General features: G+C 39.1%; 27 protein-coding genes and 3 non-coding genes across 46 annotated transcripts in view; 12 read left to right on the forward strand and 18 right to left on the reverse strand.

The window, feature by feature from the left end:
- Positions 1-483: 483 nt before the first annotated feature.
- Positions 484-10,123, reverse strand: ccdc15 (coiled-coil domain containing 15). The gene is made up of 10 exons (XM_089017499.1): positions 9,735-10,123; positions 9,480-9,617; positions 9,316-9,378; positions 4,532-4,648; positions 4,288-4,425; positions 2,791-2,877; positions 2,615-2,718; positions 1,588-1,782; positions 787-935; positions 484-697 (listed from the first exon to the last, which is right to left on the reverse strand). Exons 1-10 carry the CDS (start codon positions 9,900-9,902, stop codon positions 648-650), a joined length of 1,209 nt encoding a protein of 402 aa, XP_088873625.1. The 5' UTR covers positions 9,903-10,123; the 3' UTR covers positions 484-647.
- A 203-nt stretch (positions 10,124-10,326) lies between these two features.
- Positions 10,327-13,437, reverse strand: psmg1 (proteasome (prosome, macropain) assembly chaperone 1). Its single transcript, XM_089017600.1, has 7 exons — positions 13,236-13,437; positions 12,595-12,698; positions 12,396-12,526; positions 12,062-12,124; positions 11,418-11,616; positions 11,192-11,322; positions 10,327-10,462 (listed from the first exon to the last, which is right to left on the reverse strand). Exons 1-7 carry the CDS (start codon positions 13,361-13,363, stop codon positions 10,385-10,387), a joined length of 834 nt encoding a protein of 277 aa, XP_088873726.1. The 5' UTR covers positions 13,364-13,437; the 3' UTR covers positions 10,327-10,384.
- A 614-nt stretch (positions 13,438-14,051) lies between these two features.
- Positions 14,052-15,468, reverse strand: LOC148886781 (H/ACA ribonucleoprotein complex subunit 2-like protein). Its single transcript, XM_089017602.1, has 4 exons — positions 15,169-15,468; positions 14,928-14,997; positions 14,441-14,546; positions 14,052-14,367 (listed from the first exon to the last, which is right to left on the reverse strand). The coding sequence occupies exons 1-4, from the start codon at positions 15,341-15,343 to the stop codon at positions 14,242-14,244; spliced, it is 477 nt and encodes a 158-aa protein (XP_088873728.1). The 5' UTR covers positions 15,344-15,468; the 3' UTR covers positions 14,052-14,241.
- Positions 15,469-16,663: 1,195 nt separating this feature from the next.
- LOC148886782 (H/ACA ribonucleoprotein complex subunit 2-like protein) lies at positions 16,664-18,059 on the reverse strand. The gene is made up of 4 exons (XM_089017033.1): positions 17,774-18,059; positions 17,533-17,602; positions 17,044-17,149; positions 16,664-16,970 (listed from the first exon to the last, which is right to left on the reverse strand). Exons 1-4 carry the CDS (start codon positions 17,946-17,948, stop codon positions 16,845-16,847), a joined length of 477 nt encoding a protein of 158 aa, XP_088873159.1. The 5' UTR covers positions 17,949-18,059; the 3' UTR covers positions 16,664-16,844.
- A 338-nt stretch (positions 18,060-18,397) lies between these two features.
- Positions 18,398-24,369, reverse strand: LOC148886783 (hepatitis A virus cellular receptor 2-like). 4 transcript variants are annotated; one of them, XM_089017073.1, is made up of 8 exons: positions 24,104-24,369; positions 23,000-23,186; positions 22,839-22,939; positions 22,014-22,079; positions 21,360-21,427; positions 20,977-21,067; positions 20,497-20,524; positions 18,398-19,131 (listed from the first exon to the last, which is right to left on the reverse strand). In XM_089017073.1, the coding sequence occupies exons 1-8, from the start codon at positions 24,147-24,149 to the stop codon at positions 18,999-19,001; spliced, it is 720 nt and encodes a 239-aa protein (XP_088873199.1). In that variant the 5' UTR covers positions 24,150-24,369; the 3' UTR covers positions 18,398-18,998. The 4 variants fall into 4 exon arrangements, with proteins under 4 accessions (XP_088873199.1, XP_088873200.1, XP_088873197.1 ...); XM_089017074.1 differs by having other exon boundaries at positions 22,848-22,939; positions 24,104-24,367; XM_089017071.1 differs by having other exon boundaries at positions 22,839-23,186; positions 24,104-24,368.
- Positions 24,370-25,096: 727 nt separating this feature from the next.
- On the reverse strand, positions 25,097-49,730 carry LOC148886784 (hepatitis A virus cellular receptor 2 homolog). Its single transcript, XM_089016550.1, has 8 exons — positions 49,591-49,730; positions 33,963-34,213; positions 28,739-28,914; positions 27,584-27,773; positions 26,469-26,617; positions 26,245-26,384; positions 26,070-26,178; positions 25,097-25,285 (listed from the first exon to the last, which is right to left on the reverse strand). Exons 3-8 carry the CDS (start codon positions 28,794-28,796, stop codon positions 25,203-25,205), a joined length of 729 nt encoding a protein of 242 aa, XP_088872676.1. The 5' UTR covers positions 28,797-28,914; positions 33,963-34,213; positions 49,591-49,730; the 3' UTR covers positions 25,097-25,202.
- LOC148886785 (alpha-1A adrenergic receptor-like) lies at positions 42,505-49,782 on the forward strand. Its single transcript, XM_089016549.1, has 5 exons — positions 42,505-43,376; positions 45,268-45,519; positions 45,584-45,974; positions 48,155-48,276; positions 49,489-49,782. Exons 1-5 carry the CDS (start codon positions 43,074-43,076, stop codon positions 49,780-49,782), a joined length of 1,362 nt encoding a protein of 453 aa, XP_088872675.1. The 5' UTR covers positions 42,505-43,073.
- Positions 49,783-51,211: 1,429 nt separating this feature from the next.
- LOC148886786 (histone H2B 1/2-like) lies at positions 51,212-52,464 on the forward strand. Its single transcript, XM_089016552.1, has one exon. The coding sequence runs from the start codon at positions 51,214-51,216 to the stop codon at positions 51,583-51,585; it is 372 nt and encodes a 123-aa protein (XP_088872678.1). The 5' UTR covers positions 51,212-51,213; the 3' UTR covers positions 51,586-52,464.
- On the forward strand, positions 51,966-52,038 carry trnav-aac (transfer RNA valine (anticodon AAC)). The gene has a single exon. It is a non-coding gene; the product is annotated as a tRNA-Val (tRNA).
- A 158-nt stretch (positions 52,465-52,622) lies between the features above and the next one.
- Positions 52,623-57,007, reverse strand: LOC148886788 (uncharacterized). 3 transcript variants are annotated; one of them, XM_089016547.1, is made up of 2 exons: positions 56,867-57,007; positions 52,623-55,201 (listed from the first exon to the last, which is right to left on the reverse strand). In XM_089016547.1, the coding sequence occupies exon 2, from the start codon at positions 55,146-55,148 to the stop codon at positions 52,953-52,955; it is 2,196 nt and encodes a 731-aa protein (XP_088872673.1). In that variant the 5' UTR covers positions 55,149-55,201; positions 56,867-57,007; the 3' UTR covers positions 52,623-52,952. The 3 variants fall into 3 exon arrangements, with proteins under 3 accessions (XP_088872673.1, XP_088872674.1, XP_088872672.1); XM_089016548.1 differs by having other exon boundaries at positions 56,803-56,921; XM_089016546.1 differs by lacking the exon at positions 56,867-57,007 and adding an exon at positions 56,054-56,217 and having other exon boundaries at positions 52,624-55,201.
- On the reverse strand, positions 56,369-56,441 carry trnav-aac (transfer RNA valine (anticodon AAC)). Its single transcript has one exon. It is a non-coding gene; the product is annotated as a tRNA-Val (tRNA).
- Positions 56,799-57,388, reverse strand: LOC148886790 (histone H2B 1/2-like). The gene has a single exon (XM_089016551.1). The coding sequence runs from the start codon at positions 57,231-57,233 to the stop codon at positions 56,799-56,801; it is 435 nt and encodes a 144-aa protein (XP_088872677.1). The 5' UTR covers positions 57,234-57,388.
- Positions 57,389-57,991: 603 nt separating this feature from the next.
- LOC148886791 (histone H3-like) lies at positions 57,992-58,737 on the reverse strand. The gene has a single exon (XM_089016923.1). It carries the CDS (start codon positions 58,723-58,725, stop codon positions 58,315-58,317), a length of 411 nt encoding a protein of 136 aa, XP_088873049.1. The 5' UTR covers positions 58,726-58,737; the 3' UTR covers positions 57,992-58,314.
- Positions 58,738-59,310: 573 nt separating this feature from the next.
- Positions 59,311-60,959, reverse strand: LOC148886792 (histone H1.01-like). Its single transcript, XM_089016996.1, has one exon. The coding sequence runs from the start codon at positions 60,914-60,916 to the stop codon at positions 60,248-60,250; it is 669 nt and encodes a 222-aa protein (XP_088873122.1). The 5' UTR covers positions 60,917-60,959; the 3' UTR covers positions 59,311-60,247.
- Positions 60,960-62,631: 1,672 nt separating this feature from the next.
- LOC148886793 (histone H4) lies at positions 62,632-63,195 on the reverse strand. Its single transcript, XM_089016591.1, has one exon. It carries the CDS (start codon positions 63,177-63,179, stop codon positions 62,868-62,870), a length of 312 nt encoding a protein of 103 aa, XP_088872717.1. The 5' UTR covers positions 63,180-63,195; the 3' UTR covers positions 62,632-62,867.
- Positions 63,196-64,052: 857 nt separating this feature from the next.
- ncf1 (neutrophil cytosolic factor 1) lies at positions 64,053-73,080 on the forward strand. The gene is made up of 11 exons (XM_089016590.1): positions 64,053-64,199; positions 64,297-64,377; positions 64,991-65,066; positions 66,946-67,111; positions 68,648-68,700; positions 68,889-69,011; positions 69,649-69,756; positions 69,830-69,947; positions 70,807-70,920; positions 71,001-71,176; positions 72,154-73,080. Exons 1-11 carry the CDS (start codon positions 64,128-64,130, stop codon positions 72,315-72,317), a joined length of 1,251 nt encoding a protein of 416 aa, XP_088872716.1. The 5' UTR covers positions 64,053-64,127; the 3' UTR covers positions 72,318-73,080.
- A 459-nt stretch (positions 73,081-73,539) lies between these two features.
- On the reverse strand, positions 73,540-73,611 carry trnaw-cca (transfer RNA tryptophan (anticodon CCA)). The gene has a single exon. It is a non-coding gene; the product is annotated as a tRNA-Trp (tRNA).
- A 615-nt stretch (positions 73,612-74,226) lies between these two features.
- st6gal1 (ST6 beta-galactosamide alpha-2,6-sialyltranferase 1) lies at positions 74,227-85,705 on the forward strand. Its single transcript, XM_089016589.1, has 9 exons — positions 74,227-74,420; positions 75,636-75,719; positions 79,192-79,398; positions 79,761-80,108; positions 81,070-81,334; positions 82,416-82,513; positions 82,686-82,787; positions 82,867-83,041; positions 83,529-85,705. Exons 2-9 carry the CDS (start codon positions 75,708-75,710, stop codon positions 83,786-83,788), a joined length of 1,467 nt encoding a protein of 488 aa, XP_088872715.1. The 5' UTR covers positions 74,227-74,420; positions 75,636-75,707; the 3' UTR covers positions 83,789-85,705.
- A 790-nt stretch (positions 85,706-86,495) lies between these two features.
- uimc1 (ubiquitin interaction motif containing 1) lies at positions 86,496-99,754 on the forward strand. Of its 4 annotated transcripts, none has more exons than XM_089016587.1 (20): positions 86,496-86,535; positions 87,092-87,194; positions 87,267-87,354; positions 87,443-87,564; positions 87,967-88,123; positions 88,933-89,078; positions 89,743-90,285; positions 91,256-91,377; positions 92,438-92,537; positions 92,609-92,713; positions 93,715-93,758; positions 93,863-94,053; positions 94,146-94,186; positions 94,273-94,348; positions 95,725-95,994; positions 96,084-96,156; positions 97,103-97,205; positions 97,356-97,407; positions 97,895-97,928; positions 99,212-99,754. In XM_089016587.1, the coding sequence occupies exons 2-20, from the start codon at positions 87,093-87,095 to the stop codon at positions 99,384-99,386; spliced, it is 2,544 nt and encodes an 847-aa protein (XP_088872713.1). In that variant the 5' UTR covers positions 86,496-86,535; position 87,092; the 3' UTR covers positions 99,387-99,754. The 4 variants fall into 4 exon arrangements, 3 of the variants coding, with proteins under 3 accessions (XP_088872713.1, XP_088872714.1, XP_088872712.1); XM_089016588.1 differs by having other exon boundaries at positions 86,497-86,525; XM_089016586.1 differs by lacking the exon at positions 86,496-86,535 and having other exon boundaries at positions 87,075-87,194.
- Positions 99,755-100,878: 1,124 nt separating this feature from the next.
- LOC148886798 (hexokinase-2-like) lies at positions 100,879-109,204 on the forward strand. 2 transcript variants are annotated; one of them, XM_089017209.1, is made up of 12 exons: positions 100,879-101,048; positions 101,381-101,457; positions 102,647-102,737; positions 104,763-104,925; positions 105,019-105,167; positions 105,708-105,827; positions 106,875-106,970; positions 107,043-107,142; positions 107,218-107,401; positions 107,472-107,627; positions 108,577-108,810; positions 108,890-109,204. In XM_089017209.1, the coding sequence occupies exons 3-12, from the start codon at positions 102,678-102,680 to the stop codon at positions 109,080-109,082; spliced, it is 1,455 nt and encodes a 484-aa protein (XP_088873335.1). In that variant the 5' UTR covers positions 100,879-101,048; positions 101,381-101,457; positions 102,647-102,677; the 3' UTR covers positions 109,083-109,204. The 2 variants fall into 2 exon arrangements, with proteins under 2 accessions (XP_088873335.1, XP_088873334.1); XM_089017208.1 differs by lacking the exon at positions 100,879-101,048 and having other exon boundaries at positions 101,107-101,457.
- A 3,003-nt stretch (positions 109,205-112,207) lies between these two features.
- Positions 112,208-131,271, forward strand: LOC148886799 (uncharacterized). The gene is made up of 12 exons (XM_089017657.1): positions 112,208-112,340; positions 120,551-120,703; positions 120,781-120,888; positions 123,622-123,817; positions 123,885-124,115; positions 124,197-124,303; positions 125,667-125,814; positions 125,929-125,981; positions 127,027-127,124; positions 127,220-127,391; positions 128,195-128,380; positions 128,456-131,271. Exons 1-12 carry the CDS (start codon positions 112,320-112,322, stop codon positions 129,713-129,715), a joined length of 2,733 nt encoding a protein of 910 aa, XP_088873783.1. The 5' UTR covers positions 112,208-112,319; the 3' UTR covers positions 129,716-131,271.
- Positions 131,272-138,787: 7,516 nt separating this feature from the next.
- Positions 138,788-173,161, forward strand: dbn1 (drebrin 1). 4 transcript variants are annotated; one of them, XR_016117883.1, is made up of 16 exons: positions 138,788-139,047; positions 161,727-161,782; positions 161,866-161,978; positions 162,584-162,658; positions 163,365-163,508; positions 164,120-164,200; positions 164,289-164,440; positions 164,541-164,598; positions 165,722-165,778; positions 165,889-166,003; positions 167,120-167,245; positions 168,478-168,603; positions 168,688-169,085; positions 170,480-170,579; positions 170,690-170,802; positions 171,866-173,161. XR_016117883.1 is itself a non-coding variant. In XM_089017258.1 (15 exons), the coding sequence occupies exons 1-15, from the start codon at positions 138,821-138,823 to the stop codon at positions 170,749-170,751; spliced, it is 1,890 nt and encodes a 629-aa protein (XP_088873384.1). In that variant the 5' UTR covers positions 138,788-138,820; the 3' UTR covers positions 170,752-173,161. The 4 variants fall into 4 exon arrangements, 3 of the variants coding, with proteins under 3 accessions (XP_088873384.1, XP_088873385.1, XP_088873386.1); XM_089017258.1 differs by having other exon boundaries at positions 170,690-173,161; XM_089017259.1 differs by having other exon boundaries at positions 138,791-139,047; positions 164,123-164,200; positions 170,690-173,161.
- A 482-nt stretch (positions 173,162-173,643) lies between these two features.
- prr7 (proline rich 7 (synaptic)) lies at positions 173,644-178,739 on the reverse strand. The gene is made up of 2 exons (XM_089017261.1): positions 178,165-178,739; positions 173,644-175,787 (listed from the first exon to the last, which is right to left on the reverse strand). Exons 1-2 carry the CDS (start codon positions 178,475-178,477, stop codon positions 175,291-175,293), a joined length of 810 nt encoding a protein of 269 aa, XP_088873387.1. The 5' UTR covers positions 178,478-178,739; the 3' UTR covers positions 173,644-175,290.
- Positions 178,740-182,834: 4,095 nt separating this feature from the next.
- On the reverse strand, positions 182,835-194,667 carry grk6 (G protein-coupled receptor kinase 6). The gene is made up of 16 exons (XM_089016608.1): positions 194,398-194,667; positions 192,972-193,067; positions 191,664-191,776; positions 191,510-191,587; positions 191,206-191,306; positions 190,967-191,059; positions 190,797-190,860; positions 189,053-189,193; positions 186,951-187,141; positions 186,001-186,038; positions 185,820-185,909; positions 185,543-185,751; positions 185,321-185,461; positions 185,016-185,153; positions 184,351-184,485; positions 182,835-183,384 (listed from the first exon to the last, which is right to left on the reverse strand). Exons 1-16 carry the CDS (start codon positions 194,447-194,449, stop codon positions 183,334-183,336), a joined length of 1,731 nt encoding a protein of 576 aa, XP_088872734.1. The 5' UTR covers positions 194,450-194,667; the 3' UTR covers positions 182,835-183,333.
- A 1,466-nt stretch (positions 194,668-196,133) lies between these two features.
- nop16 (NOP16 nucleolar protein homolog (yeast)) lies at positions 196,134-198,182 on the forward strand. The gene is made up of 5 exons (XM_089016610.1): positions 196,134-196,330; positions 196,599-196,707; positions 197,010-197,076; positions 197,635-197,741; positions 197,855-198,182. The coding sequence occupies exons 1-5, from the start codon at positions 196,227-196,229 to the stop codon at positions 197,990-197,992; spliced, it is 525 nt and encodes a 174-aa protein (XP_088872736.1). The 5' UTR covers positions 196,134-196,226; the 3' UTR covers positions 197,993-198,182.
- Positions 198,179-204,872, reverse strand: arl10 (ARF like GTPase 10). The gene is made up of 4 exons (XM_089016609.1): positions 204,591-204,872; positions 201,665-201,842; positions 200,605-200,780; positions 198,179-199,713 (listed from the first exon to the last, which is right to left on the reverse strand). Exons 1-4 carry the CDS (start codon positions 204,726-204,728, stop codon positions 199,537-199,539), a joined length of 669 nt encoding a protein of 222 aa, XP_088872735.1. The 5' UTR covers positions 204,729-204,872; the 3' UTR covers positions 198,179-199,536.
- A 1,008-nt stretch (positions 204,873-205,880) lies between these two features.
- wwc1 (WW and C2 domain containing 1) lies at positions 205,881-232,551 on the forward strand. 2 transcript variants are annotated; one of them, XM_089017237.1, is made up of 22 exons: positions 205,881-206,755; positions 212,231-212,340; positions 213,353-213,556; positions 213,670-213,746; positions 215,144-215,223; positions 217,217-217,346; positions 218,404-218,550; positions 218,640-218,710; positions 218,781-219,026; positions 220,999-221,088; positions 222,264-222,889; positions 223,450-223,567; positions 223,652-223,828; positions 224,803-224,995; positions 225,094-225,228; positions 225,856-225,902; positions 226,322-226,514; positions 226,693-226,863; positions 226,956-227,048; positions 228,462-228,692; positions 228,774-228,892; positions 230,042-232,551. In XM_089017237.1, exons 1-22 carry the CDS (start codon positions 206,637-206,639, stop codon positions 230,106-230,108), a joined length of 3,444 nt encoding a protein of 1,147 aa, XP_088873363.1. In that variant the 5' UTR covers positions 205,881-206,636; the 3' UTR covers positions 230,109-232,551. The 2 variants fall into 2 exon arrangements, with proteins under 2 accessions (XP_088873363.1, XP_088873362.1); XM_089017236.1 differs by having other exon boundaries at positions 205,882-206,755; positions 228,414-228,692.
- Positions 232,552-233,629: 1,078 nt separating this feature from the next.
- On the forward strand, positions 233,630-241,522 carry rars1 (arginyl-tRNA synthetase 1). Its single transcript, XM_089017605.1, has 15 exons — positions 233,630-233,788; positions 235,127-235,261; positions 235,343-235,531; positions 236,366-236,474; positions 236,571-236,671; positions 236,749-236,870; positions 237,635-237,755; positions 237,834-237,963; positions 238,061-238,165; positions 238,734-238,912; positions 238,987-239,096; positions 239,658-239,763; positions 240,333-240,505; positions 240,575-240,822; positions 241,299-241,522. The coding sequence occupies exons 1-15, from the start codon at positions 233,741-233,743 to the stop codon at positions 241,406-241,408; spliced, it is 1,986 nt and encodes a 661-aa protein (XP_088873731.1). The 5' UTR covers positions 233,630-233,740; the 3' UTR covers positions 241,409-241,522.
- A 6,847-nt stretch (positions 241,523-248,369) lies between these two features.
- On the reverse strand, positions 248,370-274,070 carry LOC148886807 (rho GTPase-activating protein 7). Of its 2 annotated transcripts, XM_089017592.1 has the most exons (19): positions 274,034-274,070; positions 272,463-272,591; positions 272,249-272,387; positions 257,433-257,504; positions 256,812-256,893; positions 255,969-256,032; positions 255,319-255,851; positions 254,302-254,473; positions 253,875-254,219; positions 252,658-252,980; positions 252,393-252,569; positions 251,883-252,045; positions 251,604-251,802; positions 250,600-250,813; positions 250,407-250,521; positions 250,148-250,339; positions 249,819-250,036; positions 249,008-249,184; positions 248,370-248,809 (listed from the first exon to the last, which is right to left on the reverse strand). In XM_089017592.1, exons 3-19 carry the CDS (start codon positions 272,355-272,357, stop codon positions 248,701-248,703), a joined length of 3,264 nt encoding a protein of 1,087 aa, XP_088873718.1. In that variant the 5' UTR covers positions 272,358-272,387; positions 272,463-272,591; positions 274,034-274,070; the 3' UTR covers positions 248,370-248,700. The 2 variants fall into 2 exon arrangements, with proteins under 2 accessions (XP_088873718.1, XP_088873720.1); XM_089017594.1 differs by lacking the exons at positions 272,249-272,387; positions 272,463-272,591; positions 274,034-274,070 and adding an exon at positions 259,354-259,558.
- Positions 274,071-278,431: 4,361 nt separating this feature from the next.
- The window catches only part of sgcd (sarcoglycan, delta (dystrophin-associated glycoprotein)), a 132,790-nt gene continuing 129,052 nt past the window's right edge, over positions 278,432-282,169 (reverse strand). For all 3 annotated transcript variants that reach the window (XM_089017485.1, XM_089017484.1, XM_089017486.1), the window contains one exon: positions 278,432-280,655. In XM_089017485.1, the coding sequence (XP_088873611.1) occupies positions 280,470-280,655 (186 nt within the window). In that variant the 3' untranslated portion in view covers positions 278,432-280,469. The remainder of the gene's footprint in view (positions 280,656-282,169) is intronic.

Consider the following 282,169-nt stretch of genomic DNA (forward strand, 5'->3'; position numbering starts at 1 on the left):
TTATAAATGAAATGCATTACAGGTAATAGCCGACTTACGACCAAGTTCAATTCCGACCAAACAGTCGTAAGTCGAAATGGTTGTAAATCGAAATCCATTCAAAATTTTGAATAGAGACTCGTAAACTGCCCCCCCCCTCTGGTGCCATCACATGGTCGATTGCTGTGCGAGAGTGAGATGCTGGCTGGCCAAAATTGTCATATGCGTTGCCGGCCTGCTAGCATGTTACGGTGCCAGGTGTAGAATAAAAAAAATAAAAATAAGGGCTATAGGTCATGGTCGTAAGTATGGGTGGTCGCCAGTACGGGTGGTCGTAAGTATGAGTGGTCGTAAGTATGGGTGGTCGTAAGTATGGGTGGTCGCAAGTACGGGTGGTCGCAAGTACGGGTGGTCGTAAATACGGGTGGTCGTAAGTCGAGCCGGTCGTAAGTAGGATGTTACCTGTATTATTATTATAAACAAATGTAACTTCTATTCGATCAAGAAGAGAAATAATCTGACATTTTAATTAGCATTTAAATACATTGTCTTCACACTAAGGTTGTATTTACATCTAAAACCATAAAATCCATCATTTAAACCTTAAAAAGAAAGTTTTCCCATCCTTGGTGTCAAAGTATTTGCAATTGATTCTCGGTCAGCAGCTCTCACATTAAATCCAGACTGGAAACGGCAGCATGGAGCGCCTGCGCATATTCTGCCGAGAGAGCGACAGAGAAGCGTCGCCGTTAGCCGTGTTTACCCACAGAACTCGCCCGGCGATGGCCGTCGGCATCCAAACGTTACCTTTAGGATTGTTGTGGAAGATGCAATTGTTGGCGCAGGTGCTAGGATGCGAATCCCAGAAAGACGACGCGCAGCAGCACAGCGGCGGCAGATCCAACTTTTTGTTAGCCATTCGCTCCCTCACTTGGGATCTTAGAGCGTCGACGTATCTGTTGATAAATCGATAGCGATTGATTATACGTCGAATATAGTTCAGTTTTGCATGCATGACCAGTAAACAATCTGCATTGATGTTGACATCTTGTAGCTTATTATTTGTTATTCGTGTCCTTAGATATCACCCAATTGATGCTATATTGCTTATTCACGGAGCTTCATATACGCTTCATATGCCGTGTCCTTCACCAGTTTCATCGCTTACGGCTCGAATTGATACGGAAGGATTTCTTTAATCGATGGCAAACATTTATGCTTTCCTCTTCAGAACTATTTGAATCATATTCATAACTGGATGAGTAACAAGAAAGCATCTTCTCCCAATCTGAACTCTCTGAAGCCATTGTTTTGATTCTGGAGCAAGGCAGTTTGTGAAGAAGTTTCCTGACGTGATGTCACAAACTGGGGGCGGGACTTTCTGAAACTCTCCAGTTTTGAGCTCATTAGTGGCAGTTTTGGGCAACTTTAAGTCATTTTTATTGGTGGTTGACTAAAAATATCAGCCTGCATGTTTTGGGTATTGTAGATGCTAGAAAACGTTTCTCTCATGTCAGTTAGGAAACGAAAAAAAAAAAATGGTGTCGGTTGTCCTTTAAATTCTCGACTAGAAAACACAAAATGTATCTTAGCGTGAGGCCATCTAACCTGCTGGCCGCCGTGCCTTTCTGCGTCTCTCGTCTTCGATTCTTCAGGTCGGCCGCTCTTTCCTCCTCCAGCTTGAGGCGCTCCAGGATGAGCATCTCGCGTTCTTCCAGTCGCTGGCGGACGTGCGAGAGTTCCCGCATGCGCTCCAGTTGCCGTTCTTCCTCCAGGCGGGCTTTTTCTTTGGTAGCTTTGATCCTTCGGGGTGAGAGAGAGAGGAGAAAAAGAGGTTAAGGGATTTGTTTTTGGGGAGTCGCCTTAATGAACCAACAGCAACACTCATTTGAAATTTTCTGTCGGTTGGCTATCAAACTGACTAGCTGTCTATTAGCTATCCAACTAACTAGCTGGTTATCTAGTTGGCTATCTATCTATTGACTAGCTATTAGCTAGCTAGCTTTCTATCTATTTGAGTTACTTCCGGGTTGACTGAACGCTGGCGCTGACTCTCAAGGTCACTTTACAGTCACAGGATTAGTTTTTCTGTGGGTGAGCAGCGGAAGCCACACTCGCCAGCGTTCATTCAACCCGGACGTAACTCGGATAGAAAGCAGGCTAGCTAATAGAAAGCTAACAGATAGCTAGCTAGGCCTTTACTCAACCTGGAAGTAACTGAGATAGAAAGCTAGCCAGCTAATAGATAGCTAAGTGGCTCAGATAGAAAGATAGCTAGCTAATACATAGCTAGCTAGGCCTTCACTCAAACCGGAAGTAACTCGGATAGAAAGATAGCTAGCTAATAGATAGCTAGCTAGGCCTTCACTCAAACCGGAAATAACTGGGATAGAAAGCTAGCTAGTTAATGGGTAGCTAGCTAGGCTTTCACTCAACATTATTTTTTTATTTAGATTTTTTTGTTGTTGTTTTTACCGCAAAATGGCGCCGCAACAGCGGCGAAAGCCGCTCCTGTATTTCATTTTTCTACTTCTTCCTTTCCTTTTATCACTTTGCTGCTGTGTAATGTAAATTTTGTCCACTGCAAAACTAATCAAGGCTAATCTAATCCAATCCCGACGTGATTTGTCGTCACCTGGCCGTCTTCTTCATGTGTTTCCTGTGCTGGTTGTTTTCTTTCACGCGCTGCCGCTCGACATTCATGAAATGGCGGCGATGCATCAGGAACTGCGATAGGTGCTGTTAAAAAAAGTAAATATAAAAAATGTATTTATTTATTTGTTGATTTATATTTTGATGATGGAATGCTACCTGTCTTCTCAGCTCCTCCTGGTTTCGCAAAGGCCACAAAACTGCGTCGGCCCGCGGATCAGATGCGTCCCACCCGTGTGCGGTTGTCTGAAACACATCAAAATCATATTACAATCTGAGGATGTGATTTTATAATAATAATAATAATTTTAATCGATTGTCACATTTATGTTCCCATTCTTGATGTTTATATCCTCATGCTATCCAGCTAGCTTTTGAGCTATCTCTATTAGCTAACTGGATAGCTTTCTAGCTATTTGAGTTATTCTAGCTAACTTTCTAGCTATTCGAGTTATTTCGGGTTGAGTGAACGGTAGTGCGTGTGGCTGCCGCTGCTCACCCATAGAAAAAACAGATCCCGTGACTGTAAAGGAACCTTGAGAGTTTTGAAAGGCGCTCGGAAATTAAATGTATTATGATTATTTCTTTGCCGTTGAATAGCTGGATTCTTCTTTCTCCAAAATGGCAGATTTGATGGGAAAAAAAAGTACCTTTAAAAACTTCCTTAAATAGCAAAGGGAAGAACGAAAAGGGGATAAACATCACATGCAGTCTCTTTGGCTGACGTGATACGAATTATTTAAAGAAAAGTGAAGTTCACGGGGACAACAAGGGATCCCAGACGTCCGCTATTTAACAGAATTCCGCTCAAGGTCACTTTACGGTCACAGGATCATTTTTTTTCTGCAGGTGAGCAGCGGCAGCCACATGCGCCAGCGTTCACTCAAGCCGGAAGTAACTAAAATAGATAGAAAGCTAGCTAATTAGCTCACAGGTAGCTAATAGATAGCCAGCTATACAGCGAGCTAACTAGGTAGACAGCCATATAGCTAATAAATAGCCAGCTACATAGCTAGCTAGCCAGACAGCTAATATATAGCGAATGGATAGCAAATAGATAGGCAGCTAGGTAGCTAGCTCGATAGCAAATAGACAGCCAGCTATGCACCTGGCTAATAGATAGCAAATTGATAGCAAATAGATAGCCAGCTAGGTAGCTAGCTAGATAGGAAATGGATAGCGAATAGATAGCCAGCCAGGTAGCTAGCTAATAGAGAGAAAATGCATAGCCAGTTAGGTAGCTAGCTAGATAGGAAATAGTAAAGCAGATGGATAGTAAATAGATAGTAAAGCAAATGGATAGCAAATAGATAGCCATCTATTAGCTATCTAGCTAGCTTTCTATCTACTTGAGTAACTTCCGGGTTGAGTGAACGCTGGCGCATGTGGCTCCCGCTGCTCACCCACAGAAAAACTGATCCTGTGACTGTAAAGTGACCTTGAGAGTTTTGAAAGGCACTTAGAAATGAAATGGATTATTATTATTATTACTACTATTACTATTATTACTACTACTGTTATTATTATTATTATTATTATTATTATTATATTTCATACCGGCCGGTGATCTTGAGATAAAGAGGAACTAAATGAGTCAGAAATTCATCCATCCGGCGAACATGTGAAAAGGTGACGATTGAGTGCGACTGCACACACCATAACAGATTTGGCAGCGTTTGCCGGGTATCGAAATTGGTCGCTTGTGTATTCATCTTCCTCTTCATCATCATCTTCATCATCATCATCATCGTCGTCTTCCTCCTCTTCCTCCCTCAGGACGTCACATTCAGTCATCTGTTGAATACAATGAGCATTTCATACATCACATGATGTTTAGCATTTAAAAAAATAAGGAACAATTGGAAGCTTGGTTGTGGTTGAGGGGACACGTCATACTCACATGTCTGGTGAGGGAGATCTTCCAGTTGTCGGCGGAAAGTTCCGGCGTCTCATTGGTGGACTGACTGGTCTGGCAAGCTGCTAATTTGAGTCGGACTTGACGGGTATAGTCGCGGGACTGGAAATGTTTTGAGAAATATACGCTGGGTGTTGGTAAAGCTTGAGTGGGCTATCTATTAGCTGGCTATCTTTTATTTATCTATTGGCTACCTAGCTAACCAGTCAGGCCGGGCTGGCACTATTTGGCTTCATCTCAATTATGCGTTAAACTAGGTGGCTAGCTATCTAGCTAGCTATCTATTGGCTATCTACAAGCTGACTGGCTAGCTTTCTATCTGTATTTAATAGTGGCATTCAGTGTATTAGCTAACTAACTATCTTGCAAGCTAGCTATTAGCTATAGAGCTATTTAGGTGGCTAGCTATCTAGCTAACTATCTGTTGGCTATCTATTAGCGATCTACTAGCTGGCTGGCTAGCTAGCTTACTATCTGTATTTAATAGTGACATTCAGTGTATTAGCTAACTAACTATCCGGCTATCTAACTAGCTAGATATTAGCTAATGAGCTATCTAGGTGGCTAACTATCTAGCTAGCTATCTACTAGCTGGCTGGTTAGCTTTCTATCTGTATTTAATAGTGACATTGAGTGTATTAGCTAACTAACTATCTAGCTATCTATCTAGCGATTATCTATAGAGCGATCTAGGTGGCTAGCTATCGAGCTAGCTGGCTGGCTTTTATCTGTATTTAATAGTGACATTCAGTGTACGTATTAGATAACTAACTATCTCGCGATATAGATAGCTATTAGCTATTGAGCTATCTAGGTGGCTAGCTATCTAGCTAGTTATCGGTTGGCTATCTACTAGCTGGCTAGCTTTCTATCTATTAACTTCTGGTTTGAGTGAACACTGGCGTGTGTGGCCGCCGCTGCTCACCCACAGAAAAAAAGTATCCTTTGACTGTAAATAATAATAATAATAATACATTTTATTTCAAGCGCCTTTCAAAACACCCAAGGACACTTCACAATAAAAACAATAGAACACAGCACATAACAATAAAACCATAAGTAAAATGATAAATAATAAAATAGAGAGAATTAGACATTGAAAGCAATTTTAAACAAATGGGTTTTGAGATGAGCCTTGAAAATAGGGAGGGAGTCAATATTACGGATGTTGGGTGGGAGTGAATTCCAGAGTTTGGGAGCAGAGCGGCTGAAAGCTCTGCATCCCATCGTGGTGAGACGGGCAGAGGGCACATAGAGGTGAAGGGAGGATGAGGATCTGAGGGACCGAGAGGGAACAGAGATTTGAAGCAGGTCAGAAAGATAGGGAGGAGCAAGGTTATGGATGGCTTTGAAAGTAAACAGAAGTATTTTGAATTCGATACGATGTTTAACCGGTAGCCAGTGGAGTTGCTGGAGTACAGGGGTGATGTGGTGAAAGGAGGGTGTTTTGGTGATGATCCGGGCTGAAGAATTTTGGACGAGTTGGAGTTTATGGATAAATTTCTGATTGACACCGAAGAGGAGTGCGTTGCAATAATCGATGCGGGAGGTGACAAGACTGTGGATAAGGATAGCAGCGGAGTGAGGGGTGAGCGAGGGACGGAGACGGTTAATATTACGGAGGTGGAAATAAGCAGACCGAGTAATGTTATTAATATGGGAGTGAAAGGAAAGTGAGCTATCGAGGATGACACCCAGACTCTTGACCTGAGGGGAGGGGGACACGGTAGAACTGTCAATGGTGAGGGAGAAACTGTTAGTTTTGTGGAGGGTGGATTTGGTACCGACAAGAAGAAGTTCAGTTTTTTCACTGTTGAGCTTGAGAAAGTTATGGGAAAGCCAGGATTTAATTTCTGAGAGGCAACATGAGAGGGATGAAGGTGGAAGAGAAGCGTCGGGTTTGCTGGAGAGGTAGAGTTGGGTGTCATCCGCGAAGCAGTGAAAATGAATGCCAAACTTACGGAAAATATTGCCAAGAGGAAGTAGGTAGATAATAAAGAGAAGTGGCCCCAGGACAGACCCTTGAGGCACACCAGAGGACACCGGAGAGGACCGTGAGGTGAACGAGTTGATTTGGATGAATTGTGCGCGATCAGAGAGATAGGAGTGAAACCAGCGGAGTGGGGTGTGGCTGATGCCTAGGGTGGAAAGTCTGTCGAGAAGGATAGGGTGGGAAATGGTGTCAAAAGCTGAGGTCAGGTCGAGAAGAATGAGGATGGAGAGTGAACCGGCATCGGCTGCCATAAAAAGATCATTCGTGATTTTTATGAGAGCCGATTCAGTACTGTGGCGGGGGCGGAAACCAGACTGGAATTGTTCGTAGAGGTTATTGTGAGTGAGGTGTGAGTGAAGCTGGGAAACAACTGTCTTTTCAAGAATTTTGGCGATGAATGGAAGGTGGGAAATTGGACGTAGGTTATTGAAATCGTTTGGGTCTGAGCCAGGTTTTTTCAAGATTGGAGTGACAGCTGCGGTTTTGAGTGGGATAGGAACAATTCCAGTTGATAATGAGGAGTGAATAATAGTAGAAATAAATGGGAGAAGAGAGGGTAGGCAGGACTTGATAAGGATAGTGGGGAGGGGATCGAGTTGACAGGAGGAGTTCTTGGATTTAGTGATAATGTCTGAGATTATAGAGGGATGTGGGAGTGCAAAAGCGGAAAAAAGTTTGGAAGGAGTAGAAAGGCTGGGAGAAGGGGGACGGACAGAGGACCCGAGGTGCTGATGGATTTTGTTGATCTTTTCGCTAAAAAACATCAGCAGAGTGTTGCATGTCTCAGAGGAATAAAAGTGTGAGGGGAGAGAGATAGGAGATTGTGTGATTTTGTGATAGAGGGAAAAGAGGGCCCGAGAGTTACCAGAATTTGAATCAATGAGTCCAGAGTAATAAAGCGATTTTGCGCGTGAGATAGAGTCCTTATAAAGGGTAAGGTGAGTTGCATACATGTCCTTGTGGATAGTGAGCCCGGACTTTCTGTAAAGTCTTTCAAGTTGGCGAGTCTTTGTCTTGATGGAGCGGAGATGGGGGGTGAACCAGGGTGCAGGTCGGGTAAATTGAACAGACCGGGACTTTAGAGGAGCAAGGGCGTTGAGGGTGTTCGTGAGGTCCGCGTTGTACCGGGAGACAAGTTCATCAGGAGAAGAGTTGTGGTCCAGAGTCAGGGTGGCAATCATCTCAGCAAGGGTGGCAACGTTGATGTCCTTGATGTTGCGATATGTGATGACACGGGGTGGTTTGGGGAGAGAGAGAGTGATGGAAACATTGAATGAAACCAGGAAATGGTCTGTTATAGGGATTTCATCAGCTGTGCAATTCTTAGGGGTAAGGCCAGACATGCAGATGAGGTCCAGGGTGTGGCCTTTTATGTGGGTGGGAAAATCCGAGAATTGGTGCAGACCAAGGCTGTCGAGTGAGGAGGTGAAGTCTTTAGTGAGGGGAAGAGTGGAATTGTCCATGTGGATGTTGAAGTCTCCGAGAATAATTATATTCGGTGACAGGGTGGAGAGGTGTGTGAGGACCTCAGAGAATTCTTTTAGAAAGTCACAATGTGGTTTTGGTGCACGGTATACAGTGGCTATGATGGTGGGTGAGGGTCCAGAAATTTTACACGCAAGACATTCAAAGGATTGGGTTTCCTGGATAGAAACTTGAAGGATTCTCCAGTTCTTGCGGTAAAGTATCGCAAGTCCACCTCCGCGGCCTGAGAGGCGGGGCTTAGCAATGTAAACAAAGCCTGGTGGAGTTGCGCCATTGAGCTCGGAGAAGTCTCCCGCCGTTTGCCAAGTCTCAGTTATACAAAAAAAGTCAAGCTTACGGTCAATTAGGATGTCTTGGATAAGACACCCCTTTCCCGTAAGCGAGCGGACGTTGAGGAGGCCGAAGTTGACGCTGGTGGCGTCCCCACGACGAGGCGCATTAGCCGACCTAGCCAGGCCGGCTAACATACGGTGGTCGATCTTGCGGCTACTCCCTCTGCGCGGCTGGCGGACGGATGACCACAGGGAGGTGATATCCTTGGAGCCATCGAGGTGAAAGCCTCGACGTGATCCGCGGTGGATATACCTCCGTGAAGGGCGACGAGCGATTTCCGGAAACCGGAGAATCGCCGGTGGCACGCTCGTCCATCGGGAGCGGAACTTCAGCAGCTCCGCCGCCGAGTACTGTAGCCGCCCAACAGGTCGATGGAGAAGCGCCATGATATTCACCAGCAACACACAGAGGGAGGCAGCGGCCAGGTAGCCCTCGACAGCGGGAACAGGTGGGTGGAGATGATAACGCGGCTTCGTCAGTGATCCGGATAAGCGACCGGAATCATGCGATGGATCGATAGCCAACGTTCGTTTGGTGACTGTCTGGTAATTCCAGAGGTTCGTGAACCATAAAAAAGCTAAAAAGAGGTTTAAAAGGCTAAAAGAAGGTAAAAAACAGGTAAAAAACATTACGCGGGAAAGCAGCGGCAGCCAAAGCGCGCCAGCGTCCGCTCGTCCCGGAAGTGGACGACAGTGTGTAAAGTGACCTTGAGAGTTTTTAAAGGCGCTTGAGAGTTTTTAAAGGCGCTTAGAAATGAAATGGATTCTGATTTTTCTTCCGGCTTTTTTTTTTCTCCATTCATTCATCTCTATAGCTTTACTCGTGACGTCGGGTGTGCCCCAGAGCTCTGTCCTGGGGCCTCTCTCACCTCTTCCATCGCAACTGGTCATTCATCTTCAAGAATTTCGACTTTGAACTGTCTCAATTTAATGAAATCTCAGATCAGCGTCTACTGTACCTCATTTATGTTTGTCTTCCCTGGCACGCGATGTTGTATCGGGATTCCTCTGTTACCAGGACCCTGCGCAACAGTTTAGAAGATGCCGTTAGTACTGAAGAAGTACAGATACCTCATTTCCTTACAGTCCAAAAACTAATGTCAAAGACCGCGCAGTATGTTACCGTGGAATGTGCATCCTGAAACCCCCTCTTGCTCATTGCAGCCACACGACGACGCACTTCCGCTTGAAATCTTCGCAGGCTCTGTTCATTCTCCCTTTGCTTCTCCGCCTGAAGCTCGTCAGTGTAAGAAGCTAAGTCCTAATGTGAAATTAGAACAAAAGTTAGTGGGATGCATCTGCGATTTTTTTAAACTCGTAACTGCGTAAAAATTCGGTGCGATTTGTTGCAAACAGTTGCATTCAACAAGGCACTCACACAAGGATGCTCCTCGAATTCCTGACCGTCTTCTACCCAGGCTCCCACGGCCACAACCGCCTGGTTCCTCTCGGCTAACACTTTGTTAGCCCGTTGCGCTTTCCTCTGCTTGTTGTTAACAACTTTCTCTCGAGTCTTTTTCGCCGTCGTCGTCCGGGTGGCTAACATTGTTGCTAAGAGGCTCGCCCGTGGTGGAAACGTACGAGTTCTAAATCGAACGAGGTCCGGTGGGGTTGATTAAATGTCGCGTTTGCTCTGTTTTGTTGGTTAAAGAGAAATATGAAACGGTAAAATGACATTTCATTGTGTCAAAACGACATTAAAGAGATTCGAGTTTCGCTCGCTGGGGATTTCTTTTCTTGGTTAAGCATCACCACGGCTCACTGCTGCCCCTTAGCGGACCGGAGTTGCAATTCAACATTTCTACCTCGTGGAGAAAAAAAAAACAAGTTCCAGGTCACGTGTCCCATGACTGCTTACTGCTGCCCCCTAAGGGACCGGAGTTGCAATTCACCACTACTAACTCGAAGGAAAAAAAAAATCACAGTTCCGGGTTACATGTTGCTTTCTGACGACAATGACGTCACATAAACACGTTTGGTTCACGTTTTTTTATTATTAAAAATAGGGCAATATTTCATCACAAAGTTTCATATGTAAAGATTACTCTGAGGGTCTCTGGTTCGGATAATCTTGCGCAGGGTGTCAGAGGTTGGACATGCATCCAACTAAAGGGGAGGAAAAAAATAAATAATAGAAATCACCTTGCTGCTGTGAAATGTACATTTATCCACTGTGAGAATAATAAAGGCAAATCCAATCCAATAATAAATATAATAAATAATAATAATACATTTCATTTATAATCACCATTTAAAATTCTCAAAGTCACTTGACAGTCACAGGATCAGTTTTTCTGTGGGTGAGCAGCGGCAGTTCACTCAACCCAGAAGTAACTCAAACAGATAGAAAGCTAGCTAGCTAGCTAATAGATAGCTAATAGGCAGCCAGATAGATTTCTAGCTAGCCAATAGATAGCTAATAGCCAGCCAGCTACATTGCAAGCTAGCTAATAGATAGCGAATAGCCAGCTAGCTATTCGCTATCTAGCTAGCCGTCCGCTATCCAGCCAGCTAGATAGCCTTTTCTTTTCCTTAAATATACATTTGGGAGTCTAACTAACTAACTAACTAACTAACTACTAACTAACTAACTTAAAATAACGAATTTCGTTTCTAAGCGCCTTTCAAAACTCACAACTCAAATAGAAAAAAAGCTAGCTATCTAGCTAATAGCTACCTCGATAGCTACATATCTAATAAATAGCTAGCTCGATAGCTAGCTAGATTTTAGCTATTTTTCTGTGAAGACATTTGCAATTCCGACTGACGTTACAGATCTCTGTCAAATTAGGCTCCGATCAACTCAAGCGTGAAGATATAGGAAGTGCAAATCACCTTTATGGACTGACAAAGCTTGCCGAGGACCGGCTTGTACGTCTCCATGGTAACCGAATCTGTGCCGATGACATCACTGAAGCACTGGTAGACAACGGCAGAGATGCGGTGAACTTGGCAATGGTTCAATACTTTAAAAAAAAAACAGCCAGTAGGAAATTCCATTAAATAAATTCCAACTATTGAACTTTGATGATTATTTTTGAGATCATGACATGTGAAAAACCTGCAGCGGGAACTCCGTTGAGTATGTTTGGTTGCTCCAGCAACGGGCACACAGTTGGTCCATTAAAGATGGCGGTATGGAGGGAGCGCAGGAACGGCGCCGAGCTGCCGCAGAGGTAATCGGCGCTCTTGTAGTCGGCCATGGGGCTATCCGACAGGATGGTCACGTGCAGGTTTCGGTGCTGCAGGCAGTCCAACACCTATTAAAAAACAGTAATAATAATAATAATACATTTCATTTATAACTCAAATAGAAAGAAAGCTAGCTAGCTAGCTAGCTAATAGAAAGCTAGCTAGCTAGCTAATAGATAGCTATCGAGATAGCTAGCTAGGTATATACTGTATGTAATAGATCTTTAATAGATAGCTAATAAATAGCTAATAGATAGCTAGCAAGCCAGCTATATAGCTAGCTAGCCAGCTAATAAATAGCAACTAGACAGCAAATAGCTAGCTCGCTTGAAATAAGGGACAGGCAAGACCCGATACCGGCTGACAATATCAAATAATAATAATAACAATTTGTCTTTTCCACTCTGTGACAATAAGGCGCTCTAAAGTAGCCACGGCACATTAAAATGGCTGTCTGATCAAATATTTTAGTTCCCATTTGCTTTTATGCTTTGGCGATGTGCGCACATTTACCTTTTCTGCCCATTGAAACTGCTGATCTTCCGCAACGTAGCATGTCAACTGGCAGACAAGAACCTATAAAAAAACCGCAGAATACATTATTATTATTATTATTATTGTTGTTACAATTGTCCTTGAGAGTTTTGAAAGACGCTTATAAATGAAATGTATATTATTAATTATTATTATTATTATTATTATTATTATTATTATATAGCTCGCTAGATAGCTAGCGAGCCAGCTACATAGCAAATAGATAGGCACTTATAATGACTTTGATAAACATAATAAACACGAAAACGCCAAGCTGAGACGTTCCATGAGTATTATTATTTTTTTAACTCACAGACGGCTCATCACTGTGTCGGAAGAAGATGCACTCAGACTGCTCGCCGCTTCTTGTCCTCTCATTCCATATGGAAGCATGTCCCACCGTGTCCCACTTTTCCGAGGTAAGGACGTATGCTGATAGAAACCCTAGTAGAGACCAGATGTCAGTTTGGAAGAGGAGTTGTGGTGGTCTTGTTCGTGTTATTTATGCTCACTGGAAGCATTGTGTCCCACAGCGAGGATGAAGTGAGAACATGTCAGCTTGTCCCCGGATTTCAGGACATCACATATCTCGGGATTCCAATGGAGACAAACTTCCCTGATTAAAAAAAATACATGTAAGAGTCAGGGGAATCTGAAAAATCAAGAAAAAGTACAACTAAACAACATTAAAAGAGACTTAATCAACTTGAAATTGACATTGTAATTTCTTACAAATAGTTGTAACTTTGGACGGGTTCACAGAGAAGAGAGCTATCAAATATCTGGTGAGTGATGTGGGTGTCATGGAAATCACGTTAGCGGCTAGCTTTTAACTGGTGAATGTCATAATTCGGCGTCTTGATGATGAAACGGGCGAGTTGGAAATTTCGTAAAGTGAACGGATTGATATTTGCGTCTCGTGATGGGATTATCGACTTCATAACTGGGTAAATTGTCAAATAATTGTTTATCCTACGAGTATTTGACAAAACTACGTTACAGTTATGCTACGGAAACCCCTGGTAATTAGTTCCAATTGTAGGGGAGTTGCACGATAAATCTCCTTGTCTGTATTAATCGGGAGTATTGATTTTTGCTTAATCATAGCATCACCCCTCCCATCGCCGATAGGGTTAGCTAGCGCTATGTTTACCTCTTTTCCTCAAGTTCTTTACGAATTTGAGCGTCTTCTTCGTTCTCATCGAGCGTCTCTTCGTCGTCATCGTCTTCCTCCACAGCACGATAGTAAACGGTGACAACCTCGCCGAAAAACGTGGCCATTGCCCAGCCAAAATTCGAGTTATGGGAGTTGTTAGCGGCAGAGTACCGGACCGGAAGTACTTCCGGGTGTTTTCCGCAAGTGTGAATCTTTTCAAAGTAAGACGTTTTAAGTCCCAGACTAGAAGTACTACGCGTGTCTCCCGTAAGTACCAATCTTTGCCCGAGAGTAAACGGTCACAACCTCGCCCAAAAACGTGGCCATTGGCCAGCCAAAATTCGGGTTAAGGCAGATGTTAGCAGCAGAGAACCCGACCGTAAGTTCTTCCGTGTGTCTTCCGCAAGTACTCATTTTTTAAAAGCAACAGTTTAAGTCCCAGACCGGAAGTACGTTCGCGTGTTTTCCGTAAAAACCATTATTTTCCAGCCTAAGTAATTGTTCGACGATTCTAAATGTTATTTTAATAACAAGTCGTGTAGCCTTTTGCTGTATTTGAGGTACGGTTTCTTTTTTTAACAGCCAAAATATCATCTTATGTGTGTGACGGTGAGCATTACATCCACATGCATCATATGACAAGCAATGTAAACAAAATGAAGCATGAGCATTTAAGATGGACAGATACGTTGTTTTAACTTCTTGTACAAATATTTTTTGCATTACATTTACATTAGTACATTACGGTAGTTTGCCTTAAAAGTCTAATCAATTCTTATCTTCAAGTCAAAAACATGCATTTCTATTCAAAAATAAAACTCATTTGGCAAGCCTGAATTTATTTTTTGTTTTTTGAAAAACAAAAATACAGTGACACACACATTTTTATATGTTACACATGGGCATCATTAGAAAAAAAAAAAACACCTCTAAAACTGTGAAATTAGAAGTCCCGACACATTCCAAGTGTCATTGTCTTGCTGAATAAATTGCGCCTAAGCCCTCAAAGGGGTTTGGGCATGTTGGTCACTTCCTCCAGACACTCGTTATACGCCTCCAGATAATCTGCATGAGGTTTAATCAAGATCACGCAGGTGGGTTTTTTTGATCTTGCAGATGCGCCCAAGTCCTGTAGAAAAGGATTCGCCACAAAACCTCTTGATGTGATAGATTCCACAACAGAATTGTGAAGAGCAACTCACCACTTTGGAAGGGACATAGGCATACGGCAGGTTTTTGTCCTCGCACATGATGGGAAGGTGGCAGTAGACTTCGATGGGGAGAGTGTCGCCGGCTAACAGCACGATGCTACATGCGAGACAAAACACCAGAAAAATTGAGCTAAAAAAAAAACTAGCATCAATGTTGTTGAATAGAGTAGATTAAATAGTTGCATATACATGCGTTGTATACTGTATTTTTATGGTTTGCACTATGTACAGTTCTTTTTATTGAACATTTTTTGTGTGCAGTTGTACAATTCAGTCTTCTTTGTACATGCAATACGTACTTTGTTATTTTCTTTTCAACCCCGACCCCACAGCCCTTTCAATTTTGTTGCTGTAGATTGCAAATGTCCCCACTGTGGGACTATTACATGGGCCATGTCCCAATACAGTGCCATTTTATTTCATGATGAAAATATGGAAGTACCACTGCAAAGTTTGGGCAACAACAATAACGACTCACCCTTTCTCCCCTTTTGTAATGAACTTCTGAACTTTTTTCACTCCTCTGTGGATGTTTTTCAATTTGGACGCTGAAAAGACAGGCGACATTTTAAAACACATAAATACAAACCTAAACGAATCAAAATAAACATCTTGCCATTCAAAGTCGTGCTAAAAAGCGCCGCGAATTTAAAGCTCTAGAAAGAGAATTAAACTAGGCATAAAATAAACAATTTGCCCGGTTAAAGAGTAAACGTTACCCTTTTTGACGCATTTGTAGAGTTTCTTGCTGAGTTTCCTGGTGGCCATAGGCTGGGCGATAGCGTTCACGTTAGCGACCAACTCCTGGTAAGTCTTCTCGGATGTCTCGTGACCGCTGGCCGCCGGAACGTCTTCGGCGTCGGCCGCCGCTTTCTCATTTTTCACCTTCGTCATACCCGATATTCCAAAATCCAAAACCGATCGTGATTATTTAATTTAGTTGGCAGGTTAGCATCTTGCTAACTGTGTGAGGCTGACGGTAAAAACACACGTGCTTGGGCTTCTACTTTTTCTTTGTAAACGAGGCTGAACGCACCACAGCGCCCTCACCGGATCGGAGGCGCAACAACAACAACAAGATACAGTACGAAACCCCAAATAAAAACAAATGGGATTCCTAAAAATATAATAATAATAAAATAATGAAATAACATAATAATAATAATGTACTGTGTAGATTAGTTTCAGATTTGTTTGCATTGCAGGTGCAGCAACTCAAATTTAATTGGATAAATAAAATTTCATACAATTTCATAAAAAAAAACAATTTATGTCTTATACTACTACTACTAGTACTACTACTACTACTAATAATAATCATCATCATAATCATAATAATAATAATCCATTTTATTTCTAAGCGCCTTTCAAAAGGCTCAAGGTTACTTTACAGTCACAGGATAAGTTTTTCCGTGGGTGAGCAGCGGCAGCCACCCGTGCCAGCTTCTCTAAAACCCGGAAGTAACTCAAATAGAATAGTAAGACAAATAGATAGAAAGCTAGCTAGCTAGCAAGTCAATAGATAGCTAATAGCCAGCAAGCTAGATAGCTAGCCAGCCAGATAGCTATTGTACGGTATTACAGAAAAGACAGAGAATAGACTTAGAAAGCATCTTCTCAGAATCTGAACTCTCTGAAGCCATTGTTTTGATTCTGATTTTTTTTTAACTCATTCCACTGCGTAAAAATTCGGTGCGATTTGTTGCAAACAGTTGCATTCAACGACAAGGCACTCACACAAGGATGCTCCTCGAATTCCTGACCGTCTTCTACCCAGGCTCCCACGGCCACAACCGCCTGGTTCCTCTCGGCTAACACTTTGTTAGCCCGTTGCGCTTTCCTCTGCTTGGTGTTAACAACTTTCTCTCGAGTCTTTTTCGCCGTCGTCGTCCGGGTGGCTAACATTATTTTAATAACAAGTCGTGTAGCCTTTTGCTGTATTTGAGGTATGGTTTCTTTTTTTAACAGCCAAAATATCATCTTATGTGTGTGACGGTGAGCATTACATCCACATGCATCATATGACAAGCAATGTAAACAAAATGAAGCATGAGCATTGAGCATTTAAGATGGACAGATACGTCGTTTTAACTTCTTGTACAAATATTTTTGCATTACATTTACATTAGTACATTACGGTAGTTTGCCTTAAAAGTCTAACCAATTCTTATCTTCAAGTCAAAAACATGCATTTCTATTCAAAAATAAAACTCATTTGGCAAGCCTGAATTTATTTTTTGTTTTTTGAAAAAGAAAAATACAGTGACACACACATTTTTATATGTTACACATGGGCATCATTAGAAAAAAAAAAAACACCTCTAAAACTGTGAAATTAGAAGTCCCGACACATTCCAAGTGTCATTGTCTTGCTGAATAAGTTGCGCCTAAGCGCTCAAAGGGGTTTGGGCATGTTGGTCACTTCCTCCAGACACTCGTTATACGCCTCCAGATAATCTGCATGAGGTTTAATCAAGATCACGCAGGTGGGCCTTTTTGATCTTGCAGATGCGCCCAAGTCCTGTAGAAAATGATTAGCCACAAAACCTCTTGATGTGATAGATTCCACAACAGAATTGTGAAGAGCAACTCACCACTTTGGAAGGGACATAGGCATACGGCAGGTTTTTGTCCTCGCACATGATGGGAAGGTGGCAGTAGACTTCGATGGGGAGAGTGTCGCCGGCTAACAGCACGATGCTACATGCGAGACAAAACACCAGAAAAATTGAGCTAAAAAAAAAAACTAGCATCAATGTTGTTGAATAGAGTAGATTAAATAGTTGCATATACATGCGTTGTATACTGTATTTTTATGGTTTGCACTATGTACAGTTCTTTTTATTGAACATTTTTTGTGTGCAGTTGTACAATTCAGTCTTCTTTGTACATGCAATACGTACTTTGTTTTTTTTCTTTTCAACCCCGACCCCACAGCCCTTTCAATTTTGTTGCTGTAGATTGCAAATGTCCCCACTGTGGGACTATTACATGGGCCATGTCCCAATACAGTGCCATTTTATTTCATGATGAAAATATGGAAGTACCACTGCAAAGTTTGGGCAACAACAATAACGACTCACCCTGTCTCCCCTTTTCTAATGAACTTCTGAACTTCTTTCACTCCTCTGCGGATGTTTTTCAATTTGGTCGCTGAAAAGACAGGCGACATTTTAAAACACATAAATACAAACCTAAACGAATCAAAATAAACATCTTGCCATTCAAAGTCGTGCTAAAAAGCGCCGCGAATTTAAAGCTCTAGAAAGAGAATTAAACTAGGCATAAAATAAACAATATGCCCGGTTAAAGAGTAAACGTTACCCTTTTTGACGCATTTGTAGAGTTTCTTGCTGAGTTTCCTGGTGGCCATAGGCTGGGCGATAGCGTTCACGTTAGCGACCAACTCCTGGTAAGTCTTCTCGGATGTCTCGTGACCGCTGGCCGCCGGAACGTCTTCGGCGTCGGCCGCCGCTTTCTCATTTTTCACCTTCGTCATACCCGATATTCCAAAATCCAAAACCGATCGTGATTATTTAATTTAGTTGGCAGGTTAGCTTCTTGCTAACTGTGTGAGGCTGACGGTAAAAACACACGTGCTTGGGCTTCTACTTTTTCTTTGTAAACGAGGCTGGACGCACCACAGCGCCCTCACCGGATCGGAGGCGCAACAACAACAACAACAAGATACAGTACGAAACCCCAAATAAAAACAAATGGGATTCCTAAAAATATAATAATAATAAAATAATGAAATAACATAATAATAATAATAATAATAATGTACTGTGTAGATTAGTTTCAGATTTGTTTGCATTGCAGGTGCAGCAACTCAAATTTAATTGGATAAATAAAATTTCATACAATTTCATAAAAAAAACAATTTATGTCTTATACTACTACTACTACTAGTACTACTACTACTAATAATAATAATCATCATCATAATCATAATAATAATAATCCATTTTATTTCTAAGCGCCTTTACAGTCACAGGATACGTTTTTCCGTGGGTGAGCAGCGGCAGCCACCCGTGCCAGCTTCTCTAAAACCCGGAAGTAACTCAAATAGAATAGTAAGACAAATAGATAGAAAGCTAGCTAGCTAGCAAGTCAATAGATAGCTAATAGCCAGCAAGCTAGCCAGCCAGATAGCTATTGTACGGTATTACAGAAAAGACAAAGAGAATCGACTTAGAAAGCATCTTCTCAGAATCTGAACTCTCTGAAGCCATTGTTTTGATTCTGGAGCAGGGCAGTTTGTGAAGGAGTATGCTGGCGTGACGTCACGAACAAGGGGGCGGGACTTTCTGAATCTGTCCGGTTCCGAGCTCATTTTGTGGGACACTTTAAGTCATTTTTTATTGGTGTTTTGCATTTGACTAAAAATATCAAACTGCGTGTTTTGAGTATTTTAGATGCTATAAAACGTTTTTCTGATGTCAGTTAGGAAACAAAAAAAAAAATGGTGTCGGTTGTCCTTTAAACAACAAAATGGAATATTTGAATGCAGTTTGTCAGTCGAGCGAAGGCGTAGGCCATGGGAGCTTCAGGGCAAATAGTCATATTCATCCGTGTCCATCTGGTAGATGTTGTCCACGGCCGCAGTTTGGTGGTGCAGGTGCAGAGACGACGACGTGGAGCTGAAGTGCACGAAAGGGACGCTCGGAAGCCGCTGATGACTGCAACACACGTTCGGCGAGGGCCAAATGAGTTGATTTGATGAGCAAGTTGGAGTCGGGAAAACCTCAAATGCAATCAATTGTGTTCATGGAACGCAAGTTGAAATTTGATTATTTTTATTTTTTTGCAGTACAAATACTGCACTGTACATGACGAGGTATTCCTTTTTTTTGGTTGCATTTCAGTGATACTGCTTGAAAACATACATTGCAACGGAGTCATTTCGCACTAGCTTTCTATCTATTTGAGTTACTTTCAGGTTGAGTGAAGGCTGGCGCGTGTGGCTGCCGCTGCTCACCCACAAAAAAAAATGTATCGTTTGACTGTAAAGTGTCCTTGAGAGCTTTTAAAGGCGCTTAAAATGTAATGTATTATTATTAGCTAAAATAGAATAAGAATAAGAATAATGTTATGTACTGTGTGTGTAGATTAGTTTTGTGTGATTTGTTTGCATTTAAGATGCAGAAACTCAAATTTAAATGGATAAATAAAATGTCATAAAAAACAATTTATGTCTTATAATGATAATAATAATAATAATAATAATAATAATAATAATAATAATAATAATAATAATAATAACCACAATAATAATAATAGTATTATTAATATTATTAATATTAATAATCAAAAACCTGTATTCGTCCAACAATGGGGAAATTTGCTACTACTACTACTACTGCTGCTACTACTACTACTACTAGTAATAATAATAATAATAATAATAATAATAATAATAATAATAATAATAATAATAATAATAATAATAATCAGAAAACCTTTATTCGTCCAACAATGGGGAAATTTGCTACTACTACTACTACTACTACTACTACTACTACTACTACTACTAATAATAATAATAATAATAATAATAATAATAATGATAATAATAATAATAATCCATTTCATTTCTAAGCGCCTTTCAAAAGTCTCAATGTCTTTTTACAGTCACATGATACATTTTTTAGTGGGTGAGCAGCGGCAGCCACACGCGCCAGCCTTCACTCAACCCAAAAGTAACTCAAATAGATAGAAAGCTCTCTAGCTAGCCAACAGACAACAAATAGATAGCCAGCTAGCTACTTAGATAGCAAATAAATAGCTATCCAGGTCTCCAGCTAGCTAGTTAGATAGCAAATAGATGCTAGGAAGATAAGGTATGGCAGACTTTTGTTTGTTGTGGTTTGCATTTTTTTTTTCTCTCTCCTGGTTTCCTCGAATTGTTCGACACGACGTGACTCATCTGCGGCGGTCTGAGCCGCGGTTGTCGACGCATACTGGAGAGATGTCACTTAAGACACGTTAAGACATTGCAAACACGTCAAAAGCATCAATGTGTGGAGTCACAACATCAAACTCACATTTTGCTGAGACGCCGCCGTCTTCTACCTGCAGACAAAGACAAAAAAAAAAAACCAACTAGTAGGTTGCAATTTACATTTCATATCGTCTATGTAAGCTCTCTGTCCTACAAGAGTGATCCATCGATGAAAAGGTTTCTTCAGCAGTCATCTGTACTTCTTTGAAGGTGTCGGACGTTTCGCTTCTTATCCAACAGGCTTCGTCAGCGAACTAAAATCTTTTGCTGGTAGTTTCGGCACGATATATATAGCACTACTCGGTTGTAAGTCGGATGTTACATGTATTCTGAGGGTCCTGCAATTTGATTGAAAATGACTAAAACCCTGGCACTGGAGTGGACACATTTTTTGCACATTGTCTGGCAGTTAATTTTGATGCTGGAAAAAAAAGTTGAATCTGCATATTTTCAAAATAAAATAAAGTTTCTCAAATATGGAAGTCACAAGGAAGCTGCTGAGACAAAACAAACGAAAACTTACCAACGATGACGATGATGACGATGACTACGGCAAAAAAGATGAGCCCAAATAGGACGCCGATCGCAACCATTGACCTTGGGATGTCACGATTCTGATTGTAAAGACAAAAAAAATGTCACATTTCTTCATAAAAAGCCCCGATTTGACATCACATGGTAAGCAGAGCTGCAATGAGTTTTGTCAAACACACCGATGAAGGAAAACACTGTGCAAACAAGTTGCGAGAAAAAAAAATGTCAAATTGTGAAAATATTTTGAATTGTGACAAAATAAAACAGGCATCCCCTTGAAATAACTTGCGGTGTTCCTCAAGGCTCTGCTGTTAGCCCCCTTTGAGTTATACATATTGGGTGTCCAGTCTTTTGTATACATGAACAACTGACCTCGGATTTGGTTTTGATGTCGATGGAGGAGGAGGAAGTTGGGAAGTTTTCCAATGAGGTCATCTGAGCTGAAAAAAACACACAAAAAAACAAGGAAGAGAAAGTCGACCGATTTAGCGCAGCTGCGTCAGCTTTATATACTGATATTCGCAGACGAATATATCGCAGCGATCACAAGTATCAAAAAGATAATCCGGAGAAGATTTAAACCCAAATAAAAAACGTTTTTTTCCAACGTCTTTAAAAGGATTCCGCCATTTTGTGTGTTTAAAAGGATTCCGCCATTTTGTGTGTTTGAAAGGATTCCGCCATTTTGTGTGTTTGAAAGGATTCCGCCATTGTATGTGTTTGAAAGGATTCCGCCATTTTGTGCGTTTGAAAGGATTCCGCCATTTTGTGTGTATGAAAGGATTCCGCCATTGTATGTGTTTGAAAGGATTCCGCCATTTTGTGCGTTTGAAAGGATTCCGCCATTTTGTGTGTTTGAAAGGATTTCGCCATTTTGTGCGTTTGAAAGGATTCCGCCATTGTATGTGTTTGAAAGGATTCCGCCATTTTGTGCGTTTGAAAGGATTCCGCCATTTTGTGTGTTTGAAAGGATTTCGCTATTTTGTGTGTTTGAAAGGATTCCGCCATTTTGTGTGTTTGCCATACCTCCTGTACTGACAGCAGAAACTCTCTCCGCAGACATGTCCATCATTAAAGTTGTGCTTTCAGCGGCTGAAACACACAAAAAAATATTTCAATAGAGTCTAAAAAAATTTTTTGGAGCATAAACTAGCGTCAGGTTAACGCCTCACTTGCTCTAAATGAAGAAAACGGAACATTTTGAATTTTTTTTAAGGTTCAACGCCACCAGTATGTAACCTGAAGTAAAAAAAATAACATTTTCTTCCAAGATAAAATCATATTTTTTATAATATTGAAGTCTAAATTTAACCATGGACGGTCCTATTTTATCATGGGACTTTTTTTTCTGAATTCTCCCAAAACTCATTTTAGCTTAATGCTAACACACAATGTAAAACAACATCGACGGGCTAACAAAATTAGCATCGATGTGACAGTGATTATAAGTTTTTACATTAAAAAACACTACACATACATCTGAAATAACGTTATATTTAAAGGACAACCGACGCCTCCGGACAAGTTGTGTCCATAATTTGTAAAACAGATTCAAATGACTTCTACTGAGTGCATTTGATAAAGATTCCACCGCATATAGCTATATTTTACGTTTTAAGACTCGCACTGAATATTCAGGAAGTCTTGTTTTTGAGTTGGTGATGAGTCCGTATGTGACGTCACTAAAGGAACGCTCCTGACCGAGAAAGCGACACACAATGCATTTTGGGTACTTTGTTTGGTCTGAAAACAAAATCATGTTGATCCGTGTTGATGGCGAAATTAGAAGGAAAACACATAAATAACGCGATGGTGAATCGTTGTGTCCTTTAATATTACTCATGATATGACCTTTCTCACCATCCACCACGATCAGCTCGATGGACTGTTTCTCATCATTGAACAACCCAGGCACCTGCACCCGGCAACCGTACACACCGGCGTCCTCCTTCCTGGCGTCCAAGATGGTCAACGAAACATTGCCGTCCTCCAACCGGCCCAGCAGCTCGTACCTGTCGCCTATTTCCGTCACGCTCAAACCGTCCGTTTGAGCGATCCGCTCACCGCAGCCATTTATCGGCAATGCACCACGGCTCCAGCAGACCCATAAAGATCCGTGTTGGGTGATGTCATACGTGCATGATAACGTGACATTATGACCTGTGATGCCCTTCACGGATGAGGAGTTGGACTTGCAGACTGTGAAACAGAAGGAGAAATAGTGAGTAACCTAGTTGCTGTTTGCATAGTAAAAAAAAAATCACGTTGCTTTGATGCTATCTGATGGGATATTGATGCTAAAGCTATATCGACAAAAGTAGTCATTTAATAATAATAATACATTTCATTTATAAACGCCTTTCAAAACTCTCAAGGACACTTTACAGTCACAGGATATATTTTTTTCTGCGGGTGAGCAGCGGCAGCCATACGCGACAGGGTTCACTCAACCCGGAAGTAACTCAAATAGAGAGCTAGCTAGCTAGCTAGGTACAGTAATAATAATAATAATAATAATAATAATAATAATAATAATAATAATAATAATACATTTCATTTATAAGCACCTTTCAAAACTCTCAAGTACACTTTCCAGTCACAGGATATTTTTTTTCTACAGGTTAGCAGCGGCAGCCACACGCGGCAACGTTCAAGTCACATCTCTTCCCGGGAAAAAAAAAAACCTGAATCTGGTCATGCTAAAATTAAATCTAATATCCACATTTCTGTACTGGAAATCGCGCAGCTAAGAGAATCAGGATTGAATGAATAAAACAAAACACTTTCAATAAACAGGATTACATTTCTTTTCCTTTTTTTTCTTTGTCATTTTCATAAAAAAAATGAAACATTTTCTTCCAAGATAAAATTATATTTTTTATCCTATTGAAGTCTAAATTTAAACAAAAAAGGTCATAATTTATCTTTTATACTGACTGGATTCTGCCAAAACTCATTTTAGCTTAATGCTAACACGCAATATAAAACTCCATAGACGGGCTAACAAAATTAGCATCGATGTGACCGGGATTATAATAAAATAAAACACCTTCAATAAACCGAATTACATTTCTTGTTATTTTTTTTTCTTTGTCATTTAAAAAAAAGCAGATTACCTGAAAGGAGGCAATAAAGTAGCACCGCGCTGAAGCGTGTCCTCATTTTCACGTGTTAGGGGCCACAATCATCATCATCATCGTCGTCGGACACTTCCAGTCCGAGATTGTGTTGAGCGTGCAGATGACGAGTCTTGTTTTTTTTTTTTTTTTTAAATTGCGAACTTTAGTTGAGAAGCAACGTGAGCACACATGACTCAATCGGCTTCCTGTGGAGCAAAAAGCCTTTTGGTTTCACTTCTTGATAGTCTGCTGCGCCACACACACACACAAAAATAATAAAAAATAAACTAAATAAATAAAAACATAAAAACATAAAAAAACAAAAACTAAAAAATAAAAAATAATAATAAAAAAAATAAAAAATAAAAATAAAAAATAGAAAATAAAAAAAATAAAATAAAAACAAATTTAAAAAAATAAAATAAAAAGTAATTTAAAAAATAAAAAATACAAGATAAAAAAATAAATAAATAAAAAATAAAAAATAATAAAATAAAATAAATAAATAAATAAACAAATTAAAAATAAAAAACTAAGAATCAAAAATTAAAAAAAATAAAAAATAAAAAAGTAAAAAATAAAGTAAAATAATATGAATAAATTAATAAATAAATAGATAAATAAATACATATATAAATAAATAAATAAATAAAACAAAACAACTTTCCTTATCTACTAGTAGACATTAGAAAAAAAGAAATACATTGAGTTGAAAATCAATGTTGTATTGATTGAGGGATGTATAGAGTTCACTCATTCATATTTTTCTCATCAACTGGCCCAAAATAGAAAAAAGGGAAATTGAACAAAAAAAAGATTTGTCCACAAAAGATAAGAAAAAAAGAAAAGGTGTTCCAAAAAAGAGAGTTAAAAAACTTTCAAAAAAAAAAATAAAAAGACTTGTTCTCATTATGAACGATAATAAAAAATAAACTCAACGAGAAAAATACAGTTCGACCAACTGTAAAAACAAAACAACACAAAAATAAGTGAATATGAACACACATTTTTATTTGATTTATCCGACTGATTCTTATTTCGACATTTCCATTTTGGAAAGCACCAAAAATCAGCAAATTATTATTATGATACTATTCTACAGGTAGGCGTCCTCCTCTGCCTCTTCTGATTGGCTTGCGCTGCTGCCAGTCAATGCTCTCCGATTGCACTTCCAGATTCCTGCAGCCATCAATCAACGCAAACGCCAAAAGTAAGATGAGGTGATGCAATTTTAACTGCCCCAGAATAAATAAATACATAAATAAATAAACAAAAACCGATCCAGAGGATCTGAAAGTTATTTTTCAATGATTTGAACCAGTTTAAAAATTCAGGCTTCACATCATTTTTTCAACTGATTCAAATCATTTAAAAACAAATAAATAAATAAATAAATAAATAAATAAATAAATAAATAAATAAAAACGACCGGCTAAACTTTAGCTAAACAATAAATAAATAAGTAAATAAATAAATAAATAAATAAAAAAACGCCCGGCTAAACTTTAGCTAAACAATAAATGAATGAATGAATAAATAAATGAATGAATGAATAAATAAATGGATAAATAAATAAATAAATAAATAAATAAATACATAAATAATGTTTTAAATGCTCTGCAAGTTATTTTTAAATGATTTCAATCAGTTCAAAAATGACGTGAAAACTAAATGAACACATAAATAAAAAAATAAAAAAACAAATAAATAAGTAAATACATAAAGAGAGAAATAAATATGTAGATAAAAACACAAATACATTAATTAATTCATGAATAATATAATAATAATAATAATAATAATAATAATAATAATAATAATAATAATAATAATAATAATCCATTTAATTTACAAGCACCTTTCTGGACACTCAAGGACACTTTACAATTAAAAGAACAATACACAATAAATACATATCTTTGGGTTAAAATGTGCCGAAACGCCAAAGTGTGCGCTCACTTACTGTAAGCGGCTGTCAGGATCACTGCAGGAATGAAGACGATGAAGGCCATCCTGATGGTGTTTCCGAGGAACACCCGCAGATGGTTGCCATCTTGCCGCCGAACGGGCTTCTGTTACCAAGACGACAGAAAAAACGTCAAATGGTGCCACCCGCCTCGAAACCGCGTCGCCCATACCTGCACCCGCGACACCACCGGTCCGGTGGTATCGTGGTCCGAGCCCTCCCACAAATCGATGCTGTGCGTGACATCACTTCCTGTTCCCGCGTCCGTACTTGTAGTCTTTATCGTCGGCGATGTGTTCAGGTTCCCGGCACCTGTTGGAATGATTTCGTTAACCATTTGAGTACTTTTTTTAGCCATTTTGTTATCAATCGTAAGCGTCATTTTGGGATACCGACGTGTTATGACGATGAGGAGGACGGAGAAGGTTTTATCGTTGAAAGGTCCCGGAAGCTGAACCCGGCAGTGGTAGAGGCCCGAGTCCGAGGGGCGTACGTTAAAGATGGAAAGATGAGGAACCTTGCTTGGGCCGGAAGACACCGAGTACCTGCAAATAAAAGGAAAAAGGAGGCGGAGTCACCTTCTAGCAAAGCATTCTGGGAAATGTAGTCCCCAAATTACATATGTTCTATCTTTTTCTATATTTAGTTATTCAATTATGTTAGATTTTATTATATTTACTATTTTTTTTTACTATATATTTTATATAGATATTTTTTTATTGTTATTTTATATTTTTTTATATTTTCTATATTTTGTCTATAGTTATGTATTATTATCTATTATGTTACTTCCTTTCTTGGGTCGGAAGACACAGAGTACCTGCAAATAAGACGAAAAAGGAGGCAGTCACCTTCAAGCAAAGCATTCTGGGAAAAGTAGTCCCAAAATTACATATTTTCTATATTTTTACGATATTTATTTATTATTATTTATTCAATTATGTTAGATTGTTATATTTACTATTTTTTTACTCTTTATATATATTTATTATTATCATTATTATGTTATTTGATATTATTTTTAGATGTTGTATATTTTGTCTATATTTATGGATTATTATCTATTATGTTACTTCCTTGCTTGGGCCGGAAGACACCGAGTATCTGCAAATAAAAGGAAAAAGGAGGCGGAGTCACATTCAAGCAAAGCATTCTGGGAAATGTAGTCTCAAAATTATATATTTTTACTACATTTATTTATTATTATTTATTCAATTATGTTAGATTTTGTTATATTTACTATTTTTCACTATATATTTTATATATATTTATTATATATATAATATTTTTTAATTATCTATATTTTGTCTATATTTATGTAGTGTTATCTATTATGTTACTTCCGGGTTGAGTGAACGCTGGCGTGTGTGTGGCTGCCACTGTTCACCCGCAGAAAAAATATCCTGTGACTGTAAAGTGACCTTGAGAGTTTTGAAAGGCGCTTAGAAATGAAATGTATTATTATTATTATTATTATTATTATTATTATTATTAAAAGCAAAGTGGCGTACCTGTACGAGGTCTTGTACGTGACGCGCTCGCCCACGGCGTTTACCAGCACGTCATGGCAGGAGAAAAAGGGCGGCTCGCCTCGCCCCCAGCAAACGTGCACGCCTTTGCGTTTGGCCGCCGCCACCCGGCACGGCAGGGACGCTTTCCGCCCGGCCACGCCCACCACCGTCTCGGCAGGACCTGCCCACACTGAGGCGGCAAAACAAAATGGCGGCAGTGTCACTCGATCATGAAAATACGCATTTTAGTGTCGATACAAACATCTGCATATTTGATTGGCAATAAATAAATACTTAAATTAAATTTTAAATATAAAATACAATACAAAATAAAATAAAACAGACAAATACATAAATATGTATATTAATAACTAAACTAATAAGAACATATAAAAAACAAATACATAAACAAATGCAAAATACACAAATAAATAAATAAGTACATAAATAAATCAAAAATTGCAAATTGAAAATCTTAATTTTAAAACTAAAAATTAAATATAAAATACAATACAAAAAAAAATAAAATACACAAGTACACAAATACTTACATGAATAAATAAACTAATAATCACATAAATAAACAAATACATGCATGAATGCATAATAAATAAAAAAATACTAATAAATAAATACATTGAAAATTAAAAATTACATGTAAAAATACAATTCAAAATAAAATAAAATAAACAAATACACAAATACTGTATATAATTAAATAAATGAAGAATACAATATAAACAAACAAATACAAATACATATATGAATGCATAATAAATGAACAAATAAATAAATACATAAATTGAAAATTAAAACCAAAAATTCAATATAAAATACAAAACAAAATAAAAAAAAATACATAAATATAAATATTAATATAAATATAAATATAAATATTGTATATAAATAAACTAATAATAACATACAAACAAACAAATACATGAATGAGCGCGTTATAAAAAAATAAAAAACAGTAAATAAATAAATTGAAGATTAAAAATAAATATAAAATACAATACAAATTAAAATAAACAAATACATAAAAACTGTACATAAATAGAAAAATAAATACATAAATAAATGCATAATAAATAAAACACGAAAACACGAAAATAATAAAATAATAAAATAATAAAATAAATAAATTGGACTCACCCACGACGGCGGCGACGCAGGCGACGACGTAGAGCTGGAGCGGCAACGTCGTCGGCATGTTCGGCGTTGCTCTCCCACGAGATCGACGGACGGGGGCCCAGCAGACGACACATTTTTGTCGCTTCCCTTTTCCATTGCGTCCTATTTTTAGAAACGGGTTTCTGCTGCCCAAACGACTGGAAAAAGAAAGAAAAAAAAATCTTTTGCTTTTATTTTCGGGGATATCTTCTCTGTCTAATGATTATCCGCAGCTGCAATCCAAACAATCCGAAGTGACCCGTCAGCCATTTTGATGTTTGGCTTTTCATTCCTGTCTAATTAGATTCCTTAAATTAGAAAAACAAACACCGTTTTTACGGAGCCAATGGCCTTATACATGATATACACTTTGGCATCCGACCAAAAGGACTGTAAGTTCAAACCCCTCGGCCTCAAAATATCAGAAAAAGAGATCAACCCAAAACATTGGGTGGTTCTGTCAGAAAAAAAATGCTCACATGCAATATTCCCTCTAATTTTTCATGTGTCTGAGCAGACAAAAGCATCAGGTGTGTACTAGTGATGTGTCATTTGCGAACGAGCAGGTTCTTAGAGACGGATCTCTGAAGTGAACGAAGAGCCGGAAATGGGAGCCAACTTTTTTTTTGTCCTCTATTCCTCGCCCCAGGTCTTCGGTTAAAGCCGCACGTGATTGGTCGATATCCGTGGTAGAGGAGGGAGGGGAAAATTACAAACACACGCAGCAGTGAGGAGAAGGAGGAGAGGAGGGGGAGGGGGTTAGGGTAGACAGGTGGACAAATGTTATCACATGATGTTGTTATTATTATTCAAATATGATATTTTTTACTAGTTGGTATGATAGGATTATTAATATGAAAAGCAAATTAGTGACAGCTGATCATCCGACCAGAGTAACCACGAGGAAAGTGAAAGTGTGGATTCTCACTGTGCACATATAAATCAAGCCATATAAATAATTTTTTTTGATATAGTGTATTTTTCCATGAGTAATTCATTTTTCACATAATTTCACATGATTTTTGGTAGTTAATTAATTTAAGCAACAAAAAAAAAAAAAAAAACTGAGGAGCCAATTGGGAGCCAAAAGAGCCAGATCTTTATAGTGAGCCGAGCCTAAATATCCGGCTCTCTGAAAAGAGCTGGAATTCCCATTACTAATGTGTACGCTGTGGCCATCTTAGAGGGAACATTGGTCACATCCATGAAGGAAATGTAACAAAAAAAACAATTATGGGATGACGCAAGTGACCCAAATACTCCCAATTTAGGATAAAAGCTCGAATGAGGGTGTAAAGCCTGCGGGGAAAGGAGTGAACGTCAAGAGGTGTGCGTTTGTGTGCCCGTGAATACAAAACAACGCTCAGGCTAATTTGCGTCACGGAACACCATGTCGCCCGCCTTCACCTTTGCTTAAAAAAAAAAAAAAAAAAATCACAGAGTCGGGAACAAAGAGGCCGCTGAGGAAGATGCGACGGATTGTAAAGCCACATCGTTATATCATCATCATTATCTCGATTATTATCCAGGTGAGAGCGTGACCTCTTGACCTTTACCCACTTGAGAGTTTTGAAAGGCTGGCAACTAGCTAGCTATCTAGCTAGCTATTTATTTGGTATCTATTTGCTACCTAACTTGGTTACCTAGCTATCTATCTATTTGCTATCTATTCGCTATCTAACTAGCTAGCTATTTGGTATTTATTCGCTATCTAACTAGCTAGCTAGCTACCTAGCTAGCTATCTATTCGCTTATTTGCTATCTATTTGCAATCTATTCGCTATCTAACTAGCTAGTTGGCTACCTAGATAGATATCTATTTGCTATTTATTAGCTGTCTTGCTGGCTATCGAGCTGGCTATATATGAGCTTTCTAGCTGGCTATTAACTATCAGCTATCTGGCTGGCCGGCTGGCTATCCGGCTACCTAGCTAGCTATTTAATTTCTATCTGTTTGCTATCTAACTAGCTAGCTGGCTACCTAGCTTGCTATCTATTTGCTATCTATTCGCTTATTTTCTATCAATTTTCTATCTATTCACTAACTAGCTAGCTGGCTACCTAGCTAGCTATCAATTTGCTATCTATTCGTTATTTAACTAGCTAGCTGGGTACCCAGCTAGCTATCCATTTGCTATCTATTTGCTATTTTACAAACAAGCTAGCTATCTATTAGTTATCTATTAGCTAGTTAGCTAGCTAACTTTCTATCTATTTGATTTATTCCAGGTTGAGTGAACGCTAGCGCATGTGGCAACTGCTGCTCACCCGCAGAAAAACTGATCCTGTGACTGTAAAGTGACCTTGAGAGTTTTGAAAGGCGCTTAGAAATGAAATGATTATTATCGTCAAAAGGCCCGATGAGCAAATGACTCAATTCCTAACAAATGGAGATATGGAAGAAAAAAAAAAACACTGAATGGATACGGTAGGGTGAAGCGCGGCTTTGACCGAAGAGCCTCATCCTTTACTTGCGCTCGTAACCGTTTTTACGGCGGGATTATCAAGCACTTTACATCAAAGTTGAGATTTGAGCTGTAGTCCAAACATCTGAAAATATTTGTCAGGATACGATAAGAGAAAATGAACGTCGGGGGTCTTCGGAGCAACACAATTAATTTGATCCACATGTCTGATTTTTTTTTTTTGTCTTTCCCGTGGCAACATTACTTGTTTTGGGAAGCTAGCATATAACAAAAATCATCTCGTTTGGACGGCTCTCCAAAGCTAAGGGCGAGCGTGCTAGCTTCTATGTCGCGACGCGTTTGTGTAAAACGAGAAAAGCAAATGCGACATCGTATAAGTGCAAACATTCCATAGTCTCACCAAATCACATGGCTGAAAATCACAAACAAATATATATATATACAGTAAAGTCTCGTTATATCGATATTCAAGGGAGTCCGAAAAAATATCGATATAACCGGGACTATCGATATATCCGACCCTGTTTGCATGTAATTTTCTCCGTGCGTGCATATAAATAGTATCGATATAACCGGGACTATTGATATATCCGATATCGATATAACGAGACTTTACTGTATATATATATAATAATGTATTTTATTATATATCATATTTATTTTATGTAATTAGTTGTTATTTTTTACATTTTATACATATTTAGATTGTATTATTTTGTATTATTTATTTTACATATATTTCTATATATTTTTATATCTATCTATATTATATATATTTTTCGATTTTATATATATATCTATATAATTTTTTATTTTATATATACTGTACACACACATTTATATATATATATATATATATATATATATGAGAGAGAGAGAGAGAGAAAGATATAATAAAAATAATGTATATAATAGATATATTTAATATAAAAATATGCATAAAAATATATGGATATATATAAAATATAAATTAATATGTCTAATATATAATATACATTTAAAATATATTTTATATACACAGTATATATTTAGAATTCAAAAAAATATATAAATATAAAGATACATATAAAATCTAAAATAATATATATAATGTATATATTTGTAATATATTTTATATACACAGTATATAATATATATATATTTGTAATATATTTTAAATACAATGAATGTGGCTGAAAGGTTCTCAGTGGGGATTAAAAATAGTTAAGGCCGAGTGTGCGTGTGAGCGTTTGCGTGCGCCAGAATACCATCTTTTTAAGGCAAAAAAACAAGAGCACGGCTTCAGGCTGTTATTCTTCTCTTCATCATCTCCACACTGACTGTTGAGATGGACGTGAAGCACAGAAACAGAGACATTTTTTTTGTCCATTTGAGAAAAATCACATTGTTGTTGTTTTTTGTTCAAAGTGACTTGAGCTGTGTTAAAGGCAAAGCCGATCAATGTTTAGCCCCTGGAGGACGAAAAAAGTAAAAGTCTATAAAATGGGCAGGGGAGAATCCGTTTGAGCTGATGTGCTGTTACAAAGCGAAGACGCGACTGCTTGAGGAAAATCACGCGCAAACTATGCTATGTTAACACACTTAAGCTAACTTCACCTCAGTGGATTCATTTTTACCCCTCTAAGGACAACCGATTTTAAAAAATGGAGTCAAAACCCAGAACGTGTAAAATAGACTGGGATTTATCGATCTATCTGTCTTTATATCGAGCTATCTATTTAGCTAGCTTTTGAGCTAGTGCTCTAGTGAGTTTATGAGCTAGTGATCGAGCTGTCTGTCTATCTATCTATCACGCTAGATAGATAGATCTATCTAGCTATATCTATCTATTTGCTCTCTATTAGTTGTCTTGCTGGCTATCGAGCTGGCTACATATTAGCTTTCTAGCTGGCTATTAACTATCTGGATAGCTATATGACTGGCTGGCTATCTGACTATCTAGCTAGCTAGCTAGCTGGCTATCTAATTGCTATCCAGCAAGCTAGCTAGCTAGTTATTTGCGATCTATTAGCTGTCTATCTATATGTCATTTATAAGCTCGCTTATAAAATGAAAGTATTATTATTATTAGCTAGTTAGCTAGCCTGCATTCAATTATTTCTAAAATTATTTATGTATTTATTTATTGAATTATGTATTTATCTATGTAGTATTTTTAATATATGTCGATCTATCTAACTCGCTATTTAGCTAGATAGCTAACTCGCTATCTCGCTAGATAGCTATATAGCTAGATCTATCTATCTACTTGAGAGTTTTGAAAGGCGCTTAGAAATTGAATATATTATTATCTATCTATCTATCTATCTATCTATCTATCTATCTATCTATCTATCTATCTATCTATCTATCTATCTATCTATCTATCTATCTATCTATCTATCTATCTATTCTATATCTATTTAGCTATCTATTCATCTAAATATCGAGCTAGTTTATGGGCTTAATAGCCAGCTTGTGAGCTAGCGAGCTTATTTCTATCTATTTGAGTTACTTCCGGGTTGAGTGAACGCAGACGCGTGTGGCTGCCACTTCTCACCTACAGAAAAACGTCTTCCGTGACTGTAAAGTGACCTTGAGTTTTCAAAGGCGCCCGGAAATCGAATGTATTATTATTATTATGTAATTATACAAAAAATAATGCAATAAAAGTTACGCCAGGTAATGTATCCGAGTCGTTGCATCCCCAGCATGCTGTCCCCAATAAACATCTCAAGCTTAAAAAAAAGAAGAAAAAATAGCAAAAAAAAGCAACAAGATCCCACCAAATTTGGAGATACCTGCGAGACGAAGCTCCAAATTTAGCCTCTCCCAATCGTCGCCGACGGAGACGTTGAGCCTCCGTTCTTGGATCAAGTCTCAGCCGTGAAAGTTATTTGTTGTGTTTCCCCTCTTGGGCGCCGTTTGTCTTGCGCTGTCCCGGCTGGGCCGCTGAGTTATGGCGGCGAGGAAGCGCTCGCTCGGGCAGATGCCGGGAGTTTGACCGTTGATGGATGGACGAGGCCTCGTGACGGCCCAGAAAGACGTCATCCTGCAAAAAAAAAAAAAAAAAAAAAAGGGGAAGCGGGCGCTAACGTTCATTCATTCATTCATTGAAGCCTTGCTAAAGGGCACTTGGGTCTTGCTTTATTCACGCCAAGGGACACTTTCAGGTGCCATTAAGACCAAAGAAAATTTACCTCTCACACATCAAATAACACTCACACACAAAAAAATACATAAAAACACATACATATTAAAAGAAATACTACATAGATGAATAAAAAAAAATCAATAAATAAATAATCAAACAAATTAATACATCATTTTGTAAATAAGAGAAAGCAGGCTAGCTAACTAGCTCATAAGATCGCTAGATCACAAGCTAGCTAATAAGCCCGTACGCTAGCTAGCTCGATAGATAGATTAATAGATAGCTAGATAGATAGATATAGCTAGCTAGATAGATAGATATAGCTAGCTAGCTAGATAGATAGATATAGCTAGCTAGATAGATAGATATAGCTAGATAGATAGATAGCTAGATAGCTATCTAGCTAGCTAGATAGCGAGTTAGCTAGACATATTAAAAATACTACATAGATCAATAAATAATTCAATAAATAAACACATAAATAATTTTATAAATAATTGAAAGCAGGCTAGCTAACTCGCTAACAATAATAATAATAATAATAATAATACATTTCATTTATAAGTGAGCTTATAAATGACATATAGATAGACACTTATTAAATTGCAAATAGATAGCTAGCTAGGTACCTAGCTAGATAGCAAATAGATAGCCAGCTAGATAGCTAGCTAGATAGCCAGCTAGATAGCCAGACAGCCAGATAGGTAGCCAGATAGTTAATAGCCAGCGGAAAGCTAATATATAGCCAGCTCGATAGCCAACAAGACAGCTAATAGACAGAAAATAGCTAGCTAGCTTGGTAGATAGCTAGATAGCAAATAGATAGCCAGCTAGGTAGCTAGCCTGATCATTAGAAGTGATATTTATGGAAAGTAGCTGATGCTACACGATAAAAAAATTCTAATAATAGTAGTATAGTAATAATAATAATAATAATAAAGTAATAGTAATAATACTATTACTTGAGTACAAATATCGCTTCCTCGCTCACCCGGTGGTAACTGTAGAAAAAAGAGAAACAAATGTTCTCTCGCAAGCTAATAAAAGAGGAATTTCCTGATGAAGACAAATGTTTCGTCGGCTTTCCAAGACGATTCCGGCATTTTTATTTTCGGGGTGGGGGTCGATGGGGAGGGGGGTCAAAGGGTGCAAAGTTATCGGAGTGCACCGTTAAAATGCAAGCAACATCGTGCCATGTTTACCCTGGCGCTCAATGTCACAGCCCCAATGGCAAAGTTGTAATTAGCATTCTAACGCTACGATGTAAAACTACGGCAAAAAAAAACACGTAAAGGATTAGCGTTATTTTTTTTAGTATTATTATTATTATTAACTCATTCACTGCCATTCCCGAATTTGTTCAGGTTTTGTTGTTGTTTTTTTTTTTCATGCTTGGGTGTCGATGAAGCGCTGGTCAGACCTCCGGTGATGTTTTTTCACTCTCACTAGGGGGCAGCATTTGCCTTTTGTCCATGTTAGCGCTTTGTTACAGCTTGAGCTATATATAAATCCACATGTATTGTATTTTGTACATCTGCCCCCATTTCAAGCTCAGATGACTCCAGAACCATATAATTGAGTAATTAACTCTTTTTTCTAATGTAAGGGGTGTGGCTTATTTTGTATTTTTTTTTTTTAAGTGCCTATTTTCGGCATAAATCCAGCGCTGTATAAATCCACACGCATTGTATTTTGTACATCTCCCCCCATTTCCAGCTCAGATAACTCAAGACCCATAAAATTTAGGAACTAACTTTTTTTTTTCCTGGTGAAAGAAGAGTGTCTCAGGTTTCTTACGGTGCATTGAATATTTATGTAGCCCTAAAACTCAATATTCTGTGGGTCATGAAATTTAAGTGAAAATGACACAAACCCTGGCAACTGGAGTGGACACTTTTTTGCACATTGTCTGGCACTGAATGAGTGAAAATAATAATAATAATAATAATAATAATAATAATAATAATAATAATACATTTCATTTATAAGTGCCTTTCAAAACTCTCAAGGTCACTTTACAGTCACAGGATAAGTTTTTTCTGTGGGTGAGCAGCGGCAGCCACACGGACCAGCGTTCACTCAAACCCGGAAGTCACTCAAATAGATAGACAGTTAGCTAGCCAACAGATAGCTAATAACTAGCCAGCTAGATAGCTAGCCAGCCAGTTATTTTGCTAATAGCTAGCTAGCTAGATGGTTCCCCAACCAATATTTGAGCGAAAGATGACAAAAATTGCGAGTAGAAACTATTAAAAACTTGTTAAACGCAAATTGTACCACTTCGCATCGCAGATGGAATATTAGCGGGATCAAAAACAGTTCTTAGATAATTACTGACATGTTTAAAAAAAGCTACAATAAATAATTTTTTTTTTTCATTTTGCATCAATGCAATGGACATTGTGCTGCTCACCTGTAATATATTCTAAACATCGACACACCTCAACTCCTCTAAGCTCATCGGTGCAGCACTGCTATTAGTCATTCTTTGCAGAGGATAAAGAATAGGTGACAATTGACTCCCAATGTGTGAACTGTTTTGTATTTTCCAGAGTTCGTATCAGGATTGAGTTTACGCTTATTTGTCTCCATAGCGGGACAAACGAAAAGATATTCGTTCTCGTGTGAGCGCCAGGGCTAGCATTCCCCAAAACCAAAAATGATTTAATCTCAGTCAAAATCCGCAGCTGAGGGTGGCGCCGGAATGCGCCGCTACTCCTTCTATGGAGGTGAGTTTGCGCTAGGGGGGGGTGGGGGGGTCAAAGGTCTCGCCAGCGACGCGCACATCCGCCACGTCACCTTTGATGGACTTCGCCTGACGTTCCGACTCGGTTTTGCTACAATCGCCGTAGCAACAAACGTCCGTTAATGGTTTCAGACGTAAACACAGTCAAGCAGTAAAAGCTCCATTTTGAAAGTCCCCTGCGAGTGTTTCAGATTGTCTGCCAGACAGACGGAGGAGCTCTCCGCTTGCTCTGCTTTCACCTCGGGGGGATAAATCACCAAAAAATGACTTTAAATGTCCAAAAAATGAAAATTACATTGGTTTGTCCTCACAAAGGTGCCGATAAAGCGTTGGCCAGACCTCTGGCAATGTTTTTTCCCCTTCCACGAGGGGGCGACATTTGCCTTTTGTCTGTGTTAGCGTTTTGTTACAGCTTCTTCAACTGTTGTTAAAGCGCTATAGAAATCAATATGTATGTAATGTATTGGATTTTGGAGATCCGCCCCCATTTCAAGCTCAGATAACTGCAGACTCATATAACTTAGGAATTAACTCTTTTTTAAATGATGAAAGAAGAGAGTCTAAGGTTTCTAACGCTCTTTTGAATGTTTATGTAGTACTAAATCAATATGTATGTATTATATTGGATTTTGGACATCCGCCCCCATTTCAAGCTCAGATAACTCCAGACTCATATAACTTAGGAATTCACTCTTTTTTAAATGATTAAAGAAGAGAGTCTAAGGGTTGTAACACTGAATTGAATGTTTATGTAGTCCTAAATAAATATGTCTGTATTGTATGGTATTTTGTACATTCACCCCCATTTCAATCTCAGATAACTCCACAGTAATAGAATTTAGGAATTAACTATTTTTCTAATGAAAGAAGAGTGTGTAAGGTTTCTAACATTGAATCAAATGTTGATGTAGTCCTAAATCAATATGTATGTAAAGTAGTGGATTTTGGACATCTGCCTCCATTTCAAGCTCAGATAACTCCAGACTCATATAACTTAGGAATTAACTTTTTTTTAAATGATGAAAGAAGAGAGTCTAAGGTTTCTAACGCTCTAATGAATGTTTATGTAGTGCTAAATCAATATGTATGTATTGTATGTTGGACAGCCGCCCCCATTTCAAGCTCAGATAACTCCAGACCCATAGAACTTAAGAATGAACTATTTTTCCAATGAAAGAAGAGTCTGTAAGATTTCTAACACTGCATTGAATGCCAAAACGGCGTCGTTAATTCCTCTGCGTTTGAAACATTTGGACCGAGGACAGACACTTTGGTATCCTGGCAACGTAACGGGTCATGGGAACACGACGCTTGCAAGACGAGCCAAAAAAAAAAAATGCATATCATCTCAAGTATTCATATTTTGGAGGAACGAGGTGATTCACATGCTCGTTTGGGTTGCGAGCTGGACAAAACTTTAGGGACACCAGGAGCTGAATTTAATCCACAAACTGTGTCCAACCAAAATGTTTGCTCAGAATCAGAGGTGACGAAAAATAATAATTAAATAAATAGACAAATACATAAATAGCAAATAAATAAATACATACATAAACAAACAAATACACCGATAAATAAAAATAAATAAATAGATAAATAAATAAACATTAGTAGCTTGATAAATAAATAAATAAATAAATAGCAAACAAATAAAGATATAAATAAATAAACAAATACACAAATAAACACATAAAAAACAAATACATAAATAGATAAATAGCAAACAAATAAATCTATAATTAATTAAACTAATAGACAAATAAATGAATAGCAAATAAATAAAGATATAAATGAACAAACAAATACACAAATAAAATCATTAAAAATAATAAATAAATAAAGACATAACTTGATAGATAAAGAAACAAACAAATAAATCAATAATTAATAACATCAAGACAAATAAATAAATAAACTAAATAAATAAATAAATACATATCTAAATAAAAATACATATATAAATAACTTGATAAATAAATAGACAAATAAATATATAAATGAATGAATGAACGAACAAGCGAATAAATAAATAAATAAACAAACAAATAAAAATAAATAAATAAATAAATAAATAAATAAATAAATAAATAAATAAATGCAAATATTGTTTATATCCCCATTCTGACTAACTTGCCCTAAAACAATAAAATAAAATTAAAAAAAAGCACACACAACTTTGTCAAACAAACTCGGCTAGCTTAATGTTAACACGCAATGCGAAATGCAATAGACAAGCTAATGGAATCGTTATGGCAATGACAAAATGGCCCAAAAACTGCTACTTCAACCCACGAGCAGTGATAGCGCAAGAAAAACACTTGACGCCGCCTATCAAATCAGATGGCTAGCATCTTTCGTTCCGGCGCGGTTCTCATTGAAGCATTTGAGAAGCGCGTATGACGCGGAGGCAGATGGCTGCGGGGGCATATCGAGCTTTCAAGATCGTTCAAGTGTTTTGGTGTTTTATCAAAAAAGCGCCTCAAGCTTGTTCACTTGACACTTTTGAGAAATGAGCTATCAGTCGAGGCCGCTATCAGCGGAAGACATTCGACGAGCGCTGAAGTAACGGTAAACACCACCGCAGGGTGACAATTAGCTCACTTGCCGCAAAGTCACAGCGGACGAAGCTTCGTCTCAAGCGACTGTGGCTTCACTCCTAGATAATATGTCTGTGAGCATTAGCCATCTTGTTTTGTGGCGCATGCTAATGTCGCACCCGTTTCAAGGTTTGATCATGACCATGGCGCAGATGCTAGTTTGTGCTAGCTTAACGTTAGCATGATTGGATTTGCGCATGAGAAAATGGTGTCGTTCGGTAGAATGGTATTCATTTATTCATTTAGTCATTCATCCATCCACCCATTTAGTTATGTATTTATTTATGTATGTATCTATTTGTGTATTTATTTATTTATTTATTCATTTATCTATGTATGCAGTTATTTATGTAACTATTCATGTATTTACATATTTATATATTTAGCTATTTATTAATGTATTTTTATTGGTTTATATTTATTTATGTATTTATACTGTATATGTATGTATTTAATTAACTGTTTACGTATTTGGGCATGTATGTATTTATTTACGTATTTATATATTTTTTATTTAACTATTTATCTGTGTTTATATTGATTTATTTATGCATATATTTATTTATTTAACTGTGTATTTATTTATGTATGTATTTATTTATTTCCTATATTTATTTATTCATCAATTTATTTACATAGTTATTTATTTACACGTGTATTCATTTACATATGTATTTATTATTTTTATTTATTTATCGGTGTATTTGTTTGTTTATTTATGTATTTATTTATTTGCTATTTATGTATTTGTCTATTTATTTAATTATTATGTTGATGCACATGTGATATATACATATATATTTATTTATATCTTGGGAAAAAAAATCATCCGGCCAAGTGTTGCACTGACGAGTCAAAGGAGGAGCTGAGCACGATATAAAAACAACACCCTTCCATTCAAAATGTGCACGTCGCCCTCAATTTTGACCCACAATTCTTCTGCGAGACATCCCCACTCATTTCCAGACTAAACTTGAAAGTTAGCCCCGCCCGCTAGCGCACAACTTCCCAGGTTTCTCCGCTGCAATGTTCCGATAACGAGATGAAGTCGAGTCATTTTAAACGTCGCGGAATACAAAAGGGGCTGGAGCGCGGCCGCCCGATGAGTAAGCCACTTTACGGTGGCTGTGTTATCTGACAAATGATGACAGCGGCCTTGTTGTTAAGCTGCCTTCGCGGATGGATGGCTGCCGCAGCCGCAGCCGCTAAATCAGCAGCCGCCTCCGAGATACCCCTCCACCTCCTACGCCTTCGCCCCCCCCCCCCTATTATAATTTAACAGCGTTTGAATGCGGCTGCATTCTTCGGGGAAAAACACAAGCCTTGGGAATGTCACCATGGTGAAGGAATGCGGCGTTTGAAAATCGGACCAACGGTTCGGATTGTTCTTATGTTTCATATGTAGCTAACTAGTTATATATCTTTGTAGTTCGCTGACTAGCTCTCTAGCTAGCTATCCATTGGCTATCTATTAGCTAGCTAGTTTTCTATCTATTTGAGTTACTTTAGGGTTGAGTGAGGGTTGTGGCTGCCACTGCTCACACAGAGAAAAACTTATCCTGTGACTGTAAAGTGACCTTGAGAGTTTTGAAAGGCGCTTAAAAATGAAATTTATTATTATTATTATTATTATTTGAGCAGAAATGAACCTTTTTATTGGTAAAATGAGGCAAAAATGGATTTAAATATAATATAAACAAAAAAAAAGCCAGGTTTTTGTTTTTCGTGTGAAGGCTGCCGATAAAGCGCTGGTCAGACCTCTGGCAATGTATTTTTCCCTTCCACTAGGGGGCAGTAGTTGCTTTTTTCCATGTTAGCGCTTTGTTGCAGCTTCAGCTGTTGTTAAAGCGCTATAGAAACCAATATGTCTTTTTATGTAAATAAATAATAATAATAATAATAATAATAATAATAATAATAATAATAATATTTTTTTATTAAAACATATTAAATGTAAAAAATAAAGTCTTTAAAAAATATTAAACATTAAAATAAGATTAAAATAGTTAAAAAATATTATAATAATATATAATACAAATATTATATAATATAGTAATTCAATTTGACAAATGAATAAAAAAAAACCCATGTTATATATTTAGTAATATCATTTTTTTTTTACAATTAACCATTTATTGAATGAACTCAAACATTTTTTGACTGCCCATAAATGTTTTTTTACAAAAAAATTAATAATAATAATAATCATCATCATCATCATCATCATCATAATACATTTCATTTATAAGCGCCTTTCAAAACTCTCATGGTCACTTTACAGTCAAAGGGTATTCTTCATAAAGGTTATTCTGTGGGTGAGCAGCGGCAGCCACACGCGGCAGCCACACGCGCCAGCGTTCACTCAACCCGGAATAACTTAAACAGATAGAAAGCTAGCTAGATAGCTAATAGCTAGTTAATAATTAGCCAGCTAGATAGATAGATAGCTAATAGCTAGCTAGCCACCCCGCATCAAAACCATATTGTAAAATCCAGTTTTTACACAACGCCATTAACCGTTTTATGCATCACAAATATTGTCCATGTCACTTCGATTAATTCACTTTGGCTTTTTAATTCCTGCTAAGATAAAATAGCTGTAAACACATGTTCATGTTGCATGTTTTTCTAACATTTATACAATACAATACAATACAATACAATACAATACAATACAATACATATTGATTTATATCGCTTTAACTACAGACACACATCAATTAACCTATTGTGTTTTTTAATGACTAAAATACAACTCGTGTCAGTTTAAAAGACTAATTTAACCTTTCCATTTAATTAGCTTCTGTTTTTAATGTCCTTTCAATCTCACCCTCGTGACGTCACCCCCCTGGTGAAAATCGAAATATAATGCCCACGTGACCAATCAAACGACCAAATGTAATTTTGCAGTGGCCAACACTTTTTTTTACACTCCTTCGTGACGTGTTGCACTCTGGAGCCAAAAGGCTTCGTGATGCAACCCCCCCCCCCCCCCCCAACACGCCACGCACAGTGCGGCTCGAGTGGCGAGTGAGGAAGGAAGCAAAAGGATGCTGCAGGTTGCCCGTGGGTGTGTTTACGTGCGTGTTATTTCTCTCTCTCTCTCTCTCTCCCTCTCTTCTTTTCTATCTCCTCCTCTCGTCCGAACTTTCCCACATTAAAACATTTGGACCATAAAAGGACACAAGGCTCCGTGACCCACCACTGAATCAGCACTTTTGTGGCCGACCAGGAGACCTCCCGTCCGGGAGAGTGACGTCCAACCAGCGGGGGTCTCACTTTTCGTGGATATTCCACCCAAAAACAAACGGATTCCTGAACACTTACGGACCTCGGACCACCACAAGATTCCGTATTTGATTTGACGTCCCCCGACCCCCTACCCAGACTCTGTACCCCCACTTTTCCGGGCACCATGAGCCTATGGACGAACGGCTCGTTCCTCGAGCCCCTAACCGGCTCTCAGGCGCCTCCGGCGGATTCGAACGGCACGGGCAACCGTAGCAAGCACGCCCCGCCGGAGCTGAGCCGGGCGGTGCCGGTGGGCATGTTGCTGTCGTCCTTTATCGCTTTCGCCATCGTGGGGAATTTACTGGTCATCTTGTCGGTGGTGTGTAACCGCCACCTGAGGACCCCCACCAACTATTTTATCATTAATCTGGCCATCGCCGACCTGCTGCTCAGCACCACAGTGTTACCCGTGTCCGCCACGCTTGAGGTGAGAAGTCGCACGGTTGACTCGACATACGACGATGGAGCTTGATTACTGTCGCATATTTGTTTGTTTGTTTGTTTGTTTTGGGGAAGTTACTTCCGTCGAATTGTTACTTTATAATAGTGCTCCTCAAATTTTTGACGCCATTTAAGGGGTTTACTCGAAGTAACATCGCAATGAACGACGACGAGAAACTACAGTCGTGTTATTCGATTTTTAATCTGATTATTTTAAACTTGATTTGTTTTTCAGTTTGTTTTAGAAGTCATTAAGTAACCCCATTAAAAAAAAATAAACGACTTAATTTTGAATTAATTATTAAGCAAAAAGTATACCATATATACTGCATAGTTTTTGGCGCCATCTGGTGGCCGCTTAGAAGCACTGATGAGTCAAATGCAAGTTGTTTACTATGACATTAAAAATGAAAAAACTGATTTTTTAAAATGGGGGAAAACATGGGAAGAAATTATTTGACCACGTTTCCCGTCAACATAAAAAAAAATATAGAATAAAATACAATAAAAAATAAAATAAATAAAATTGAATGTCCAGAAACAGTACGGAGGAGACTCAAAGTGACTGCTATCCATATACATAAAGTTGAGGTTGCTATAGCTAGCTAAGAAGAAGTTGCTATAGCTAGCTATACTTCTGTATGGCTATACTTCCACAATTGAATGCTAAAAAATAACGACATTTTCAGCAAAATAAACACGGTGTTCTATTTTTACATCTATGGTCAAAATCTGCTCATTTGGGACACTTCCGCCCTAAGAATTCAGTTCATCGAACTTTGAACCCCCCCTGACCCCTACTTGCCTCTATATCGAATGCTTCAAACCAAAACAGCAGACTTCCTGTTCGGTTTTAAAACAGGTTCCTTGAGACTACTTTACGCATCTCGTTATAATAATAATAATAATAATAATAATAATAATAATAATAATAATAATAATAATAATAATAATAATACAGTAATAATAACACATTGAATTTTCAAGCACCTTTCAAAACTCTCAAGGTCACTTTACAGTTAGTTTTTCTGTGGGTGAGCAGCGGCAGCCACACGCGCCAGCGTTCACTCAACCCAAAAGTCACTCAAATCGATAGAAAACTAGCTAGATAGGTAATAGCTAGTTAATAGATAGCCAAATAGATAGCTAGCTAGCTAGCTAGCTAGCTAGCTAGCTAGCTAGCTAGATAGATAGATAGATAGATAGATAGATAGATAGATAGATAGATAGATTGCTAAGAGCTAGCTATCTCGATAACAAGCCAGTTATTTAGTAAGTAACTCAAATAGATAGGAAGCTAGCTAGCTAATAGATAGCTAATAGATAGTTAATAGATACTTAGCTAGATAGATAGCCAGGCAGCTTGAGCACTAATTGATAGCTAATAGAAAATTAGCAGATAGCAAAGGGATAGCTAGGTAGGTAGCTACTAGATAGCTAATAGATAGTTATCTAGATAGCTAGCCAGGCAGGTAGACCGCTAATAGATAGATAGTAAATAGATAATAGGTAGGATATCAAATAGATAGCTAGGTAGGTAGCTTGATAACTAGCTCGACTGTCATAATTTACGAATTGTTTTCTAAGTTTACTCACAGGTACAGCGTGCTAGCTCTGGCCAGTATGCTCTTATGACTAGCGGCTAGTGATACTATGATTGGCTAGTAACACACATCCACCTGATTTCGTGTCCATTGCTGAAACTACCGTCGGGTAGTTTCAATAATACACACATGCATATATTCTTTATCCTCTGCCTAAAAAAAATATGCTTGCTGCTGATTTGGGACAGTCTTCTTCTGTGGTATTTCATCCTCTGATCAACACGTACTGTATGAACGCACGCAAAGCATTTTTATGTCCAAATCTCAATTCAGATTTTGGACTATTGGGTGTTCGGACGCATCTTCTGCGACATTTGGGCGGCGGTGGACGTGCTGTGCTGCACGGCGTCCATCATGTCGCTGTGCGTCATCTCCATCGACCGCTACATCGGCGTACGCTACCCGCTACAGTATCCGGTCATCGTGACGGAACGGCGGGCGCTGCTCGCCATGTTGGCCGTGTGGATCCTGGCCATCGTCATCTCCATCGGGCCGCTCCTCGGATGGAAGCAGCCGCCGTCGCAGGTGGGCGTCACCGTCGCCGTGGTTGACTTGAGCGAGAGCGTGACCCCGTTTGCCCTCCCCGTAGGACGACACAGAGTGCGTGATCACCGAGGAGCCGTTTTACGCCCTGTTCTCTTCGCTGGGTTCCTTCTACATCCCGCTAGCCGTCATCCTGGCCATGTACTGTCGCGTCTACGTGGTCGCAAAGCGCACCACCAAGAACCTGGAGGCCGGCGTGATGAAGGAACGCCAGCAGGATTCCAACGAGCTCACGCTGAGGATCCATTGCCGCAATCAGCAGATCCAGGATCTGTGCGCCACCTCCAAAGGGGGCGGGGCCGCTTCGGCCGGGCGTTCGACGCTGACCGTCAAGCTGCTTAAGTTCTCCAGGGAGAAGAAAGCTGCCAAGACGCTTGGCGTGGTGGTGGGCATGTTTATCCTGTGCTGGCTGCCCTTCTTCCTGGCGCTTCCTATCAGTACGTAACCGTCGTTGGCGGAATTAGCCGTCACGCGAGATGGGCGCTAATAGTGGGAATAAAGGAATAGCGGGAAAAAAAACTGCGACAATAATTAAAAACCCACCAATATTTTACATTGACGATGTAATATTATTATTATTATCATCATCATTATTATCTTTATTATCATCCTTATCAACATTATCGTCATCATTATTAACATCATTACTATCATCATCATTATCATCATCGTTATTATTATCATTATTATAATTATTATTATAATCATTATTATCATCATTACTATTACGATCATTATTATGATCATCATTATTATTATCATCATTATCATCAGCGTCATTATTATTATCATTATTATAAGGATTATTATAATCATTATTATCATCATTATTATTGTCATCATTATTATCATTATTATTATCATTATCATCAGCGTCATTATTATCATCATTATTATTATCATTATTATAAGGATTATTATAATCATTATTATCATCATTACTATTGCGATCATTATTATGATCATCATTATTATTATCATCATTATCATCAGCGTCATTATTATTATCATTATTATAAGGATTATTATAATCATTATTATCATCATTATTATTGTCATCATTATTATCATTATTATTATCATCATTATCATCAGCGTCATTATTATCATCATTATTATAAGGATTATTATAATCATTATTATCATCATTACTATTACGATCATTATTATGATCATCATTATTATTATCATCATTATCATCAGCGTCATTATTATTATCATTATTATAAGGATTATTATAATCATTATTATCATCATTATTATTGTCATCATTATTATCATTATTATTATCATCATTATCATCAGCGTCATTATTATCATCATTATTATAAGGATTATTATAATCATTATTATCATCATTACTATTACGATCATTATTATGATCATCATTATTATTATCATCACTATTATCATTATTATTATTATTAATTAACAATGACAACGACCAAGGATATCAACTTAAATTATTGACATATCGATCCATTCAATTGATGATCAACATTTGCATCACTGAAAATTAGCATTGCATGCTAATCGTAGTAAAATTCCATGGTATGTTGTGGGTTTCGGCTTGCGTAAATTAAAATAAAAGCTTTTTCGTCTTAATAGAAGAAACGTTATTTTTTTTTGGTCTTTTTTTTTATCCAGGGTGCCGTTTTATTGAGTGCCAATGCATATATTTACTCCGATTAAAAAAAATGTCATCGATTAATCGGTCGATTAATCAATCGATTAATCGAAGCAATCGGATCGTGAATAAAATGGCCGCTTACATCATTCAGCCAACCGGGATCGGCTGAAGATCGATCACTGACGATATGTGGCGTTGAAAACAGCTGGAAGGATTGATTGATAGTACTGTTAGCATGCTACGTTGCAGTTCCAAAATTAGCGCGGTCGTCCACAGTGTTTACACGGAAGCTCCAAACTGGAGCTAAAATAAAACCTTCCTGTGTGAGAGGAAAGCAAGAGCCAAACTTGGGTTAGGATGACAGTGATGCATGATGGGAAGATGATGCCACACGCTAGTTATGGTGACGGACGGATGCTTTTTTTTCGCGGCGGATTATTGTCATATATAGTCAGAGATAGCGGGCGGCTATCCGGGATGGCCTTACAAGTCCATGTCGGGTCGGAGTCGAACAAATTCATCTGGCAAGAGATCTGTTATCTAGGAAAAATAACCCGGTCCATCTCGAAACAAATCCTGGAAATCCCACCAGAGCCTCGGACGGGAGGAGCACCTGCCTCACCTGCGGAGGGTCGGGGGTCACCGAGGGGCTATAGACTAAAATGATGATGAAAGCAAACGCTGCCCCTTAGTGGCAAGAATTCCTCCCTGCATCTCCTTTTCCAGTTTTCCCAAACTACACTGCTACTGGAGCGCGCGCGCGACGTAGCATAACTAGCGTGAGACGCTATTAAAAAAAAGCTATTAAAAACACAATAGAACCAGCGGTTGAATATCAAAATGTGAAATTGGCCATGGCGGGACAAAAATAAAAAGTAGAATATCCGTTTACAACACCACAAAAAAAAGACACAACACTAAAATTAAACTACTGCTTATGTCTAAACTTCTCATATTCCATATTATTTTTTTGTGTGTGTGTTTTAGGTTCTTTTAACCCGAATTTGCGGCTGCCTGTAACTTTCTTCAAGGTGATTTTCTGGCTAGGCTACTTCAACAGTTGCCTGAACCCCATCATTTACCCCTGCTACAGTCGTGAGTTTAAGCAGGTATGAAACCGCTTGAAAGACTACAATCTAAATTCTTTATTTTTTTTATTTATATTGCTATGTATTGTTGTATGTTACTTTTTTTATTATGTCTTTATCATTTTATTTACGTATTTATAGTCTTCATTATTATTTTTATTTATTTATTTTTAATTATTTATTTATTTATTTATTATTATTGTTTATTATTATTATTTATTATTGTTATTGTTTTTATAGTTATTTATTTATTCATTTTATTATTCTTTTATTTATTTATTTTTATTGTTATGCATAACTGTTATTGTAAATGTATTTTTTTATTTGTGTTGCTATTTATGGTTGTTATTATACATGTATTAATTTATTTTTTGATTGATTGATTGATTGATTTATTCTTTGATTTATGTATTCATTCTTTGATTTATTTATTGCCGATTTATTTATTTATTTTTATTGTTATTTATTATTGTTATTGCCATTATTTATTAATTATTTTTTTATTTTCTTTAATTTATGTATTCATTCTTTGATTTATTTATTCCAGATTAATTTATTTATTTGCTTATATTGTTATTCATTATTGTTATTGCTATTATTTATTATTATTATTTTTTAATTCTTTGATTTATGCATTCATTCTTTGATTTATTCATTGATTTATTTATTACCAATTTATTCATTTATTTTGTTATTATTGTCATTGCTATTATTTATTTATGGTTGTATTTATTATTTAATGTATCCTTGTATGTATTCTCTACTCTATTATTTATATATGCATTTATTTATTCATTAAGATATGTATCATTGTTATTATATATTTTATTTACATCACTGTTTATTGTTGTTATTTATGTATGTATGTATGTATGTATGTATTCACTTTATTTATTTATTTATTTATTTATTTATATTGTTAATTCTATTATAAATGTATTTTTTCATCCATCCATCCATTTTTTATTTATGTATTCTTCATTTATTTATTTATTCTTGGATTTATTTATTTATAGTGTTACTTCTATTATAAATTGGATTGGATATGCCTTTATTAGTCTCACAGTGGAGAAATTTACATTTCACAATTAAATTAAATTAAATTAAATGTATGTATTTTTTCATCCATCCACGCATTTATTTATTTATTTATTTATTTATTTATATGACCTACAATTTGAGTGCCGTAACTCAAAGAGGTTCCCCCCTCCCCCCCTCTTCCCTGCCTTCCAGGCCTTCATCCGTATCCTCCGTTGCCGTTGGAAACGAAAGCGGCAAGGCTGGCAGGCGTACTACAACTACCGCTCGCAGCAAGGATCCAACAATTCGTCTTACCTGAACGGCAGCCAGCAGACGCTGTCGTCCATCAGCCACAGCCCGCGATGCGTCGCCCCCAAGTTGCAGCCGCCATCTTGGTCGTCGTCCAACAAGGCCGGACGGAACCTGCTACCGGGAACCCGTCCGGATCCGGCGTCGCCGCTCGCCAAGGCGGCTAGCGGGCAAGATGGCGGTACGAAAAGGCGTTAAGAGACACAAATTGGACAGGACGCTACTCCAAGGATTCAGACTCATACGGAGGAACCAAAACTCCAGGTTCGAGTGACCTTCCGTGACACACGCGTGTTGGTTGTGTTTTCTGATCATATTTATGAGCGTGGCCGCCAGTTGAGCCGGAAAGGCCGCCATTTTGATGTCCAGCGGACATTTTCGACATTAGCGCGGTATGTTAGTGGTCATCATGTCTGCCTCACATTGCCGAGGTTCCGGGTTTGATACTCCACTTTAGCCTTCCCGTGTTGAGGTTGCGTGTTTTTCCCACCCCCATGCTCGAGTGTTTTTATTTTTGGGGTTTTTAACTCATTCACTGCCATTCATGATTTTTTTTCAGGAATTTAAGATTCCCTGAATAAAATTGCTAACATGTCGCTTTATGATAGCAGGTTAGCTTGAAAGCTAGCATGCGGGCAAATTGCAAAACACATCGCTTTATGCTAAGGAGTTAGCGTGAAAGCTAGCATGGGGCAAAATTTCAAACACGCCGCTTTATGCTAGAAGGTTAGCGTGAAAGCTAGCATGGCGGAAAATTGCAAACACACCGCTTTATGCTAGCAAGGTAGTATGAAAGCTAGCATGGGGGAAAATTGCAAACACACCGCTTTATGCTAGCGAGTTAGCTTGAAAGCTAGCATGCGGGCAAATTGCAAACATCGCTTGATGCTAGCGAGTTAGCTTGAAAGCTAGCACGGGAGCAAATTGCAAACCACCGCTTTATGCTGCCGATGATAATAATAATAATCATCATCATCAGCACACCGTCTAGTTCGGGTTCCCTTGAAACTGTGAAACGCACTTATTTTATCTATTTTACTTTTTTTGGGCATGATTAAAGTGAATTTGAGTGTTGATTTATTTTGTTTCTTGCACACTAACAATTTAGCTCCTTCCCAACTTGCGTGGCTCCAATGAAGCAAAACCAATTTTCCCATGTCGCAGTGTCATTACCTTGCATTGTGCTCCTGACAGAACGCCATTTTGGAGGGAAAAAATGACATGATGTAATCGGATAACAAGATCGAACACGTATTTTCGTTAAGTAACCGCCCAATCAGTCGCAGTCCCACTGGCGCTATTCGAGATATGATATCTACATTTAAATAACAATAAATGTCATTTATAAGCGCCTTTCAAAACTTTCAAGGACACTTTGCAGTCAGACGCGCCATCGTTCGCTCAACCCGGAAATAATATGAATTTCAAATCAAAAAAAGAGCGCGAAAAGTACCTGTGCCAAATAGGCGTGTAAGTCCCGCCCGTGATTTCAAAACAGGACGAATACGTAATCCTAACCTAACCAATCACGTTCGAGCAACTGCGCACAGATATTTACATAGCCCGAGTATTAAAAAGAAAACTCGGTCACTTCCCAGTTAGAAAACACTCACCTCAGAAATCGACACAATGCCTGAGCCAGCAGTCAAAGCCGCCAAAAAGGGCTCCAAGAAAGCCGTCGCCAAGTCCACCAAACCCGGCAAGAAGAGGGTGAAACGCAGGAAGGAGAGCTACTCCATCTACGTGTACAAGGTGTTGAAGCAGGTCCACCCCGACACCGGCATTTCTTCCAAGGCCATGAGCATCATGAACTCGTTCGTCACCGACATCTTTGAACGCATCGCCAACGAGGCTTCCCGCCTGGCTCTTTACAACAAGCGCTCCACCATCACCTCCAGGGAGGTCCAGACCGCCGTCCGCCTGCTTCTTCCGGGTGAGCTGGCCAAGCACGCCGTGTCCGAGGGGACCAAGGCTGTCACCAAATATACCAGCTCCAAGTGAAGTGCTACACTTCAGTCTCTACAAAAAGGTCCTTTTCAGGGCCATCACAAACTTCTAAGTGTTTCTTTTCCATCAATGTCATAGTTGCTACTCGACTCGCTGCGTCCTTTTTACTATTATAAACGCTATAGAAGCGGGAGAATGAGTTAGACTTCCTGTGCACGTCATTCGGGAGCCATCACGTGACGTCCGTCATGCATTTCGCGACGTACATTAAAATAAATCACACAAGTACAAAAGTTGCCTTTCAGTAGAATGATACATTTGTATTTTATTATTTTAACTTAAAAATGTTTTTACAATATAAGAAAACACTTTGAACGTCTTATAACTTCGAATATCTTGTAACTTAAAGCAGCAGGTCGCAAAGGTTGCTATCGGTTTCCGTAGTGTAGTGGTTATCACGTTCGCCTAACACGCGAAAGGTCCCCGGTTCGAGACCGGGCGGAAACAGGCTGTTTTGTTACGTCTATTTTTCCCCTATCCTAATATTTCGTAGATATCGACTTACAATCTTTTCATAGTTTTATTAGTACATAGTTTTATAGTATTAAAAAATATGTGCAAAGATGGCCAATTGCTTTCACGGGTAGCTACTTTGTGGAAAGTGCTTCTCACCGCTGTAGAATTTGCTACATTATTTTATTTTTTAGTTAGTTTAGTTTCTTAATCATTATACAGTAGTTTATTTTTTAAATACAATACAATAGCACATTTATTATACATAAAATAAGGTATATTTTGTGTAGTTTTAAGGCTTATTTAGGAGAAAATGGTTATGGGGACCTGGGAACAGATCATTCTCATTTTTAATGGTTTCCTATGGGAAATTAATGTTTGGAAGACACACTTTGAGTTACACACACTTTCCAAACAGATAGCTATCTAGATAGCATATAGCTATCTGTTAGCTAGCTTTCTATCTATTTGAATAGATAAAAAGCTAGCTAACAGATAGCTATCTAGATTTCTATATCTGAATAGATAGAAAGCAAGCTGACAGATATCTAGATAGCCATATAGCTATCTGTTAGCTAGCTTTCTATCTTAGTTACGTCCGGGTTGAGTGAACGCTGGCGCGTGTGGCAGCCGCTGCTCACCCACAGAAAAACCTATTCTGTGATAGCTAGCTAGTCAGCAAGATAGCTAATAGATAGAAAATATATAGCTAGCCAGGTAGCTAGCTAGATAGCTAACTAGATCAACCAAAAAGTGATAAATCGTCGCATTTTAATCAGCCAACTCGATCGTTTACGTTGTTTTACAAAATGGAGGATGGAACACAATCAAATGGGGACATGTTTTCTTGTATTGACGTTAATGCTGATTTTATTTGCGTGGCATTGCTAAAAGATAGCGACAGACCACTACTCGATTTCCACTTCGATATCAACGGGTTGCAATTTTTGGACAAACACAACGTCATGGTCGCCGCCGGGTTCCTGTTCCTGGAAAAGTTCCTCCTCCGGTTCGTCTTTACACGACGACAACGACGGCGGGAGCTGAAAAGGAAGCTCAAAGACCTTGTTCAGGTAATTCTCGTTCCTGTTCCTGTTTCTTTTTCTGGCCATGGCGAGTACCTGCGACGCGACGGACCAAGCGAACTCCACCTTGTGCGGGTTTTGGTAGTCCAGTTTAAAATTGTAATCCAGGATCTGGAAAAGCGAAGGTACGTAGCAGAGATGGTTCTTCCGAACGTAGCGGTGAACCTCCAGTAGGACGCCTCTGGTCAACCGTCGCAGGCTCAACTTCCTCTTGGTTCTCCATTTGGAACTCACGTCCAGATCCAGTCCGATTTTTTGGCAGGCGTGGAAGTCATTGAATGCGTTCGAGACTGTTCCCGAACCTGTTCCTGAACCGCCGTCGTCGTCTTCTGGATGGATCTCCGTGAAGACAGGCGTCCTCAGCCAAATGTCCCGAGGGAGCGTGTTGGGTCTACTCATGAACCGCTCCCCCACCGACGGCCATTTTTGGACCACCCCGGCGCACCATTTTCGCAACACGGCAGCGGATTCGCCGTCGTTACTCCGCAAATCCAGATTGAAATTGCGTTCCAGGATGTCCTTCACCAACTCGGGCGTTTTCCCGCACAGACTCTCCACGAACTGGAACAGTTCCAATACCGCGCCGACGGTTAGCGACGACAACGGTAGCTTGACGCCGTCCGTTGACCAGAAATCTAATCCGATCTTTTTACAGAAAGGATACGGGTCCATTTCCGGGGACGCTGACCCCCATTTTCGTGACTCAACTTCCTGTTCGCCGTCATAAACGTACGTCAGGTTTAATCCACCGTCAAGCGCTTTGTCCTGACGTCCGCGGAGGACCTTCCACTCTCCGATTAAATCCGCGACCAGACTCTGCGTATTTTGCACCGTATGAAAATTCCGCTCCAGGATTTCCCGCAAGAAGTTGTTAGCGCTTTTATTTAGCGCCGCGGCGAACCGATGAACCTCCACCAGGACGCCGTTGGTGAGCAGGCGCAGGCGCAAGGCTGGAGAGGCGCCTGAGCCCACGTCAAAGTCCAAACCGATTTCGCGGCAGTTGTCGAAGTGGCTCGGGGTCGTCGTCAGGATCCGTTTGGAGGAAACGCAGCGGAGCAACCATAGCTTCCGTCTCGTTTCGTCATCGATGATGTCCGTGTCTGTTCCTGTTTCCGGAAGATCTTGGTGGTTGGCGTCGGACTGCGGTTCAGCGTCAAAATCGATTGGGCACATGTAGGAATCGGTTAGCAAATCTTCCTGGGCGTTAACGTTCACGCATTGCAGCGCTTGCTGGATCTTAGCTTTGGATCTCATGTCGGTGAAAGTTTTCTGGTTCTGGAACTGAAACCCCGGGATCCGATTAGCCTGGATTCCGAAGTTGAGCTCCAGCAAGGTGTTGCCGATGTGAGAACAGTTACTAGAAAGAACGCGAGCAAAGTCTAGAAATTCTAGCATTAAGCCATTGGTGAGCCGACCCGGATGGATCTTTGGATGATCCGATTTGGACGTGTCAACGGCTAAGGACACGCCCATTTTTGTGCAGAAAGGATACGTTTTGCACCAGGTACTTTTTCGGGGTAGGACTACGGCTTCCCCGAGCTGCTCTTCCGACACGTTTTGAGGACTGAGGGTGGAACGGCTGGAAAAAAAATTGTTGCGAGGAACCTGCCACGGCATCTTGTCCGTATACGTCTTTAAAAGGGGGACATTAGGCAAGGTGAAGACATTCTGGAGCTGTTCAGGTTTAATCCTTTTATTCTTGATTTTGCTTTGAAGGCGGACCGCGTACTGGTAACACAAATTGTGGTCGCTGGTGTCCAAGTCGAGGTCAAAGTTGAACGTCAACAACTCGAACAGGAAATATTTCTCCGCCGTGGCCACCATACGGGCAAAATCGCTAATCTCCATTAGCACGTCGTGGCTTAAAAGGCTAAAATCCAACTTTGTGCGTCTTTCCACGGCGCCGTTGAACTCCACGCCGATTTTGGATGATTCCGGAAAGGGGATTTCGCCCCTTTGATTGCGCATACCGTGGAAGACACGCCGATGCCAGATGTAGTTGTTGTCCACGCCGTCCATGTTTTTACATCCCCGTGTGGAAAAGAAAACCAATCCGGTCGCCCGTCAGTGATCTGCGAAAAAAAATGAGTTATATGAAAAAAGTGACATCATGATTCCGATACATCTATTTTATAATTATAATAATTACAAAAACATTTGTAAGCACCATTTAAAACTCTCAAAGTCACTTTACAGTCACGGGATAAGCACGCGCCAGCGTTCACTCAACCCAGAAGTAACTCAAATAGATAGAAAGCTATCTAACTGGCTAATAGATAGCGAACTAGATAGCCAGATAGCCATATAGCTAAGAAATAGCTACCTAGATAGCTAAATAAGAGCCACCTATATAGGTAATAGATAGCCATATAGCCAATAGATAGGTAGCCAGCCAGCAAGATAGCGCAATAGATAGCAAACAGATAGCTAGCTAAGTAGCTAATAGATAGCCAGCCAGATAGCCACATAGCTAATAGATGTCTACCTAGATAGCTAATAGCTAGCCATATAGCTAATAGATAATCATAATAATATAATATTAATATATTTCATTTATAAGCGCCTTTCAAAACTCTCAAGGTCACTTTACAGTCATAGGATAAGTTTTTTTTGTGTGGGTGAGCAGCGGCAGCCACCAAGCGTTCACTCAACCCCGCAATAACTCAAATAGGTAACTCACCCAGTTGGTTAAAAACCAAACCACACCGCTTGAAATAAAAACTCAAATAGATAACTCACCTAATTGGTCAAAAACCAAACCACTTGGAAATAAATAATAAACGCGTCCCAAAACCAAACAAAAGAGCAGGCAGTTCGGGTGAGCTGGCGTTAGCTTAAATCAATAGCCGAAGCTAACTACATGTTGTGTCGTAGGTGCAAGTAGTCTGAAGCACAAAATACGAAAACCGCTAAAGCAAACTCACCCTAGAAATGTATTTCTTTACTTCCCACTCGCTGGATGAATCGCCGGAGTCATTTAAATGACGCAAACGGATAAACAGTTTGGGTCACAACCGCAGCGTCCGCCGGCTGACTGGGGGCGGAACTTCCGGTATTACACACCAAGATACGCCATTGGTTGCAGGAGCCTTTTTAACGTTTTTTTTTTTGTAAAAAAAAAAAAAGTTGAGTTTGGTTTGGCGGGAACGGGGGGCAAAATAATCTTTGAAATCGTTGATATTTACTTAGCTGGTAATAAATTGTGGGGAGGAATAAACAATTGGATTTATGGGAAAATATGTTTCCGCCCGGTCTCGAACCGGGGACCTTTCGCGTGTTAGGCGAACGTGATAACCACTACACTACGGAAACCGATAGCTAGTTTTGCGAGCAGTAGCATTAAGTTCTAAAGACATGTGCCGGTAAAAGTATTTTTTGACAACACAAAGACAATATTCTTTAATCCAATGATTACAATTAAGATGTATCTTTCTACTGTAGGGCAACTGTTGTACTTGTGATTTTATATCGTAATGTAGGCGCAAAATACATGACGAAGGTCACGTGATGGCGCTCAAACCCGAACCCTAACCAATTATTCCGCTTCTATAGCGTTTATAACAGTAAAAAAAAGGCGAGTAGCAATGCTGATATTGATGGAAAAGAAACACTTAGAAGTTTGTGGTGGCCCTGAAAAGGACCTTTTTGTTGAGATTGAAGTGTAGCACTTCACTTGGAACTGGTGTACTTGGTGACAGCCTTGGTCCCCTCGGAAACGGCGTGCTTGGCCAGCTCACCCGGAAGAAGCAAGCGGACGGCGGTCTGGATCTCCCTGGAGGTGATGGTGGAGCGCTTGTTGTAAAGAGCCAGGCGGGAAGCCTCGTTGGCGATGCGTTCAAAGATGTCGGTGACGAACGAGTTCATGATGCTCATGGCCTTGGAAGAAATGCCGGTGTCGGGGTGGACCTGCTTCAACACCTTGTACACGTAGATGGAGTAGCTCTCCTTCCTGCGCTTCACCCTCTTCTTGCCGGGTTTGGTGGACTTGGCGACGGCTTTCTTGGAGCCCTTCTTGGAGGCTTTGACTGCTGGCTCAGGCATATTGCTAATTTTGCTGAAAGGCGTTGTGTGAACTTGAACTTGGCTGAGTTGAGTTTTTAACATTCGTTTTATGCAAATTTTCGTGCGCTGTTGCTCGCCACTGATTGGTGCGTGTCAAAAGACGTTCCCTGGAATTTTGAAATACTGGGCGGAGCTTTTTTTAGCCAATAGAATAAGGCAGCTGTCGCGCTTCTTTTTGAAATGTCGATCGTATCGACGGGGAAACGTGGGTGGGGCAACATGATTTTTCGATAATCGATAGAAAATAGGTAATAAACTAAAAGTTCACAAATGAGACAAAGGGTGAATAGAAAAATATTCATACCATATTTCGGTCGTACATGGCAGCATTTTGGAACGCTTACATGTACTGTATTTCTACACAGAATACAATTTATGAAATATTTATTCTGACGTCTCATTTATTATGAAACATATATTCTTATATTTAACAATATATATTCTTAGTGATTTGCCGTTTGCGAACGAGCCGGTTCTTAGGGGCGAATCTTATCAGAATCAGAATCATCAGAATCAGAATCATCTTTATTGCCAAGTATGTAGGACACACAAGGAATTTGTTTCCGGTAGAACACGCTGCACTAGTATCGTTGTCAAAAAAAACTGCTAAGTGGCACTATACAGTTCCATTTTGGCTACTGTTGAAAAATTATGTATTTTTTTTACATAATTTGTTTTTCCACATAATTTTACATGATTTTTGGGAGTTAAATTGGGATCAACAAGAGCCTCATCTTTTAAGTGAGTCGAGCCAAAAGAATCACCTCTTAGAAAAAAGCCGGAATCCCCATCATGTATGAATCAAAAGCATGTTTATTGCCAAGTACTGCAATAATCCACTCGGGTAGGAGACCCTTCACTAGTACAAATCCTATGTTTTTTATTATAATGATGCACTCTTTTATAATATACGTACTAGATTCGATTCTCTTTATGTAATCTCCACATACGTCAAAGTTGCAGTAATTCTGTACAAACATTGAAATACAATAAAAATATTTGATTACTTCTTAACATTTCTTCACAATTTAAACTGACTGTAAAATATAGGAAATGACATTCTTTCAGTGAGATGTGGGTGGCTCTTAAAAGAGCCGTTGTTTTGCTAAGGTGACTGGAAGACTTAAGCCCTTTCGCCGCGAATTCTGCGAGCCAGCTGGATGTCCTTAGGCATGATTGTGACGCGCTTGGCATGGATGGCGCACAAGTTGGTGTCTTCAAACAGACCAACAAGGTAAGCCTCGCTAGACTCTTGCAGAGCCATGACGGCGGAGCTCTGGAAGCGGAGGTCAGTCTTGAAGTCTTGGGCGATCTCCCTTACAAGACGCTGGAAAGGCAACTTGCGGATGAGCAGCTCGGTGGACTTCTGGTAACGGCGAATTTCTCGGAGCGCTACTGTTCCGGGCCTGTAACGGTGAGGCTTCTTCACACCGCCGGTGGCTGGGGCGCTTTTGCGGGCAGCCTTGGTGGCCAGCTGCTTCCTGGGAGCTTTTCCTCCGGTGGACTTGCGAGCAGTTTGCTTCGTTCTTGCCATCTCGACGAGAGTGAAGAATTTTTCAGATCTGTCTTTCGCAAGCGCTACGGAGGCTTTTATAGTCGAGCGTCGGAACTCCACGGACGCTGATTGGTCGAATTTGGAGATGGCGTGGGCGTATGAGATGAACAATTGGATGACAAGTATTTGAAATGAACCAATGACAGCGTTGGCGGGAAAACTTAGAAAGGCGCCGATGAAAAAAGAGAACTCTCAAACGGCTTTGTTATTGTTATTGATTTTGAGTTTTATTAATGTATTTTATATTTGTTACTTGGGTGTTTCAAAAGCAAATAATGTGGGCAAACTAATACAGGAGGGGCCTTTTTTGTTGAGTGCCTACACCGATTCAAACACATCCTAACCAGACTTATAACAATCTTTGTGTCTTTGTGTTGTCATATTACTGTATTTGTTAGTTTTGTTTTTCAAGATGGCGGCACGTTAACATGCAACGGCTCCTCTCTCTACCGGCAAAATGACGTTTTCGTGTTTATTATGTTTGTTAAGTCATTATAAATGCCTTGCACGATGGGATAGTAATTTCATCTGTGCTGTATGTCATGCATATTAGTATATTTGACAATAAAGCTGACTTTGACAATAACAATAAATACAATACACGTTGATTTATAAGGCACTTTAAGCACAGCGTTAAAAACACAACTCTTAATCCAGTTGGTGTTTTATTCCACGTACAAATACGCAACTATCTTAATTCCACAATAAAAATGCCTGGCGACAAAGAATACAAGACAACCACATACAAATGCTTAAAAAAACACAATGACAGCACAAGTGTCATAACTCAGTGTGTGCATTTTTTTCGACAAAAAAAATCAATAAACTCAAAATATTATTATGGGATGTTCAGTTTGTAGGCTGGGTGACAACTTTGAAAATGTTTCCTTTCTGAACCACAAGTGGACATCCAGCCGGTTAATCGGCAATATGGTTGACACTGTTCTCCCACCCGTTATAATTTTCAAAACTGTTAACATTATGGGATGTCATGACAACATATTTTTAATGTGGGTATTCTTAATGGTGATGTGTCGTTTGTGAACGAACAGGCTCTTAGAATCGACTGTTTAAGGTGAATGAGTAGAGCAGGATCTTAATAGGAAGCAACTTATTATAAGTTGCACCCTATAAGGGTAATAATAATAATAATAATAACAATTCCACCCCTTTTGGTTAAAGATGCACGTGATTGGTCAAAGGACACACGCACTGAAATATAAATGAAGCAGATTCTTAAAAAAAAAAAAAAAATTCACATTTTTCGCATGTTATTTGTTTTACATAATTTTACATTATTTTTGATAGCATTTAACACAGCTTGCCATCTATTACATATTTACATTAGTAATTATTAGGAATAGTACTACTAAAAAATAAATGTTCACGAATCATTATATTATTATAATAAATAATATATAAATATTATATTTAAAGAATGACTCTTTAGTTGATGTGGTGGCTCTTAAAAGAGCCTTTGGTTGTTTGAAGATGTGAAGTTTCACTTCTTGGTCCTTTTCCCTGCTGGCTTCTTAGCTGCTGCCTTTTTGGCTGCAGGTTTTCTAGCGGCAGGTTTCTTTCCCTTCTTCGGGGTATCCCTCTTCGATTTCGGGGTGGACTTCGCTTTGGACGGGGTGGTCTTCCTGGGGCTGCTCGCCGCCTTGGTAGGCTTCTTCGCAGCGGGCTTCTTAGCGGACTTCTTCGCTTTCGTTTCAGACTTGGCGGGAGTACGCTTCTTTTTGGCGACCGCTGCCGCTTTCCTGCCCGATGCGGAAGCGGTGGTGGACTTCTTAGCGGCGGGTTTTTTCTTCGCGTCTGTGGTTTTCTTGGGCTTCTTTGCGGCTGGTTCCTTTTTGGCTAGTTTGAAGGAACCAGAAGCGCCGATTCCGGTGGTTTGGGTCAGGATCTCCTTAGACACAAGAGAGACCAAAGCGATGTTTATCCGCCTGTTAAGTTTGTCCACGTCCACGCCTCTGGAGGCCAACGTCTTCTTGATGGCGGCAACCGACATCCCCTTACGCTCCTTGGACTCGGAGATAACGGCGATGATCTGCTTGGGCAGGCTGAGGCCATCACGGTTCGCCCGCTTGGCTGGAGTCTTCTTCTTTTTGGACTTGGCCGCCGCCTTGGATGGCGTGGTGGCGGGTGCTGCCGGTGCTTCCTCTGCCATGGCTCTTCTCCGGTGAGTGTTGCTGCAAACAAGTTGTCCGCCTGCGAGCAGGAGGCGGGACTTATACGACACATGAGAACCGGGGAGACTCAACCAAGCCGCAGCGTTGCACTCGAGCGAAATGTCGACGTGCTTTTTGTGTTTTCTCTTTCACCTTCAAGTGTTAAACTACGCTATAAATTCAAATCGAGATGTAAATCTCTTACGCCATGATATAGTTAAACCCCTCTTCTTGAACACAGGTATGTTTTTGTGGCTGAAAACGAGCTGGTTTACTTACTAGAGCTTTCAAACCTCACCGGTTCGCTGTCATTCGGAGACGAACGCGGTCACTTTTGGTGACATTTTGTCTTCAAAATGGGTGAAAACGTGTCGTGGGGGCCACGACGCAGCTTCGGACATCAGCAGAGACGTCCGAGAGTGGATTCGAATCAACTTGGCTCGACAAGCGGTTTTATTTTTGCTTTTTGCAACGAAAATGGAGACGATGGTAAACACACGAGTTTCTCGCGGTGACCCCGGGGCGGTTACCAGTCGGCAACACACGCCGGCATCTTACGCGTTCATCGATCAATTTGGATGAATTAAAAATTAATCGATGACAGTCTATTGATAACTGAACGGCTTTAATTTAGTTTAGCACTTTTGTGACGGGATTTGTGTGTGTTCCTGGTGTGAAATGTGTGCTTATGAGAAGATAGCGATAGGATCAGCTTGTTGTCATCCATAGGCTGGCAATGTTTTTTTTTTTTTTGTTATGGGTCATTTATTTCATATTTTCCCCCTTAATTTCACATATGGATTTAGATGTTTGTTTATAACGTGTATGTTTCAGTTGACGCTATGGTGTCGTGGTTGTGCGTTTGAAGTATTTGGTTTCCATTTGGCTGGGAGGCAATTTAGCAAATGTTGTATATTGCATACCGTTTATGTAATAATTTTGAATGGACATTAAAAGTTTTCCAACGTTTTGTATGTGGTTGTATATGTCCAATCAAGTACATAGTGAACATGTTGACTGAAATATTTGACCCACACATGAAAACAGACAGAGTAAAAAAATGCTATTACTATTATTGAACCACGACTCATTTTGTGTACAAGTGGGCAATTACAAGAAGCAGTGAATGTTTTCATCATTTTATTTCGTTACTTGTATGTAAAATATGCTTATGTATTTTACAGGTTAATGTAAGTGGGTTCTTGATCATCTTCTTCATTCCACCCATGGACATTTTGCATTAAGTGTAACCAAATATTGTCAGTCATATAGAACTTACTTATTGGGCGATTGTTGATGGTACTTTGCATGTTTATGACGATTGTGAAGCACAATTTTATTGTATTGAAAAGGTTGATAAATGTAAAAAAAATTCATGCCCGGAAACCATCCCTCTAATCTATTTGGAGATTTCTACTTCAGTCCACTTAAAATCGATCACAACATTCATCTTGGATTTTAACAAGACTAACTTTATTAGCTTAAAACGGAGCAGCATTAGCAAGTATGCAGATCTTTATAGTTTCGCTCAATTGGGCCACTGAAAATACAGCGACTAGCCAAATATTAGGATTTTACAGAGAAAGTATTATATATTTTGTTCGGATTTGGTTGATGTCCACATAAAACGATTGCAGCAGTTCACCATCACTTTAAAACGATTTGGTCAAAGTGTCAATTGTAATACAGCATATGCATTGTGCATTGTGCATTTTAGTTCGCGAATTAGTGAGCGAATTGCTGTTTGGACTTCCCTCAATTGAAAAACCAGCGCGGGTCATCTTTTCTTTAAAGCACTTCATGATGCACCAACGCAAACAACAAAAAGTACCATTGGTTAAAGTAGAACGTCCCCGGAGGTACTTCTAAAATAATTGAGGTAATGTGCCCTTTAAGTTTAGTGGTGTGGCTCTTAAAAGAGCCGTTGGTTTAACGGGAGAACCGTTGAGTTTAACCGCCGAAGCCGTAGAGGGTACGGCCTTGTCTCTTGAGAGCATAGACGACATCCATGGCAGTGACGGTTTTACGCTTGGCGTGCTCGGTGTAAGTAACAGCGTCGCGAATCACGTTCTCCAGGAAAACTTTAAGAACCCCGCGGGTCTCCTCGTAGATCAGGCCGGAGATACGCTTGACTCCGCCGCGACGAGCGAGCCGTCTAATAGCGGGCTTGGTGATACCCTGGATGTTGTCGCGAAGAACCTTGCGGTGACGCTTGGCGCCTCCTTTTCCGAGTCCTTTGCCGCCTTTACCTCTGCCGCTCATTTTGATAGTGGGTCAAAATTCTTCAGTAGAAAACGAGAATGAACTGTGGTTGTAACTGACTTCACTTTATTCTCCAAAGGCGGACGTGTTAGAAACACCCTCTAGTCACCCCGCCCGCGCCAACTTTGGAGCGCTGTACGGAAGAGCAATTGGGACAAACTAAACACACCATACAAAAATGTTACAACAAAATACGGTACTTATATATGTGCGTAACGAATACACAAGCAAAAAAGAATGACTTACTTTCAACTTTAGATTATTATTAATAATAATAATAATAATAATAATAATACCGTTCGTTTATAAACGCCTTTCAAAACTCTCAAGGTCACTTTACAGTCAAATGATATTTTTTTCTGGCTGGGTCAAATTCCATTTCCAACGGAGCTCGGGCGCCATCTTGTGCATTTTCCGGGACGCTACATTGGAGTCCTGTCGGCTCGAATTGATACGGAAGGACTTCTTTAATTGATTCCAAACATTTATGCTTTCCTCTTCAGACCTATTTGAATCATATTCATAACTGGATGAGTAACAAGAAAGCCTCTTCTCTGAATCTGAAGCCATTGTTTTGATTCTAGAGCAAGGCGAAGACGTCCTGGCGTGACGTCACGAACCAGGGGACGGGACCTTGTGAAACTCGCCAACTCTACACTTTAACTCATTTTTATTGGTGTTTTGCATTTGACTAAAATATCAGCCTGTGTGTTTTGGGTATTTTAGATGCTATAAAACGTTTTTCTGATGTCAGTTAGGAAACAAAAAAATGTGTCTGTTGTCCTTTAACCCTCATGAGGATACATGCGTTTCAATTGCCTCATTGACCAACTCAAGAGGAAGTGACATTTGCGGTATGTTGATAAATGACACAATAGAGGCACCCACACACACTTTTTAAAAGCCTCGGGCGGCGTCTCACATCAGTCGATCACATTCTATCCCAAGATGGACGAAGTCTACATCCGACATGTAAAGCTGCTCGGCTTTGAGAAACGCTTTTACCCCAGTGCGCACTATGTGAGGCTCTTAAAATGGATAAACATGCTTTTTTTCATCATCACAGGCATCTTTACTTTGCTTTAATGTTCTTTGTTTTCTCTTTATCTTGTTTTAGGTGTATATGCTGATGGTAAAATGGAGCGACCTGGAAGAGAAATTGATTTTCAGGACATATCCTGAAATCTACACTTTCCATGTGAGTGTTATGTTTTGTTTGTCAAATAAGACTAGACAAAATGCTTTTGCAATCCGAATGATATCATATTACTTCGGGGTTGAGTGAATGCTGGCGCGTCTGGCTGCCGCTGCTCACCCGCAGAAAAACATTTTTGTTCTTATACTGTGACTGTAAAGTATCCTTGAGAGTTTTGAAAGGCACCTATATATTGAATGTATTATTATTATTATTATTATTATTATTATTATTATTATTATTATTATTATAACTGGATGAGTGACAAGAAAGGATCTTTTTTTTCCGAATCTGAACTCTCTGAAGCCATTGTTTTGATTCTGGAGCAAGGCAGTTTGTGAAGGAGTTTCCTGATGTGATGTCACGAACTGGAGGCGGGACTTACTGAATCTTGCCAATTCCGAGCTCATTTTGTGGCAGTTTTGGGACAGTTTGAGTCATTTTTATTGGTGTTTTGAATTTGACTAAAAATATCAGCCTGTGTGTTTTGGGTATTTTAGATGCTATAAAACGTTTTTCTGATGTCAGTTAGGAAACAAAAAAAATTGTCTCGGTTGTCCTTTAAATGAGCATAACAAGTGGGTTGCTGTTAAATGAAGCAGATTCTCCTTTGCAGAAATCCCTGAAAGAGATGTTTCCCATTGAAGCCGGACAAATCGAAACAAAGGATCGAATCATTCCATCGTTGCCAGGTACGATTTTGAGATAAAAAACAAAAATCCAGGTGCAATTTTGTAATCCATCAATAATCCCATTGCAATTTAATGCACTTTTTTCCCAATCCATACATTAATCTCTTACAAAACAAACAAGGTCACATTTATCACGTTTTGGTTATGAACTCACACTTAAAGTTATCTAGCTAGCTACCAAGCTATCTATTTGCTATCGATTAGCTGTCTTGCTTGGCAGGCTGGCTATTTGGCTAGCGATCTAATGGCTATCTAATAGTTATCTATTCGCTGTCTGACTGGCTGGCTGGCTATCTATGAGCTATATAGCTATCTATCTAATAGCTATCAGTAGCTATCTATTAGCTAGCTAGCTAGCTTTCTATCTTTTTGAGTTACTTCTGGGTTGAGCGAACGCTGGCGTGTGTGGCTGCCGCTGCTCACCGCAGGAAAACTTATGCTGTGACTGTGAGATTCAATTTATTATTATTATTATTATCAGGCATAAATTTTGTTTTTTAATGAAATTTTATGAAATTTTATTTATACAATTAAATTTGAGTTCCTGCATCTTTAATGCAAACAAATCTGAAACTAATCTACACAGTATATCACAATACGAATAAATACATGTATAATAATAATAATAATAATAATAATAATAATAATAATAATAATAATAATAATAATAATAATAATACATTTAATACATAAAAATGCATAAATATAATATAAATAGACGGCCTAGCAACCAAAATGAAGCTTTTTTTTAACCTAGCCATTGCTATTTAAAATTGCAATTTGAATTTGATGAATTATTTCTTTTTGACATTTTTTTCGGCATATACCCAGTCTGTGTTTCCTGGTGACTTTGTTTCAAATTACAATCACTTGCACACTTTTGGGCATTTCATTTCAGGAAGCACGCGTGTGTCAAAATTTTTACTTCCCTTTTCCCATCCCCATCTTGATTGGTTTATTCAGACAAGCCAGCAGAAGAGGGGAAATGCAACCAAAAATCACACAAAAAAACCCTAATTTTCATCACTTTGTACACAATCGGATTGCATTACTTCCTTTCACCAAGGTCACACAAGAAACAAATCTTACAGCTGAAATCGGTGATATTCGGGTCAAAATGATAGTATTCGGGTGTAAGAAATATATACAAGTTAACATCCAACTTACAACCGAGTTCCATTCCGGTCAAACGGTCGTAAGTCAAAATGGTCGTAAGTCGAAATCCATTCAAAATGTTGAATAGAGACTCAGAGACTAAATGACTCACAAACTTTCTAGCTAGCTATCTATCCCCCTCTGGTGCAACCACATGGTCGATTGCTGTGCGAGTGTGAGATGCTGGCTGGCTGACCAAAATTTTCATCATAAATAATATATCAAAAAATATTACTTATCTTCCGAAAGTTCAATGTTTTTTGTTTTATTTGAATACTTTCTATATTGATCCGAGATGTGTATGAACACGTGTGATAGATATTAGCTATATGGCTAGCTAGCTAGCTATTTGAGTCAGAAAACATATTAGCTATCTAACTAGCTGGCTATCTATTAGCTATCTAGCTATCTATTGGCTATCTGGCTATCTATTAGCTGGCTAGCTGGCTTTTTTAGCTGCCTGGCTATCTATTAACTAGCTAGCTAGCTGTCTATTTTTATTGTGTTATTCTGGGTTGATTGAACGCTGGCGCGTGTGGCTGCCGCTGCTCACCCATAGAAAAACATATCATGTGACTGTAAAGTGACCTTGAAAGTTTTCAATGGCGCTTATAAATAAAATGGGTTATTATTATTGTTATTATTAACACTAAAATAAAGTAAAGCCACTCACCCTTCGCCCCGCCGAAGATTCAAACTAACATTCATCCGTTATCTTCCCCAGCGCCGCGTTGGGTGGAGAGTCAAAGGTCACGGGAAAGCAAGCAGAGCACGCTGACGGAATATTGCCTGTCGCTCATCGCGCTACCGCCGCACATCTCACGCTGCTCGCATCTCAACGCCTTCTTCAAAGTGCGACCGGAGGATGAAAACCCGCCGGCTCCAAACACGTCAGTGGGCTGCGTTCGACACAACCACAAATCAATAACTTCAATCAAGACAAACAAACAAATGGGTTAACTAACTAAAAAAACCTTAACAAGAGAAGGGGAGGGAATGGATGAGCTAACAAAACGCTTTTAAGCTAGCTAGGAAACAATAACAATAATAATAAATGTGTCATTCTTATGTGTAAAGATGGAAATATGCTACTCAATTTTGTATATTTGTTTAATTACTGCAGTGACATTCAGTGTATTTGCTAACTAGATAGCTAGCTGTATAGCTGTCTAGGGGGAGAGCTATCTAGCTAGCTATCTGTTGGCTATCTATTAGCTATCTATGAGCTGGCTGGCTGGCTAGCTTTCTATCTATTTAGCTATCTATTAGCTATCTGTTGGCTATCTATGAGCTATCTACTAGCTGCCTAGCTAGCTTTCTATTTATACTTCCGGGTTGAGTGAATGCTGGCACGTTTGGCTGCCGCTGCTCACCCGCAGAAAGAAATATCCTGTGACTGTAAAGTGTCCTTGAGAGTTTTGAAAGGTGCTTATAAATGAAATTTATTATTATTACTTAGGTTTCTATTATCTATATAGCTGTCTAGATGACTAGCTATCTAGCTCGCTATCTGTTGGCTATCTATTAGCTATCTACTAGCTGGCTAGCTAGCTTTTTGTCTATTTAGATATATATTAGCTATCTAGATAGCTATCTGTTGGCTATATATTAGCTATCTACTAGTTGGCTAGCTAACTTTCTATTTATTTAGCTTTCTATTATCTATATAGCTATCTAGGTGGCTAGCTATCTAGCTACCTATCTGTTGGCTATCTATAAGCTATCCACGAGCTGGCTCGCTAGCTTTCTCTCTAATTAACTTTCTATTAGCTATATAGCTATCTAGATGGGTAGCGATCTAGCTAGCTATCTTTTGGCTATCTATTGCCTATCTACTAGCTGGCTAGCTTTCTATCTATTTACTTCCGGGTTGAGTGAAAGCTGGCGCGTGTGACAGCCGCTGCTCACCCACAGAAAAACTTATCCTGTGACTGTAAAGTGACCTGGGGATTTTTAAAAGGGGATTATAAATTAAATGTATTATTATTATTATTATTATTATTATTATTATTATTATTATTATTATTATTATTACCAAACAATTGTTCCACGGGGTTGTGCAAAATTGCAAAGAGGCAATATCCAGTTATATTTGGCTTAGTATTTTGAGAGTTAAGAAGCTTTTTAAAGGGTTGCTGGATCTAGTGCGCATGGAAAATGTGGTGGCCAGGGTGCGGAGCGTCCAGTAAGTAAGTAACTAACTAAAAGCATAGCACTTTTTTTGTATTTCAATAAAATAGCCAGGTCAAGATAACTTAATGGAGTCCTATTTACCCAAACAATCGAATTAATCTCCATGTTATCCAAATCAAATGCCACATTGTGGGTTTTAGATGGCGTCACTTGACCGGTGACAGATGACTAACACACACAGTGCGTCAACCAAAACAAAACAAAAATAGTTTGGTATTTCCTTTTCTGTCCAGAGGGAAAAAAAGTGAAATCTTCTTGGAGACCAAAGTCAACAACAACATATCAGGTAAAGACTTAACATATTGAGCAAACTTATTGTTCAGTTGCCTTTTCGTTTGTGTGGTGAAACATGCAAAATAGGATGCAAAGTGAAAGTTAAACGTTTTGTGTAACTGTATTTTTACATCGAGTTTAACATAATTTTAACATAATTTCGTAGCATAATTAAACATTGTTCTGTACTCCCCTGTATAGAAATTTCCGGGCCCATCTTACTGGACACATACAGAGTGATCGCGGACTTCACCAAAACGTCCAAACACGAGCTCAACCTGCGTACTGGGGACCTGGTGGAAATCGTCGAAAAGAACCAGAATGGTGACAAATTCCATAAATCAACAAAAAATCTGATCCTTCACAACATTCGTACCCGAAAGAACATGGATTTGATGACGCCCGGTGGCTATTGTGAACATTGCATCCAGTGTTTTTTTAAGCCAAAACATCCGTATGAGAATGGCCTCAATTTGCCGGCATGCTAGCTTTCAAGGTAACTCGCTAGCATAAAGCGGTTTGTTTACAATTCGTCCGCTAGCTTTCAAGATAACTCGCTATCATAAAGTGGCCTGTTAGATATTTGCTCGCATCCCAGAATTCCAGGTAACTTACTAGCATAAAGCGGTGTGTTTAGAATTTGTCCTCTAGCTTTCAAGCTAACCCGCTATCATAAAGTGGTGTGTTTAGAATTAGCCTGCATGCTAGCTTTCAAGCTAACTCGCTAGCATAAAGCGGTATGTTTACAATTTGCCCGCATGCTACCTTTCAAGCTAACTCAGTAGCATAAAGCGGTGTGTTTGTTTCTTAGCGCTCAAAAAGTAGTTTGTTAGCTAGCTAGCTAACTAACTAACCTAAAGTGAGCAAACCATACATTTAACCAGTGGATGTGGTAGATTAAATTCAACTTCCCCAAAAAGTTACATTTGGTGAACTTTATACATTACCGTTTGGCATTCAGGCTGGTGGTTCTGCCAATGTGAGACGAAGCGAGGATGGGTTCCTGCCACCTATCTGGAACCCCTGGACGGACCGGAGGAGACAGAGGACATAGAACCAAATTATGAAGGTAATCTCGATTTATTTTTAATTGTTATGATTATAACCGCTTGGCTTTGTTTAAAACACATTGTCCATTGAAGGTGAATTGCACGTAACAATCCAAGCCTACAAAGCAGAGACCGACGACGAGATCTCCCTGGAGATGGGTGAAACCATCGAGGTCATTCACAAGCTTCTGGACGGCTGGTGGGTTGTCAGGTAAAGAATTCGCTGCTTCAATTAATCCTTAAAGGACAACCGACACCTCCGGACAAGTTGTGTCCATAATTTGTAAAATCACTTGAAATGACTTCTACTGAGCGCACAATGCATTTTGGGTACTTTGTTTGATCTAAAAACTTTGTGTTGATCAGTGTTGATGGCGAAATTAGAAGGAAAACACAAAAATAACGCAATGATGAATCATTTTGTGTTGCAACAAGACTACTATTTGATACTAGTTGACATAAATTCCCAGCAGACAAATCAGCCCATTTCCATCGGAGCTTTGGCGCCATCTTGTACATTTCCTGGGACGCTACGTTGGAGTCCTGACGGCTCGAATTGATACGGAAGGACTTCTTTTATCGATTGCAAACATTTATGCTTTCCTCTTCAGAACTATTTGAATCATATTCATAAGTGGATGAGTAACAAGAAAGCATCTTCTCCGAATCTGAACTCTCTGAAGCCATTGTTTTGATTCTGGAGCAAGGCAGTTTGTGAAGGAGTATCCTGGCGTGACATCACAAACAAGGGGGCGGGACTTTCTGGATCTATCCAGTTCCCAGCTCATTTTGTGGCAGTTTTGGGACACTTTTAAGTCATTTTTTTATTGGTGTTTTTTACATTTGACTAAAAATATCAGCCTGCGTGTTTTGGGGTATTTTAATAATAATAATACATTTCATTTATAAGCGCCTTTCAAAACTCTCAAGGACACTTTACATTTTAGATGCTATAAAACGTTTTTCTGATGTCAGTTCGGAAACAAAAAATGGTGTCTGTTCTCCTTTAAATCAAATGATACACTTTTGTTGTTTGACTTGACTTTAAACCTTTTTTCTTATTTCCTCAGGAAAGGCGAACAGACAGGTCACTTCCCCTCCATGTTCCTGCAGAAAGCAGGAAAAGAGGCTAAATATGAATATAAAATCAAGCAACCAGAGGGACAGAAACCTCCTCCTCGCAGGTCTATTATTATCGAGATGATTCGTCTCATCCTGCGAACTTGTTTATGGTTGCTAAAATTCAGCCGTATCTTCTCACCAGGTCCACCATTAAGAACATCAAGAGCATCCACGAACATGGCCGCCAGCGCCTAAGCCAGGAGGCCTACCGGAGGAACAGTCGGCGATACCTGCAGCAAAAAGGTGGCCTGCCCACCGCCTTGCCAAGGAAATACAAAATGCCGGAAAAGTCGCCTCTGAGGGAGAGGAAGAACCAAGGTAGGGGACTACCTTGGATTTTTGTTCTGTCACTACAGATTGTTTGTTTCCATTACTTATTTAATTAATGAAATAATGGCGATCTTAACTCATTCACTGCCAGACGATGTGCAAAAATGTGTCCACTCCAGTGCCAGGGTTTTTGTCATTTTCACTTGAATTACAGGACCCACAGAATATTGAGTTTAAGGACTACATAAACATTCAATTCAGCTTAATAAACCTTAGACAGTCTACTTTCATCCGAAGAAAAGAGTTAATTCCTAAATTAGATGGGTCTAGAGTTATGTGAGCTTGAAATGGGGGCAGGTGTACAAAATAAAATACAATAGATACATTACAGTCACAGGATACGTTTTGCAGTGGGTGAGCAGCAGTCACACGCGCCAGCGTTCACTCAACCCGGAAGTAACTCAAATAGATAGAAAGCTATCTAGATAGCTGATAGATAGCTAATAATAATAATAATAATATAATAATAATACATTGTATTTATAAGCACATTTCAAAACTCTCAAGGACATAGCTAACAGATAGCTATATAGCTAGCTAGCAAATAGATAGCTACGTAGGTAGCTGGCTAGATAGCTAGCGAGAAAGATAGATAGCTGCATTGCTAGATAAAAGAAGTGAAGAGAGGAATCATTTTATATAGCGCTTTAAGAACAGCTGAAGCTGGAAAAAAACGCTAACATGGACAAAAGGCCAATGCTGCCCCCTTGTGAAAGTGGAAAAACATTGCCAAAGGTCTGACCAGCGCTTTATCGGCATCCCCTGCAAGAAAAAATAAATACATCCTGAACAAATTCAGAAATGGCGCTTCACGTCATATTTTTCAAATCCTGAATAAATTCTAGCATGAAGCAGTGTGTTTGTAATTTGCCCGCATGCTAGCTTTCAAGCTAACTTGCTAGCATAAAGCAATGTGTTCGGTAATGGCAGCAAATGAATGAAGTATCCGTACGTGTGACCCGCAGGGAACATTCCCGAGCAGCGCCTCGTTTCGGTTAATGAGCTGAAACCGGAGGCCCCGGTGATCCCTCCCAGACCGAGTCCCGAACTCATCTTGGAACGCTGCACCGACAAGACCTGTAAGAAAGTCAGCATCCGCAATACCGGAAGCAGAAGCAACAGCGCCTAATACCAAATCTCAGATGGTGTCCCGCAAGGTTCCCCCTTGCTTCCCTTCACGTTCTTGAGTTGTCATGCTCTCACTGTGTTGTGAAGTCCCTGATTGTTAAGTTATTGCTCAATCTTCCCATTTTTATTGTATTTTTTTCATGTGTAAAACATATATACAGTGATACCTCAGCTTACGAACACTTTAGCTAACGAACTATCCCATCAATCAGGCTCCACACAAGCCATCTGTACAATTTGAAAAGAAAGGACAAGCAAGGGAACCAGCTATTAATGACGTTTCTAGTGTGTCTGCCTGCATCTGTTGCTGTTCCAATATCACAACTTCTAAGATGTACAACTCGGAGCTCCTTGAGACACTTTATGTAAAAATCTATCCATTCCAGAAAGCCATCAAAGACCATCACAAAGGTAAATAAAACGACTTTATTAGACAGTACAGTTTATTTATTTAATTACAATACAATAGCACATATATTACACAAAAAATGTATATTTTGTAAAGTGTTAAGACTTATTTAGCAGAAGACTATATTTCATGGGGACCGGGGAACGGATTATTCTCATTTTAATGGTTTCCTATGGGAAATTAATGTTTGGAATACACACTTTTCGCCTTACACACACTTTCTGGGAACCAATTAAGTTCGTAAACCAAGTTGTCACTGTATCCATGCGTGAACAACGAAATGCTCTTTCACTAGCAGGTGGAATTTTTCCTCATATAAATACGTGCCTTAGCTCAATAAAAATTGAGAAACGCTGTTCTGGATGACCTTGTGACTGTATTGTGAAAATCTTTGTGTGATTTCGTCTCAACTCCACCTTCCTCACAGTTGCAAAATAAAATAAATAATGTTGTGCATATACAGTAAAGTCTCGTTATATCGATATTTTTTCGGACTCCCTTGAATATCGATATAACGAGACTTTACTGTATAAAATGTATTTGTTATTTAGTTGTTTTTTTTACTTTGTTACTTCCGGGTTGAGTAAAGCTGGCGCGTGTGGATGGGGGGCATTAATGTTACAGCAGAGAGTCACAGAGTCACAGAAAGGCTAAGAAACATCCACCCGTGGACTTTTTTCATGGATGTAACAGTTGTTGATTCAACAACAACGAAAAGGTATGCGTACCCCTGAGTCAAATCGTGAAAATTCACCAGAAAGCCCACGGGCATGTTCTGAAAATGGAACGTCAGAAAACGTAACTCAAAACTGAATGACCCCGACGTGATTTGAACACGCAACCTTCTGATCTGGAGTCAGACGCGCTACCGTTGCGCCACGAGGTCAACACAATAGTCGTGTACAATATTATTTACCTCCAAAAACAAAACATGTAGGAATTAAGGCAGCATTTGATGTCGCACCATTCAAAAAGGAGCAGGCACAAGCCATCCCACATCACAACGCAAACAAATGTGCATTTTCTTAGCCGTCTCAGGTGTTCTAATTCATCGTCACCGATTCATTCCGGATTGCTAAACGTTGCCATTCGGTGTGTTTTTTAACTGGTAAATGTTGTCATCCAAATAGTCATATTTAAAGATGGTCTCCGCTGACAATGGCGAAGGACGCGTTCGTCTTTTCCCTCCTTTTCCTCCCACTGCAGTATTATTGCGTGTCTTGGCTTGACCGGAGAATGGTCAAGACGCCATTGCTACAGGCTAGAAATACCGGATTAGGATAACATGATATTCAAAATAAAATTGTTGACTAGACGATTAACACCCTGATGATTCGATGACACGATCAACAAATTGTCTTTTAATATAGAGATTAATACAATAACATTTATGTTCATTTTGTCCACTGAAAATTGTTTAAATTGCAAAACAAAAACGGGTCCCTACCTCTTATTGTGAAAACAGACGGAATAGTACGTGCAATCTATATTAGAGACTTTGTGCTCCCTTTCCAGCGGGCCGATGAGGACCTGTACTTTCTCCCAACACGACTTGGTCCTCAGTACCTCCTTCGACGATACCATGGCGATTAGTATCTTGTGCATAAGGGATCCGCGTATTTGGAGAGGAAACTCGGCAGGTGCTGGCCGATGCTGAAGGACCGAGGCGCCGAGGAGCAGCACTACCTCAAACAGGTCAGCCTTCCTATCTATCTATCTATCTATCTATCTATCTATCTATCTATCTATCTATCTATCTATCTATCTATCTATCTATCTATCTATCTATCTATCTATCTATCTATCTGTCTGTCTGTCTGTCTGTCTGTCTGTCTGTCTGTCTGTCTGTCTGTCTGTCTGTCTGTCTGTCTGTCTGTCTGTCTGTCTGCCTATCTATCTATCATTGCATATTTTATGTTGATCAAAATGTATAATTATGGGTCTCTGTTGAATTGTCTTCGTACATACTTCGTTTTTTTAAGTCTTCAAATGCAAACGAGCGGAATAAGTTGTAATCATATGTGTCAATATCTTGTGATCAAATCGTCCACATACGTGAAGCTGTAAATTCAATCGGTTATTTGGAATCAATATATGGGTGTTTTTAATTCATGCCTAACCAGAGTTTTATTTGACTTAAAGGACAACCGACGCCTCCGGACAAGTTGTGTCCATAATTTGTAAAATCACTTCAAATTACTTCTACTAAGCTTATTTTACAAATATTCCATGGCGTATAGCTATATTTTACGTTTTAAGACTCGCGCTGAATATTCAGGAAGTCTTGTTTTTGAGTTGGTGACGAGTCCGTACGTGACGTCACGTCAGGAACGCCCCTGACCGAGAAAGCGACACACAGTGCATTTTGGGTACTACGTTTGGTCTGAAAACTTCGTGTTGATCCATGTTAATGGCGAAATTAGAAGGAAAACTTAAAGTGGTATGTTTCATTTCGTGACGTCCTGGCGTGACGTCACGAACAAGGGGGCGGGACCTTGTGAAACTCGCCATTTCCGGGGTCATTTTGAATTAGTTTTGGGACTCTAACTCATTTTTATTGGTGTTTTTCATTTAGCTAAAAATATTAGCTTGCGTGCTTTGGGTATTTTAGATGCTATAAAACAAAAAAATGGTTTCGGTTGTCCTATAAAAGTTTCAGAAAAATTCCTGAAACTTGTAATTCAGGCATGCTGAGCTCATTCACTGCCAAATATGCCAAATATTCATTGTAAGTCCTGCCTGCGGTCCCTTTTTGGAAATATTTCGCTAACATGGGCGCAAGATAGAGCATGTACGACCAACATGTCTACTCGGAGGACTTGTTTCGAGATCAACCGTGGGGCAGAATTCACATGTGTGGTGTTGCGTTAACCAAGGATAGGCGGTGTGAAGACATCTTTCTTTTGGCAGGAGGGATGAGAGGAAATCGAAGGAGAACAAAGTGTTTCTAAGCAACAACAGCAGAAGCAGCAGCAGCCTACGATGGGCTACAAGGTACAAGTCATACAATGTGTGTTTATTTTATGCGAACAGATGTAAGAGTTTTCACGGCTATTTACAAGCATATATACTGTATATATTATTATTATTATATATATATTTTTTTTTTATGAAGCGATCGGTAAACTCCCATTTTGGAATATTGATATGTTGCCTATTTCCTGAATTCCGTCTGCCATTTATTTCGAGTGTAACTGTCAATTCCGCCAATGGATGGTGACTTACCATTGAGGTTTGATTAAAAAAAAAGAAGTAAAAAAAAAAAGGGGGGGGGGTATTTCAAAATCAGTTTTGCAAAAGAAAAAAAAGATTTGCAAAATTCACTGTAGTCCTGCTTTTTCCACCGATGGTTAGCGATTATTGTGAACCTAAAATTTCATGAGTCATTTTTTTGTGGTGGCTCTTAAAAAAATGAAATGTTTTTACATTTTATTTACATTATTCATGTTAAACATTTTATTTCACATTCCAACCAAAAAAAAATCAGACGTAGATGATTTTTTTCACAGATATTTATTTATTGTTATTGTTCATTATAACTAACCAAATTTTGTAATTTATTTTAAATTTATTTTTTTATTTTTTATTTTAATCTTTATTTGAATTTTAATTTTTTGTTTAAATTATTATTATTGTTATTTTTCATTTTTCTTTTTCAGTTTTCATTTTTCTTTTTCCTTTTCTTTTTATTATTATGTTATTTGTTATTTGATATTTGTCATTTTTATTTTTTTTATTTTTTTTATTTTTTTAATTTTTCTTTTTCATTTTTCATATTTCTTTTTTCTGTTTTCTTTTTTATTCATGTATTTATTTATTTTGTTGTTTTGTTATGTTTGATTTTTGTGATTTTTTTGGTAAATTTTTATTTGTAATTGTATATATATTTTTTATTTTTAGTGGGGAGGTAATCAATGACAGTCTACCTCAATCGTCACGGGAATTTCTTTTCGCAGCTTCCCGCAGTGCTCCTCTTAGTTAAAGTACAACCTCCTAAAAAACAATTGCCCATTGTTCCACCATGAATCTCTCCACTCCTTCTGAATGGCATTTATCGCTCTCTCTTTACGATATTTATTTTGTGGCCACTCTGAGATAAGCGTTCACCAGATTTGCCGCTTTTATTACAATTAGGTCATACGAGCTCCAGAAAGAGAACGCAGGGATTCAGGATGATATCTTTATACGCAGATACTGAGTGACACCGCCATCTGTCACTACATCCTCGGGCGATTTCCCAACCGTTAGAAGTAGATGATCATGTGGATTACGCAACCACATAGACAGACATGTTTTTGTTTTATTCGGAAACCGGGTAGGGAAGTAGGAAGGGGATATAGGGGGGGGGGGGGGGAATTTCCCAGCGAATGAGCTTCAGGCAAAATGTGTGATAAACACGGGGGGGAAAACACATTTGGGTCATGTTCTGGAAGGAAAATCGAAAAGTTGTAAGTCAAGACGTGTTTTCCATGTAAGTGCCCTAATCCGTTCCAAACCCGACCAAAATGCAGTCCTAAATGCTTTCTAAAGCATAAATACCCATCATCCAAATATGTAACAAACAAATGTTAGAATTACATTAATGCACAATAAATCACAGTTGTGCATAACGTTGAAAAAAATAAGAATAAAAATGATCATTTAATTTTTAATTGCATATTCTCAGAAGTGGTTTTTGCAAGAACTGATCCAAGGACGTTTACTTTTGTTGGCTTTTAACAATCCTTCTTCCCGCTTCGATAATAATAATAATAATAATAATAATAATAATAATAATAATAATAATAATCATCATCATCATCATCATCATCATCATCATCATCATCATCATAATCATGATAATAATCATATTTTTTTTGCAAGAACTGATCCAAGGACGTTTGCTTTTGTTGGCTTTTAAGAATAAGAATAAGAATAAGAATAAGAATAAGAATAAGAATAAGAATAAGAATAAGAATAAGAATAAGAATAATTCATTTAATTTCTAAGTGCCTTTCAAAACTCTCAAGGACACTTTACAGTCACAGGATAACATTTCTGCGGGTGAGCAGCGGCAGCCACAGTCACAGACAAGCATAGCTACTATAATAAATAAAATACTATCATAATATGATAAAAAGCTTCACAGAAAATGCAATTTTAAATAGGTGATGACTGCGGATTAGCGTCTGTGGGGGGACCAGCAGGTACTTCATTAATCCACAGCGTTATAAATGACCTCCACACCGGAAAAGATAAATAGGACACTTCAACTCCAGCGAAATGGAGCTTAAAAGGCTTCTTTGCTTTTTTTCTCTCTCATTAATTCTCCCGAGGTCAGTTGTGAAGTAGGTGAAAATCTCCTCCCTCGGTCGTTAAGTGAAATGATTTTATTTTTTTTTTTTTTTCGGCAAGATCCAAGCTAACCGTCAATCACGATCGCCATTGACAAAGTGCGTCAATGGCAAAGCAGGTCAAGTGATGGAAGGCCATCCTCCATCTCCGATTTCCCTCGTTGCTTTGATTTTCCTGCCAGTTGTATTGAGGGCGTGCACGCCTTGTTTTCTACAGTTGCTCATCTTTTCTCTTTTGCCTTTAACTGACCCCGCCCCCGCCTCGAGGGGAGGGGCCAAACTATTCTCACGGACTCTTTTCTTCTTCGTTCAGTGGTTTCGTAAGACATTTGGAATTTGAGAATGCACGTCTTTGTTGTGAAATATCCTTCCATGTATCCATTAATCCATTCATCCATCCATCATCCATTAATTCATCCAACGCGTCAACCTTGACCGGGGTAGATACACCATTCATCCATCCACCATCCACCCTTTCAACCATGCATCATCCATCGTCCATCCTTTCATCATCCATCCATCCACCAAACCCATCCATCCATTCATCCATCCATCATCATCCATCCATTATCCATCCATCCATATTCCATCCATCATCATCCATCCTTCCATCATCCAACCATCCATCCACCAAATTTATCTATCCATCATCCATTCATCCCTCCATCCATCCAACCCATTCATCCCCCCATCCATCATCCATTCATCCATCCCTCATCCATCCTTCCGTACATCCATCACCCATCATCTATCCATCTATCTATCCATCCATCCATCCACCAAATCCATCCATCCATCCATCATCCATTCATCCATAGCATCCATCCATCCATTCATCCATCCATCATCCACCCATCCACCAAATCCATCCATCCATCTGTCCATTATCCATCCATTCATCCATCCATCCATCCATCATCCATCCATCCATCCATCCATCCATCATCCATCCATCATTCATCCATCCATCATCTATTCATCTACCATCCACCAAATCCATCCATTCACCAAACCCATCCATCCTAATTAAATTCAATACAATCTATATTTTCATTACGTTTATTTTTATCTATATCTATATATCCATCTATATTTTTATGACGTTTATTTACCTTTATTTGTATTTTTTTTAGATACCCGGGGCAGCGATGGACCGCGTGAGCCTGCTGTGGCGCCTGCGTCGGCGCGCCCGCCGCGGCGCCCTGTGCATGGCCTTCTTCGGCATCGCCATGACGCTGCTGTACGCCCTCTGCGCTGAAAACAGCGTCACTGTCACCGACGCCATCTTCGGCGTGCGGGCGCGCACCCGAGCCCAACCTCGCATGCGCACTGTCGTCAAGGTAGGCGTTATCGTTTTAGCCGATTAGCCTCTGGTCTAGCTCGATAGTTAGCAAAAAATATAATAATATAGCTGCTGGTTTGTAATAATAATAATTATAATAATAATACGTCATTTCTAAGCGCCCTTCAAAACTCTCAAGGTCACTTTACAGTCTAGCTAGCTAGCGAATAGATAGCCATTAGCTAGCGAATAGATAGCCACTCACCAGCGAATAGATAGCCATTAGCCAGCCAATAAATAGCCACTCGCCAGCGAACAGACAGCTATTAGCTAGCGAATAGATAGCTATTGACATGAAACAAAATGGCAGACCAAACAATGGTTTGTGAATTTAATAGCGGCATGCGAACTCCTCATCAGGTGCTTCGAGGGGGCTCCAAGCTCGCCTACGTGGACCCCCAGAAGCTGCCCGGCGTCATCCCCGGTGACCCCCGCCTCCCCATCCCCGTGCTGTCCTCGCCCAACCGCACCCGCGATCACCAACCCGCCAAGCCAAAGTCCAAGGAGGGGCGAGGTTTCTTTGCCAGAGTCTTTCCGCGACCTCTGGCCAGGGCGCTGGACACGGTCTTCGGGGGCCGACGCCGGGGTCAAATGAGCGACAAAGAGGAGATCTTAGGACCCAACAGCCTTCTGGGAAAAGTGTGGAATGAGCACATGTCCAGTAGCATGTTGGGGAGGAGACTGAAGAAGGTGTTCAACAACTACCAGGTGAGGACCACGACAAAAACGGGACAATCGGGATGCTAACGATAGATGAATATTTTATTTTATTTTGCAATAGTTGGACTGTTTCAAGTTTTTTTTTAAACTCATTGACTGTCAGACATGTGCAAAAATATGTCCACTCCTGTGCCAGGGTTATTGTCATTGTCACTCGAATTCAAGGACCCATAGAATATTGAGTTTTAGGACAACATAAACATTCAATACAACGTTAGAAACCTTAGACTCTCTTTTTTCATCAGAAAAGAAAGAGTTAATTCCTAAGTTATATGGGTCTGGAGTTATGTGAGCTTGAAATGGGGGCATATGTACAAAATAAAATACATATTGATTTACATAGCGATTTAACAATAGCTGAAGTTGGGAAAAAAAAAGCGCTGACATGGACAAAAGGCAAATGCTGCCCCCTCGCGGAAGGGAAAAACATTGCCAGAGGTCTGGCCAGCGCTTCATCGGCATCCAAGAATGAAAAAAAACAAAACCCGAACAAATTCGGGTATGGCGCTCTGTCATATTTTCAATATGGGAATAAATTAGTGAATGGCAGTGAATGAGTTAAATATATTAGCTAGCTAGCTAGCTTTCTATCTATTAGCCATCTAGCTAGATTTCTATCTATTAGCTATCTAGCTAGCTAGAGAGCGAGCTATTAGCAATATAGCTAGCTAGGTATTTGAATCAGGAAACATATTAGCTATCTAGTTAGCTCGCTACCTATTAGCTAGCTATCTAGAATTCCATTAGGTAGCTAGCTAGCTTTCTATCATTTTGAGTTACAACCCGGCTGAGTGAACGCTGGGGCGTGTGGCTGCCGCTGCTTACCCACAGAAAAACTGATCCTGTGACCTTGAAAGTTTTGAAAGGCGCTTAGAAATGAAATTATTATTATTATTATTATTATTATTATCATATTATAATCGCGTTTGTTTCCTCCCCACCCCCGTAGGCGATGAACAAGTACGAGGTGAAGCTCCCCGATGGTCCGGACTCGCCCCCCAGGAGGAAGCTGAGCGGACCGGATCTTTTGTGTCAGCTGCACCAGAAGGTGGCGCTTTCCACGCTGACGGCCGACCTGCCGCCTTTCTCTTCGTTGCCGTGGGCCTCGCAGCTGCCCCCTAAGCCGCTGGCTTCCCACGTGGGGCCCTTCAAGAGCTGCGCCGTGGTGTCGTCCGCCGGATCGCTCCGGAATTCCGGCCTCGGGAAAGAGATAGGTGGGACTAAGGCGCCATGTTAGCACCTCAAATGTGTCATTTTTATTTGGTATTTGTGGCGGGCGATTCGGGGGGCGGTTTGTTTGTTTGTCTTTTTCCTTCTTTCTTCCTTTTCTCCTTTGTTTCTCTTTTATTTTTAATAGGTTCTTATGCCATGACCTTGAGAGTTTTGAAAGGCGCTTAGAAATCATTTTAAATAAATTATTATTATTATTATTATTATTATTATTATTATTATTATTATTATTATTATTATTATTGCTATTACTGTTTTTTTTTCTTTTTAATACATTATATTTTTAATAAATTATTATAATTATTATATTTTTTATGTTGTCATTATTATAATTAATTTATTTATTTTATTTACTTCACACTTTCACTTTGGCTTTATTTTCCTTTTTTAATTTCCCATATTTTTTTAATATGTATTTTTTTGTACTGCATTTTTTTTCCCTATTATTCCCTTTTAATTTCCATTTTCTCTATTTTAGTTTTATCCTGTTCGATTTTTTTCATCGCGTTTTTGTCCCCCAAAAAATCTGAACATTCTTATTTATTTATTTATTTTTATTTATTTATTTATTTATTCATTTATTTATTTTCATAAGGAGAAAAGATTAAACGCCTTGATTAAAAAATACAATACAATACAATGCTATTTTTTGTTACAAATTTGTCCAGGCTAGCTTTCTAGCTAGCTATCTATTAGCTATATATTAGATATCTGGCTGGCTGGCTGGCTGGCTATCTATCTATCCGTTGGCTAGCTATCTAGGTAGCTATCTATTTGCTATCTCTTAGCTAGCTAGCTTTCTATCCATTTGAGTTACTTCCGGGTTGAGTGAACACTGGCCCGTGTGGCTGCCGCTGCTCACCCACAGAAAAATTTATCCTGTGATTGTAAAGTGACCTTGAGAGTTTTGAAAGATGCTTAGAAATGAAATGTATTATGATGATGATGATGATGATGATGATGATGATGATGATTATTATTATTATTTATTTAGCGCAATTTCCCGTTCATAACATTTTTTTCTCTGTCCCCCCATTCTTGTTCACCTTCACCTTCAACGACAAGACTCCCACGATGCCGTTCTGCGCTTCAACAGCGCCCCCACAGGCGGCTACGAGAAGGACGTCGGTTCCAAAACCACCATCCGCCTCATCAACTCGCAAGTAAGGCCGCAGACTTTGCCCTTTTAATCGATGAAAAGGTTTCAGCCATCATCTGTACTTCTTTGAAGGAGTCGGACGTTCTCATCCAAGAGGCTTCGTCAGCGAACTAAAATTTTGCTGGTAGCGCTTTTAAAAAATGCGCTTTTAACTCATAACCTTGGCGTCTCGACAGGTGATGGCTTCCGACGACCACCATTTTCTATCCAGCTCGCTGTACAGCTCGGGTGTATTGGTAGCCTGGGACCCCGCCCCCTATTCCTCCAACCTCACGCAGGTGTGTAGCGTCCCCCCCCGTACGTGAAATACGAAACATTAAACACGCCGCGCTTTGCTAACAAGGGTCCGTTTTGTAGTGGCTGAACCGCACCGACTACCCCATCTTTAGCCAGTACCAGCGCTACAGGCGGCTGCACCCCCAGCAGCCATTTTTCATCCTTCACCCGCGTTTCTTCTGGCAAGTGTGGCAGCAAATTCAGGACAACATGCCGGAGCCCATCCAGAAGAACCCGCCCTCCTCCGGCATGCTGGGTAATTTGATTTGATTTGATTCGGGGGCACGGGTGATGTGTCCACTCCTGTGCCAGGGTTTTTGTCATCGTCACTTCAATTGCAGGACCCACAGAATATTGATTTTAGTACTACATAAACATTCAAAAGAGCGTTAGAAACTTTAGACTGTCTTCTTTCATCAGAAAAAATGGTTAATTCCTAAGTTATATAGGTCTGGAGTTATCTGAGCTTGAAATGGGGGCGGCAGTACAAATATAATACTGTATTGATTTATGTAGCGCTTTAACAACAGCTGAATCTGGAACAAAGCGCTAACTTTATTATTATTATTATTATTATTATTATTATTATTAGTAGTAGTAGTAGTAGTAGTAGTATTATTACTATTATTCTTATTATTATAGGTGATCTGATTCAGGGTCATGTCAATCCAACCATTCAATGTTAAAGCCAAGCGAATATGACATCATCGCGCCCGTCTTTTCCCAATTTTTTTTCCGTTCAGGTACGGTCCTGATGATGACGCTGTGCGAGGTGGTGCACGTCTACGAGTTCCTGCCATCCCGCCGCAAAACGCCGCTGTGTCACTACTATCAGCAATTCCACGACGACGCCTGCACGCTGGGCGCTTACCACCCGTTGCTCTACGAGAAGAATCTAGTCAAGCGGATGAACCAAGGGTCCGACGACGACATCTTCAACCGCGGGCGCGTCACGCTGCCCGGGTACAGCAACATCAAATGCAACGCCACACGCGCAGGTTAAGTCGCCGTGCAAAGATGGAGTCCAGTCATGTGTAAAAGTGTCCTTGAGAGTTTTGAAAGGCGCTTAAAAATGAAATGTATTATTATTATTTTTTTTATTATTATTATTATTATTATTATTATTATGACAGTGAGACCTCAACTTACGAACTTAATTGGTTCCCAGACAGAGTGTGTAAGGCGAAAAGTGTGTATCTCAAAAAAAGATTTCCCATAGGAAACCATTAAAATGGGAATAATCCGTTCCCGGGTTTCCATAAAATATACTTTTCAACTAAATAAGCCTTAAAACTACACACAACATACCTTATTCTATGTATAATAAATGTGCTATTGTATTGTAATGAAAGAAATACACTGCATTGTACCATAAGGTCACTTTATTGTGATGGTCATTTATGGCTTGATGGAATGGCGTTGGAGGTCGAAGGTCAAAGGGAAATGCTGTTTGGAAAGAGAGGCGCATTACATGAGGACTGTAATTAAAGAAATAAACCGTGCTGTAAAATAAAGTTTTATTTACCTTTTTGATGGTCGTTGATGGCTTATGGAAGGAGAGTCACCTTCCATAAGGATTGTTGGTAACTTCAGGTGCTGTTCGGTCGTGTGCTTCCGCCGAAGATCACTCCGCCAGCCGTGGTGGGTGTGTATTATGAAAATAGTGCTTATTATAAGGTTTAATTTTCATAAATTTGACGTTTGTAAGACAAAAAGTTTGTAAGTTTAGGTGTTTGTAAATTGAGGTCTCACTGTATTTTATTTTATTTTTATTATTATTATATCCACCATGATGTATCCTGAATCACATGGTGGATGGAATGTTTTTTTTGTGAGGGGGTGAATGTATTTAAAAAACATGTTTTATTTTGAAATGGGCATTAATTGCATCTGAAATGGCTTTTTTAAACAATCATGCATAGTTAAATTGGTGGTGGTAGAAGCTCTTGATTATTATTATTTTTTGCATGTGTTTTTTATTGTTTTTAATACTGAGCCCCACGCAAAGCACAGTGGGAGTCAAACCCAGAACTTCTCAAACTGTGAGGCCAGACGTGAAAACCGCCATCGCAACTGAAGGAAATTACCAATCCAAGGTTTTTCAGCGCCATTTTGCTTCAAGGTGATTTTTTTTTATTATTATTATTATTTTTAGGACAATCATGATGAGCTCAGTAAGAACTTTGTTTTTTTTAATGAAATCATGATCACAAGCTGTCGAAAATGTGCAAGAAGTCACTTGCTCGAAGTCTCCTAAAACTGAAGTTAGATGATGTCATTTTTGTTCATGTTAGGTGATTTGTTATCTGCTTTTTTAAAAAAATCACTGCCCCCCCACCCCCACGCACACACATTCGCTTGTCCTGGCCTGTTGTCCCCACGTCTATTTTTATACATCACTGCAGATATCCCCCACAAAAATTATTAAAATTAAAAATGCTGATGTAGATGAAGATTGTGATATTAACCTGCATTTAAAATGACAAAAAGTGACTAATGTTAGAATAATGTAACATTAAATAAAATAATTGTGCAGTTTCATTAAATTCGACGTGATGTCACATTCACGAATCACGAGAATATTTTGTTTTGGTCTGGTTTTTAACATGTCACATATCGAACTGTCGTCCTTTGCCGCCCCCTGTTGGCTTGGAGGGGTTTTGCGTTTCAAGTTAGCTTGGAGCAGGACACTCCCGAGTTGACGATGTTGTTTCTGGACTTAATTGTTGATGTCTGTGCTTTTCTGAGATCACCACTGATCTCTCACACATTGCATGCTTCATTTCTGCTGCCCTGATGTTCGTCTGGGTGTTTTTAAAGATGTTCGAATCCATGCATGTCTTCTGTTCTGTCCTTTACTGTAATAAACATCATGAATTGACGTCACTGCCTGAATAATAAAGTAGACTGTGGTGCCGGACCTTGTTTCACCGTCTGTTATTATTCCACCTTAATTAAAGATTGGAATTAAAATTTGATACTTGTTAATCAAGTCAATATTTGGGCAAAGATTTTTTAAAGAAATAACAAGTGTAAATCAGCCTTTTGGGGACAAAGTTGGAAATAGATGAAAAAACAAAATGGTCGGTTCTTCGTGCCCTTTTTCGTGTAGGACACGGTTTTCAAATACTTTGTTTCTTTTGCCATTATCAAAGCGGTTTGTCTTCGTGTTTGTAAAAATGATGGATATATTTGCCAAGAATTCAAACAAGACACGGTTAAATAATAAAACGTTATTCAAATTTTCCCTCAAGACAATCTTTGGAAAGATCGTCATAGAACAGTCATCAAATCAAAACAAACTAGTCGAGGTATCGATTCTTTTTTTCCCCCTTATTCTAACGAAGACGTCAGCACGTACATTCTGTATGACGTAAACGTCACGTGACCGCCAACGAAAACTCCATCTTTTTGATTGGATTGGATTGGATTAGTCTCGCAGTGGAGAAATTTACATTTCACAGCAGTAAAGTTATGAAAGAAATGAAAGTAGAAAAGCAAAACACAGGAGCTGATAAAGCTCCGAATTTAAACTGATTGACTGACTGTGATTTAACTCACCAGATTGAACACGGAACACGACACAAGGTGACTAATTTATCGTTTGGAGAAAAAAATTACAAACCTTGAATATCAATTCTTTTTTTCTTTACCGTCTTGAATGGGTCCTTGATGACGCGCCTTGCGTAGATACCACGTCACTACGCAGACCGAAACAAACATGGCGCCGCGAAAGTGAGGTGAGACGACGTGAGTTCCTTTAAACTAAAATTTCTCACCTGCTGTGTTTATTCCTTTGTAAAATAAAACGACCCACACTACACATCGTCTCAAATTAATCATTTAAAAGCCTTAAATGTGTCTGGTTTGTCCATTCAAAACGTGTGGTTCGTGTCCCGCGTACTCGCGTCGTTCTGTTTTGTCACGTCAAATTCAGTTGAATGCCTTTTAAGTGATTTTCTGGTTCGAAAAATGTATGTTGCATAACAAGGAAAACATTGACCACGACTGTGATGTGAATGCTGCCGTAATTTTTTAATTAGAAACATCGAGAAGTGAGTACTTTGTCATTTCACGTTCCATTTTCGCACAGAGGACTCATATATTGCTTAGCAACTTGATACATTTGTAGTTGTTTCTTTGATATTTTTTTACAGAGCTGTACATTAACGACAGAAACAACGGTTAAAACAAAAACATAGAAATCCAGTTGAAAAATGGTTTATTAAGACCGTGACCTGGTCAAATATATGACCACCGGAAGTTGTGTTTTGTATGTGTTAAAAATAATGTTACTGCTAACCAGGATGCCGAAGAAGAAGCAAAGCAACAGGGAAGGTCCCCCTCAAAGCCAGTCATTTGACCAAGACTCACAGGAGGATGATGCTGACACAGATGACGAGCAACTGGTAACGAGTTGAAAATAATTCCACATCAGCTGATTAGGACTTTCATCGTCTTGTGTTTATTTGATCTATCAGGATGAGTGCTCCACGTCACTTTTGCTGCCGTCCTTAACGGCGAGAGAAAAGCGGTGGCGAGAGAGGAAATGCAAAGCCAGGTGCAAAGGTAGGGAACGTCGAATCAACTCTACTGCTTTCATTGGTGTGAAATTAAAGGAGCCGTGAAACAAAATCACTCCTCTTTCCGTCTCAAGTTTCTTCCTCAGAGATGATCAATGAGGAGATGATGGCTTTGGCCCTGCGTCTGAGCGCGCAGGAAGCCAACGTCGAGGCGCAGCAGGAGGACGCTGCTCTGATGAAAGCCATTAAAGAGAGTGTGAGTGGAGTAAAAGAAAAGCTACTGGAAGTACTTTGTGCTATAAATAAGCCTTTTTTTTTTGAGACGTAATCAAGAGCGACGAAATTTGCTACGTTGGCAAACATTCGCCACTCAGTGACATACTAATAGATTCGATTATTTTTTAAAGGAGAACCGACAGCATTTTTTTGTTTCCTAACTGACTTCAACTGACTAACTTTGCACATGAGTAAAAATATCAACCTGCGTGTTTTGGGTATTCTAGATGCTATAAAATGTTTTTCCGATGTCAGTTAGGAAACTAACAATGGTGTCGTTTGTCCTTTAATTAATTATTACTTAATGTGATTTATAGAGGATAGATTTCTGAAAAAAAAACGTAATAGTACATCATTTTGTATTTATTTTTTAACCTCCTAGATGTCCACCCACAGACGAGAGCTCTCTCAGAGTCAGAGTCTGCTGAATGAAGCCGACGCTACCTGCTCTCAACGCTGTCTCCCGTACCCGAACGGCTTGGCGGATTTACGCAACAGCCTGACGGCATCGGAGGACTTCTGCGCAACCATGAGCCAAGGTGATTTTGGAAATATGACATAGAGCTCCATTCCCGAATTTGTTCTTTTTTTTTTCCATGCTTGGTTGCCGATAAAGCGCTGGCCATGGCCTCAGGCAATGTTTTTTTCTTTGTCACAAGGAGGTAGCATTTCACTTTTTTCCATGTTAACGCTTTGTTCCAGCTTCAGCTGTTGTTAAAGCGCTGGTATATATAGCATTGTATTTTGGACATCCGCCCTCATTTCAAGCTCATATAACTCCAGACCCATATCATTTAGGAATTAACTATTTTTTCTGATCAAAGAAGAGAATCCAAGGTTTCTTACGCTGCATTGAATGTTTATGTAGTACTAAAAATCAATATTCTGTGGGTCCTGGATTTCAAGTGACAATGACAAAAACCCTGGCACTGGAGTGGACAAATTTTTGCACATTGTCTGGCAGTGAATGAGTTAACACAGCATCTCTGCTTGCATTGTGCTCGAATATAACATGGATGAAGAATATTATAGCTAGATAACCAGCTAAATAGCTAGCTATTAGCTATCTAGCCACCGTAGCTAGCTATTAGCTATCGATTCGCTAGCTAGCTATTAGCTATCTATTCACTAGCTAACTAGCTTTCTATCTATTTCAGTTATTCCGGGTTGAGTGAACGCTAGGCGCGCGTGGCTGCCGCTGCTCGCCCACTGAAAAATTCATCCGGCTACTGTAAAGGGAGTTTGAGAGTTTTGAAAGGCGTTTATAAATTAAATGTATTTTTATTTTTATGTTTTATTATTATAATATTAAGACATGGTTTTTACATGTTTTTTGTTGTAATTGTAGAAGTGGGCGGGTGCGGTGAAGCTCATCCAAACCAAACGTGGAGAAGGAAAGAAAATGATGAGGCGGACTGGTCGCAAAGCCCAAGCGCCACCTGCTCTCAGGCCGGTCGCTCCGAGTCGCCGCTTGATTTTTTGGACTTGCCGCAGGTGACATTGCATTCTATTCCAAAATCTGTTCGCCCAATCGCATCCGGCGTTTTAGCTGCTTTTGTCATCACAACAAAGGAGAAGACGCATGGAATTTGTCATACGGTGATACCTTGGCTTACGAACTTAATTGGTTCCCAGACAGAGTGTGTAAGGCGAAAAGTGTGTATCCCAAAAATTATTTCCCATAGGAAACCATTAAAATGAGAATAATCCGTTCCCAGGTCCCCATAAATCATAATTTTCATATATAAATAAACACATATAAACATAAATTTCTATGTAAAACTACACAAAATATACCTTATTTTATGTATAATAAATGTGCTTTGGTATTATAAATAAAGAAATAAACTACTGTATAATAAAGTCGTTTTATTTACCTTTGCGTTCTTGACTAATCATGTGACTTTAACCAACGACTGGGGGCGGGGAATATAGGGCCAAAACAATCCGGCTGCCATTTTCTTGTTAGGAGAACGGGCTCGTTTGCGAACGACATCACTCATTGTGGCCGCTCCGTGTGTATCCTGAAAAATAGTTTGTATGCCAAGGTAAAATTTACAGAAATTTTACATTCATAAACCAAAAAGTTCATAAGCCAAGGGGTTCGTAAACCGAGGTATCACTGTATGGTACATCACAAATTTTTTTTTCTTACCAGAGCTGCATTTCCACACACAAGGACAACCGGTCGCCCCCTAAATACCTCGACTTCCCCGGGAGCAGTCGCAACACCATGGTGACCTCCCCCCCGTTGAGCCAAGACACGCCAGAGAGCTACAAGACCCCCGGCGACGCGCTTAGCTCGCATCTCGAGTGCGCGCCTTCTTCGCCCGCATGCAGCAAAAGTCCCGTCTTCTCCGAATCGGACACGGGAGACGAATTCGCCAAGTATCTGAAAAGCCCGGCGTTCGGAGATGAATCTCTATGCGACGGCAAAGCAAGCAGCGCAGATGGAGCAAATTCGGACGTCATCTTCTCTTCTCAGGAGAGTTTCACCTTGTCTCCGAGGTCTTCTTCCCGCCCGCCCATGAGCCCGGTTTTCCCAAGGAGCCAGACGCCACCCAAGAAAGTTGCTTCCTCGAAAAACTTAAATCGTCTCGTCTTATCAGGGATGGATGGGAAGCACAACGACGACTCATCTGAAACGGAGCTGACGAGCGACGCGACGCTTCGCTGGTCGGACAACGACGCTGATCACACGGTCTGTTGCGCAACATTACGCACCCATAGTCTTAAAGGACAACCGACACCTCTGGACAAGTTGCGTCCATAATTTGTAAAATCCCTTCAAATGACTTCTACTGAGCGCATTTTACAAAGATTCCCGCCGCATATAGCTATATTTTACGTTTTAAGACTCGTGCTGAATATTCAGGAAGTTTTGTTTTTGAGTTGGTGACGAGTCCGTACGTGACGTCACGTCAGGAACGCCCCTGACCGAGAAAGCGACACACGATGCATTTTGGGTACTTTGTTTGGTCTGAAAACTTAGTATTGATCCGTGTTGATGGCGAAATTAGAAGGAAAACACATGCGATGGTGAATTGTGTGTTGCACCAAGACTACTATTTGATACTAGTTGACACAAATTCCCAGCAGACGAATCAGCCCATTTCCAACGGAGCTTGGACGCCATCTTGTGCATTTTCTGGGACGCTATGTTGGAGTCCTGACGGCTCAAATTGATCCGGAAGGACTTCTTTAATCGATTGCAAACATTTATGCTTTCCTCTTCAGAACTATTTGAATCATACTGGATGAGTAACAAGAAGGCATCTTCTCCAAATCTGAACTCTCTGAAGCCATTGTTTTGATTCTGGAGCAAGGCAGTTTGTGAAGGACTATCCTGGCGTGATGTCACGAACAAGGGGGCGGGACTTTCTGAATCTCCCCAGTTCCGAGCTCATTTTATGGCAGTTTTGGGACACTAAGTCATTTTTATTGGTGTTTTTCATTTGACTAAAAATATCAGTCTGCATGTTTTGGGTATTTTAGATGCTATAAAACGTTTTTCTGATGTCAGTTAGGAAACAAAATAATGGTGTTGGTTGTCCTTTAAATTGAACTTGAAGTCAGCCATTTTGTTTTTGAAACAGCCATTTTAGGTCTCATATTTTGATGACCTTTTGATGATGAGCTGTCACGAATTCTCCCATTCATCGTATTTGCAGCTGGTGAGGTCACCCAGTCCGATTTACCCAGACGAGAAGCACTTTGAACAGGCCCAAGAACACACAGCCAATTTTAAACAGGCGACCGAAGCGGCTATGGAGACCAACAGCTCCAGCTGCAGGTACAAACCACACATATGTTACGCCGAATTCTGGCATCTTCACATGCAAAAAAAAAAAAAAACACGTTTGATTGAATTACCCTTTATTAGTCTCGCAGTGGAGAAATTTCCATTTCACAGCGGAATAAAGGGATTAGAGGAAGAGAAAAGGAAGTAGAAAAACAGTAAAATACAGGAGCTGCTGTAAAGGCAGCCAATCTCGCGCCGCCATCTTGAAGTCAAAACAACAACAAAAAACAATAACAAAATAATATGACAAGACACAGTCATTCAATTTTAAGCACTTTCTCCACCAGTTTTGTTGTATAAAGCAGTTCGAGATGAAAGAGGAAATAATCAGTGTCCTTTTCACCGGTGGATCAGAGAAATCACGGTGGAATGTGCACATCTGCTACAAGCTAAATGTCAAAAGCAAACCTGAAGCTATAACATCCATTAACGAAAAGACTGTCTTACATCACCTATCCCACGTACAGTAAATCCGCTTCAATTCCAAGCCGCAGCAGTTCCATATCTGCATTGACACTCTGCTTTGATGCTTCATTCTTCTTATCGGGGGCAAAAACAACACAAAAATCAAGGCTCGTGAGAGCACTTGCTTACGATGGCCTACTCGAGCACCATCTTGGATTCCTTTGGAACACACACAAATTTCAATGCGGTTTGTGTGTAGCGAGCTTTAAAATTTACACACAAGGAATTTGTTGAATGTTTGTTGATTAAATGTGGTGATTAGATGGCTACCTTGCTAACTAGTTGGTTATCTAAGTAGCTATCTATATGCTATCAGCTATCTAGCTGGTTAGCTATCTATTAGTTATCTATTAGCCAGCTAGCTAACTTTCTATCTATTTGAGTTATTCCAGGTTGAGTGAACGCTAACGCATGTGGCTGCCGCTGCTCCCCCGCAGAAAAACGTGTCTTGTGACTGTAAATTGACCTTGAGAGTTTTGAAAGGCGCTTATAAATGAAATATAAGGAAACAAAGGCGACAAAATGACCATATTTCGAATGTATGTGGCAAAATCTCCCGTTTAAGCAATCATATATGTGTTTCCAGCATCAACAACCAGCACTTTGTCCCCACCCCATCTTCGGTTCACTACTACTGGGGGGTCCCCTTCTGCCCACGCGGTCTGGATGCCGACGCGTACACGCAGGTAGGTCACCCCTGCCGAATCGCGGCGACCGAAGAAGCCCTAACCAACGTTGTCATGTGTATTTTTTTTAGGTGATCGTGGCCCAGATGGAGTTGTACGAGAAGAGTCTGAAGGAGGCTCAGAGGTGCCTGTTGAGGAAAGCCGAGTGGGGGGACGCCATCCTGCCACAGTTGGAGGTGCCCGAAGATTACCCCCCACCCCTCAGCATTGATGATCACAAACAACAGACACATTGAAGTGGAGCCTCCAAAGTCAAACACAAACCCATTTAAAGACACGATGTTCTCATTCCAAAACGGAATTTCCCATAGGAAATAATGGTTGATGTATTAATCCATCCCAAACACAAACAGCCATCATAAAACCTTTAAAAGCTGTTAAAGTGCTATTTATTTACCTATGTCGCTGACTAAAGTTGTAAAGTGATCAAACCTTATTGCAGACTTTTGTAAAGATGCGATGTTCTCATTCCAAAACTAAATTTCCCATAGGAAATAATGGGCAGTTTATTAATCCATCCCATGGACAAATATAATAGCTGTTCATATGCTATTTATTAATCTATGTATCAATTATTCATCAATGTATTAATTAACTATTTAATTTGTTTGTTTATTTGTTTTAAAGCACAATTTTGTAGCATCTTTGAGACAAGGATTTTAAACGTTAATTTTCTCAACCATCATCTCCTAAAACGGTTTCAATTTTGACTGTTTTAGGCACATTTTGCGGCACTTTTTTTATGTCGCTGACTAAAGTTGCATTGTGATCGAAGCTGATGACCATTTTTTGTAAAGAAGCGATGTTCTCATTCCAAAATGAAATTTCCCATAGGAAATAATGGGCAATTTATTAATTCATTCCAAGGTCAAACGACATCCATCATAAAACCTTTAATGGCTGTTCAGGTGCTATTTATTTACTTTTGTATTAATTAATAATTTAATTTGTTTATATGTTTTAAAGGTCAATTTTGTGGCATCTTTGTAACAAGGATTTTAAACATTAATTTCCTCAACCATTATCTCCTAAAACTGTTTGAATTTTGATTTTGTTTCAGACACATTTGGCGGCCCTTTTTAAAATTGTTTTTTTTTATATCGCTTTATATCACTGACAAAAGTTGCAAAGTGATCAAACCTGATTGCCATTTTTTTCTCTTTGCTTTATGTTTCAGAAATCTCCATTATCTGACTCGCCCCACTCAAAATTTCCACACAGGTAAAAAAAAACAAAAAATGGCAGCTTCTTCCAACTTTTAAATCCACAGGAAATCGTCCAACCTTGGCTTCGCGTTTGAGTCATTTCCTATTTCTTTGCTGTAGGCGTTGCCTTAGACGCAAACCCATCAAGCTTCGCAGTCAAGAGTGGGACCACCATCCGTTAGACATGGAGGAGGAGGACGAGGAGGACAAGAAGATAGAGGACGATCAGAAGGGAGAAGATGAGCTAACGGAAGAGACTGCATGTTCAGAGGATTCTCAAGCAGAAATTGACGTCTATGTCATATGTCCCGGTACTCCAAGGACGAATTTACATTCAAGTAAATCCGTCACAAGTATATTTTGCTTCTCTCCGCATTAACTCGTAACTTGTATTCGCCCGCAGAGACCCAAATGAGTGAGGACCATCATGTAGATCGATCCAAGGTGATTGACAGTTTTGGTACTGCGACTTCATTTTCATTTGACCTACGTGACCTCACCATCTTGAATTCGGCGTCCTCCCTCTGTAGCTCAACAGTCCAGAGTTTCCTGAACCTGCGGCGGGAGATGACGATCAAGTGGTGGAAGAGGAGAAGATGATGGAGGGTGAGGCACATTAACTCATTCACTGCCAGACGATGTGCAAAAAAGGTGTACTTCAATGCCAGGGTTTTTGTCATTGTCTCTCCAATTCCTGAACCCACAGAATATTGAGTTTTAAGACTACCGAAACATTCAATGCAGTGTGAGAAACCTTAGACTCTCTTCTTTCATCAGAAAAAGAGTTAATTCCTAAGTTATATGGGTCTGCAGTTATCTGCGCTTGAAATGGGGGCGGCTGTACAAAATACAAAGCAATACATTGATTTATGTAGCGCTTCGATAATAATAATACATTTCATTTATAAGCGCCTTTCAAAACTCCCAAGGACACTTTACAGTCACAGGATATTTTTTTCTGTGGGTTAGCAGCGGCAGCCACATGCGCCAGCGTTCACTCAACCCGGAAGTAACATACATACATATATATATATATATATATATACACATATATACTGTATATAATCCAGTAAATTGTATTTAACTTTTAAGAACAGCCTATTTGTTTTCAATTTTTGCAAAGGTTTGTCATCTTACTCACCAGTAAACAGGTTAATTCCTAAATTATATGGGTCTGGAGTTATATGAGCTTGAAATGGGGGTGGCTGGACAAAATACAATAGAAAACATGTTGATTTATATAGTGCTTTAACAACAGCTGAAGCCTTAGACGCTCGTCTTTCATCAGAAAAAAATAGTTAATTCCTAAATTATATGGGTCTGGAGTTATATAAGCTTGAAATGAGGGTGGCTGCACAAAATACAATACAAAACATTGATTTATATAGTGCTTTAACAACAGCTGAAGCCTTACTCTTCTTTCATGAGAAAAAAATAGTTAATTCCTAAGTTATATGGTTCTGGAGTTATCTGAGCTAAAAATGGGGGCGGCTGTACAAGCTTATTGATTGATATAGCGCTTTAACAACCGCTGAAGCTGCAACAACGCTCTCACATGGACAAAAGGCAAATGCTGCCCCCTCGTGAAAGGGAAAAAAAAACATCACCAGAGGTCTGACCAGCACTTTATCGGCACACGACGATGCACATGGGAAAATTTTCCGGACATGTTTTTTTCTTGCAAGTAAACAAAGGGTATTTCTTTTTAAAAAATTGCGGTTTGCATGAGTTGCTACACTGTTTTTGTTCCTGTGCCATTTGCTTTAATGATTACAAAACCGCAGTGCTCAATGCTAATTTCTTTAGCCTTCCCAACCCATGGCGGATTGTTTGTGAGCATTAAGCTAACAGACTTTGTTTCGTTTGGTACTCAACCCGATTTACAAGCGACAATAAACCATTTCAAGGCAAGCATGCAGAATTCGAACTCCCAATTTTTCTATCCATACACGCTGAAAATGTTGTCTTTCACTCAATTGCAGTTTTGGCTAACGGCGACGCTCAAATAAATCACCTCGCCATCACCGATGTGGGGAGAAATCTCTCCCCGACGAACCAGGAAGAAGAGAGCGAACTGGAAACGCCGTGTTTTCCCGAACCGGACCACGTCATCTTCGAAGCTGCCGTGGAGTGTCCCATCTGCCAGGGAACTTTCCCCGCCGGCAAAATCGAGATTCACGCCGCCTACTGCAACGGAGAAGTGGAGACCTCGACCTTGGACGACCTCAGGCTCGCTGATGAACATTCGCAAGGTTGGAGGAAAAATACCCCCGTTTGTCCTCTTTGACCACTTGATGTCAGTGTTTCTACTTCTTCCCCGCTCTGAATTGAAACGCTTTAGCATCCTTGAAGCTAAAAAGGAAGAGAAAACGAGGCGCGGCGGAGGAAGAGGGCGACGCCGCCTCCTCTGACAAGTATGTTAGCCGACTGTTCCCGTTTCGGTGGGCTAACATCACATTTCTTTTTAAACGACTATTTTATCTATATCTAGCTAACTAGCTATGTATTTAGCTGGCTATCTATCTAGCTAGCATTCTCGCACATTTTTCATAGCATTAGCTACATAGCTAGACAGCTAGATATACATAGCTAAATAGATCGCGAGGTAGTTAGCTAGATATTTTATCTATATCTAGCTATCTAGCGATCTATCTAGCTAGATAGCTCGATATAGCGCTTTAACAACAGCTAAAACTAACAAAACGCTAAAATGGACAAAAAGCAAATGCTGCCCCATTCTATCTAGCGATCTATTTAGCTATCTGTCTAGCTAGATAGCTAGGTATGGATAGCTAAATAGATCGCTAGATGTTTTATCTATATCTAGCTATCTTATCTAGCGATCTACTTAGCTATCTAGCTAGCAAGCAATCTAGCTAGCAGTATCTAGCTAGTAAGCTAGCTAGCTAGCAATCTAGCTATCTAGTAATCTAGCTATCAAGCTATGTAGCTATCAATCTAGCTATCTATTAAGCTATGTAGCTATCAATCTAGCTATCTATTAAGCTATCTAGTTAGATAGCTAGACTGCTAGCTAGATTGCAGATAGCTTAATAGATAGCTAGATAGCTTAATAGAAAGCTAGATTGATAGCTAGATTGCTAGGTAGCTAGTTAGATTGCTTGCTAGATTGCTCGCTATCCATTTATTTCTTTGCGTTTGTTTTATTGATGTATTGGTTTTTGTTTTTAATTATTTATTGTTTTGTTTATTAATGTTTTCATTTTTAATTCACATTCTTATTTATTTTTAGACAAAATAGACATTGGGGATTCATTTTGGGTGTCGTTTAGACATCAATTCAAACAGACAACTTAATGGATTTATTTCCCGTCCTCCAAAAAAAACAACAAAATTTAGAATCCATGAGAAATGTCACATCTGCCAAAAAGCCGTGGCCCGGTGCGACTACAGCGAGCACACCGATCGCTGCATCCAACGGCAGGAGGCCAAAACAACCGGGGTAGGTCTCACCGACATGCCTGAATATCCCTCCCCCCCCCAAAAAAAAAAAAGTGTTTTAATTAATATTTAATGAGCATAGCCAAATACTGACATTTTTTTATGATTTGTTGTTTTTTGTTTGTTTTTTTTGTTTGTTTTTAACATCCAGAAGCGAAATCTCTTGGAGGCTCTGGAGCATGTAGAAAGCAGGCATCATGCAGGTTAGCGTCACCTCGTGTAAAAGCTACAAAATTCGAAAAAGAACAACTAAAGATACAAAAGTACACTCACATTTTGGTCATGAACTCACCCTTAAAGTTATCTAGCTAGTAGCTATCTATTAGCTGGCTGGCTATTTGGCTAGCTATCCAATGGCTATCTGATAGCTATCTATTAGCTGTCTAGCTGCCTGGCTAGCTATCTATTAGCTATCTAGCTGGCTGTCTAATAGCTATCTAATAGCTATCAGTAGCTATCTATTAGCTAGCTATCTATCTAACTTTCTATCTATTTGAGTTACTTCCGGGTTGAGTGAACGCTGGTGCGTGTGGCTGCCGCTGCTCACCAACAGAAAAACTCATCCTTTGACTGTAAAGTGACATTGAGAGGTTTGAAAAGCGCTTATAAATGAAATGTATTATTATTATTATTGTTATTATTATTATTATTATGACGAACCGGTCAACTTATACATGTCCTCGTGCGCAGGAGCCGGTCCGTCCAGGTGCAGACTTCAACAAGGGTAAGTTGTCAATCACTTGTCAATTCTGAGTGACCTTGTGCTCGTTCTCGCGACCCTGACTGGTCGCCGGTTAGCAAATGATGGTCGGAATGGCCTTTGAAGGCTTAAATGGGCTTTTGTAGTTTCAGACGCATTTTTTTTTAGTGGCGCCTGCTGCTACATCAGTTTTGGTATTACAATTGATGGATGTGTTCAAGTTGGAATCTTTATTTATTTATTTGTTTATTTGTTTTTAAGGCTTCATTTAATATAAAATTGCTTTTTCGTGACACTTTTTCATCATAATACTTGATTTTTATTTTTATTTGATTGAATAATTTTAATAAGTCTACTTTTTTCAGTAATCAATTTACACTTTTTATTTATTTATTATTTTTGGGGTTTAATGTAATATAAAATGCCTTTTTTAGTGCGTATGTAGAGGATGTAAAAATATTTTTTTTATTCAAATAATTGGTTGCATGATTTATTACTGACATTTTTTATCCATTTTTTATTTTCATTGGAATAAGTTTAATCAGCCCACTTTTATTCAATAGCCAATTTTACATGTATTTATTCATGTATTTATTTATTTATTTTAGGACTTAATGCAATATAAAATGCCTTTTTAGTGTGTATGTAGAGGATGTAAATATACATATATATATTTATTAAAATAGTTGGTTAAATCATTGATTAAAACTGATTAAATCGAGAAATATTGAAGTATAGTAAAATTAGCTTTACACGCATTTTTTCATTGATTTTTATTTTGATTTGATTGAATAATTTTAATAAGTTTTATTCAATAACCAATTTTACAATCTTTATTTCTTTATATTTAGGGCTTAATGTAATATAACATGCATTTTTTAGTGTGTATCTCGAGGATGTAAAAAATATATTTTTATTAAAATAATTGGTGAAATAATGCATTGAAAGTGATTACATTAAGAGAAGTATATTTTGGAAAAAATAGAATTACACACATTTTTTTTATTTATTTTTATTTTTAGTTGATTGAATAATTTTAATAAGTCCACTTTTATTCAATAACCAATTTTACAATCTTTATTTATTTGTTTATATTTACGGCTTAATGTAATATAAAATGGCTTTTTGTCGTGCTGATTTGATTTATCTTAGATAATTAAATACTGAAATAATAATTGATAAATGTATATTTTTTAAATACATTTTGACACATTTTAAATATTAATATACGAGTATATATTTATTTTTTTTATACCGTCCTCCCCCCCAAAAAAAAATGGGTTAAATGTTGACTTATCCACATCCAGCGACATCATTGATCTGAGGGACGACAACGAAGACGACGAGCAAGCGGGCGTTTCCGTGCCGCCCGTTAGCGACTCGCCCATTAAGTCCTTCACGCCCATTTCGGAGGCCACCGACTGTCTCGTCGACTTCCGGCGTCAGCAGCGACTGAAGAAACCAAGCCACAAACGAAGGTGAAGAAGAAAGGATATTGGAGGGGGGGGCAATAAGCCTTGACGAAGTCCAAACGGACCAATTTCAACCCGGCGGCCTTGAGACTCCAAGTCTCCGACCAAGAATTGATGCGACACGCTTGAATGTAGAAGGAAGGCCTCATTGTGGTATTCAAATTCCCCCCTCAGATTTCCTGCACTGAATCAACCCCCCCGCACCCTTTTTTTTTTTTCTTTTGGCTGCTTTGGAATTGACTTAAGTGCACATTTGAATTGGCATTTTAATTCTAATGCAATAATGAATAATGGTCAATGTATTACATGTGAGCCTTTTTCTTTTTTACTTTGAAAAAAAATGTTTCTTCTATTTTAAATAAAAGATTGTCAAACACATTCAATATATGTGATTTTTATTTCAACAGATGGGTTTATGATAAAGGAGAATGACAATGGAAGTTTTTTTTGTCCTTTTGCTGGATGGATTTAAACGTTTTATGGTTTGATCAATTCAAATTCATTGTTAGTTTTTCAGAGCGACACAATTCTGTTTATATATACAGTAAAGTCTCGTTATATCGATATCGGATATATCGATAGTCCCGGTTATATCGATATTTTTTCGGACTCCCTTGAATATCGATATAACGAGACTTTACTGTATATAAAAAACAGTTTGACAGTGTTGGCGTCAGGGTTTTTTTTTTTTGGTTGTTTTTTTTTTTACCGGAAACCCCATTCCAACAAATAACCTCAACTATATATATATATATATATATATATATATATATGTGTGTGTGTGTGTGTGTGTGTGTGTGTGTGTGTGTGTGTGTGTGTGTGTGTGTGTGTGTGTGTGTGTGTGTGTGTGTGTGTGTGTGTGTATATTATATATGTTTGAGTATATGATATTTATATATAAATATATATCTATACGGTATATATATATATATATACATATATATATATATATATATGTGTGTGTGTGTGTGTGTGTGTGTGTGTGTACACATATACAGTAAAGGCTCGCTATATCGATATTCTCGGGATGAAAAAATATCGATATAACCGGACTATCGAGATACATATATACATATATATATATATATATATATATATATATATATATATCGATATTCTGTATAGACGTACATTTTATATACGGAATACATATACTCAAACATATATATACACACACACGGTTATATCGATATATATATATATATATATATATATAACGATATATACTATATATATATATATATATATATATATATATATATATATATATATATATATATATATATATATATATGTGTGTGTGTATGTGTGTGTGTGTGTGAACAGACAGACCATGGGCATGTCAAATATGCAAAGTAAAGTACCAAGTATTTGAATTTTGCGTACTTCCTGTTAAATTAATTTTGCTTATTTCATCAGGTTGGACCTTTTGCATTTCCTCACCAAAGTGTGTGACGCATTGAGACACACACACACACACACACACACACGCATGTGTGTGTGTATGTTTTTTTTTTTTCCCAACAATGTCACAAGGCTCACTTCCACCCTGTCAATGCTGCCTGCTTCATGCCCCCGGCTATCGTTTCGAGTTATCTTTTTCATTGAACGTGCGCGCGTCGCCGTCTTTCCTGTGCGTGCAAGTGGATGACTGACTGCCAAGACACGATAGGTGAGTGATGCCGTCTCGCGCTTTACACTTGATTGAGATCTTTACAGACGATGCTTTAGGCTCAAAATGGAATGACACTGGTTGTACAACACGTATGCCAACGCCACCGTGTTGCGTACGGGGAGGGGGCTCCTTCATTGTTACTTGTACTATCCGCCCTTTTGCGTGTGGTAACATTTCAAACTCGTTTGACCTGATTGGCCGATCCTGTTGCTTGTTTCAATTCTGCCTCTAGCTTTAGTCACCAGCATACTTTGTCTTTTTTAGCCCTTAGAATATACACCAACACTGCTTAGGAATCACTCATTTATAGTTTTGTGTTTTTTTGTCAGATTTTCTGGGAGAGAAAAAAAAAACATCTTGGGGGGATTCCAGTGCGCTTGAAGAGTGGGCGTGCGTTTTAAGCCAGGTAAGGAAACGTACTCGTCACATTTGTTTCTTTTTTAATTTAAATTACACCGCTGCTTGAAAATTACATCTACCGACTCAATCTGACCCCACTTCCACGTTGTTGTTTGTTGCTTTTAATCATAACAATACATTTCATTCATTCATATTTAGTTTGATCATCGTCGAGAATGCCATCCGCACCCACTGACTATAACGGATCGGATGAAATATTTGTTTTACGCCTCCCATCTGCCGTACTGCATATAAACACAGAGAAGGACATTAGAGATAAGCGTATACAGTGATACCTCATCTTACGAACTTAATTAGTTCCCAGAAAGTGTGTGTGGTGAAAAGTTTGTCTTCCAAACATTTATTTCCTATAAGAAACCATTAAAATGAGAATAATCCGTTCCCAGGTCCCCATAAAACATATTTTTTTTTTTTTACTAAATAAGCCTTAAAACTACACAAAATATACCTTATTTTATGTATAATCGTGCTATTGGATTGTAATTAAAGTAATAAACTGTACTGTATAATAAATCATTATTTTCTACTAAATAAGCCTTATAACTACACAAAATATACCTTATTTTATGTATAATCATGCTATTGGATTGTAATTAAAGTAATAAACTGTACTGTATAATAAATCATAATTTTCTACTAAATAAGCCTTATAACTGCACAAATATACCTTATTTTACGTATAATAAATGATTTATAGGATTGTAATTAAAGAAATAAACTACTGTATAATAAAGTTGTTTTATTGACTTGTTGTTATTGATTTGTGATGGTCGTTGATGTAGTTGCCTCTTGATGATATCCGAGTGAAGTTGCCGTGCTTTCTCGCCGATAACACCCTCACTCACACTGTCCCCTGCTAGCTGCTTTTCATGAATCCAAATCAGCAGAAAATGTTCAACCTCTTCTATTGCCCGAGACCGTTGCTTAGACAACAAAGAAACACCCTTAGCCACACGTAGCAATGGTCGACTTAGCATACTGGTAATGGGAAGTCACACAAACGTTTGTGTGGCGAAAAGTTCGTGAGCTAAAGCGGTCGTAAGTTGAGGTATCACTGTGTATTTCATAAGCATGCATCTCATGACATCTAAATTGTGTGTACCGTATTTTTTGGTGTATAAGGATTATAAGGCACTCCATCATTGAAATGATCCTTTTTAATGTTGTCTGCGCAGTGGTATAACAGAATCGTAAAGACGAGCCAAAATGAGCGACGACATCTCCACCATCCATGTTGACGGTATCCCGCTGGACACTCTCAATAAGGTGCGTCTATTTCTCTATACGGGTCAAATTATGTCATTAACTCATTCACTGCCAGACGATGTGTAAAAATGTGTCCACTCCAGTGCCAGGGTTTTTGTCATTGTCACTCAAATTCCAGGAGTTTTAGGACTACATAAACATTCAATGCAGTGTATGAAACCTTAGACTCTCTACTTCATCAGAAAAAAAAGTTAATTCCTAAATTATATGGATCTGGAGTTATATGAGCTTGAAATGGGGGCGGATGTACAAAATACAATGCAATACATATATTGATATATCGCTATATATCGATGGCTATTTAGCTGGGTGGTTGGATAGATATCTGGCTATCTATTAGCTAGTTAACTAGCTTTCCATCTATTTGAGTTACTTTAGTGGCTGCCGCTACTCACCCACAAGAAAAAACTGTAAAGTGACCTTGAGAGTTTTGAAAGGCGCTTAGAAATGAAATGGATTACTATTAATAATAATCCGTTTCATTTCTAAGCGCCTTTCAAAAATCTCAAAGTCACTTTACAGTCACAGGAGACTTTTTTTTGTTGGTGAGCAGCGGCAGCCACATGCGCCAGCAGCGTTCACTCAACCCGGATGCAACTCAAATAGATAGAAAGCTAGCTAGATAGCTAGATAGTGAATAGATTGCCAGCTAGATAGCTATATAGTTCATCGATAGCTAGCTAGATAGCCTGCTAGGTAGCAAATAGCTAGCTAGCTAAATAAATCAAGAAATATTCAGACTAAATGCAGATTTTTTTTTCCTTTACAAGCAAAAATATATATTTTAGATGACATCATTTGTTAGCCTGAGGATCGATAATCCGAACCTCTTAGTAACCGGTTTGCGTACAAAAAAAGTACAATATTGACTTTTTTAAGCCTTCAATATCTTTATTTAAGGTGTGCTTTCACCAATCGTAACCTTTCCCCGGCAGCACTCGTCTGCATTTTGAGTCACGATGGAGGAATGAAGGCGTGTTGTCGCAAGTCCCGTCGAAAAACAGGGCGGATTACGACCCAAATAGCCAACGAGAACCTGAGCCGACACGCTCGTCGGAAAGTTACTGGAAAAGCACCACAAACGGGCACCATTTTATTTTATTTATTTATTTATTCTTTAACAAAGGAAATTCACCAACGGTGACAGGATGTGATGAAAAAGAGTTCCGTGTCGCAATGTACACACGTTCTCCTTTCGTAGCTTTTTACAAGCCCGTGGGCCTTTTTTTTTTTTAAATTGCAAATGATGTCACTTGTATTGGCCAAAACCGGGGACGTGTTTGACGGTGGGTGTTTTTAGCGCTTTGAAGGCAGACAGGAAAAGCAGAAATTGTTTCTGTGGTCTCGAGGTGCTTGTGTGTTTTCCTGTCTATATGATGGCCCTCGTCTCCGTGGCAACCTTTTATTCATTTATATTTTTTTTTAAACAGTCTGTCACTAACTGTTGCGCAACAATTCCAGGATGATGAAAATGGATGAAAATTTTGGTTTAGGAATTGACAGATAAATGTTAACTTTTTATTTATTTTAATGAAATGAACATAAGGTAGCCCCAATATAGTCATGTAGCAATACTGATCCACCATTAACTCATTCGCTGCCAGACCATGTGCAGAAAAAAATGTGTCCACTCCAGTGCCAGGGTTTTTGTCATTTTCACTCAAATTGCAGGACCCACAAAATATTGAGTTTTCGGACTACATAATATTAAGTACAGCATGAGAAACCTTAAATGCTCTTCTTTCATCAGAAAAAAAGAGTTATTTCCTAAGTTGTATGGGTCTGGAGTTATGTGAGCTTGAAATGGGGGCATATGTACAAAATGCAAGACGATACATAGCTGAAGCCATAATAAAGCGCTAACATGGAATAAAGGTAAATGCTGCCCCCTCGTGGAAGTGAAAAAACATTGCCAGAGGTCTGTCCAGCGCTGTATCGACACCCCCCACAAGAAAAAAAACAACCCAAACACGTCAAAATTTTCAATTCCTGAATACGTTCGTTCACCTTTCCTTTCGTGCGCAGGTTCAGACTTACCTGAAGCCCTTCACGCTGTCCCTGGAGGTCCTGCGGCAGGTTTCCGCTCGACTGGAGCGCGATCTGAGGCGAGGCCTGGGGAAGCACTCGCACCACAAGGCCGCCGTCCAGATGCTACCCACTTTTGTCACCGCCACGCCAGACGGGACGGGTAACGCAAATCCAGAGAGAGTTGATTAAAAAAAAAAAAAAAAAAAAACAGTGGGTAATGCTAATAGTTCACGATATGCTTTTATTTTGACAGAAAAAGGGGACTTCCTGGCTTTGGATCTGGGTGGGACTAATTTTCGGGTGCTTCACGTGCGAGTGCTGGAGGAGGAGCAGAGAATGGTGAAGATGGACAGCCAGATTTGCGCCATCCCGAAAGAGATGATGCGGGGACCTGGAGAAAAGGTGCGACCAAAAAAAAAAAAAACTATACAAAAAATACTCCAAAAAACAGGAAGTGAACTTTTATTTTGAAGAGCACACAACTGCACTGCATCTTACATTGAGATAAATGAGTCATGTTACGGCATGAATCATTTCACAATCAATCAATCGATCAATCAGTGAGTGAGTGAGTGAGTGAGTGAGTGAGTGAGTGGGTCAGTGAGTGAGAGTGCGCGATTGAATGAATGAATGAATCAATGCATGAATCCATGCATGCATGAATCAATGACTGCATCAATGAATCAATGAATCCATGAATGAATCAATGAATGCATGAATCCATGCATGCATGAATCAATGCATGCATCGATGAATCAATGACTGCATCAATGAATCCATGAATGAATCAATGAATGCATGAATGAATGAATCAATCAATCAATAAATCAGTAAATGAATCAATGAATCAGTCACTGAATGAATGAATGAATGAGTGAATGAAACCGTCGTCTTCCTCTCTTATTTTTTGAAAATTGACTTTGGCGTGTGATTTTTTTGCAGTTGTTTGACCACATCGCCGCCTGTCTGGGGGAATTTCTCAAGTCGTTGAATCTGCAGGACCAAATTCTCCCTCTGGGCTTCACTTTCTCTTTCCCCTGCCATCAGAAAGAAATTGATAAGGTCTCACAAAACCACACACACACACACTCGTGCACTAAAATGATAGTTTTAATCATTTTTATCAGATTTTTGGCTTGGAGGGTATATGGAGTTTATATATATGGAGTTTATTATGAGGGAAAGGCTAGCAACACTTTAAGCAAAATAGGTTGGGGGTGAAATGTATTTAAAACATTTTGCATTTCAGAAAAATACATTATTTTTTTTCTCCAGATGTGGCTTGCAATTGAAATGTCAAAGTAACACTGAAAATGGTTTTTCATAGTTTCCCCCAAAAAAAATAATCATTGAAAAATTAGTTAGTAGTATGTATTATTCATGCTAATAATAACAATTATTGTTAAAAGAATAAAAATTAATTTAATTTATTAAAGACAATTTTACTTTTAAGGAGCCGTTAAATTGGGGGAAGTAATGACGTTTTGATAGTTTCCAAAAAAAATAATGAAAAATTCATTATTACTATTTATTGTTTATGCTACTAATAACAAGTACTTATAATTAAAAAAAATCATATTTTTCTTAATTCAATTTATTCTGATTTTTTTAAAGACAATTTTACTTTTAATAAAGAAGCCATTAAATTGGGAAAATAATGACGAAAAATAATAATAATCATGAAAAATTAGTTATTACTATTTATCGTTTATGCTACTAATAACAATTAATTATAATTAACAGAATAATGTTTTTTTAATTAAATGTATTCACATATTTTTAAAAAGACAATTTTATTTTTAAGAAAGAAGCCGTTAAATTGGGGAAAATAATATTTTGATATTTTCCCAAAAAGATAATAATCATGAAAACAGTTATTACTATTATTAATTATTATATATTTATTAATTATTCATACAAATATTTTTTTAGAATTAAATGTATTCAGATAAAAAAAAGACATTTACTTTCAGAAAGAAGCTGTTAAATTGGGGAAAATAATGGCGTTAAAAAAATAATTGAAAATATGCTATAAGCATTTTATTTAATAACCATGTAAGCTTATTTAAACAATTTATTAAATTGCTTTTAATTGTTTGTGTGCCGCAGAGCATCCTGATCCGCTGGACGAAAGGCTTCCAGTGCTCGGGAGTAGAAGGCCAGGATGTAGTAAAACTCCTGCGAGAGGCCATTCACCGACAAGGGGTGAGTTGCATCGCTTCATTTGAGGGGGCGGAGCTTGTAAACATCCCAAAAAAATCCGCCGCTGTCATTCAGGATTACGACGTGGGCTCCATCGCCATGGTCAACGACACGGTGGGCACCATGATGAGCTGCGGTTACAAGGATCAAAGCTGCGAAATCGGCATGATCATCGGTAAAAAAAAAAAAAAAAAAAAAAAAAACGCTTACGAGGGCGGCGAAATATTAACCCCGCCCCCTTCGGTTGAAGGCACGGGGACCAACGCCTGCTACATGGAGGAAATGAAGAACGTAAAGCGCGTGGAAAGCGACCACGGCCGCATGTGCATCAACACCGAATGGGGCGGCTTTGGCGACAACGGTTCGCTCCGAGATATTCAGACCGAGTTCGATGTCCAAGTGGACAAGACGTCCATCAACCCCGGCGTCCACACGTACGTCCGTGACATCACCTGACGCGATGTTCCGAACCCACAGCAGAACATTTAATTTTTTGTTCTTCAGCTTTGAGAAGATGATCAGCGGTATGTACCTGGGCGAGATTGTGCGCCTGCTGCTGTTGAGGATGACGAAAGACGGGCTGCTCTTTAAGGGGCGGGCGTCGGCGGCGTTGCTGTCGCCGGGCGGATTTGAAACCAAGTACATCTCCGATATTGAAGAGTGAGTCCTTGCTGTCGTCAATTCTTATCGATCACTTAAGTGTGACTCTAAATAATCGGGATTTAAATATGTATGAGCAACGTTTAAAAACAAGTTGTGCTTGTGTGCATTTGCTGCCACCTTGTGGTCACCTTACAGTACTGTACACAGAGGAAACCACAAAAAAATGAGATAGATAGTTGGTTAGCAAGCGATAGCAAGAGCTAGCTAGCTAGCCAGAGATAGTAAAAGCTAGCTAGCAAGATATTGCAATGGGCTAGCTAGATAGCAAGAGCTAGCTAGCAAGAGATTGCAAGAGTTTGCAAGAGCTAGCTAGCAAGCGATAGCAAGAGCTAGATAGCAATAGATAGCTAGCAAGAGCTAGCTAGCTAGCAAGAGATAGCAATGGGATAGCTAGCAAGAGATAGCAAAAGATAACAAGAGCAGGCTAGCTAGCAAGAGATAGCTAGAAAGAGCTATCTAGCAAGAGAGCTCGCTAGCAAGAAATAGCAAGAGCTAGCTAGCCAGCAAGAGGTAGCTAGCTAGCAAGAGATAGCAAGAGCTAACTAGCTAGGAAGAGATAGAAAGAGCTAGCTCACCAGCAAGAGATTGCAAGAGCTAGCTCACCAGCAAGCGATAGCAAGAGCTAGCTAGCTAGCAAGAGATAGCATGAGCTAGCTAGCTAGCATGAGATAGCAAGAGCTAGCTAGCAAGAGATATCAAGAGCTAGCCAGTTAGCAAGAGCGAGCTCGCAAGAGATAGCAAGCTAGCTAGCGAGCTAGATGGAAAGATTTTAAATGATGCATATATTAAAATCATAACATTTAAATATATAAATATTTGTTTTTGTTCTTTTTTTTCCATCCCCATTTTTTTTTTCATTTTTGTCTATTTTTTTTCTAAATCAAATATATATTATGTGTAATTTGAATATTATTTGAGTCACCTATTATTATTTTCTTTCCTTTAGGGAGCTGGACGGCCTTGAAAACGGCAAGAAAATCTTAAGCGGCTTGGGTCTGGCGTGGGAGCCGATCGACGTGCGTGTTCTGCGTCTGGTTTGCGACACCGTATCGTCACGTTCGGCTCGCCTCTGCGCCGCCGCCCTGGCCACCATCACCACCCGTATCCGGGTCGGCCGCTGCCTGGAGCGCCTGAAAACCACCGTGGGAGTGGACGGCTCGGTTTACCGGAAACACCCCAAGTAAAAATCCCGTTATGTTGCATTCAGGAAAAAAAAGAAAACTCAGCGTCATTGCGCAATATACTCTTTTTACTTCCAGTTTCAGTGCGGAGCTCCAGGCCACGGTACGCCGGCTGGCCCCCGAATGCGACGTCACCTACCTGCTCTCGGAGGATGGTAGCGGTAAAGGTGCCGCCATGGTAACGGCCGTGGCGCAGAGGCTTGCCCGCCAGTCGCGCCTGCTGGAGGACAGCGACGGCGAGGACAGCGACGATGACAATGACGACCAATGAGAAGCCTCCGTTTAGCGACGAACGTGGCGCCGTTTATTTGCCACATTGAGGGAAGTTGCATCCTTGTTGGGAAATGACTTTCATGTTATTTTATTTTATTTTATTAACTTTAAAAATCTTAAACGGTTTGATGTGCAGTTCATCTGGAAAGTATTCATGTCGCTTCAACTTGACCAAATATTCTTTAATAATATTAATAATAATATAATAATAATAATAATAATAATAATAATAATAATAATAATAATAATAAAAATTTCAATTCTAAGTGCCTTTCAATACTCTCAAGGTCACTTTACAGTCACAGGATAAGTTTTCTGTGGGTGAGCAGCGGCGGCCACACGTGCCAGCATTCACTCAACCCGAAAGTAACTGAAATAGATAGAAAGCTAGCTCGCCAGCTAATAAATAGCTAATAGCCAATAGCTAGCTAGATAGCTAATATGTTTCCTGACTCAAATAGCTAGCTAGGTAGATTGATAGATATATACAGGTGACATCCAACTTACGACCAGCTTGACTTACAACCACCCGTACTTACGACCACGACCTCCACACCCTATTTTATTTTATTTTTTAATTCTACGCCTGGCACAGCAACGCGCTAGCAGGCCGGCAACGTGTACGACAATTTTGGCCAGCCAGCCAGCATCTCACGCTCGCACAGCAATCGACCGCGTGATGGTACCAGAGGGGGGAGGAGTTTACCAGTCATTTACCCTCCGAGTCTCTATTCAACATTTTGAATGCATTTCAACTTACGACCATTTTGACTTATGACCGTTTGGTCGGAACGGAGCTTGGTCGTAAGTCGGATGTTATCTGTATTTTTTCCCCCATTTTTTTAATGTTAAAAGCCCTTAGTAATTTGCAACCGTGAACATTTGTTTAACCTCAATATTTTTTTTGTTGTTGTCAAAAAGTACAGTATTCATGACAAGAGTATATGTAAGAGCTTAGTAGCTAATTTGTGACGCTTTCGCCACTACCTCATTGGATAAGTCTCAAAAGCTCAAATTTGGACGGGATGGCAATTTTATGATCTCTCCAAAGAGACGAATGACGTCTGAATTTTATTTAATCCATTTTGGAGTGAAATGTGGAAAAAAGTGAAGCAGTGAGAATACTTTCCGGATACACTTCATACTACTATTGTCCAATTGCTTGGTTTTGAGGCAAAATTATTTGTCCTTATAATTTGGGATTCCCAACATCTGATGACTGACATGAATTTCCAGTCTCTTCATTTGAATGATGAATTTGTATGGATGCAGATTGAATGTTTTTATTGGATGGCAAAAAAAAAAAAAAAAAAACAAGCACCTATATTTGCAATATTCACTGTTGGTTATGTTGGTGCGACTCATTCATTCTGATTTTACTCCCATTGAAAGGCTAAAATTGTCTTTTGCGTTTACAGCAGCTGAAAAAAAGCAGGCACTTTTATAAATCATATTTGATTTAAGACTTTTGCATTAAAGCACCATTGACGTCAATGATGGTGATAGTTCGTCGATGAGATCTCCAAATTGGGATTTATTCTTACTTCCGTTTGAAAACAAAACAATGGTACTCTACCATCCCCTAGTGGCCTGTTTTGATATTTCACCCTATTGGTTCAGTTCAATTTAATAGTTGGGCTTTTTTGTTCCAACAATATTACAGCCAAACTCAGAATATTGTGAATAAATTATTTTTTTTAAAGGGATGTCTAATTGCAAAGTTAGTCATAACGTTGCTTGGATCTTTTTTCTGCAGGTTATAATTATGGAATAAATAGGCTATATATTTTCTAGGGGGAAAAAAATATTTTTTGAAATTGTACTATAACTCGTAAATGTACTGTAACTTCATCTACACTAGAATATATGACCTGTTGTAAAGCTACTTGAATAAAAACCTTTATTTTGAAAATATTTTATGGACACATTTTGATTTCAAATACTGTCTGCGTTTTTATTCTTATGCTATATATAATGTGGAAACTACACGTATTTAATCTCATACATTATAACGTCATACTTGATTTTTTTCCAGCCATAAATACTCGTTTTTTTTTGTTTCAAAAGTATGTATTTCATCCTATATGTGTGATTTAAAATTTTATATTATGTTTTTCGCGTGTGTCAGATGTGTGTTGGGAAGTATCAAATATCGCTCATTAATTTCAGTAACAACCGAGATAGCTTAGCCTTTAAAAAATACATTCGCCTGGTTAAGAAAGAGTTAAATTGTTCTTTTTCTGCACACTGCAGTCTTATAAAAGTCCTGCTCATTAATCCCCCCTGACTTTCGACGTGTCTGTGTGTGTGTTACACTTCATCTTAATTTTCAACTGGACTATCAGAAAATGGCAGGCTGGATATTTCCAGACACGAACAATGGATGCTGTCATTACAGCCTCCATTCAATGCTTCACCCCCACACAAAAAAAACACTAAACGCACGCATTGTGCCTGACACCATCACACACGCTATTAATAATGACAATATTAATTTGAATATTTTTAATGAGACCTATTCAAATTTTCCCTGTTATATATTTAGCTTTTCTTTTTTTCCCTTTCGAGCTTTACGACAAGCGGATATCATCGCCATGCGTGAACTTTGCGCATGCGCAGAAGCCCAATACACAACAGAAACAAAAAGAGAAGAATGGCAGATCTGGAATCAGCCTAACATTTTTTTTCCTCTCCAAAATGTAACGTGACAATATTACCCACTCGCACGCTTTAATGACTTCCTTCCTTGGATACTCGATTTAATTTGGTTCCATTTAAAATAAATAGAAGTCAACATCGAGGCGGATTTATGAAAGTAGATTGTTTATACTTAAAAATAATTTGTTTTTTTTAATTATCATTTAAGTTGGCGAAGTTTTGGCCACACCTCGAGCCAGCGTTATCCCACCCACCCCCCATTTTTAGGGGGTGCTTGTTTTCATTCTCTCTCTCTCTCTCTCTCTCTCTCTCTCTCTCTCTCTCTCTCTCTCTCTCTCTCTCTCTCTCTCTCTCTCTCTCTCTCTCTCTCTCTCTCTCTCTCTCTCTCTCTCTCTCTCTCTCTCTCTCTCTCTCTCTCTCTCTCTCTCTCTCTCTCTCTCTCTCTCTCTCTCTCTCTCTCTCTCTCTCTCTCTTTCAGTCTCTCTCTCTGGTTCAGCGGTGGTGCGTTTGTTTGTGTGTCGGCGAGTCCCGGTGGTGTAACCGGAGAGGGGCCTCGCAGAGGGAATGCAGGACTGCAATGGAGCACAATACAATACAGGTAAAAAAAATATATTTATATTTATATATTTTTTTTAATATGAAATGCCTTAATGTGTTCCAGTTGGCGTTCTCGCCGCTCGCCCACTTGGACGAAATCGTCGACAAATTCGGCCTAGGATTGAGAGTTTTATTTCATTTAGTTTGACCATATCGCATTGATTGCCCCCCCCCTTCGCCCCCACAGACACATAGAGTTGCTGTGACTCACAATTGCAACTTTTATTCTAACTTTCCCCCGCTTCAAACGTGGCGTATATATGAATAATATTGTAATATTACGATTATTTTCCACCGTGGCTCTCAAACGTTTCGACCGTGACACAGAAGCGAGTTGGAGCCTGACTGTCCCCCCCTTTTCCCCAACGGCAGCACGTTCAAAATCCGCGTGTAATAATTTCTTGATATTTCCCCGTTGTGTTTAATGATTAATTTCTTTGTGTCGTGTCGACATTAATCTCCCCTCGTTTTCGCCACTATGCTAACCGACCTCCCTACAGCCATCCACGCAAAGCACATATTACCGGAATAAAATAACATTTATCGCTTAAAATAGACAAAAAAACAGGAAACTTTTAACGCGAACACCCCTCCTCCTCTTTTTAAGGCAGCTAGCTAGTTTAGCCTAGCTGCCAGCTAGCGATCGGTATAATTGGAAAATAAAGTCTGTATTATTTTTATTTTATATTAAAATGTTGGATTCGCTCGACCGGGGCGAGGTTGGACTATTTCGATGGCGTTAAACAAGCAGCGTAATAATATTATCAAGCCCCGACATTTTGTCTCGGCTGTAATTACCACAGTTTAAGGAGGAATGCTAATATTGAAGCAAATATGTGATTTTTTTTTAAACTTCAAATCCACAAAGAGGGAGTCTATAGATTATAAAATCATTGTATTTTAACATGAAAATCACACAAGTCCATTTAATACTATTACCTAATATTCATATTTTAAAATCGAAAACTCACTGCTGTTTTCTTTCCCTGTTGTGTTGAATAACAGGATATAGCCAAGGTCAATACTCGTAGTTAATTTTTTTCAATACTTATCTATATGATAGGACATTCCGTTTATTATTTTTACAGTGAGTTTTCTTAGAAAAAAAAAATATGTGAATTTTATTTCCCAGAAAATTATCACGAGCACTGACGTAAACAGATTAAGGGTTTCCATCTAAAACCGTGTGTGCTTCCTTATGTATGTGTGTGTGTGTGTGTTCACATTTTGAGACTGGCTTCTCAGATTATATTATGTGGTTTTTATTTTCCTGCCTCATTTCTACCGCTAGGCTGAGCCGAGCACTGTTCTCCTTCCTTTGCCACCTCCCCTCAAGCCCTGGAAGAGGGAGGGGAGAAGGGGGTAAAATAAAAATAAAAAATCCAGAAAGATTTGAGACTGCTGCATGAAATCCTTCTAATGAATAAATAGTATGTTGATCATATGCTCATGTTACTATTCATCACGCGGCTTGGCTGTGAGGAAATGAAATCTATGGAGAATGTGAAAGGAGTTGTGTTCTTGTTTGTTTTTCATGCTTTTTTAGACTGAAAAATAATAGTTGAAAAGTGCAAAAGGTTAATATTGTTGATGTTTCAAAATGGCTGGTATGAAAAGGGCATATTTACACCAGAACGTAAGCTATAGTCGCTTCTTTCAACATTAACTCCGGCTGGTAAACAGTTTTTTCAAGAGAACAAAATGGTGGATTGATTTCTCTAGTGCTGTGCTTTACTTCCCCCAACTGTTTACAAGTCGCTCCTCTAAAATTTAATTTGCACCGATAAATCATTGGATTGGATATACCTTTATTCGTCTCGCAGTGGAGACATTTACATTTCACAGCAGCAAAGTGAGGAAAGGAAAGAAAGAAGTAGAAAAAACATAATTCAGGAGCTGCTGGAAAGGCAGCCATTCTCGTGGCGCCATCTTGAAGTCAAAAAAACAACAAAAACATGTCGGCCAAAAATAAGTCTAATTCCTAAAATGTGTATTTAATAGTAACACGAACATTAACGTTTGCGCTTTAATCTAGGAGAATAAATATCGTTCCGTCATTATTTAATTAAAGTATTATTATTATGCTGTTTGTTTTGTTTACACGATCTTTAGGGGTATTCATTGTTTGGTCTGCCATTTTGTTTCACGTCTCATGTACTAATAGTTATCTATTCGCTGGCTAATGGCTATCTATTTGCTAGCTAATAGCTATCTATTTGCTAGCTAATAGCTATCTATTTGCTGGCTAATGGCTATCTATTTGCTAGCCCATTCGCTAGCTAATAGCTGTCTATTCGCTAGCTAATAGCTGTCTATTCGCTAGCTGTTGGCTATCTATTTGCTATCTAATAGCTATCTATTCGCTAGCTATCGGCTCTCTATTCACTAGCTAATAGCTTGCTATTTGCGAATAGATCGCTAATAGAATAGATAGCTAATAGTGAGCAAATAAATCGCTAATAGCGAGTGAATAAATAGCTAATAGCGAGCGAATAAATAGCTAATAGCTTGCTAGCTATTTAGCTAATAGATACAGTAGATAGCTGAATAACTAGATAACAAGATAGCCAGCTAATAGATTTTCAAGACGTCTTGAAAATCTGTCATCATGTCAGTCAACTTGCTGCAACGTCTTTAGAATCCAATTCATCGCTATGTTTTTTTTAATAGCATAACCTGATATGCTCTATTGTGCATTCTGCCCCCCCCCCACTTTCGTTTTAGGGCATCCATCTTGTCAAGAAAATCTATTTAGGAAAATATCTTTCCGCACTTAATTCCTTTAATGTTAAAATATTCCATTCTGAATCTATTTATAGCGCATATTTCACCGTTTTTTGTTGTCCTTGAAGCATTTGCTGTTGTTTCTCAATATAGGTAAAATATGCCTTTTTTTTTTTAAATATGCGCATTTTCTATCTGGGTGTTGTCGCAGCTGGCGGTGGTATTTATTAGTTTCCACCTTAAAATGTCATTTCTATTTTAAAACACGCTCTTCGATTTTCTGTGTATTGTGTACTATTAAGAAATCGTTATTGCTGGCCCATTTTCTCATCATATCTCATATCTCTATATTTTTCCCACACATTAATTTTTATTTTCTTTTTTTTCCTTGCTTCTGTAATTTCAGCTGCATATGTGTTTGCTCTCCACTGTTAGCCTCGCACTTTTTTTTAGGCAAGATTGTTGATAAATGTTGCGTTAAGACTGTAAAAGAACATTTTATTGTATATGTATGTGTGTTTTATTTCTTTTTAATGTATGTGTCGTTTTTTTCTTCTGGGTGTCGGTCATGTGTGGCTTCTCTTTTTCTCCGATGCTAATTGAGGCGCTGCGACTTCACCACGTCACCACTCTGTATGTCTATTTTTTATTTATTTTTTCTTCCTTTCCAATTTTTCATTCGCCGCTCTGCCTTTTTTTTTTGTTTAAATTCATTTATAAATTGATCCTGTGCCTGCTGCAGCTTGTCTGCAGAACTGTGGCGCTTGTGAGGGGGATAGGAAGGGAGGGTAGGGTGGGTATGCGATGGGGGAGGGGTGCGCGGCATGGTGGTTTTTTTTTTTTCTTTTAAAGAGCCTGTGGGTGGGGGGGGTGATTGTGATCTGGTTGATCCACACAAGAGTGTAAAATTTAAGAATATTCTGCTTTTTTTTTTTTTTGGTAAGCGGGGAAGAAGGAAGGCAGGCATAACAATGACGAGCTAAACAGGAACAACTGGTTGTTGTAATATGCGAATAGCACTCGTTGGGTTATACAGGAAATGCAAAATAAGCACTTTTATTCGGGTGAATCTTCAAGTCCCGACCTTTTTAGTAGGAGTAAATGAGGAGCAGCTGCACTGGCGACCCCACCCATACACACACACGCACGCTACATGGATTAGTTCATTTTAAAAAACATGCTTTCCTGCAATATGAAAATCGCATATTTATTCATATCGGGATAAACATTTTTTTAAATGGATAAACATGTTTAAAAAAAAATCTGGAAACTTTATCAGAACACAATATTTTCTATTTTTAAATTAGAATATTTTCAATAATGCTTAATTTTGATATTGTTATCAAATATATTATTAATTTTCATTTTGTCCTATTTAATATTTTTTTTCTTATAGATTTTTTTTAAATTTTAAAAATAGCAACATGATTAGAAACCATGGTGGGGAGAAAATAATTAAAAAATAATAATAATCTGGCATTTTGTTGGGGAAAAAAAATCATTAAACCGTGGCTTCCGCTGCTCACCCAAGGAAAAACGTATCCTGTGACTGTAAAGTGACCTTGAGAGTTTTGAAAAGCACTTAAAAAAGACATTTATTATTATTATTATTATTATTATTATTATTATTATTATTATTATTACTAATATTATTACTATTATTATTATGAATTTCATTATGATGATGATTATTATTATTATTAAATTATTATTGATTTTCATTTAGTCATATATAATATTTTTGGGTGATAGATTTTTTTCAAGATTTTAAAATGTCAAAATAAATTTCAAAATTAAAATTTATTTTTAAATAATTTTGAAAAAAATTATTAGTGGTGGGGAAAAAAAATCATTAAAAACATTATTTGGCAAATAAATCAAAATCGAATGCAATGTGCGGTTCCGCCTGCAGAGGTGCTGTTGAGTCAAATGCACATAAATGGTGACATGTTTTTGTCTTACACATTTGTTTCTACTTAAATGTTAAAACTAGTATCGAGCAGCGTTATTTTGTCACTAAATATCATCCAATACTAAAAAAAAAAATAGCCGTTTGAATTAATTAAAATGAATCGTTTAGCCTGTGATTCAAAAAGCAGCTTACTCAGTGCCTCACGCATCATTCAGTCATTAAAATATCATACGCGGGCAATATTTCTTGATGCAAATGAATCTCGTTTGAATCCAGTTCGACTGTTTGTCACCCAGAAAGGTCGTCTGCGGAATATTTCGTCTTGTTTGCTGCTGGCAGGCGGCAGCTGCGAGTGCGCGTATTGCGTTTCACGTAAAGCTGCTGTAATTCGGCCCTTTTTTTTTTTTTTAATGCCTTCAGCTCCAAACTGGAATCACAGAGACGCCTGACGGATTCAATATCGCCATGGCCGCATTTCCCTGGCGGCCATGTTTAGCATTGGACCGGCCTGTCATTAGAAACAAATCAGCTATTAGCTATCTATTCGCTAGCTATTGACTATCTATTTGCGAGCTATTACCTACCTATTCGCTAACTATTAGCTATCGATTCACTAGCTAGCTTGCTATCTATGTATTTATCTATCTATTTTGCTGTCTATTTGAGTTACTTCCGGGTTAAGTGAACGCTGGCCCGTGTGGCTGCCGCTGCTCACCCACAGAAAAACTGATCCCGTGACTGTAAATTGACGTTGAGAGCTTTTGAAAGGCGCTTAGAAATAAAATTTATTATTATTATTATTAATATTATTGTAAATTTCTCCACTGCGAGACCAATAAAGGCAAATCCAATTCCTATTATTATTATTAGTATTAGTATTATTAGTAAATAGATATAAAGCTAGCTAAATAGCTAATAGCTAGCCAGCTCGCTAATAAATAGCTAAATAGCTAATGGGTTTCCTGACTCAAATAGCTAGACAGCTAATAGCTAGCCAGATAGCTAATATCTAGCCAGATAGCCAGCTAATCCAGCAGACATTTAAACAGCTTCTTCCCCCAAGCCATTAACTCTTTGAACTCTTTCAACAGTAGCCAAAATGGAACTGTATAGTGCCACTTAGCAGTTTTTTTGACAACGATACTAGTGCAGCGTGTTCTACCGGAAACAAATTCCTTGTGTGTCCTACATACTTGGCAATAAAGATGATTCTGATTCTGATTCTGATTCTGATTCTGATTCTGATAATAGCTAGCCAAATACATAGCTAATAGCTAGCCAGCTATAAAGCTGTTGAAGCGCTATATAAACCACGACATATGTATTGCATTGTATTTTGTACAGCTGCCCCCATTTCAAGCTCAGATAACTCCAGACCCATATAACTTAGGAATTAACTGTTTTTTTTATGAAGAAAGAAGAGAATCTAAGGTTTCTTATGCTGAATTGAATGTTTACGTAGTCCTTAAATAGAATATTGTGTGGGTTCTGCAATTGGAGTGAAAATGACAAAAACCCTGGCACTGGAGTGGAAAGCCTACTAGAACAGCTGTCATTTTTTCTTTTTTTTTTTTTTTTTTTAATCCGAGTCTCCACTGTGACATCGATCTGGTTCAAAAAAATGTGACAAATAAATAAATAAGAGATCGCTTCTGTTTAATGAATCGCTTCTTTACAAAGTGCACAGTGGCACTGCCACCGCAGATTGGTCACACTCGTAGTGGGATAACATTGAAATGTTGTGGATTGTCAAATGTGCGCTTGTGATCGGAAAAAAAAAGATATTTTTCACATCAAATTCAATTGTTGAACACCCCCCTCCCCCTCCCCCGTCCCACCCACCATCAACGCTCCTTGGCAACATACTTTATTATTAAAACGTATCCAATTCGGAATATTACACTTCCTCCCAACGATTGACGTCACAGCAGTCTCGTGGGCGACATTGTGAGTCATTTTGAAATGTTATGTGTGTAGAGTTGCCCCTCCCCCCCTCACACACACACACACACACACACACACCGGCGATATTGACCGTCGGTATCAGGAAGCCGCGGGCATATATGCCAATCTCACGTAGGGCTTAATTTTTAACGTTCTTCTTCTGGATACACGTAGCACATTGTTAGCATTGTTACATTGTTAGCATTGATAGCATCAATGCCTGTCTCATGCCGATCGATTTTGTAAAGTTAGAATCAAAGGGAAAAAAAAAAAATGTGTTTTTTTTCTTGTCTTCTGAAAATGTTCAAGAATGTTGCTTTTGGGCAAATGACATCATCAACGCATAATCGGTCTCATTCATCAGTCTTATCGGTGACAACGATTTGACACGGTTGGGGGTGGAAAAAAGGTCATTTGGAAAGGAATGAATCGTTTACAGAATCAATCACTTCTTTTATTTATTTATCATTTTATTTACTTATCTATTTATTTATCCATGTATTTATTTATCCACTTTTTTATTATTTATTTAGTTATGTATTTATTTATCATTTTATTTATGTATGCATTTATCATTTTATTTGCCATTTTATTTACCTGTCTATTTTTTATTTATTTATCCATTTAATTATTTATCCACATATGTATTATCTATTTAGTTACATATTTATTTGTCATTTTATTCACCATTTTATTTATCATTTTATTTATTTATCTATGTATTTATCATGTATTTATTTTACATTTTATTTACTATTTTGTTTATGTATCCTTTTATTTATTTATCTATGTATTTCTCATTTTATTTATGTATTTATTTATTTATCATTTTATTTACCATTTTAATTATTTATCTATTTATGTTTTTATTTTTTATCCATTTATTTATTTATCCAGATATTTAGTTATTTAGTTACTTGGTTATTTATTTAGCATTTTATTTACCATTTTATTTTATTTATTTCATTTTATTTACTTATCTATTTATGTTTTTATTTTTTATTTATTTATTTATCCACATATTTAGTTACTCGGTTATTTATTTACCATTTTATTTATTTACCATTTTATTTATTTATCTATTTATTTATCATTTTATTTATGTATTTATTTATTTATTTATCATTTTATTTACCCTTGTATTTACCTATCTATTATTTATTTTTTATTTATTTATCATTTTTTTATTTATCATGTATTTATTGTTTGTTTATTTATTTATCATTTTATTTATTTATCATTTTATTTATTTATGTAGTTATTTTTTATTTACTTATTTATTCATTTCCAGTATGTATTTCTTTATTTAACATGGCCGTATTGATCATGTGGCAACAGAGATTGATCAGCTTGTTACAGTGGATTCTTTTTTGACGGAAGGATTAAAAAAAAAGGAAGAAAAAAAAGTGTACTAAAATAAATATTTATTTAATTATGTATTTCAAAAAAAAATGAAAGCCACAAAACCATCCCCGCCATTACGTTTTGCGGACAATTACAAATCCCTTGCAATGGATGGAGCAATTAATTACCCGCGATTTACGTATTTTGAGTCCTGAAATTACGCGGCATCATCGTCGCAAATCTCCAGCTGTGTTTCTAACCGTTCTCCTCTTCTTTCACCTCCGCAGTGGTTGGGTGCTCCTTGCTGCCAGAGAGGCACTTACGCCTTCTACAAGTCGGTCGGCAGCAAAACCCGAGCCGACGGCCCCGTGCAGGTGTGGCGCTTGGGCGAATTTTACTTTGTCCGCTGCGGGGCCGAAGATCCCGTGTGCATCGCTGAGGTAAGCCGGATGCGATGTTTATGAAAACTTTTTCGGGAAAAAAAAATCTAATAATTCACGTCTCCTTTTGCGTGCAGGTGACTTTACTATGGGAAGACCAGGCGCAGCGCCACCTGCTGGCGAGCACCAGACTCTACTTCCTGCCAGAAGACACACCGAAGGGTCGAACCGGAGAGCACGGAGAGGTCAGTGAAAGAGGTCCAGGGGGATTGGGATGGAGCCAGTGCGGTGCTCCGCTGGCTCATTTACTTCCAATCTTGCCTTCATCGGCTTTGGTGTTGATTTTATCGCGCAATGTAATATTAATAGGCGCTTAGAAATTCAATGTATTATTATTATTATTATTATTATTATTATTATTATTATTATTATTATTATTATTATTATTACTCAAATAGATAGAAAGCTAGCCATCTAGCTAATAGATACAGTAATAATAATATTATTATTACTCAAATAGATAGAAAGCTAGCCATCTAGCTAATAGATACAGTAATAATAATAATAATAATCCATTTCATTTCTAAGCGCCTTTCAAAACTCTCAAGGTCACTTTACAGTCACAGGATAAGTTTTTTTCTGTGGGTGAGCAGCGGCAGCCACATGCGCCAGCGTTCACTGATACCCACTGATGGTAGAACAGAGCTAATGCTAGCAAATTTGCTAACAGCGTGTTCTTCATTAACTTATTCGCTGCCATTTTGGAATTTATTCGGGAATTTAAAAGCGTGACGTGGAGCGCCATTCCCGAATTTGTCTGGGTTTTGGTTTTTCTTGCAGGGGGTGCTGATAAAGCGCTGGTCAGACCTCTGGTAATGTTTTTCCCCTTCCACAATAGGGCAGCGTTTTCCTTTTGTCCATATTAGCGCTTTGTTACAGCTTCAGCGCTATATAAATCAATATGTATGTATTGTATTGTATTATGTAAATCCGCCCACATTTCAAGCACATATAACTCCCGACCCATATAACTTATGAATTAACCTTTTTTTTCCTGATGAGCGTCTAAAGTTTTCTTCCACAGAATGTTTATGTCGTCCTAAAACTCAGTATTATGTAGTTTGTGCGATTGGAGTGAAAATGACAAAAACCCTGGCACTGGAGCGTTCACATTTTTTGCACATCGTCTGGCAGTGAATGAGGAATGCGCCACAAACGTCTAATAATAACCTTGTCACATGAACGTGGCCTCCAAAGGTGTTGCGGGAGGAATCTCAATAATGTCTTCATCTTTTTTCTTTTCTCACTAATTCCCACTTTCATCTTCAAATTTGCCCAACGCAACTTTTCTGGCTGAGAGACTCCTTCGCTCCATTCCATTTCAGGTCGCTCGCTCGCTGTTGTTTTGGATTCCAAGTGGCGGCTTGCGCCGTCACCTCGTACGGCAGCAGAAACGAGAGTCTTGCTCGATGATGCACTGCGGCGTAGGCTGCGGCGCGGGCCTATAAATCAGCCCCTGCTCGCCAGATAAACTTTGAATGAATCAGTGTTCTAATGTATGAATGAATGAATTTATTTATTTATTTATTTATTTATTTATTTATTTATTTATTTATTTATTGTGTAGTTATTTTCTTTTTCTATATTTATTTGTTATTTTCTCTCATTTTATTTATTTATTATTTTCCATTAATTTATTGCTTTCCTTATTAATTTATTTTCCATATTTGTGTATGTATTTATTTATTTACTCATTTATTTTCTTTTTCTATATTTGTTATTTTCTTTCTTTTTATTCATGTATTTATTTATTTATTGTTTTCTATTTATTTATTTGTTTATTTATTTATTTATTTATTTATTTATTTTTGTCCATATATATATATATATATATATTAATGTATTTATTTATTTTCCATATTTGTGTATGTATTTATTTATTTATTTACTCATTTATTTTCTTTTTCTATATTTGTTATTTTATTTTTTATTCATTTATTTATTTATTTATTGGTTTATTTATTTATTTAATGTTTTCTATTTATTTATTTATTATTGTCCATATTTCTATATTTCAGAATCAGAATAATCTTTATTGCCAAGTATGTAGAACACACAAGGAATTTGTTTCCGGTCGAACACGCTGCACTAGTATCATCATCAAAATACTTATTTATTTTACTTTATATTATTATACTTAATACTATATTCATTAATGTATTTATTTATGTAGTCCTGTATTTATTTATTTATTTATTTTGGTTTGTAAATTGGTTTTGAAATCACAACGAATTGAATAGCAACAAATTGTTAACAAGTAACGTTAACAAACACAAAAAAAAATTTATAAACAAAATAAATGAACAAATAAAAATCATGCGGTGCACCCAAAGTAAAATGCAATCTGTTGTTGTTCTATTTGTTGTGATCTCAAAATAAATTTCCAACCATAAATAAATAAATAAAAATAAAATAGACAAATGAGTAAATATGTAAACAAATGAGTAAATATATAAACGAATGAGTAAATATGTAAACAAAAAAGGAATAAATAAATACATAAATAAATAACATTAACAAATTAAATTAACAAATAAAAACAATTCATGCGGTGCACCCAAAGTGGAATGCGAACTGATGACGTTCAATTTGTTGTGATTTCAAAACACATTTCCCACAGCAAATGCAGTCAAGCTCAACTCAAATCAGTTCTCCTCATTGAAATGAACTGAAATGCCATGTAATTGGTTCCAACCCAAAATAAAGACATAAATAAATGGAAAATTTCTGTTATTTCCAAACAACGGCAACAGGAAAGAATGTAAATATGAAGGCTTTTCAAAATAATAACCGGTCCAGGCCCACCCGGCTCAAATCTCCCAAGATTTACTCCAAATGTAATTTTTTTATGATCTTTTTCCTCTGTACGCTATTGGCCCAGATTGCCCACCGCTAATCCCCTCGCGCCTTCCCCGTAGGACGAGGTGGTGGCCGTTTCCCGCAAGATGGTGATGCGCGTGGAGGATCTGGTGCGTTGGTCGTGCGCCGAACCGCCGGAGTGGCTCAGCAGGCCCAAGGCGGCGCCGTGCGGCGCCGTCAATCGCATCCACGAAGCACAACAGGGCGCCGCCGCCATTACGACGGACCACAAGCCTCTGAAGGACAAGACTGAAAGTAAGACGTCCATTTTTTTGGCCGCGTTTATCGTCCAAAACCACTTTTTTTTTTCTTCCCGGCGTAGACGGCGTGCCCGAATGCAAAAGCGTCAAAGTCCTGAGTTACCCTCAATACTGCCGCTACCGCTCGCTACAGAGGCGCATCCAGGACGACGCCCGTGGCCCGGCGCTACAGGACGCCCACCTGTTAGCACTGGGCGGCATCAGGGTGACGCCCAACACCCGCTTGATGTACTGCAGGGATACTTTTAACCACCCCACACTGGAAAACAACGTCAGCTTCTCTTGGCAATTCCGTAAGCGGCGCACGCAAAAATTAAACGTAAAACTAGTAGTTTTCCTGATTTTTTTTTTTAATGTAATTTTTTTTGCCTTAGGGTGTCCGTCTCTTAGCCTCCGAGGACGACCTCGCAAGAGACGAGGACATGACGGCAGAGACACGCCGACTTCCGGCAACTCGGAATCCTGGATCGAGAAGATGAAGGTTTGATTCTATCTGTCTTTTTTTCACTCACCATCACTTTTTTTTTCTTCTCAGCCCCCCAAAAACTGAACAGATGAAACTATATCACAATTTTAGGCTCTATTTTATTTTTTTATTCATGAAAACACTTTGCTTATGTTTGGCCTAAAATTGAATGCAGCGCGTGTAAACTGAGATTAAAAAAAAATAATAATACTAATTTTTTTCAAATTAATATTTAGTTATTTATTCATGTGTCTATGTATTTATTTGTCTTTTTTTCTATTTATTTATTTATTTATTTGCTCATCTATTTACTTATTTGTGCATTTATTTATACATTGCTAATTTTTTATTTATAATTTACAATTACAATTTATTCTAAAAATATTTATAATTTGCGTTTATAATTTATACATTCTTGCGTGGCTATTTGTGCGTTTATTTATTTATTCATCCATTCCCCTGTTTATTATTTTTTTTTTTTAATGTATTTGCGCATTTGTTTATTTATTTGTCCATTTACCTATTGATTTATTTTGTATTTATTTGCATGTCTATTTATTTATTTGTGCATATCTTTATGTGTGTTTATTCATTTTTATCTTTTTTGAGTGTCTATTTGTATGTTTATTTATTTGCACATTTCGTTATTTATTTTTGTGTTTATTTATTTATTTAATTATTTTTGCCTGGCTATTTCTGTGTTTATTTATTTAATCGGCCATTTATCTATGTATTTATTTGTTATTTATTTGTGCATTTTTAAATTATTTTATGTGTTTATTTATTTATTTGTCCATTTATCTATTTATTTTATATTTATTTGCTCATGTATTTATTTATTTTGCACATGTATTTATTTATGCGTCCATGTATTTATTTGTGCATTTCTTTATTTGTGTCTATTTATTGATTTGCCCATTATTTTGCATGTTTATTTATGTATTTATTTATCCATGTATCTATTTATGCGTCTATGTATTTATTTGTGCATTTACTTATTTGTATATATTTATATATTAATTAATATAAAGTAAAGTCTCGTTATATCGATATTCTCGGGAGTCGGAAAAAATATCGATATAACCGGGACTATCGATATATCCAACCCTGCGCGCATGTAATTTTCTCCTTGCGTTCATAGAAATAGTATCGTAATAAGCGGTACTATCGATATAACCGATATCGATATAACGAGACTTTACTGTATTATATTATATATATATATATATATATATATATATATATATATTAATATATTTTTTGCATGTCTATTTGTGTATTTATTTATTTGCACATTTCTTTATTTATTTTGTGTTTATTTATGTATCTATTATAACCCACCCCACCCACACACACGCCTTTATGGACTTTTGTTTAGGAGAACGTGATGGGCAGCGTGGAGATGGGCAGCGACGGCGGCTGGCTCCCTCACCCCGAAGAGCAGATCTTCCTGGATGAGCTCTTCGCCTTCATGGAGCGCCAAGGCGCGCCCATCCATAAAGTGCCCAACCTCGGCTTCAAGAAGAGTTGAGTTCTTGTTCGAGGCGATGACAAATTTAGAAATAAATAATACATACATTTATTATTATGATGATGATTATTATTATTATTATTTCTGGTTTGTCTCTCGCCCCCTTTAGTCGACCTCTTCCTCATGTACTCGGTGGTCAGGCGTCTCGGAGGCTATGAAAAGGTAATTTTGGTCTCTCGTTCTGTCGCCTTGTGCGTCTATTTATATACAGGTAACATCCGACTTACGACCAGCTCGACTTACGACCACCCATACTTACGACCATGACCTCCAGACCCTTTTTATTTGTTTTTTTAAATTCTACGCCTGGCACCGCAACGCGCTAGCAGGCCGGCAACGTGTATGACAATTTTAATAATAATAATATTTATAATAATATAATAATTGCATTGTAAAAAAAGAAACAAACTACTGTATAATAAAGTCGTTTTATTTAATGATGATATCCGATTGAAGTTGCCGTGCTTTTTCGGTAATAATAATAATAATAAATAATAATAATAAATAATTCATTTCATTTATAAACGCCTTTCAAAACTCTCAAGGACACTTTACAGTCACATGATGTTTCTTCTGCGGGTGAGCAGCGGCAGCCACACGCGCCAGCGTTCACTCAACCCGGAAGTAACAGAAAGTAAAAAAAAAATGAAAACATAAACTAAATAACAAATAATATGACAACACAAAAGACACAGAGAGTCATTCATTCTTCAGCACTTTCCGTACCCTCTTTGTGACATGAAGCAGTTTTAGATGATAATACCCAGACAGCCAGCATCTCACTCTCGCACAGCAATCGACCGTGTGATGACACCAGACGGGGAGGAGCTTGCGTGTCATTTAGCTTTCGAGTCTCTATTCAACATTTTGAATGGATTTCGACTTATGACCATTTCGACTTACGACCGTTTGGTCGGAACGGAGGTCGCTCGTAAGTCGGATGTTACCTGTATTCATCAGTTTTCAAGGAGGATAAAGAATATATGTTTGTGCCGATAAAGCGCTGGTCAGACCTCTGGCAATGTTTTTCCCCCTCACTCTTGCACAGCAATCGACCGTGTGATGGCACCAGAGTTTGCCAGTCATTTAGCCTCCGAGTCTCTATTCAACATTTTGAATGGATTTCGACTTACGACCATTTCGACTTACGACCGTTTGGAACTCGGTCGTAATTCGGATGCTACCTATTCCACATTTGTCGTCGCAGGTCACGTCGGACCGCTTGTGGAAGATCGTTTACAACGAATTGGGCGGTTGTCCCGGCAGCACTAGCGCCGCAACTTGCACCAGAAGACACTACGAAAGGTGACATAGCGCCTTTTTTTACGCAGGAGCGCCATTTTGTTTCACAGCGCATCTCAAGAAGCCCTCGTTGTAATTTTTGTTTTAATATATCTCAGGCTGATGCTCCCCTACGAAGAGCATCTGATCGCCGGCGGCATGGAACCTGAAATCCCACAATGCACCCTGCCCGTGAAACCCCGAAGCGTGCGAGGGAGGAAACCGCTCGCGCGCAACCGAAAACCTGGACCCAAAGTTAAAGCCAAGATGGCCGCCGCCCCATCGACCACCGTAAGAGTTCCATTCAAGTGCTATTTTCTATTTTCATCTAAAAGTTTTTATTTCTGCATAAAAGCGCTAATCACAGTTTAAAACTTCATTCACAAGATATTTTTTCCTTGCGTTGTGAGCTATCTAGCTGGCTATCTAGCTAGTTCTCTAGCTGGCTATTTAGCTATCTAGCTAGCTATCTAGGTGGCTTCCTAGCTAGCTATCTATTTGCTATTTATTAGCTATCGAACTAGCAAGCTAGCTATCTATTAGTTATCTATTAGCTAGCTAGCTTTCTATCTATTTTTGTTACTTCCGGGTTGAATGAACGCTGGCGCATGTGTCTGCCGCCGTTCACCCACAGAAAAACTTATCCTGTGACTGTAAAGTGACCTTGAGAGGCGCTTAGAAATGAAATGGATGATTATTATTATTATTATTAGTATTATTATTATTATTATTATCATCTAGCTAGTTCTCTAATTGGCTACCCAGCTAGCTATCTAGCTGGTTATTTAGCTATCTAGCTAGCTATCTAACTGGCTACATAGCTAGCTATCTAGGTGGCTTCCTAGCCAGCTATCTATTTGCTATCAATCAGCTATCTAACTAGCGAGCTAGCTATCTGTTAGTTATCTATTAGCTAGCTAGCTTTCTATCTATTTGAGTTACTTCCGGGTTGAGTGAACGCTGGCGCGTGTGTCTGCCGCTGCTCCCCCACAGAAAAACTTATCCTGTGACTGTAAAGTGACCTTGAGAGTTTTGAAAGGCGCTTAGAAATGAAATGGATTATTATTATTATGATGATTATGATCATCTGACAGATCACGGCCGACGGCGCGGTGGTGGCGGTGAAGCGAGGACGAGGGCGTCCGCCGGGCAAGCGCAACAAGGCCTCGCTGATGGCCGAAGCCAAACTTTTGGCGCTACAACAAGCCAAAGTCAAAGCCGAGTCGCCGGCGTCTCCGCCCGCCGCCAACGGGCCGACGGCGAACGGCAGCGCCCAGCAGGTAGCAGCCTCAACGGACCGCGGGTTCAATTCCCGCCTTTGGATTTTTCACGTTTGTGATCTATCATCCTTTCAGGTGCCGCAGCCTCTCGCCGCGGCTCCCCAGCCGCCTCCCCAGCCGCCTCTCATCCCCATCAACATGCCCCTGACCCCTGACCTCTCCCCCATGTCCACCCCCTTCCTCCCGTTCCCGCCCAAGCCGACGGAGCGTCCCAAGGATCGATCCGGCGACTCCGCGGCCCCCGGCGCCCTCCTCTCGGCGCTGCCCCGCCATTTTGTGGGCGGATCCTTGGGGGGGTTCAGCCCCGTCAAAGGTCTGTGCCCCCTGGACGTGCTCAGGAACTGCGTTAGCTTCCAGAGGGTCACCGAGACCCCCGGACGGACTCCCCAGGAGCCGAGTCAGCCGCGCGCCGCCATTTTCCCCCAGCGGCCCAAACACGGCGGCCCGGAGGCGCCTCTACCGAGCGCCGACCCGCCGCCGCCGCCTCCGCCCGCCCGCCCGGTTCCGCAGCACCACCACCCGTACCGCGACTTCCACCTGGACGTGGACCCCGAAAGAGGCGGCCTTCGGGATGCCCGCCACCGCCAACCTCTTCCCCCGCTCCGGGTCCTCCCTCTGGACCTGGACTGCAGCGTCCAAGTCCGCCAGCTGATGCGGACGCGTCTGGGTTCGACCCAGTTCCAAACGTTCACCCGCCGACTCTCCGAGGCGCTCTCCCAGGACCTCAGCGTCAAGCCGCCTTGCTCTCCCGTCACGCCACCGCCCGAGCAGGCGCTGCCGCTCAACCTCAGCAAGCGTTTTACCCTCAAGCGACCCGGCGTCGACCCGCCCGAGCTGAGTCGCGCCGGCGCGAACGGCGCCGAGTACCTGCCGGCTCGCAAGAAAACCGATTGCTCGGAGCGCCCGGCGGACTTTAGCCGCGGGCAGGAACCGGGATCCAAAACCCAGGAGGAACCGGCAGACCTGAGCTCCCCCAGCAGAATCAGGGCCTTCCTACTCGGCCTGCCGCCATTCCAGGTCAAACTGGACGAGGATCTGAACGGGACCAAATTCGCCAAAGTCCTCCCGTCGGGCTCCGGGACGCAAAGCCCGAGGACCGGAACCGACGTCGAAGCGGACCGAACGGAGACGACCCACCGCCAGTCGGAATTGATGGCCAAACGGGTCGTCCAGATCCACAACGACACCGACGTGGGCGAGGAAGTCGGCGCCTCGCAGGGCAAAATGGACACATTTAGCGATCAGACGGAAAAGTGCGACGTGGAGGTCTCAAAGGGCCACCCGGGCCCCGTTTTGACGCAGGCTTCTGCTCTGGTTCTGGCTCAGCAAAGCTAAATAGACCCCACCCCTAAAACCATCATCCATATTTACATTTATTATTTTTATTTTTTTTTTACTAGCCTGGTGGGACGCCAAAATCTGCGCTTGGGAATATTCCGATCACATTCTTACAGTCACTCAGACAATCGCAAATCGTTTTTCTTTCTTTAACACGAGCGACGACGAAGACTCTTGAACAAGCACTGCCACATTAGCCACGCCCATCTCATTTATTATTCAAAAAGAAATATCCAATAAAATCCATCAATAAATTCAAACGCGAGACCGTTAAGGGGGGATGCTAATGCATCCAACCGTCGCTATTAGCATCTGTACTGTCATATGCTAGCGTACATTTTTTTTATTCTGCGCTACTTTTGTCAACGCATTTATTTTAAAAACATGTTCATGGGTACACACACACACACGTCACACTCATTAGCTAGCTAGCTTAAAATGTTAGTAAAACTATTAGCTTGCTTTTCCCGACACTAACGTGCCTTATAGGGAGGCCCGCGCTCATCGCCGGCTTCGCTAACGCTAACAAGAGAGATACCTTGACGCCGGGACGAGAAATCGTATAACTTGTTCGCTGGAACACTTAGCGACCGTTTTAGCGCGTGTGTGCGCGTGAATGCTAATTGTTTTATTTGTATCTTCTGGTATTTAGTGAAAAATAACTTTTTCTTTCCGTCATGATATGTCGCAGGAATAGATGAATGGACAACCAAAAACTACTACTTTCTTTTGTCCCTTTTAGCTTTTTTTTTTTTTTCTCTTGACTTTATTTTTTTCTTTTTTCCTCTCCACTTCTTTTTATTTATCTAGCTATCCAGCTATCTTGCTAGCTATCTAGCTATCTATAAACTATCTATTTGCTATCTAGCTGGCTGTCTAGCTATCTATTAGCTATACAGCTATCCAGATGGCTATCTATTGGCTAGCTAGCTAGCTTTGTATCTATTTGAGTTAATTCCCGGTTGAGTGAAAGCTGGCGCGTGTGGCTGCCGCTGTCCACCCGCAAAAAAAATTATCCTGTAACTGTAAAGTGACCATTTGCTAGCTGGCAAGCTAGCCAGCTATCTATTCACTACCTAACTGACTGGCTATCTAGCTGGCTGGCTATCTAGCTAGGTATTTGTTGGCTATCGATTGGCTAGCTAGCTAGCTTTCTATCTATTTGAGTTACTTCCGGTTTGAGTGAACGCTGGCGCATGTGGCTGCCGCTGTTCACCCACAAAATGTTGCTGTTTATCTCTTGTAATGTAGCGGCCGCCATTTTGTTGCTGCGCTAAAGCTAATCTAACCTAACACTCAAACCTTTCTACATACGCACACACACACACACTACAAACTCCAAAAACGGTCAAGTGTTTCACAAGATGGTGGAATACTTCCTATTTGTGTCATAATGACACTTGTTTTATTTTTTTTACTTTTTCCATCTATCACATTGTTTGGTCATTTTACGTTCGCCTCAATCTCGATGATTCTTTCCGTTGTTTCATTTTTCACTTATATTTACAAAAAAATGTATACTCCGTGGGTGAGCTATGGCCTAAAAAATGTGTGCACACATATATATATATATATATATATATATATATATATATATATATATATATATATATATATATATATATATATATATATATATGTATATTTGGGCATATATAGGTGTATATATATGTATATATGTGACAACAATAAGGTAATATGATGAGAAAAAATATATTTTTTTAAATTATCATCATCCAATTATCATCATGGATAATGTGATATTAGTTTAAAAAAGATGAAAATAAAGTCGCAAAGACGAAATAAATCTTAATTTTACAAGGATGAAAAAAATTTAAAGTACAGTTAGGAAGTTGTACATTTATTAGTGTTCATTATGTCAAGAGAAAAAAAATATTACAATAACATTAGCGAGAAAACACATCTTTTGATATTACTTGAAACAAGAAAAAAAAAGATTGTAAATGACCAAATATGGTTATAGTTTCCTGCGATACATTTTATATTTCAAGAATAAAAATGTAAATTTCCAAGCAAAAATGTTGTAGATGCCCCAAGTAAAAGATTAAGTTAGTAGGGAAAAAAGTTGTATATATACTGAAAAAAATGTAGTTTTTTTCAATGGAAAAACAACATTTAGGAGAAAAAATGTCATGCATTTGTTTTTAAATAATAGAATAATGTCGCGATATTTGATTAAAAAACAAATCTACTGGAATAAAAGAGGAATTTTGTGCATCCCTTCACCCAACCAAAAAAAATCACATATATGTGAGTTTATTGACCTTAAAAAATGCGGAACACTACAAGAAAATGGTAATACACTATTATGAGTGGGTAAACATTTATACGAATAAAGCTATCAATTTACAAAAAAACAAACTTCCTACAGAAAAAAAAGTTTAACCAAATTTTCAAAAGCAAAGTAGTTTAGTTTTCTCATTGCTTTCATATATGTGTGGATAATTTAAAAATATGGCATAGGGCAGTGTTTTTTTTTTTACTTTTAAAATATTTTTATGTTGTTTTTTTTCACTCATTTTTTCAACTTCATCCATATGGGACCTAATTGTCTGAAGTGGCTTATTTTAGTGTTTACTTTTTTATTTTGTGCTTTCCAAAAACAGCCACTTTAAATCGCACGTGCCATTTTCATTTTCTATCCGCAACTGCAAATGTGACTCGGAAGCCATTTTGTCAAACCACGTTCATATTTCAAACTGGTTTATAGTGATACCTCGGTTTACGAACCCCTTGGCTTACGAACTTTTCAGTTCACGAACGTTAAATTTATGACAATTTTACCTTGTCATACGAACTATTTTTCGGGATACACACAGAGCTGCCACAATGAGTGATATGTCTTTCGCCAACGAGCCCGTTCTTCTAACAACAAAATGGCAGCCGACTATTTTTGTCCTCTATTCCCCGCAGGCTCCACCAAAACCCGCACAAGCCATGTGTACACTTGATGCAAAAAGCTATCAATCCAGCTAAACAGAACACAATTGATGAGGAACTAGATAAAATTATCGCAGAGAAAGCATCTACAATGGATCATTCCTCAAGATGGTAAAAGAAGGCTACATTCCTCATCAAGTGTTTAATACTGATGAAACCGGCCACTCCATTCCATCAAGCCATCAACGACCATCACAAAGGTAAATAAAATGACTTTATCATACAGTACAGTTTATTTCTTTCATTACAATACCATAGCACATTTATTATACATAAAATAAGGTTTATTTTGTGTGATTTTACGGCTTCGAAAATTAGAAAATTATGTTTTTTGGGGACATGGGAACGGATTGTTCTCATTTTAATGGTTTCCTATGGGAAAATATTTTTTGGTATACACACTTTTCGCCTTACACACTGTCTGGGAAGCAATTAAGTTCGTAAGCCAAGGTATCACTGTACTTTCTTTACCTCTCGCCAAAGTCCTTTCGTGTGCATTTTGAGCTTGTCGCAACAGCTCACCGGGTGCCAGTTCATTTTTTTTTTGTCCTCCTCTCTCTCAATTTTAATTTTTCAACATTATTTCATGTTTTATTTCACGTTTTATATGAATACGCCACTGAGGCCTAACGCCTGCTGGAAAGCAGACACGGGCAGGGGTGGGGGCGGGGGGGGGGGTTGTTGTAGTCTCAAGAATATGTAAAAAAAAATATATATATAATAATAACCATGTTGTTTCCTCTTTGATTATTTAAGCTTAGGTTAGCATCTTTTTTTTGTCTTACAGATTTCAATGTTTACATTTTTATTTTTATGTTGTATGCATGTTTTGAGTTGAGGATGATATATTATACACAGTCCATGTATACCCGGTGTTTTTGCACACGACCACAACAAACATGGATAGGCTCACTCCAACGGCACGTGACTTAATTCAACTTTAAAAAAAGTGCCTGATGACTTTGGAGCCAGCTTGGACGTTAAAAAAAAAGATTGTGATGGTTGACTTGAATAAAAAGCTGTTTAAACGTATTTTATTTTTATTTATTTTTTTGCAACACACGGGTGACAAATTCACAGGACAGCAACAGCATGAACTGGACTTTCAATACTTTTCCACTACAGTAATACCTTGGTTTACAAATCCTTTGGCTTACGAACTTTATTGTACCGTACATTTTATTTCTTTAATTATAATACCACAGCACATTTATTATACATAAAATAAGGTATATTTTGTGTAGTTTTCAAGGCTTGGAAAGTAGAAAATTATTTTTTATGGGAACCTGGGAACGGATTATTCTCATTTTAATGGTTTCCTATGGAAAATTAATTTTTGGGATACATACCTTTCGCCTTACACACTTTGTCTGGGAACCAATTAAGTTCGTAAGCCAAGGTATCACTGTATTTGGGAAAGTTGTTGCGGATTTGAGAGACAAAAGTCATCTGACCTCCTTTTTTTGCTTTTTTTTTTTTAATAACCGCACCAAACACCAAAATACAGTCCATCTTCACCCTCTTTTTTGCCACTACAGCATTTTCAGATTTTCTTTCTCCCCTTGTGAATTTGTGTCATTTAGTCAATTTAATCACAAGCTCACTTACCATTTTGTTTATTATTATTATTATTATTATTATTATTTTCCTAGTAGCGTTTAAAAATGAATGGCAGTGTCAGGTACCATTCCATATTAACACACTGTATATTTATAATAAAAGCATTCTGAAGATAAATATGGGCTTTGGAATTATTTTTGTCTCGCCAACTATGTTGGTGTGAAGATTGATCTCCCTGGCACACACACTGGGTAACCCATTTTCGTGCAGTTTTCACCAGGATTAACGTTATTCATTTAGATAGTTAGCTAGCGAGCTACCTAGCTAGATCATTAGCACGGTAGTAGTTAGTTACCAGTAAACGTAATGTGGACATGTTGGGCTGCAGGTAAGATTCTGAAAATCGTTTCTAAAACGTTAACAACAGCACAGTTTGTGGAATTTGATTTTGTTGGCAATTATTTAATTCGATTGCAGCTAATTTAGATTAGTTAGTACAGCTAGCCTAATGAAGGTGGACAATCCACGACTAGCATTTATGCTAAATCCTGTGTTTATTCTTGTATTATACAATCCAATACATATTGATTTATATAGCGCTTTAACAACATCTGGAGGTGTAACAAAGCGCTTAACACGGACAACTATCACATACAGGATTGTTGATTAATGGTGGACACATTTTTTTTTTGTTATCGCTGATGAGTGGCGGCCATTTTCAGCACTTATTTCCAGGATTTAGACACCGCCGGGCTACAACTAAATTTGTTAAATCCAGTAATACCCCAAACCTCCACTAGATGACAGTCTAACTAAACTCTTGTTCGGAAATGTTTTCAACCTTTATTTAAATACCGGTCTAACATTTAAAATGTTTCTTTCTCAGGTCTAATGTTACTTTTTTTCGAGCGAGTTAACACTAACACATAATCCATCAAACGGGTGAGTTGTTTCGTTTTATTTCACTTTTGTTATCCTGTGGATATTTAATTTATGTTTAACGTATTTTCTTTTGAACATTAACAGTTGAGCAACCGTGACCGAAACGACAAATTTACTCTTAAAAGAAAAGGTGAGTCGATTTCCATTTTAAAATATACATCAGGATGTACATCATTGTGTTGTATTTACAGTATTGTGATATACCGGTTACATTTTCATGACTAGTTACTCCGAAATAAGTAATATTGTAAGTAAATGGACCCATTGTACATATTAAAAACCGAACTATCAAAACAGAAATATTTCTTTCATTTTGAAACAACCACAACATGTAAACGGAAATCGCTGTTATTTTTTCCCCTCTTATTTTAATAATCGAATATTTCGTATTCATACACGAGATGGCGACATTGGACGTTTGAAATCAACATTAGTCTCGGTCACTCCAAATAAACTTCAAAAGTTGAAGTATGCTTATGTATATTTTTTCAACTGAATTATCCAGGCTGTCCGTCTCAATGGTGGGAAAATATTTTGAAATTATTCATTTTAGTCTCATGCATATTTTTATGTCACCTAAACTTGCGGCAGCCACACACGCCAGTGTTCACTCAACCCGGAATAACTCAAATAGATAGAAAGCTAACTAGCTAGCTATAGCTAGCCAGATAGCTATCCAGCTAATCTATAGCCAGCTAAATATCCAGCTGAAATAGCTAGCTAGCTAGCTAGCTAATAGACAGCAAATAGGAACCAAGCGTGTGAAAATCATTTTTGTTGCGGGCCACATATACATACAAATAATTATGACATAACAACAGCATACAAAAAAAATTGATAAAATAAAATTTGATTGTCATAAGTATATTTATGAAATACATTCTCAGTTAAAAAAAGGCTGTTTGGAAATATGTAAATTCAAAGTATTCATCCAAGTAAGAATCACATATTTTCAATAAATCGTCATATTAATCACTTTCTTTTGCGGCTAATCCCACAAGCCGACATCCAAACATGTCTAAAACCCTAGCGTTGCAAAAATAAAACATAAATAATACCCAAGTTTTGGAAAATCCCAAAATGTGTAACTAACCCCCCCACCCACCCCTTCATCTTTAGCAGAAGCTCTGACCTCAATATGAGGATTTACAAGCGCTCTTCGTAGGCATTTGCCGGATTAAACTCGCTCATATTTTCCAAGTGTTATTTCTTTCTTTCGTCAATCAATAGTGTGTACTAATCTGGATCGTTTGCTCATTTGTTCTTGTCTCGCTCGGTGGACGGAAAGGTCGCGGTTGAGCCTTCGCTGACGAGGCAGAGAACGCAATAGGGCCAAATCTAATTCCCCCCCCCCCCGCTCTTTCATAGGATGTTTTTGTATGATTTTTTTTTCAACGTCACTTTACAGTCACAGGATCAGTTTTTCCGCCGGTGAGCAGCGGCAGCCACACACGCCAGCTTCACTCAATCCGGATGTAACTCAAATTGATATAAAGCTAGCTAGCTAGCCAATTGATAGCCAACAGATACCTATCTAGATAGCCTGCCAGCTAGCTAATAGATACAGTAGCTACCTAGATAGCTAGCCAGCCAGATAGCTAATAGATAACAAATAGCTAGCAAATACTACTACTACTACTACTACTAATAATAATAATAATAATAATAATAATAATAATAATAATTAATTATTATTATTATTATCGCACATTGTCTGGCAGTGAATGAGTTAATAAAGATTTTTAATGATAATGTATTTTAATAAACACCCATACATATTTACATAGTAATAATAATAATAATAATAGTAATACATTTCATTTCTAAGCGCCTTTCAAAACTTTCAAGGTCACTTTACAGTCACAGGATCTGTTTTTTTCTGCGGGTGAGCAGCGGCAGCCACACGCCCAGCGTTCACTCAACCCGGAAGTAACTCAAATTGAGAGAAAGCTAGCCAGCTAGCCAATTGATAGCAAAGAGATATCTAGCTAGATAGACAGCCAGATAGCTAATAGATAACTACTTAGATAGCTAGCCAGCCAGCAAGATAGCTAATAGATAGCAAATAATAATAATAATAATAATAATAATAATAATAATAGTAATACATTTCATTGACAAATAACGTGAAATTTCATGTTTCCGGAGTTGTCCGGTTTGTACACATCTTTGCAAGTGTCAATCAGATTGCCCCCTTTCTCACCCCCATCCTTCATTATACCGCGCCTTCAATGACGAAGGTATGCGGGCTTGGTGCCAACCCCCGCCAAGTCTATGAGAGAGGAAAAAAAAAAAAACACCCCCCCCCCCCCACATGCTGGACGCTGTGAGGCAGGCGGGTTACCATGGCAACCGGCCCACCACCAATGAAGGAAGCTTCTTGAAAATTGTTTCCGGGAAATCAGTGTGAAGAAAAAAAAAAGGAAAAGAACCTCGATTTCGAGTTCAGAAGGTCCTCAGACAAAAGAAGTATTTACTCCAAGAACAGCTTTGAATTAATAAATGTTAATGAGTTGTCAATCAACAAAATAATAATAATAATAATAATAATAATAATAATAATAATAATAATAATAATAATAATAATAATAATAATAATAATAATACATTTCATTTCTAAGCGCCTTTCAAAACTCTCAAGGTCACTTTACAGTCACAGGATAAGTCTTTCTGTGGGTGAGCAGCGGCAGCCACACGCGCCAGCCTTCACTCAACCCGGAAGTAACTCAAATAGATAGAAAGCTAGCTATAATAATGCCAGTTCACTTTGGGTAGTGGTACAGTTATAGTAGTTTCCGATTTTGTATTCTTGATTTTACTCCCTGGTGCTTTCTACTATTTTTGTGACTGCTTTATTTCCTGTATATGAAAGTTGTCCATGTGTAGCGCTTTATTACAGTTTCAGCTGTTGTTAAAGTGCTTTATACATCAATATGGATTGTATTGTATTGTATTCCACTCACTTTATATTTACTTGTGACTTTAAAATTCAATTTTTCCTAATTAGTTTCTTTGTTTCCTTTTTATTTTGTTTTTAGTATTAGGTGTTTTTTTAATATATGGAGTGTTTTCTGAATGTAAGAAAAAAGGTACGTATTAAAGTTACACAATAAAGTAAAGAATCTTTACTTTTAAATTGTCCTTGTCTCTAAAAACATTTACTTATTCACACTGTTAAATTCCTTTATTTACACTGAAATTAATCTTACCAGAAAAAGAAAAAGAAAGTCATCCAACCTGAATATTTTTATCCTCTGTGAAAAACGAATTAAATATTATTGCGGTTCAGTAGCGGCCATATTTATTGCTTGTTTCATCATTACATGTACATATAGCTTATCTGCCTGTATCAAAACAATGTATACATAAATTTATTTGTTATTATTATTGATAATACGTGTCAATCATACAATACATATACCTACAATTTAATCACTGGCGTCCAGCGTATTATATATATATATTTTTTTTTCCATGTAAATATATGTTTTGTTTAATTTTCGATAGAATGGCTATTGGGTGGCACTAGGACCCAGAAGCCTGTTATCTCACCACCCTGCTCAACATGGCGCCGCTAGGACCCCAGCGTCCGCCATGACGTTTCCTTAAATTTAGCGGCGCTAGGACCCGGCGACCACCATGACGTTTCCTTTGTCTCCACCACTCATGGCTTCCTCCTCCTCTTCATTCTCCTCCTCCTCGTCCTCGTCGTCTTCTTCCTCGTCACTCATTCGGCGTCTTTCCTCCATCAGCAGCGGCCTGGATGCACCGCTGGGCTCAAACATGGCTGTGAATCTCGCAAAGAACAGATTGACCCTCCTCACCGCTTACCAGGACGTCATCGACGAGAGCACCGATACCGACTGGTAAGTCCGGTACCGGCCCCCCCCCCCCCCCCCCCTCCCCGGCTTCCATCTGTGGAATGGATGCTGGCGTCTGGTAGTAGATAATTACTGTAGCTTTGATTTAAACGCTTTAAACATGCGTTAAAAATGCCCGTTTGTGAGTTTTAGTTGCTTTGCAGACTGAGCGATTAGCTTTTTTTTTGTTTCTAGCTACGTTAGCTCAGCAGTCGGATGAGTGCATTTGGTGACTTTTAAGCACAATGTCAGCGTTTGTGTGTGTTTGTATGAGATACTGATGAGCATCCCCAAAATGAGGCCGAGCAAGAAGAGGGGCGAGGCCAGGGTTGGAGGGTGATATGGGGGGTGGGCTGGGGGGGGGGGGGGGGGGTATCCATCATCACCCTTTGTGGTCTTCTGTACTCTGGCATAATAGCGCCACCAACTTTGCGCACGGTTGGTAACACGAAGAGCAAAAAAAAGGCTTCAAAGTCACATAGGCTGTAAGAGGTCACGTGATTGTTTGATGTGAGGGTGACTGTGATGGTTTACGGTTAACATTTGAGTGGGGGGGGGGGTCGCGATTAATAATAATAATAATAATAATAATAATAATAATACATTTTATTTCAAGCGCCTTTCTAAGCTCTCAAGGACACTTTACAGTCACAGACAAGCATAGATACAATAATAAATAAAATGCAATTATAAATAAAAACTGAGAGATTAACTTTGGGCCAATTTGGAGTTTTCAACCCTTTCATAATAATAATAATGATTTACGACATTTGAATTTGGGGTTGCGATAATAATAATAATACTGTAATAATAATAATAATAATACATTGTATTTGAAGATGTTATAAAAGCGCTATATCAATCAAAATTCATTGTTTTGTATTGTAGTGTCTAGGTGGCTCTCTAGCTGGCTAGCTATCTATTAGCTGGCTATTAGCTATCTAACTGACTAGCTGGCTATCTTGGCTATCTATTTAGCTGGCTATCTATTAGCCAGCTATCTAGCTCGCTATCTTGCTATCTATTAGCTGGCTATTAGCTAGATTTCTATCCATTTGAGTTATTCCGGGTTGTGGCTGCCACTGCTCACCCACAGAAAAAAACATATCCTGTGACTATAAAGTGACCTTGAGAATATTGAAAGGTGCTTATAATGTGTTATTATTATTATTATTATAACTGTCTTCTTCCTACAAATAATCATTTGCGAACATAGCTCATTACCGCTGGAGTGGAACAACACGTCCCCAAACTACCTTTCGGCTTTCATCTCCATATTGACTTTGTTTACCATGAAAAATCCAACACCAATCGTCTTTTTGTTGACCATCAAATATCAAGACACGGCATAAACATTCCGCTTAAGCACGGCAACAAATATATTGTCCCGCGCGGTATTAACTGGTCTTTAGCGCAATCCTGCGAACACTCCCAAGCAAATCAACACACAAGCATTTGGTTCCAGTTTGTTTGGATCGAAGCCGCCGCCATCATGTGTGTGTGTGTGTGTGTGTGTGTGTGTGTGTGTGTGTGTGTGTGTGTGTGTGTGTGTGTGTGTGTGTGTGTGTGTGTGTGTGTGTGTGTGTGTGTGTGTGATGAAATCAACAGTGACAGCGTGATGGGAGGACAAAATCGATAGCGGGGTGACAGTGTGGCGAGATGGCACGAGGACATTTGGACTATTGGGGCTTTATTTACTTCATTTACCACCATTATAATAATAATACATTTCATTTCTAAGCGCCTTTCAAAACTCTCAAGGTCACTTTACAGTCACAGGATAGGTTTTTATCAACCCGGAAGTTACTCAAATAGACAGAAAGCTAGCTATTTAGCTAATAGATAGCTAGTTAGATAGCTAATAGCTATAAGATAGCTAATAGATAGCCAATAGATAGCCAGCTACATAGGTAGACAGCTAATAGACAGCCAGCCAGCCGAATAGCTAGCCAGCCAGCTAGACAGCCAATAGATAGCTAGTAAGGCAACTTGATAGCTAATAGATAGCTATATAGATAGCTAGCCAGCAGCCAGCTAGATAGATAGCTAATAGATAGCCAGCTAGATAGCTAACAGATAGCCAACTTGATAGCTTTACTCAGGCAGAAAGCCAGCTAGATAGCTAACAGCTACAAGATAGCTAGCTAGATAGCTAAGAGATAGCCAATAGATAGATAGCTAATAGACAGCCAGCCAGCTGCATAGCTAGATAGCTAACCAGCCAGCTACACAGCCAATAGATAGCTGATAGATAGCTAGCTTGACAGGTTGATAGCTAATAGATAACTAGCTAGATAGCTTGCCAGCCAGCTAGATAGCTGATAGATTGCTAATAGATAGCCAGACAGATAGCTAGGTAGCTAACAGATAGCAAGCTGGATAGGTTAACTCAAATAGATAGAAAGCCAGCTAGATAGCTAACAGCTACGATGGATAGCCAATAGATAGACAGCTAAATAGCTAATAGACAGCAAGCCCGCTGGATAGCTAGATAGCTAGCCAGCCAGCTACACAGCCAATAGCTGTCTGATAGATAAGCATGCTTCCTTGATCAATCCGTCGTCCTCGCTAATCTGGGATGCGGCGCAGACGGCTAGCTGCGCGGTGCTCTGATTTGTTATTGTTCAAAATCAATACTCATTCGTGTCTGTCCTTCCTTTCCAAATAACCCCCCCATATTGACTCATCATTGGGTCGGATTGTGTGAAGCCTGCTTTCTTTAGCCACCACATATACTGCTTCATGTCACAAAGAGCGTACAGCAAGTGTTGAAGAATGAATGACTGTGTCTTTGTGTTGTCATATTATTTATTATTTTGTTTTTTTTACTTCAAGATGGCGCCGCGAGAGTGGCTGCCTTTCCAGCAGCTCCTGTATTCAGTTTTTCTACTTCTTCCTTTCCTTTCCTCTTCCTTTCATAACTTTGCTGCTGTGCGAGACGGATAAAGCTACATCCAATCCAATCCAATACAGCGTTGACGTTGAATCACGTTACAATCAAAATGGAGATTATCATTCACAACAACAACAAAAATCTATAGAAAACAAAATGGCCTCATTAATATTCAATGTGTGTTTTTAAAAAAAGCCAAAATGTCAGCTTTGACGGAGATGACGTTGATGGGGGGGGGGGGGGGGGGGGGGGGTTGGGCCTGTCCCCGTTTTTCACACTTGATGAGATTTGAACAAAAGCCAGAGACTTCCAAACACGGCTGACCCCAAACAATGCGGAACACCTCCCCAACCACATCCACATCCACATCCACCCCCTTCTGCTCCCCCAATCATGATACACTCATCGATGACCAAACGGAAGGAAGCACGCCATCAATGTGGTTTTTAACAGTCACTGGCTCCTTGCCGAGGTTTTGGTAATTTAAGATGAAGACCCCCCCCCGCCCCCCGCCCCCTTTCCGCCCCCCAAAACTGAGTGCAAGCTCATGTGTCAGCGAATGTTCATCAGGGAGTCAACCACAGCTTTTAAGCATTAGCAATTGTCACATCATCCTTCAAAGCTGGGAGGCTAGATGCCAAAATCTCACGCAATCCAGTTTTTTTTTTGCTGAACTAAAATCCAAAATGGGGGTACGACTATAAAAGTGCATATTTTTGGGGGGGAGTAATGAGCTAACTCTCGGAAAATATTGAGCCGCTTTACTGCATTTTATTTTGAAAAAAAATCAAATCACATTTGAGCTAGCAACCATCTACATATTTACTACTTAATTTCTATTTATTTATTTATTTATTTGTGTGTTTATTCATTTTTGTATTTATTTTTTAGTGTGTTTATTATTTATTTATTTATTTATGTATTTATTTATTTATTTTTAATTTATTTAGCTAACAGTTGGACAATATTGAGCCGGTTTTAAAAAAAATGAAGTCATATTAGAGCTAGCAACCATCTGAATATTGACTACGTGCTTTATATTTTATTTATTTATTTACTTATGTATTTATTTCGTAATTTATTTATTTATTCATTTGTATTTGTTTACTTTTGTATTTTTTTTGCGTGTTTATTTATTATTCAATTATTTGTCAATTTATTGATGTATTTAATTACTATTTGTTTTTTGTTTGTTTATTTGTTTACAAAAAAAATGCTATGACTATAAAGGTGCATATTTTGGGGGAAAATAATGAGTTAACTCTCAGAAAATATGGAGCCGGTTTACTGCACTTTATAAAATAAAATGGAAGTCGAATTAGAGCTAGCAACCTTCTACATATTTACTACTTATTTCATATGTATTTATTTATTTGTTTGTTTAAAAAAATGCAGTTGTTTTAGAGCTTGCAACCATCTATATATTTACTACCTTATTTATGTATTTATTTTTATTTAAATATTATTTGTGTATCAATTTATGTACGTGTTTATGAATGTATTTATTTACTATTTATTTGTATATTTATTTATTTATTTATTTATTTATTGATGTATTATTATTTATTTCCCTATTTATTTACGTATGTATTTATTATATGTACTTATTTGTAATTTTTTTATTTCTTCTTTTATTTTTTACCCTCCCATGGTGGCATGCCCTCATGGTCTGAGGGTGGGGGGGTGGGGGTGGGGTCATGTTTGTACACATAGTAGAACGAGCAGTCATTCACCTTATTTATTATGCAAGAGTAGAAAAAAAAATGTGACTTTGCGGACGGCAAAGTCTGCAAAGTTTTCGATCCCGTTCCTCTTTTTTTTTTTTTTTTTGCCGACAAGTTTGGCGAGCCCAAACGAGACTTAGTCTGCGTTGTGATGACCAATCAGCCGTTGCGTCGCTTTGTCGCATTGTTTCATAGCACGTGGGCCCCTAAACCTTCTCTTCCTGACGGGATTAGATTTAACATTTTATGGTTTTTGTTGAGCAATCTTTTAGATGCCGTTACGTCACGATTAATCGCTCCAAGTGGAAACCAGACTCCCCCCACCAAAAAAAAAAACAACAACAACAACGACGACAAAAAACTAGCCGTCGCACCGTTGTTAGCATTCTTCCACTCCACCTTTTGACTCTTTTCCAGCTGCTACGAGGTGGTCCCTCCTGCCCCCCCCCCCCACTCCCAAAACACTTCTCTCCATCCCCCATTTTCGGAACCCGAAGAATGAAAAAGCAAATGTCAGACATCGGTGAAAGTGACGCGCTTCGAAAAGAGCGCAGAGCGAGCGAGGCTTGTCAAGGTTATCTAATATAAACGATCTGCAGATTGGCCCACGCAGGATGCTAACGCATGACCCCGTCGACCCCTTTTGCGCCCCCCCCCCCCAGCACTTTGGAGAATCTATTACTTGGTGAGTCAAAAGTCGCAGGATCGCTTTTTATGCGGGTGAGCAGCGGCAGCCTCATGCGCCCAGCGCTCATTCAACCCAGAAGTAACTCTGATAGAAAGCTAGCTAGCTAATAGATAGCTAACAGATAGCTAGCCAAGCCTTCACTCAACCCTGAAGTAACTGAGATAGAAAGCTAGCTTGCTAATAGATAGCTAAGTAACTCGGATAGAAAGATAGCCAGCTAATAGATAGCTAACATAGAGCTATCTAGGCCTTCACTCAACTCGGAAGTAACTGATAGAAAGCTAGCTAGCTTATAGATAGCTAACATAGAGCTAGCTACGCCTTCACTCAACCCGGAAGTATCAAAGATAGAAAGCTAGTTTGCTAAGAGACAGCTAATAGATAGCTAAGTAACTCTGATAGATACCTAGCCAGTTAATAGATAGCTAACATATAGCTAGCTAGGCCTTCACTCAACCCGGAAGTAACTCTGATAGAAAGCTACCTAGCTAATAGATAGCTAACAGATAGCTAGCTAGGCCTTCACTCAACCCGGAAGTAGCTCAGATAAAAAGCTAGCTAGCTAACAGATAGCTAGCCAGGCCTTCACTCAACCCGGAAGTAACTCAGATAGAAAGCATTATAATAATACATTTCATTCATAAGCGCCTTTCCATACTCTCAAGGTCACTTTACAGCCGCAGCATCGGTTTTTAATGCGTGTGAGCAGCGGCAGCCACATACGGCAGTGTTCACTCAACCCACTCAAATAGATAGAAGGCTAGCTAGCTAGCTAGCTAACAGATAGCTAATAGCCAGCTAGACAGTTAGTCGACAAAAATGCAAGCTTTCACAGGCCTTCACTGGTGACTTAGCGTACACCCTCATAGCGACGCTAGCTAGTCTCGATGACAAAACTGCACCAATATGGCGTCCAAACGTACGATCCGGAGCCACTTAGCGATGGCCGCCGTTTTGAAAGGCACGGCGCCCCCCCGCGTTGTCGCGGCCTCCATAGCGGCCGCCGAATTGGCTGTCGGACGGCTGTCCGTCATCTCGTCTTTCAACTCCCTGTGGGAAAACGGGTGTTTTCCTTTTCAATCAGGCGAGACATTCTGAAAGTCAGAGTACACCCCCAACCCCACGTCGACACCCCCCGCCCACTGCGCACTCTCAAGGCCACCGTTGAACAAAAGACTGAAAGGAAACTGGAAAGAGGCTCAAGTCTTGTCGAGTGGTGAATGCTCACTTTAATTTTTGCTATTTATGATGATGATTATTTTTAATGATTAAGTTGAGTGATGAATGGGAGATGGACTAGAGGGCTCCAGGCCCCGCCCCTTCCAAGCCCCTCATATAGTAAACGCTTATGAAACCCCCGAAGCCAGTTCTACGTTTGCTACGTTTGCTTCTCCTAAGCAGCTATTTTATTTTATTTATTTTTTAACAGGGCACCTGTCCTCAAAGCTCTTTCAGGAGCCATCACGACAACGCTCGATCTATATTTGGAATGGCTTTTGTAGTCACACAAAATGAAGAAGAAAAAAAAAGATGGTGGATGGCTCTTCTCTTTTGCACGCTTGAAAATAGCTAAACGCGAAAAGAGCGTTTCGAACAAGCGGCTCATCCACCTCGCTTCGATTGGGAAAAAAAAAGAATTTGCCAGATTTTAATGTATTCATTCATTCATTCATTCATTCATTCATCCTTTCATTTCTTCATTGGATTGGATTGGATTTGCCTTTATTAGTCTCACAGTGGAGAAATTTAAAATTCACAGCAGCACATTTATTTATTTATTCATTCATTCATTCATTTATCATTTTATTTATTCATTCATTTATATATTTATTATTTTTACATTTATTAATACCGTCATTCATCCACGTATTTACATATTCAACTATTCATTCATTCATTCATTCATCCTTTCATTTCTTCATTGGATTGGATTGGATTTGCCTTTATTAGTCTCACAGTGGAGAAATTTAAATTTCACAGCAGCACATTTATTTATTTATTCATTCATTCATTTATTTATCATTTTCTTTATTCATTCATATATTTATTATTTTTACATTTATTCATTCCGTCATTCATCCATGTATTTATGTATTCAACTATTTATTTATTCATTCATCCATTTATCATTTTATTTATTCATTCATTCATATATTTATTATTTTTACATTTATTCATTCCGTCATTCATCCATGTATTTATGTATTCAACTATTTATTTTTATTTATTTATTTATTCATTCATTTATCATTTTATTTATTCATTCATTCATATATTTATTATTTTTACATTTATTCATTCCGTCATTCATCCATGTATTTATGTATTCAACTATTTATATATTTATTTGTTTATTTATGTCTGTTTTTATTCATCCGTTTATTTATCTTATGTATTCATTCATTCATTTATTTATCTTTTTATTACTTATTCATTCGTTTGTCTATTCATTTCTTTTTTTATTTGTTCATTCTGTCATTTATTCATTTGTTTATTCATCTATTTATTTATTTATTTATTTGTTTGTTTCTTTATTTATTCATTCATTCATTCATTCATTCATTCATTCATTCATTCATCCATTTATTTATCTTTTATGTATTTATTCATTCATTCATTCATTTATCTTTTTATTACTTATTCATTCATATATTTATCTCTTTATTTTTTATGTATTAATGCTGTCATTCATCCATTTATTTATTTATTCGTCTATTTATGTATTTGTTTCTTTATTTATTCATGCATTCATTCATCCATGTATTTATCTTTTATGTATTTATTCATTCATTCATTTGTTTTTAATTACTTATTCATTCATTTATTTACTTCTTTATTTTTTGATTTATTCACTTTGTCATTCATCCATATATTTATTTATTCATCTATTTCTGTATTTGTTTATTTAATTATTCATGTATTTTTCCATCCATTTATTTATCTTTTTATGTGTTAATTAATTAATGAAATTATTTTTATTCATTCAATCATTTATTTATTTATTTATTTATTATTTATTCATTCATTCGGCCATTCATTTGTTTGTTTATCATTTTATTTATTCATTCATCCATCTATTTATTTGTCAATTTATTTGGCTATTTGGGTATCTTTGTATTATTTACCTAATCATTCATCTATGTATTCATCCATTTATTTAGTCCATTTATTTAGTTATTTACGTATCTTTTCATGATCTATTCATTCATTCATCTATAGTTATGAATATATTCATATATTATTTTGTTATTGTTATTTTTCTAATTTATGTCTCCATGAAGCGGGTGTTGAATTTTGAGTTTTAAATAATCGGAGACTAAATCCATCAGCTATCGAGATCAAGACCATGTTTGTGACTACCACAAACCCCGCCCCCATCTGAACGCTACTTAAGCGAATCTCTTTCTATTCCTAAAAATTGCTGCGGCAAGAGAAAAGCAACCAATATATTACAAACGCATCTTTGTGCTAACAACCCGCCTCCCCCCTTTGCTCCGGGCTACGAAGTCCAGACCGCGATCCATCTTTTTCTTTTTCTTTTTTTTCGCTTTCTGCCTCAAGAGGGTTTTCTTTGGTCTTGGTAGCGTCGAGCGTAACGCGCCGTCCCCCCACCCCAGCCGCCCCTCCTCCATCCTCCACGTGTTCAGTCGCCATCATCATCATTGTCTGAAGCGCTTGCTGTTTTCTGCCTCAACCGATTCGTTGGCACTCGGCGATGAGCCCGAAACGCTGACAGAGACTTCGGAAAGACGTCAAGCGATTGATTTGGTGTGTCATGGCGGAGGGGGCGAGGGGCTTGGCAAGCAACAGAAGGTGGAAAAGCGCCATGAAAATGAGATTTGCAGACATCGATGGCAGTCACATGCGCCAGCGTTCACTCAACCCGGAAGTAACTCAAATGGATAGAAAGCTAGCTAGCTAGCTTACAGGTAGCTATTAGATAGCCTGCTAGACAGTTAGCTAACTAGCTAGATAGCCATATAGCTAATAGATAGCCAGCTACATAGCTAGCTAGCTAGCCAGATAGATAATAGATAACTAATAGATGGCAAATGGATAGCAAATAGATAGCCCGCTAGGTAGATAGCTAGTAGATATCAAATAGATAGCTAGCTAGATAGCAAATGGATAGCAAATAGATAGCCATCTAGCTACATAGCTAATAGATAGCAAATGGATAGCAAATAGATAGCCAGCGAGATAGAAAATTGATAGCAAATAGATAGCCAGCTAGGTAGGTAGCTAGCTAGATAGCAAATAGATAGCAAATGGATAGCAAATAGATAGCAAATGGATAGCAAATAGATAGCTAGCTAGATAGCAAATGGATATCAAATAGATGGCCATCTAGGTAGATAGCTAATAGATAGCAAATAGATAACCGGCTAGGTAGCGGCTTATAGATAGCAAATGGATAGCAAATAGATAGCCAGCTAGATAGCAAATGTATAGCAAATAGATAGCCAGCTAGATAGCAAATGGATAGCAAATAGATAGCCAGCTAGGTAGATAGCTAATAGAAAGCAAATAGATAACTAGGTAGGTAGCTAGTTAAATAGCAAATAGATAGCAAATGGATATCAAATAGATAGCCAGCTAGGTAGCTAGCTAATAGATAGGAAATAGATAGCAAATTGATAGCCAGCTAGGGAACGCTGGCGCATGTGGCTCCTGCAATTTGAGTGAAAATGACAAAAACCCTGGCACTAGAGTGGACACATTTTTGCACGTCTGCCAGTGAATGAGTGAAGAGATATTTGAAAGTGTTGAAAACATGGATAGTGGACGCCCCCCACTCCCCACACACAAAAACTGTCTGAAAAATCGACTAAACGTGGAAAACGGACTGCAAGACGACAAAAAATATCAAATATAATAATAATAATAATTCCCCAAGGAATACGCAGGGGATTTTGCCGTCTGTTCATCACAGTGAATTAACTATGCGGCGGAATTTAATCACTGACAGACATTTTAACAGTATTAGCACACGTGGGGGGGGGGGTCGGAATCGCTCGGAAACAAGAGGTCATAGGTCACTGGGTATCTGTTGTCACGCTAGGGGAAAACTGCCCGCCTGCCTATCAACCCGCTGCTAACAGAGAAAACATTTTAAACGACACCATAAAATAAAAATAAAATAACATTAAAAAAAAATCGGCCCCTCCCACATAATAATTATAATAATAATAATAATAATAATAATCCATTTCATTTCTAAGCGCCTTTTAAACTCTCAAGGTCACTTTTACAGTCACAGGATACGTTGTTTTCTGTGGGTGAGCAGTGGCAGCCACACACGCCCACTGTTTATTCAACCTGAAAGTAACTGAAATAGATAGAAAGCTAGCTAGCTAGCCAATTGATAATAATACTACTACTACTAATAATAATAATACATTTGATTTCTAAGCGCCTTTCAAAACTCTCAAGGTCACTTTAGTCACAGGAAACGTTTTTTTCTGTGGGTGAGCAGCGGCAGCCACACACGCCCTCTGTTCATTCAACCCGAAAGTAACTGAAATAGATAGAAAGCTAGCTAGCTAGCCAATGAATAATAATAATATAAGCGCCTTTCAAATTTCTCAAGGTCACTTTACAGTCACAGTATACATTTTTTTCTGTGGCTGAGCAGTGGCAGCCACACCCCATTGTAGCATCTTAAGGCGATTCCCGAAAAACGTCAACAAACGCAAATGTGAAATTTTGACCTGTGAACAATTTGTGCAGGCTTGTGGGATTTTTCCAGGTCACCCCGCCCCCGTCAGCGCACGCGGGGGAGTCTGTATGTTCACCATGTAAAGGGGGGAGGGGCCACATTTGCGTCGATTCTCCCTTCACTGCTGAATCCGCACCATTTAGCCTCTCGGGCGATTGGAAACGCGCCTCTGATTTGTTTACGCTTTGGTCCAGCTGATCCCACCCCCCCCCTCCCCGTCGCCCCTCCCCCAGCCGCCTCTCATGGCGCTTTTTGGTCCTAATCGAGATGAAACAGGCGCTATTTCCGTGCCTGTACATTCATGCAAATTAGCGTCATTAAAAGAAAAAAAAATGCTAAGCAACAGTAGTCGCTAATCGTGTTTGCGCCGTTGTTATTTCAAGCCTGCAGGATACATACAAACTCTCATGGTGGGTGTAAATGATGTTGGACACGTATTAAAAATAGAAACATAAATAACATAAAAGTAAGAAGGGCTCAAATAGATTTGTGGCCGCCTGTTTGGTTGATGCGCGACCTGGAATTGTTGAGGGCCTTTGAAGGCCTTCAACGTCCCTCTGGGATTTCAGCTGCAGGCGGCTGAACCTGAAGACATTTTGTTTTTGTTTTTTTTTCTGCTATGCTAGCTATCTCCCCTCTAGCTAGCGTGTCCGCAAACGTCAAGGTCAACCGTAGCCTTTGCGTTAGGTGTGAAGACAATCGCTCGGGAAGCCAATGATCGATCGACCCAAATAAAAACGTAAAATGATTCTCCCATTAAAGGACTTCTACTAAACGTATTTGACAAAGATTCCATCACATAGCTCTATTTTACGTTTTAAGACTTGCATTTGTTTTCGCGTTGATGACGATGCCCGAAGTGACGTCACGGAGGGAACGCCCCTGACCGAGAAAGCGACACACAATGCATTTTGGGTACTTTTTTTTTTTTGCGGTAACACGCATAAAGAAGGTGTAAGTTGACACATCTGAGTCCAGATGGCTCAAATTGATACGGAATGACTTCTTTAATGGATTGCAAACATGTATGCTTTCCTCTTCGGAACTATTTGAATCATATTCATAACTAGATGAGTAACAAGAAATCATCTTTTTTCCAAATCTGAACTCTCTGTAGCCATTGTTTTGATTCTGGAGCAAGGCAGTTTGTGAAGGAGTATGCTGGCGTGATGTCACATCCAAGGGGGCGGGACTTTCTGAATCAGAATCAGAAAACCTTTATTCGTCCCACAATGGGGAAATTTGCATCTGCCCAGTTCCGAGGTCATTTTGTGGCAGTCATTTTTATTGGTGTTTTGCATTTGACTAAAAAAAATCAGCCTGTGTGATTTGGGTATTTTCGATGCTATAAAACGTTTTTCTGATGTCAGTAGGGAAACAAAAAAATGGTGCCGGTTGTCCTTTAAGCAACCGCACCTAACCCAATGATCCCGATCGTAACCCCGTAGCAGAACACGTCGACGGCCGTGAAGACGGATGCTCAAGTAGCTTCGTTCCGGTTACCGACATGTTTTATGATCATTTGTGCAACTTGAGACCACCGACCGGAAAGAACCGACGGTCCTGTACGCTTGGAAATTTGCTATTTCGGGTAATATTAAAAAGCGAAAGCTCAGCAGTCGTGCTGCGCAACCTCCCCGCCGTCCTTGGATTGTCTTTGGCTAACTCTGAACGCGTCGTCATCCTCGTCGCAATCCAAAAAAAAATGTCTATGAATATCAGAATGCACCAAGTGAGACCCTGACATTAAATTAGCCGTTTAAGCTAAACTGGATCTCCGTTTTAAAGTCCACTTGCTAGTAGGCACGTCATGTATTAGCTAGCTAGATAGGTACAAACCAAATTGACATCGTTGTTGTCAACCGTAATCGAGTTGGTGTCTGTGGAATGAGCGCCAAATGCTACCCGCCTCGAGTCGCCGTAGACGTACGAGCATCATGCTGAGTTGGACAAACGGCAGAAAGCCGGCGGATGAAATCAATGTCAGATCTGCTTGCTTGTCAAAAAGACGTCCATTCGATTGTCTCTGGAAATAGAAAACCATTCGCTGCTGCTTCTCTGAGTGGTGTTAAGTGCACTGATCGCGCTTTGTTAGCCTACAAGCTAACCGAAAAAGATTACTTTTGACCTTTGCAAACAGTAGTAATACGTTTCATTTCTAAACGCCTTTCAAAACTCTCAAGGTCACTTTACAGTCACAGCGTAAGTTTTTTTTTCCTGTGGGTGAGCAGTGGCAGCCACACGCGCCAGCGTTCACTCAACCCCGAAGTAACTTAAATAGATAGCAAGCTAGCTAGCTAGCGAATAGATAGCTAATAGCTAGCGAATGGATAGCCTTTAGCTAGTGAATAGAAAGCTAATAGCCAGTGAATAGATAGCTAAGAGATAGCAAATAGATAGCTATTAGCTAGTGAATAGATAGCTAATAGCCAGCCAGCAAATAGATAGCCAATAGCTAGAGAATCGATAGCTAATAGCTAGCGAATAGATAGCTAATAGCTAGCGAATAGATAGCTGATAGCTAGCGAATAGATAGCTAATAGCCAGCCAGCAAATAGCTAGCCATTAGCCAGCAAATAGATAGCTATTAGCTAGCAAATAGATAGCCATTAGCTAGCGAATAGATAGATATTAGCCAGCGAATAGATAGCCATTAGCCAGCGAATAGATAGCCATTTGCTAGCGAATAGATAGCCATTAGTACTTGAGACATGAAACAAAATGGCAGACCAAACAATGAACAGTTTACGTTTTTGTCACTATTTGAAATGATAGTCGTAAACGTTCTTTTTTTTCTTTTTTTCAATTGATAACACGTCCATGATTGCGAGCGTCAGTCGTCCATCTGTCGCTAGTTGACTTTAAGCTGAGCGCACGCCAACGGTCATTTGGGTCGGATTTTGCAAAACGCGCAATTATCGGATGACGCTGAAAGATTATCCTTTGGGCGATTATCCTGTGGTGTGCGACATGTCAGGGTGATTTCTTTTCCTTCCCCGATCTGATGAAGAAAACCGTTTGTGTGGACAAACGGAAGAGCAATCCCAGTTAGCGGATAAGCTAATCATTAGCTTAGCCTATTCTATATCTTCTCCTACTATCTATCACCAAGCTATCAACTAGCTAGCTTTCTATATCAGTTTGCTAGCTTTCTGTCTGTCAGCTAGTTAGCTTTCTATCTATCAACTAGCTAGCTGGCTTTCTATCTATTAGCTAGCTAGCTAGTTTTCTATCTATCAACTAGCTAGATGGCTTTCTATCTATTAGCTAGCTAGCTCTGCTTATCTGCTTTTACTGCTGCCTCATCACTGCTCGTACTTTTATATATTTATTATTTATTTTTCCAGTCAGACTAAAGTCAACATCATGTTTTATTCATGGCGCTCGAGGCTCTTTATTTGATACGTCGCTCGATCCGCCATCTTGATGCTATTCTGGATCCCGTTTTTTTTTTTTTTTTTTTTTTGCCATGGTGATTTGTTGCGATAACTGGAACAGAAATGCAAAAACAGGGGAAAAAAATATAAAGTTTGCCATCCAATGCCTCTCAGAAGTATTTTTCGTTGATTTGTACGATATGTACCGTGATATCGCAGTTTATGAACTTAATTGGTTCCCAGAAAGTGTGTATCCGGCGAAAAGTTAGTCTGGCAAACATTTATTTCTCATAAGAAACCATTAAAATTCAAATAATCCGTTCCCAGGTCCTCATAAAACATAATTTTCTACTAAATAAGCCTTAAAACTACACAAAATATACCTTATTTTATGTATAATAAATGAGCTATTGTATTATAATTAAAGAAATCAAATGTACTGTATGTTAAAGTCATTTTTATTGGTGTTTTGCGTTAGACTAAAAATATCAGCCTGTCTGTTTTGAGCATTTTTAGATGCTATAAAACGTTTTTCTGATGTCAGTTAGGAAACAAAAAAAATTGTTTCGGGATTTTAAATGTCTTTTAAATGTCCATATCTCCTCTTTGACAAAAATTTGTACGAGCTAAATGATACGTCTCTGCGAAACAGGGGGCGGGGGGCTGTTTTGTGATAGCGTCAATGGCTGCCAGCAGTCGTCCTGGCTGTCAACAATCGCGACAGAAAAACAAACAGCATCTGAACCTTCAGTTCTCCCTGCAGGGAAAAACACCATGTTAGAAGCTCATGTGGCGTCATAGCATGGAGCTGTGCCAACCTCCTTTGCGGAGAATATGCAAATGAGTCTTACGTGATTATTTTGCTATCAGCCTGCAATTTATCGGACGTGGTGGTTGGAGGTCATTTCACGATGATGTTTGGCGCCAGTCCAGTTGGCAAAAAGCCAAATTATTCCATCAGGTTGTCAATAAACTGGTCGCAGTTCCACATTAGCTAGCTAACCTTATCTACATTAGCTACCTAATGTCAGTTATGTTAGCTATGTTTTCTAGTTAACGTTAGCTAATGTTATTTACGTTAGCTACCTAACCTTAGCTACATTAGCTACCTAACATCAGCTACGTTAACTACCTAACGTCAGCTACGTTAGCTACTCAATGTCAGCCACGTTAACTACCCAACGTCAGGCACATTAGCTACCCACCGTCAACTACGTTAGGTACCCAACGTCAGCTACATTAGCAACGTTAGCTACCCAACATCAGCTACGTTAGCTACCCAAATGTCAGCCACGTTAGATACCCAACGTTCGCTACGTTAGCTACTCAACACTAACTGTTAACTACCCAATGTCAGCTCTGTTAACTACCCAACGTCAGCTACGTTAGGTACCCACGTCAGCTACATTAGATACCCAATGTTAGCTACGTTACATACCCTATGTTAGCTACCCAACATTCGCTACATTAGCTACCCAACGTTAGCTCCGTGAACTACCCAATGACAGCCACGTTAGCTGCCCAAAGTCAGCCAGGTTAGGTACCCAACGTCAGCTACATTAGGTACCCAACGTTAGCTATGTTAAATACCCCATGTTAGCTACGTTACCTATCCAACATTAGCTCCGTTTACTACCCAACGTTACCTGCGTTAACTACCTAATGTTAGATTCGTTAGCTACCTAACATTAGCTACTTTAGCTAGCTAATCGATAAATGTTTATCGCCAAGTGCATGGGGCTCACCTGAAATCCAAACCGAGATTTCCACATTTGTTTACTAACGCGGAAAAAACCCGCTTGGATTTTCTTGTAAGAATGATCCGACGGGAGCCTGGAAAAGCAGCTGTCGCTCAGTCTGCTCGTTTTGGCGTGTTGCGTCTTCGTCTGGCAGCTCCGAGCTGTCAATGGACAAAGACTGTTAATTCGGAACTGCGTGAAAGTGAACATGACGGATCGCGATGATGATTATGAACAAAATTTTGGCTACGTCGGACGAAAATTTGGAACGTGATCCACGTTTTGCTACCAAACCCGCATTATTTTTCATGATTTTATTTTTACTCTTACGTAAGATTCCGGTTTAGGAAAAACCCTCTCACGGTACCAAAGCGTATCTCAATTCGAAGCTATCAAACCCGCTTCTCGGGTCAGCAGCCATTGAAGTGTTGATACGGGGCCCGCCATTTAACGGTCCGGCGCCCAGCCCAGCTGGATACACTGGAAATAGACGCCGCTAATGACAAATCGATGCGACGGGGGACGTGAGGCTTGCAAAGGGCACGACAAAGTGCGACCCGAGTCGCACCGTAAACTTGATATCGGCAATCATAAATAAATAAATAAATAAATACAGTGATACCTCGGTTTACGAACCCCTTAGCAGACGAACTTTTCGGTTTACGAACGTTAAATTTCAGAAAAATTTACCTCGGTTTACAAACTATTTTTCGGGATACACACGGAGCTGCCACAATGAGTGATGTGTCATTCGTGAACAATCCCATTCTGCTGACGAGAAAATGGCAGCCGGCTTGTTTTGGTCCTCTATTCCCCGCCCCCAGTCGTCCGTTAAAGCCACGTGATTGGTCAAAAACGCAGCAGTGCGGGGAGGTGCTTTAAACATTAAAGAGACCGGCAGACGACAGTGAGAGAGTTTCAACTTTGATAGGTCAAAGGCAGAGTGTAGACTGCAAGGTTAAAATATCCCATCAATCAGCTTCCACAAACAACCCGCCCATGCCTTCTGTCCACTTGATGCAAAAAGCTAGCAACCCAGCTAAACAGTCCATAATTGATGAGGAACTAGATAAAATTATCACAGAGAAAGCACCTACAAGGGATCATTCCTTAAGATGGTGAAAGAATAAGGCTACGTTCCTCATCAAGTGATTAATACTGATGAAACAGACCACTCCATTCCATCAAGCCATCAACAACCATCAAAAACGTAAATAAAACGACTTTATTATATAGTACTGTTTATTTCTTTAATTATAATACCATAGCACATTTATTATACATTAAAACAGTATATTTTGTCTAGTTTTAAGGCTTAGAAAGTAGAAAATTATGTTTTATGGGGACCTGGGAACGGATTATTCTCATTTTAATGGTTTCCTATGGAAAATAAATTTTTGGGATACACACTTTTTACCTTACACACTGTCTAAAATAACTCTGCTTCCTTCAAAATCAAACATGGAATTTGAATTGATGATCTTAAATGGCATATTTGACCAACGTGAGAAATAAGAAGTGATTCCCCCAAAAATAGAACCCGTCTGAATGCTTTTGTTATCGTGGCAGCAAAAGCGAATGCTCAAATGGAACCATAAACGGAGATCTTAGCAGCGTGAAAAGGTTGCCACATATTGACTGAACGGATCAATAACCCTAAAAGGAGGAAAGGGAAGCAGGCCGTGAAGGCTCAGACCAAAAAAAAAAAGAATGACTTTGCTAGATCGGATAACGACGTTGTCCAAAAAAAAAAAAAAATCTTAGAGATTCCGCCATTTTTATTTTTAGGTTTTTTTTTAGTTGGCTTGGTAACAAGCTGCCGCCATTTTTTTTTTTTTTTTTTATTTTAAAAAAATAAGTTTGCTATGAAGACGACCAAAAAAAAATTACAAAAAAATCAAAAATGGCGGCAGTTTGTTACCAAGCCATAAATATGCTATGCTCAATGTGCTATAGTATTGTAATTAAAGAAATACACTGCCAAACATTAATTTCCCATAGGAAACCATTCAAATGAGAATAATCCATTCCCAGGTGCCAATAAAACATCATTTTCAACTAAATAAGCCTTAAAACTAAACACAACATACCTTATTTTATGTATAATAAATGTGCTATTGTATTGTAATTAAAGAAATAAACTGTACTGTATAATAAAGTGGTTTTATTTACCTTTGTGATGGTCGTTGATGAAGTTGCCTCTTGATGATATCCGAGTGAAGTTGCCGTGCTTTCTCGGCGATAATACCCTCACTCACACTGTCCCCTGCTAGTGATGGTCATTGATGGCTTGATGGAATGGATAGCTTTTTGCACAAAGTGTCTCAAGGAGCTCTGCGTTGTACGTCTTAGAAGTTGTGATATTGCAACAGTTGCAGGCAGACACACTAGAAACTTCATTAATAGCTGGTTCCCTTACTTGTATGTTCTCTTTAAATTGGAGCCTGATTGATGGGATATTTTAACCTTGCAGTCTACACTCTGCCTTTGAACTATCAATAAAGTTGAAACGACAAGTCCAAATTTCACAGTTTTTTCATCACTGTGTTTTGTTCCCATTAGCAATGCTATTGTGCTTATGTATCATTCAAAAATCTCTTTGTTTACACTTTCAAAAACTGATTTGTGAAACGCTTAAAAAAAAAACAATGATTTGGGCTATCGGCACCAAACACGGGGTCCCAGTCAAACACCCCCATCACCCCCCCCCAGTCCGGTCCAGTCCAAACATTCTCGGCTCCCTCGCTCTTGTTTACACTCGCTCGCATGGCAACGGCCCAACAATTGTGCCGGATGCCGAACCCGTTGGTCAGCGCTCGGACGCCATTGACGCAGCGAGGACTGAAAAGAAGTCTATTATGAGCCCGGCGTGATACAAAAGGGAGGCTGTGAACGCTCATCAGGCCTCCGTCATGCTAGCGACGGCCTAGCGGCGTTGCGCGAAAACTGGATTTTAAAATATTGTTTTGATGCGGGGTGGCGTCATCACACCGCGCTATCTATGTGCTGTCTACTAGCTATCTAACTAACTGGCTGGTTATCTAGCTAGCTAGCTATTAGCTATTTATCTAGCTAGCTAGCTATTAGATATTTATCTACCTAGCTATATAGCTGGCTGAGAGCTTACACAGACGTATATAGCTGGCTATCTATTAAATAGCTATTAGCTAGCTAGCTAGTTTTATATTATACATTCCGGGTTGATTGAACGCTGGCCCGTGTGGCTGCCGCTGCTCACCCAGAGAAAAACTGACCCTAGCTAGCTAAGAGTTAGCTAATAATCACTCAACCTGGAAGTAACTCAAATAGAAAATACATTATTTAAATATTTATTAAAATATGTTTTTATACTTAATAATCAAATTAAATAATTATATTTATATATGTCTTTTTATTAAAATAAATATTTTAGCACTGGAGCGGATGCATTTTTTTGCGCATCGTCTGGCAGTGAATGAGTTAAAAAAAGGCCCCTAAAAGTCTTCCATTTTGCTTTTTTGATGTCAAAGCTTTCCTCCTGAAAAGAGAATCGAAAGCTTTATTTTTTTTCAATGTCTTTTTGATGAAACAACTTCTACTTTGACGCTAGCAGATTTCATTTCCCTTTTTCATAACGCGTCCATTGCGCCAGTGCTCGCTCACTTTCAACTTCCATTCGCTTTGCTTACAATCTGGAAGTCAGAATTTGGTTTCCCCCCGCCCTCCCCCACTTTTTTTTTGTGTGTGTGCAACACTCAACAATAATAAAACCACAAGACATGGATGGAAAAAAAATCCCCTTCAATTTGCTGCCTCAGCTGCTGGCGGTTTTGGCGCTGGATCCGCGCAACAGATTTCCATCTGCTCGTTGCATTTGTAGCCCAGCGACGCTAACATCTGCAAAGAGAAGCGACGTCGTCACGGGGACAAGCCGAGGCAACGTCAGCGGGGTGCCGAAAAGCATCCCGCTGCTGTTTTATGGCCGTTACTTATACGTACGTACGTACGCTCGGGCTAGGAAACAACCAAAAGATATTGTGGAGGTGTGATTTGGTTTTTTTTTTTTGTTTTCATTAACTATGTTGCCAGATCAGTAGTAGGAAGCCATTTGTCGATCTTGTAGTTATGCAAAAAAAACACAGAATATATATATATATATATATATATATATATATATATATATATATATATATATATATATATATATATATATATATATATATATATATAGATAGATAGATAGATTATATTTTTATAATATTTTAATTGTTTTATAATACATATTAAAAATATGTATTATAGAAAATACATCAGGAAAAAATATAAAAAATATATTGAATAAAAATATATATATTAGAAAAAATTATATATATATATATATATATATATATATATATATATATATATATATATTATAATATTTTTGTAATATATTTTGTAATATATCATTTGTAATTTGTATATATATATTTTTATTCAATATATATTTTTTATATTTTTTCCTGATGTATTTTCTATAATACATCAGGAAAAAAATATAACAAATATATTGAATAAAAAAAAATATATATATATATTACAAAAAATAATATATAAATATATATAAATTTATTACAAAATGTATTTAAAAAATTAAAATATATAAATATTATATTTTGAAATATATATTATATTTTTGAAAAATATATTTAACGATATATATGTATTATATATTCTAAAAAATACATTATAAATAATATATTATACAAAAAATATATTTGAACATATATATAAGAATTAAATATATATATATATATATTATTTATTATTTTTTTAATGGATAATTACTTTTTCCTCCTACTGTGGATAATGACGTGATATTAAAAAAAGTCACGACCCCTTCTATGTAATTCCATGTAATTGGTCTTTCTCCTCCCACTGTGGATGATGGTGTAAGCCAAGCCAGAACATGAGGACCAATCCAACGTCTCTTCCCGTTCCCTTCCTCATGTTCTCGTCCTCCCTCCCTCCCATGAATTCCACGTCCCTCACGTCTGTCTGTTCACTCCATTGCTTGTGCATGAAGTCACCGCCCGATGGTTTTTCTCCCGTAATAAATAACATTCTTTCTCTCGCTTGGCACACTTTTGCGCCCATTTCAGCATAGCGCTTGTCACTAACCGCGTGCTTTCGCCCTGAAAGGAAACATTTTCTTGCAGCTTTTTTTTCCTCTTTTCTCTTCCTATTATTATTATTATTATTATTATTATTGTTGTTGTTATTTAAATCTGAAGTTTGCAGTTTCATCTTCCCACCTCTGTTCCAATACTTTTGGTGCAATCAGTCAAAAGATCTCTGTCGCCCTCTGGTGGCATTTTACTGACATGTCCTCCATTTTAGGTCGTCCATTTTAGTCGACTACAAAATAAAACAATCGTCAAAACAAATCGGCCCCGTTATCTTATCTTTTATATAAATTGATATATTCCACTTTAGGCATTTATTTTAGATATAACTATTTTGACTAATAATCCTTAAATTAAAAAAGAGAAAGAAAACCTATCATAAGGTTGCTTATGTTTAGCCTCTTTTGTAACGCATTTTGTTTTCCCACCATCCTCCTCCAATCTTTATTTAACACCATCGCTAGCCTCGGGTCACAAACTGCTGTTGCTTCCATAACCATGACGGGTGGCTTGGGATGCACACGGTTGCCACGGAGACGCTCCCAAGTGGACTGTGTTTTTTCTTTCTTCTTCTTTTTTTTTTCCACGCCGCAATCAAGGTGCTTGGCGATCACTCAAAATGGCCGCCTTGGAGAATTGTGGGAGGTTGCTGATGAATCTTGATTTTTGTGTTGTGCAATCACTTATCGCCACTTTGCTCATCCTCGCTACTTATTCTCATTATTCATCTTATCATAGATTTAACTTAATTGGTTCCCAGAAAGTGTGTGTAAGGCGAAAAGTGTGTCTTCCAAACATTAATTTCCCATAGGAAACCATTAAAATGAGAATAATCCGTTCCTAGGTCCCCATAAAACATACTTTTCAATTAAATAATCCTTAAAACTACACACAATATACCTTATTTTACGTGTAATAAATGTGATGTGGTATTGTAATTCAAGAAATAAACTGCCAAACATGAATTCCCCATCGTAAATCATTAAAATGACAATAATCTGTTCCCAGGTCCCCATAAAACATAATTTTCAACTAAATAAGCCTTAAAACTGTGGTGTACCTAATATAATATATAATGTACCTTATTTTATGTATACTAAATGTGCTATGGTATTGTAATTAAAGAAATAAACCGCCAAACATTAATGTCCCATAGGAAAGCATTAAAATGAGAATAATCGGTTCCCAGGTCCCCATAAAACATAATTTTCAATTAAATAATCCTTAAAACTGAACACAATATACCTTATTTTATATGTAATAAATGTGATATGGTATTGTAATGAAAGAAAAGTTTGTTAGCTAAAGCGTTTGTAAGCACAACGGCACAAGATACATATCGGATAGAAAATTGTAATTGCTAAAATTATGCTAACGTTGTCCGTGGTGTCTTGTTTCCAGGGCCTTGTACACATACGAAGATGACAGCAATGACTTGACGCTGGCGTCATCAGGAGGTAATTTCCGATTTATCCGATTGCAACCGTTGCCAATGTCGCGGTGTTGACGCCATTTTTTTTCCCCCTCCTTTGCGCCGCAGGCGGCGGCTTGGCGGAAATCACGCTGACTTTCGACAACGCCAGGGTGATGTACGGCTTCTGCGGCCTGAAGGAGCCCAACGCCGCCTTGCCTCGATATATCCTCATCAACTGGGTGAAGTTACTTTTTTCCTCATGATAGTCGCGCTAGCTATCAAGCTACCTACCTAGATATCTATTTGCTATCTGGTAGTTTTTATCTATTACTAACACTAAAATCTCGTTACTAATTATGCTATCGTCTGCTGTTTAAAATTGATGATAAATGAATGACGAAAGGGAAAAAAAATCTGCATTTAGTTTGAATACTTCTAAATTTATTTAGCTAGCTAGCTAAAGCTATATAAATAAATAAATAGCTATAGCTATAGCTATTTGCTATCTATTTGCTGTCTAGCAGGCTATCTAGCTAGCTATCGATGAATTATATAGCTGTCTAGCTGGCTATCTATTCGTTATATAGCTATCCATTAGCTATCTATTGGCTAGCGAGCTAGCTTTCGATGTATTTGAGTTACTTCCGGGTTAAGTGAACGCTGGCGCATGTGGCTGCCGCTGCTCACCCACAGAAAAAAATTATCCTGTTACGGTAAAGTGACCTTGATAGTTTTGAAAGGCGCTTATACATGAAATTTATTATTATTATTATTATTATTATTATTATATGCCCCAATTTTCGGCTTCATTATTTACTTTTCCAATCTTCTCTCGCTCTGCCAGGTGGGAGACGACGTCCCCGACGCCAGGAAATGCGCCTGCGCCAGCCACGTTGCCACCATCGCCGACTTTTTCCAGGTAGCCTAACACGAGGAAGTCTCAAATGGAGTAAAAGCGGACTCCATTTTGAATTGAGTATAAGAACGGAGTCCATTTTGGTTTGAGGCAGCTGAACAAATTCCACAGATTCCATAAGGGAACTTTTTTTAACGCCGCCTATGCAATCAAAGATGGACGGAACCTGCCACATTTTTGTGATAAAAACTCACCCGAGCAACTGGGATGTCATTTTCAGTCGACAAAATGGCCGCCTAATGTGATGAAAAAAAAAAAAGAAGAAAAAAAATGTGGCTTTTACTGCTTCTTCCACATCTGCTATGTTAATATATTATCTGAAATTTATTATCTAAAATATTATATACATAATATATGAACATGTCTATTTTTTTATATAATCAAAAATATATATATATATATTGTTATATAATATAAAATACATCATATTATAATTTAAACCAGTGTATTTTAGGTGTTCGAAAATACACTGTGTAAGAAAATAATCTGGTTTAAATTAGATATCAAATACGTAATACAACTACATCATATTATATTATATAAATATATATATATATATATACATTTTTATATATTCTAACATATATTATAATAGTCCACCACAATATTTATTTACAAAAATACAAAAATAATTTTATACATGCATTTAATTATACAGATGTATTTATGTATATTATTTTTTTTGAATTATAAATAATTGCTCTCTCAGGGAGTAGCGGTCATCATCAACGCCAGCAGTCTTGACGATATGGATCCGTCCGCCATCGGACAGCGTCTCACCAACGGGACGACCGTGGCGGCCAGTCCCCTCCTGAGTCGCCTGAAAACCCGAGAGGAGGAAAACGGAGACGTGGTATTGGAACCATTTTGATTTTTATCCACTGATGTAACAATGACAACACCATTTGAATCGCCACACAAAACAATATGGTGTCTTCTACGCCGAATCCGTTCACAGCAAAAATGCACAATTCCCACATTTGTGATATGCAATAATAATAATAATAATAATAATACATATACTGACATGTCCAGTTATTTATTGATTTATTTTTATTTACATGTATGTTTGTTTATTCTGATTTTATGTTGTGTATTTTAATTAATTTATGTATTTTCTAATTTATTTCTGTTCATATTTAGTTATTGATTGATTTATGGATTTATGTTTGTATTTATTTGTTTGTTTTTATTGTATTTATTTCATCATGTGTTTTTATTTATTAATTTTGTAATTTATTTTAGTCATTTATTTCTGTTCATATTTTTTTATGGGTTTATGTAATTATTTTTGTATTTGTTTTTATTTTAATTTGATTTCATTTTTTATTTATTATTATTATTGTTGTTAATTATTATTATTATTATTATTATTAATATTGTTAATTATTATTATTAATATTATTATTATTAATTATTAACCCTTCCTCACCTTTTATTCCTCTCATTTCCGCTCTCCGGGAGAAGGGTACGTTCTACCAAAAGACCAACGCGGAGGTGGAGATGAAGAAAATCAACCGAGAAGAATTCTGGGAACAGGCCAAGGTTGGTTGAGCAAACAAAACATCCCAAAACCAATATGGCGCCCACGGGCTGTGAAAAGTTATTCTTTTATTTTGGCGGAATGTTGAAGCGCGAAGAGGAACTGAGGAAGGAAGAGGAGAGGAAGAAGCTCGCCGAGGAGCGTCAGCGCTTTGAGGAGGAGCGCATGGAATTGGAAAGGCTGGAACAGGAGAACCGAGAGCAGAGGTACCGCGAGCGGGAGAAGCAGATCGAAGAGCACAGGTGGGTGACCTTTGACCTCACCCCCCCCATTTTGTACCATAAGCGTCTCGTCGTTCAAATATCCCGTATAATGGTGCCATTTGCTTGGCTTGGTGTTTAGGAAGAAGATGCAAGAAGAAGAGGAGGCCAAAGACAGACTGCACAGCCAGAGCGCCTTAGTAAGTGAGACGCCATTGGAACGCTCACGTTTTAAATATCGTTCCGGCGATGTCAAAGCCATCAGTGAAGATTGAAATGAACGGATGAATCTCTTTGTGTTGCCATAACAACAAGACACCACGTGAGGCTAAAACATGGCACGCCTTTGCATGCAACCTCAAATTTGGACCACTATTATTCATCAGAGTGAATGAATGAATGAATGAATGATCCAATAATTGAATGAATCAAGGAATGAATGAATGAATGAATGAATGAATGAATGAATGAATGAATAAAAACGAATGAACCAAGGAATGAATGATGAATGAATGAACCGATAAACAAATGAAGAAATGAACAAATGAATGAACCAATAAATGAACGAAACATAATGAATGAACCAATGAATGGATGAATGAACCAATAAATGAACAAATGAACCAATAAATGAGCGAATGAACGAACCAATAAATGAATGAACGAAAATGAATGAACCAATGAATGAATGAACCAATTATTGAACCAAAAGTGGAACAAACGAAAATGAATGAACCAAGGAATAAATGATGAATGAATGAACCAATAAATGAATGCATGAATGAACCAATAAATAAACAACTCAATGAATGAATCAAGGAATGAATGAACAATAACGAATTATGATTCTGATAATGAATGAACCAATGAATAAATGAACCAATGAATGAACAAATGAATAAATGAACCAATGAATGAACCCGTAAATGAATGAATGAAAATAAATAATGAATGAAGGAACCAATAAATGAATGCATAAATGAACCGATAAATAAACATGAATGAACCTAGAAATGAACAAATAACGAATGAACCCATAAATGAATGAAAATAAATTAACTAATGAACAAATGAACCAATAAATGAAAGAATGAAAACAACTAAACCAATGAATAAATGAATTAATAAATGAACCAATAAATGAACTAAAGAATATACCAACAAATGAACCAATAAATGAACGAATGAAAATGAATGAATGAACGAATGAAAATGAATGAATTAACCAATGAATTAATGAATGAACCAATAAATGAACGAATGAAAATGAACGAACGAACAAATGAATGAATGAATGAATGAATGAACTTGTGAATTTCTCAGCCCGCAGAGCTGAGCCTGGACGACCTTAGCCTGGACAAAAAAGAGTCCGAAGTGGAGGTATGCTGAAAAAAAATTATTATAATAATAATCATATATATTTTTTTAAATATTAATTCCACCTAACCCGTAATTAAAATCAATCTCTCGCATCCCGCCAACATGTTCAGGAGGCGAAGGCCATCATCGCTCAGCGATCCGGAAACCCTCGCGACTTCTTCAAACAGAAAGAACGAGCCATGACCATCAGCGTCGACACCTCGCCCGTCGCCGTCCACCGAGCCGGTGAGTCACGTGACGCCATTTTGTCAACACGTCACATGACGCCATTTTGTCAACACGTCACATGACGCCATTTTGTCAACACGTCACATGACGATATTTTGTCAACACGTCACATGACGCCATTTTGTCAACACGTCACATGACGATATTTTGTCAACATTTCACATGACGCCATTTTGTCAACACTTCGAGATGACGCCATTTTGTCAACACTCCACATGACGCCATTTTGTCAACACTCCACATGACGCCATTTTGTCAACACTTGGAGATGACGCCATTTTGTCAACACGTCACATGACGCCATTTTGTCAACACGTCACATGACGCCATTTTGTCAACACGTCACATGACGATATTTTGTCAACACGTCACATGACGCCATTTTGTCAACACGTCACATGACGATATTTTGTCAACATTTCACATGACGCCATTTTGTCAACACTTCGAGATGACGCCATTTTGTCAACACTCCACATGACGCCATTTTGTCAACACTTGGAGATGACGCCATTTTGTCAACACGTCACATGACGCCATTTTGTCAACACTCCACATGACGCCATTTTGTCAACACTTGGAGATGACGCCATTTTGTCAACACTTTAAGATGATGACGGCGGCGACCATTTTGCCGTCATGGTTCAATGTTCCGTTGGGTATCCGGATACATCGTGCGGGTTGTCGAGTATGTGAAAAAAAGACCCTAATCTCGCTCAGAAAAAAAAACAAACATATTTCTATGACAACAGCATGATAGGTTGTCGGGCGGCCATCTTGTTTTGTTTTTATCTACGCTTTATTCTTGCTGCAAGTGTTTTTTTTTAAATAAAATTAAATTTAATTTCTCGCATGTGATCTGCACTGTCGGCGTGTGCAAGCTCACTAACCTCCTCGTCTTTTTTTCTCTTTCTTTTCCCTGTTGGATTTCTTTTCTCTCTGTTAAACCCCAAACATATTGTTTTTATTATTTTGCAATATATTTTTTTTGTTGTTGTTTTTTCCCCCCTTCTCATTGTCGTCTTTGCTGGCGTTACTCGTTGTCTTCGTGGCCCGTACGTGGGTGTGTGTACCCCTTCCACCCTACCCCAAAATCCGCCACCCCCTCGCCAGGCCGTTTGGACAGCCCCTTCTTGAGGCAGCAGCACAGTCCCAGCAGCCCCACTTGCACCCCCCCGCCCAGGGGGGTGTCGCCCCTGCGCGCCACGGCGCCGCACGCACGGACGCAACGCGCCGCCGGTAGGTCACAGCGCGTTATTCCCGACGCAGCAACCGGACGAAACGGGGGTGTTTAGCAACCCCGATAAAAGCAGAAAGTTGCCAGGTGAAAAACAAGCTTTGGAATTTAGGGGCGGGTTGACCAAGGAGGCGGTTTATCAAAATAAAATCAAAACAGGGTATCAAATAGCTTCAAATGGAGTATATCGCTAGCTATTAGCTATCTATTTGCTAGCTAATAGCTATCTATTCGCGAGCTAGCTAATAGCTATCTATTCGCGAGCTATTAGCTATCTATTTGCTAGCTATTAGCTATCTATTCGCTAGCTTGCTATCTATTTGAGTTACTTCCAGGCTGAGTGAACGCTGGCGCGTGTGGCTGCCGCTACTCACCCACAGAAAAAAACTTATCCTGTGACTGTAAAGTGACCTTGAGAGTTTTGAAAGGCGCTTAAAAATGAAATGTATTATTATTATTATTTAATTAACAATAATATAATTATATAAACATAAGCTCTCCATTTGCTATCTAGCTGTCTACCTATCTATCTAGCTATTAGCTATCTATTAGCTAGCGAGCTAGCTCATGGCTGCCGCTGCTCACCCACAGAACAGCTAGCTAGCTATTTGAGTCAGGAAACATATTAGCTATCTAATTAGCTATCTATCTATTAGCTAGCAATATAGCATTCTATTAGCTAGCTAGCTTTCTATCTTTTTGAGTTATTCTGGGTTGAGTGAACGCTGGCGCGTGTGGCTGCCGCTGCTCACCCACAGAAAAATTTAGCCTGTGACTGTAAAGTGACCTTGAGAGTTTTGAAAGGCGCTTATCAATGAAATGCATTATTATTATTATTATTATTATTATTATTATTATTATGAAAATGAAAAATCAGCAATTTCAGTTTTTGTGCAGTACATTGTATAGATAAAAAAAATCATATCATATTTGGATTTTTCAAACGCTAAAAATTTGAACCCCTAAAAAAAAAAAAAATCACACACACACATCATTATTTCCTCGGATCGGATTTTTCGGCGCTCTCAAACGACAACGTCAGCATCAAATCTCATCCTGCACAAACTCTTTGACACACGTGTACACGTTGCATCTTCGCTTACCCGTGAGTGTGTCAACCGATTGCACGTAAGACGTCATCCAAAAAGCTTTTTTTTGCCGTTCAATTCTCATCTTTGTTATTTTTATGTTTTTTTTTGATGAAATGCCATTATGCCCCCCCCTCCCCCCGCAGGGGAAACGGACGACGAGCAAGCTAGCGGCGAGCGCAACACGGCCGCCGTATCGCCCATCCCCAAGATCGTCACCACGCCCATCAAGGAGGAGGCCAACATGGATCTGGATGGCTTTTGCGAATGGGGTGATTGCAACGTTCAAAATGTCAACAATGGATGGAGAAATCGTGTGCGTTACCATGGAAACGATCCCTTTTCCTTGTTCTCAGAGTCAAAACAGGAGCACAAAACCGCTGCGGTCCAGGATTGCAACGCCGCCTCCAAACCCGTTCAGAGCGTGGCGCCCCGAGCACGCGATCCCGCCCCCTTTTCCACGTGGGACGCCACCGCGGACGACCTGGTGGACGTGTGGGACGCGGCCGAGCCCCCCCGCGCCTCCTCCGATCCGTCGGGCGACTTGGCGGCGGCCGGCGACGTCCGCTCGCGGCCGCTCCTCAGCTTCGACGACGTGATGGACGCGACGGGCGAGGACGACCCCGCCAGTCTGGTGGACGTCAGCGGCGCCGAGCCCATGACGCTCAGCTACCAGCATGCTTTGCAACACGCCGCCGGCGACGGCCGGATGCTCATGACTAACGGCGAGATGCTGATGAAGGAAGCCGCTCAGGTAGAAAATGGACGCCAGGTTGTGGACAAACTATCAAAACCATGAGTTGTAATTTGACCATAAATAAATCAATAAATATGCACAGAAATAAATAAATAAATACATGCATGAATCAATCAGTTAGTAAATTACTAAATTACCAAATTAATACATTAAGATTAATATATTAGTAATACATTTGTACATTTTTAAATAAAGTAATGAATTATTATTATTATTATTATATTATTTGATTTATTGCATTGTATTTGTGATTGTATTTTATTTATGAAAGGCACTTAAAATGTAATGTATTATTATTATTATTGTTATTATTAATAATAATACATAGGTAAAGAGAATTAAACAAATAAATAAATACATACATTGATAAATACATACATATAAATACATATTTTAAAAAAATAAATACTTTGTACATTTTTAAATAAAGTAATGAATGAATAAATAAATACATAGTTAAATAGATAATTAAACAACTAAATACATGAATTGATACATAAATAAAAAATACATTAATAAATGTGTACATTTGTACATGGATACATTTATAAATAAAGTGAATAAATGAATGAATAAATTAGTAGTTTACTAAATTAACAAAGTAATAAATTAAGATATTAATAATAGGTAAATTATTACATTATTAAATAAAGGAATGAATTAAGAAATAAATACATAGGTAAAGAGAATCAAATAAATAAATACATACATTGATAAATACATATAAATAAATATTTTAAAAATTAAGAAATTATTTGTACATTTACAAATAAAGTAATGAATTAATAAATAAATACATAGTTAAATAGATAATTAAACAAATAAATACAAGTAATTGATACAGACATAAATACACAAATAAAAAATACATTAATACATTAATAAATAAGTACATTTGTACATAAAGTGAATAAATGAATGAATAAATGAATGAAGTGATTTATTAAATTAATATGTATTATAGTAAATTAATATTATATTAAATAAAATGAGTGAATGAATAAATACATATATAATTAAATAAATACATAAATAAAAAATAAAAGCTAATGTGTACATTTGTAAATAAATTAATGAATGAATTAAACATACGTAATTAAATAGATAAATAATAAATAAATAAGTAAATACATTAATAAATACATAAATACAATTTTAAAAATTAAAAAGCTTACTAGGTGATATGTATTTTTTTTAATTGAAATGTTAAAATACACATTTCAAAATTGTCACAAGAATCTATTATTAAATATGTTGTCATTTGCCAAATGCACATTAGCGCCCCCCTCAGGACTGAATTGGAACTACAATTAGGTCATGATTTTTGAAGAAGTCTGCCATTCATATTTCATAACGTCAAAAAATTCATTTCCTCGCTTGTGTCATCACAGGCAAGTGAGGGCTACTTCAGCCAATCACAGGAAGAGGAATTCGGCCAATCAGAGGAGGGCTCGGCAAAACCCGCACCCGTCCTTTATAACAAACCACCAGGTCAGTCAGTCAGTCAGTCTGCGTTTTCCAAAATGGCGTCTTTTGGTTTTTAGTTCTCATCATTTGAGGATCGCCGCGCACTTGCTAACGTAGCATCCGACCGTTTATAGAGATTGACATCACGTGCTGGGATGCCGACCCCGTGGCTGACGACGACGACGACGACGACTAGCCGGCTGGGCAATCAAGACGCGCCGCCGAAAGAAAGGCCGAAAATGACGAAGTGCGCTTCGTAAAAAGAAAACCGTTTTTTTTTTTCTAGGAAAAACAAATCCCAGGAAAAAAAAATATGTAAAAATGCAAAGAGACAAAAGTCTGCAATGAAAGCAACTTGTGCATCTGTATTTTTTTTTGTTTTATTTTATTTTATTTTGTTTTTTAAAGGAAATAACAGTAGCCAAACAAACGGGAGGTTCGTTATAAGAGTGTTTGTTCCTTTATTTTTTTTTTTATTTTTTTTTTTTGCGCTATGCAGATGTCACAAGCAGGATGCTATTGAGTTAGCTCAGTGCTACGAAAAACTCGGACATGTAAATGGGTTGAGTGAACGCTGGCGCGTATGGCTGCCGCTGCTCACCCACAGAAATAAATAAATATCCTGTGACTATAAAGTGTCCTTGACACTTTTGAAAGGCGCTTATAAATGAAATGTATTATTATTAAATAGTAAGATACGGTTGCTCTACTAGCGCTCCCAATTAGCCATGTTAGCATGACGTCAATATCCATCTACGGGTTTGTACACCAGTACGCCCTTTGACCTCAACACTTCAACCACGAGTAAAATGGCGGCGTTCCGTGATTCAAAACCACTTTTGATTGACTTATTACAGCTAAATCTGGATAGCATTTATGCTAACATGGATTTAGTCCATTTTTCCAACTGGCGAGTAATTTTCGACCACATTTCCGCATACTACTGCAAATCCAGTTTACACCGAGGCAAAACTGAACCAGTCAAGACAGCCTTGACACATTCGTTGACAACAGCCTTGCTACACCCGTCTTCTATTAATGCTACTAGCGCTTCATGCTAACGCTATTTGAGCATAAATCGTCTTCAACATGTCATTGTGACACTTTTGATTGACTAGTAACGCTACTAGCGCTTCATGCTAATGCTATTTGAGCATAAATTGTCTTCAAGCTGCCTTTTTTTTCTTATTTTCTCCCGAGTCGCTTAATCTTGTGTTTAGTCGTCACATCGGCTAAATATTTATTGATCGCATCGAAAGCAAAATATCTTTTTAATGGACTTTTTGTGGTTTTTTTTTTGTGTTTTTTAGGTGGGGAGAGAGCGAGTTAAGTGTCTCTTTTGCGCACCTTTCGCCTGTTTTTTTATTATGATTTTTTTTAATCAATTTACAGATGCATAAGAAGAAAAAAGGAAAGGCTGATTCTACTGTAGATATTTTTCCAGGTTTTTAGAAAAGTTTTCTTTTTTTTTGTTCTTTCAAAATCAATGAACATGTTGCACAATCCCTGAAAAAAAATATTTAGATATATTGATTTGGGTTTGATCACATCATTCAATGGGTGGCCCAAAAATAATAATAATTTTAGACGCCAAATGACAGAGAAATGAAAATATTTCAAAATTTTGAGCTTTACAAACCTCCTGAGAAAATTAATTTAATTAAATAAGGAATCTTTAGCCACACTGAAAAAAAGAAGGGAAAAATGATGATAATCAGGTCTCAAAATAAAATTCTGAATGAAATTTTGTGATTAAAAATAATGTAGTATCTGTCTTAGTATAAATACAAAAATTATAATAATTGAGATGATAACATGGTCATTTGATTTGAACAAATCAGATCATTTTATGAAGTTATAAAGGTTTGATATCCATACAATTTTCCACATTTTTCTTGTCTAAATGGCACCAATCTTTATTTAGAGGATCAAATTGACATTCGGGACCCCTTTTTAAATATTTGCAACAATATCATTGATATCTCTTTTTTGGGCTGTATATTCCTTGTAGAAAATTTCAACTCTAGGCAATAATTAATAATAATAATAATGTGCGTGACATCATTTGGCTCATTATGACGCTCACATAAACATCACTTCATAAGCAAAATTTACTTTGCTCTTTTTGTTCATTGTTGTTTTTTTACACCGATTTGTGAACTTATAAATAAAAAAAATGGTTATATTTACGGTGGGGGGAATTGTTGCATTACAAGGAAAGTCCGCACACAGACACAATTTCAGACTTTCTTCTACACATAAACAAAAGAAAAAACATATTTTCAGTGCTTCGTAATCTACCGATGAAAACGAGATGCTTTTTGGGCAATGGTCAGAGAATTGAGAGTCAAATGAAACTGTTCGGGTATTCCTGAGAAGATGCCTTTCGTCACGCGCACATACAAAACACACACACGCGTGCACGTCGCTTTTGTTGCGCTCAATTTTAAAGCTGTTGCTGCTAGTTCTGTGACTCCTTGCTTAACATAATCGATTTAACATAAACGAATCATACAGTAGACGTCATGTTTTCCATTTGTCACTTATTTGTTCTCGAAAATGTCCACCGATGCATTCAAAATTAAACTTGTTTTCTAAAGGTGAAACGTGTCTACCTTTTTTTGTTCGTCGAATGAATTTTTTTTGTGACGTCTAATTCTATGTCCAATCAGATTTCAGCTTCAATATATTGCGGCGCGCACACACGCCGTTGCGTGTTTTTAGCCAAACAGATTATCTTTTGCTGCCTGTGACTAGTTGTCCCGCCCTCTCTTTGGTTTGGTGAGCCCTCTGATTGGTTGAATTCAAAAATTACGACAGTTTGACTCACAACGGTCAACGTCTGGACGGTGTCAGACTATGTTTGACTATTCACCACAAATATGCACTTTTATCAATAAAAATCTGACACAAATATTATAAAATATACTTAATGAAGCAACATTAATCAACACTGCTTTGTTGAGTGACTTGTCTCAATCCGGAATTACTTATTTTTTCGTATGAGTGACCGTTCACCAACAAAGCGGAAGTCTGAATTCACAGCTGCGGTGAGTACGTCGTGAATTTATAATTAATATAAAATGGACTATCTATAGACAATATAAAATGTATGTATATTAATAAAAATGACTTGTTAAGTTATGATATTGCAGTGTAGATGATGTCTGTTTTTTTATTAACGTGTAACGGTGGTTGTGCGGGCCGAGTAAGTAGCACTTGTTGAATTAGCAATAGCATATACTAGTCAATCGTAATTCAGGAATAGTAGTCTCAAAAATTGCAATTTTCATCTACAAATGACTTTTATTTCCACCATTATTGGAAATGTAACCATACAAAGACTTGATCATTATGGAGAGCGGCATGTCAGAGACAACCAACAATGCGTTGGTGGTAGGGGGGTTGGTAACGCCAGCTTTTTTTTTTTTTCATTTTATTTGGTTTGCCAGAGCCTTAAAGGACAACCGACACTCGGACGTTGTGTCCATGATTTGTAAAATCACTTCAAATTACTTCTACTGTACAAAGATTCCATCGCATATAGCTATATTTTATGCTTTAAGACTCACGCTACATATTCAGGAGGTCTTGTTTTCGAGTTGATGACGATGCCCTAAGTGACGTCACGTAGGGAACGCACCTGACCAAGAAGGTGACACACAATGCATTTTTGGTACTTTTTTTCGTTTGAAAAGACTGTGTTGATCGCGAAATTAGAAGGAAAACTACATAAATAACGCATTGGTGAATTGTTGTGTGTCACAGCCAATAGCAATAACACGCATTAAGAAGGCGTAAGTTTACACAAACTCCCAGCGGACAAATCAGCCCATTTCCAACAGAGCTTGTGCGCCATCTTGTACATTTTTGTGGGCGCTACATTGGAGTCCAGATGGCTCGAATTGATACGGAAAGCCTTCTTTAATTGATTGCAAACATTTATGCTTTCCTCTTTCGAACTATTTGAATCATATTCATAACTGGATGAGTAACAAGAAAGCATCTTCTCCGAATCTGAAGCCATTGTTTTGATTCTGGAGCAAGGCAGTTTGTGAAGGAGTATCGTGGAGTGACGTCACAAACAATGGGACGGGACTTTTTGAATCTCCACAGTTCCGAGCTCATTTTGTGGCAGATTTGCGACACTTTGAGTCATTTTTATTGGTGTTTTGCATTTGACTAAAAATATCTGTGGGTTTTGGGTATCTTAGATGCTATAAAACGTTTTTCTGATGTCAGTTATGAAACAAAAAAAAATGGTGTCGGTTGTCTTTTAAAACCTCTATTTTTATTTTTTAACAATTGCTTTTGTTAAGCAATTGTTTTCATAAGTTTTATTGTATTTTTTATTTTTTTACAGTATCCTCACTACTTTAATCAATGAAGAAATCAAGTTGTCTTTTGGAAATTGTTCATACATGGCTTTTTTCCACCTTCGTTATACAATGAAGATAAAATGGGCTATCTTAGAAAAACTAAACAACGTTATCTTCATAGGATAATTGTCCTAACTTAACTTTTTAAGATCTTTTTTTTAATAAAAAAAAAAAAAACATTTATTATTTTGTGGGGAACCCTATGCCCCTTCTCGCCAAAGAATAGGAATTTGGTGTTTCTCTCTGGCATCATGAAGCACTTGAAGCAATTAATTTGGGATTTTCACTTTTCACGGCAGGGTTCGGCACCAAAATTCGCTCCTCATGGGGCGTCCCCGGACCCCAAAAAGTGTGCGCTAGACGGCCGTGCTCCGTCCCAACATGGAGAACGCGGCAGGTAGTCCACAAGTGTGCTCCAATCCTCGCATCCGATGACCCCGAACCCCCCCGGAGAACCCGACGTGAAGTCCCCGCGCCCTGCCTCCGTCGCGTCCAGTCCTGATGTCGCGGCGGGGTACCGTTGCCGTGGCGACGGCCGCCGGCAGCGGCTCGTACGGGTTGAGCGGCTTCAAGTCCGCGTTGGCGAGAAGGTGGCCCAACGAGTCCCAACGTTGCGACGAAGGCAAACGGATGAGCGAGGAGTAACCCCGTTCGGGGATGACGCACTGCGCCGGGGGCTTGCGGGTCTCTGAACTCGGGTCCTGGCGGGGACTGGGGGCTGCCCGAAGCGCAGCCTGTTTCAAATAGCCGCCGCCCACTCTGGGTTTTACCAGGACATCGGCGTATGGCGGCGGAGGATCCTCCATTAGCACCGCCTCCTCATAACACGGCGGGTTCTCGAGGAGATCGGCTTCTGGAGCACAATCAGGTATGTCGTTAAAATTTAACGCAAACACAAATTATGTGCAAAAAATGTGTCTACTCCAGTGCCAGGGTTTTTGTCATTGTCACTCAAATTGCAGGACCCACAGAATATTGAGTTTTAGGACTACATAAATATTCATTGCTGCGTAAGAAACCTCTCCAAAATATTTGAACACCGACAATACACTGTCTGTAAGATAAGAATCTGTTTTAAATTACATTCCAATACAATAGTATCTATTAGCTAGATAGCTAACGTTCTATCTATTTGCGTCATTCAGGGTTGAGTGAATGCTGGCGCATGTAGCTGCCGCTGCTCACCCACAGAAAAAGTGATCCTGTGACTGTAAACTGACCTTGAGAGTTTTGAAAGGCTGGCTACCTAGCTAGCTGTCTACGTACCATCTATTTGCTATCTAACTAGCTAGCTGGCTACCTACCTAGCTCTCTATTTACCATATATTTGCTATCTAACTAGCTATCTGGCTACCTAGCTAGCTATGTATTTGCTGTCTATTCGCTATCTAACTAGCTAGCTGGCTACCTGGCTATCTATCTATTTGCTATCTATTCGCTATCTAACTACCTAGCTAGCTATTAGTTATCTATTAGCTAGCTAGCTAACTTTCTATTTGAGTTACTCCGGGTTGAGTGAACGCTGGCCCACATGGCTGCCGCTGCTCACCCGCACAAAAACGTATCCTGTGACTTTAAAGTGACCTTAAGAGTTTTGAAAGGCTGGCGACCTAGCTAGCTATCCATTTGCTATCTATACACTATCTAACTAGCTAGCTGGGTACCTAGCTACGCGTTAACAACAGCTGAAGCAGTAACAAAGCGCTAACATAGAAAAAAAGGGGACATGCTGCCCCCTTGGGGAAGGGAAAAACATTCTCAGAGGTCTGGCCAGCGCTTTATCGGCAGCGAATGAGTCACCTTACTACTCAGTTCATTATCATCTCTAATTACTAGCAAGCCACTTTGGGGTTTTCCAAATCTCGCAGAGTCATGATTCTAAGAGCCGAGTCATCATTTACGAACGATTCGGCTCATTAGCGGCATACCCGCACGTCGTCAATTAGCATGAAAAAAACCCCCGGCTAATATCTGGGTGCTCAACGGCGGACAAAAACAACACGCGATAGGAATCAGCGCCCACACGCGAACGCGGCGTGCCCTTTGTATGCTGGCACGTCGTATTTATATCCGACCTTGGGAGTTTTGAAAGGCGGACAAGCATCTGTTTTTGTTGAACGGTTGCCATGGTTGCGCTGCATGTGCTCGTATTTATGGACGCTCGGGAGCTCATCGTTCAGCTTTCCCGCTTCGGCGCCGCGGCGGTTGTGATGTCACTCAAAGGTGACTGGCTAAGGGTGTGGGGAGAATGTATTTTTTTAATATTATCAAAGCATCCTTTTCTCCAGCGGATCAGCGACGTCATGCTAAAAAAATGTGCACGTCTTCTACCAGCTAAATGTTCAACGCAACCACGAAGCTGTAGCATCCATTGACGAAAACAATATTGTCTCCCATCTCCTGTTCAATGTAAATCCGCTTCAATTCCAAACTGCGATCAATCCATACATGCATTAATAATTAATTAATTAATCAATCAATCAGTTAATTGATTTTTTAATTTTTTTTTTTCAGAAAGAAAACAAAATAAAGCCTAGCCAAAACATCATTCGTAAATTGCTATCTAGCTGCCTGTCTAGCTATCTAATAGCTAAATAATAATAACAATAATTACATTTAATTTATAAGCATCTTTCAAAACTCTCAAGGTCACTTTACAGTCACTGGATCTGTTTTTCTGTGAGTGAGCAGCGGCAGCCACATGCGCCAGCGTTCACTCAACCAGGAAGTAACTCAAATAGATAGAAAACTAGCTAGCTACTAGACAGCTAATAGATAGCTGGATAGCTATATAGCTATTATATAAGTAGATAGCTATATAACCAGCCAGCTAGCCAACAGATAGCTAGCTAGCTAGCTGTCTATATATATCTCATGTATAACAAAGGTGGAAAAAAAATCCATGTAGCAGATAGCTATCTGGCTATCTGTTGGCTAACTGGCTGGTTATATAGCTATCTATCTACCTATCTAATAGCTATATAGCTATATAGATGGCTATCTATTGGCTAGCTAGATAGCTTTCTTTCTATATAAGTTACTTTTGGGTTGAGTGAACGCTGGCGCCTGTGGCTGCCGCTGCTCACCCGCAGAAAATGTTATCCTGTGACTGTAAAGTGACCTTGAGAGTTTTGAAAGGCGCTTATAAATTAAATGTATTATTATTACTATGACTATTAGTATTACTATTAATATTACTATAAAACCAACCGAAAACTGTGCCCACTTACCCGCTACGCTAAACCAGTTAGCTTCCGGCAAGGGCTGAGAAACCTGACGTGGAACCTGCTGCGGCGGCGGCGCTATCGTCGCGGGCGGCGATGACGCCCGCCTGAAATCCGGGACGACGGCGCTAGGCGGCGTCTCCGTCTCCGCCGTCCGGGGACGTAGACGTCGCTCCCTGGGGAGGGCGTCGCCGCCGCGGCGCTTGAGGCGGCGTTGCAGGACGCTGCAGAAGCAGCACAGCATGACCACCAGGGCCCACACCAGCCAGAAGCCGGCGAAGCAAGCCAGGAAGGTGGACGTCCCCTGGGACATCACCATCGCCGACGCTGGGGGGAGTCAGAGGGGTCAGGGAGGGGCTGGTTGAATCTGGACAACTCAACGCCGGGATGCGTTTACAAAATGGCAGCCGTGAATGTCAATGAAGTCTCCTCAAAGTCGCCGGGCCCCCCCCCCCTGATAGGGCGGGGGGGTCACGTCGTGTCTTTTACGACATCCATTCATTGTCGCAAGAGTCGATGAAGGAAGCCATTCTTTGGGTATTCATCCGCTCAGTGGTGCCTTCGAGACTGAGGGGGGGGGGGGGTGGCGACCAATCAGTCATTGGGTGGGGGGGGGGGTCAAATTCTTCTTGGACTCTTGCGGATCTGCAGAAAGACGCACAGAAGACGAAAAGCGGACTTGAGGAAATATCTGATGGATCACAATGACTTTATTTTTGGTTTCCATGGCGACGCGGCGTCAACAGGAGCGAGCCTTATTATTATAATTATTATTATAACATTGAATGTGACATTTATTTCCTGGATTGCAGCGAAGCCCCCGAATCCGCTGTCTGGACATTTATGAGACGACATTCTTAGGAGGAAATGATAATGATAATAATAATAATAATGGTTCTATAGGTAATTTTTCTCAAATAATAATATTTCCATAGGTTATCTTTTCTCAAATAATAATGATAACATTATAATAATAATAATAGTAGTTCTACAGGTTATATTTTCAATAATAATAATAATAAGAAGAATAATTAATAATTATATTGATAAGTATTATAATTACGACCGAGTTACGTTCCGACCAAACGGTCGTAAGTCGAAATGGTCGTAAGTCGAAATCCATTCAGAATGTTGAATAGAGGCTAAATGACTCGCAAACTCCCCCTCTTAAAATGTTAAAATTAGGGTCTGGGGGGTCCTGGTCGTAAGTCGGGTTGGTCGTAAGTCAGATGTTACCTATATATATATATTTTTTTTTTACTGTAGTCACTGTGGAAACAAGCCAAGCGTGCGTCTAACCACCCCCACCCTATATCAATAGACTTTTATTTTGATATACAACACTGTATTGCGCAATAATTTTCAACATACAAACCGCTAAAGTCATTTTTTTTTTCTCTCTTGATACAACAAACCCATCACGTCCATCAAGAAACACACATCAAAACCCAAAACACCAACCGTAGCAAATCACTGTTCGGCTTTTTACGTTTTTTTTTTTTCCGAACCGACGAGACCATCCAAACAAACACAAACCGTTTGCTATTTAGCCGCTAAACGCACCTTTTTGTTGTTGTTGTTGTTTTCTTCTTCTCCCTTGAAAACATGTCAGCGCGCCATCCTCACGTCGTGCTCGTCAAGGTTGAAAATGAGGAGGCGCAGACCAGCTCGCCTTTTTGCTCCCCCCCCCTCCGGCGCAAGCCTCCTTCCTCCCTCTCTGTCAGCTTCGTGACGCCGGGAATACTGATGGAGGGTTTAGGGTGAGGGTGTTTCCAGGGACGCTCGGCGAGCACCAGACACAGTTGGGGGTTTATGAGCTTCCGCCCTAGCCACGCCCCCTTCAATCCCCCCCCCCCACCCGGGAAGTGGGATGTTGCTATTTTTGTGTTTATTCCTGAATACCACGCAGATGGGAACTTGGATTCGTATGAAAGAGCGTTTATAGGCGCCGCTGCTGTTTTGGTTAGCAACTGGCGCTATTGTAGTTCTGATTGGTTCATTGGGGGGGGGGGGGATTTTTATCCAAACGTGTGAACCAAATATGAAAACAAGACACTCAGTTTTTCTGTGGGTGAGCAGCGGCAGCCACATGCCCCAGTGTTCACTCAACCCAGAAGTAACTCAAATACATAGAAAACTAGCTAGCTAGCTACCAGATAGATAATAGATAGCCAGCCAGCTAGCACGCTAATAGATAGCTAATAGAGCTATCAGCTAACTAGCTAGCGAGCTATCTATTAACTCGCTTTCTTTTGTCTTTGTCTGTCTTTAGGTTGCACACAAAACAACAATCGCTTTTGTGAATTCCCCAAGCTCCGAGGTCAAAGGTCACGTCAACCATGATTGCGTCAAGGTAAGTCAAACCTTTGTGTTTATCATGTCTGTTTTTATGGTTCATAGTCATGTTTATTTGTATTTTTATACGTTTATAGTGCTTTGAAAGGTGTTTAAAATGTAATGTATTCTTATTGTTATTATTATTATTTTTATTATTTATTTTTTTTTTATAATAATAATAATAATAATACATTTCGTGTATAAGCGCCTTTCAAAACTCTCAAGGTCACTTTACAGTCACAGAATCAGTTTTTTCTGTGGATGAGCAGCGGCAGCCACACGCGCCAGCGTTCACTCAACTCGGAAGTAACTCAAATAGATAGAAAGCTAGCGAGTTAGCTAATAGATAGCCCATAGATAGCTATTAGATAGCCACTAGATGACTAGCTAGATTTGAATATGATTTAAAAAAAATCAGGCCCAGTCCTTTTTACTGTACGGGTGCGTGGCGCTTTCATCGTGATGCCTGGCCGTTATTTTGCGTTGTCGTGGCAACAACAGGAGAGGATGAAAGAGAAGGATGAGGATGATGATGATGATGATGATGATGATGATGACACCAGCATGTTTGCTGAAAGGAGCAGTCAGCTATGAGAGCAGCCAAAATGTCCGCTTCAAAACTAACGAAAGTAAATGCTAGCGTGAAGCTTGCAGGGACTAAAATGTTTTAAATGAAACCTCGTGTTTGATGCCGTCCAACAATTATTTTGCATATTTGCTGATTTTGTAGCAAAAAAATAAAAATAAAGAAAATCTTGCGTGAAACTGGTGTCAGTTTCAGAGCTTAAATATTACAATAGAAAGAAAAATAGTCAGCCATTTTTCATCAACAAAAACAATGCTTCCATTTTTGAAAAGAAGTACTGTATAACGTATACGATGACCATATTTTTATTTATATCAAAACAAAATTTGATTTTATTAAAAAAAATATTTCACTAGGCAGAGAAAGATGTGCCGTCTGATACTTATTTTTTTTCTCCATGAATTTAACAAGAAATAAATAAATACATAAATGAATGAATGAATAAATAAATGTATGAATGAATAACCAAAGAAATAATAATTCAATAATACATGAATTAATTAAGAAATAAATACATAAATATATTCATGGATAAATAAATACAAAAACATAGATGAATCAATGAATAAATAAATAAACATTAATGAAGAAATAAATACATGAAATGAATGAATAAAAGAATAAATCAAAAAATAAATGAATAATAAATACAAAAACAAAGAAATAAATACATGAATCCATTAATGAATTGATAAATAAACAAATAATAATAATAATTAAGGAAGAAATAAATCCATAAATCCATTAATGAATAAATAAATACATAAATATATGAATCAACGAATAAATGAATGAATAAATAAAATAATGAATGAATAAATACATAGATAAATACATGAATAAATAAACAAATAAAAGAATAAATAAATGAATAAAAATACATGAGTAATAAATACATTCATTAATGAATAAATGAAGAAATTAATACATGAATCCATCAATGTATTAATAAATAAACAAATAAATAATGAAAAGTAATGAAGAAATGAAGACATAAATACATTAATGAATAAATAAATAGATAAATACATGAATCAACGAATAAACGAATGAATAACAACAATAAAATAATGAGATTAATTAATGAGTAAATGAAGAAATATATACATGAACATATTAATGAATTAGTAAATGAATAAATAAATAAATAATAAAAATTAATGACTAAATAAGAAATACATGCATTAATGAATGAATAAATAAATAGATAAATACATAGATACATAAATAAAAATTAATAATATATCAACGAATAAATGAATTTATACAATAAAAAAAAATGAATAACAGTTTCACGCTATCAAAGTTAAACTATAGTTTTTTTATATATACAGTAAAGTGTCGTTATATCGATATTCAAGGGAGTCCGAAAAAATATCGATATAACCGGGACTATCGATATATCCGATATCGATATAACGAGACTTTACTGTATATATAAATACCAGTACAAACGACACATGCGGTTAGTTAGCAAGAAGCGTCGTACTGTCATCTTTGCGGCGAAGATTTTCTTCCCAAAGCGTGCGAAGGCTCCCGCTGAGGCCTGAAAGCCTCTCGCTTCATTTGCATATGCGAGCGTTGTCCCGCCGCGTAATTAACGTTCATTTCCACGTCCTGCGTACGTTTTGCGTGCGTCTGCGCCGCCATGATGAGACCCAGCAGGAATAAACTTCCTTCACGGAAAATGGCCATACTTGATCCGGATCTGTGATTGTGGTTTTTGCGATCCCCAATAAACATAAACAAGGGCTTCCATTTTGTTTGTTTTTTTATTATTCACACATTCTGTACACTTTCATATAATACATCAAAATGGAGGCCATTTTCACTGTGTCGAAATAAAAATAAAAACATTTTCTTTGATGTCTTTTCGTGAAATTAAAAGACACGCAGAGTAAAAGCTAAAGCAAAGTTGGTCACAGCAGAGTCAAAAGTCACTCGTTTTATTCCCTGGACAACGGAGAAAGGCTTCGCCCCTTTGTACTAAGTATTACTATCACACGTGCCTTCCAGCAAGGCACTTTTTATTTTATTTTTTAGCAGGTGATTGTTCCACTGCTCTCACTGTGATTTTTTTTTTTTTTTAATCATAAAACACAGCATTATTATTATTATGTATTATTATGGCTATGATAAAAATACATTCGGACTATCTTTCAAAGAGAAATGTGCAAAAGGTTGTAAACAAATATGGCGTGTGCGCGTGCGTGTATACAGTGTGTTTGTGTGCGTGTATGTGTGTGTGTGTGTCACAGCCTGGTTGGCTCGTCGTCACTGTCGCTGCAGTTACCGCAGCATTCCTGCGGGGGGCGGTAGAGTAAAACAGGAAGTAAGACAACAGGGAATACGGAAATGATTTCAACACTTTGAAACGAAAAATATATTTTGAATTATGCTGTATGAAATAACTTAATAGGGGCAAAAATTATGAAATAAAAAAATAGAAATAAATAAAGTAAAGAGTCATTTGAAAATGACTTTCTTATTCTTATTGTCCTTGTTTATATTAGCAATATGGCTGGCTAATTTTCTAGCTGACTAGCTATTAAGCCAGAGCGAGCACACTGTATCTGTGAGTAAACTTAGAAAACAATTCATAAATTATGACAGTCGAGCTAGTTATCAAGCTACCTACCTAGCTATCTATTTGCTAACTGTTAGTTACATATTAATTACCTACTAGCTATCTATTAGTGGTCTAGCTAGCTGGCTATTTGCTATTTATTAGCTGCTAGCTAGCTACATGGCTGGCTGTCTGGCTATCTAGCTGGTTGGCTAGCTAGCTTTCCGGCTAGCTAGCAGGCTATCTATCTGTATATCTATTAGCAATAGCTAGCTATCTGCTAGTTTTCTATTAGCTATCTATTAGCGCTCAAGCTGCCTGACTATCTAAATATCTATTAACTATCTATTAGCTAGCTAGCTTCCGATCTATTTCAGTTACTTCCAGGTTGAGTGAACGCTAATTGTTATTATTATTATTATTATTATTGTTGTTGTTGTACTCTACTCCATATATGAAAACACATATTCAAAGTAATAATATATAAATAAAACAAAGTATTTCCAAAAAATATTGACTATTTAAAAACAAAGTTAAAAAAAAAATTTAATATATTTAAGTATAATGAAAATAAAAAAAATAGCATCTTGCTAGTTAAGTTTTTTTTTTTAACTAATGAAAATTCCAAACTAGCATAACGCTAGTTAGGGCTAAAAAAAAACCAAAACATTTCTACCAGACTTAAATAAATGCGCTCACTCACCTGCCTTCCAAAAATCCGCTGTAAGAGTCCCTGTTTAGGAGGCACGGAGGGTTCTCCCCGCCAATCCAGATCGGGGGGGACCATCCCGTCCGGATAGAAAACGTTAAGCTCTGAGAAACATTCCGTCTCTATCATCTGTCGGCCCAAAAAAATAAATAAAAGCCTTTACCCCATTTATGCAGAGCGTGTTCATATAAACACAGATTAAATAAAAATTTAAATAAAATCAAAACAGTAACAAATAGGTTCATATAATAGTAACCCATAATTAACAATAATATAATTACATAATAATAATAATAATCATCATCATCATTTCTAAGCGCCTTTCAAAACTCTCAAGTTCACTTTACAGTCACAGGATACATTTTTCTGTGAGTGAGCAGTGGCAGCCACATGCGCCAGCGTTCACTCAACCCCGAAGTAACTCAAATCGATAGAAAGCTAGCTAATAGCTAGCCAACAAATACCTAGCTAGATAGCCAGTCAGTTAAATAGTGAATAGCTAGCTAGCTAGATAGCAAATAGTTAGCCAGATAGCTAATAGATAGCAAATAATAATTATAATACATTGAATTTCTAAGCGCCTTTCAAATACATATAATAAATATAATATATATGTATAATAAATATAATAAAAATATTATTATTATTATTATTATCACCTCATCCTGCCAAGGAATGGAGACGCTGCCCGTGGACACTTTGCTGTAGAAGGACTCGTCTTTGGGTTCCAGTTCCACACCTTTCACGGTGGAGAACTGTTCGATGTCCAGCACGTCTTTACAGTAGATGGCCTGTGGCTGCAACAACGTTTTTCAATAAGAAGATAAATACAGATTTTTTAATAAATATTTCAATACTTTATTTAGCGTGTACATATTTATATATATTAAAATACAGTATTAACTCATTCACTGCTGAAAGTATATATATATATTAATGGATATTTTCCCTATGGAGGACTTACATCAGGAATAAAAGGCGCCGGTAGCATTCCGGCCTCCAGCCGTTTGAAATTGATGGAGTGGAAGATGGGATGTGCTTTAACTTCCGAAGCGCCGCCGTTTCCCCGGCAACCCAATCTCTCCTTGAGGTCTTTCGCCAGCAGCTAGGTAAAAAAAACGATTGTGTAACTGTCATCTATCGGGAGTCGTCGGGTCGCCATTTTTTTTTCTCCATCCACACCCACCGCTTTACAAAGCGACTTAGCCTCCTCGGAAAACTTCCCCGAATATTCTTCCTGCACCTCCCTCACTAGCCGTTCCACCTCTTCCCGCTTGATCTTCTTCTTCCTCTGCTGGAAGGGCGACTGGCCTTCGATCATTTCGTAGAGAAGGCAGCCCAGCGCCCACCAGTCGGGGCTGAAGGTGTAGCACTCGTTGGTCACCACCTCTGGAGCTGCAGAGGGTTTGGGGGTGCTTAGACCACCGCTCGTGGTTCCTGCGATGCGAGTAGCTTCTTCTTACCCATGTAGCCGACCGTTCCTACCCGGCCACGTATGGTCTGGCCCTCTGGGACGTGGACGGCAAGACCCAGGTCGGATATCCTGATGTGTCCTTTCAGGGGGGGGAACATGGTTAAAAGTATTGTATAACTCGTATCGATGGGATTTGGATCGCAGATTTGTCAATAAATGCGCCGACTTACCGTGGTCATCCAATAGGATGTTTTCGGGTTTGAGGTCCCTGTTGAGGGAGGGGAGAAAAAGGCATATGAACAGAAGACACAATAAATAGATAAATATACAAATAAATATATCAATAAATACATTGATAAATGGACAGATGGATAAATAAGTGGATAAATAAATAAAAAACAAAGAAGTCATGATGTAAATATGCAAATAAATACATATTTAAATGAGAAAAATTAAATAAAGAAGGTAGATGAATAAATTAACAGTTGGTGATGTAAATATGCAACTAAATAAATATATAAATAAATGAATTAAAAAATTAATCATTGGCTGGATAAATCGATCAATAAATATATACATACATAAAAATACGTAAATAAATTAATGAATAATCAAATGGACTAATCAATAAATAAATGAAATAAATACACACATAAGTAAATAAACATAAATAAATACATAACTGAAGTAAATAAACACATGAATAAATGAACAAAAAAACAAATAACTGAATAGGCAAAATGATAAATAGATAAATAAATAAAGACATACATAAATGAATGAATAAATGAATAATAAAATAGATGAATAAATGAAATAAATAAATAAACAAATAAAGAAATACTTAAAGAAACAAACACAAATAAATGAATAAACAGAAAAATAAATAAACAGATAAATAAATAAATACATGAATTAAGACATATATAAATGAATGAATAATTGAATAGATTAATAACTGAAATAAATACAAAAATAAATAAATAACCATAAATAAATAGATGAATAAATAAATACATAACAAATAAATACACAAATAAATAAATACTTAAAGAAATAAACACAAATAAATAAATTGATAAATAAATGAATGAATGAATACAGAAATAAATAAAAAGAATAAATAAATGAATAAATGGGGGTAGTGGGTGTGGGTTAGGTTTCCCGTCCGCTCCCTCGCCTGTAGACGATTTGCTCCCTGTGCAGGTCTTGTAGACCGCAGCAGATCTCAGCCGAGTAGAAAACAGCTCTCCTCTCGTCAAAGCCCGCTTGGCCCATGTGGTAGATGTGGAACTTGAGGTCGCCGCCATTCATCAGCGTCAAAACCAGGCACAGGGTGTCCTTGGTCTCGTAGGCGTACGCTAAGCTCACCTTGGGAAAGAAGGTTTTCGGAAGGGGAACAAATTGACTTTTTAAGGGCGTATATGCAAACCATGGCTCGTCTGTGGAATCGATTTTAGAAAGCTGATTATTGATCCTTAGGGAATGAAGACATTGCAAAAATATGCACTATGCCCCACCCTGAATTCAAAACAACAAATAAGACACTTTGTGTAAAGAAAGTGTACCCATCTGACTACCGTGGAAGCCCCAGGTTCTCAATTACAGCCCATGAAAACCGATTTTTGGAAAAATGTCAAAAATGGCAAAGTTAAGCAACAAATAGTACTTGTGACCATCTTGTAAACAAGAAGGATTTGTTTGCCGGAATGGTGGAACAAATACTGTGTCCGTGTGCCACTGAGTGAGTTCATTGATGAAAGCCAGGCCGCATCATTAGCGTCGTCGATCAGGAGACCTTAGAAACAGGAAGTACAAATGGCTCGGGATGGATTCCTGTGGTACACCTACAACATTTTTTTGCTGGTTTTTAATTGCTCCATATCTTGTCTCTCTGACATGTAGAAGAAGATTAGATACTACTTCTTGTCAAAAGGTCAGCAGATACGACCGCGTGACTGGAAATGACAATAAATACATAAATAAATACATAAATAAATAAATACATAAATAAATACATACATAAATACTCATGCGGAAGTTACTTAACCATTTTGTGGATTGTAGTGTAATGTAATAATCATTTCATTTATAAGCGCCTTTCAAAACTCTCAAGGACACTTTACAGTCACAGGATATTTTTTCTGCGGGCGAGCAGTGGCAGCCACACGCGCCGGACACTATGAACAAAGGCTTGAACACAGGAAGATTGTCTTTTACTGCCGGTAGGGGACGTAGCCTTTCATGACCGACGCCCAACTTCTACAGCTTTCTGCCAAGCTATTTATTGGGAGTATATGCAAATTTAAGTCATACATTAGTAAAACACAGTGAGACATAGTCAACAAAATCCACTTTTCTGGAGCGGACCCTTCTACTTTCTTTGTGGTCATGCTAACATTAGCTCGCCGTGTTTCAAAATCCTCGAAAGAAGTCCAAGATGGCGTCCGAGTTGGCAGCCATTTTGTCTGTGTCTTTTGTGTTGTGTCGCATTATTTGTTATTTAGTTTTCTTGTTGTTGTTTTGACTTCAAGATGGCACCCTGAGAGTGTCTGCCTTTACAGCAGCTCCTATATTTTGTTTTTCTACTTCTTCCTTTTATCACTTTGCTGCTGTGAAATGTAAATTTCTCCACTGCGAGACTAATAGAGGTTAATCCAATGCCGTAATCAGTTTTGTCGTAAAAAACGGGCGATCCTCATTCCGCTTCGGTCTCGTTTCGAGTTACCATCGGGGACAGGGATGCTAACTTCAACAATATTTATTCTCAGTTTGACATCATAAACCAGAGGGGAACATTTTGTTCACTTGTAGCTACATTTCCGGAGGCCCAAGGGAATCGGGGGGGTTTCCTTTGAGTTTACAGAGCAACATATGATCTATCGCCAGGGGTGTACAAGGCACTGCGGATGCACTTAAAGGTTATTGGGAGGAAGGGGTTACTGTGGATATCCCCGTATCATATTTGAACCCATATTTGAAATGTACAAGTCGGCAAAGGGGAAAAAAAAAAACAGTCCAAAGTTCATTGCGCTCATTTTCACTTAAACCATCCCCTCAAAAATATTGAATGTGGTTCACTGTTGCCAAAATAAACGAGTAGATGGTTGTTTATTGTTTGTATAATACAAGACCGTCTTTATTTAGATTTTTCAACCTCACATGACTGCTTTTTTTTAATGAATTAAAACCCTATTTTTATACTGTATTTATTTCGTTGCTGATGCCAAATTTAACTGATTCTAAACAGCTCAGAAAGTGCAAGTGATCCAGTGGGCTCACCACAAATCGGCTGTTGACTTTCTCCAGGATTTGCTTCTCGTTCAGCGCCATGGACTCGCCCTTGCGCTTCTTGATCCTCTTTTTCTCCAGCTTCTTACAGGCGTACATTTTACCCGTGGCCCGCACTTGACACGCACACACCTGCAAAAAAAATTATCAATAAATAAATAAACTAATTCATTAATGAATAAATAAATAACAAAAATACATAAATAAACAAGCAAATAAAAAAATAAAATATACAAATATATTAAATAAATAAATAAATAAATAAAACACTAAATACCTAAATGAATAAATGTAAATAAATAAATAGACATACACAATTACATGAATAAATACATAAATAAACAAGTAATTAAATCAATAAATGAATGACTAAAATAATTAATGAATGAATAAATAAATATACAGGCAAATAAAGAAATACATTTTACAAAATATTAAATAAATTAAAAAATACACACACAGTAAATATAAAAATAAATATAAATATATAAATAAATATATAAACAAGTACATGAATAAATAATTTAATAAATCAATAAATAAATAGATAAATAAGGCAAATACTACATAAATACAAGGCAAATAAATAATTTTAAAATATATATTCTAAACATTAAAAAATAAAAACACACAAGATAAATAAATCAATAAACATAAATGAAGAAATAAAAATTAAAAAACATCAATCAAATAAATTAAAAATAAAAACACAGTAAGTAAATAAATAAACAGAAATACACAAATAAATAAAGCGAGGAACAAGGCTGCCGTTTTATCAGTGTCAAGAATATTTTGTATTATTGCAAGCCACTCTCCGTCAGTTCAACAAAAAAAAACTTCTTTTTTACCTTTCGGCTTTTCCCTTCAAAATACTTCTTGACAACAAAACATTTCAAAAACATTTAAAAGTAAATGTATCATCGTAAAAAAATTATAAATAGCTGCCCACGAGCGAACAATATAGTCTTTTTGGTCCTCTGTGCATCACAGTGTTTCCATTGTAGCCTTTTTTTTCATTCATCCATTCAAATAAAAAAAATTAAAATCCCCACCGCAAACAGATAAGCCATTGAGAGGTGAAACGTGCTTGGGAGAAAGTTCGATTGGATTGGACTTTATTAGTCTCACAGTGGAGAAATTTACATTTCACAGCAGCAAATTATATATGCCATATAAACGTACGCTAATATCCTTCATGTCAAAGAAAGTACAACGTGGTGGATGAATGGGAACGTGGATTGACAGAAATGCACAAATGAGAAATGAAAAATGTCCGACTGCCGTATTGTATGTGGAATGGTCGCTGCTTGGAATTGAAGCGGATTTACGTGCGGCATGAAATGTGAGACAATCTCTTTCTACTTCTTCCTTTCCTTTTTCTTCCATAAGCTATCTAGTAGCTATCTAAGTTAGTTGGCTGGCTATCTATTGGCTATTAGCTAGCTGGCTGGCTATCTATTAGCTACCTAGCTAGTTTTTTTTTTTTTTTTTGAGTTATTCCTGCCGCTGCTCACCCACAGAAAAACTGATCCAGTGACTGTAAAGTGACCTTGAGAGTTTTGAAAGGCGCTTACAAATGAAATGTATTATTATTATTAGTATTATTATTGTAACATTTGCTATATTGTACTACATGATCATTATGTGTAATATTTTATGGGTGTCTCAAATTAATTGTCATTATAGATGACATTTTATTCTGAATTTTGTTTTGTTTTTTTTATGCCCGACTTACCTCACCAAATCCGCCTTTCCCTAAAACTCGGTACTGCCTGAATGTATTCTTTGTCACTGGTTGCCTAGATAAAAAAAACAAACAAAAAACACGCAGTCGGGCTACTGTTCGCGCACGAGCTGCAGTTCAAAATACATAAATAAAAATAGATAAATAAACGGCGGGATTACCTTTCCAGCCACTTCCACTGAAGGAACCTATTGTAGTACATGCTGTCGAGGTAGTCTGTAAAAGGCGCTGCGCTCAGGAAGTCGTGGATCGATCTGCGTGGTAAATAAACGCCGATGTTGAGAACCAAGAAAAATCCGATAAATTAATTAATAAAAAAATCAATAAAAATAGCCCCTTTAGAAGGAAAATGGGCGTGTGTAGTGCATGCACAGGTGTGCTTGATTTTTTTTTTTTTTACTTGGTGGAGTCCTTGAAAAGGTCTTTGCAGGCCTCCTGTTGCAGGCCCTGCTCACATCGGGCCGTCGTGCTCTCGTCTACCTCCACCACATGGTCCTCCGACTGTCAAAGTTAAAGACAAATTTAAAATAAAATCGTTTAAAATAGCCAAAAAAAAAAAAAAACATTAAGAGAGGCCATGGCCAGCGCTTTATTGGCACCCAAGCATGAAAAAAAAAAAAAAAAAATCAGGAGTGGTGCTCGTCATCATATTTTCAATTTCAGAATAAATTAGTGAATGAATTAATGACTTTTTGGAGCTTGACCTTTGGATCGAAGAAAACATCGATGAGTTCTTGACCGCATCCCTTCCTCTTCCCGTCCGGCGCCACCTCGTACTCGGCCTGCGTGGCACACACATCCGTGTAACGTCAGCAGGAAGATGACCGCCCCCCCACAACAAAAAAAATAAAATCATACCACGCCATCCAGAAACTTGACACAGCGCCTTAGTTCGGGCCGGGTGTCGCAAAATTGTCGGAAGAGCAAGCGTCCGATGGGTTGCCGTTCACACAAACTGCTGTAGTCTTTCTCTGTTGAGCAAATCAAGACAAAACAAAATGGCCGCTGAAGCAACTTTTAACTTGTTTGCTGTCATTCCTGAATTCTGTTTTTTTTTTTCGATAAAGCGCTAGTCAGGCCTCCGGCAATGTTTTTTCTTTTCCACAAGGGGGCTGAATTTCCCTTTTTACCATTTTAGCGCTTTGTTACAACTACAACTGTTGTTAAAGCGCTATATATGTAAACCAATATGGATGTATTGTATTTTGCACAGCTGCCCCCATTTCAAGCTGAAATAACTCCCCACCCAGATAACTTAGGAATTAACTGTTTTGTCTGATGAAAGAAGAGTCGAATGTTTCTTATGCTGCATTGAATGTTTTTATTATGTCATCCTGGCTACCAAGCTAGCTATATATATATATATAGATGCTATATATAGCTAGCTAGCTAGCCAGCTAACTTTCTATCCGAGTTATTCCGGCCACATGCCAGCGTTCACTCAACCCAGAAGTAACTGAAATAGATAGAAAGCTAGCTAGCTAACAGCTAATATATGGCCAGCTAGACAGTTAGCTAACTAGCTAGAAAGCCATATAGCTAATATATAGCCCACTAGACAGTTAGCTAACTAGCTAGAAAGCCATATAGCGAATAAATAGCCAGCTACATAGCTTGCTAGCTAGCCAGATAGCTAATAGATCGCAAATGGATAGCAAATAGATAGCCAGCTAGGTAGCTAGATAATAAATAGCAAATTGATAGAAAATGGATAGATAGCTAGGTAGCTAATATATAGCAAATGGATATCCTTCCGGGATAGTAGTCACGTTTGTGGTTTATTCATTTATTTATTTGTTTGTTTGTGTTAGATACAAACATGCCAAAACAGCTGCGCAAGGTGAGGGGAGTGTTCAATGTACATTCACACCTGGCGAGTTGGAATGTGCTTGAGGAGCTTCTTTGTTGAGCAACATTGGTGATGTCATAGTGTTCAAAAAAAAAAAGAGAGAGAGAAGAAGAAGCTACCAACAAGGAAGTGGACGGTTTCCTGCCCGGCTCTTTCTCAAGAGCGTGTAATATACTCCAGCTTTCATAATAACAGATGTACTGAGGTGTGTATAACTCAACATGCAAGTACAGTTGGGCGTGGGGGTGGGGGTGTTTCGATTCAAAATGGCGACGTTTCTCGCGCTCTCAAAGCACTTGAATAAAAATAAAAATTACCAGTAGTTTTTCGCAGCTCTTCACAAAAACTGATGTGAGGGAATTGGAGCATCTGCTTCCACTTTTTGCTCTTTCCTTTCCGGTTTCCACCGCCTCCTGCAAACAAAGCGCGGCAGCCATTTTGAGTCTTTCGAGTGAAAATGACAAAAACCCTGGCACTGGCGTGGACACATTTTTTGCACGTCGTCTGGCAGTCAATAAGTTAATATTGGTAATAATAATATAAAATAATAATAATATAAAATAATAATAATAATAATATAAAATACTACTACTACTAATAATAATAAATATAACAATACTAAATATGACAATAATAATAATAATAATTAATTAATAAGCTATTATTCGTATTTTTTTGACAGATGACAATGTATGAAATAATTGCTTTTTTTAGCGGGGCTAGCCTATAAGGTAAACACAGATTTACTGTGTACCGTCATGTGACTTCCTGGCTCCTTTTGATTGGCCGAACGGAGTCAAACGTCTCTAGCGGTTACGTCAGATTGGCGAAACAGAGTCATGCGAGGAAAAAAAAGGATGTTGGAAAAATAATAACACAAAAGCAACTACATTCTTTTTTTCTAACTTGAACAAAAATACAATAAAAACAATGTTGCTCAACTATTTATGCTGAGTTATCTCGTTGCAACGCCATTGAACCGCCGACGTCAAATCAGACGTTGCGCTTTGTGTACCCACAAAGCGCAATCGGCTCACTCTCCACATCCTGTTTCGCAAAATGGCAACAAGACGGCTGATGCTGCAACATCAACCCAAAGAAATTCGATAAGTCGCCGCATTTATTTCACCTAGTGACCTGAGTTATTCCGAAAACAACCCAAATTTTTTTTTCTTTGCTTACCAGCCAGTTAGTTGCTAACTCGAAAACCAAACTAAACAGCCAGGTTGTGCGTTAGATTCCCTTTGAGGAATGTTTCAATGTGAACAAAATGGCAGGAAACTTTAATATTGCTCAGTTTTCAAAATGGACTTCTGCGTCACGGCAACATTGCTCATCTATATGAGCAGTCAATATTAACTTAATGAGTGCCAGACGACATGCAAACTTCTCCGGAGACGTCGGTTGTCCTTTAATCGGTCCTCGAATGGACAGTTTAAAATGCTGAGCTTTCATAATAATAATAATAATAATAATAATAATAATACTTTAACAGTGTTTAGGACCTTAAATAGCACTTTATATCGATGCCGAATGAATCACGTAGTACGAATGTATCTGAACGTACAATGTACAGTTTTGATGGTAGTCGTCCATGTTTAGGAGTAGGGGGGGTTAAAAGACGCGGTTTTCAAACGGAGTTCTCCTCGAAAACAGTCATGACGGAGTAACTAACTAGTCTTACAAATATGTAGTCCACTAACCCACGACCAACACCGCAAATAACCCCGTCTCCATCCTCACCTTCCCGTGCTTTCAGTAGAACCGTGTTGGCAACGATGTTCTCCAGCTCCATGTTGACTCTGGCTCGAATTCAGTAGCGGCGATGCCGGGGTCGAAACTCCGCGACAGCGAACCGCCACCCCCTGCCGGGCGGATTCGATCCTCCGTGAACACACACAAAAACCACCGGCCGGAGCGAGAGGGTGGTCGGGGGCGGGAAATTGTGTCCGCAGTCGCGGTTTTCCCACCGCAGTCCTGTCCGGTGACATCGGCACTTGGTGACCCGCCTCCAGCCCCCTTCTCCTGTATTTCAAAATAAAGTTCCGATAGAAAAGTTTCGCCGATTCCCTTACCCGTGATGAAATACAATAAATAAAATACAATTAAAAAATAAATAAAATACAATTTAAAAAAAGTTACACCCTCCCTTAGACACTAGTGGAGGCAGTCGAGGGGAATGAGGACTCGCGATGATCACAGAACTCATACACACAGATCCGGTTTGTATTTCACAACAAAGGTCGTGTTAAAATTACTGAATTATAATAATAATACATTTTATTTCCAAGCGCCTTTCAACACTCTCAAGGACACTCTACAGTCACGGGATAACATTATTTATTTATTTTTATTTTTATGTGGGTGAGCAGCGGGAGCCATTCGCGTCAGTGTTCACTCAACCCGGAAGTTACACACACTACCAATGTATTTATTAACTGACATTATTCCTCAACTCCTGATTAAAATAAAGGTTTATAACAACGTTCTATCTAAGTAGATGGACATATAATACTAGAACAACAGCGTGATCGTTTCTCTTCTTGTGGTCGTCAGAGGGCACGAACTGCTTACAAACCCCGAAATCAATAAATTACGACTCAAAGGCAGCAAAATGCTTTTTGCGGCAGTTTCATCAATGAACGCACCGCAGCGGGTTTTAAAAGGTGCATTAAGAAACATATTTCGTAATTGTTTACTACCACAGAAATAGATATGACGGCAGTGGCTTGCACAATATCAGGTTGATAAGAGTTATTGATCTGGTCTTCACTCTAATCTTATAATGCAGTATTGAGTGGTGTGTTGTTAATGAAACAACATGCCAGCGTGTTACACCGGTTGCAAATGGAGGACAGAGTCAAGAAGCATGTGTCTTCTTCTTCTTTTTCGTTCGGCTTTTCCCTTCAAAGGGCAATTTTAAATATAAAAGCGTTATGATCACCTGGCCGGAAATCTAAAAAAAATCCCCACCCTCGGGATAAAAATATACTTCTATGAAACCGTAAATTCGATTCCATGTGTTGACATCATTTATTTAAACTTGTCACAATTGTTCCTCTGCTCACGAAGGACCTCTAGCGTAAAAATCGAGTCATCACCAATTTTTACTTGGCGTGGTTACAACAATCCCGCTCGTCAATTCAATTGAATAATAAAAACATTTACATTTATACAACATTTGAAATTGTGCTGTCATGTGTTACCAAATAAATAAATAAATAAATAAATAACAACAATAAACTTTAGAAAAATCACGACGAGTGGCGGTCTTGGTGGTCACATGACCACAATTGCCGGATTATGTCCCTCGTCTAATATAATAAAAGATAACAATGCGTATTTATTATCATAACATTGTTTTAAATATAACTTTCGTGTTGTAAATTTAATAAATTAAAAATTAAAATGGTAAAAGCGTTGACTGGAAACGACAGTTGTCACGTGACCGGAACTTCGTCAATGATTCGTCACTAAACGTTTTTTTTTTCCTCATTGCTAACCACACTTGGTTTTGGAATACCTACAACTCGAATTCAAGGGCGAAAAGCAGACCGTCATAACCAGTCATCATGTCAAAAGTCAAAAAGAAAGGCAAAAATACATTTAACTACAACCAGGACCGCAAGAAGCTGAAGAGGAAGTTCAATAAGAAAGCCAATCCGAGGATAGAAAAGTAAGTGCTATTAGCATGCTAGCAATGGCTCCACAAACGTGTGTGGCGATCTCGTAATTTATTACAATCTACGTATTACTCATTTATTGTAAAATAATAGTGGGAAAAGAAATGCGTGTTTTGTGGTTTGGCTCATTGTTGATTTAATTTTGGATGTAAATGAAAGCAATTTGTATACATATATGTGTGCATACGTACACAGAGCAAGTCAAATCAGTTGAAAATACCCCTAACTTGTGGAATATGTGTTAATCTGATGTTTGTTTAGTAAACAAATACGAGCCGCATGGGATTCCAAAAAGTCCATGGCCAGGAACCTGCATGACATGGGCCTGGTGTCCAACCCGAACCACAATTTCCCCATCAGGAATGAGAATGTAAGTCTAAATGCACAACACGGAGAACCCCACCACATTCGCTTCATTGCAAGCCCATTACAAACGCCGTCTTTAATTATTTAAAAGTTATTAAAACGTAATATGATATGTCTGTATTTACAATGTGTGACATGGTAATTTAGCATTCGTCTCCGTGTAGTTTTGTTTTTGCCACAAGATGGCAAAAAAAGTGCCTTTTTTAAGACACCTCTTCAACCTGCACCTTGTCAACTAATACAAAAATCCAAAAGCAGTATCTTTAAGATAACCCACTCCTATTTTTCCCCCCTGATCAATGCTAGCTCTTCGGGTTAAGCAAAGAGAGGAAGACTCCTGCCCGTGTTGTGATCAAGCCCTACGTCGTCAACCGTAAGTTTGGGTGTATATACAGTGATACCTTGGCTTAGGAATTTAATTGGTTCCCAGACAGTATGTAAGGCGAAAAGTGTGTGTGTCCCAAAAATTAATTTCCCATAGGAAACCATTAAAATGAGAATAATTCGTTCCCAGGTCCCCATAAATTAGACCTTATTTTATGTATAATAAATGTGCTATGGTATTATAATTAAAGAAATAAACTGTACTGTATAATAAAGTCGTTTTATTTACCTTTGTGATGGTCATTAATGGCTTGATGGAATGGAGTGGCCGCTTTCATCAGCATGAAACACATGATGAGGAACGTAGCCTTCTTCTTTCACCATCTTGTAGGTGCTTTCTCTGCGATAATTTTACCTAGTTCCTCATCAATTGTGGACTGTTTAGCTGGGTTGATAGCTTTTTGCATCAAGTGTACAGATGGCTTGTGCGGGTTCATAAATTGAAAGTTCGTAAGCCAAGGTGGTTTGTACACCGAGGTATCACTTTACCACTTGAGCGACGTCCCGGTATCTCGTGTCCCAATTTGAATTTTAAATATGTGAGCAGAGCTTGAGAAGGAGGCTAACATACCATGGAAGGACGACAAGACGCTATCTTCCGACTTGATCATGTACGTCCAGCACATGATCCGAGAACACAAAGACGACTACAAGGTGACGAAACAACAACCCAAAATTCATTGTAATCGTTTTTTTTTTTTTTTTTTTTTTATTACATTGATTCTACTGGATTATTGAATCTCTCCCGCTCATATTTCATTCCTCAGGCGATGGCCCGCGACGAGAAAAACTACTACCAGGACACGCCCAAGCAGATTAAGAGAAAGATCATCCAGTATAAACGCTGCCACCCGAAACACTACGACGACTTTGTCGCCTCGCTTGCCGCGCCCATTTCTCACTGAGAGCTGGAGGCCGCGTGGGGGGTTTAGTAAGAATGTTCCTAGTATACTAGTATAATCCTCCATGTTAACAGGCATAAAAATGATTTTTTTTTTCCTCCATAGTTGACCTAGTTAGTGTTGAAAAAAATGGAAAACAAGACATGGAGATATCTTGGATTTATATAATTTGTTTTTATTACCCCCCCCCCCCCCCCCCCCCCCCCCCCAAAAAAAACACATTTGCGCCACACTGTTGCGTACATATTACAATAACCCCCCCCTACTCACACACGTATGTAAATAGCATTGTGACACGCTAACGAGTACCGTAGTTTGCATAAAAGGGGCAGTGACTCTTTCTCCAGTCATGAAAATGGGGAGTCGATTCAATGAATTTTGATGGCAACGCATCAAAGACAATAAAACATGACATTATTTTAACAAAATGGTGGAAACGAAACCTCCATATTTGAGAGTGTTTAAAGGACAACCGACACCTCCGGACAAGTTGCGTCCATAATTAGTCAAATCACTTCTACTGAGCGCATTTTACAAAAGATTCCACTGCATATAGCCATATATGACACACACATTCCCAGCAGACAAATCAGCCGAGTTCCAACGGAGCTTGGGCGCCATCTTGTGCATTTTCTGGGACGCAACATTGGAATCCAGACGGCTCAAATTGATACCGAAGGACTTCTTTAATCGATTGCAAACATTTATGCTTTCCTCTTCAGAACTATTTGAATGATATTCATAACTGGATGAGTAAAAAGAAAGCATTTTCTCCGAATCTGAACTCTGAAGCCATTGTTTCGATTCTGGAGCAAGGCAGTTTGTGAAGGAGTATCCTGGCGTGATGTCACGAACAAGGGGGCGGGACTTTCTGAATCTCCCCAGTTTAGAGCTGCGTGTTTTGGGTATTTTAGATCCTATAAAACGTTTTTTTCTGAAAAAAATTGTGTCGGTTGTCCTTTAACTATCCATCAATAGCTGAGCTAAAAGGAGCTATTCGATATTCATCAGTGACCAGATGATGGGATTTACTTTTTTACGAATGCTGTATAAAGTATACAACATAGTGTTTTAAGGAACATTATTTCAATGTCATTATCTGTCATATATTGTGTGTCATGTAAGAAAAAAATAAATACAAAAACTGTTTTAAAGAGCTCATTTCGGCCAGCTGATTAATCAGCCTGACCCCAAAAAATCTCTTGTGTGAAATTTACACATGCTCTCTTAGTTTTGGTTTATTTATATCTAGATTTGTTTTTCTTCCCAAGACCTAAAATTATCTACTTCACTCACAAATGAGACAAACAAGCTCTCATTTTACAACCTCCTTTTTTTTCTACAGCCAAAAATATAACCTTCCCTTGGCCGACCTTTTTTTTTTTTTTTAGCGAGTGACGCATCCTTGTGCATAATCTCATCTTTGTTTCTACAGCCTGCCTCAACAAGCCATTGCAAAAAAAACTACACAAGATGTGAATGGAAGATGATGACAAATGTTTTGATGTCTTACTCCTTAAAAAAAATGCCAAAGCCCCCCCTCTATTTTATCCCACAAGCTGTAGCAGGAGGTCCTGGAAGGTGTCCAGACCTCTGCAGGAGTTCCTCAAGGCACTATCGGAGCCCAGCTGGGCGGCTAGCAGGAACAGTTTCCGATCCTCCACCACGGAACTGAGAGACAAGGCCTCGTGGAGCTCCGATACGCTCACTGCGTCGGCTTTATCCTGGTAGGAGGAGACACAAAACATGCACACATTTATTATTATTATTTTTATCTTAATAATAATAATAATCCATTTCATTTCTAAGCGCCTTTCAAAACTGTCAAGGTCACTTCACACACAGTCACAGGATCGTTTTTTCTGCGCTTGAGAAGCGGCAGCCACATTCGCCAGCGTATACTCAACCCGGAAGTAACTCAAATAGATAGAAAGCTAGCCAGCTAGACAGATAACTAGCTAGATAGCCATATAGCTAATAAATAGCCGGCTACATAGCTAGCTGGCCAAATAGCTAATAACAATATCTATTTGCTAGCTATTAGCTATCTATTCGCTGGCTAATAGCTATATATCCGCTAGCTAATCGCTATCTATTCACTAACTAGCTAGCTATCTATTAGTTATATATTAGCAATTTGAAAGGCGCTTATAAATGAAATGTATTATTATTAATATCGACAGGGGCTACTAAATTGGGGGGAAAAAAACATTAAATTAAATCTTAATGTCAAATAAATCTCAATATTTCTAGCTAGCTAGCTATTTAGCTAGCTCTGTATCTAACTCGCTATCTATTAGCTAGCTAGCTCGCTTTCTATCTCACTTCCGGGTTGAGTGAACTCTGGCGCGTATGGCGGCCGCTGCTCACCCACAGAAAAACGTATCCGGTGACTGTTAAGTTACCTTGAGAGTTTTGAAAGACGCTTAGAAATGAAATGGATTATTATTATTATCTCCATTTTGATAGCCGTTTGATTGACAGTTGAGTGAGTGGGATGTGACTTCATCGCATTCGTTCGTGTTTGTTTTTTGTAATCAATCATCTTGTTCGTTTTTGTCGTATGTCACATTTACATTTTTTTCCCCAATTTTGCAGTCATTTTCAATTCTTACCTGTTTGTTCCCCAGGACCACAACGGGCAGTTGGGGTTGGACCCGCAGGAGGCGGTGCAGCTCCGTTTTTGCCAGCGGGAGGCGGTTACGATCGGACGAATCCACCACGTAGACCAACACGTGAGTTCTGATGAGATACTCTAACCAGTAAGGGCGCAGTTCCTCACCGCCACCAACTATAAAAAAAATAAATAAAAATACTAATAACTCATTCACTGCCAGACGATATGCAAAAATGTGTCCACTCCAGTGCCAGGGTATTATTATTATTATTATTATTATTATTATTATTACAATTTGTGAATGGCAGTAAATGAGTTAAATGACTCAAGTTGGAAAACCACCATTTTTTTCTTCCCACGTACCCTTGAGCAAGCTAAAGTGGACTCATGCCGCATGTATGGCAACAAGTCACCACAAGTTGCTACTGAAAAGCTATCTATTAGCTATCTAGCTAGCTAACTTTCTACCTATTGGAGTTATTCAACTATCTAGCTAACTATGAGTTATATATTAGCTAGCTAGCTAACTTTCTATCTATTTGAGTTACTTCCGGGTGGAGTGAACGCAAATAAATAAACCAAAAACGTGACTGCTATCCCAGAAGGACAAGTAGAAAACTAGCTAGCTATCTAGCTGGCTATCCATTTGCTATCTAGCTATCTATCCATTTGCTATCTATTATCGAGCTACATAGCTTGGCTATTATTTGCTATCCATTTGCTATCTGGCTAGCTAGCTATGTAGCTGTTTATTGCTGCTGTGGACTGCAAATTTCCCTATTGTGGGACGTATAAAGGTTTTCTGATTCTGATATGGCTATCTAGCTAGTTAGATAACTGTCTAGCTAGCTATCTGTTAGCTAGCTAGCTTCCTATCTCTTTTAGTTACTTCTGGGTGTATTAGTAGTAGTAGTAGAAGTAGTAGTAGTATAACCTTAACATCAGCAGAATTTCCCATCCGCAATATTACCAGAAAAACACGACTTTGGTTCAAAACGAAACTCTTCAACTCACTTCAACAAGCTGCATTACACAATGATCTAACAATATCCACCTACTCTCCAGGAAGTCCAACTGACAAGCGGGCGCGCTGAGGCTGATGAAGTTGAAGCCTCGGGTGGGGCGGCAGTCGCCCCGTTTGGCCCCCCCGGGCGTCAGGCCTTGGAGGACGCTGCTTTTACCGGCTCCGTCCAATCCCAGCACCAGAACCTGACGCTTCCTGGGGTCGTCTTTCTCCTGTCGGTGGGTAGACCAAACGTCACTGTCTCGGATATTGTAAAGGGGAGGAGTCAGGGGGCGTGGTTACCAAAACAGTTAATCTCTGACATTTTGTGATCTATCCTCTTGCGATGACAAGTAAATAATAATAATACATTTATAAGCACCTTTCAAAACTTTCAAGGGCACTTTGCAGTCACAGGATAAGTTTTTCTGTGGGTGAGCAGCGGCAGCCACATGCACCAGCGTTTACTCAACCCGGAATAACTCATAGATAGATAGCTAGCTAGCTAATAGATAGAAGGATAGCAAGCTAGCTAATAGATCGCTAGCTAGTTAGACAACTAATAGCTAGCCAGCTCGCTAGCTAGTTAGACAGCTAATAGATAGCAAATATATAGCAAATACCTGATTGATGGGATATTTTAACCTTGCAGTCTACACTGCCTTTGAACTATCAAAGTTGAAACTCTCGCTATCGTCCGCCTGTCTCTTTAATGTTTACCTCCCCCCTCACTGTGACGTTCTTGACCAATCACGTGGCGAAGTCTGGGGGCGGGGAAAAGAGGACAAAAACAGTCTGCTGCCATTTTGTTGTTAGAAGAACAGGCTCATTGAGGCAGCTCCGTGTACAAAAAAAGTTTGTATGCCAAGGTAAGATTTTCATACATTTAACGTTCGTAAACTGAGGTATCAGTGTATTTATTTATTTTTGTGTCTTACTAATCGCCATTATCAAGGTGGACTTTGCGCACAACCGATCTTGCTTCACACCTTCGGCCATTTCCTCGTCAACAAATCAGTGAAACAATGAAGAAAGAATGAAACGATACAAAGATGGAGGTCACTATTGACGACCGATCAACTCATCGCTATGCGCCGACTCCGCCTCCGCCCGTTACGATCACTAAAAAATTCCTGACCACGGAAGACGCTATGAGCAAAATAAGAAAAAGGCCTTTTCTATATTCCAATTTATGAATTCACTCACTTGCTAACAGGGTTTCCCTGTCACATATTATGAAAAAAAAAAAACATGATGAATGAACGGCAAACACAGCGACCATTGAGATAGCAAACCGCATAGAAAATGACACTTTTTAACCGCATTGCTCGAAAAAGGCGTCTTGACGATGAGGATGAAACTGAAAAGCCTTTTTTGTTCCTTTTTGTATGTTATTTTTTTCTGTAATCGGCCAATCACGTCGTAGTTATTTGCTTATTCGGCGGCGTCTTACGTTTGCATCTCAAAGTACATTAAAGTGCAGCTGCGAGTTCAAAAAAAAAAAAACAAGATGTCGCTATGATTTTCTCTCATAGGCTTAGTCATGCTAATGAGGTGAAACCAGAGCCAGGGATAGTACCGTTTCATTGTTATCTCCATCAAAGTGTGGTTATGTACTGCGGAAGGCTATTCACACATACAGACATTCCCCAACTTACAAACCCAGATACGTTCGGGAAAGCTCGGTCGTAAGTTGAATTTGTTCGTAAGTTGAATTTGTTCGTAAGTTGCTTCAGGGCTATATTTTGGATGGAATGGATGTTATTTTTGCCATAGTACCGTTTACTTTTTTTTGTCTTCTTTCAAACATGTTTATTTGTTGTTGTGACAGCAAATGTTTTTGTAAATGCTGCCTATCTTCAGTCAGTGGCGGTTTTTGATATTTGCAAATATCATTTTTTTTAATTGAAATGGGCTGAGGAGCTCCACAAAAGTAGTCCTTGGACTCTGTCTTATGGTGTCTAGCTGGCTATCTAGCTAGCTATCTATTAGCCAGCTAGCTAGTTTGTTATCTCGCTAGCTAGCTAGCTTTATATCTATTTGAGTTACTTCCGGGTTCAGTGAAGCCAGCTCGATAGCTTGTTATCTAGCTAGCTAGCTTTCTATCTATTTGAGTTTCTTCCGGGTTGAATGAACGCTGGCGCATGTGGCTGCCACTGCTCACCCGCAGAATAAATTAACCTGTGACTGTAAAGTGACCTTGGGAGTTTTGAAAGGCGCTTAAAAATGAAATGGATTATTATTATTTCGTTTTTTTTGTTTTTACTTCAAGATGGCGCTGCGAGAGTGGCTGCCTTTCCAGAAGCTCCTGTATTTTGTTTTACTATTTATTTATTTCCTTTCCGCTTCCTTTATTATTTTTATTCCTTTATTATTATTATTATTGTTATTATTATTATTATTATTATAGACAATAGAAGTAATCAGATTAGCTTCAGGGAGTAGTCTACTGCTCTGCTAACATTAGAGCAATGATTTATCAAAGCAGAGGTCTGGCGCAGCCACCTCTGCCTCACCAGCACAATTTTAGTTCACTGACGAAGCTTCTCGGATTAGGAGCGAAACATCCGACGCCTTCAAAAAAGTACAGATAATGGCTGAAGAAAGCTTTTTCTCGTTATATATTTTAGTTTATGATGACATCACCTGCGGGACAGTGAATTTCAAATTTGGGAGTGAGTGAGGGGGGGGGGGGGGTACACCCTGGACACGTTGCTGGTCAACTGTCTGAAGCTAACTTGCAAACCACAAGCTTTGAACCCAGAACTTTATACTGAGAGGCATACAAGTTTGCCACCAACTACATCTATTAAATACAATACAATACATATTGGTTTATATAGCGCTTTAGCAACATTCGGTTAAAAAGTTTCACCTTGTCACCTGTACTTTTGATTTTTTTTCTTTTATTCTCTAAATCAATAATCACACTTTTTTTTATCGGAGGATAGCGTCTATCCAAATAAAAAAAAATGCCTTACTTCCTTGACGGTAGCGTATCGTGCATGCGGCGACCACTTTCGCCTCGGGTAGAAGTAGTTGAGGGCGATGAAGATGGCCGAACCCAGCGTGACCATGGCGGCGGTCAAGGCCACCGAGATGTGCCGGAGAAGCACCATTGTTGCGGGCGGTCGCCGGAGCTTGGTCGCTTGCTTCCCGGTTCGGGAGCGGAGGGCGAGTGGCGCCGTCTCGGCTGCTTCTGCCGCGGTTCCTCCTCTCGACACGTGACCGCGAGCTGGAGTTGTTTTTGGTTCCTCCGAGGAGACGCGGGATGACAATGGGGCGTTCATGTACTTGGCGTAAACGTGGGATTCCCGTAGCTGGTGCGTTCACTTTCAAAAGAGCTATTAGCGTGTTATGTATTGACTGATTGTACTGGCGACATTAAACACACACTGTATTTTTCTTCGTATGATGCGAGCTGTGACTAACAGCTAATGATATATTTTCAAATTACTGTCTAATGTAATGTCAAAAAACGACCCTGACGCTTTAGTTACATCATTGGCAAAGCGCAAACATTCGCTTCCGGTTAGTTTCAGTTCCACAATTGGCCACTTGGGTGTGCTAACGGATTGTTAAAACGACTAGACAGGTGGGTGGATTCTAATAATAATAATAATAATAATAATACATTTCATTCAGCGCATTTCAAAACTCTCAAGGTCACTTTACAGTCACAGGATTAGTTTTTCTGTGGGGTGAGCAGCGGCAGCCAGCGTCCACTCAACCGGGAATAACTCAAATAGATCACGTTAGCTAGCTAGCTATTACTCTGCATCCTACCCAGAATCAGAAAACCTTTATTCACAATCCACAATAGGGAAATTTGCAGTCCACATCAGCAATTTAAAAGGGGACGGGGTAGGGGGGGGGGGTGAAATGATAGAAAAAAACAAGATATTCTAAGTAGAGTAAAAAATGTCAATTGTATACTGTAAATGTGCAATCATAAATAAAACTGTACATAGTGCAAGTATCAAGAAAGGCATATTGATACATGTAGCTGTATTGCATATTTATATTACAAGTGTCCCGTTTTTCCCACATGTGATTATTGTTAACCTATTTGGATTTAACGTGTTTTAAAATGTAACATTGTATATAATAGTTTAGCTTAGACCAACAAACCGTCGACGTAGTCGACACAAAGTATTCGTGTTTACGTATTCTGAAAGCTCCCATACCGTTTTATAAACCACGTGTTATTTTGAAACCGGAAACGCCACACTGGTATGTCCGGTTCGACTTAACTTATCCCTCATGACTAGCTAAGTCATCAGGAACTGGACGACCAGTGCATCCAGCCGCACCACCACCATCATCTTCGCATCACTACAAGTCTTCTACCGTGGATGAATTGCAGAATTTGTGTTTTTAGGTAGCGGTCGGTGTCCATGCTTGCTTCCGGTGGACTTATTTTTGCTTTTTTTACCCCTGCGTTTGGTCGTTACAGAAGGCTAGCGTCGGGTTCTCCTCGATCCTTCGCTGGAACATGGTGGTGGCCTGTGGCCAAGACGAGGACAAGGCAGCCCCGGGACGTCGAGCGAAGTCTTTTTAATTATTTTTTTTTTCGCGAGTAGACTATAAAACAGCTACGTTTTGAATTTTCCACGTGGCTTGAAAACGTTGACGACGAAGCTCCCCCATTAGTGTTTTTTTTTTTTTTAGTCGGGGTGGTTGGCACAACGCGGTAATTTTGGCATCCAAACTTGCCCTTAACTTTTGGAGGGGATAAAAAATGGCGACATTGGAGGAGACGTCAAGTGTAGTCTGATGGAACTATTCGACTCCCTTCGTCACGTTTAGTCGCCTTTCCCCCACAATTTCTTTACTTGTTTCACCGCATTTTTTTTGGTCATTTATGGATATCCCCAGCCAAGCGGCGTCGGCTCGGGCATAACTAAGCACCGCCAACGGTGATGACGACGACGACGACGATGATGATGACCGAGGAAAGCGATGGTTTCCCCTCGTCGATCTTTTGAGTAGTCGCCGGCAGATCATTACATGGAGACTATCCTGACATGCCGAGGACGGAGTTGCCACTACCCGACGGTTGGGAAGAAGCCCGAGACTTTGACGGCAAAGTTTACTACATTGACCACATCAACCAGAGCACCAGCTGGATCGATCCGAGAGACAGGTAAACCCCCCACCCATAAAAAAACCCTCAAAAAGGGGAGACAATGCACACCAACTCATTGGAAATAGGAATGCAGCACCAGAGTAATAACATGGATTACTCATTTAACTCGTTCACTGACAGACTATGCAAAAAAAAAAAAAATGTCCACTCCAGTGCCAGGGTTTTTGTCATTGTCACTCGAATCCTAGGACCCACAGAGTATTGAGTTTTAGGACTACATAAACTTTCAATGTAGCATAAGAAACCTTAGACTCTCCTCTTTCATCAGAAAAAAATAATAACTGTTATTGTGGTTTACATCCAAAAATATGAAATTTTGGTGAGGATTTTAGCAAGCATCATGAAATTTTACGTTTGATTTGCTTTCGCGGGCTGAAAAAAAATGATGTGGCAGGCCGGATTTGGCCCCCGAGCCTTGACTTTGACACCTGTGCCTTAGACTCTCTTCTTTCATCAGAAAAAAAGATTTAATTCCTAAATAATATGAGTCTGGAGTTATATGATCTTGAAATGAGGGCATCAGTCCAAAATACAATGCAATAAATACATAATAATAATAATAATAATTGCTTTATATAGCACCTTAACAACAGCTGAAGCTGGAACAAAGCGCTAACAACTCCCCCCTCAACCCCCACTGCCTGCTTTTTTAGCTTTATCGCTTACTTAAGACCACTCAGACTTTGACACCATATCCCTTTCATGCCTCGTCTCTGGAATTCAACAAGGTTAAGCTTGTTTTGCTTTTTCCGTTTTTTTTTTAATATGATCGCCATTAATTAATAATTAATTGGAACGGTCGCGGCTTGGAATTGAAGCGTATTTACGTTGGACAGGAGATGTGATACGATTTCTTTTTTTTTTTGTCAATGGATGCTACAGCTTAGTGTTTGCTTTCAACATTTAGCTTGTAGCAGACGTGCACATTTTTTAGCGTGATGTCCCTGATCCACTGGTGAAAAGGACACTTTGATCCTCTTGTTCATCTAGAACTGTTTCATAGGACAAAGAGGGTGCAGAAAGTGCTAAAAATTGAAAAACTGAGGCTTTGTGTTGTCATATTTTTTTTTTTTTATTGTTGTTTTCATAATTATAATAATAATATTTGTATAATGCAGCTTGTTGAAGTGAGTTGAAGAGATTCATTTTGAAACAAAGTCGTGTTTTCTGGTAATATTGCAGCTGGGAAATTCTGCTGATGTTAAGGTTATAATAATAATAATAATAATAACACATTTCATTTCTAAGCGCCTTTCAAAACTCTCAAGGTCACTTTACAGTCACAGGATATGTTTTTTTCTGTGGGTGAGCAGCGGCAGCCACACGCGCCAGCGTTCACTACAACCCACTCATAGAAAGCTAACTATCAGCTAATAGCTAGCTTGCTATCCAGCCATATAACTAATAGATAGCTCGCTAGATAGCTAGCGAGCCAGCTACACAGCTAATAGCTAGCAATTGCAGTATATCAGCCTTTCCTATTTCCTATGACCCCCCCCCCCCCACCACCTCCCATTCAAACAAAAAGTGCCCCTAGGCATTTATGTCACCTCCAATTTGGAATCCAAATCTAACACCGACCGCAGTTCAAGATAATCACACTTCATGCGCGTTAGCGTAAGCGGAAACTAGCAACGGTGAGGAAAATCAAAAAAAAGTGTCCAAGTTGCAAACGTTCCCCAGACGCCAGCGCTTAGCAACGCACGCCGGGCAACATTTTTCACATGGCTAACATTGTTTCCGCTATACAACTGGATTGACATGTTGCACCAGTAATTAGCCGCTGTTGTAAAAATGTAAAAAATGACAAAAACCCTGGCACTGGAGTGGATACATTTTTGCACATCTGGCAGTGAATGAGTTCAAATATGTATTTTCAATGCGGGCGGATTCCTCGGCCTTTCATAAAATTTTCAGCATGCAATGACGCACGCACCAAACGCGTGTCATCAGGCCACAGGAATGTTATCAGCCAAGATAAGAAACAAATGGCCGCTGTCGCCGCGCCGATCTTCCGCCGATCGTCCCATTTTAATCCAGGCGGACGCTTGGCTCTAAAAAGAAAATGCGTTCATGGATGTTGGGATTTGAGCGTGACGCCGATAGATCGTTTGTTCTCCAGCTGCCGCCGCCGCCTGACTCAGCGTTCAGCTATGCGGTCGCGCCTCGCCGCCTTTGCGCTCCGCCGTGCGCTTTTGTCACTTTGCGTTTGCGCGCCAAGGCCCTGCCGCATTGTTATTTTGTCTTGGAAGTCACGGGGAGGCGTTTTGCAAAGTCATCTAGCAAGATGTTTTTTTTTTATTATTAATATTAGCTTTCCAAGCCGTCACGCCACTGAAAAAAAAACAAGCTAATATTAAAATATAGCAAAGCTCCTTCACATGTTCTGATTTGCCTCATAAACATTTGTATGCGCGGCGTGTTACAGAAATATTCACCTCTGTTATTGTTGATGCTAGCTTAATCATTCGCTGGCAGACGATGTGCAAAAAATGTGTCCACTCCAGTGCCAGGGTTTTTGTCATTTTTCACTCAAATAGCAGGACCCAAAGAATATTGAGTTTTAGGACTACATAAACATTCAATTCAGCATAAGAAACCTTAAACTCTCTTCTTTCATAAGAAAACTGAGTTAATTCCTAACTTATATGAGTATGGAGTTATCTGAGCTTGAAATGGGGGCAGCTGTCCAAAATAAAATACAATACATATTGATTTATATAGCGCTGAAGCGCTAACATGGGCAAAATGCAAATGTTGCCCCCTTGTGGAAGGAAAAAAAAAAACATTGCCAGAGGTCTGACCAGTGCTCTATTGGCACCCAAGCATGAAAAAACAAAACCCAAACAAATTCAGGAATGGCGCCCTACGTCACACTGTCATTTTCCCTCAAATTGCAGGACACAACGAATATTGAGTTTTAGGACTACATAAACATTCAATTTAGCATAAGAAACCTTAAACTGTCTTCTTTCATTTGAAAAAAAAAACGAGTTAATTCCTAAGTTATACGTGTCTGGAGTTATCTGAGCTTGATATGGGGGTGGCTGAACAAAATACAATTAATATTGATTTCTATAGCGCTTAAACAACAGCTGAAACTGTAACAAAGCGCTAACATGGAAACAAGGGAAAGGCTCCCCCCTCGTGGAAGGGAAAAACATTGCCAGAGGTCTGACCAGCGCTTTCTCAGCACCCAACATGAAAAAAAAAAAAAAAAATCCAAACAAATTCAGGAATGGCGCTCTACGTCATATTTTCAATTCCCTAATAAATTTGTGAATGGCTTAATGATGAGCGCGCTGTTAGCAACTATGCTAGCATTAGCTTATTATTGACGCAAATTAAGAATCGCATCCCGAAAGGAAAAAAAATGATGTCAACGAGAACGTATCCACATGGGTTGGATTTCATGTGGTACGTTGGTGCAGTGGAGCATGTGAGAACGACTTGAAGTGGCTATTGAACGACCGGTCAGGGCTGCCGTAACCAGCTGGCCTTTCACTCCAAGGACAACCAAGAGCCCCTTAAATTTGGGTCGTCCACCCGCTCAGCCATTAGAAGACACGATTTACTGGGCAAGAGGATAGAATAAAAAGGGGGGGGGGATTGAATAATGGGGGTGAGTCGGCCATGCAAGCAGCCGTTGGCAGCAGCTTCCACGTCGTTCTGCCCGGAAGCTAAATTTAGAGCCAAGCTGAGGCAGTCGTTATGTGGGGCCCCTTAGTCTCTTCAAGAGTGAAAACGACCCAGTTTGCTTTGATTTCCGTGCACGGTGAGCCACTCTGTTTGTCTCTTGGCTTGAATTTATGGGATGCTTTGATTTGAATTTTAGACGCTCGTCCCTCAAATGGCAGCGATTATTTCAAAATGGCCGCCACCCGCCGCCTAAGAGGGAACGTAGAACTGGACGCTTACGCTTGATATTTATGTTTGCCTGCTCGCCTCGATGAAATAACCACAAGGGGTGAATGCTGTCATTTTACTGGCTACCTGTGATGTACAAAAAAATACAAAATAGAAATTCAATGTATTATTATTATTATTAAATAAAAAAAAACAAAAATTGGACCGTCCACCATCCTTAAATGCTTTAAAAATATCAACTGTACCAAATTTAATTCAACCATTGACACAAATACAGTAAAGTCTCGTTATATCGATATTCAAGGGAGTCCGAAAAAATATCGATATAACCGGGACTATCGATATATCAGACCCTGTTTGCATGTAATTTTCTCCGTGCGTGCATAGAAATACTATCGATATATCCGATATCGATATAACGAGACTTTACTGTATTTCTTTTCAGGAATATTAATAAATACTAGTAGTTATTGTTGGGCATATTTAAAAATAATAACTATGTACTTAATTAAGTTTTTTTTCTCGTATTTTGCAAAATAGTACCCAACCTCCATGCCCAAAATACATAAATTGAATTGGATTAGTTTTTGATAATCTCCCAGTTGATACATTTACATTTCACGGCAGCAAAGTGATATAAGGAAGACGAAAGGAAAAAAAAGAAGTAGAAAAACAAAATACAGGAGCTGTTGTAAAGGCAGCCACTCTTGCGGCGCCATTTTGAAGTCAAAAGAACAAAATAATAGAACAACGCGAAGACGCCGTCAGTCAATCTTAAGCGTTTTCTGCACTGTCTTTCTTACATGAAGCTAGATGAAACTGGAGAGGATCAAAGCGTCCTTTTCACCAGTGGATCAGGGACATCACGGTGAAATGTGTGCGTCTGCCACAAACTAAATGTTGAAAGGAAACACGAATCCACGTATCATCCATTGACGAAAACAGATTGTCTCACATCTACTGTCCCGCGTACTGTAAATCCGCTTCAATTCCAAGCCGCGGCAGTTAAAAATAAATGGCATTTAAAATTGAAAAATAAATAAACACGCTTCGTCACAGTCACTAAAAAATATATGTATATATGTACATATTTTGCTTTTCATTTAAAAAAACATTGGTTGTTTGCTAACGTTACAAATATTACACAAAAATGAATCCTTCATTTGCATAAACGGTTAGCGTTTTAATGCCTGGAAGGAATTCTGGATGTGGCTAATAAAAAGCAAAGCGGGGAGGAAACAAAAATGGTGGCATCATTGAGTAACCCCCCGCCACTGTGGTGACTAGCTGCAAGGCCGACGGTTGCCCTAGAAACCTCCAGGCGATGCTTTAGTGCTACCCGAGGAATGCCGCGGATCGGTTTCCTCCTATTGTGGTCGGCAGGAGGGACCCCCGTTTCCCTCCCCCGCCTCCCCCCATTCCTCTGTTGGAGGACTCTCAAACATCAGGACGGTCAACCCCCCCTTTCAGACATGGCCACAACATAACATGCTTGACTCTGAGATATGAAGTCCAAATTAGGACTATTTTACAGCCATTTTTGTTTTAAACTCAAAATTCGTCTTAATTGTGGCTTTTTATTCTTTATTTTTCTCTCCTTCGCAGGCAAACGAAACCTCTGACGTTCGCCGATTGCATCGGAGATGAGCTGCCGGTCGGTTGGGAAGAGGCGTTCGACCCCGTGGTCGGCTCGTACTACGTCGACCATAACACCAGTGAGTTTCTATTGACCACCATTTTATATATTTTTTTTACAATATACAGTGATACCTCGGCTTACGAACGCTTTAGCTAACAAACTTTTTTGCCTTATGAACATTAACTCCGCGAGAATATAATCTTGGCATACAAACTATTTATCGGGAAACACACGGAGCGCCACAATAAGTGATGTGTCGTTCGCGAACGAGCCGGTTCTTTGAGCTGGATCTCTGAAATGAACGAAGCTGGAAATGGCCGCCTCCTTTTTTTTCTCCTCTGTTCCCCGCCCCCAGTCTTCAGTTAAAGCCACACGTGATTGGTCAAGATCCGTGGTAGAGGAGGGAAGGTACACACGCAGCAGTAAGCGGTGGGAGGGTTTACACACACACACACACACACATGAAAGGTAGACGACAGAGCTTGAAACAAAAAAAAAAAAAACAAAAGTGAAATGGTGAGAAAATGGATAAAAACAGTGAAATTCGGACTTGTTTCAACTTTATTGATAGTTCAAAGGTGTAGACTGCAAGGTTAGAATATCCCATCAATCAGGCTCCACAAATAACACGCACATGCCATCTGTACAATTTGAAGAGGATACACAAGCAAGGGAACCAGCTATTAATGACGTTTCTAGTGTGTCTGCCTGCAACTGTTGCAATATCACAACTTCCAAGATGTACAACCCAGAGCTCCTTGAGACACTTTATGCAAAAGGCAATCCATTCCATCAAACCATCAACGACCATCGCAAAGGTAAATAAAACGATTTTATTATACAGTACAGTTTATTTCTTGAATTACAATACCATAGGACATTTATTATACATAAAATACGATATATTATGTGTAGTTTTAAGGCTTATTTAGTTGAAAAATATGTTTAATGGGAACCTGGAAACGGATTATTCTCATTTGAATGGTTTCCTATGGGAAATTAATGTTTGGAATACACACTTTTCGCCTTACACACACTTTCTGGGAAAGCCAAATTATCACTGTATTTGCTCACCTCCCCCCTCCTAGAAAGCACCCAATTGGAAGACCCGCGAGCCCAATGGCAGCGGGAGCAGGAAGCCATGTTGCGGGAGTACCTGGCCGTGGCCCGGGACGCCCTCAGCGCCCAGAAGGAGATCTACCAGGTGAAGGAGCAGAGGCTCCGTCTCGCCCAGCAGGAGTACATCCAGCTTAATAACACCTGGCGGGACAAGTCCACGTCGCAGACCAGCTGTGAGTGCAGCATATGTTTCACATTTCCATCACATGTACACATCATGTGATCAATTTTTGTCCAAATATTGTTCTTGAAATATGTTTTTTTTTTTTTTTTTTTTCCATTCCAGTGAATTCCAGAACGTCCACCTCCAGCAAGTATGACCCGGATATCCTCAAAGCCGAAATAGCCACAGCCAAAAGTCGGGTGAGAGAAACAAAATGGTCACCTTTGCGTTATTAGCCGAATGTTTGACTCGCAGACTAATAAAGACTATTATAAATACAGAAATGAATAAATAAATGTGAGACGATTATAAATAAATACATAAATAAGTACATAAATAAATTAATAAATACATAAATTAATTAATTCATAAATGAATAAATGTGAGGTGAATAAAGACTAATATATATAAATACATAAATAAATGCATAAATAGATAAGTACATAAATAAATTAATAAATACATAAATTAATTAATTCATAAATGAATAAATGTGAGGTGAATAAAGACTATTATATATAAATACATACATAGATAAATAAGTACATAAATAAATTAATAAATACATAAATTAATCCATAAATGAATAAATGTGAGGCGAATAAAGACTATTATAAATAAATACATAAATAGATAAATAAGTTCATAAATAAATAAATAAATGAATAAATAAATTAATCCATAAATGAATAAATGTGAGGTGAATAAAGACTATTATATATAAATACATAAATAGATAAATAAGTACATAAATAAATGAATGAATAAATAAATTAATACACGAATAAACAAATGAGAGACGATTATGAATAAATACATAAATTAATCCATAAATAGATAAATAAGTACATAAATAAATTAATAAATACATAAATTAATTAATTCATAAATGAATAAATGTGAGGTGAATAAAGACTATTATAAATAAATACATAAATAGATAAATAAGTACATACATAAATAAATAAATGAATGAATAAATAAATAAATTAATACACGAATAAACAAATGAATAAATGTGAGACTAGTACAGACGATTATAAATAAATAAATCCATAAATAGATGAATAAATACATAACTAAATGAATGAATAAATAAATGTGAGACTAATAAAGGCTATTATCAATAAATAAATATGAGACAAATAAAGGCTATTCTATTAAATGAATGAATAAATAAATGTGAGACTAATCAAGGCTATTATCAATAAATAAATGAGACCGAAATAAAGGATGTTCAAAATCAATAAATACATAAATATACAAATGAATAAATCAATAAATGTGAGACAAATAAAATATATTCTAAATAAATAAATACATGCATACATAAATAAATAAAATAATGCTGATAATACAAATAAATAATATTAGTAATGGCCCATGATCTCATTTATTTATTTCTTTGCTTATTTATTTATATATCTATAAAAATAAGGATACAAAAACTAAATGATAACAGTAATGGTCATGATATTTTATTTATTTATAATAATAACAAATTAATTTGTTTATGTCTATTTGTATATTTATTATTTATTTATTTTTTTGCCATTATATGCCATCATAATTTGTTCCGTCCTCTCCCCGCTTTCAGGTCAACAAGCTAAAGCGAGACCTGGCCTGTATGAAGCAGGAGCTGCAGTACAAAGAACAAGGCTTTGAGACCCTCAAAGAGTAAGCATTTTATCTTTGGAGTGGAGTGGAGTGGGGGGGATCACGTTTTTTAAGCATGGCTCCTGCCCACATTCCCTCCACCGTGTAACTCATCGGAATTCGACATTTACGCACTCATCATCGTTCCTGGCCAGCAGTAAAAGCTCTCCTTATCAACCGCGGTTATTGCCTCGGTGTTGACTGCGCATTCCTGCGACGCCATCAAAAACAACCCCCCCTCCCCTCCTCCGGTCAAAGAGAGAGTAAGCGTACTTATTAGCCCGAAAGTGCAGCGGCTATCGGTCAAGCTAACGGCGACGGAAGGCATCCTTTGTTTTGGGCGGCGGCCATTTTTTTTTTCTGCATGCGTTTATTTATTTTGTTATTTATTTATTTGTTTGTTTACTTATTCCTTATATTTATTGCAATGTCATTTTTTTTTAATGCACCTTTTGTTTTTCCCACGCAAACCAGCCGTCAGGCGCCGCTGAATGGGAACAAGAATGCGTGTCGCGTTGGCTCACCGGCTCATGCAAGTGAGAGTGTGGCAGGAGGATTAATGAATAGCCGAGCGGTTGAACAACATTCCTGCCCCCCCCCCCCCCCCCCCCCCCCAACCAATCTCCTGTTACAGTCATCAGACGGCCTTCGGCGACCTATCGCCACTTTGCGCAAATACAAAATAGGCTTAAGGTTGGAATGCGGACGCCCGCTTGTTGATAAGATTTTGCTAAATACTTTTTGTGTGTGTGTGTGTGTGTGTGTGTGTGTGTGTGTGTGTGTGTGTGTGTGTGTGTGTGTGTGTGTGTGTGTGTGTGTGTGTGTGTCGGCGAGAATGCGTGGGAACCTTTTGTTAGTTAAAATACACAGAAACTCTTTTGAAATGTTCAACCATTAATATTCTATAAAATAAGAATCAAATAAGAATATGTCCGCTTGCATCACCGTCGCCATTTTGGATTACGTCGTAATATGTATAAAACGTTAGCGATGCCCCGTTTGAGAAACTCCTCTCCCCCGCTCCGTTCGCTTTCTCATTCTCTCTCCATACATCTTTCTTTCTTTCTTTCTTTCTTTCTTTCTTTCTTTCTTTCGCTCGCCAAAGAATGCGAAAGGCAAAACCGCTCCACTCGCCGTCCCTTATCTCAAATCCCGACGCCTAATATATATGATATTTAATATACATTGATACCTCAGCTCACAAACTTAATTGGTTCCCAGAAAGTGTGTGTAAGGCGAAAAGTTCATCTGCCGAACATTTATTTCCCATAAGAAACCATTAAAATAAGAATAATCCGTTCCCACGTGACCATAAAACATTATTTTCTACTAAAAAAAAAGCCTTAAAACTACACAAAATATTCCTTATTTGACGTATGATAAATGTGCTATGGTATTGTAATTAAAGAAATAAACTGTACTGTATAATAAAGTCATTTTATTTACCTTTGCGATGGTCGTTGATGTAGTTGCCTCTTGATGCTATCTGAGTGAAGTTGCCGTGGTTTCTCGGCGACAATACCCTCACTCACACTGTCCCCTGCTAGCTGCTTTTTGTTCATCCAAATCAACAGTTTTTCAACCTCTTCTATTGCCCAAGACCGTTGCTTAGAAAACACAGAAACACCCTTAGCTACACGTAGCAATGGTCGACTTAGCGTACTGGTACTGGGATGCTAAGTCACACAACCTCATTGGTGTTTTTCGATGATCTACGTCTTCTGCTCGACCGTCATTTTCTTTTGTGTCTTCATCGGCTTAACACTAGCCTGTGGTGGGGTCTTTTTCGGTCCCATAATAGCAAAAGTACTCCACTCTATAACAAACCACGTCTGCACTCAAAGAAAGGAGGTGACGAAAACTAGTCCGCCAGCCACTATGGCGCTGTTGGATTATATTCTCGCAAATTTAATGTCCGTAAAGTGAAAAGTTCGTGAGCTAAAGCAACTTCAACTGCTTTTGGCCTCCGTCTCCACCTTGGAAGTTTGATTATCAAATCAATACCCCTTGACAGGATTGACCAGAAAGTGTCCAACAACCCGTACGGCTTCAAACTGCAGGAAGCGCAGGCCATCCTCAGCGAGGTGCGCTCCATCCGAGACGCCATCAGCGCTGGCGAGAAGGAAAAACAAGAACTCATGCAGGTGAGGGGATTGTTGTCGTGTTTGGAATCGTTCGTTGGCTTATTTCGCTATCTGTATCTTTTTTTTTTTTTTGCGTTTGGAAACATTTATCGGGAATGTATGAAGGAGTTTGTTAGTTAGTTGTTGACCTTTCTTCTTGCGCTGCACCCCTTTCGACCGCCTTTTGTGGTCATTTGCAGCTGACGGCTCAATCTCATTCACGTGTGTATCTGAGTGTGTGTGTGTTTGTATGACTAGTCTTGTGAGAACCACTGACATTTTATACCATCCGTAGTGAGGACATTTTTGACAAGTGAGGACCTTTTGGCCGGTCCTCACCAGTTTTTCATTCTAAAGGTTTCTAGAGGGTCTATATATGCATTTGTTAACGTTTATGAAAGGTCCTCAAAAATTCATCCAAAATACATTTTTTTGGTGTGTATTTTATTTCACCGAGATACACACACTTTTTTTTACTAACTGTGTGTGTTTATGTGTGTGTGGTTAATGAGAGGAAAAAGTTCATAGCACAAAAAGTAAAAGGATATTTTAACCAAATTCACTACAGGGGTGAGGACTTTGAATGTACCCATTCAGAGTCCTCACTCCTGCTGTTATTTCAGTTTCAAGTCCACTTTTTATTTCTTTGTTTTTAAAGAAGTTGAAGTGGGAAATGGGGTGACATTTAGTGTTCAAATGTAACACTAGTTCTTCTCTAAACTTATCAACAACGGCGGTCCTCGCCCCTTTGTTTGGAGTTATCCGGACCTCACAAAACCATTGAAACAGGAATGTGTGTGTGTGTGTGGTAACATTGGATTGGATGTACCTTTATTTGTCTCACAGTGGAGAAATGTACATTTCACAGTAGCAAAGTTATGAAAGGAAAGAAAGAAGTAGAAAAACAAAATACAGGAGCTGCTGGAAAGGCAGCCACTCTTGCGGCGCCATCTTGAAGTAAAAAAAACAACAAAACATTCAAACACATCATGTTAACAATAGCTAAGACAAATGATGTTTAGTAGCTAGCTGAAAATCGCCCATAAAGTCACCTCAAAGTATTTATTCCTCTGCGCAGAAACTGGCGGTTCTGAAGGATGCTTTCCAGCTGGACTCGGGCTCGCAGCAGGATCTGTGGGACAGCAATCCCTCGCTAGCTAACTCGGAACTATCCATCCCGCCTCTCTACTCCGACGCCGGATCCCAGACCGACATTCCCGCCGAGGTGAGTCCCGCTCGTAAATTGCCGACGGAAGGTTCCAGAAAAAAAAAAAAAAAACCTTCTCTGAAGCTCCCATCTTCATATGCATCCAGTTTGTCCACAACTCCAACAAGCTAGCGGAGAAAGTTCGCCTCAGTCTAAAATACGAGGAGACCAGACGCCGGTAAGCTATCGCTTAGCATGATGTCGCCACCTCCGTTCCTCCTCCTGACGCCCATCCCGACGTCCTTCAGGATCGCCACCATTGAAGTGCAGATCGCCAAACTGGATAGCGAGGCTTGGCCGGGCCTTCTGGACCCGGAACGCGATCGCCTCATCCTCATCAACGAGAAGGAGGAGCTTCTGAAAGAACTGCAGTACGTGCGTCCTCGCCGGCGCTTGGAACCAAACGACGCTCAGAAGCTGGAGACCGAGAAGAAACGTCTGGAGAGAGACCTGCAAGCCGCCAGGGACAACCAGAGCAAGGCTCTGACCGAAAGGTGCCTCGTCGTCTCTTTAATAATAACAACGCTAACAATGCTAACAATAATGAAATAATAGCAATAATAAAAATAATAACGATAATATTAATATATTTCATTCATAAGCGCCTTTCAAAACTCTCAAGGTCACTTTGCAGTCACGGGATAAGTTTTTCTGTGGGTGAGCAGCGGCAGCCACACACGCTCAACCCGGAAGTAGCTCAAATAGATGCCTGGTAAATGGTCAACTTGTTCATAGACAAAGAACGCGATTAAGGTTATGATGAAGGTCACCATAAGATGATGAGAAAACAAACCAAAATGACCTTCAATTGACCTACAAGTGACGTCAAAGCCCCCCCCCCCCCCCCGATGCGTATCGCAAACTCACCTCTCCTACTCTCAACAGGCCTCTTGTTGTTCATTCGGACCCTTACCTGAGCTCAAACTCCCCTTTTGTGCGCCGTAATACGAGACGTTGATAAAAGAGCCTCTTGTGCGTGTCGCGCTTGCGTTGGCAAAGTATGCGCATCCGACGTTAAGTACTACACGTACAAGCCCCGCCAAATTGAATACAACACGACACTTCACCTAAATAGCATTTGTCTTATTTTAAATTTCAGTCAATCGTAACTCCCAATTTTAACTCATTTCCTGCCATTCACAAATTTATTCTGTTTTTTTTTTTTTTTTCTTACAATAAAGCGCTGATCGGACCTCTGACAATGTTTTCCCCTTCCACGAGGAGGCAGCATTTGCCTTTTTTTTTGCCTATATAAATGAATTGTATTTTGTCGCCCGCATTTCAAGCTCAGATAACTCCACACTCATATAACTTAGGAATTAACTCTTTTTTTCTGATGAGAGAAGAGAATAATAATAATAATAATAATAATAATAATACACTTGATTTATAAGCGCTTTTCAAAACTCAAGGTTATTCAGTGGGTGAGCAGCGGCAGCCACAGCATTCACTCAACCCGGAAATAACTCAAATAGATAAAAAGCTATCTAGCTAGCTAATAACTCAGATAGAAAGCTAGTTAGAAGCTAGTTAATACCTCAAACAGAAAGAAAGCTAGCTAGCTAGTTAATAACTCAAATATATAAAAAGCTAGCGAGCTAATAACTCAAATATATATAAAGCTAGCTAATAACTCAAATATATATAAAGCTAGCTCGCTAACGAGCTAATAACTCAAATATATAAAAAGCTAGCTAGCTAGCTAATAACTCAAATATATATAAAGCTCGCTCGCTAACGAGCTAATAACTCAAATAGATAGAAAGCTAGCTCGCTAATAACGCAAATGGATAAAAAAACTAGCTAGCTAGCTAATAACTCAAGGTTTCTTACGCTGCATTCAATGTTTATGTCGTCCTAAAGGTCAATATTCTGTGGGTCCTGGAATTTGAGTAAAAATGACAAAAACCCTGGCACTGGAGTAGAGACTTTTTTGCATATCTGGCAGTGAAAGAGTTATTACCAAGTGCCACCACTCCAACACAAAGAGCTTTGTAATAAAGACTATTATATATAAATAGATAAATAAGTACATAAAAAAATTAATAAATACATAAATTAATCCATAAATGAATAAATGTGAGGCGAATAAAGACTATTATATATAAATACATAAATAAATCCATAAATAGATAAATAAGTACATAAATAAATGAATGAATAAATAAATTAATACACGAATAAACAAATGAATAAATGTGCTCTTTAAAAATATGTGCTTGAAATAAAATTTATTATTATTATTATTATTATACCAATTTTTGGCCCTATTCGTCAACGAAAACAAAGCTGACATTTTAGTCCTAAAATGACAACACAATCACACGGATAAAACCTCAACGACTTCATTGTTTTGTTTTGTTTTGTTTTTCATTCCGTATATGAAAACCACCGCGTTGAATGAAATGTCCAATTTTTGTCGTAAATAAGCAACGTCCTTTCCTTTCCGTCTTTTTTTTTTCCCAGGCTTCGACTTCACTGCAAGAGAAACAAGCTGGTGCGCGAGCTGGAGGAGTTGGTTCGACTGGCCACGTCGTTGCAGACTCAGCTCAAAAGGTCGGTTCACCTGACAAGGTAAAGTGACTTTGATGGAAAACGAATGCACTTTGGAACATCTTCACCGTACCAGCGAAGCGCTCAGACGATGTGAAAAGTCCCTCTAGTCTCATTTTACCCTGATAAAATGTCCACATTATTATGGCTTGAAGGACATAGTCACGATTCAAACGGCAGATTTGATTGGCGCTTGTTTACCGCGCATCTAAATGTGAATTAGTCAATATGAGTCAAATATCAATTTCATATCAAATGCCAAAGTTCTACTCCCAAAAAAATGGCATTACGCTTGTTACGCTCCACCTTGTGGCTGGGGGCACATTTATTAGTTTATTTATGTATTTATTTATTGTCTGTTTGCTTTTCCATGTATTTATCTATTCACTCTTTTATTTTATTATATTTATTTATCCATTCATTTATTTACGTCTGTTCTTTATTTATTTATGTTCTTTATTTTCTTTATTTTTTTTAATTTGAATTCATCAATTGTATTCATTTTTTTTGTTTTCACGCATGTATTTATGTTAATTTGTTCACTTTCTTTATTTTGCATATTTATTTTAATGTATTTATGGATTTATTTATGTCTGTTCTTTATTTAGTTATTTGTTTGTAATATTAATTTATTTTTCATTTATTATTTTGATTCCTGTATATTATTTTCTTTCTTTATTTATGTGCTTTATTTTCTTTATTGCTTCTTTTCATAATTTATTTATTCTGTATATATTTTGATGTGTTTATTTTTTTTCCTCTTTATTTCCGTAATTGTTTATTTTTATGTATTCATTCTTTTTTTATTTATGTTCTTCATTTGTGTTCTTTATTTGTAATATTGATTTATTTTTCAGTTGTTTATTTATTTTAATTCATGTATTTTATTGTACTTTCAACTACAACTGTACTTTCTTTATTTGCTTTTTCTTATTTATTTTTATTATTTATTATGTATTTATTTTATTCTCTTTATTTTCTTTATTTTAATTTATTCATTCATTCATTTATTTCTGTTCTTTTTTTAATTTATTTATTCATTCAATCATTCATTCATTTGTTTATTTCTATTCTTTATTCATTCGTTTTTTTTTTGTCTTTATTTTTTATTTGTTAATTTAAATGTATTTATTTTTATATGTTTTTGGATTTTAAACGCCACGTTGTCTTCTGCGCAGCCTGTCCGCCAGCACCCTTTCGTGTTCATCCGGCAGCAGCCGAGGCTCTCTGACGTCAAGCCGCGGCTCTCTGGCCACCAACTCCAGCTTGGGTTCCAACTCCTCCCTCAGTTTCACCGACATTTACCTGGAGCAGCCGGAACTGGCCGACCCGGATTTCCAGAACAAGCTGGACAGCCTCCTGCAGGAAGGCGGCCAGGCGGGCTACCGGCCCTCCAACTCCATCACCACCATTCACGAACACGAAGTGGTGACGGGCGCCGACGGGCCCCGAGGTCAAACGTCGCCGGAACTCGCCGGAGATTTGGACAAAAGGGTTGGGGGCGTAGCGCCGGCGGACTTGGGCCCCTCCAGGATTCAAGCCTCGCGACTGTCGGAAACCCCTCGCTCCATGAGCTCTTTGTCTCCCCGCTCGTCGCTTTCCTCGCTGTCGCCGCCCTGCTCGCCGCTGGTCACCGACGCCGCCTTCCTATCCGGGGAGCCCGGCCGGGTGAGCTTAGATCTGGAACTTCAGAGCAGACTAGCGGAGCTGGACCTCGGGTTGGACTCCCGGGAGGAGCGCGGGGGCCCCGTTGGGCTGGAAGAGAAGCAGGCGCGCCTCGGCATGCTGGCTGAGGAGGTCAAAGGTAAAAAAGAAAATTGAAATAAAAAATTACATGATGAAAAAATGAATACAATTGCCATATTTTCTAGTGTATAAGGCGCACCCCAAAAAATACGGTGTTGGTTGTACTTTTTTGTTGTTTTCTTTTTATTTGTCTCGCTATCCATCTAGCTGGCTAGCTATCTTGCTATCTAACTGGCTATATGTTGGCTATCTGGTTGGCTACCTGGCTATCTATTAGCTATATAGCTATCTAGCTAGCTCTCGGTTGCCGATCTATTGGCTAGCTAGCTAGCTAGCTTTCTATCTATTTGAGTTGCTTCTGGGTTGAGTGAACGATGGTGTGTGTGTGGCTGCCACTGCTCACCCACAGAGAAACGTATCCTGTGACCTTGAGAATTTTTAAAGCGGCTTATAAATGAAATGGATTATTATTATAAAAACCTCTGCCAATGTTTTCCCCCCCTCCCACAAGGGGGCAGTATTTGCCTTTTGTCCATGTTAGCGCTTCGTCCATGTTAGCGCTTTAGCGGTATATAATAATAATAATACTATACCCAAATCCCCCCCGCCCACTTCCAGTTCCAGACTCTCAAGTGCCGTCCTTTGCAGCGGCGCCAAAGAAAATGGGCGTGATCTCGGCCGTGTCCGACGAATCGGTCGCCGGGGACAGCGGCGTGTATGAGCCCTCCGAGCGCAGGTACCCGATCGCCCCCCAAAAACATCAACGTTCTTTATCGATCCGACACGTGTCATCCATATTTGATATTTGTGTCTCGTCTAGGCCGGGCCTCCCCGCCGACCTCCTTTTCTCCTCCTCCTCAGAGGAGGAGAGGCTGCCTCTGGGCTGCGCTCAGGTGCAACTCAGCTTCCGCTACGAGCTACGCGACCAACGCTTTAGCGTCTCCGTCCTGCAGCTAACCAACTGTAGCGCCATCGCTCTTCCGGCTGATTGCAAAATGTAAATATTGACCCAAATACAGTGATAGCTTACGATCTTTTCCATTTACGAACGTTAAATTTATGAAAATTTTACCTTGGCATACGAACTATTTTTCGGGATACACACGGAGCTGCCACAATGAGTGATGTGTCGTACGCAAACGAGCCCGTTCTCCTAACAAGAAAATGGCAGCCGACTTGGTTTTGTCCTCTATTCCCCGCCCCCGGTCTTTGGTTAAAGCCACGTGATTGGTCAAGAACGCAGCAGTGAGGGGGGGAGGGTTTAAACCTTAAATAAACAGGCAGACGACAGAGAGCGAGTCACAACATGGATAGAAAACAGTGACATTTGGACTCGTTTCAACTTTGATAGTTCAAAGGCAAAGTGTAGACTGCAAGGTTAAAATTCCCATCAATCAGGCTCCACAAATAACCCGCACAAGCCATCTGTACACTTGATGCAAAATCAACCCAGCTTAACAGAACACAATTGATGAGGAACTAGGTAAAATTATCGCAGAGAAAGCACCTACAAGGGATCATTCTTCAAGTTGGTGAAAGAAGAAGGCTACGTTCCTCATCAACTGTTTAATGCTAATGAAACCGGCTACTCCATTTCATCAAGTCATCAACGACCATCACAAAGGTAAATAAAACGACTTTATTATACAGTACAGTTAATTTCTTTAATTATAATACCATAGCACATTTATTAAACATACAATAAGGTCTATTTTGTGTAGTTTTAAGGCTTATAAAATTAGCAAATGATGTTTTATGGGGACCTGGGAACGGATTATTCTCATTTTAATGGTTTCCGATGGGAAATGTATTTTTGGGATACACACTTTTCACCTTACACACTGTCTGGGAACCAATTAAGTTCGTAAGCCAAGGTATCACTGTATTGATTCAAAGAGAACAAAAGAAAAGGGCTTGAAAATCCGCGCATAACATCGAACCCCAAAATTAGCTCGCCGCTATCACCTGCAGGTACGTCCGCGTGGCGGTGCTCCCCTGCGTGGAGACCACCCGCTGCCTGTTCCGTACTTGCGGTTGCCCACCGCAGGAAGTGGTGGATTTCAACGAGATTTTCGGCGTGCAACTGTCCCACGCCGCCTTGCGGAAGAGGACGCTGAGGGTGGACGTGTGCAACGCCGACATGTTGGGACACGAACAATGTTTGGTAAGATTACCCGCATAAAAAAACGGGTTGGTTTTACACCCAGTGTAAAAAAAATTACAAAATAAAACACGGGATCAATTCTCATCATTCAAACGCAGGTGGGGGTGCAAATCAACATGGCCGACATTGATTTTTCGGAGGAGAGAAGAACCAAGTGGTACAAATTGCTGAGTCATGCTTTCACGCACGTCGCCGCCGGCTACGACAGCGGCGCCACCTGTGGCTCGGATGCGGTAAGAGCCGCCTCGAGTTTCGCCTTAGTTTCGCTTATAATAATCATAATCATAATAATAATCCAATTCATTTCTAAGCGCCTTTCAAAACTCTAAAGGTCACTTTACAGTCATGGAGTGAAGTTTTTCTGTGGGTGAGCAGAGGCATAACTCAAATAGATCGAAAGTTAGCTCGCTAGCTAATAGATAACCAATAGATAGCTAGCTAGCTAGTTAGATAGTGAATAGATAGCTAGCCAGGTAGCTAGTTAGATAGCAAAAAAAGGTAGCCTGATAATAGATAGCTAACAGCCTATAACTAGTTAGATAGCTAATATGTTTCCTGACTAAAAAAAAAAGTTTTTCTGTGGGTGAGCAGTGGCAGCCACACGCGCCAGCGTTCACTCAACCGGAATAACTCAAATAGATAGAAAGTTAGCTAGCTAGCTAATAGATAACGAATACTTAGCTAGCTAGTTAGATAGTGAATATATACCAAGTAGATAGCTAGCTAGGTAGCCAGCCAGCTAGTTAGATAGCGGCTTACTATGTATACGCGTGTTGATTTGATGAGCCTTGGCGTGTTAGCAAAGTGCAAATAATAATAATAAATAAAAATGGCCGACAATTCAACGTTGTTTGTTTCAGACCGGAGCTCCTCACGGTGACGGAATTTCGGGTGTCGAGGAAACGTGGTGAGTTTCAACCCGTGTGATGATTGGCGTCCACGCCCTTTACGCAGCTACCGTCCCTTTTTTTTTTTTCTGTCAACCCTTCTTACCGTTTCGTCGTGAGAGCGGACGAGACGCCAGGTCGGGAATGTTTTGCGGAATGACAAAATTGCTCCGGAATGTACGTTCGGAATGCCGGCGGACCGGTTGGCGAACGTAAATAAAGCTACTTTGAATTTCCAAAAACATCTCGTGACACGTCGGATTTTTTTTTTTTTTTTACTCTCTGGACCAAAATAAATCTTGTTTGTTTTGAAATTATGGAATGTGTTTCCTTGAAGTAACGTCCATTTGCGTTTTTTTCCTCAGTGTTTCTACTATTTTTTTTTTTTTTTTTTTACCAACCTGCATCCACTGTAACGTCTGTGACCTTTACCCAACAGGCACGGTGACCTTTTAGGGGTGTATGACGACGAGGAAGACCTCCACGCTGCCAGGTCAGAGCCTCTGGAGGAAGGAGACGTCTTTTACGCCGACGGCGGCCATTGGGAGGCAGAAAACGAACAGCGGGAAGAAGAAGAAGAAGAAAAGGAGGCGGAGTCTAAAGAGCCCCCTGTCAGCACTGTTAAATTAAAGGTAACGCCCCCCTGCTAGAGAGCAATATTCTATGCACCCCAGGGAGATAAAAAAAAATGGCCACTATGAATTGTAAAAATTATACTATGCCTTTTTTTTAAATAAAATTGGAAAAAAAGGGGGCGGGGCATAATTTATTTGAGTTTTTTTTTTAAAGTCATATTTGTGTTGAATTTAGGTGAACAAAGAGACGAGCATGGACAACTTACCGTCGCCGGGTCACCGCTCGGTGGTCCGTCCCAAGGAACGGCGCGCCGACCCCCCCCAGCCGCACGCCTTCATGCGGGGCAACGCCATCATCCGATCCAAGACCTTCTCCCCTGGACCGCAGAGCCAGTACATCTGCAGGGTGAGATCAGACAATAGCGATCTCGGGAATGTGGGGGGGGGGGGGGGGGGGGGCATCGCTCATCTATAACTCGTTGGTCCGTCTGCTTTCAGATCTATCGCAGTGATAGCGACAGCTCCACGCTCTCCAAAAAGTCTCCGTTTGTACGGAACGCCTCGGAAAGACGTAGCATGCGCGTGAAGAAGGTACCATGCAAAACATTATCCAACTTACTTGGGGGGGGGGGGGGGGTTGTGAATATTTCACCTTTAAAGCAGCCGTGCAAAACAGAAATTGCCATTTAGCCGCCATGGCTTTTAAAGTTACATGAATAGAGAATTAAAAAGAAAATGGCCACTATAAATTTTCAAAATAAGACTAAGCCTTTATTTATTTACTTACTTTTTTTAAGAGGGGGTACTAATTTATTTGATTTTTTTTTTGGGGGGGGGTGGTACTAATTTATTTGAGTTTTTTTATGTATTTATTTTTTTCGCCAGGGGTATTAATTTATTTGAGTTTTTTTTAATTTTTTTTGGTGGGGTACTAATTTATTTGAGTTTTTAATGTATTCATTTTGTCGGGGGTACTAATTTATTTGAGTTTTATTTTTTGGGGGTGGTACTAATTTATTTGAGTTTTTTTAATGTATTTATTTTTTCGCGAAGGGTATTAATTTGTTTGAGTTTTTTTGTTTTTTTTGGTGGGGTACTAATTTATTTGAGTTTTTAATGTATTCATTTTTTCGGGGGTACTAATTTATTTGAGTTTTATTTTTTTGGGGGGTGGTACTAATTTATTTGATTTTTTTCAACTGTGTTAATTTTTTTGGGGGTGGTATTAATTTTTTTGAGTTTTATTTTTTTAGGGGGGGTACTAATTTATTTGAGTTTTTTTAATGTATTCATTTTTTCGGGGGGTACTAATTTGTTTGAGTTGTATTTTATGTTTTGGGGGATACTAATTTACTTGAGTTTTTTTAATGTATTTATTTTTTCGCAGGGTACTAATTTATTTGAGTTTTATATTTTTTGGCTGGGTACTAATTTATTTGAGTTTTTTTATGTATTTATTTTTTCAGAGGGTACTGATTTATTTGTGTTTTTTTAATGTATTTTTTTGGGGGGGTACTGATTTATTTGAGTTTTTTATTATTATTATTTTCGGGGGGGGTACTAATTTATTTGAGTTTTTTAATGTATTTATTTTTTCAGAGGGTACAAATTTATTTGACTTTTATTTCATTTTATTTTTTTGGTGGGGGCACTAATTTATTATTTTTTTTTATTGTATTTTTTTTAATGAAAAATTAAAAGAACCACCCCGTTTGAAACCAAGTGACTTGCCTTGAAGCAACCAAATTTGCTCTCTACTGCGATGTTTCATTCACATTATTCCACAAAGCCAGATCAAATCTGGTTTGGATTTGCTTTCATTCCAAAATTTGAATTTAAATTTGTCAAAGGATGTAATACAATATAAGTTTCTATATTTCTATTTGTGCTGCTTGAATTCAATGCGCAGGCGTCCATTTTGTGACTAAATACGCCCCTCCCCCTTGAATCATCAAGGTTGACACAACCTCCTCCAAAACAAACTCATGGCTTCCATCTTCCAAGCCTCCCTTGCCGGTGAAAAATCTGGACGGCCTCCTACGGACCTCCTTGGACCTAGAATTGGACCTACAGGTGTCCCGTACCCGCCAGTCTCGCCTGGCTCAGGAACTGCACGTGTTACGCAAGTTGAAGGCCCAACTGGAGACGGCGCGGCAGCAAGGCCGACGCGAGCTTCCCGCTTGGGTCCGAGAGGACGAACGTTTCCGACTCCTCCTCAAGCGCGCTGAGAAACAGGTGACCTTCCGTCGACCTTCACGCCCATCTCATAAGTCCTCCACCCATCTTCTAAGTTAATTTTGCGGGTGTGTCCTGCAGACTCGCGAGGAACAGTTGCAGGAAAAGCGAGTGGAGAAGATGATGAGGGCGGCAGCCAAGGATGTCCACAAGATCAGGGGACGCAGCCGCAAGGAGGTACCCGAGGTGCAGACCTTCAGGTAAGAGGAACTCATTGATTTGGGGAGACCATCACTTCCTGTTTTGAACAGGATTTTTTATTCATTGGATTAAATTAGCCTTTATTAGTCTCGCAGTGGAGAAATTGACATTTCACAGCAGCAAATTGATGAAAGGAAAGGAAGAGGTAGAAAAACAAAATAAAGGAGTTGCTGTAAAGGCAACCACACTCGCGGTTTGGAGTCAAAACAACAAAAATTAAATAACATACAATATGACAACACAAACACAAAGAGAGTCATTCATTACTACGCACTTTCTGCACCCTCTTTGTTGTATGAAGCAGTTCTAGATGAAAGAGGAGCAGATCAAAGTATCCTTGTCACCAGTGGATGAGGGACGTTATGGTGAAATGTGCACATCTGCTAACAAGTTAAATGTTGAAAGCAAACACGAAGCTGTAATAATAATAATAATAATAATAATAATAATAATAATAATAATAATACATTTGATTTCTAAACGCCTTTCAAAACTTTCAAGGTCACTTTAAAGTCACAGGATAGGTTTTTCTGTGGGTGAGCAGCGGCAGTCACACACGCCAGCATTCACTCAACCCAGGATAACTCAAATAAATAAAACGCTAGCTAGCTAGATATTAGATAGCTTATAGATAGCCAGCTAGCTAATAGCTAGCTAGCTAGCTGGATAGAGAGCTAATAGATAGCAGCCAGTTGGACATACATCATTTGCCCCACCCCTTTTTTTCTTTCCCCAGACATACATTGACGAAAACAAATTCTCACATCTCTTGTCCCACGTACTGTAAATCCGCTTCAATTCCAAGCCGCGACCGTTCCAAAAATAACCAACAGCACCGACCTTTCCGCTGAACAAAGCGGGGCTGTGAAAATGCTGCAAATGCCGCAAAAAAAAAAGCACAATGGCCCCGGAGCTGACGGTCAAATGGCACTGACATTCCTGCCATGTCAAAAACTGTGCTGCCGAAAAGGCGCAACCGCTCGGCACAGTCTCGTCTTTGACGAATGTCGTGGCCAAAAATGCTGAAAAACAATCCGTTCCACATGACACACGACAACTCAAAAGTGACCAACAATAAAAAAAAAAACAAACATGGCGCTTTTGAAGGACAGCCTCCATTTTGTCTCTCTCTCTCCATTTTGCTCCAGAGAGAAAATGGCGTTTTTTACGCGAGCCAAGACCACCATCCCGGATCTGCCGGCCGATGACGTCTAGCCAAGCATTTCAACACTCACGCAAGTCAAGTCAAAGCGCTTCGATGAAGAATTTGAAGATGTTGTAGAGACGCTAAGCTAACCTTGACTACTTAGCGTTGTTAGGTTTTTTTTTCCCCTCCCTTACTTCTTGTTTCCGTTACTAACACCTTTTTTTTTTTTTTTTTTTACAAATCATTCCAGCACACACAAAAAAATAGCACAAATATCTAATCTCATAACGCCAACGGTACTGAAGCAACAAAAAAATGGTAAGAAATCTTTCTTTTTTTTAATTTTATTTTAATGATGTACATATATTGCCTTTTTGAGCTCTTTCCATCCACATGAACTGGAAGCAATCCCAGCATGCATTGCAACACCTCATCTCACACACACTTGAAAGATGACCATTTCTCTCACGAAATTGACTCATTTCATGTTTGTCAGCAAAAGAAAATATTTTAAATATTCATGTTTTTTTTTTTTTTTTTATCCTATCCGCGGCACTGATTTTTATTTTTATTAATTTTTTTTAAAGGTCCAAAGTCTAAAACAAACACACTCTCTCACACTCAGGTAGCATATCGGTTAGCCTGCACTTTAACACAATAATTAAAACCGTCAACAGACACAAAGAAAATAGTCAAACTGGAATTATATACATAAATACAGGTAACATCCAACTTACAACCGTCTCAACGTACGACCATGACCGCCAGACCCTATTTTTAAAATTTTAACTCTATGCCTAGCACCGCAACGCGCTAGCAGGCCAGCAACGTGCTAGCAAGCCGGCAACGTGCTAGCAGGCCGGCAACGCACGCGTACGACAATTTTAGCCAGCCAGCCAGCATCTCACGCTCGCACAGCAATCGACCGTGTGATGGCACCACAGTTTTAGCCTCCCAGTCTCTATTCAACATTTTGAATGGATTTCAACTTACGACCATTTTGACTTACGACCGTGTGGTTGGAACGGAACTCGGTCGTAAGTCGGATGTTACCTGTATATATATTTTGTTGTTTAGTGACTGTGAACATCTTGATTGTATTTTTGATTTGTATCAATGATCTTTGTTCATGAATTACTCATGTTGGAAAGTGGCAGAAAATTTTTCGTAACATTCCGAATCGCTGGGCTTTAACTGGGAATTGACACTGACTCGATGGAATCCTATCATATTCAAAATCGTTTTTAGTTCGTCATTAGCAAACACACAGAATTAACTCATTCCCTGCCAGACGATGTGCAAAATAGGTGTCCACTCAACTGCCAGGGTTTTTGTCATTGACACTCGAATTCCAGGACCCGCAGAATATTGAGTTTTATGACTATGTAAACATTCAATACAGCGTTAGAAACCTTAGACTCTATTCTTTCATCAGAAAAAAAACGAGTTATTTCCTAAATTATGGAGTTATATGAGCTTGAAATGAGGGCAGCTGTCCAAAATCCAACACATACATATTGATTTATATAATATAGCGCTTTAACAACAACCGAAGCTCGAAGAAAGTGCTAACATAGGGCGGGGGGAATGCTGCCCCCTTGTGGAAAAGAAAATACATTCCCAGAGGCCAAATGGCGCTTTATGTCATATTTTCAATTCCCGAATAAATTTGGGAATGGCAGTGAATGAGTTAAATAGCGTAACTGAGAGTTTAATCAAAGATTGTCATTTACTAATTTAAGCAGAGCAAAATTTTCAGGGTATTTCCAGAAGAACAACTGAACTCGATTTGGGGATCAAAAGTACACCAAACGGTAAGGTCCGACTTTTAGGTGAGTGTGTGCAACTACATTATATATATATATTTTTTTTTCTAGGTTGCATTAACAATGGCAAAAGTTATGAAATGATTTCTATTGCTCTCATTTTTTTTAATATTCCTCAAAACGGTCCTTTAAACATGTGTCGACTTTTGTCGATTTCACAAGTGATGACAGATAAATAATTTTCTTTGAAAAAAAAAAAAAAATCCAAAAGCTGGAATGTGTGTTTGTTAGTTTTTCCTCAATGTGAACACTTTTAGCAAAAGAAGATGAAGGAATGTAGTTTTTACCACACATGAATGTCAAAAGAAAAAGAAAACACAAGTTGATGTCACAAGTGATCTTTTTTTTAACTATAGTTAAGCGCACCCCCATTATATCCGATTTTGTTAAAATGAGGGTGTGCATGTGTATGAGTGAGTGCCAGGAGGAAAACAACCAGCATGTATTTATTGCACTTTGTGATTCGGGTGTACTTTATTTTATTTTGTTTTATTTTTTTCTTCTTCTTTCTTTGTATCTTTTACTTTCTCTTTCTCATCAGGAGTCCCGAAAAGCTGTGAATTGAATTCTCAGACACTGTAACTGTCGACCAGAGTTGTAAATATTTCACCAGCACAAACAAAACAAAAAATAAAAACACACAGTATGTTTTGTAGTTTCACAACAAATAAAATATTATCCTTTATTTTTGTTGTCTTGTATTTTATGTTGGATCAAGCTGTGAATTTTAATAATAAATATTTGATTGGCCTTTATTAGTCTCACAGTGGAGACATTTACATTTTCTACAGTATTTATATAGTTTTTCATGTATAAAATCTATGTGTATGCGTTTTGGTACGGTATTTGCATTTTTTTACATGCAAATCAATGTAAATTCTATATTGAAAGATTATACACACAAGCTTATTTGAGTGCAATTCTTGTCCTTTGCGATAGGTGGCGACAAACGTACACGAGTGCGCTTTCCGTCGCTGCTTTCAACACAACGAAGAAGAATCTCCCACCGCCTTCCCGGAAGTGTAACGGCAAAAGCGTTTATTAGTGTCACAGTGAAAACATTTACATATTTTTAAGTGTATAAAGTATGTGTATGCGTTTTGGTACAGTATTAGCATTTTTGTTCTGTCCTTATTCTCGTGGAATTCTTGTACCTTTCAATAGACAAACGTACACGGGTGCGCTTTCCGTCGCTGCTTTTAACACTATGAAGTATCTCTCCCTCCTCCTTCCCGGAAGTGTAACGGCGAAAGCCTTTATTCGTCTCACAGTGGAGAAATTTACATTTCTTTTACAGTATTTACATATTTTCAGTGTATGTGTATGTCTTTTGGTACAGTATTTGCATTTTTTTAAAATGTAAATGAAATATAAAAGCTTATTAGACTGCAACTCTTGTATTTTGCGATAAGTAGCGACAAACGCACACGAGTGCGCTTTCCGGCGCTGCTTTCAACACAACGAAGAAGAATCTCCCTCCGCCTTCCCGGAAGTGTAACGGCGAAAGCTTTTATTAGTCTCACGGTGGAGAAATGTACGTTTTTTTTTACAGTTTTTATATATTTTTCATTGTATAAATTGTATGTGTATGCGCTTTGCTCCTGTATTGGCATTTTTTTAATGCAAATCAATTTAAATTGAATATGAAAGCTTATTTGACTGCAATTCTTGTCATTTGCAATAGATGGCGACAAATACAGACGAGACGCATTTCGGCGCTGCTTCCAGCACAACGAAGAAGAATTTCTCCCTCCGCCTTCCCGGAAGTGAAACGGCGAAAGATGTCACTGCTTCCTTTTGGCTTGTTTCATCAGCCACGCGACAACTCCACGGAATCCACTGACTGAATTCCGCCGCTCATTTGCTACTTCGTGATGGACGGTGACCGTGTCAACGAATATACGACGAGGTTACTGAAGCAGGTGAACCTCGTTAAACGGCGGCTGACTAAATTGAAAGCTAAAAATCAGCGCGACGTGTCATGGAATGGCAGCCCGTAAGCTCGAAGTAGAGCAGAGAAACTAGCTTTTTCCTTGTATTTATTATGAAAATAAACCCGTATTGGCGTGGAAGCTAACATTTGGTGTCGGGCTTTAGAGTTATGAGATTCGGCGTTAATTTAAGAATAAAGAAACTGCTTGTTGGACGTGAAGAGGCAGTACATCGCGTGGTATAATTTCATTTCCGACAGCACTTTCGCGAATTTAATCATTATTTCTAAAGTTGTACTTTGCGAGTTGTTGTTTCGCCGAATTTCCCCCACATACATTTTCGACATACGTACTTGGTGTAAAATTCCTTCTGTGATTAGTGTAACGAGAGCTGCAATCGTGCATTCTTTTGAAACGACTCTTTAATTAAACCCAGTCTGGTTGGGCTCGTTTTCTTAAACACATTTAATGCCACCTAACTGTCAAAATTATGAATAACAAATTTACGACTTGATTTTGTTTCTGCAGGACGTTTGTTGTGAGCATAAAATATTAATACATAATAGTTTTCTAAGAGTATGCTGACGAGCTTAAAGCTATTTCGAATGGTTTTGAATGGGTACTTTTGGTTTCATTCTGATGCCCTTTTACCCTTAATAAAACTGATTATCTGATTTATGATCATGTGACTTATCTCCCTTTATACCATGCAATTGCCTTTTATTATTTATAACTTTATTTATGGTTTTATTGTTCTCTTGTTTATTGTTCTTTTCATTGTAAAGTGTCCTTGGGTGCTTGTAAATTAAATATATGATTGTTATTATTATTATTATGTCATATATCCCAAACAACTAACTAAATAAATAGTAAATGAACAAGAAAATAAATATATAATAATGATGATAATAATAATATTAAATGGTGCATTTAGATATGATTATTTGTCTTTATTTTATGATCAACATTAGTGTCAACCTTAAAATTCCAACACCGGTTCTTTATTTAGTGTGTTTTTTTAAATCCCTTTAAATGTGTTTTGTCTATCTAGCAAGCTATCTATTAGCTATCTAGCTAGCTATCTATCAATAATAATAATACATTTCATTTATTAGCTAGATAGCTAACTATCTATTAACTTTCTAGCTAGCTAGCTATTGGCTATCTATTAGCTAGCTAGCTAGCTTTCTATCTATTTGAGTTATTCCGGTGAACCCTGGTGCGTGTGGCTGCCGTTGCTCACCCACATAAAAACTTGAATGTGAAGTGACCTTGAGAGTTTTGAATCGCGCTTATAAATGAAATGTATTATTATTATTATTGTTCCAGGAGTGCGAGATCCAAAGTCTCTCCGCCGAGCTCGAAAACTTGAAGAACCCGCAAAAGTCGAACACGTCCTGTCATCTGGATGAGCTGCGAGAGGAAAACACCAGGCTGCAATATCGCCTCAACATCCTCAAAAGGGTGAAGAAGCGGCAACGCAATCTGTGTTTTTTTTTTTTAACCTTTTAAATTTTCAACTACATGAACCCCGCGTGTCCTCAGAGTCTGCAAGACGAGTCCGTCCGCTGCGGGACGGCCATGATGAACATCAACCAGCGGCTGCGGGAGATTTTTGCTTGGGCCATCCGGGCTTCCTGCCCCGAACTGGACAGCCCGCCGCTCTCCGTCACGCCGAACCAGCAGGCCAAGTTTGGAGACTACCAGTGCAACAGCGCCATGGGCATGGCACAGGTAATAATCATCATCATAATAATAGTAATAATAATAGTAATAATAGTAGCAATAATAATAATAGTATTAGTAGTTGTAATAGTAGTAATAATAAAAATAGTAGTAGTAGTAATAATAAAGATAGTAATAGTAGTAGTAGTAATAGTAGTAATAACAAAATAGTAGTAGTAATAATAAAGATAGTAGTAGTAGTAGTAGTAATAGTAGTAATGATAATAGTAGTAGTAGTAATAGGAGTAGTGGGAATAGTAATAATAATAATTAGTAGTAGTAGTAATAATAAAAACAGTAATAATAGTAATAGTGGTAGTGGTAATAGTAGTAATAATAAAAACAGTAGTAGTAATAATAATAGTAGTAGTGGTAATAATAATAATAATAATAATAATAATAGTAATAGTAGTAGTAATAATAATAATAATAATAATACATTTCATTTATAAGCGCCTACAGTCACTGGATAGTAGTAGTGGTAGTAGTCATAATAGTAATATAATAATAATAATAATAATAATAATAATAGTAGCAATAATAGTAGTAGTAGTAATAGTAATAACAAAATAATAGTAGTAGTAATAGTAATAATAATAGTAGTAGTAATAGTCATAATAATAGTAAGTAGTAGTAGTCATAATAATAGTAGTAGTGGTAGTAGTAGTAATAATAATGCATAGGAAATGCCTCTGTTCCTCTCGCCGCAGTCAAGATACAACGGGGCACATTTTTGGCAAGTCTACAATATATATATATATATATATATATATATATATATATATATATATATATACTCATATTGAGTGTCTTTTTTTCTGTATTTTTTTGGTCTGCTGGCAGTTATTGAAAGCAAAAGGCTTGAAAGTCAACCCGAGGGAAATCGCCGAGAAGATCATTCAGAACATTCCGGAAAATGAACTCATTCAGAAGACTGAAATCGCAGGACCAGGTATCATTTTTTAAATTATTTTTATTATTAATCGTTCCGAATGTCGTTCAAAATGGACAAACCAATTAAAATGTGTCGGACTTTGACCTTGTCCAGGTTTCATCAACATCCACTTGAAGCGATCGTTTGTATCCAAGTTGCTGAGCAACCTACTGGTCAACGGCGTCCAACCGCCTCCGCTCGCCTCCAAGAAGCGGGTAAGCCGTGCTGCAAACGACACTCCAGCAAAGCATCTGTAAACCCCCCACCCCCCCTCGATCCCCTCCCCTCCCAGGTGGTCGTAGACTTCTCTTCGCCAAACATCGCCAAGGAGATGCACGTGGGCCACCTTCGCTCTACCATCATCGGCGACAGCATGTGTCGTCTCTTCGAGTTCCTCGGCTACGACGTACTCAGGTGAGCGAGCGCCGCCGGGTTTTTCTTTTCTCCTCGTTTGCGCGACTTTTCGTGTTAATTGGCCACAAAAACGTACAAAATCCGACTTTAATGGGCAGTTAGGGTGGCAGAAAAATAATCATAGCCACTCTCCATGACGAGAGTGCACAAAAGTCCGACTGGACACCCTTTGCATCCTGCTCACCACCTTTTCCAGCTAGCTAAAACAGACAGAATTCGACTTTAATTGACAGTTATGACGCCGGAAAAATAATCATAGCCACTCTCCATGACAAGAGTGCACAAAAATCCGACTGGACACCCTCCGCATCCTGCTCACCACCTTTTCCAGCTAGCTAAAACAGACAAAATTCGACTTTAATTGACAGTTATGACGCCGGAAAAATAATCATAGCCACTCTCCATGACAAGAGTGCACAAAAATCCGACTGGACACCCTTTGCATCCTGCTCACCACCTTTTCCAGCTAGCTAAAACAGACAAAATGTGACTTTAATTGACAGTTATGACGCCGGAAAAATAATCATAGCCACTCTCCATGACGAGAGTGCACAAAAATCCGACTGGACACCCTTTGCATCCTGCTCACCACCTTTTCCAGCTAGCTAAAACAGACAGAATTCAACTTTAATTGACAGTTATGACGCCGGAAAAATAATCATAGCCACTCTCCATGACAAGAGTACACAAAAATCCCACTGGACACCCTCCGCATCCTGCTCACCACCTTTTCCAGCGAGCTAATAAAGCTGATTCTGTTCCAGGCTGAACCACGTGGGCGACTGGGGGACGCAGTTTGGCATGCTGATCGCGCACCTGCAGGATCAATTCCCAAACTACCTGGCGGTGTCGCCCCCCATCGGTGACCTTCAGGCTTTCTACAAGGTCAACCAAAGCTCCTCCTACTGTGTCAAAGCGTCCAATGGGTGCTGCCGCCTAACTATCTTCCTCCGCCCCTTTCAGGAGTCTAAAAAGCGCTTTGACCAAGAGGACGACTTCAAGAAGCGAGCGTACCAGTGCGTCGTCCGCCTGCAGCGGAAAGAACCGGATTTCATCAAAGCTTGGAATCTCATTTGTGACGTCTCCCGGAAAGGTGAATGTTAGCATTAGCGGTTAGCGCATCTTCCAAATAAAATGGCTTCCGGTTTTCAAAGCCAGTATTTCCCCGTTCGGTTCTTCCCTCTTTTTAGAGTTCCAGAAGGTCTACGACTGCCTTGACGTGCACATCATCGAACGGGGGGAGTCCTTCTACCAGGACCTGATGACCAGGGTGGTGAAGGAGTTTGATGACAAAGGTGAGGAGAAACACTAGGACGACATTTTGTTTTATTGATTTATTTGTTTATTTTTAACTCATTCACATATTTATTCAGGAATTCATCGATGAAAAGGTTTCTTCAGCCGTCATCTGTATATCTATCTATTAGTTAGCTATTATCTAGCTAGCTAACTTGATCTATTTGAGTTATTCCCGGTTGAGTGAACGCTGGCGCATGTGGCTGCCACTGCTCACACACAGAAAAACGGATCCTGTGACTGTAAAGTGACCTTTAAAGTTTTGAAAGGCGCTGATAAATGAAATGTATTATGATTATTATTATAATTGTTATTAATTTTAATTTTATTGTTGTCATTTTTTTATTATTGTTATTTTTTTTATTGTATTATTATTATTATGAGCCTGTTTTTCAAAGCACTAAATCCACATTGTCACTCGGGTTTTCACGCAGTGTTGCTTGACGGCCACTAGAGGGCAATGTTGCCTCATTAATTTCTTAACTAATCTCCTTCAATCTCCTGTTTCTCTCATCATCATCATCTTCCACATTTCTACGCTCTCTTTTTCGGAAATCGTCTATCCAGGCCTGACGGAGCTGGACGAGGGCCGCAAAATCGTGTTCGCCCCCGGTCAGCCCATCCCGCTGACGGTGGTCAAGTCGGACGGCGGCTACACGTACGACACGTCGGATCTCGCCGCCTTGCGCCAGCGCATTTTTGACGAAAAGGCCGACATCATCATCTACGTGACGGACAGCGGACAGGTGGAAAAATGGCACCTTCGCAAGAACGGAATTTCAAAATAAAAGCTAAATGTGTTTTATGATTGACATTTTAGGGCCCCCACTTCCAGTTGGTGTTTGCCGCCGCCAAAATGATCGGATGGTACGACCCTCAAGTGACCAGGGTGGAGCACGCTGGATTCGGAGTCGTGCTCGGCGAGGACAAGTACGACTTTTTTTTTGTCTTATCGATATCGGCCGAAAAATCGCTAACATGAACGATAACGAAGAAAATCATCGGAAATTAACGTTGTCCTTGAGATTTCTTCTTTTTTTTTGCCCAAATGCTGCTCAATGTCAACAAGCTAATACTAAAAACAAAATGGCCGCCATTACAAGCCAAAATAATAATAATAATAATAAATTTTATTTCTAAGCTGCCTTTCAAAACTCTCAAGGTCACTTTACAGTCACCGGATCAGTTTTTCTTTGGGTGAGCAGCGGCAGCCACACGCGCCAGTGTTCACTCAACCCGCAAGTAACTCAAATAGACGAAAAAAACTAGCTAGCCACTAGTTAGCTAACAGATAGCCAGCCTGCTCGTCAGCTAGCCAACATATAGCCAGCTAGCTAGCTAGCCAACAGATAGCCAGCCAGCTAATAGATAGCCAGCCCCCAGGATAGATAGCTCGATAGCTAGCCAGATAACTAACTTAATATGGCACCGTGCGTTCCGCCATTTTCCGCCATTTTCCTTTTCTTTTTCGTTTCCGTCTGTTGCGTTCAGGAAGAAGTTTAAAACTCGCTCCGGGGACACGGTGAGGTTGATGGACCTGCTGGACGAGGGACTGAAGAGATCCATGGACAAACTCAAGGAGAAAGACAGAGACAAGGTTCGTTCGTCAAAGGGAGCCATTTTCTCAGTCACTATTTTCTGTATTTTGTTTTTTATTTTATTTTTTTGCAATCCGCACCAGATCCGACTTTTTTTTTCATTCATTCATTTATTTATTTTTGTCTATTTTTCTTGACTTATTTATTAAATTTTTGTGTATTTTATTTTTGCGATTAAACCGAACCGGCTCTGATTTTCTCATTTATGTATTTATTTATTTATTTAAATACTTTTATGTAATTAATTAAATCTGTATATTTTTTGGAGGGGTGATCAATTTGCACCGGCTCTGAAAGAGGTCCTTTTCATTTATTCATTTATTTTTTCATTCATTTGTCTATCTAATTTTCTATATTTATTCATTTATTTTGTTGTATGTTGTTGTTTTTTTTTTGCGATCAATCCCCACCAGATCCAAAAGAGGTCTTTTTACTTTTACTTCGTTATTTTTCCGTAATTCATTTTTTTCTGTATTTTCTATTTTTTTTTTTTTTGTGATCAATTTGCACCAGCTCCAAAATACACTTTTTTTTTTAAATGTATGTATTTATTTTCCTGCCCGTGCAGGTTCTGACGGTGGAGGAAGTGAGCAAGGCTCAGCGCTCTGTGGCGTTCGGGTGCATCAAGTACGCCGACCTGTCGCACAACCGCATCAACGACTACGTCTTCTCCTTTGACAAGATGCTGGACGACCGCGGCAACACGGCCGCGTACCTCCTCTACGCCTTCACGCGGATCCGGTAGGCGCCCGCGTCCGTCCGTCCGGCGGCGTAACCCTTAACGTCCACCTCCTTCCTACGTTTGCGCAGGTCCATCGCCCGGCTGGCCAACGTGGACGAAACGACCTTGCGGAAGGCGGCCGAGACGGTCGAGGTCGTCCTGGATCACGACAAGGAGTGGAAGCTGGGCAAGTGCATCCTGCGCTTCCCTGAAATCCTGCAGAAGATTCTGGACGACTTGCTGCTGCACCCGCTCTGCGATTACCTCTACGAGCTAGCCACAACCTTCACCGAGTTCTACGACAGCTGCTATTGCGTGGAGAAGGACCGACACACCGGTAAGCGCCGCAATAGTCACGTTTTGGGACCAAAATGCATACCACACAGTGAACAAGCATTGGAAGTTAACATTGAAAATTAGCATTGAGAAGTTAGCATGGAAAGTTAGGATTCAAAATTAGCATTGGAAATTAGCATGGAAAGTGCACGTTGAAAGTTAGCATTAACATTGAAAATTAGCATTTAAAAGATAGCATTGAAAGTGCATGTTGAAAGTAAGCATTGAAAAGTTAGCATTGAAAGTTAACGTTGAAAATTAGCATTGAACGTTAACATTAAAAAATGATAATACACTAATACACTTTTGAAACCCTCCCGCGGGGATTCTTTTAATTTGGGGCCCCTGAAAACAGTCCCTGACGAGCGCTTTTTGTTGCCGTGAATTAAAATATGGAATGAGATTTCATTGATTAATACATAAATCAAATATATTATATATTATTATTAAATTATCCCCTCCTTGCGCCCCCTGCAGGTGAGGTTGTGAAGGTGAACATGTGGCGTATGCTGCTGTGCGAAGCCACGGCAGCCGTCATGGCCAAAGGCTTCAACATCCTGGGCATCGAACCTGTGCAGAGAATGTGAAGGCACCGTACATACACTTTCCCACCGCGTGATATGATCACAAACTCATCACCCTCATCATGTCCGTATATGATTATTGTTTTTTAATTAAAAAAAGCTGCTATGGAACAATCACCCAAGAGTGATTTTTTTTAAGCATTTAATTTTGTCCTCAGGTAAATCTCAAAGCAGCTATTAGCTAGCAGCTATTAGCTATTTGTTTAGTAAGGCGTTTTTAGCCCAAAAAACGACCATGTATAGTAAGGCGTTTTTAGCCGAAAAAAACGACCATGTTTAGTAAGGCGTTTTCAGCAACAACAAAAAAACACCATGTATAGTAAGGCATTTTTAGCCCAAAAAACGACCATGTATAGTAAGGCATTTTTAGTCGAAAAAAACGACCATGTATAGTAAGGCATTTTTAGTCGAAAAAAACGACCATGTATAGTAAGGCGTTTTTAGCGTGAAAAAAACGACCATGTATATAGTAAGGCATTTATAGCCCAAAAAACGACCATGTATAGTAAGGCGTTTTTAGCGTGAAAAAAATGACCATGTATAGTAAGGCATTTTTAGTCGAAAAAAACGACCATGTATAGTAAGGCATTTTTAGTCGAAAAAAATGACCATGTATAGTAAGGCGTTTTTAGCGTGAAAAAAATGCCTTACTATACAGGTCATTTTTTTAGTCGAAAAAAACCACCATGTATAGTAAGGCATTTTTAGCCGAAAAAAACCACCATGTATAGTAAGGCGTTTTTAGCGTGAAAAAAATGACCATGTTCAGTAAGGCGGTTTCAGCAACAAAAAAAACCACCATGTAAAGTTTTTTTGGGTTAAAAAAATGCCTTACTATACATGGTCGTTTTTTTGGTCTAAAAATGCCTTACTAAACATGGTGTTTTTTTTTCGGCTAAAAATGCCTTACTATACATGGTGGTTTTTTTTCGGCTAAAAATGCCTTACTATACATGGTTGTTTTTTTTCGACTAAAAATGCCTTACTATACACGGTTGTTTTTTTTTCGACTAAAAATGCCTTACTATACATGGTCGTTTTTTTTCGGCTAAAAACACCTTACTATACATGGTCGTTTTTTTCGACTAAAAACGCCTTACTATACATGGTCATTTTTTTCGGCTAAAAATGCCTTACTATACATGGTCGTTTTTTTCGGCTAAAAATGCCTTACTATACATGGTCGTTTTTTTCGACTAAAAATGCCTTACTATACATGGTCATTTTTTTCGACTAAAAATGCCTTACTATACATGGTCGTTTTTTTTCGGCTAAAAATGCCTTACTATACATGGTCGTTTTTTTCACGCTAAAAACGCCTTACTATACATGGTCGTTTTTTTCGACTAAAAACGCCTTACTATACATGGTCGTTTTTTTCGACTAAAAACGCCTTACTATACATGGTCGTTTTTTTCGACTAAAAACGCCTTACTATACATGGTCGTTTTTTTCGACTAAAAACGCCTTACTATACATGGTCATTTTTTTCGGCTAAAAATGCCTTACTATACATGGTCGTTTTTTTCGACTAAAAACGCCTTACTATACATGGTCGTTTTTTTCGACTAAAAATGCCTTACTATACATGGTCGTTTTTTTCACGCTAAAAATGCCTTACTATACATGGTCGTTTTTTTCGACTAAAAACGCCTTACTATACATGGTCGTTTTTTTCGGCTAAAAATGCCTTACTATACATGGTCGTTTTTTGGGCTAAAAACGCCTTACTATACATGGTCATTTTTTTCGGCTAAAAATGCCTTACTATACATGGTCGTTTTTTTCGGGCTAAAAACGCCTTACTATACATGGTCGTTTTTTTCGACTAAAAATGCCTTACTATACATGGTCATTTTTTTCGACTAAAAATGCCTTACTATACATGGTCGTTTTTTGGGCTAAAAACGCCTTACTATACATGGACGTTTTTTGGGCTAAAAACGCCTTACTATACATGGACGTTTTTTTCGACTAAAAACGCCTTACTATACATGGTCATTTTTTTCGACTAAAAATGCCTTACTATACATGGTCGTTTTTTTCGACTAAAAATGCCTTACTATACATGGTCGTTTTTTTCGACTAAAAATGCCTTACTATACATGGTCGTTTTTTTCACGCTAAAAACGCCTTACTATACATGGTCGTTTTTTTTTTCGACTAAAAACGCCTTACTATACATGGTCGTTTTTTTTCGACTAAAAATGCCTTACTATACATGGTCGTTTTTTTCGGCTAAAAATGCCTTACTATACATGGTCGTTTTTTTCGGCTAAAAATGCCTTACTATACATGGACGTTTTTTTCGACTAAAAATGCCTTACTATACATGGTCATTTTTTCGGCTAAAAACGCCTTACTATACATGGTCGTTTTTTTCGGCTAAAAACGCCTTACTATACATGGTCGTTTTTTTTCGGCTAAAAATGCCTTACTATACATGGTCGTTTTTTTGGGCTAAAAATGCCTTACTATACATGGTCGTTTTTTTTTCGGCTAAAAACGCCTTACTATACATGGTCGTTTTTTTCGACTAAAAATGCCTTACTATACATGGTCGTTTTTTTGGTCTAAAAATGCCTTACTAAACATGGTGTTTTTTTTTTTCGGCTAAAAATGCCTTACTATACATGGTTGTTTTTTTTTCACTAAAAATGCCTTACTATACATGGTTGTTTTTTTTTCGACTAAAAATGCCTTACTATACATGGTTGTTTTTTTTCGGCTAAAAATGCCTTACTATACATGGTCGTTTTTTTTCGGCTAAAAACGCCTTACTATACATGGTCGTTTTTTGGGCTAAAAATGCCTTACTATACATGGTCGTTTTTTTTCACGCTAAAAATGCCTTACTATACATGGTCATTTTTTTACGCTAAAAATGCCTTACTATACATGGTCGTTTTTTTCGGCTAAAAATGCCTTACTATACATGGTCATTTTTTTCGGCTAAAAATGCCTTACTATACATGGTGTTTTTTTTTCGGCTAAAAATGCCTTACTATACATGGTCGTTTTTTTCGACTAAAAATGCCTTACTATACATGGTCATTTTTTTCGACTAAAAATGCCTTACTATACATGGTCGTTTTTTTTCGACTAAAAACGCCTTACTATACATGGTCGTTTTTTTCGGCTAAAAACGCCTTACTATACATGGTCGTTTTTTTCGGCTAAAAATGCCTTACTATACATGGTCGTTTTTTTCGGCTAAAAATGCCTTACTATACATGGTCGTTTTTTTCGACTAAAAATGCCTTACTATACATGGTCGTTTTTTTGGGCTAAAAATGCCTTACTATACATGGTCGTTTTTTTGGGCTAAAAATGCCTTACTATACATGGTCGTTTTTTTCGACTAAAAACGCCTTACTATACATGGTCATTTTTTTCGACTAAAAATGCCTTACTATACATGGTCGTTTTTTTCGACTAAAAATGCCTTACTATACATGGTCGTTTTTTTCGACTAAAAATGCCTTACTATACATGGTCGTTTTTTTGGGCTAAAAACGCCTTACTATACATGGACGTTTTTTGGGCTAAAAACGCCTTACTATACATGGACGTTTTTTTCGACTAAAAATGCCTTACTATACATGGTCGTTTTTTTTTCGGCTAAAAATGCCTTACTATACATGGTCGTTTTTTTCGGCTAAAAACGCCTTACTATACATGGTCGTTTTTTTCGACTAAAAATGCCTTACTATACATGGTCGTTTTTTTCGGCTAAAAATGCCTTACTATACATGGTCGTTTTTTCACACTAAAAATGCCTTACTATACATGGTCGTTTTTTTTCGACTAAAAACGCCTTACTATACATGGTCTTTTTTTCGGCTAAAAACGCCTTACTATACATGGTCGTTTTTGGGGCTAAAAATGCCTTACTATACATGGTGGTTTTTTTCGACTAAAAATGCCTTACTATACATGGTCGTTTTTTTGGTCTAAAAATGCCTTACTATACATGGTTGTTTTTTCACGCTAAAAATGCCTTACTATACATGGTCGTTTTTTTTTCGGCTAAAAATGCCTTACTATACATGGACGTTTTTTTCGACTAAAAATGCCTTACTATACATGGTCGTTTTTTTTGGGCTAAAAATATCTTACTATACATGGTGGTTTTTTTTCGGCTAAAAATGCCTTACTATACATGGTCGTTTTTTCAGCTAAAAACGCCTTACTATACATGGTCGTTTTTTTGGGCTAAAAATGCCTTGCTATACATGGTCGTTTTTTCACGCTAAAAACGCCTTACTATACATGGTCGTTTTTTAGGTCTAAAAACGCCTTACTATACATGGTCGTTTTTTCGGGTGAAAAACGCCTTACTAATGGTCGTTCTTTTGGGCTAAAAATGCCTTACTATACATGGTTGTTTTTTTTTCGACTAAAAATGCCTTACTATACAAGGTCGTTTTTTTCGGCTAAAAATGCCTTACTATACATGGTCGTTTTTTTTCGACTAAAAATGCCTTACTATACATGGTCGTTTTTTTCGGCTAAAAATGCCTTACTATACATGGTCGTTTTTTTCGGCTAAAAACGCCTTACTATACATGGACGTTTTTTTCGGCTAAAAACGCCTTACTATACATGGTCGTTTTTTCGGGTGAAAAACGCCTTACTAATGGTCGTTCTTTTGGGCTAAAAATGCCTTACTATACATGGTTGTTTTTTTTTCGACTAAAAATGCCTTACTATACAAGGTCGTTTTTTTCGGCTAAAAATGCCTTACTATACATGGTCGTTTTTTTTTCGACTAAAAATGCCTTACTATACATGGTGTTTTTTTTCGGCTAAAAATGCCTTACTATACATGGTCGTTTTTTTTTCGGCTAAAAACGCCTTACTATACATGGACGTTTTTTTCGGCTAAAAATGCCTTACTATACATGGTTGTTTTTTTTTCGACTAAAAATGCCTTACTATACATGGTCGTTTTTTTGGGCTAAAAATATCTTACTATACATGGTGTTTTTTTTTCGGCTAAAAATGCCTTACTATACATGGTCGTTTTTTGGGCTAAAAATACCTTACTATACATGGTCATTTTTTCGGCTAAAAACGCCTTACTAAACATGGTCGTTTTTTTGGGCTAAAAATGCCTTACTATACATGGTGGTTTTTTTTCGACTAAAAATGCCTTACTATACATGGTCGTTTTTTTTTCGGCTAAAAATGCCTTACTATACATGGTCGTTTTTGGGGCTAAAAATGCCTTATATACATGGTCGTTTTTTCACGCTAAAAATGCCTTACTATACATGGTCGTTTTTTTTCGACTAAAAACGCCTTACTATACATGGTTGTTTTTTTTCGGCTAAAAATGCCTTACTATACATGGTCGTTTTTGGGGCTAAAAATGCCTTATATACATGGTCGTTTTTTCACGCTAAAAATGCCTTACTATACATGGTCGTTTTTTTTCGACTAAAAACGCCTTACTATACATGGTTGTTTTTTTTCGACTAAAAATGCCTTACTATACATGGTGGTTTTTTTTCGACTAAAAATGCCTTACTATACATGGTCGTTTTTTTTTTCGGCTAAAAATGCCTTACTATACATGGTCGTTTTTGGGGCTAAAAATGCCTTACTATACATGGTCGTTTTTTCACGCTAAAAATGCCTTACTATACATGGTCTTTTTTTCGGCTAAAAATGCCTTACTATACATGGTCGTTTTTTGGGCTAAAAATGCCTTACTATACATGGTGGTTTTTTTGGGCTAAAAATGCCTTACAAAACATGGTCGTTTGGTCGTTTTTTTTCGACTAAAAATGCCTTACTATACATGGTCTTTTTTTCGGCTAAAAATGCCTTACTATACATGGTCATTTTTTCGGCTAAAAACGCCTTACTAAACATGGTCGTTTTTTTGGGCTAAAAATGCCTTACTATACATGGTCGTTTTTTCACGCTAAGAACGCCTTACTATACATAGTCATTTTTTTCGACTAAAAATGCCTTACTATACATGGTCGTTTTTTTTTCGGCTAAAAATGCCTTACTATACATGGTCGTTTTTGGGGCTAAAAATGCCTTATATACATGGTCGTTTTTTCACGCTAAAAATGCCTTACTATACATGGTCGTTTTTTTTCGACTAAAAACGCCTTACTATACATGGTTGTTTTTTTTCGACTAAAAATGCCTTACTATACATGGTGGGTTTTTTTCGACTAAAAATGCCTTACTATACATGGTCGTTTTTTTTTTCGGCTAAAAATGCCTTACTATACATGGTCGTTTTTGGGGCTAAAAATGCCTTACTATACATGGTCGTTTTTTCACGCTAAAAATGCCTTACTATACATGGTCGTTTTTTTTCGACTAAAAACGCCTTACTATACATGGTCGTTTTTTTCGGCTAAAAATGCCTTACTATACATGGTCATTTTTTTCGACTAAAAATGCCTTACTATACATGGTCGTTTTTTTTTCGGCTAAAAATGCCTTACTATACATGGTCGTTTTTTTCGGCTAAAAATGCCTTACTATACATGGTCATTTTTTCGGCTAAAAATGCCTTACTATACATGGTCGTTTTTTTTTCGGCTAAAAATGCCTTACTATACATGGTCGTTTTTTTCGGTTAAAAATGCCTTACTATACATGGTCGTTTTTTTCGGCTAAAAATGCCTTACTAAACATGGTCCTTTTTTTCGCCTAAAAACACCTTACTATACATGGTCATTTTTTTCGGCTAAAAACGCCTTACTATACATGGTCGTTTTTTTCTGCAAAAAAACACCTTACTATACATGGTCATTTTTTTCGGCTAAAAACGCCTTACTATACATGGTCATTTTTTCGGCTAAAAACGCCTTACTATACATGGTCGTTTTTTGGGCTGCCATGTATTTTTTTGCTGCCACTACTCCGCCTCCTCTTGTGCTTCAATTCTGATGTTTTGCCTTGAACAGGAAAAAAAAAAGAGTATTAGGCTGACAGAGAAAAACAAATCTCTTTAATCAGACGCTTGGCTGTCACTCCAAAGCTTAAATATGTCGACTTATATTGGTTCGCTTAAATAATGGTGAGCGTTTTTCATGCCATGAAAAAGCGCCAAACTCGATGGCTTTCGTTTGTTACGATCAGTCCCAAACTGGACACGGGCACGGCAACATCGCTCCTCTCTTACCGCTTTCCCGTTTGCGCTTCCTTTTGTCCGTGAAACACGTCGCGGGTTGACCTAGCGTGACGCTTGTGAATAGTTTATAAAGAAAAAAAGGGGGGAGGGGTGACGAAACCCCTCCCACTTAGCTGTCCGTCAAGCGCCGTCACATGGTGTTCTCGTTGTTTTGCCCTTGGAAGGACGCTTTGAGGGCCAACAGAGCAGCAACCATGCGATGTCCGCTCACTTTGCGGTGCCACGTCGCCGAGCGCCCCCTACAGGATAACACATGAAACGCGGCGTGAGGAGATTCCTTTCAAATATGCTACGAGTCAACCCGTCTCACCTGCGGTCTCGCTTTTCTGCGCTTGAAATGACGGCTGACTATAAGTCACTAAAGCACGTGAGCTCACTTTCTACGCCAAAAACTTCACGTGAGCGGCGGCGTGAGAAAAGGGATCTCGAATGCCTACCTGGTGTCGGTGCGACACACGTGCGTGAGGCGTGTCTTGGCGGCGGCGGCGACGGGTTCCAGCAGGTAGACACAAGTGTGAGTGTGCGCTCGGACGCCCTCCGGTGGCGCCTGAGGGTGCTGCGTGGACACGGACGACACAAAGAGTGGGCCGCAAGTCGCCTCCGACCGCCATATCCTGAAAATGACGACAATAATAATACATTTCATTTCACCTTTCAAAACTCTCAAGGTCACTTTATAGTCACGGGATCAGTTTTTCTGTGGGTGAGCAGCAGCAGCCACACGCGCCAGCATTTACTCAACCCCAAAGTAACTCAGATAGAAAGCTAGCGAATGGATGGCAAATAAATAGCCAACAGCGAGCCAGTCAGTCAGCCAGACTGCTAATAGTAAGCTAGCTAGCTAATGGATGGCAAATAATAGCTAATAGATAGCCAGATAGCCAACAGCTAGCCACCTAGACAGCTTAGAGCCAGCCAGCTAGGCAGCTAATAGCGAGCCAGCTAGCTAATGGATAGCTAATAAATAGCTAATAGACAGCCAGATAGCCAACAGCTAGCCAGCTAACAGCCAGCCAGCTAGACAGCTTACAGTCAGTCAGCTAAACAGCTAATAGCTACCCAGCTAGCTAATGGATAGCTCATAAATAGCTAATACATAGCCAGATAGCGAACAGCTAGCCAGCAACAGCCAGCCAGCCAGCGAGACAGCTAAAAGCTAGCCAGCTGGCTAATGGATAGCTAATAAATCGCTAATCGATAGCCGCCAGCTAGACAACCACACAAACAAATTGTATTTGATTTATTTACCTGAGCAGCAGATGTTCACGCGACAGGCCGGCGTCGTAGCCCCGTTGGAGATATCGACAGACGTGGGCGCAGTCGCCCAGCGTCTGAATAACGGCGCCCGTCCCTCCGCCGCCACACCACAGCCACTCTTCCTCGAGGAGTCGGCGTAACAAAACCTCCTGGGCGGCGTCTACCTCCACCGATACGCGCCACGTCCACAGCGGACACCCCGACCACGTCTGCCCGAGACAAAAAAATCACAACTCGGAATCTTAAATGACCCTTAAGTGACTAAGTGATATTGTAAATTCTAGTTGTTAGCGTTAGCTTTAGCTAGCTAGCCTTCTGACCTTCTTAACAGCCAGCGACACGTTTTCAGGAGCAGGAAGCGTCTCCCAACCTCGACTCTTATCGCCGGCTTCCTTGATGAGGACCAACGTACTCTGCCGGAGCTTCCGCATGGTCTCCTCCAGGTCTTCTCCGCTCGTTTCTTCAGTCGGAGCGACGGAGTTCAGATTCAGAGCCGGCCAAAACTCCGGAATCTATGTGAGAAGAAAATTGCAATTCACAAGGAATGTTCCGGAAGGTCCGGTAAGGCACTTGGAGCACCTCGAAAAGTCTCTGCGCTTCGCTGATCATGTCGGCCAAGCCTTGCGTGGCGGCGAGGTTCTCGCTCAGGTCACGTTGGTCCGGGCGGCCTAGGCTGTACTTCCTGTGACTTGATCTGGAGTAATATTTAATATTCATTTGAGCCAAAATGGAGATTTTAATCTGAAATGAAATACAGCGATGGATGACCTACCTGTTGGCGCCGGCGTCCCTCTTGATGGCGTTGAGGTGAAAGAGCGACGGCGCGAGGCACACGGCGATGTTGGTGGGCGTCATGTGATTGTCGTCCACGCAAGCCACCACGTCGCGGAGGAAGAAGAGCAACGTCCGCAGAGCCTCGCGGTTCTCGTCCGGAAGCAACAAAATGGCCGCCTGGGCTGCCAGCAGCTGTTGATCTTTGGGGAAATCTGCAGACCACAATCTCATATTTACACTTCAGCCTTTTACAAATAGGTAGCTAGCTAGACAGAGAGAAATGGCTATCTATCTTGACAGAGACAAATAGCTAGCTAAACAGACACAAATAGCTAGCTAGCTCGACAGATACAAATGGCTAGCTAGCTAGACAGACACAAACACCTAACTAGCTAGATCGAACGACAAATAGGTAGCCAGACAGAGACAAATAGCTAGCTCGACAGATAAAAATTGCTAGCTAGGTAGATAGCTAGCAATACAGATACAAATAGCTAGCTAGCTGGACACAGACAAATAGCTAGATAAGTAGCTAGACAGAATCAAGTAGCTACCTAGCTCGACAGAGACAAATAGCTACCTAGCTAGACAGACACAAATAGCTAGCTTGCTAGACAGAGACAAATATCTAGCTAGACAGAGACAAACAGCTAGTTAGACAGAGACAAATAGCTAGCGAGACAGAGACAAATAGCTAGTTAGCTAGCCAGCTGGACAGATACAAATAGCTAGCTAGATAGCTAGCTAGACAGATACAAATAGCTAGCTAGCTAGCTAGACAGGCACGGATAGCAAGCAAGTGTCTGGCTACATAAAAAACTATACTGATTGTAATATTAAATAGCTTTTTTAGCTGATAACATTAAAGAACAGGAATGACGCAGGTATTGTTTAATTCTCCTAAAGAATTTCTATAAATCTACTTTTGTCATTCTTTAGTTCTTTTTTTTAATCTAGATTTGTTTTTTTCGTTACAACAATACGAGGTAAAATAATACTGACATTGATAGATGTGTAGAAAGGATTCACAGAGCTTGTAGGTGAAGACGGACTCGGGCAGGTCCCGAAAATACTGCTTGACCAAGTCGGCCACGTCGAAAGCCGACTGCCCGTCGTAGCAGACGCCGTCGGGGTCGGACTCCAGCATTTCACGCAAATACTGGATCCGAGACTTCAAACCCGACTTCCGGAAAAGACCCACCTGAAATCGCGCACAAATCTCATTTACTTCATGGCGTCCAAAATTGTAAAACCCAGATTTTATTTTGAAGGGCAAGTTACCTGGTCCAAACATTGTGTCCTGAGGTAAACAAGCGCTTTGAGGATGACCGGAGGGAGGGACTCTCCTGTCTGCTGCATGTTGACGAGCAGAGGAACACCAAAAACACGCCTGGCCTTGGTAGGAGACACTTTGGCCTTCCTCACCATCGTCTTGGGAATGCTCCTTTGTTTAAATAAGAGAAGAAAAAAAAATATATATATATATATATATTAAACATTGTACTACAACTTTCCCTGCCAGACGATGTGCAAAAATGTGTCCAGTCCAGTGCCAGGGTTTTTGTCATTGTCACTCAAATTATTGATTTAAAAAAATAAACTCAATCTAAATCGTATCAACGGCAGGTGTCGGGATCGCACGTGTGTCCTCACAGGAAAGCTCCCAAAGCAATAGCGATGAAAGGAATTATCGTTAAAGAATCATTTTTTTCAGCCATGGAGTCATTCCGCACCTGAGCAGTGACTAATCAATGACATTTCAAAAGCTTCAACCAAGCACTGAGCGCTTACCAGCTCCAACCTTGCTTGCTAGACGGCGAGTATTTGTCCATCAGGGCGGTGAGTTTGAGCAGAGCCAGTTTCTGAAGAACCGCAAACTGGGACACGGACTGGTGTTCCACGCCCGAACTGGCTGGCAATGAGGGAAGGCTCTGCTCACTGGACCAGTGCAGCTGATGGCTCGCTCGGCTAGAGGAAAAATATCCCAAAACAGGTCAAAATGGAAGGATCCTGATTGAATGACGTTGTGTCCAAGAGACGTTTTGTGGTTCCTCACCTGCTCTGGTCTGGCGGCGATCTGGTTTTGGACTCGTCTTCGCTTACTGACGACTTCTCGCAGCTCTCCTCCTCTGAATGTCGGATGTGGATCGGAGACGAAGGGCAAGGGGAGGTGGCGGAGGAACCGCTGGCGGGTGAATCGTGGGAGCAGGAGGAGGAAGCAGAAGAAGAAGAGGCGGAAGAAGAAGATGAATCTTGTTGACAGTCGTCTTCCGATAGATTCTCGGTCCAGGTGGTGACCAGTTGCTGCAGGTCGTTGATCCTTTCCAAAACCGTGTCCAGAGCAGAGAAAACGTCCTCGCTCCCCAATAGTCGAGATACCTGACGTTTAAGCAAAGAAAGTGTGTGTGAGGTGAAAAGTTCATCTGCCAAACATTTATTTCCCATAAGAAACCATTAAAATTAGAATAATCTGTTCCCAGGTCCCCATAAAACATTATTTTCTACTAAATAAACCTTAAAACTACACAATATAGGCCCTTTTTGTATATAATAAATGTGATATTGTATTGTAATAAAAAAAAAATAAACTGTACTGTAGAATAAAGTCGCTTTATTTACCTTTTTGATGGTGGTTGATGTAATTGTCTCGATGATATCCGAGTGAAGTTGCCGTGCTTTCTCTGCAATAATACCCTCACACACTGTCCCGTGCTCGCTGCTTTTCATTAATCCAAATCAACAGATGTTTTTCAACCTCTTTTATTGCTTAGACAACACCGAAACACCCTTAGCCACACGTAGCAATTAGCATACTGGTACTGGGACGCTAGGTCACACAAACGCACACTTCAGTCGTGTTTTTTCATGATCTCCTTCTTCTGCTCGACCGTAATTTTGTTTTGTGCACTCTTCGGCATAATAGTAGCCTGTGTTGGGGTCTTTTTCGGTCCCATAATAGCAAAAGTACTCCACTTGATAACAAACCAAGTCTGCACTCAAACAGAGGGGGTCCGGCAGCCACGGTGGTGCTCTACGGCCGTGTGGTTTGGTGTTCTTCCGCCGAAAACTAGTCCGCCGCCGGCCCTTGTGGCGCGCCGTGTGTTTTCCGAAAACTAGTTCGTATGCCAAGATTATATTCTCACGAATTTAATGTTCGTAAGGTGAAAAGTTTGTAAGATAAAGCGGTATCACAGTACTTGGCAATAATGATAATTCTGAATCTGATTCCGAGGACAACTGGTAAGGTCGTAAACATTGAATGATGACACCTACCTCGTCCCCAACCCTCTCCGCGTCGCTAACACTCCCGCCGCTAACGCTCCCGCCGCTGCCACCTTCGCTCTCATTCATCCGCTGGTCGTCCGGCACGTTGTCGTAGACGCTCAATCGATGATCCGGCGGGTTCGGTGATGAGGCGACGCGGCGGAAACTGCGCCGTTCTTGGTAACCGTGGAAGCTACCCGTCCTCCAGTTGACAGCGGATTGATCCACGATGGGCGACAGGAAAGGGTGATTGTGGGCGAGGGAGGTTGGAAAGGTGCCCGGTTTGTGCCCGTTGGGGATGTGGAAGAGAAGGTTGTTGTTGTTGTTGTTGTTATTGAGTTGGTCTTTGTAGTCCTGTTAGGGGACATAAAGACGTAGCGAATACTCCCATCATAGTTCTCTTGACGATACGGAATCTATCTTGTTCTGTACTGACCGTGGTGCCCATGTGTTGGTTGGTCAATTCTTCGGCCATTTCGGTGCGTTTGCAGTTACTACGGACACGTGTGACTGGGCTGGGCGTGCTAACCGCACTGCTGCACTCCGAGTGGCTATTACTGCTGCTGCTGCTCATGGCGTGAAGGGACGAGGGTGAAGATGACGCGCAGCTAGATGTGAAGATCAATAAAATGTTCAATTAGAGGAGTGGAATGCGATATTTTGTCTATAAATTCTTATTAAGTCATTGACGGCCATTTACGAATTTATTCGGGAATTGAAAATATGACGTAGTTTGGGTTTTGTTTTGTTTTTTCTTGCTTGGTGGCCGATAAAGCACTGGTCAGACCTCTTGCAATGTTTTTCCCTTCCACAAGGGGCAGCATTTCCCTTTTTTCGATGTAAGTGCTTTGTTGAGCGCTATATGAGCCAATATATATGCATTGTATTTTGTACTGCCGCCCCCATTTCAAGCTCATGTAACTCCAGACACATAACTTAGGAATTAACTCTTTTTTTCTGATGAAAGAAGATCGTCTAACGTTTCTAACGCTGTATTGAATGTTGATGTAGTCTTAAAACCTGGAATTCAAGTGACAATGACAAAATCCCTGGCACTGGAGTGGACACATTTGACTGTACAGTGTCCTTGAGAGTTTTGAAATACGCTTATAGATGAAATGTATTATTATTATTATTATTGTTTTTTTTTTGCATGTCTGGCAGTGAATGAGTTAATGACAGTATTTCTTAAGTTTCTTCGAGTCACAAGTTATTTCCTGACCAACAGCATCCTCTAGTGGACATGTAGTAATATCACACCATACTCGTAGCTGTTCAATTCCAACATAGCACTACTGCAGGCCTAGGAGTGACATGCACGGCCCGCCACTGGGATTAGCACAGGAGAAATATTAAAATCTTGTTTTTTTTATTTTTAGTTAGATTCTCTGGCCATGCAAAGATTAAAAAGGTATCTAGTAAGGAGCCATGAGGAACACCACTCAATTCTCACCTCGAGGGGCCTCCCCCATCCGCAGACCCTGGAGCTATTCCAGCCGGATTTGCATGGTTCCTGGGTACAGAGAGGAGTCCAGTTGTCCCTCGCAATCTCAGTTTCTCCATCTTCCTCAGAAGGCTGGTCCCCTTTTTGCGTGGTGGTTTATCCATGATGTAGACTTCCAGACTCACGGTGGATGACCCCCCACCACTTCCGCCTCTAGGTGACGGGGGTCCACTGAATGACCTGTCCAGGGACGTGGTCTTGTTGGAGGAGGAGCAGCGCGAGGAGCTCCGGCTGGCGGCCTGGTCGTCAGTGGCGCTTCTGTTCGGAAGGGCGCCATCTTTTGAATTCTTTCGGTTTGGGCGTTCGCTCTCTGCGCTGCTAGAACTGCGAATGGAGCAGACATCATGGCGGTCGTCGTGGTGGTCGCACAAAGACACGTCGTCCGTCGAGGAGCCCAGGCGTCGCCATCGTCGCGTTAGGCTATCGTGAGTCCACTTGGGGCTGATGGCGCAGAAATCGTCCTCCGTAAGGTCTTCATCGCTCTGAAAGCGGACACCATATTTGCTTCATTTTCATGACGCGACGCAGTTTTACACAACGGATACCAGCATCTCATTGCGTTGTAATTTCTGCATGCTACCCCGTTTTCAAGAACTCACTTGATGCTTCGTTTTCGGTATATCCAGCCTCATTTCTGCACATTTGTTCAACGTGATCAGTCGCCTGCCGGAGGAAGACGTAGTTTGTCAACAAACGGTCAACTGGCAAATGGCGGCAGCGAGATAGCCACATATCTGATAAAAATAATACGTTTTTGATTGCAATATGTCAAAAAATAAATTATTTCAAGGGAAGCTGAGAATTATCCAATTTTCAAAAAACGATTAATAGTGATAACAACAACGCCACGTTTACATTGTAGCCTGTAGCTAAGGTTCTATGCTACAAAATCGAAAACATATTTCAAACAAGATAAGAAAATTAACCTTTTGGTACTTTTTTAAATTCCTACTCACTCCTGGGGGAGCCATTTGTTTATTTCCCAGCTCGTAAAGAGACGCTAATTTCGAGTGACCACTTCCGTTTTGGTATTTCGATCTGTTCCAGGCGACAGAAAAACCAAAAATATCAAGTCGCTTTCATTTACACAGTTGTCACTTTGCCCTCTATTGGCAAGTTTCACTTCTATTAGCCGCCTTGTTTATTTCCTAGCAGGCAAGTGTTATCACAACTTTTTCCAGCACTTTTAATCTAGCGTGACATCCCGCCAAAACACAACTTTGCAGCCGAGATGAGAGCTCAAATGTGAGCCGCTGTCCAAATCTCATTAAAGCCGAGCAGGGAAAGCCACGGTGACTTGCAAAGTGGTTCAAGGACTCCCAAAGTGCCATTCCGTGCCTGCTTTGTGATATCGAAGTGAGGCCAGACTCTGACGTGGAGTTCCAACAGACAACAGACAAAAACAAACAAACAACTCCCAATGTCTTCATCCAGAGTGTTACCTGCTGAGGGAATCCAGAGCATCTTTATCCAGGAAGTGATGATCCCTCTTGGCGAGCTCCACGTCAGTGGGAAACCTACAGTCTGACACGCCAACATATCAAGCTAACATTTCAATTGATTCGGAACAGTAGATGATTTTTTTGAATTTTAAGAGGTTTCAAAATGACCCCTTCCAATGACAGCAATATGAGAATCGAGGTCATTTCCCCATCTATGTTTCCAAGGGTGTTCCACAATACCCACTCCTGTCCTGTTTCCAAACTTTGAGCAATCTTTTTACATGTTCCAAAAATCACTTAGTCGTCCAAAACTGGTCATTAACGCACATCCTCTGCAATCTAGGCGGCGGTAGGCTCGTCAATCAGTTTTGTTTACGGTGACACTGGTTTCATCTTCTTTGACAAAGGCTTAAATGGCAACCTGCAGCTGTATATATTGATCTGTTTTCTTAACAAATAGCGAAAATGTGACAATAGTGACTCCAACTCAACGCTATTGTTACCACGTGCCACTTGAAAAATATAATCAAGGCTCTACTTTACCTTTGATTGCAATCGACTCCGCACTTAAAATCAGAACTTGGCTCTTTTCGAAAGCAAAAATAAACGCTGCTTACTTACCTTTGAACAACTGGGCATACTGAGGAAAACCGGCCGCTCGGAGCCAATCGCAAGCCTCCTTGGCCTCGATCTCTGCGAAAGAAACCAAACACGATTCTTGAGTCGATGGCAATCACGTCACGCTCAGACAGCTTTAAGAGTACAAATATTTGCACTTCATCAGATGTCTCTTTATGAGCTTTGATTCAATTTGAATTGGAAAGGAGCTGGGCTACGCAGACTGGCAAATTAATTATCTGCGACCGTTTTAATTACCGCTGACTGGCGGACGGCGAGAAAAGGGACTCGCTCTGAAAAGTATCCATTTGTTTTCTTGAGTGTTTGTACTCTGGCGCCAATCGGGGTCTATCCTAGCGTACTTTTCGTTTTGTCTTGAACAACATGTAGAAACCCAACCGCGCTAACAGCCAAATGGGAGCTGGGCTGATAGCATCGCTAACGTAAGAACGAGGGTGACAAGTGGGGTGGGGGGGGGGGGGGTAGTGGTCGGTGACTAAACGCCAAGGCTGGTCTTGAAACCTCATTGCGGTTTCTGACATTGTGTAATGTTTTCTTCCTGGACTGTGCTTAAAACGTCCTGTAACTAACTCGACCTAGCGTAAATTAGCATCATTTTTTTCAAGCTAAAGTGCTGTCTTGCTTTTCTAGTTCTGTCCAGTATGGATTTGTTTCCCCTTCGGTGACAAAACTCGCCGACAGATGACATTTAGGGGCATATTCCGACAGTATCCGACCCTCCAAGGGCCACTTTTGATCTCCTTATCGCTTGTTAGCCAGTTGCTCTGAAGTCCTTCGGCCAGTGACCCCGTTAGCAGCAATTGAGCACATCATCAAAGTCTTCTACCTGGAAACCCTCCAGAAAAGGTCATAAGTTTGTTTTTTTTCAGGTCACGAGCGCAGTTGATGTTTTTCAAATTTGAGTTCCGCTCAAGTAGGGTGGGGTGCAGTTGCATTGTGAGCTAATGCCAGCACTCTTGTTGCCATCCGTTGCTAACACTTGACTTGAGATAAACCCTCCCGAGTTAGGGCGAAGCAAATTGGAGTGACGGTTGGGGAATTGTTTTCTTTTATTTTCTTTTTCTTCTCTGTCCCAAACAAAAGAGATCGTGATGCGGCTCGTGATCGAGTCAAAAATCCGAGCTTTAGTCATTTGAAGGTTTAGAATTATCGTTATGATAATAATAATAATATATTTTAATTTAAGTGCCTTTCAAAGCTCTCGACACTTGACAGTCACAGACAAGCATAGGTACTATAATAAAATACAATTACAAATAGAATACAATAAATAAAATACAACTATAAATAGAAACAACAGATAGGCTATGCTAGTTTCTATTAGCACATAGACCAACTTTTGTATGTTAGCATTGAAATAGACGATTTCTTTGGACCGAATAACATGGTTTGGTTTAATATTTTGGCGTTTAACTTGATAATGATATGTTTTTTTTTCGTCAGTTTAATGAATTAATCTTTATTTATTCTGGAGGGGGAAAATGTATAAAATAAACGAACAAAATTAGGTAATAATAATAATACATTGAATTTATAAGTGGCTATCAAAACTGTCAAGGACACTTTACAAATAAAGCTAACTGTCATTAGCATTTTTTTCGAAAAAACATCGGAAACAAAATGTCGGATTTTCTAAAGACATATTTTGCTCTTCGGTGTACAACCGCCATTTTGTTTGTACTTTTTAACCTGGTTTTGGCTCTGGTGAAAAAGAAACAAACTAAAAAAGCTCCCGCTATAGCAAACAGACGTCGAGGAAGGGGCAGAGGCCGCATCGGCGTTTCATTAATGGCTAATCGCGATGCTAATTAAATGCCAATCGCCCGTTTAGTTAGCGGAGGCTTGTTAAATAGCAGCTGCCATCAAAGACAAACATTCGGTTATGAATCAAACGCATACTCACTCGAGATTAACATGCTCGAAGTTTATGAGCAAATTTCCATTCGGTGATGTGATCAAATGGACCCGACAAAAATTAAAAACAAAAATAGGGAGTTTAAAAAGAAATTGAATCCCAAAATGTTAAATATATATCCTAAGTTGGAGCGTCGCAGTTGAATCCTGATGTGTCGCTTGTGTCGGGCATCACGTTCATTAAAGTCATTGTTCACCATTTCCCCTCCCCGCCACTCCTCTTCCTCTGGTCAGGACCGGACCAGCCAAACAGCGGAGAAAAGGAGTGCGAGGGGGTGGTTGTGGGGGTCCTAAAAATAACCCTCTTGGAAGAAGGGGGGATGGAGGTGCTTTCAACATGTGAGCATCAGCGGGAAATATGCCAGTTCATATTTCTGGCTTTTTTTTTTTGTAGTAGGGTCATTTCGCAAAATGGAGTCGGATGCATCAAAATTGGTGCTCAAATGGATTTTTGTGTATGACTGAGAGCATTTAAAAAAAGATGTCAAAGTTTAATGACTATGTATGACCAGTTTTGAAAGGACTATAAAGAACTCAAATTTCACAGTGGAATTTGACGAATTTGCCAACAGATTGGAAATATTTCCATCTCTGCCAAAAATACAGAAATATCATGTACATTTTCATAGTCGTAGGACTTTATCCCACCACGTTGTGGCACAACTTTTTAACGTCGCAACAACGAGGCACTCAGCAAGTTTTTCTACTTCTTTCTTTCCTTTCCTCACTTTGCTGCTGTTTGACTTCCGGGTCGAGTGAACGCTGGCGCGAATGGCTGCCGCTGCTCACCCGCACACAAAAAAAAAAATCCCGTCACTATAAAGTGTCCTTGAGAGTTTTGAAAGGCGCTTAGAAGCTAAATGTATTATTATTATTATTGTTATTATTATTACTATTATTATTCAGGAATTGAAAATATGACGTAGAGCGCCATTCCCGAATTAGTTTTTTTTTTTTTTTTTGCGGGGGGTGTTGATAAAGTGCGGGTTAGACCTCTGGCAATGTTTTTTTCCCATCCACAAGAGAGCAGCATTTCCCTTTTGTCCATGTTCGCGCTTTGTTCTAGCTTTAGCTGTTGTTAAACCAATATGTATGTATTGTATTTTGTACATCTGCCCTCATTTCAAGCTCATATAACTCCAGACCCATATCATTTAGGAATTAACTTTTTTTTCTGATGAAAGTAGAGAATCTAAGGTTTCTTATGCTGCGTTGAATGTTTATGTAGTGTTAAAACGCAATATTCTGTAGGTCCTGGAATTTGAGTGTCAATGACAAAAACCCTGGCATTGGAGTGGAGACATGTTTGCACACTGTTAATTGTTATCGCTAATCGTAGGATATTTCTTTCACATTGTCGTGATACGTCCAATGATTGGGTTTGCTCAGTTTTGCGAAAAGTCATGAGGAACTCTGCGGGGGGGAGAAGAATCCGAAGGAAAGAATTGGTATAAAAAAACATTGCGCGGTCACGTCCATTAGCACTACAGTGCGCGGTTTCATTGCTTAGGTTTTGTACGACTAAAAAAGATCGAGAGCAAGGTCATTAACAAGATTAGCATTGGAAAAGCAGCACGTAGCCAAAATGAGAACGCGTCGAGTACTTGGCGTGTACTCATATAGTCTGTATGGGACTTTTTCGAGGTTTCATCAGCGCGCAGTTCAAGGCATTAACCATTAGCGCTAATGGCCTCGCGTTTATCGCGTAGGTGTTTGCGCGCGAGGCGTTCAAATGTGAGTAAACTCTTAAAAGTGCAGAAGCGGGGTCTCGGCGAATCGCTACATTAATTCCCAAGTGGCGGAGCAAGAAGAGCATCTTATCAAGTTTTGTCGGAGTTCGATGAGAGGAGACGCATGGCGCCATCGTGAAAACTTTCTGTTTCTCGATTTGAAAACAGATTTGTGGCGCTTTGTCCCCTTATTTAGTCAAAACAGGCGCGTGTGTGTGTGTTTAAGTGTGTTTGCACTGCCCAACCTAACGATTATTTCTGACCGGCGACATGCATGTTTGCTTTCAACATTTAGCACGTAGTAGATGTGCACATCCACCCTGATCCACTGCTGAAAAGGATGCTTTGATCCTCTCCTCTTTCATCTAGAACTCCATGTCACAAAGAGGGTACAGAAAGTGCTGAAGAATGAATGACTCTGTGTCTGTGTTGTCATATTATTATTATTATAATAATAATTATTATTATTATTTTTACTTTACGTTACTTCTGGGTTGAGTGAACGCTGGCGCGTGTGGCTGCCACTGCTCACCCGCAGAAACAATATAAAGTGGCCTTGAGTTTTTAATAAATGAAATGTATTATTATTATTTTATTATTATTATTATTGTCTAAAACTGCATTTCTAAGCGCCTTTCAAACCTCTCAAGGTCGCTTTACAGTCACAGGATAAGTTTTTCTGTGGGTGAGCAGCGGCAGCCACACGCGCTAGCGTTCACTCAACCCGGAAGTAACTCAAATAGATAGAAAGCTAGCTAATACATAGCTAATAGATAGCTAGATAGAGGGCTAGACAGTCACATGGCTAATAGCTTTGCTAGCTAGTCGCTTAGATAGCCAGCTAGCTAGCAAGGTGAAACGTGGGATGTGTACGTTCTTGAGAAACATTTATCAAGCGTATTCCATGCGGCGCCCCCCCCCCCCCCCAAAAAATTTTTTTTTATGACATTATATTTAGTCCAGAGTACATTTGCCATCTCCGCGAGATTCCGTCATGAAGTTGTAACCCTTCAGCGCTAACTTTTCGCGCCCTCGTCGATAACGTAACTCTGTCGTAAATTCTGTCGTAAACTCTGTCGTCATTGATTATACGGTCAGAGGTCCCAGACTGTCGAAAAATTTCCCTTTTTCTGCCAACTTCCTACGAAACCCTCAACTTTGGCTTCCATTGGTAAAATACGTCTAGACCAGGATCGATCTGGGGGGGGAGGCTAAGAAGGGGGTTTGGGGGGCCGGTACTCTCTCTTTCTGTATCTGTGTGGAAAGGTTACACAAGACTGCATTTCCTTTTCCTGAGGCTGGCGGACGTCAGAAGAGGAAGAATCCAACAATATTCCCAGCGGATGGGAGTTACAGTGTGTGTGTGTGTGTGTGTGTGTGTGTGTGTGTTTCAGCTAGGCGGTCATACACTTTCAAGGGGATGTGCGTGACATGTTTACCCCAGCAAACTTCGCATGGCTGCTCGTGTGCTCTGGGGTGTGTCCCCGTTTGTGTGTGTGTGTGTGTGTGTGTTTGTGTGTGTGTATGCGCGCAAGCGGTCTAATCTCAAGGCAGCTTCATAAGCGTTGGGTTTCGGCATTTCCGACTCAGTCGTACAGGAAGCGTCCCTTCCCTCTTGAGTTTTGGCCTCGCCCCGCAGCTCTCCGTTTGGAGAAAGCGGCGACGGCGGCGTTAGCTTTCGCGTTCAATAGCGGTGCTAGCTTGCTGATTAGCGGTTTTGTGCCCTCCTTTATACCCACGGTAAATAGTTGTATTCTAAAAAAGATCAACCCTGTTTACGAAGTTTCTGCAATTTTTTCCCAACAAAAAAATTGCTCGCGAGTGTCAAATATTAATAATAAGAAGAAGAAGAAGAAGAAGAAGAAGAAGAAGAAGAAGAAGAAGAAGAAGAAGAAGAAGAAGCAGAAAAAGAAGAATACATTTAATTTCAAAGCGCCTTTCAAAACTCTCAAGGTTTACACTTTACAGTCACAGGATATTTTTTTTTGTGGGTGAGCAGCGGTAGCCACACACGCGCCAGCGTTCACTCAACCCAGAATAGCTCAAATAGATAGAAAGCTAGATAGCTAATAGCGAGCTAATAAATAGTTAGCTAGATAGCTAATAGCTAGCTAATAAATAGTTTGTTAGCCAGATAGCTAATAGATAGCTAGCAAAATAGCCAGCTAGCTAGCCAACAGACAGCGAATAGATAGCTAGATGGGTAGCCAGCTACAAATGTCCAAAACGAATCCAAACGAAGGATTTTCACGTCCATTCGGGCAGTCGTTGGGACTACTTTCCCACATTCTAGTGTGACGGGCGCGTTCACCTTATTTTTCTGTCAAAAATAAAAAAGCTGAGGGGGGGGGGGGCATTTGTTTATTAAGGATCACAAAATGTCAGGGGCAAGTTTTTATTTTTTTTCCCGAGCCAAGGACCACATAACAAAATGTCCTTGTTGACGACACTATAAATAAAGTGTTTTTGTTCAGGTGCTTGATGGAAAGTCGGGGAACGCTGCCAAGCGCCTGGCGAGCCCCAGGAAACGTCTTTGGAGGATGGGATGCGATTACCGGACTTACAGCTTTATTTAGGTCTGACAATTCTAACCCAGTCTTGGGTTAGAGACTGAGTCAGGTCAATTCCCACCTGAAGCCTTTTGAGGGTTCGGTGGAAATGTGACGTGGGGGTCCGCGGTGCCAACCTGAGCTAAATATAGCCACACAAATGTTTGAGTCACGACTGCCTTTGGGTACAACGGAGCGCTAAATAAGGACGTGCGAAGTCGCATTCGGCAAGTCATGATGGTTGCTTCATAGATACAAATAAAACAAAAAAAAGATAAATAAATAAATATATGAATAGCTAAATAAATGTAAAAAAAAAGTAACATAAATTAATATATTTAATAAACTAAACAAGTAAAACCTGAAAAATATGAAAACAAGAAAAACAACTCAAGGAAAAAAAAGACGAAAAAGAAAAAAGAAAAAAAAACTAACAAAAAAAAACTGAAAAACTAAAAAAGAAGAAAAAAGAAAACAAAAAAAGAAAAAGAAAAAAGGAAAAAAAAAAAAAAAAAAAAGAAGAAAAAAACAAAAAATAAACAATAAAAATTATAAAATATATAATGTATATAAAATATATAAAAATGACAAAATACAAAATAAAATAAATAACTAAAGGACAATAAATAAATACATTAATTAAAATAAAATAAAAACAAAACAATTTAAAAAATACTAACAATTACAATTAAAATTTAAAAACCCACTTGGATGCCAATAATGATCTGCCTCCTTTTAGATGAAAAAAAAAACATGGCCAGCGCTTTATCGGCACCCAAACAAGAAAAAACAAAACCCCAACAAATTCACTCTCCATCATATTTTCAATTCCCAAATAAACTTGTGAATAGCAGTGAATGAGTTAAATAGTCAGCAGGAAGAACATCTCAAACAACAAAGCCAGAACAGAAAAGTCCAAAGTAGCAAACAAAACCATGACTTCAAACCATGACCCGACACTGAATGGTCTGAAATGTGACAATAGAACCTCTTCGGGGTATTGGATGTGCAATTATTGAGTGAAAAATATATTTTTTTTTTCAATACAAGAAAGGTCAACAGCGGCTTGGCTGCCTTTCCTAAATTGTTTTGGCAGCCTCGCTGTTGCCAAAAACGGCGAATTTGGAAAGATGAGTCAACATCTAAATCCCGTTCACCTTCAGCGGCGAGCATTTAAAGTCCCGACTTTCGCTGGGATTGACGTTGCAAAACCTTTGTCCTGCATCGTTTCGCGTCCAACATTTAGCAAGAGGAAGTCTCTGCCCAGAACACGGCGATCCGCGCGACCGACGACGCCGCGCAAGCGACCGAGGAACCGTCCCGTCGGCCCGCTCAGGAAATGCCGCAGTGATTAATCGGCGCTTTCCGGTTCGAAGGCCGCCTGTGATTGTTAGCAGTCGTCATTTGTGCTCATCTGTCTGAGCTTGAGGGGAGGCGGGGTGGGGGGGCGGGTCACTCATGCCCTGTGATTGACGCTTGCTCTTTTTTACCTCCGCGGCGTCTCCCAAATTGTCCGCGAGACTCAACCTGGCGAAAATGTGGTTCTCCGTGACCCCCTTGTGGCACTATTGGCCATTTGTAATCCACTTCCATATGTGTGAAGGGGCATTTTGAGTCTGCAAATGTTTAATTTACTCTTTTGTACAGACTCTAAATCCCCCCCAGCGGCGTCCTTTTGGCAGTTTTAGGGACTGAACCGGAGCTCGGGAGATGATGGCAGTGTTGGCTGTCTGCCCGGGATTTCACATTTTGGGGATTTTGGGGACAAATAGTAGTCTTGGTGCAACACACAACCATTAGATTCCTTCTAATTTCACCATCAACACAAAGTTTTCAGACCAAACAAAGTACCTAAAATGCATTGAGTGTCTTTTTCTCGGTCAGGGGCGTTCCTTTAGTGACGTCACGTGAGGACTCGTCACCAACTCGAAAACAAGACTTCTTGAATATTCAGCGCGTGTCTTAAAACGTAAAATATAGCTATATGTGGTGGAGTCTTTGTCAAATACGCTCAGTAGAAGTCATTTGAAGTCATTTTACAAATTATGGATACAACTTGTCCGGTGGCGTCGGTTGTCCTTTAAAGGCACACCTAGAACACTACAGCTGCTCTTAGACGGCTTGTCCTGAAATAAATTCCGTTAGCTTTAATGAACCATTTTTGTCTTCATATTTCGACATTATATGAATTTTATACAAAGTAGCATTTTTTTTTAATTCAACGTGATTAAAAATATGCAAATAAGTTTCAGGCGGCGGAATGGATTAACAGCACTTGACTTGATTGAACATGACTAAAATTGAGTGAGTCGCGCAGCAAATTAATACTCGGATGTCAATGTATTCCCAAACTGCGTCCAATTGCAGCTTGATCAATAAAATAAACACTTGCAGACACAATTTGTAACAAATACGATAAACGTAATTAGCAGCGGCGATTAGCGAAGAGCGGCTATCTTTTCCTAGCAGAAAGAAACGAGGCTGACGCGCGACAGGCCTAATTCGACATACTGTATGTATGGAGGCTAATGCTACGCTAGCAGACGGCTATGTGGAACCGAACGATTAGAGCAGCCGGTGCCACGTTTGTACTCGCACGGGTATTTGTGAAGCTTGTAGGCTCAAAAAAAAAAAAAAAAACAAACATCCGCCAACACAAAGGCTGGAAGTAGGTCACTGAAAGTTATTCCGCCGCCGCCGTTTCGGCTATTTTTGACACGGCGTAAAAAAGTGAAGTTGATATTCCGCCATAGGTCAATTTTTTTATGCGGTTTCGTTTACCTCACATTATATGGAGGATGACATTTTAAGAACTAATAATAATAATAATCCATTTATTATTATAATACATTGTATTTATTTATAAGCGCCTTTCAAAACTATGAAGGACATAGCTAATAGCTAGCTAGCCAGATAGCTGTATAGCTAATAAATAGATAGATAGATAGCCAGCTAGATCGCAAATAGATAACTATCTTGATAGCTAACGAGATAGCTAGCGAGATAGCTAGTCAGGTGGATCGCGAGATAAATAAAAATTAGCAATAATAATAATAATAATAATAATAATAATAATAATAATCCATTTCATTTCTAAGCGCCTTTCAAAACTCTCAAGGTCCCTTTACAGTCACATGATCAGTTTTTCTGTGGGTGAGCAGTGGCGGCCACATGCGCCAGCGTTCACTCAACCCGGAATAACTCAAATAGACAGAAAGTTAGCTAGCTAGCTAATAGATACCTAATACATAGCTAGCTCGCTAGTTAGATAGCTAATAGGTAGCAAATAGCAAGCTAGCTAGGAAGCCAGTTAGATAGCTATATAGCCAGCTTGATAGCGGGCTAGGTAGCCAGCGAGAGAACTAGCTAGATAGCTCACAACGCAAGGAAAACATATATTGTGAATGAAGTTTGAAATTATGATTAGCGCTTGTATGCGGGAATAAAATAACTTTTAAACGTTTCAAAATAGTTTTCGGTGTGTGTTTGTGTTCTTGCTCACTTCTTTGAAACATCGTCCGCTTTGCAACGACGGCACCTGGCGGTAGCATAGCAGTGCTGCAGTGTGACGCCAGAGTTGGATATTTATTTATCATTGTGAAAATGCTTTGAGGGTGGGAGGGCTGGTTGTGTGTGTGTGTGTGTGTGTGTGTGTGTGTGTGTGAAGGGGGCCCGGGGGGGGGGTGTCTAGTCGTTAAATGGGGAGGGACAATCCGTCAAGGAGAGAAGGTGAATATACTCATATAAATCGAGAGGACGCACAACAACTCTAGGGACACTTCAATTAATCTCTGGTGTGAAGAATATTACACCTCCTCCCCCCCAAAAAAAAGCATCGTTATCGGCGTGAAAGTAAATGAAAGTCTCCGTTTCATCCATCCCGCTGTGGTGGTGGCGTTTTTTTCCCCTGCCGCACCTCCGCAACGGGTCTGATTGAAAGAGGTCGGCGCAAATTGCGTGCGGCGCCGAGAACCGCCGGCGAAAAGGAAAACGATCGCGTGACAATTGTTCCAACGCCAGCTGTTGTTTTCCATTAAAGGCCGCGACAATCGGATCGCCGTTAAACAGGGCGCCCACACCGCCGCCGCCGTTTCGCTCTGGGGGAGGGTCGAGGTGGATTTTGAGACGCTAACGGATGTAGAACGGCAAGGGAAAAATCGCCGCGGGAGTATGACGAGATTCGGGATTGGATAAAGAAATTAACATTAGCATCGTGCGCGCTTTTGCATTCCCATAAGAAACGGGAAAAAATGAATGCAGTACAATATATATATATATATATATATATATATATATATATATATATATATATATATATATATATACACACAAACAGGTAACATCCGACTTACGACCGAGTTCCGTTCCGACCAAACGGACGTAAGTCAAAATGGTCGTAAGTCGAAATCCATTCAAAATGCTGAATAGAGACTCGGAGGCTAAATGACTCGCAAACTCCCTCTCTTAAAATGTTAAAAATAGGGTCGGGAGGTCGTGGTCCTAAGTACGGGTGGTCGTAAGTCGGATGTTACCTGTATATATATGTATCCGCTCCAGAAGGACATTTCCAGTGACATTTTTCAAAGCAAGACCCATTCCTCAAATACAGATTTTTGCATGGAATCCATTTTGGGGGGGGGGGGCGGTCAAATCATGAAACGTTTGAGCGAGCGAGCGAGCTGGTACGTCCGCCATTGAGCCAACTAACTGCAAATGGAAAATGTGTTAACTGCAAATTGAATGTTGCCTAACAGGTGTCCGGTGTGTGCACATGGGGGGGGGGGGGGGGGGGGGGGGGGTGGCAAGGGTGGGTCGCCTTTCTGCATGTGTGTGCGCCGAGATTCCACACAAAAATTCTTCGAGGTTGCACAGAGGTGAGGTTGTTAGTACCGCAATGCGTTTTCACACCCATGTGACAGATGTTGAGAATATCGACTCTTTTATTTGTTTGTTTGTTTATTAATTTATTAATTTTTTTATTCATTCATTTCTTCATTTTTATTCACTGTTATTCATTTTTATTCATGTATATTTTTATGTATTTTAATGTATACATATATATATATATATTTATTTTAATTTATTTTTATAAATTATTTTATAATTTTTTTTAATTTTATTTTAAATTTAGTATCAATTTATTAGTTTAAATTTTGTATCAATTTATTATTTGTAATTTATTATCAATTTATTATTTTTAATTTATCATCAATTTATTATTTTTAATTTATCATCAATTTATTATTATTAATTTATTATCAGTTTATTATTTTTAATTTATTATTTAATGTATTTATTATTTAATGTATGTATTAATTTATTATTTATTAATTTATTGTTGAATTAATTGTTGAATTTATTGTTGAAACTATTGTTGAAATTATTGTTTAATTTTGTTTAATTTATTACTTACTTTATTTTTTAATTTATTCCTTACTTTATTACGTACTTTATTCCTCATTATTTATCTTATTTAACTTTTTAGTTTGTTTGTTTATTTATTTATTTTTAAGTTTGTCTTTTTTGTCCAAAATCTCAAATCCCCCCTCACGCCATCAAACACACAAACTAGGAAGAAAACAAGCCCATTACAAAGAATATCCGATCATTAGCGAGCGAATGGACAATCGCAAACGCACGACCCGGCTGGGCGCCATCTTGTTTGACTCTGATTCAGACCGAGGTTGGATTTCACGCTAAGAAAAGAGCAAATTATCTCGGAAAGGACACGCAGACTCCGTTTGCCGTCTGTTTTAATCAAAGGCGAAATTCAATCTCACGTGGCTGAAAAAAAAAATAAGAATAAACAAATGTAGCGGTAGTTAGAATTCCAGATAACAACAAATGCTATTCTTTCTCCTAGCTAGCACAAAGATCAATCCGATGCTAAAGCAAACCCCGAAAAATAATAATACGAACTCGGATTTATATCCCAACGGTTATGCACGACCAAAAACGGAAACATAAATCCCTACAACAGGCCCTCCATTTTTTATAACGCCCTCTTTCAGGAAGTTGAAATCGGAATCCCGTACATTTCTATTCCATATGGATCATTTCCGATGTCACAGCAGCTCCCGCCATTACACATCTGGAAAAGTTTTTGTTTCTCCCCCTCTTATATTATTTATTTATTTTTATGTTAACGTGAATAACAAAAGAAAACCAGGAAACGCATATACAGTACTCCCCCCTGAACCTGAAACGGAACACCGACAAATGAAGGATCTGGGGATTGAATCGGAAGTGGGGGAGGGAGGGAGAGGGGGGGGGGGTATTGGGGGGCAATTTTGGGCCGGGTGGAAATCAACAGCTGACGTCGCATCGATTCCTCCGAGGATTTTTATCGCTCTGAGCATCCGTGAGTCTGTTACGTCGCCGAATTACTTTATTATGTAAGGCAGTGAAAAGTTGTTGCATCATCACCGGGCGGAGGCGCGTCGGGGGTGCGTTGCGTTTCCGACAATAAAAAAGTAGACTAAGGAGAGATAAAAATTGGTAAAACGGGCGATTCTATTCATCCTAATCGCAAATTAACTCATTCGATGCCGTTCTCGAATTTTATCTCGATTTTTTTTTTTTCATGCTTAGGTGCTGATAAAGCGCTGGCCGTGGCCTCTGGCAATGTTGTAGTAGCGAACTCAAACGTCGCTACTAGCGCGGCTATTCACGGTCATCCAAACACCATTTCAGATTCTTGGTTGGCGTCGCGGCTTCTGGAAAGCGTCACGATGGTGGACAAAATGGTGGACGTTTACAGAAGACGTTTGTTTGACGGGGCGCCGAGGGTCAGGGACCTTATTTGGCCCGAGTGTTACCGTGGCGTAAATATTGAGACGGGGGGGGTGTGACGAGCGAGCGCAACTTCGCAATAAATCTGTTTCGTCAAGCTCAAAAAAATGCTAATGAGGTCACTGTTGACTGTCCATCATTCAACCATTGACCCCCCTCCCACCCCTGTGACCGTAATGTGACCTTGAGAGTTTTGAAAGGCGCTTAGAAATAAAATGGATTATTATTATTATTATTTCCTCTTCCATTCATAACTTTATTGCTGTGAAATGTCAATTTCTCCACTGCGAGACGAATAAAGGTACATCCAATCCATGACTATTTTTATTACATAATACGCAAAATAAATAAAAATAATTATGCAAACCCCCCCCACACATACAAAGTCAAAATGCCTTTCAAAACTCTCAAAGTCACTTTACAGTCACAGGATAAAGTTTTTTTTATGGGTGAGTGGCGGCAGCCACATGCGCCAGCGTTCACTCAACCACGAAGTAACTGAAATAAATATAAAGCTAGCTAGCTAGCTAATGGATAGCTAATAAATACGAATGAAGCTGCTGGTGAGAAAACTTCAGTTCTTAGTTTTACTTTTTTTAAATTCCTCCCTCAACTGCAATTCAACATATTCAAAAATAAAATAAATTAACAAGCCAAATAAAACGTAAGCAGTTACGGTGCAGTAGATCAAAAGAATTGCTTTTTTTCGCCCCCTTTGGTCAAACTACACATTTTTTGACTTTCTACCTCATCTGATAAACTTCATAAATACCTCGAGGGCTATTCTAACAAAAGCCAGTCACAAAAAAAAATAATGTTCGTGAGATAGCTTGAAGCGGTTTTAAATTATGAAAATAGGAAAATATTTTCCCGCAGTATTGAATTTAGGGTTTTTTTTTTTTTTGGTGAACATCATCGAAGTGAGAATGTTGAAATGCTTTGACTCCAAATCTGAAATGAAGCAACACCGCCATCTACAGCGATCTATACTAAATTATTAAAAAAAAAAAATAATAATAATAATAATAATTAAATCACAAAATAATAATAAAAAATATGTCATAATAATAATAATAATAATACATTTCATTTATAAACATCTTTCAAAATTCTCAAGGTCACTTTACAGTCACAGGATAAAGTTTTTCAGTGGGTGAGCAGCGGCAGCCACATGCACCAGCGTTCACTCAACCCCGAAGGAAATAAAATAGATAGAAGGCTAGCTAGCTAACTAGCTAATGGATAGCATATAAATAGCTAATAGATAGCCAGATAGCCAACAGCTAGCCAGCTAGACAGCTCACAGCCAGCCAGCTAGATAGCTAACAGATAGCGAGCCAGTATATATTGATTGATTGATTGATTAATATTATATTTGACAATAAAGCTGACTTTGACTTTAATATAACGCTTAAAAAAATAGGGGGGGGAAATCATTTGCAATTGCGAGTCATTATACAACTGAATATCAAGAACTGGTACAGGTACAATCTGACTTATGACCAGCTCGACTTACGACCACCCGTACTTACGACCATGACCTCCAGACCCATACATAACTATGTCATTTCACCTCCAAGTCTCTAACATTTTGAATGGATTTCGACTTACGACCATTTCGACTTACAACCATTTGGTCGGTACGGAACTCAGTCGTAAGTCGGATGTTACTTGTATTGATATTGTCTTTTTTTTCTCAACTCTTAATAAAATATGTTTTATTCTAGAATTTATACGAGCCACATGACCCAATGGGTGAATAAAAAAATGTGTTTAATAAAAGTGGATAGTGGTCGTTCCTAACTCGACTTACCCCATAGCCGCGTCTCTCTCACATTCCTCCAGAAGACGTCCCGAGCCCTGTTGGTGGAAACTTTGACGTGCTCGCTGAAAGACCTCCGCAGCGGCGTTTTCACCGCCATCTTGGCGGCGAATTAATCAATTAAATAGTCCTGGTGGAGGGAAAAAAATGTGTGGCGGTGAGTATGGGGAGCCATGTGGGAAACGTTTGCTAAGCCACAACTCACTTGGGCTGACTTGGACTGAGCTGGAGAAGGAGGAGCGAGGGGGGGGCCCTGACACTTGATGCAAAAAGTCTGCATGGAATTTGGGAAACACCCCCGATACTCCACGTCCCTCCTTTAAAACCCTCACCCCTAAAAAGTTTAGAAAAAAAAGCTCAAAATGTGACCAGTACAGTGATACCTTGGCTTACAAACTTCATTGGTTCCAAGACAGAGTGTGTAAGGCGAAAAGTGTGTATCCCGAAAATTAATTTCCCATAAGAAACCATTAAAATAAGAATAATCAGTTTCCAGGTCCCCATAAAACAATTTCCTACTAAATAAGCCTTAAAACTACACAAAATATACCTTATTTTATGTATAATAAATGTGCTCTGGTATTATAATTGAAAAGAAATAAACTGTATTGTATAATAAAGTTGTTTTATTTACCTTTGTGATGGTCGTTGATGGCTTGATGGAATGGAGTGGCCGGTTTCATCAGCATTAAACACTTGATGAGGAACGATCCCTTGTAGGTGATTTCTCTGCGATAATTTTACCTTGTTCCTCATCAATTGTGTTTTGTTTGGCTGGGTTAATAGCTTTTTGCATCAAGTGTACAGAAGGCTTGTGTGGGTTATTTGTGGAGCCTGATTGATGGGAATTTTAACCTTGCAGTCTACACTCTGCCTTTGAACTATCCAAGTTGAAACGGGTCCAAATTTCACTGTTTTCTATCCATTTTGTCACTCTGTCTCTCTCTCTCTCTCTCTCTCTCTCTCTCTCTCTCTCTCTCTCTCTCTCTCTCTCTCTCTCTCTCTCTCTCTCTCTCTCTCTCTCTCTCTCTCTCTCTCTCTCTCTCTGTCATCTGCCTGTCTCTTTAATGTTTAAAACACCTCCCCTCACTGCGTTCTTGACCAATCAGGTGGCTTGAACCGACGACTGAGGGCGGGGAACACAGGATCAAAACAAGCCGGCTGCCATTTTCTTGTTAGGAGAACGTGCTCGTTCGCGAACGACACATCATTCATTGTGGCAGCTCCATGTGTATCCCAAATAAAAGTTCGTATGCCAAGGTAAAATTGTCATAAATTTAACGTTCGTAAGGCAAAAAGTTCGTAAGCCAAGGGGTTTGTAAAACGAGGTATCACTGTACATAAATTTGATTGATAAATGTACTTTTACCAGAGTACTCTACCGCTACGTGAGCAAAGTGCGCGAACACTTTTGCCAACTCTTCTTTGGCCATCTTGAGCTTCCCTGCAGAAGATCTAATATAGAAGTAATATAAATCATGCATATTGCAAAGAGTTAGCACTCTTTCTATATTTTTTTTGCGGAGGTGCAAATCGAAAACCCGCTGAAAAAGCCAGCCATATTTTTTCTTTTACAATTTGCATATGAAGGCAAGTCGCTTAATTGATTTTTGGCTTTGCAATGAAGAGCGCACAAATGGTCACATCATCATTTCCATCACTTTGCTACACTTAAGGAGAGGGGAAAAAAATCACTTCACTGATACTTTTTTTTAAAAAAAATGCTATTATTCCTCAAGGATGATCCCATTAGTAAGCAAAAAATATTCAGCTTACCTCATGTCCTTCGCACTTGTGAGTCAGCTTTATTCACCCATCTTGGCAATGCACCTTTAAGCGCCACACACAGACGCACAAAAATGAATCTGAATCCCACCAAAATAACTCATGAGTCATTCCAGGACAACCTGAGCAGTAACTTTTGGAAAAACATACCATATTTTTAATATTCTTGAGTGATACTGTTGACAATTTTGGCGCTATAGTGAGTCTGCGACAAAACTAAATGTTTTAACAATGACAAAGAATATCAATAAAATCATTCGAACATGAAAAAGACACAACCTAGAAATGGTCCAATAACAAATACCCGAACCTGCACATATTGAAAAGCATTCTGTTCTAAGAAAAAATACAATAAAAATAAATCGAAAGATCGTAGCTCCGAAGTGTAGCACAGACTGAGTAGCCTCGAGCTAATAATGTAGCTTCGTTAAATTTAGCGAAAGTCACGTCGTGGGACGTGACAAGACGTGACCTTCGTGGGTTTAAAATGATCCTTACAAGGGCCTTACCTTCGGTTCTTGTTGATCCGTGATCACTGTTTTGTCATTAATCGAAGTTTAAAAAAGAACAACCCCATTTCACTCCCGAATAGCTCACGTTAGCTCAGGCTAATGATAGCCACAGGTGTCACTCGTTGCTAATTGCGAACTTTTTTTTCTTCGCATTTATTTGAAAAAAAAATAATAATAACAATTGTAACAATAATAATAATATCTCATTCCGTAATTATAAACCATTGCTATATAATTCAAAATTATATTTAAGTACAATTACTATAGCGAGATATTATGCATACAGGGCATCGCATCCCATTCATCTATGGTTGCGTCACAATGTGTTGTAGTTAAGTTTGATTTTCACTGCGTCCAAGTCACTGCTACCGCTTGTTACTGTCTTCCTACCAAGACAGGAAAAAAATATATGACAGCAAGCTTTATCCCATTTTACATGCGATACGACGCGAACGCCGTGTTGACACGTAACACTTGTTCCACTTGGAGCCATGCAAACAAGCTGTTCGAGCGTGTCTTTTGCACAAAATACGAGCGAAGACAGTAGGTGGAGAATTTCGGGAGGCTCTGACAGTGAACTTAACTTGAACTGCAACATCAGCATCGAAAAATGTTTTTTTTTCCCCATGACACTGCCAAAATTAGAACCTTCAAAGCAAAAGTCACTGCTTGTTTTCGGTATTATTATGACTATTATTACTATTGTTATTATTCCCACTGCTTTTATACTCCACTTTCTCCAAAATTCAGACGAAACATTCACTGTCAAGAAAGTCTTTCGCTGCATTTTGACAGGAAGTAGCTTCACCCTTGATCTCTTCCGGAGATGGCAGACTGACGGGAGTCAGCCGATTTGTTTACCCTTCAAACGAGAGCTCAATTAGTTGCACCCCTAGGAGGGTTTTTGTTAACCCCGGTTTTACCAGAGCCAAAGCATGTAATTAAATTGCACTCAGCAGCACGCAACACGCCAAGTTGGCCTCGAATAATCTTCGCTGCGTGTGAGGATGGATAAAACGGCGAGAGGGGAAACCAAGTTAATTTCGAACACGCCTATGGCATGTTTACATCGAGTGTGGCTAATGTAAAGGATGCAACGACGAGGCGTATATAGGACCATCATTATGTCGCGTAAAGCACCCGGAATTAACATATATAATTTTTACACTGTAAAAACAAAGACGACTTGTATTTTGACAGTCACGTTTTAGTTACCTTGACTACGATTTACGGCGTCCATTTCTTCTTGTTTTTCTTTAATGGTCGCCAAATAATTTCGGTACATTACTGCCACACTATGGCTACTGGCGGTAATACAAAAATATTGAACAACCGTCACGAAAGGAATGCCACAAACCGAACGTCTGAAAAATACGGTTCACAGAAAAACTGATCCTGTGACTTTAAAGTGACTTTCAGAGTTTTGAAAGGCGCTTAGAAATGAAATGTATGATTATTATTATTATTAATTTCAAACAAAATTGAATTCATATGCTCGAGTTTGTCAAAATAGAACACAGAACGTTTTTTAAAAATACATGTTGCCTATGACTAGCATTTCCTTGACACCGATTTACTGTATCTGCACCACAACACCCCCTCCCTTCATCTTTTTTTTTTTTTTTTTTTTTTTTTTTTTTTTTGCCGCATGACCTCAGGACAGCAGACCGAGCCAGAGAGAAAACGACTACGTTGGGACCCCCGTTCCCTCCTACACCCCCCTGAACGCTCGCCGAGACCATCAGGAAACCAAACGAGTCTCGAGATGGCCGTTGATGGCTCCTTAAAAACCCGACCACCATCCATCCACGGGCATAAACATCCCCTGCCTGCCGCATCACCTTTTATTTATTACGCCTTCGTCCGGTGACCCCCCACCACCACCACCACATCGCCCCTTTCTGTTCAAAACCATAGCTCCCCTTTAATCGCCATTTGCGGCATTTCTCCGTCTGCTTCCGGCCTTTTCGCTATATGAGCCACCAGGGCCCTGACAGGCAAACACCCCGGACGCCCGTTTGGGTCCTTTGGCGGCCATTAATCCCACGCTTTGCCTGTCAAAGAGAAAGTCTCGACATAGAAGCTATTAAAGGAAGCTATTAGTGATGGGAATTCCAGCTCTTTTTAGAGAGTTGGTTCTTTTGGCTCAGATCACCAAAAAGAATCGGCTCTTTCGGCTCCCAAATGGTTCCTCAGGTTGTTTGTTGCGAACATCATTTACTACCAAAAATGAGGTAAAATGATCCATAAAATGAATTACTCGTGGAAAAATCATACAATATCCTCAGTTTTTCTTTTTTGTTGTTGCTTAAATTAATTTACTACAAAAATATACAATAAACTATATCGTTTTTTAAATTTATGTGACTTTATTTATAGTCCTGTGTGTGCGTGAGCAAGTGTGTGTCTTCTACTACGGATTTTAACCGAAGGGGTTGCGGAATTGCCTCCTAAAAGCGGCTCCCTATTAAGCTAGCTAGCTAATAGATAACTAATAGCTGGCTAGCCAGATAGATAGCTAATAGATAGCCAATAGATAAGTAGCATCAGTAGCTAGGTAGCCAACTAGATAGCTAATTAGAAAACAGATAGCTACCAAGGTAGCCAGCTACATCGCTGGCTAGATAGCCAGCTAGATAGCAATATTATTAGCATGCAATTATCTGCACGTTTTTTTGTCACAAGCGTTATTTTCTGTCCCCAAACACTAGTACTAGTACAGTACAGTACAGTACAGTACAGTACAGTAGCTAGCTAAGTAGCCAGCTAGCTAGTGAGATAGTGAATAGATAGCAAATAGATCGGTTGCTAGGTAGCAAGATAGCTACTTAGATAGCGAATAGATAGCAAATTAAGGAGTAACGGAAGCATATCTCATCTGATTTTTGCAGAGAAAAGCGGTGAAGAAAAACATCAAAATGCATTTTATCAATTTTTTTTTAATTCTATTTTTTATTTTATTTTAATTGACTCAAAAGACACAAACACCCATCTTGCGCCACCCATTAAGAGCAACCGGAACAAAAACGGCACAGGTGGATACTCAAAATGACAGGTATATATTCTTTATCCTCGACCAAAAACAATATTGCATTCTACAGATACAATGTTTGTACTCATGCCAGATTTAAAAAAAAAAAAACGAGTCAACTTTCAGTGTCAATCCGCCAGAGTTTGACGCTCCAAGTTGTTTTCGTCGATCTCCTCACCTCATTAGCCTCCTTTTCCCCGTTTTTAAGGACCAAGAAGTGTTGTCGAGTTTTCCCTCTTTGGAGCTGCTGCCAAACTCTTTGATGGCTTGCGGGTGAAGAGTCGATAGTGTCACCTTGTTGATGCGCTTGTTAATTGTTAGCGACTCTGCGACGGTGGGGAAAAAAACAAACAAACAAACAAACAAAACAAATAATTAAAAGATTGGAATTGACTTCAGGGGGGGAGAATAACTTTCATGTACCTGCGGATTTTGAATATTACTTACTTCAAGGAGATTCAGAAGACAAAAACATGGTGGTTGTGGGGGGGGGGGGGTCAATCCACTGTATAAGCTAGTAGCTTTATGCTAGGAGAAGCGCAATACATTTCATTTATGAGCGCCTTTCAAAACTCTCAAGGTCACTTTACAGTCACGTGATATTTTTTTTTTCTGTGGGTGAGCAGCGGTAGCCACACGCGCCTGCGTTCACTCAACCCGGAATAACTCAAATAGATAGAAAGCTAGCTAGCTAGCTAACAGCTATCCAATAGATATCTAGCTAACTAGATAGCTAATAGATAGCCAGCCAGATAATAATAATAATAATAATAATAATAATAATAATAATAATTTAATATAATTTCTAAGCGCCTTTCAAAACTGGACAATAAATAAAGACAAGAGTTCAATCAACAAATGTGAGCACTCCGAACAATGCATTTTATTTTGGCCACCGTTAAAAAACAAAATATTAATAATAATAATCCACATTCGACAAGTTGAGGACCAAAAAAAAAAAAGATTTAATTTTAAACGTCATTTCACCGTCTTGTCTTTTTGTTTTGCGCAGAGAAAAATAAAAATAAAAAAAGTCAAAAGTCAAAATAGCACACACACATTGAACACTTGGCACACTCAGGGTAGGAATGCAAAGACCCACACACACACACACCCACACACAAAAACATGCACACACCATCGCAAAAAAAAAAAACGATTCAACTCAAATGGCGTTCACGAAAAAACAGCCTTTGAAAATTTGTAAAAACATTCCTTCAAAAAGTGGACAATTTTGGGCTTATTCGAGTATAACGCGCACACGTGTATAACGCGCACCCTAACGCCAGCGTTTACTCAACCCTGAAGTAACTCGGCTAGAAAGCTAGCTAGCTAATAGACAGCTAATAGATAGCTAAGTAACTCGGATAGAAAACTAGCTAGCTAATAGATAGCTAACAGATAGCTAGCTAGGCCTTCACCCAACCCGGAAGTAACTCAAATAGAAAGCTAGCTAGCTAATATTACAGCTAATTCAATAGCTAAGTAACTCGGATAGAAAGTTTTAGGTAGAAAATTTGGCGCGTTATACTCGAATAAATACAGTAACTAATTGTTAGAATTTGAGGAAATTTATTCAACGTGAGGAGGAGGATTTTGGATTTTTTTTTTTTTTTTGGGGGTGGGGGGTCTTTGCATTCCGTTGGGCGAAAAAGGTGGGAAAATGATGTTGAAGATGATGATGGTGTGCTTCTTTTTGCCACGAGTGTAAGGCACAGGCGCACTTCCTCCTCAAGCAAACAAAAATAAAAAGTGGGAGAAATGAGCAAGGGGGTGAGAGTGGTTAGTGGGGGGCTGACCGTAGCGGTCGGCAGTTAGCTAACTAGCTAGATAACCATATAGCTAATAAATAGCCAGCTGCATAGCTAGCTAGCTAGCTAGACAGATTGCTAATAGATAGCAAATGGATAGCAAATCGATAGTCAGCTAGTGATGGCACTGGAGGTGGGGAGTTTGCGAGTCATTTAGCCTTCGAGCCTCTATTGAACATTTTGATTGGATTTTGACTTACGACCAATTTGACTTACGACCATTTGGTCGGAACGGAACTCGGTCGTAAGTCGGATGTTACCTGTTGTATATTGGTTTATATGGCGCTTTAACAACAGCTGAAGCTGGGATGAAGCGCTAACATGGAAAAAAGGGGAATGCTGCCCCCTTGTGGAAAAACAAACAAACATTGTCGGTGGTCTGACCAGCGCTTTATCAGCACCCAAGCATGAAAAAACAAAACCCGAACAAATTCAGGAATGGCGTTCTATGTCATATTTTCAACTCAAATTCGTGAATGGCAGTGAATTAGCTAAAAAAAAAAATAATAATATTTTTTTTGTTCGTTGCGCAACATCATTCATGCTCTCAGAAACTATCCGGCATTACAAAGCGCTTTTGACGGTTAACCTTTCAGGTTAAGAATCAATTTCGCCTATTTTGTGACAAATAAAATGTGCAAAAAAAAAAAATGATACAATTGCTGAGTGGCTCGTCTTCCTGTAAATTCCTTCAGTCAACGCAAAAAAAAAAAAAAAAATCCACAGAAGAAAAATGAGTGACGGGGAAAGTGGGCGGGGCTTGGTGACCAACCGAGCGTCGAATCAGCAGCGTGTCTCACCTTTTCGTAAAAATGGCAGTTTTTTTGGGGGGTCACGGCATCGCAAAGCAATTATTCCTCGTGAATATTCCCAAAAGGCGTCACACCGTCCAGATCAGTGCACATTAAAAAAAAAAAAAAAGCCTCCGTTAGCTTAGCGGCTTGAATTCCCTTATGTAGAAAGTGACGCGATATCACATAATAAATACAGTGCCAAAACCCCCCATCCCGCCCCCTTTTTTTAATTTATAAAAATATGGATCAGGGCCTGCCGGAAAGACTGATCGGCGAGTTCTAGAGGCAAACGTTGTTGCTGATTTGGCAGGTGGAACCGGTGCCGGCTTGGGAGAGGAAAAGTCTCCCGTTGGGGCAAACGCAAACTTCGTACACCGTCTGCCTGGTGCCCGATGGCGAGGCGCCGGATGACGCCTTACCCTCCGGGAGGCGCATCAGGCGGATGCGTCGGGCGTCCAGCGAGATCTGGAGGACACATAAAAGAAAGATAGACATTAAATTAGGATGATGATGATGATGATGATTATTATTAGTTGTGGTAGTAGTAGTAGTATTATCAACAACAACAGTAATAATAATAATAATAATAATAATAATAATAATAATAATAATAATAATAATAATATATTTCATTTATAAGAACTTTGAAAAAAATAACCACATGGATGAATAAATAAATAAATAAATTATAATAATAATGTGATTTCTAAGTACCTTTTAATAAATAAATAAATAAATAAATAAATACATTAATAATAATAATAATAATAATACATTCAATTTATAAGCACATTTATTTTAAATAAATAAATAAATAAATAAATAAGATGAAGGTGCAAAGAATAAATACATAAATACATGAATAATAAAAATAATACATATAATTTATAAGCACCTTTTAAATAAATAAATAACATGGGGGTGCAAAAATAAATACATAAATACATGAAGAAAATAATAATAATAATAATAAGATAATAATAATAATAATAATAATAATAATAATAATAATAATAATACATTTAATTCATAAGCACCTTTTAAATAAATAAATAAATAACGTGGAGGTGCAAAAAATAAATACATAACTACATTAATAATAATAATAGTAATAATAATAATAATAATAACAAATTGCATTTATAAACACTTTATAAATAAATAAATAACATGGCTGTGCAAAAATAATAATAATAATAATAATAATAATAATAATAATAATAATAATGTCATTATTAAGTGCATTTTAAATACATAAATAAATGAATAACATAGTGTTGGGAAGGGTTATGAGTGAGTAAAAAAAAAAAAAAAAAAAAAAAAAAAAAAGAAACTCGAGATTTTCGTCAGGCCAAAACAGGTGAAGCATTATTTTGCAAACTGTCAAACGCATTGATGACCAATCAATAAATGTCAAAATTTCTGTAGCTAACACCCAAAAAAAAGTTTGAAAATAGATTGACAGCATCCCAGAGACAAAGCCTTCATAGGCCCCCGGCAAGATATTGCGTGGCCATCTTTGCATCACATCCATCCCATTTCCCATTTCGACTCGCTGCAGTCTAACATTGATTGCGGATTCCCGTGAGAATCTCACCTCGTCCGTGAGAAGAAGAAGAAGAAAAAAAAGGGAGAGGGCACGACTCCAAGGTCTCCATCGGTCGCCCATTAAAAGGCAAAAAACGTCACCTCGGAGTTACCCAGGGTGACCCGCATCGCCCCACCCCCCTTGCCGCCACACCTTGGAAATATGCCACGACCTCTTTTCCTGACAACCGCGAGAAAAGGAGTGAAGCGCAGGTCGTCGCAAGCCAATCAACAAATGCTGAAAGGTCGCCATTCCGACAAAAGGCTTCTTGCAAAAGTGGCGCTAAAAGGAAGTCGCGCCGATGCGCTCCCGGGAGGAACGATCCCATTTTGTCGCAGGTAATGGAGGCGGAAGGTGTTTTTGGAAATAAACTGGAAGCTAATGCATACAA

The sequence above is a fragment of the Hippocampus bargibanti genome, linkage group LG16, assembly GCF_051943395.1.
Source record: "Hippocampus bargibanti isolate YZ-2025 linkage group LG16, ASM5194339v1, whole genome shotgun sequence".
In the NCBI taxonomy this organism is placed as follows: domain Eukaryota; kingdom Metazoa; phylum Chordata; class Actinopteri; order Syngnathiformes; family Syngnathidae; genus Hippocampus; species Hippocampus bargibanti.

What these genes read in the sequence shown, in the direction of transcription:
- ccdc15 (XM_089017499.1), bottom strand. Translation starts at nt 9,902, where the DNA reads ATGTTAGCCACCCGGACGACGACGGCGAAAAAGACTCGAGAGAAAGTT. An exon ending in AGATCTCCCTCACCAGACAT is followed by an intron (nt 4,426 to 4,531) that starts GTGAGTATGACG and finishes TGTATTCAACAG; the next exon opens with ATGACTGAATGTGACGTCCT. An exon ending in CTTCCACAACAATCCTAAAG is followed by an intron (nt 698 to 786) that starts GTAACGTTTGGA and finishes CTCTCTCGGCAG; the next exon opens with AATATGCGCAGGCGCTCCAT.
- psmg1 (XM_089017600.1), bottom strand. Translation starts at nt 13,363, where the DNA reads ATGGCCACGTTTTTCGGCGAGGTTGTCACCGTTTACTATCGTGCTGTG. An exon ending in AGTTTCAATGGGCAGAAAAG is followed by an intron (nt 11,617 to 12,061) that starts GTAAATGTGCGC and finishes GTTTTTTAATAG; the next exon opens with GTGTTGGACTGCCTGCAGCA. An exon ending in CAACGGAGTTCCCGCTGCAG is followed by an intron (nt 11,323 to 11,417) that starts GTTTTTCACATG and finishes TTTTTTTTAAAG; the next exon opens with TATTGAACCATTGCCAAGTT.
- LOC148886781 (XM_089017602.1), bottom strand. Translation starts at nt 15,343, where the DNA reads ATGACGAAGGTGAAAAATGAGAAAGCGGCGGCCGACGCCGAAGACGTT. An exon ending in CTACAAATGCGTCAAAAAGG is followed by an intron (nt 14,998 to 15,168) that starts GTAACGTTTACT and finishes CTGTCTTTTCAG; the next exon opens with CGTCCAAATTGAAAAACATC. An exon ending in CCTATGTCCCTTCCAAAGTG is followed by an intron (nt 14,368 to 14,440) that starts GTGAGTTGCTCT and finishes CCTTTTCTACAG; the next exon opens with GACTTGGGCGCATCTGCAAG.
- LOC148886782 (XM_089017033.1), bottom strand. Translation starts at nt 17,948, where the DNA reads ATGACGAAGGTGAAAAATGAGAAAGCGGCGGCCGACGCCGAAGACGTT. An exon ending in CTACAAATGCGTCAAAAAGG is followed by an intron (nt 17,603 to 17,773) that starts GTAACGTTTACT and finishes CTGTCTTTTCAG; the next exon opens with CGACCAAATTGAAAAACATC. An exon ending in CCTATGTCCCTTCCAAAGTG is followed by an intron (nt 16,971 to 17,043) that starts GTGAGTTGCTCT and finishes CATTTTCTACAG; the next exon opens with GACTTGGGCGCATCTGCAAG.
- LOC148886783 (XM_089017071.1), bottom strand. Translation starts at nt 24,149, where the DNA reads ATGAGGACACGCTTCAGCGCGGTGCTACTTTATTGCCTCCTTTCAG. An exon ending in TTCTGCTGTCAGTACAGGAG is followed by an intron (nt 21,428 to 22,013) that starts GTATGGCAAACA and finishes TGTTTTTTTCAG; the next exon opens with CTCAGATGACCTCATTGGAA. An exon ending in CGGCGGCGTCTCAGCAAAAT is followed by an intron (nt 19,132 to 20,496) that starts GTGAGTTTGATG and finishes CGTGTGTTGCAG; the next exon opens with TCATCAGCGGCTTCCGAGCG.
- LOC148886784 (XM_089016550.1), bottom strand. Translation starts at nt 28,796, where the DNA reads ATGCCGACGACGTTGCCGCTCCAGCTCTACGTCGTCGCCTGCGTCGCC. An exon ending in ACGTACAAGACCTCGTACAG is followed by an intron (nt 26,618 to 27,583) that starts GTACGCCACTTT and finishes TTTTATTTGCAG; the next exon opens with GTACTCGGTGTCTTCCGGCC. An exon ending in GATCCTGACAGCCGCTTACA is followed by an intron (nt 25,286 to 26,069) that starts GTAAGTGAGCGC and finishes TGATGGCTGCAG; the next exon opens with GAATCTGGAAGTGCAATCGG.
- LOC148886785 (XM_089016549.1), top strand. Translation starts at nt 43,074, where the DNA reads ATGAGCCTATGGACGAACGGCTCGTTCCTCGAGCCCCTAACCGGCTCT. An exon ending in CTTCCTGGCGCTTCCTATCA is followed by an intron (nt 45,975 to 48,154) that starts GTACGTAACCGT and finishes TGTGTGTTTTAG; the next exon opens with GTTCTTTTAACCCGAATTTG. An exon ending in ACAGTCGTGAGTTTAAGCAG is followed by an intron (nt 48,277 to 49,488) that starts GTATGAAACCGC and finishes CCTGCCTTCCAG; the next exon opens with GCCTTCATCCGTATCCTCCG.
- LOC148886786 (XM_089016552.1), top strand. Translation starts at nt 51,214, where the DNA reads ATGCCTGAGCCAGCAGTCAAAGCCGCCAAAAAGGGCTCCAAGAAAGCC.
- LOC148886788 (XM_089016547.1), bottom strand. Translation starts at nt 55,148, where the DNA reads ATGGACGGCGTGGACAACAACTACATCTGGCATCGGCGTGTCTTCCAC.
- LOC148886790 (XM_089016551.1), bottom strand. Translation starts at nt 57,233, where the DNA reads ATGTTAAAAACTCAACTCAGCCAAGTTCAAGTTCACACAACGCCTTTC.
- LOC148886791 (XM_089016923.1), bottom strand. Translation starts at nt 58,725, where the DNA reads ATGGCAAGAACGAAGCAAACTGCTCGCAAGTCCACCGGAGGAAAAGCT.
- LOC148886792 (XM_089016996.1), bottom strand. Translation starts at nt 60,916, where the DNA reads ATGGCAGAGGAAGCACCGGCAGCACCCGCCACCACGCCATCCAAGGCG.
- LOC148886793 (XM_089016591.1), bottom strand. Translation starts at nt 63,179, where the DNA reads ATGAGCGGCAGAGGTAAAGGCGGCAAAGGACTCGGAAAAGGAGGCGCC.
- ncf1 (XM_089016590.1), top strand. Translation starts at nt 64,128, where the DNA reads ATGGACGAAGTCTACATCCGACATGTAAAGCTGCTCGGCTTTGAGAAA. An exon ending in AGTCAACAACAACATATCAG is followed by an intron (nt 68,701 to 68,888) that starts GTAAAGACTTAA and finishes TCCCCTGTATAG; the next exon opens with AAATTTCCGGGCCCATCTTA. An exon ending in GACGGCTGGTGGGTTGTCAG is followed by an intron (nt 69,948 to 70,806) that starts GTAAAGAATTCG and finishes TTATTTCCTCAG; the next exon opens with GAAAGGCGAACAGACAGGTC.
- st6gal1 (XM_089016589.1), top strand. An exon ending in CGGCCTCGGGAAAGAGATAG is followed by an intron (nt 81,335 to 82,415) that starts GTGGGACTAAGG and finishes TTCAACGACAAG; the next exon opens with ACTCCCACGATGCCGTTCTG. An exon ending in GCCCTCCTCCGGCATGCTGG is followed by an intron (nt 83,042 to 83,528) that starts GTAATTTGATTT and finishes TTTTCCGTTCAG; the next exon opens with GTACGGTCCTGATGATGACG.
- uimc1 (XM_089016586.1), top strand. Translation starts at nt 87,075, where the DNA reads ATGTTACTGCTAACCAGGATGCCGAAGAAGAAGCAAAGCAACAGGGAA. An exon ending in AGAGGAGAAGATGATGGAGG is followed by an intron (nt 94,349 to 95,724) that starts GTGAGGCACATT and finishes ACTCAATTGCAG; the next exon opens with TTTTGGCTAACGGCGACGCT. An exon ending in AGAAAGCAGGCATCATGCAG is followed by an intron (nt 97,408 to 97,894) that starts GTTAGCGTCACC and finishes CCTCGTGCGCAG; the next exon opens with GAGCCGGTCCGTCCAGGTGC.
- LOC148886798 (XM_089017209.1), top strand. Translation starts at nt 102,678, where the DNA reads ATGAGCGACGACATCTCCACCATCCATGTTGACGGTATCCCGCTGGAC. An exon ending in TGCGGGGACCTGGAGAAAAG is followed by an intron (nt 105,168 to 105,707) that starts GTGCGACCAAAA and finishes ATTTTTTTGCAG; the next exon opens with TTGTTTGACCACATCGCCGC. An exon ending in ATCAACCCCGGCGTCCACAC is followed by an intron (nt 107,402 to 107,471) that starts GTACGTCCGTGA and finishes TTTGTTCTTCAG; the next exon opens with CTTTGAGAAGATGATCAGCG.
- LOC148886799 (XM_089017657.1), top strand. Translation starts at nt 112,320, where the DNA reads ATGGAGCACAATACAATACAG. An exon ending in CAGCTTCTCTTGGCAATTCC is followed by an intron (nt 124,116 to 124,196) that starts GTAAGCGGCGCA and finishes TTTTTGCCTTAG; the next exon opens with GGTGTCCGTCTCTTAGCCTC. An exon ending in CCTGGATCGAGAAGATGAAG is followed by an intron (nt 124,304 to 125,666) that starts GTTTGATTCTAT and finishes ACTTTTGTTTAG; the next exon opens with GAGAACGTGATGGGCAGCGT.
- dbn1 (XM_089017258.1), top strand. Translation starts at nt 138,821, where the DNA reads ATGACGTTTCCTTTGTCTCCACCACTCATGGCTTCCTCCTCCTCTTCA. An exon ending in CGTCGCCGTCCACCGAGCCG is followed by an intron (nt 166,004 to 167,119) that starts GTGAGTCACGTG and finishes CCCCCTCGCCAG; the next exon opens with GCCGTTTGGACAGCCCCTTC. An exon ending in CCTTTATAACAAACCACCAG is followed by an intron (nt 170,580 to 170,689) that starts GTCAGTCAGTCA and finishes GACCGTTTATAG; the next exon opens with AGATTGACATCACGTGCTGG.
- prr7 (XM_089017261.1), bottom strand. Translation starts at nt 178,477, where the DNA reads ATGGTGATGTCCCAGGGGACGTCCACCTTCCTGGCTTGCTTCGCCGGC. An exon ending in TAACTGGTTTAGCGTAGCGG is followed by an intron (nt 175,788 to 178,164) that starts GTAAGTGGGCAC and finishes ATTGTGCTCCAG; the next exon opens with AAGCCGATCTCCTCGAGAAC.
- grk6 (XM_089016608.1), bottom strand. Translation starts at nt 194,449, where the DNA reads ATGGAGCTGGAGAACATCGTTGCCAACACGGTTCTACTGAAAGCACGG. An exon ending in AAGTCAACAGCCGATTTGTG is followed by an intron (nt 187,142 to 189,052) that starts GTGAGCCCACTG and finishes TTCTTTCCCAAG; the next exon opens with GTGAGCTTAGCGTACGCCTA. An exon ending in AGGAACGGTCGGCTACATGG is followed by an intron (nt 185,752 to 185,819) that starts GTAAGAAGAAGC and finishes AACCCTCTGCAG; the next exon opens with CTCCAGAGGTGGTGACCAAC.
- nop16 (XM_089016610.1), top strand. Translation starts at nt 196,227, where the DNA reads ATGTCAAAAGTCAAAAAGAAAGGCAAAAATACATTTAACTACAACCAG. An exon ending in TCCCCATCAGGAATGAGAAT is followed by an intron (nt 196,708 to 197,009) that starts GTAAGTCTAAAT and finishes GATCAATGCTAG; the next exon opens with CTCTTCGGGTTAAGCAAAGA. An exon ending in CAAGCCCTACGTCGTCAACC is followed by an intron (nt 197,077 to 197,634) that starts GTAAGTTTGGGT and finishes ATATGTGAGCAG; the next exon opens with AGCTTGAGAAGGAGGCTAAC.
- arl10 (XM_089016609.1), bottom strand. Translation starts at nt 204,728, where the DNA reads ATGGTGCTTCTCCGGCACATCTCGGTGGCCTTGACCGCCGCCATGGTC. An exon ending in GATACGCTACCGTCAAGGAA is followed by an intron (nt 201,843 to 204,590) that starts GTAAGGCATTTT and finishes ACCCACCGACAG; the next exon opens with GAGAAAGACGACCCCAGGAA. An exon ending in TGGTCCTGGGGAACAAACAG is followed by an intron (nt 199,714 to 200,604) that starts GTAAGAATTGAA and finishes TCCTCCTACCAG; the next exon opens with GATAAAGCCGACGCAGTGAG.
- wwc1 (XM_089017236.1), top strand. Translation starts at nt 206,637, where the DNA reads ATGCCGAGGACGGAGTTGCCACTACCCGACGGTTGGGAAGAAGCCCGA. An exon ending in AAAAACAAGAACTCATGCAG is followed by an intron (nt 217,347 to 218,403) that starts GTGAGGGGATTG and finishes TCCTCTGCGCAG; the next exon opens with AAACTGGCGGTTCTGAAGGA. An exon ending in CCACCTGTGGCTCGGATGCG is followed by an intron (nt 225,229 to 225,855) that starts GTAAGAGCCGCC and finishes TGTTTGTTTCAG; the next exon opens with ACCGGAGCTCCTCACGGTGA.
- rars1 (XM_089017605.1), top strand. Translation starts at nt 233,741, where the DNA reads ATGGACGGTGACCGTGTCAACGAATATACGACGAGGTTACTGAAGCAG. An exon ending in ACGTGACGGACAGCGGACAG is followed by an intron (nt 238,913 to 238,986) that starts GTGGAAAAATGG and finishes TTGACATTTTAG; the next exon opens with GGCCCCCACTTCCAGTTGGT. An exon ending in TACGCCTTCACGCGGATCCG is followed by an intron (nt 240,506 to 240,574) that starts GTAGGCGCCCGC and finishes ACGTTTGCGCAG; the next exon opens with GTCCATCGCCCGGCTGGCCA.
- LOC148886807 (XM_089017592.1), bottom strand. Translation starts at nt 272,357, where the DNA reads ATGGCGGTGAAAACGCCGCTGCGGAGGTCTTTCAGCGAGCACGTCAAA. An exon ending in GATGGGGGAGGCCCCTCGAG is followed by an intron (nt 254,474 to 255,318) that starts GTGAGAATTGAG and finishes CTTCACATCTAG; the next exon opens with CTGCGCGTCATCTTCACCCT. An exon ending in CTTTCTACACATCTATCAAT is followed by an intron (nt 250,814 to 251,603) that starts GTCAGTATTATT and finishes TGTGGTCTGCAG; the next exon opens with ATTTCCCCAAAGATCAACAG.